This window comes from Narcine bancroftii, chromosome 5, assembly GCF_036971445.1.
Source record: "Narcine bancroftii isolate sNarBan1 chromosome 5, sNarBan1.hap1, whole genome shotgun sequence".
Lineage (NCBI taxonomy): Eukaryota > Metazoa > Chordata > Chondrichthyes > Torpediniformes > Narcinidae > Narcine > Narcine bancroftii.
In genome coordinates this window covers 32,877,162-33,165,519 of record NC_091473.1, presented here as the reverse complement: position 1 = coordinate 33,165,519, position 288,358 = coordinate 32,877,162, and the positions used below count along the sequence as shown (strand labels likewise).

Below are 288,358 nucleotides of genomic sequence, written 5' to 3'. Positions count from 1 at the left end.
GAGTCATTCCATTACTCACCAGCCTCCAATTTGACAAACAATTTTCTTCCACTACTCTCTGGCATCTCCATCCAACCATTGTTGAATCCATTTCACTACTTCAACATTAATACCCAATGCTTGAACCTTCCTAACTAACCTCTTATGCAGAACTTCAAAGGCCATACTAAAGTCCATATAGACAACATCCACATCCTTCCCCTCATCCACCTTCTTAACCTCCTTGAAAAACTAAGATGCCTATAAATACCACGTTTACTTTTGGAGCCTTTTAAAGCAGCAGAACAATATGAGCCACCTCCAATCCTCTGGCACATCTCCCCGCCCCCCCCACAGCCAATGACATTAAAAATATTTCTGTCAAGAGCCCAATTTGTCCACTAACCTCCCTCAGGAGCCAGAAATGTATCCATCTTTATTTTCTTTAAACTAGCCAATATTACTTCCTCATTAATCTGTTTATTAAACATCACCTCACTACCAGATTTCCCCACTTCACCTGGCTCAATATTCTTTTCCTTAGTGAATACTGAAGAAAAAAAAACATTTAAAATTTTCCCATCTCTTCTGACTTCTCACATAGCCTATTCTTCTGATCCTCAAGGAGCCCAATTTTATTCATTACTATTCTTTTACTTTTAATGTACCTGTAGAAAACCTGGAATATTTAGCTGCCAATCATGCCCCTCCTGCAACCAAGTTTCACTGATGGCTACAATATCATATTTCCATGTGTCAATCCATGCCCTAACCTCATCCACCTTGCTCACCCTGATCCTCGCATATACACTTGAGAGAATGTCCCCCACATTCACTCCTTTGATTATCATCTACTTTTACCACCCCCCTCCCTCCTTTAACTTCAGCATTCTGGTTCCTCTCTCCCTTCAAATCTAGATGCTCTTCCACCCTAATCTCTGCACTCTCATTCAGATTCCCACTCCCATTCCCATTCCCATTCCAAACTAGTTTAAACCCCAACAGCTCTAGCAAACCTGCCTCCTGGGATATTCATCCCCCTCTAGATCAAGTGCACCCCATCCCTTTTGTATAGGTCAGACCTTCCCCGATGATCCAGAAAAGTGAACCCCTTCCCCAACTCTTCAGCCATGCATTCATTTGCCACATCTTCCTGTTCATACCCTCTCTAGCACGTGGCACAGGCAGAAATGCTAAGATTACCACCCTTGAGGTCCTGTTTTTAACTTCTTTCCTAATTCCATATACTCTTTCTTCAGGACCTCATCCTCACTTCTATCTAGGTCATTAGTCCCCACATGGACCACAACTTCTGGCTGCTCAATCTCCCCCTCCAGAATGCTGTGGAATCAATCAGAGATATCCCTGACCTTGGCAACTGGGATCCAACCAACAGGGAGCCCTAATTTCATCCAAAAAACCTTTCTGTCTCTCTAATCAGCAAGTCCCCAATTACAAGATCTCTCCTATTTCCCCCCACCCCCCACCTTTGAGCTGAGGAGCCAGTCCCATGCCAGAGACCAGATCACCACAACTTGTCCCTGGTAGGTCATCACCACCAACATTATCTAAAAGAGTATACTTATTAATGAGGGGAAGAGCCACATGAGTATTCTGCACTGTCTGTCTGTCTGTCTCCTCCCTTCCTTCCTTCCTTCCCTCACAATCAGACTCCCATCTATGATTACCTGTCTCCTTGATGATCCAAAGCTCATTCAGCTGCAACTCCAGTTCCCCAACACAGTCTCCCAGAAATTGCATTTAGATACACCTTTTACAGATGTAGTCATTAGGAAAATTTGTGCTGTCCCTGATCTCCCACACCCTGCAACCAGAGTACATAGGTACCCCAACTGCCTCCATAACCAGCTCTTAAAGTAACTAAAATAAACTTACTTCACTGGGAGCACCTCCTCAGCCTCTGCACCAAAGTTTCTCAAGCCCAACCCTCAAAATCCCACTCCTACACTGGGCCACTTCTTCACCTACCCCTACTTTTATTGGTCCCTGCCAATTAACTCAATTACCCAATTACTAACTCTCCCAAATTAACTCTAAATTGGCTTAACTCTGTGCCCTACACTCCCTTTTTAAACAGTCTCCCCGAAAAATTCAAATAAATCACTGTTTACTCACCAGCCACTTGCCCCCCACCTCTAACTCCAACTTGCCTTAAAATGAAACCTTGCTCTATCATATTGGTAGCTTTCCTGTTCTTTCAAAATATCTTCCATATAAAATACTGTACAAATAGTCAATGAAATATTTTAGACTCAACATGGTTGAAGACATCTAATATGATTGACAAAACCAGAAAAATGGCAACAGCTATATCCAGTTTACTTTCCAGAATGTCAATCAGTCAGATGAGGAAAAGTACGTTATAGTGAGCTGCAATGACAGTATTGAAAATGGTTTCTGATATTCATTTGACAAAAGAAACAGAAAAAAAAATGAACAACTGTATACATCCAGTGTTCTAATAAATGCCATGGTCTACAACACTTGCAAATGCTAAAGTTCCATGGAGTTTCTATATTCCCAGTTCTAGGACTAAGGCACGAACACTTCCCAAAGCTATCTGCATTTTTTCAACTTCCAGTAAATTGGAATACAATGAGATTAACCATTTATTATTTCTTTTCATTAATGGCAACTCAGCTACATATAAAGCGTAGAAAATGCTGTAAACTGCACAGTAGGTCAGTTATCATCTGAAGAAGAAAGATAATGTTATTAGTGGGACAATTCAGATGTTGACATCAGTTTTATACTTGCAGGGTCTTCTGTGTTTTTTTAAACTCCGATTTTACTCTTTCTCATTTCAACTCTATAAATTATTCTGCAATTCCATAATAGAAAAAGCAAAATATTTGCAAAAGCTATGACAATGGTTATTACAAAGCATCCTAACATGAACAATTTCTTATTACCACAATCAAAATTTGTTTTTCCTAAAGAGTAGTCTGTGGAAGAAGTCACGGTGAACAATATTTTCAAGACTCCAAATTCCATATTGATATTTTTTTGAAAGTTAATGTGGAGTGTTCCAAAAATGAGATTAAAGCATAGGGAAATAAATTGTTACTATTTCAGTATAATCCAGAACATTCAACACAGATGTTACCAAGTCTATAACATTCATTACTGAGAAATACTTTGCAATATATTCTGCTTGTTTTACAACAGATGTACAATGTTTTAGCCGAAATCCCTGGTGTGCCAATCCTCAGGCAGTGGAAGGGTTGCCACTGTAGCATCATTGCTTTAGACCTGTCCCAGGCACCATTACTGCATAGGTGCAGCATTTGTAGAGAGATACTTGACAGAGGTGAAGTGCTCTGATTCCTACATATGTGGCAATGGGCTTGAAGGGCTAATCTGTAAAACAGAGAAAAGAAAGTGTAAAAAGGGGAAGTTTTTGAGTAAATCTTACAATGGGCTAATTCTGAAGTTGCTGTGGAAAGACAAACCAGCAACTCCTTCACTACGGTTACCAAGTTCCCAATGGAGACACCAAGGCAAAAGCATGTCAGTTGTATCAGTATCAGTGCACTCACTTTGTCCCTGGCACAATTTGTAATTGCAGTTTATGGGTTGCTATAAAATTTATGTGAACTGCTTCTCATAGTTTGACAAAACAAAAATAGTTCAGTCATGAACAGAAATTAGGTTATCACATCGCATCAGTTCAGGAAATGTGCCATGCTGGAAACAATCCCAACAAGATGGATGATTCAAAGTTCAAATTTCAAAGTTCAGTTTTATTGTTGGAGTATATACATGTCATCACATACAACCCTGAGGTTCTTTTTACTGTGGGCAAGGCTGAATTTCCAGTTATTGGCAGTGCAAAAAAACTGTACTCAAGAAGATATGCATACATGTAAACAAATAAAGTCATGTGAGCAAACTGACAGTGCAATACAGAGATTTAAAAAAACAATCAAGTGTAAAAATCCACTTTTCAATATTTTTATTGGTTTCATCAAGTAAAGTTACATAGGTATATAATAAAGTATTAAGAAATCACATATAATAATAAAAATGGTGATGCGACCATTGAAAAGCAGTTAATAAATAAAAAAAAAACACTATACTAATTATCAACCCCCCTCCCTTCAGAAGCTACTGGCTAAACATAAGCAGTTCACTACCCGATAATAACAAAAGGAAGGTAATTAATAGAGTCAAGTTAAATTATGAAAATAATTAAGAAAAGAATCCCATAAAGAAACAAATTTAAGATTCATTTTAGTATTGGAGCATCTAATTTTTTTTCCGAAGTCAGATATGCCATCATATCAGAAAACCATTGAGTATGAGTGGGAGGGACAGCATCTTTCCATCTCTTTAAAATGGCCTTTTGAGCAATAAGGGAGGCGAGAGCAACTATATGGGATTGTGAAGCAGGTATTATCAAACCTGGTGGCCCACTTATTCCAAAGAGAGCATGAAAAGGATTTGGAGTTATGTAATTTTAAGAACTAAAGACAAGGTACGAAAAACTCCTTCCCAAAAATTGGAAAGAGAAGGACGTAACCAGAACATATGATACTGTCTACCTTCTTCAGTTATATATTTAGAAGAGAGATTTGGATAAAATTTAGCCAATTGGATTTTGGGACAGTGGGCCTGGTGTAATACCTTAAACTTAAATAATGAGTGTCTGGCACAAAGAGAGGATGAATGCACTCGCTTCAAAGTAGGATCCCATGTAGTTTCAGAAAAATGCTGTTGAAAATCCTGTCCCTAGTTTTTTTAAATTCTGTCCAGGGAAATGTCCCTAGATCTTAAAAGTAGATTATAAAGAACTGATAACATCCATTTATGATCAGGTTTGAAATTATAAATCTTCCCTATCATATTAGGTTCCAGGTCTTGAGAAAGCCTCAAAATTAAAGAATTAAAAAAGCTCCTAACCTATAAATAATGAAAAAAGAGATGTTTAGGTATTATAAATTTGATGGATAATTATTCAAAAGAAGCAAGATTTTGGTTAATAAAGAAATCTAAAAAGGATTGGATATCTAAAATTAACCATTGATACTAACTGATACCTTGAACAGAAGGAATTACCTAAAATATGACTTATTAATAAAAATCTATGGAGCCCAAAATGTTTCCTGAATCGAAACTGACAACAAAATTATCAGTTAATTTAGAAGCCAAAATAAAAGGTGCTCTAAGAGTCGAAAGAAAAGAATACTTTTTAGTTGATTTGATTCCTAAATTAATTAATCTTAAAGCATCTAGATGTTCTTAATGATGAATCCAAAGAATAACATATCTAATATTGGCTGCCCAGTAATAAAACCTAAACTTAGGTGATGCCAAGCCCCCGTTCTTTTTAATATTTTGAAGGAAAATTTTCTTTTAAGATGGGGGCACTTTTCCCATTTAAAAGAGATGAGAGAGTCCAAAAAAAGACTTGGGAACAAAAACCAGTACAGCTTGAAAAATATATAAAAAAATTAGGAAGAATATTCCGCTTGATAATATTGACGCATCCAATTAATGTCAGCGAAAGAGGGGACCACTATGTCAAGGACTTCTTAATGTGATTGATTAAGGTAAGAAAGTTTACTTTAAACAAATTATTAAATCTCTTAGTAATGGTTGTACCTACATAGTTAAATAGATTTTTAACTATTTTAAAAGGAATAAAGGAATCTAAAGGGCAGGAAGAGTTCAAAATGAACATCTCACTTTTCTGCAAATTTAATTTATAACTTGAAAAATGCCAGAATTGATAAAGAAGTGATAAAAAATCGATGGAATCGATCAGTCAGGATTCAATATATACAGCAAAATATTATCTGCATGAAAAGACATCTTGTGAACACTTCCAGCTCTAATGATTCCTGAGAGAGCAGCAGATTGCCAAAAGGCCACCTCAAGTGCTTCCAAAACTAAATTGAATAATAATAACCATATAACAGTTTATGGCATGGAAACAGGCCATTTTGGCCCTTCAAGTCCACGCCGGTTCACTCAACTCCACTAGATCCCCCCACCTATTCTCCGCCCATAATCCTCCAACCCCTTCCTATCCATGTGTATATCCAGCCTCCTCTTAAATGAAAGAATTGACTCTGCCTCAACTATTTCCTCCGGAAGATTATTCCATTCAGCCACCACTCTCTGAGTGAAGAAGCATCCTCTAATGTTTCTCCTAAAATTTTGCCCCCTTATCCTCAACTTGTGTCCTCTTGTTTCAACCTCCCTTGCTCTCAGGGGGAAGAGTCTACTTGCATCTAGTCTATCTATTCCCTTCATAATTTTAAACACCTCTATCGAATCCTTTCTCAACCGTCTAAGTTCCAATAAATAAAGTCCTAACCTCTTCAATCTTTCTCTGTACTCTTGGTATTTTAAGCCAGGCAACATCCTTGTAAATCTTCTCTGCACCCTCTCCACCTTATCTATATCCTTCCTATAATTTGGAGACCAGAACTGAACACAATACTCCAAACTTGGCCTCACCAACGCCTTAAGCAGTCGCAGCATTACTCCCCAGCTCCTATACTCTATGCTGTGATTTATAAAGGCTAACATGCCAAATGCCTTTTTAACGACCTTGTCAACATGGGAATCCACCTTCAAGGAACGATGCACCATAACTCCAAGGTCTCTTTGTTCTTGTGCATTCCCCAATGTCCTCCCCTTTACTACATATGTCCTATTTAGATTATTTTTTCCGAAATGAAGCATCTCACACTTCTCTACATTAAATTCCATCTTCTATCTTTCAGCCCAACTCTCCAGACAAACCAAATCACTCTGTAATCCCTGAAAACCTTACTCATTATCCACCACTCCACCCATTTTCGTATAGTCTGCATATTTACTTACCCAGTTAACCACCCCATTATCCAAATCATTAATATAAATTATAAACAACAGGGGACCTAGCAACAATCCTTGAGGCACGCCGCTCGTCACAGGCTTCCATCCTGACAGACAGTTGTCCACCATGACCCTCTGCTGTCTCTCCTCCAGCCACCTCTGAACCCATCTTACTATTTATCTATTAATCCCTAGTGACTGAACCTTCCTTACTAATCTTTCATGTGGAACATTATCAAAAGCTTTACTAAAATCCAGATAGACTACATCAACTGCCCTACCTTCATCCACCTTTCTTGTCACTTCTTCGTCAAACATGACTTCCCCTTCACAAACCCATGCTGGGTGCTCCTGATCAATCCCTGCTTATCTAGATATTTATATACACCATCTCTAAGAATACCCTCCATAACTTTCCCTACCACCGAAGTCAAATTTACAGGCCTATAATTACTTGGCCAACGCCTTGTGCCTTTTTTAAACAACGGAACTACATTAGCAACCTTTCAATCCCATGGCATCATACCCTCCTCCAGTGACCATTGAAAAATCACTGACACTACCTCCACTATTTGCTCCCTGACCTCCCTTAATGTCTTGGGGAAAATCCCATCAGGACCCGAAGACTTATCCACTTTTACTGACCCTAGAAGCTCCAAAACCCTCTCTTTACTAATCCTTATCTTTTCCATAACTAAGTCATTTGCCTCACTTATCTCATATAGTCCAATGTCCTTTTCCTTCATGAACACAGATGAGAAAAAAATTATTTAATATCTCTCCCATCTGATACAGTTCCTCGCACAGTTCACCACTCCCATTTTCCAGCGGTCCTCCTTTTGCTATTCACATATCTGTAAAAACCCTTAGGATTCACTTTTACCTTATCAGCTATTGACATCTCATACCGTTTTTTTGCCTTTCTAATTTCCTTCTTAAGGTTTTTTCTGCAATCTATGTAATAATCATACATCTTATCCATTTTTTGCTTATCCCGAACCAACTTCCCAATTTTTCCTGAAAACCATGGTTCCCTTGAACTTTTGACCTTGCCTTTCGATCTGACTGGCACATAAAGATCCTGTACTCTCAATATCTCTTCTTTAAATACCCTCCAAATCTCCTCTACATCCTTTCCAGAAAAATGATCAGCCCATACAATTTTCTGCAAATCCTTTCTCATTTCTTTAAATCTGACCTTCCCCCACTCAAAGACCTATCCCTTTCCATATTTAAGTTGAAGCTTAAATATGGTTCATGATCACTGGATCCAAAGTTCTCACCAACGCACTCTTCCGTCACCTGCCCTATTCTATTCCCTAACAATAGATCTAATACGGCCTCCCCTCAAGTAGGCACCTCAACATACTGCTGTAAAAAGCAATCCTGAACAAACTGTACAAAGTCTAAGCCATCCTGCCCTCTCACTGATTGTGTTTCCCAATCAATATTAGGAAAATTGAAATCCTCAACTATCACAACCCTATTTCTACTACACATCTCAGCTATTTCCCTGCACATTTGCTCTTTCAGTTCCCTATCCTCTTTTGGTGGCCGATAATATACCCCTATATTTGTAGCCTCACCTTTCTTATTTTTTAGTTCCACCCACAGAGCCTCGTGTGATGAGTCCTCCAGTCTATCTTGCCTCAGCACTGCTGTAATATCTTCCCTGACAAGCAACGCCACACCTCCCCCTCGTACCCCACCAATCCTCTCATGTCTCAAGCAGCAAAATCCCTGAATATTTAACTGCCAGTCTCAACCTTCCTTCAACCATGTCTCACTAATTGCTATCACATCATAACGCCACATGTCAATCCACACCATTTGTTCATCCACCTTGTTTACCACATTCCTTGCATTGAAATAAATGCATCTCAGAGATCTTCTACATTTAACTTTCTGCCTCTCACCCTCTCTACAATTGTTACTATGGCCACTATTTATTACCTGCTGCTGTTCCATCTCCAGATTGTGTGAAAAAGCTTTCTTTCTTTGCCTAAAAACTCTGTTCTTGTTATCCTCCCTGACATGAACCCTTGTCCCCAACCTTACTAGTTTAAAGCCCTAGCAAATGCCCCTGCCAGGATACTGGTACCTCTGGGATTTAGATGTAACCCATCCTTACAGCATAGGTCCCATCTCCCCCAGAAATGGTCCCAGTGGTCCAAGAATTTAAAACCCTGTCTTTTACTCCACCCCTTCAGCCACACATTCATTCTCCACCTGACTCTATTTTTGCCCTCACTGTCACAGGAGGAACTAATCCAGAAATTACACCCTTAGTGGTCCTCTTCTGAGCTCCCTGTCTAACTTGTTATATTCATTTTGCAGGACCATTTCTTCCTTCCTACCAATGTCGTTGGTACCGACATGAACCACGACCTCAGGCTCTTTCCCTTCCCCCTTTAGGATGTTCTGGACTCGTGTAGCCACATCCCAGACCCTGGCAGCAGGGAGGCAAACCACCATCCGGTTTTCTTTATCTTGTCCACAAAAACCTCTATCCGTCCACCTCACCAACGAGTCCCCTATAACTATTGCCCTATTCTTCCTATTACTTCCTTTCTGGGCTACAGAGGCTGATCCTACACCTCTGCCTGCCTTAGCCTGACTATCCCCTTCCTCAGTACTCAAGGAGGAGTATCAATTTCTGAGGATTTCAGGCTCAGATGCTCTCTCTGGAGCCCGACTTTTCTCTTTCATCCTCATAACAGTAACCCACTGCTCCCCTCCTGTGGGCCAGGTGTGACCACCTGACTATAACTCCAAAGCGAGGTCATTAAGCTGCAGCTCAAGGTCCCTAACTCGGTCCCTTAGACACTGCAGCTCAGCACACTTAGTGCACACATGGACATCCGGGAGGTTAGAAGACTTCCCACATGTGACAAAGGGAGCAGGAAACTGCCCTCACACTCATCCTTCCTCCTTCACCTTGTACCTTACCAGAGTAAATATAAAAAGATATATATTAAATTAAATGTGACCATCTTACCTCAATTTAGGTATGCTCGTCCGAAGCCTCTGCTCGCCGAAGCCTCACGAGCCAAAGCCTCGAAGCCCCACTCCTTCACCAGGCCACTCACTGGGCTGCTCCTTACTGGCCGCTCCCTAATACCTACCCTCCTTTTATTGGCCCTTGACCAATTAACCCCTTGACCTCTCCAAGCTCCTCCTCCTCTCAACAGTCGCCTGAGCTCCGATTCACCGCCTCTTCCGACTCCTCGCCCAAAAACAGTAGGTCCATTGCCCAGTAAGCCCTAATGGGCTTAAAGGGCATCCCTGTCTGGTACCACGATACTACTTACAAGGTTTAGATTTAATTGAGTGAGTAAAAATTGAATATGGAGGAGATAAATATATAAATTTCATCCAACTGATAAATTTTGGTAAGAAAAGTAAAGTTAAAAAAGTAAAGGTCCATAAATGAAACTCCGATTGAGTTTGGACTTTGAGTTTGTTATTGAAGTGTCTGATGGTGGAGGGGTAGCAGCTGTCCCTGAACCTTAAGGTGCCAGTTTTATGTTCTTGATGGTGGGGAGGGTTTAACCTGTGATATCCTGGGCAGTATCCATTATGTTTTGCAGGCCTTTCTGCTCAGGAATATTGGTGCCCCCATACCAGACGATGATGTAACTAGTCAGCAACATATTCATTACACATGTTGAAATTTGTCATACCAAACCTCCACAAACTCCTGAAGAAGTAAAGGTGCTAACATGCTTTCTTCATGATGCCATTAGTGTATTGTGTCCAGGAAAGATTCTCCGAGATAGTGATTCACAAAACTTAAATTTGCTCACCCTCTCCACCTGATCCCCCAATGATCACTGGATTGTACACCTCTGTTTTTCCCTTCCTGGTCAATAATCAGCTCCTTGATTTTGTTGACATAGAGTGCAAAGTTGTTAATGCACCATTCAGCCAAGTTTTCAATCTCCCTCCTGTATGCTGACTCATCGCCTCCTTTGCCAGGCTTCTATCCACACCAAGTTAAGCAAGGATGTTTCACCTGTATATCTGTAATATAGATCCTTAATAGGAATGCAGGCTTATATTCTCAGCAGTCTACAAAACCAACAATTGCAGAAACCTTAAGCAAAATGTCATACTGTCTCCTGACTTCAGAAACAAAGATCAGACTGGTGTAACTTTGACAGTATTTCAATGTCCATGAATCAATGTTTCCACTGTGCCTCAAACTCACCACATGTCAGCATGGCCATGAACAAATTTTGAAGAGCTCAATAATTAATTTTAATTTCAAATAAGCATCCTTTTAAAAAGAAGTGATGCCACAGCACTTTAACTACATCTGTTGTAGGATGGAGATGTCTCCGAAAAATGATACACTCTTAAATGAGTTACTGAGAAGACCCATTGCTGTCTTGCAAACTTCACTTCCTTTATTCAAGGTGACATGTTTCTCCAAGTTGCTTGGAGCTAGGTTTCCTGTAGGCCACTAATAGAAAAAAAGAATAATCACCATATTTTGTTCAGGCGTTAAGGAAACCAATTTTTGTATACCTACTAAAGAAAAGTAATTCACTGACATTTTATCTTCCCCTCGCAAATCTCTCTTTCTATGGATCATCAATATCCACAAGGTTACAGTAAATTAAAATAGATTTTAATACCCAGGTAGTTGTAGAAATACCTATAAAAAGTATTTGTACTTTTTAGTTGAGCCCAAGCTTTGCTGGGAAACAACCCAACAGAAGGAAATGTCAGCATATAACGGAATTTGCACCTTTTTTCACAAAATGTAAACCATTTCCTATCAATAATTACTCACTTGTTTCAAACCCACCACCATTTAGCAGATTGAGCTATCACTTTGAATTTTGTTCACCAACAAAGCATGAAGGTGACATTTCTGGCATGGCTATCACAATGAACATTACCTTTGCTTACTGGTTTTTTAGAATATAATAACTTTCAATGCATTTTTCAAAGCCTTCCAGAGCTGCTTTCCCTTAAGTAAAGACCTTTTTTTTATTGTGGTTCCACATGTTAAATGTAACAGGGAGAATGAGATACAAAGCATTTAATGGTAGGATTGATAATTAAAAGGTAAATGAGCTGCTAAATTACTATCAGTTGTCTATGTTTCATCTTGTCGCTTGAATTCATTTGTTATGTATATGCCCATTCAAAAATACTCTTTTAACCCTACAAAAGCTGTCAATATGAAATCAGCTTTCTTTCTGCATAAATTAGTAAGTTGCAGTATTAAGTTGCAATGTTTCATAAACAGTATAGCTGTTTGCTGCTATTCTTTCAAATAGTAGATTCTGCCAGATTTAATTAGCAAAGGACTGCTGGTTTTGTGTAGGGAAGACATATTAAATTCAAGGTCAGCCAATCAAGACTATATAATTTTGCCTGTTAACTACTGCAGAAACTGAAATCCACATTCATTCTTTAATGGTCATCTCAACAGTATCACTGTTACCAAACTATATAAGCACCATCTTACATTAGTATCACAACCCCAATATGGTCATCCTCAGCTACAAAGCCATCTCTAAAGCTTTGCTATTTCTGTAACCACCTTGAACTTTTGCCTCAGATTTCACTCTTCAGTTGTTGGGGGGGGGGGTTATCACAGATCTCCCTTCTCACTGAGCTTGATCAAAGCAGAAGCTTCAATTTTCAGACATTTCAATCTTGATTTTCTTCCTTTAAATTTATTCAAACCCTTTCCAGTTTCACAAAAAAAAATTTCAGAAAACCTTGCAAAACCTTGCTTTTGGTCATTTTTAAAAAAATATTTAACTTAAAAATTTTAAGCCACATTGCATTAAATTAATAATGAATTATATCCAACAAAATGCATGTGTGTGGTGATATGGCTGTATGTACTGGCTGGCCCGCCCTCTGGGGGTCTCCCTACCTTAGCTTCTCCCTTGATCCTTCGCATGTGACACCTGGCCATAAAGGTCAAATCCCCTCTCTTTCCTGCTCATTTTCCTAGCCTAGACTCGGGCCAGCAGTCTCTTGCTTAATAAAGCCTATCATTTCCCTCAGTTTTCTGTCTGCATCATTATTGGACTACCGATAGCGTCCAACAATGTGGTATATAACCTAATTTCCCCCTCCCTCCACAACCTCCCCCTCACTCCCAACCCAAAGAAAGAAAGAAGAAAGCAAGAGATTTAAACCATTGCCAACACAATCAAATGCCATGGATCAGAGTATCACACAATGAGCCACAGGGAATTCAACATTTTAAACCCATATAATCCAAATAAGGGTTCCATTCTTTCAGAAAAAAAAAAGATAATTATCACATAACTTATACGTTATTTTCTCCAATGGGATACATGATCTCAATTGCATATGCCATCTTTTCAAACCCAAATCAATTTCATTTTTCAAGTAATGGCTATACATTTTCTTGATACAGCCATTGCTAGTCTTAAAAACACAATATGATACATGGTCAACCTCAATTTCAAACTCAACATTTTAACATTGCCTAATAAAAACAATTTTGGATCCATGGGTATTTGAAACTTTAAAACTTTCTCTAAAAATTCCTTCAAAAGGATTTAACACTATCACAAAGGCAAGTCAAATGTAAAATAGAACCTACTTCTTTACAACATCTAAAGCATAAATCTGAAGAGATTAAATTATATCTATTTAATTTTTGAGGTGTTAAATACAACTAATGTATAAAATTATAACAAACTAATCTGGTACATAACTGTTTCCTCCTCCTCTGTTACCAGTAAGGTATCTTCTTCTTCAGTCCTGACAATTTCTTCTTCCTCTTCCGATGATGTGAATGCTTGCGCGACCCATCTGCAGGGTCTAGGCCTTTCCCTCGGCAGTCCAGCATTGCTGGGCTACGAGGGTCCCCCCCCCACCCCCCTGCAGGCAGAGTTACAGCCTGTGTCACGCACATGCGCAATTGATCCTGCAGTTCAAGAGGTTGAAGCTGTTGCTTCCTAGCTCCAGCGCCATCTTCCTCGGTACCCAGGGGAGGTGGCACCAACATTACCTGTATTTTCGATGCTGTGACGATTTCGGAGAAAGAGGAATTGAGTATCCAGGCTCAATTTCCAAGGTAGGCCCTAGTTCTTCTGTAGCTTGCTACAAAGTGTTTTTTTTCCACTGTCTGAACCTCAGTTTTCCTCATAGTTACTGTTATTACTGATTATAAAGGATTTTAATGTTGTTGTTTTACAAAAAACTTCTTTGAAAAATTGGGTTTTAAATAGTTATGTCGGGAGAGGTGTCTTCTTACGTCTCCCACCTATGCCATATCATGACCCCTCTGCTTTTGGTCATCTCATCTAATTTCACTTGATTCTTCTTCTTGTCTTCTTTCTGCAGCCATATGCTCAATGAAACTTTGATCAATTAAAAATACAATGTAAGTACAAAATATTAAATTTGGACATACAGCACAGTAACAGACAATTTCAGCCCACGAGCCCGTGCTACCCAATTAACCTACAACCCTGGTAAATTTTGAAAGGTGGGAGTCCCTTCAGAGTCATTGAGTGTCTGTTAATTCATCTCCAGTGATCCTGCAGCCTCTGCAGATTCCAAACCTCCAATACCATCAGGGGGTGCCTAGCGTAAACCTCATTTACCTTCGACTGGTACTGGCTGTTCAATATGTCCATTGCTGCTGGCTATGGCTGGGCATTCATGATCATCAAGTATACCAGAAGCTTTACCCGGGAATAGAGTAATTGCAGTCTGTCATCCTCTGATCCGATGATAGCAGAAGAGGCCTGCAGGAATGCTTTGGAGCAACGCAGCCTGTTGGATGCGTCAGGAAATTATGAGTAGAGGTCTAAGTTTTCCGGCTTCAGGATCTACTCCATTACCAAAAAAAACTGTTGTGAATTAAATTGATTCATCATCAATAATTTCAATGTCTAGAAGTCGTAGAGCTGGTCGACATGCCTGGACTGAAGGCTGTGGCATAGTCACTTTTATTCGGGGTTCAGTGGGAGGAACCTCAGGTACAGTCTGCAAGGGCCGTGTTCAAGTACATCCAAACATCTATACAGCACATCCAAACATATTTACTCTGGCTTACCACAGTTCCTCAGCATTTGAGCCCTTTGCTGGTCCACACCATGGGAGACGCGGTGGGGGTTTCTTGCCTTTTCTGCTCCGCCTAGAGTCTGTAATCCCTCATACCTTTTGCTCAGCACAGATCTTGTTTTTGCAGGAGTGTATGATTAAAGAAGTCATGTTGCAGCTATATAATGCTTTGGTTAGGCCTTGCTTAGAGTACTGTGTGCAAAACTGGTCCCTCATTGCAGGAAGGATGTGGAAGCTTGGCAAAGAATACAGAAGAAATTGACAAGATACTTCCTGGATTAGAGGGTATGAGGTGTGTGGAGCAATTGGACAAACTTGGGTTGTTTTCACTGAAGTTTTGGAGGCCTAGAGGAGACCTGACAGAAGCTTACATAATTATGAGAGGCAAGCATAGGGTAGACAGTCAAAAAAAAAAAGTTCTAGGGCAAAAATGCAACTACTAGAGAACATGAGAGAGGAAATGTTTAGCCAAGGGTCGTGGTAGAAGCAACTATGACAGTAGTATTTAAAAGGCTTTAAAAAGACACATGACTGCAGGGAATGGAGTGGTGTGGATCATGTGGAAGTTTTAGTTCAACTTGGGGATCATGTCCACACAGACGTCATGGGCTATACCTGTGCTGCAGTGTTCTATGTTCGATGTAACAAAGCCACTTGTTCACAGCAAGTGGCTCTCACTGGCTCGGTCAGAATTTATTTCCCATCCTAAGATCCCTCTGACTGACTTGCTCAGCCTGCTCAGAATGCAGTTATGAATCAACTGCATTGTGATGTATTTAGATTCCACATTGAGCAGAGAAGGTAAGGAAGATAAGACTTCAATCCATGAAGGGAATTTTCAAACTAGATTGACTTTTGTGACAAATTGTTGCTATTCCCATCTCTTTAATCGCAAATGTATTTACTTCATAACATTTAAATTCCCCAGCCATCCAAATGGATTTTGAGCCTGTGTTTTTAGATTGATATTTCACACCTAACAGCCGCCACACTATAGACCCAATGATCCACCACATGCTCAACTTTGTCAGCAACTTACAATACTTGCCAGCATGAAGTGTTCATCATTAGGAACATTCATGCAGTACTTAGCATTAACCAGGGAGCTTTTTGGTTTGTTTTAAGAAAATTATGTGGGACAGCTGACTACAATCATTGGTAGTTTGGTCCATTTATGATTGGAACCAGACAAGAAGAAGGTTCAGCAAAGATTAGAATCTGCTGCCACACATGAGAGAAAGGGGAGGATATGGTACAAACCATTTGCAAGTGTTTGGCACAGATGCTGCAACTGTGTTATTGTATCCATTGAGTCCACATTACTTTTTTTTTTAACCCAAGGATGAAATCTTTCAACTGACAACATGGGCAATTTTGTCATTTGCATTGCATCAAAGCTCTAGGAAGTGGCTATGACTTCCCCTGTGCAAAGAGAGCTACATGGACTGAGCAAACAGCATCAGAGGACATGGGGCTTTGCTCAGATGACCGGAAACCCCAGAGTAGAAAAATGTAATTGACTGCATCTTGAGCACTTGCCAGCATAGCATTTTATCAATTCAAAATTATATTGGATCCTCGGTATACAAGTCAAGTTTATTGTCTTCTGATAGCATGAGTACAACCTGACAAAACAGTGTTCTCTGGTCCTCAGTGCAAAACACAGTCACATAGCCAGACATATCACACCTACAGACAAGCAATACATATTGTTACGAGCCCAAAGAACCCCACAACTGAGGTACCACCATTAGTCACCTCAATGTCGCGCTGATGAAAGTTGCCCCATCAGGGTTCTCCAGATGGTAACCTCTTTCTTTCAGGCTATCACAGAGTTCCTTTCTATTCTGTTTATTCCAAGAGAAACATCAGACAGATAGCACTTCAAGCCATCCACATCTCTGGAGCTTTCTGTTTCAACCAACTTCCTGGCTTGCACTGTACAGCTGCTATCAGTGTCACACACACTCGTTGAGAGAGCTTCTTGAACTTGTCTTTACTCTCTCTCTCTTTACTTTTAAACAGCCAGTTTGTCTCCTCCAAACAATGGTCTATTCATTTCATGACTCATTTCAATTAGCATGTGAAATGTGCATAACATTCTCCATAGATTCTGCAATGTTACTGAATATGAATTCTTCAGTCTTTCAAATAAGATCTGTTTTAAAGTGTGTGTATGTATGTAACCTACTATAATCTTACAACATTCTTCCCAATATTTATTCTTTACAATATACTGAACAGTATTTATATATAAATAATAAATAAATATTGTTTAATGGATGTGAGAGTCTCAGGTGGTTAGTGTGAGAAGTTCCTTTTCTCATTCAGCATTCTTACTGCCCGTGGGAAGAAACCGTTCCTCAACCTGGTGATTCTGGCTCTGATGCTTCTGTATCTCTTTCCTGATGAGAGCAGCTGAAAGATGCTGTGTGTGGGGGTAGAAGTGTCCTCAATGATTTTGTGTGCCCATCTTCAGACAATTATTTCGGTCGATCACGTCAATGGGGTGGAGGGAGACTCCAGCGATTTTCTCTGCCACTCTTACTGTCCTATGGATTGACCTCCAATCTATTTCTCTGCAGCAATCGCACCATGCTGTGATACAGCCAGCCCGTCAGTCTTCTCAGGAAGTGCAGTCAGTGTTGTGCCTTCCTGACAAAATGTTGTGTGTCCACGATAGATCACTAGTTAAGTGAACACTAAGGTATTTGGTGCTCTTCACTCTCTCCATTACAGAGTTGTTGATGTGTAGTGGATGGTGGTCATTTCTAGTCCTCCTGTAATTCACAATCATCTCCTTCATCTTTTCCATATTGAAACTCAAGCTGTCACACAAGATTTTCTACTCTTCTCTGTTGTGTGACTCATTGTTGATGGTGATGAGGGCAACTACTGCTGTATCATCTGAAAACTTGATGACACTGTTGAAGCTGGATCAGGAGATAAAGTCATGGATCAGTGGTGTGAATAGGAATGGGCTGAGCACAAAGCCCTGAGGTGCACAGTGCTTAGCGTGACAATGTTTGTCATTCTGCTACCGAGCCAGACAGACTGTGTGGTCTTTCCGTAAGGAAGCCTAGAATCCAGTTACAGAGAAGGGTGCTGAGTCTCAGCGAGGACAGCTTCTCCACCATTCTATGGGGATGGTCATATTAAATGCCGAGCTGAAGTCAATGATCAGTAGCTTGGCATATGAGGTCTTATTCTTCAGGTGGGTCAAGGCAGAGTGAAGGGACAAGGCATTGTCTGTGAAACAATTCCTTTCACAGGCAAATTCAAATGTGTCCAGCATCTCTAGGAGGTGTGCTTTGATGTATCCATCACCAGACGGTGAAAGCATTTCAAAATGACATAGGTCAGTGCCACAGAATGGTAGTCATTGAGGCCTACTATTGTCACCTTCTTGGCTACCGGGATGATGGTGGCTGTGTTGAACCCTGCAAGACTGCTGCAGTGAGGTGTTGAAGATGTCCATGAAGATTTCTGTCAATTGTTCTGCGCAGTCCTTCAGGACCCGACCAGGTATGTAGTCTGGTTTCCCCCATCTTGTGTGGGTTCACCTTGGATCGAGATTGCCATACCTCACCCATGACTATGCACAGAATCGGTCTGGACCACATATAACATGTCATTCATGCACCCCCTTCTGCAACTGTCAGTCAGTGCAGATTGGTAACATCGTCTCCTCACTGACGATCAACACAAGAGCACCTCAAGGATGTGGGCTTAGCCCACTGCTCTACTTTTTCTATACCCATGACTATGTGACTAGGCACAATTCAAATGTCATCTACAATTTTGCCATTGACACCGTGGTTGTCAGCAGAATCAAAGACACCAAGGAGAAAGCGTACAAGAGTGAGATTTTTAAAGCTTGTTCAGTGGCATCACAACAACAACCTTCAGCTCAACGTTCGCCAAACTAAGGAATTGGTTGGTGACTTCAGGAAGGGGAAACCTGGAGAACACAAACCAGTCCTCATTGAGGGGTCAGCAACTTCAAATTGCTGGGTGTCAACGACTCTGAAGACCTATACTGGGATCATCAAGTCAATGCAATCATGAAGAAGGCTTGCCAGCAGCTATATTTCATTGGGAGGGAGGATACTGATATGTCACCAAAGACTCTTGCAAGTTCCTACAGGTGTACCGTGGAGAGCATTCCAATTGGTCGCATCACTGTCTAGTATGGAGGTGCCAATGCACAGGACAGTAAAAGGCTACAGAGGGTTGCAAGCTCGGCCAGTGGCATAATGCCCATTAATCTTCACTCCATTAAGGATATCTTTAAGAGGTTTCTCAAGAAAAGAGCCACTATCATCAAGGACGCTCACCACCAGGTCATGGCCTCTTCACACTGCTACCATCTGGAAGGAGGTATAGGAGCCTGTAGATGAACACTCAATAGTACAAAACTGATTCTTTCCCTCTGCCATCAGATTTCTGAATGATCAATGAACTACAGGCAGTGCCTCACTTTCTCTTTTTTGCACTAATTATTTATTTTTTAAATAGTTCATTTAAGGAAATATAATTTATAGCAATTTTCACACCTGCATGCACCCTAATGTAGCAGAACAACAAATGTTCATGACAATAAGCTTGATTCTGATTCAGGTGTGTGCTCACTTTCATGGCTACCATTTTGATTATTTCCTCCTGCACCAATCCCTTTTATCATCTTTATTCCAAGCACGTATAAAAAATTACTGTCAAGACTGACTACTAGGCTACAGGGAGTACCATCTCCAGACGTGACACCTGTCAGAAATCCAAAAACTTAATGCATGGAGCTCGTGATGCCACATGAAATAAGACAGCAAACAATGTGTGGTGTGCTCAAATGATGCTTCAGCTGTCTGCATTGGTTAAGAGGAACGCTGAAGTGCACCGTCTCTGGTTCTACCATGGACTGAATAACTGTGCCTTTAATGCAGTGAAAAATGCAGTGGATACAGAGGATGAGTCAGAGGAGCCATGAGGAGAAGACACGAGCACAGGAAGCCATCAGTGCACCTCATCATCTAAACACTTAGAGATCAGCTAATCAAAGATTCAAGATTAAGGATTCCTTTATTATCATGTAATAGTTTTTTTTTTCTTTGGCTTGGCTTCGTGGACGAAGATTTATGGAGGGGGTAAAAAGTCCACGTCAGCTGCAGGCTCGTTTGTGGCTGACCAGTCCGATGCGGGACAGGCAGACACGATTGCAGCGGTTGCAAGGGAAAATTGGTTGGTTGGGGTTGGGTGTTGGGTTTTTCCTCCTTTGCCTTTTGTCAGTGAGGTGGGCTCTGCGGTCTTCTTCAAAGGAGGCTGCTGCCCGCCAAACTGTGAGGCGCCAAGATGCACGGTTTGAGGCGTTATCAGCCCACTGGCGGTGGTCAATGTGGCAGGCACCAAGAGATTTCTTTAGGCAGTCCTTGTACCTTTTCTTTGGTGCACCTCTGTCACGGTGGCCAGTGGAGAGCTCGCCATATAATACGATCTTGGGAAGGCGATGGTCCTCCATTCTGGAGACGTGACCCATCCAGCGCAGCTGGATCTTCAGCAGCGTGGACTCGATGCTGTCGACCTCTGCCATCTCGAGTACCTCGACGTTAGGGGTGTGAGCGCTCCAATGGATGTTGAGGATGGAGCGGAGACAACGCTGGTGGAAGCGTTCTAGGAGCTTACAGAACATGTAATTACACAAAATTGCCTTTGCCATAAGGTAGACAAAGAGTCACCATTAGTGTCGCACAGTACCCCTTCCAATCAGAGAGAAAGAGAAGCGAAAGTGAGTCCCTTCAAATACACAGAGTGTCTGTGATTTTGCCTGCAGCATTCCCGCAATCTCTGTAGCCACCCAGATTCCTGTTCGATCGATCTGCAACCCGAACTCCAGATCCAAACCTTAATATAGCTTCATATTCTAAGTGATATTTTGGAATACTGTTAAAGAAAAAAAACCAAATTCAAAAAATAATAGATTATTATTGTCATAAACCATTGTATACATGTTTGGATGTGCTAGGACATGCCCCTTCCTGTCTGTGCCTGAGGCTCCTCCCACTTAACCCTGAATAAAGGTGACTGTGCCACAGCCCCCTCCTCAGTACAGGGCAGTTGACCAGCATGAACGGACATCCATTCTGTTGTGAATAAAAGCCTATGTTTCTCTACAACTTCTAGTCTTTGAAGTTATTGATGGTGCATCAATTATTATTATTGACAAATAATAATCAAATCCTGCGCTGTCTGTAAGGAGATTTGGGGTTCTCCCCATGTGTGCGTGGATTTTTCCCAGGAGGCTCCCACTGTTCGAAACGTACCAGAAGTGTAGGTTAATTGGTTGTAAATTGAACAGCACAGACTCATGAGCCAGAATTGCCTATTACCATGCTATATGTCTAAATTTAATTTAAAATTTAAATTTAATTTAATTAAAAGCAACTTTAGCCAACCAGACTTCCTAATGTGTAATCTTGCCCATCAATGTGACACATATACTTGAATCCATTATTTCACTCAATGTCTGACCTAATACTTAGGTCGCTCATCTGTACACTTACTTAAATGCAAAAGGAGAGCAGAAACCTTGAGTAGGAAATAAAAGTTTACAGCAGAGCTCTCTCTTTGCCAGCCTTCACAGATATTTGAGGAATATGTGCAATATTTTGCAGACATCCAAAGATTTCTGTAGGGTTTTGGATCTGAGTGCAACATCACCAGCCTGTTCCGGATGTAATAGACAGACTTTTCAAAGCAAGCAAACCTTTGAAATAAAAATTGAGTCTTCTTTCTGAGCTGCTTTCCTGTGAAGACTGATGAAAAAGAAAGTGCCCCTTTCACAAATATTTTAGTATGATCTTTAAATGCAGACTTTAAAACCAGACCTATTATGAATGAAAGATGGATGCCTTGTTTACTTCAGAGAAATATCTTCAATCAGAGACATACTGTCAGAGATAACCCCATAAACAAGACAACAGCACTGTCAAGAGCATAAAGCTTCTCCTTGGAAAAACTTTGATTACTGCAGTCCAGCAACCACTGGCTGCTTAATATTGGCAGCCAGAAGGCAAAAGAAAACTACTCTGTACCACTTAAGTAGTCTTCCTTTTGTGCTTGCCAGAGAGAAGGTGGACTTATTACTCAATATTTATATAATGGCCAGTAAAGCACCCCCAGCATTCTTCAACCACATGGACCTCCTATTTGGGTCTAGGACATTCTGGCACAATTTGGCGCCAGACATTTTGCCACCCACAATTTTGGCGCTAACAGCTGGGCTACAACAATTTATTCACTCGTAATGAAGTTAGGAGTGGCACTTCAGGCTGTCGTGTGGGGCCATGCACTCGGGGCAGTGGGTGCCTCTCTATCACTTCGAGCTGACCAACACGACACTACAACAGCACTTGGTGATGAGTTAGCGGCAGACGGAGGGAGAGAACCAGTTGCTGAGCCCTTTCGGGGTAGTGAAAGCAGGTCATCCTGGGGCCAGAGACCAGACTTCAATCCCCTCCTGATCCCTGACCACTCTCTGCTCTCAGTACCCCCCTGCCACCCAGTCCCCTCTACCTGCCCCCCCTTCCCCCTTTCCCCCCTTTGTCAAGCAACAATTTCAGGCAGTGCTGCAACATCAGGCGTTGCCAGAGCCAAACTGCAAGCGCCAAAATGTCCGATTTTGCTCCCATTTAGTATGAAACAACAGCTCTTTGGGAGTGGCAAAATATTTCTTAAGCTTAAGCAATTGCTTTAAACTAATGATCTAAAATCAGCTAATCATTCTCATTTTCAACTACCCCGCAGTCAGATGACTTGGAGGACGTAGCAAAGAGCAACAATCCCTAACAAAGGAAGAAAGTCATCATTGATAATTCAGATAGATCTGGATGTGCCCAATCACAAGTAAACAAAGAGAAGCTGAATGGACTCAAGGTGTCCGGCCAGTTGAATCCTTGGGAGCAGTGCTGCGTCTCTGCCCACTGCTCACCCAGGTCTGCACTAGGGGTAGCGCTGCCATTACAGCAGCTCCAGCAGTGCTGCCATTTTGGTATGATGGATCTAAAAGCCCAGCTGTAGTCAATTAACAACAGCCCGATATAGGTGTTCTTGTAGCCAATGCAAAGTGGAGGGCCAGTAAGTTGGCATCCGCTATAGATCTGTGATAGACAAATCGGAGTCTATCCAGGCTCGAGAGGATGCATCATTGATTTCTCTTTCAAAGCGAGTGTAAAAGGCATTGAGCTTGTCCAGATGAGATGCATCACACCACCTGCTTGCCAAAGATAATAGATCTTTGTTACCATTGCCCTTGAAAACCTTAACCTTATTGTTTAGAAGGCTAGAGATAGGACAGAGGAGCTAATCTCGTAGATGATGTTTCGGCAATAGGCTTGCCTAACCAGACTGCTTGTACTCCTCTACTTCAACTTTCTCCATAACTTGCCTAAGGCTCCTCTCCTCCTGCTCCTGATCATACCAGTGACCAACAGAGACCAGCTCTAGTTCTTCATTTTAAACCGAACAAAACTCAGCCTGCTCTTTAGGCTTTACTCTAAGGCTTACAGCAATTCTCTTCAGATATGTTCAACTCAATGTGCTCAGTTCCAAGATATCTTCCCAACTAACCAGCAAGAAACTAAAACCTTTTAAAGCACACAGATTAAAGGCTTGTCTATATTGTTCAGGATTGATTTCTTGAATACTAATTGCACTCAGGTTAATCAATTTTACTGAGTGACATCAGATGGGTTTTGTACAAGAGTGAGTAGTATCACTCCACATCTTGTCTGTTCTTTGCTTGTCCCAATTATGTTTTCCAATCAATTTTACACCACAAATAAAATGTGCAGTTTATTAATTTCTAGGTCATTGTATCTTTGAAGAAGATAATCTAACAATATTCTTCAGAGTTGAAAAAGATCTATTCCTCCACTCTGATTTTTTTTAACTCATGGTAGAAACAGACTTCAAAGGAATAAAAAAAATTATGAACCTTCAAAACCATAAGGTTAACTGCTTATTGTTTCACACTACTGAAATCAACACAAGGGAAGACCAGTTTTTGGATGTGGATATAGATCATAAATAATTTAGATTTGTTGTCAGTAATGCAAGATTAATGGATATATACCTGGTACATTCCCTGTGTTTCCTGTTTGGTAACATCTCTGCAAGCAAATTTTAATCTTGTCTGTAAATGATGGCTTCTAATCATAAAAAAGTTATTGATCACCATGTCTCAGGCTACGACATCTGTGCAATGTAACTTGTTTTACTATTTTTGAGGTTTCTTGTCTTGTTAATTTTTTCTCTTCCCTTGAAAGCACTGTCCTTGTAAGGGGAATGTTTTATAGATGCAGACCTTGCCAAGAGGTATTACTTTTGTCTGAATGTTGGCAGTCTTGTTGATGTGGAATTCTGAGCCGCCTCAGTCCTCGTCTGATAGAAAAGTGTGACGATAGGCAGGAGTAAGAAGCTTTGCAGATATTTCTATGTGTTGCCAAATAATTTAATCAAAATAAATTGAAAGGATATACAGCAGGCAGTTAATTCATATTTAGCATTGTTAAAAACAACCTCTATAAATGAGAAATGCAAGAAATATTTGTGGTTACTCTCACAGTACAAAATTCCTTCTGTAACCTTGTTTAATTAGAATGTAGAAAATTCCTGACCACATTCTATGCATTTTACACCGACTATGTGGTTTAAACATTAGCATTTAGGTGAATAGTCTAGAAAACTGAAGTCCTCCATCAGCCAGCTCCCCACCATGACTACCAGCCCCCCCACATCTCCATCAGGCACACAAAACTCAAATCGGTCAACCAGTTTACCTATCTCGGCTGCACCATTTCATCGGATGCAAGGATCGACAACGAGATAGACAACAGACTCGCCAAGGCAAATAGCGCCTTTGGAAGACTACACAAAAGAGCCTGGAAAAACAACTAACTGAAAAACCTCACAAAGATTAGCGAATACAGAGCCGTTGTCATACCCACACTCCTGTTCGGCTCCGAATCATGGGTCCTTTACCTGCATCACCTACGGCTCCTAGAACGCTTCCACCAGCGTTGTCTCTGCTCCATCCTCAACATTCATTGGAGCGACTTCATCTCCAACATCGAAGTACTCGAGATGGCAGAGGCCGACAGCATCGCATCCACGCTGCTGAAGATCAAACTGCGCTGGGTAGGTCACGTCTCCAGAATGGAGGACCATCGCCTTCCCAAGATCGTGTTATATGGCAAGCTCTCCACTGGCCACCGAGACAGAGGTGCACCAAAGAAGAAGTACAAGGACTGCCTAAAGAAAGCTCTTGGTGCCTGCCACATTGACCATCGCCAGTGGGCTGATATCGCCTCAAACCGTGCATCTTGGCGCCTCACAGTTTGGCGGGCAGCAGCCTCCTTTGAAGAAGACCGCAGAGCCCACCTCACTGACAAAAGACAAAGGAGGAAAAACCCAACACCCAACCCCAACCAACCAATTTTCCCTTGCAACCGCTGCAACCTTGTCTGCCTGTCCCGCATCGGATTTGTCAGCCACAAACGAGCCTGCAGCTGACGTGGACATTACCCCTCCATAAATCTTTGTCCGCGAAGCCAAGCCAAGCCTAGATCCTGAACCAAGAGTAATGCTGAGGACTCCGGATTACTAGGCAGTAACAGCCTTCATTTAACAAGATAAATATGACTTATGTTACTCGAGGAAATTGTCGGACCAGCTCGATCCAACATAGAATTTAAAACTGGAGTAAATATTGTCCTTGGACTTCAGCCACAGGCCTCCAAGCAATTTTCTTACAGCCATAATGGTGTGCCCGTATAAGCAAATTAACCATTCATCCGAGCAGATGGTACATGGTCCAGGGAGATCAATGGGCCTGAAAAATCATAGATGTGCCAGGAGGGATGAATGAAGGATCTACATTGACTCATTGGCTTGCAGTCTGAACTTTCCAAAGAGGAATTACAAAATAAAAACATTATTAAAGTGCCCATTTTAGCAATTGGCACAATCTTAACCAATCACATTTCACTTCCAAGTCTGGGCTGCAATTCAGTTTCAGGTAGTCAGTGTGGGACCTGCAATTTGCAATGGTTTCTTTATTTTGTTCTTGGCCTAAACATCAGGAAAATGAAACAGAAGCTGGGCTACCTCTTTTGAGGATATTGCCTTCAAGAGCATGCATGCTGCAGAGGCCCTGGATTCAGTAAAGAAACCCTCTCTGGAGAAGAGCTGTACATTGCTGTGAGAAATGCTGAGGTTGAGAGGCTAAAGAGTCAACATGATAATCATTGATAATCAGTGTAATAATCTGGCAATGGAAATAGGTGCAAAATAAATTTGCTGGACTTACATAAAAGCAGTAATACTTCCCACATGGTTTAATTTCATCCTATCCTCATAATGTATGCTAAAAATAGTTCATTATCACCTTCACACAGAAGAACCATGCAAATCAGTCAGGAAATTACAGGTGGGTATATAACTGTCTGTGGATGTAAAAATAGGTACATTATTACTATACACGTAAAACAAAGATGTCCAAATACGGAAAGGAAGAACACAGTCCTACAGTAAAACTCTGATTATCTGAAATGGTCAGGACCAGGCCCATTTCGGAGATACTTTTTTTTTCGGAGAACCGGTCATTTTTTTTAAAAACAGCAAATCGCCTGTAACAATGTTTAAACAACAACAAACAACAAGGTAAGGCTTTTTAAGCATGAAAATAATGTTTAATTCTCACCCAAAAAAATGCTGGACGCCGCCTATCACCAACACCTCCCCACTGAGGTCCCGCTTGTGCCAGGAGCTCGAGTGTCCTGCTCCTGCCCTGGAGCTTGAGATCCCCATTGCCACCTGGACCCCCAAGATCCGCTGCTGCTGCTGTCGGGAGCCCGAGGTCCGTTGCTTCCGGCACCGGGAGCCCGTCATCCTCGGTCAGTTAAGCTCCGAAAAAATTTTGGATAAATGAGGATTTTGGATATCCTCGTTTATCCAAAAGAAATGTTTTAAATGCTAACTGAAGATTTTGGACAATCCAATTTTGTATAGTGCAAGTGGAAAACTGGAGACTTAGCTCAACTCAGGACTTTTAATTTCATTTCCATTTAAATAATGCAATGCATCCTATGAAAATCTTGGTGTGCCTTTTCACACAGGAGTTGCAGGGCTATATCTTGATCCAGCAGAAATACTCATCCCAAAATCTATATACTGACAGGAAGCAATATTAGACAGTACACCACATCAGAAAGCAAATGATCTTAGCATTATCAAGGAAAACAGGATTGTATTTTTTTCACATATGTACTCTGAGTTCTCTTACATAGGGTAATAGGAATGGATTGTTATTTATGCCTTTGATGCCAGAAACATTATGGAATCCCAGAGCAAAATAAGTGACCTGTTAGGAATCCAGTCAACCAAATGACATATCAAGGAAATGCTTAAAGTGGACAGGAACTGAGCTCCTGCTTCACAATCAGAGAAAGTTATGAATTGATGATAATGACATGACAAGCCAGAGTGTGTCACACCTCCAACAAACATGAATATGTGGTGGTTACCTTTAATGGCATTGTCAGAAGATATTGCAAACAGGATGGCACTGAAGGAGAGCAATTGCTGCACTCTATATGGAAGGCAGTCCACCTCGACCAAGCCTGTTCCAAAATCCTCTTCAGCCATGCACAAGCAATAGGGAGCTGGCAACACATCCTCCATTATGGACAACTTGCCTCCCTCCTGCTAAGGCTCCAGTCGAGAATAAGGAAGGAGAACTGACAGCAGGCAACTGCCAAACCCCAGTTGTCAGCACCCCTCTCCTCCCCCCCCCCCACCCTGATATTCCTCTGAGTAGAGTAAATAAAAGAGAAGGCAATAGAAAAACAAGCAGAGCATTGGCAGGTGTGAACAGAAAGAAAACAAAAAACTGCCTCCAAAAGCAAAAGGCTGCCAGCTTCAAGATGAGTTGCCAATAGCGGCAAATGTTACAGTCAGCCACCAACAGCTGTTCCTCATTAGGTGACAAGGCGGGAGGAAATAAATAAAAGGGACAGAAAATAAATAAAAGATGTCCCAAACAAGGACCTGCAAGAGAAGCAGAAAGTCTAGTGAGTCTCAGCTCGGAGTCCCATTTGGGGAATTACCTTGAAGTCAACAGTCAGATCAAAGAGACTATTCACATTGAAAATCCATTATTAGATCGACTGCCCACTACCTCTGGATGAGCCGACAAGGTCAATCTATTCCTTCAAGATGAATAAAGCTTCTACAGCAATGGCTTGCAGCTGAGTTCTACTTTGCTCTGTGGGACTGTTTAGGCCCAGATCTGCTTCTAGCTAATATACATGTCGGAAGGCAACTTAACACTCACCTACAAGCAGAAGAAATAAAGGAAGAAAATCAAGAATTGGCAACCATCTCACTGCTTAATGTGGATTACAGGATTCTATCTAATTATCCCATCTCCATTATTCACTGTTTAAAGCAGGAAGATCTGTAAAAGCTTGTGTGCAGTTTAGCGAGCTGGGCACTTGCCAGGGCTGTTTAGTGCTTATGCCTCACAGATCCAGTGAATCCAGATGGGCCCTGAACTGGGCTGCTACCTGTGTGGTCTTTGTGCAGCCTCCTTAGTTTTATGCTGGGTTTCCACTCTCCTCTCATGCGCAATATTATTCACTGGTGCAGGTGATTCAATGAGGAGTTGATGTACGCTTAAGAGAGACTAAGTTGCAGGCTTGTAGGGAAAGAAGGATAGGGGTACTTGGGATGAATACAAATGCCATGCTGGGAGCTGGTGTGAATTCAATGGGCTAAATGCCCTCCTTCTGTGCTGCTGGTAGATTATCAGTTCAATGAAAGGCATCCTCTAGTCTTTGCCAAATGCTGCCAAACTGTGCGCCTCAAAATTCACAACTATATGTCATGGACAAAATGCTGCAAACGTTATTTCAGGAAAGGCCACAGTTTAAGGCCCTCCTAGCACTGGAACCTGTGTCAAAACATTCATTCACTGCTCATGCCATATATCTGAAAGAAAACAAAAGAATTTTATCATAACATGATCTAGATCTTGCAGGCAAGGAGAACATACTTTCCTGTGTAGATTGAATGGCAGCACATGAATCTACTGCACACATTTGCAAAATTTATTTTAAAATATTCCGAGTATAGATCATTATCATCTAGTGAAGGTGTAATGATTGTATTTTTGTGCCTAGTTCATGTATGTTGATGTCATCCAGGACAAAGGTGACTTCTTAAGTGGTAATTCCTGGAAGATAATGAAGCAGGTGATGCTGGTTGGGCAGAGAACATTGTCCTGAAGAATTTCTCCAGTTATATCCTGGGGCCAGGAATATTGACCTTCATCAGCACAAATGTTTTCTTTTGATACCATAGTTAGTCACCTCTTGTCTGAATGAAAAGGGCAATTACTCCCATCCTCTGAAGTTAAGCTCTTCAGTCCATGTTTGGACCAAGGTAGTGATGATGACAAGACCCAAATTTGCAAATGGTAGTAGGTCATAATGCGATTCCAATGCTTGCCAGGACACTTTCCATCACTTTTCAGATTGTGAGAGATGAGTAAAACTAATATAAAAATATGAGAGATGAAGAAAGCTAGTATGGATAAATGTGTAATGAATAAAGCCAGTATGAATAGGATAAGGGTAGATAATAGAATGTAGGAAGTAAAGTTAGTCTGAATAAGATAAGGGTCTTCTAGCCTTAGACAGAGTCAGCAAGTTCCACATATGTAATTAGTAAGCCTTAGACAGAATTAGCAAGTTCGGCATATAAGAGTTAGTAAGCCCTGAGTGTTGGGAAGGTGTGAATCAGGACAAAGGCAGGTTTGTGAATAAGGACAATAAGGACAATGACATGATGGGACACAGACAGGATACCCCCTGGTCCTCCAAGTTCACAGAAACAGCACGTATGCAGACAGGATTGCCTAATGCCAAACTCATCCAGGAGGCAGAAGAATGTAAGGGGGAGGGTACTTCTATACTGAAATAAACTGTATAAAAGTTGGGTGAGCCCCAGTGTGTGTGTGTATTCCCAGGGTAAGGGGAAGCACCCAACTTTCCATTGTTGTATAATAAATGTTCTTTGTTCTCAATTTTTGTCTCGAGCAATTTCTGTGAAGGTACTTCTGTTTCTCACAAGATGATTGGGGAGTAATTAGACAAATTTGATTTCTCCTGTATTTTGTGAACAACATGTACCTGGGCAAGTTTCTAAAAGGTTAGGAAAGTGCCGTAATTGGACAGAATAGCTTCGGTGAAGGTACAGCTAATTCTGGAAATTACAGTTGGGATGTTGCCTGGTGGCACAGTATTTGCTGTATGATTTCAGCTGTTTTTTGGCAATTAATCGAAGTGACTTGAACTGGACAATGACTGGTTTCTATAGTGGAGGAGATCTCAGTAGGATAGCAATGAAAGTGCCTGGCAATCAAAGCATTAGCTATTAGATTTATGCATTATTTTGCTACTATATGCCAATTTTGCCTTGCATTCTGCACAACAAAGACCCAAAACATCAAAATTCAATATGTGTAACCAGTTTGATGGCAAATGGCAGGACCTATTGTTGAGTCTGCCTGAAGATATCACTTGGGAAAATGGAACAATGTTTAAACCAGCTCATGTTAACAGGCCTAGATTGAAGAAGCTTGATCTGTTGATACTTTTAGTATTCCTGTTTCACCTCATATCTCACCTGACATATCTGCAATTCTCCAACTTTGGTTTCTAAAATAAAAAAGTGTTTTCTGAGGAAAGGATTGTGTCCATCTCTTGAGGGTTTTGAAGAATAAGTATGTCTTTCGACTGTATAAGATTCTGAGGGGACTTGATGGGTGGCTGCTGTGAAAATGTTTCCCCCAGTATGGTAATCTCAGGAAAGGAAGTCTCCCATTGATATCAACAGGAATTTCATCTTGCAGAGGGATGTGAATTCTCGGATTTCTCTCTGCCAAAGATCCATGGATGCTAACTCAAAGATAATACGTATCAGAAAGGGAAAGTGGAGCTTATACCAAAGACTGGAGGAGCTATATTCTTATAGATTGTTCCTACATTGCAAACATGTCTTATGGACATGCTGTACATATAAACGTGTTTTTAAGACCAATGGGATGGATGAGGATGGATTTTTTTGACTGCTGTAGGGCTGCAGGCATCCTCTGCAAGGTGGAAATGGGGGAATTCTGCCTTTTTTCATTCCCAAATTCTCCATCCCCTCAAGTCACAACAATCGGGAATGGGTCAAGCCGAGAAAAGCTGGGAGCATTGAGCAGTCTTGCTCACATTCTCACTGAGCCAGTGAGGCTGGTGACTCTTCCTGGACTTGCTCACTCTTCATCACAGCTGGTTCTGTGGTCCCCTCCCACATATTCTATATTTCTGTTAATTCCCAACTTACCTTTTGTAACCTGGGGACTTCTGTATCGAACAGTAGAGCAAGTACAACGTCTATCTGTGATTTTATCTCCTATGGCCTTTAGTAAATCAAATACATCGAGTGATATAATGCAGACAATTAATAAACAATTACAGGATTTTATTTGTAGTGCAGATAAAACAGGTAAAAAAAATAAGGGACGCAACAAATGTGTCAAAATTGTAAAGAGTAAGGGGACCACCAAAATGAAAATGAATGGCAACATTGAATTATACAAGTATATACAGAGTGAACAATGAAAATTGCAGGATAAAGAGGTTCTACAGCAAGGCATGGAACCCCCCATTTGCAAGCACAGTTTTCAACAATTCAGTGTCCAAAGACTTCAATCCACTCTTAGCATTGTAAAGTGGAAAATAACATTGTTAGTATAAAATTGTCAGAATTTTAAACCTTTACAATGCACAACAACATATACTGTAGCCATTTAACATGTATTAATTACAATGTATACTTCTTTTGTATTTAGCCCATGGATATTACCAGTAAGTAAGAATAAGTGCTGACCATGCTTGGGGCCTCTTCTACAAGGTTAAGCATGGTTTTAGCTACCAACTTGACCAGTGCTTCAAAGCCACATGGACAAATTCAGGTAACTAATTATGAATTATTGAGTCACATTTTACTGCATATGCACTGTGGAAGTTTGGCTTTCTTTTAATGTTGTTATTCATCCATTGCATTGTGATATCCTGTCTAGATCTCACACGTGGTTTATTTAAAAATTGCCCTGTTAGGTCCTGCTTCAAGTCCCCCTCAGAGAATGGAGTACAAAAAAAAATGAATGATACTTTGTGCAGTACTGAGGGAGTGTTCTATTTGTAGACATGCCAACTATTGGATGAGTCAATAAACTGTGGCTGACATGAAAGACTGCACAGTTCCAAGCTCAAAGAATGGATGTTATTCACAGTGTCCTTACTCAGTATCACCAGTTAACTGTTGACCAGTTGCTGTTTGAAGGAGCTTGCTGCACATAAACTAGCTGCCATATTTCCCATATCACATCTATTGTCTCGTTTCAAAAATAAGGCTGCAAAAAATTCAGAGGTGCAATGAAAGTGGCCATATAAATGCAATTTTGCTTACAGAATTATCTTAATTATATTTTCCACAATTGATAATGGTATTGTCAAATGGCTGAGCTTTACTGAACACAACAAGCACTAAAGTTTCTAGATAGGCCATTTTCATACTTCTGCATTACAGTTACACCTATTTTATTTCATGAAGCAGATATTCTATGTCAGCACTTCACATTGTTGGACAATCTGTCATGACATGACAATGTTCATGAGTTCTGCAGTGTTTCAGGTATTTCCTTATTCCCACAATGTCTTGTCATTATTGGTCTACAGGCAATGATATTGTTCATCTGCAAATTTCAAAAATTCACATTTCATTGCCTCATTCTTTGTCTGCTCTCTGACTGCCCATTCCATCAGGAAAGCAGTGAGCCAAGAGTTCTGCATTTGTTTTGGAAAATTATTTGGTTTGCCCAGTACACTGTTATGGGATCTAATGTTGCCTTCTACAAGAAAAAAAATTGTTTGGAAAATGAGGGCAAGTTGCAATATAGAACATTTTAGTAATAAAGACACAAGAATGAAAATCAATCGAATACAATCGAATTTTGAAAGCAAATTATAGGACATATCACAAAACACACACTACAGTGTAGCGAGTCGAACAATGCCCACCAGTGATAAATTTCTACTGAAGCCTTTCCAATCTCAGTTGCTTGACAACAGTTTATCTTATTCTCTTGCACTACCAAGTGTAATGATGCAATACAAAGAACAAAAAATGGAATTTCCAAAAATGCACTTTCCAGAAGAGATGGCCCTGGTGAGGACAAATTTATTAACAATTTTAGGATGCTTTGTGAAGGTAATGTGATCTCTTTTTTTATATTCCTCTTTGAAAAGTTCAAAATAATCAAAATAAATGTACTGGCATGGTCCAATTTTTTATGGGCTACTTTTACACCTGAGATGGATTATAGAAGGATGTGTTTTGCCTTCTGACATCTACTCACTAGATCATCCATATGTTAAGAGTCAGTGGTTCTCAACCATTTTCTTTCCACTCACATACCACTTTAAGCAATCACTGTCATCATTGCTCTGTGATTAGTAAGGGATTGTTTAAGGTGATATGAGAGTGGGAAGGGAAGGTTGAGAATCACTGCTCTAGGCCCAATTGTAACTGAAATATTTTGCTTGAGAAAAATTGTCATTGCCCCATTTCCTTTGGAGTTTTGAAAACATGCACATAACGAGTCAATTAGGTATGATTAAAACTGGTTCTCAAACTTTTTCTTTCCACCCACATACCACCTTAAATAATCCCTTATATATGTGAGTGGAAAGAAAAAGGTTGAGGACCACTGTGTTAAGTTAATAAACAAATCTTTCAAAGCTTTAACCAAATGTTCTGCATGAAATCTTGTATAATTATCCATTTGGGAACAACGCTTTGTGTTAGTACTTTAGGCAACTCTGCTTGGAGACAAATCATAGCATCTGCAACCAATTTTATATATTTGTTTGAATTTGTCTATTCACTAAAAGTATATTCATTTAATTGTTTAAAAAAAAAGGTTATTCCATGTAATTCTTGCTATTTCTAAAAGCACTATTCCTTATGGAATATAAACTTTGTTTCTCATTTTCATGATGATTTCTTCACACGATGCAATCCTTGATGTTGCCTTTATGGGAAGTGCATATTTTTTTTCCAAATAGCTTATGGTCAATACCCAGTGCAGATGATCATCCCAGCTTGAAATAGTGAAGGTTTGCAACTCCATAGATATTGCCAATCCCTCCTTTCTTATTTTGTTCATTTTTGGTCCATGCCCATAATGTACAAGAAACAGACTTCTTCTGGTCTTTGATTACTGCCACAACTCCATTTTGGGAAGCATCAGAAGCAAGCTTCAGCATTCAATTGGTATAATGATGCATCAAGATGACTAACTGCTCAGGCTATGCCTCAACCGCTCTATGGATCCTATGATTTTCACTAGTCTTTAGCCACCACAATAACTTTAATATCTGGTGAAACAGTCTCAATATCTTAGCTTATCTAGTGAAATATGGCATGGAAGATACCTAGAAATGACCGGTCTCTGTAATGTTTCTGGGGTTTCTCACTCGAATGATGGCCTAATTTTCCCTCTGATTGGCTATAGCCCAATTTCGTCTACTTTCAAACATAAATAATTTACCTTTGCTTATAAAAAGCAACCTATGTGTTTTTTTTTAGACTTCAAATTATGTTAATACAGTCTTCAGAATACTTCCTGTGCATTCCCTAAAAAGGATTGCTTCTTTCATGTCTGTGACAAGGAGCATTTCATCCCGATTGTACAAGCAGTGCTGGATCTCTTGTAACATTTTACGCATTGCTGCTCAGAAAGTTTGAAGTGCTAATTTTAATTCCATACAGTGACCCCAGCTTCAGCTAATTCAATTCATTCCATGTAATGTCAAGGAGGAGTTGGGAGGATTTGATATAATTTAAAAAAAAACATAGGCCTGCACAACATTCCAGCATAGTACTGAAGACCTGCACTCAGGAATCAGTTGCTCCTCTAGAAAAGTTGTTCCAGTGCAGTTACCACACTGGCATCTACTTGACAATGCAAAAACTTGCCCACTTTTGTCCTGTATAAAACAAGACAATTCCCATCCTGTTAATCACCACTAATATGAAGGAAGACATTGTCGCCATATCATCAGTGGGCATTGGCTAATCTATAATCTGCTTACCAATGCCCATTTTGGATTTCACCAGGACCAATTACCCTCAAACCTTGTCAAATGCTGCCTTGAGTTTGAACTCAAGCCAGTATTTGAAAGTAGCATCAAGGAATCCAAGGAAAACTGATCAAGAAACATTCCAACCCCACACAATGTTTCAAGACAATAAGAAAGAGAATAACAAAACATTAAATTTTATTCATTCATGATATATTCCATTATTTTAATTATGGGTACTGTCAGAGTGATTCATTAATAAAATTAGTGTAGCAAGTGTATGTAGGGCAATATGATATGAATTACCACAGAAGCCGACATTTTTGACTTGCAGAGAAATCAGCTTATAGACAGTTCTCAGGAATGGAACCTGGGAACTGTATTGAATATGCTACACTACCTTTTTTTGTTCAAATTAAAAAATGGTAGGATGGACCTGTTGTGATAAAACAAAATTGCAGTAAAAAGTCACATCAAAAATTATTTGAAATTGCCAAGTTGTTACATTTGCTTGTGCTTTTAAAGTGAAACACTAAGATCATTACTCAGTCAATTTCCCTGAAAACTAATGGAAAATCTGCTGTCTGAGCAACAGCTGATGGTTTTAGTCAGATATGATTTTAATTATAGGACACTCATCCTAAATCATTTAATGTCTTGGTGTTAGGATCTGAATGCTGTCAATTAAAGATTAATGCATCACTTTGCAAACTACAAATAGGTAAGAGGTAATAGACTCTGCAGTTAGCACCTTATTACCCATACTGAGCACTCCACTGGCCACCGTGACAGAGGTGCACCAAAGAAAAGGTACAAGGACTGCCTAAGGAAATCTCTTGGTGCCTGCCACATTGACCACCGCCAGTGGGCTGATATCGCCTCAAACCGTGCATCTTGGCGCCTCACAGTTCGGCGGGCAGCAACCTCCTTTGAAGAAGACCGCAGAGCCCACCTCACTGACAAAAGGCAAAGGAGGAAAAACCCAACACCCAACCCCAACCAAACAAATTTTCCCCTGCAACCGCTGCAACCGTGTCTGCCTGCCCCGCATCGGACTTGTCAGCCACAAACGAGCCTGCAGCTGACGTGGACATTTACCCCCTCCATAAATCTTCGTCCGTGAAGCCAAGCCAAAGAAGAAGACCCATACTGAGGAATCCAGAACTAGGCATATTTGCATTCCCCAATGTAGCCGATGCTGCTTTGCAGCTTTCTATTCATGGATCAATTTATGTTAAATTTTTGCTGGGTTCTTGCTCTTTGCATCATGGTCATTTGGTTGATTTCATGTTTTCCTGCTATGTTGGTCAACTTCACATTATGATTGCTAATGCCTAGTTAAAACAAAGCACAAGCTAGTCATACACAAAACCAAATGGTAGGGACGATGGGAAGTTTTTCTCCTCTAATTCTATCATTTGGAGCATGTCTGTCTAACAATGATATTATTTTGCTGATATGTGAGTTCTCCTTCAAAGCACAGAGTTTTGAAAGTAAGATACAGCACCAGTAAAATATTTTAAGATATTTTACCAGCTTTTTTGTGAGGGTATGGAATTCTACACAGAATGGGAACCACTTCTATGTGAGGGAGCTAACTGCGGTCACATGAGGAAATAACATTGATACTGATAAAGCATCATTTGGAATATCAACTTTGCTACTTCTACCATCCAACTGTAATACGAACTCTGGTTTACTCGTTCTCCCGAGGCAAAGGTTTTCATTAATACTTCATACCTTAAAGGTAATCATGGAGCAGATTCATACCTGTAGTTCCAAGAAATAGAAATCATCTGTAGTCCTCTTTCCATTACCCCATCCTGACCCAGCACCATGGGAGCCAATGGGAATAGATTTTCAGCTTACTTGCTGAAATTGAAAACTGGGTAGTTTTTTTTTATATAACCAACAGAGAACATAGAACAACTATTTTTACTTCTGGTAATAAGGTGAATGCTTAAGGCACTACATCTTCTTGTGAATTTGGTCATTTCACTCATTATTTATCCCAATTATAAATAAAGCCTCAGGAGCTAATAATGAAGATTGATAGTGTCTGTAGGTATGAGAGAGTTGAATTAATATGTACTATTTAAAATTGCAATGAATTAAGCACCCTTGGCCAATAACAACATTTAAACATATTAATTCAATTTCTTTACATTGCTGCACTCCACAGATATTCTGTCAGTTTGCAGATTTCTCTAGTGAAGATTGATTAAATAAACAAAGAGATTGTTTAAAAAAAAGGCACTCTCTTCTTGAGCAGGTTGCTGCCTGAAAGTTCATCTCCGTTCTGTAATGCTCATTGCATTAGACAGTGGTGACAGCACAATGCTCTGCCTCTAAAATTTAGCTTTGACTTCAATTGACTTCTTTGAGATTAATTTCAAATGCATTGCTCAGCCACAACTGCATTGTATGTTTAGCACAAAAAAACTACAAATTCAAGACTCTTAAGAGAATGAACAATATGCCACAATCACTTCATTCATTGAATTGACATTTATTATCACAGGTACCAGTGAAAAGCTTTGTTTTGCATGTTCTCCAGGCTTAAATCCATACTTAAATACAGCAGTTTGTGCAATTATAAAGCAAAGTGCAGGATGCAGTGTATAGTAATTTAAAAAGTGCAGGGTATAGAGTTACTAGCACAAAATGCAGGAGATATAGAAAAATAAAATTAAAGAGTGCACCATCTTTTACCAATGAGAGATTAAGAATTCTGATGTTAATATCAGCAATTTGGGTTCTTCTACAACAGAACAAAGAATTGTCATACGTTTTTCTATGAAGTGAAGGGATAAATTTTTCAATTATATCCAATCAAAAGCCACAGCCATGAGGAGGTAGATTATATAATATTTCTTTCACGTTAGCACTCAATTTACAAGATGTAATATAGAATCTGTTTGTGTGGTTTAGATTAGCAAGGCTCATGCTTATAGGTTATGCAAAGTAGAAGTTGTGTGTTGATCAGTTTTCCCAGAATATAGGCAGCTTGTTGAATAGACTCGCCGCTTGAGTGCTGAATGTAATTAACTGCCTTCTTTAAATTGGGAGTTTGACATGCTTCCTCTACATGATTCTATCTGGAATTCGGGCCTCGATCATTTATGTAATTACGATATCACGTTTTTATTATGTGGCTAACCTCGTTGCACTTCTTCCAGATGCAAAATATTGCAGATGATGAAAATTCTGATGAAAGATCATTAGATTGAAAAAAAAATCCCTCTCAGAGTTGGATCCACATTTTCAGCATCTACAGAGATTCTTCTGCAATTAATGCCTAATGTCATCTTTCTTTTTTCTCCATCCAGAAATATTGAAAAAAATGACCTACTAAATCCTAGGAATTGAAAGACTCTTTCTATCACAATGACATCTCATTCTGCACCACTCTACAAGATCAGATAATTTTTACACAGGAAAATTAAATTAATAGAAATGCATTAGTCTCCCATGACGTGCTGATTAAAAAGCCAGGAGAAATTCCTGCCCTTCTTTAGTGTCACAGGATTGTTGGTATTCATCTGAAAAATACCACCTTTGACAATTCAGAATTACCTTAATTCTACATTGTAACATCTGTCTAAAGCATTGGCCTGGATTTATACCATAGCTTGATCCACAGCAAATTATCAACTGGCCAAGTTAACACAGTAGTAACAGTTTAAATGCTTAAATGTAAGCACAGTTGCTATATAATGAGATGGCCTTTGATTAGGAGAAGGTCAAACCGTAGTTTGCTTTATTTTCTTGCAAAATGAAATTAGCTTTCCTATCTAGAGAGGTCAGTAGCATTCTTTCAACTGAACTTTTAGCTGCTGTGAATTGCATTCTACACCTGAACCTATTACCTGTAGTTGAAAATATTACTGTAAAAACCAAATTGACTGCAATATATTGCAAACTTTAAGAGAGGTTCAGATGATCCATGAGTTGGTTATACACTGCCATCTAATCTTTAAAGTCATTCTGTTATGGGCCAGAGGACCCTAAAACCCAGAAATTCACCAAGACAAATGGTTATTTAAATTATCTTCAAACATGAAAACAGAATCAAACTTTTACTTCTTACTATTAACTTAACCTAACTTAACCCCCTTCTAATTCTAAGCGCAAATGTATGTAATGTGTGAGTAAGTTCAGAAAATGTATTTGATTCACAGTCCAATGTCACTTCTCACTCCTCCAAGTTCACCGGTATCAGGCAATTCTTATACTGTGCACAGAATTTAACATTTATGAATTTTATGAGGCTTGGTGCTTGAAAGGTAAATGGTTACCATTCAGGAAGGTTCTTGTCGGTTTTTAGAGAGAGAGGTTTGTTGCTCGTTGGACACAAACTGATTCCTTCCGATCAGCCACTTCAGTCTCTTGCTGAAGAAACTTGCCCCATCAGGGTTTTCCAGATGATAACCTCTTTCATTCAGGTCACCACAGAGTTCCTTTTCTGTTTCCCTTATCTCAGGTTAAATATTATACATCCAGCCACCTCCTCTTGTATGGACCACAAGGGCTTTGACCAGGCTGAACTAAAAACTCACAACTCATCTTCAAAATGGGTTTTTTTCCACAAGCTTGCCAGATTGTCATGTTCCAGTCCCAGCTGCTACTGCTGAACTGTAGCACTGAATTCTCTCTCTCTCTCTCTCTCTCTCTCTCTCTCTCTCTCTCTCTCTCACTCAGAGAAAACCACACGACCCTTAGAAAAACAAACTGCATTCAGGCAGACTGCGGCACCGGAACCAATCTTCGAGTCCGTTCATTTGTTGCTTTCCAAAACAATAATCCATTACTCCAAAGCACGTCCAATTAACACCTACTTGTGAAGTCTCTATAGGCACTCTTCAAAGTTTTTGCAAAGTCAGTTGGAGCCTGGACTGTCTGGTTTGAGCAGAGCTCTGGCATTTTAAATGGGATCTGTGTTGTGAAGTGTTTGTATCTGTGTGTGACCTAACTAAAAACCCCACAATCTATCTTCCAAAAACATATCTATACATAATATAGAATATAACCTAATCTGTCACAATTCCTAGTTACAGCGCCAGTGACCAGGATTCAAATCTGGTGCTGTTTGCAACAAGTTTGTATATTCTCTCCGTGTCTGCGTGGGTTTTCTCAGGGTGCTCCAGTTTCCTCCCACCCTTCAAAAATGTACCAGAGTTGGAGGTAAATTGTGTGTAATTGGGCAGCATGGGGCTCATGGGCCAAAAGGGCCTGTTACTGGGCTGTACATCTAAATTTAAATTTAAATTGCTGGATTCCATGGGTTCCATGGAAAATACTGAACTACAGAGGTTTAATTATCTGGCCCCGAGCTGTGTGTCGGACATCAAATAGACTTCAATGAGTGTAAGCAGAACAAAATATAAGCAAAAGGGGAAGAAAAATGTTTACCCTTTAAATCTGAGAGGCAAAAGCTTTTTACCTTAATAATAGAAAATATATTTTAAAGGGTGTATTAACTTGCATTTTACATGCTTCATTCTGGACACAAATCTTTTGTTCCAAATTATGCAAATCTATTGAATTCCATTTTATCACTCTAATTCACATTTGCACCTTAGGTGCTTTGTGCTTGCAAAGAGGATGTAATCTTAATATTTCTGATGACTTGAACAATCATTCAGGTCAATAGAGCCTCCAGTAACTCATTTTATCAGGGAGCCAATTTAGCCTGCCATCTTTATTACTGAGTGTAAATACATAATGCATGTTCCTCTGGCAACCAATCAAAAATAACAAAATTGAGCATCTCAGCCAAAGTGACAAATTAAAAAACAATCATTTGCTGGTGTTCTTTATTTACAGTACACTGTGGTGAATAAATTTCTCTTTCAGAACTATCTCTCAAAAGCTCCAGAAACATATTAAAACAAATTCATAATTTTAGAATTGAGTGAGTTACATTTATTTCATTGACATTTGTCCTCATCTATAAGATTAACTTTACTACTTTGTATCTATTAGCACTTCATTTCTGCTACCTGATATTTTTTAAATCAAGGCAAAGATCATTGCTGCTGTTTGCAATGTTAGCAGTAAGTGGGTCTGTTTTAAGGGAACTACTAGAACCTTTGTGATTTAAAATCCTTTTCCTTCTTCCCAAATGCTGCTTCAAAGACCTGGATTATTTGAGTGAATTAGAGTGCTGCATATTACAAATAATTCATGAAAAGACATTTGTTATCCTGGAAGTTAGCACATCTGAGTGTGTTTACTAAAAACTAATTTGCCTGCTTGAAGTCGTAACATGTGATACAATCCACCAGAAATTTACATTTATACACTTAATTAAAACTGCTCTTATATGCAGGTAAAGATCTGCAATCTGCTTGTATTTAATTATGTAGATTTCATATTTTACACTATTCCATTATGAACTCTGGTAAGAATATAACTTGCTAAAACAGGATTTCAGCAATCTGACTTTGCAGCTCCACACCATTGATCATCTTCTATGTTCATGTCCTTACATGATCCATTTCTTCTGTGTATATATTAGACTTGCAAATCTAGCCAACCTGTTTAATCAACAAAACTCTGATTAACCAAAATGGTTTTATGCTAAACTTAAACCTGTTTTATGCCTTTGAACTGGGCATCCTAAATGTGGAACTTTCTGTTCCTGATTACAATTTATGCTGTAGTTCAAAGCATAGAGGTTAGGAGATTTAATTAAAGGCTCCTCAAAAATGTTTCACTGTGCAATGCAATAACATACCCTATATTCCAAAATTATATCTGGGAAAATGACTCAAAGCCCATTACTTCAATCCACTGACATTTGAATGTTAACAACAAAATGTAAATAACACTGGTTCATAGAGGGTGAAATCTATTAACAAACACTATATTCCTGCAAAAGTATGCAATAATTAGAGATAGTGTTAATAAACATATCTAAATATATTGTAATACCTTCATATCAGAATTTCCCTCATCATGGTTATTATAAGGCCCAAGTATCTCATTTATTATACACTAGAAATTCTGAACACGAAGCCCTTGAGATAATAAAATATTAATTAATTATTGACATGTGTTGGATGCAGCAAAATACTCAAAAGCTCTGGTTTGTAAAATGCCTTCTGAACTACAAATCAGCCTGTGCAACTTGCGAAGCCAGCTCACCTGCTTTGGCATCACATTAGAAGATGCACTGTTCTGTGAATATGGTACAATCAAGTTCCAGGCAGCCACCATCCTCCTACAGAGGGTTGATGCCATCAAAGTCTCCAGCCTAAAAAATAAATGTGCTGAATTTTAATATCACAGTGCACTAGCAGCGGGTCATGTGGTGGGAAGTGCCAGCAGGCAGGGTCCTGAAATATTCTAATGTGCATTATTTGATGACAACTTGAATGCAGCTATAGCACAAGCTTAAAATTCCAGGGCTGCTCTAATAACAATGCTCACAGCTAAATTTCACCTTCTTTCTTTACAACTGATAGAAGAATCTGCAGATGCCTGCGCAACTGTAAGAGTAGACAAAATAGACCACAATTGAGCCAAAACATTTCCTTGCTTTAGTGATTCATCCTTTCATGTCTTGGTGTGATCTGTAAGGGTTATCACTTTCTTTCCTTAAAGAAGGACGGGTAATCACTCACAGAAGTGTTACTTGAAGATATAAGCAGCAGAAGTGTGCTTCCCTCTTCCTGCATTCAGGTCCTCACGAGGCTTATTTCTCTTATCAGATCAGGAATGCTTCGTGCGGTGCCACTTTCGCCCATATCCCGAAGACTGCAATAAACCAGCGCACCCAATCTGTTTGTTTAATTTTACACCAGCAAATCACTTTCAACACTAACTCCTCAAAAGATACCCCTCTTTCTCAGTGAATATAGTTTCTCACATCCCCACCTCTCCATCATTCTCATTTGTCTCTTCCATGTTGCAATATCACCACCAACATATGTTCTCATCCACTGATGCCATTGCTCTCCCTCACATGTCTTCCTTGCCACCTTCTAGCATAATAATGTACAAATTACCAGGAAAATCCAGGGAAACAGTACAGTCTTGGAATACAAGGTCTTTGACGGCAGAAAGGTAGGGGCTTTGTGGTTGCAGAATTCTATCTCAACCAGGCAGACTATTTCAATGTTCACTTATCAAGGCAGCTTTGAGTTGTTTATACAATCTTACCTTGACAATTTGTTTAATACAATCTTAACTTCACATTTTATACAATCTTTCATTGACAATGCTAGTTAATATGTTTAATCTCCTATAGAGCATTCACTCGTGAACCAAGAAAGATGATAATGAAGATCACCTATTCTGAGGGTGTACTATCACAGCCCATAAGCATATTGGGCATCAGCCCGGATACACAGATTGTGGTGGGAGTGATGAAAGAGATTTTCAATGGTGACTCGCTTCAGTACCCATTGGTGAAGAAAGTCTTGCACGTGGTGGAGGCTGATGCAATAGGGACCTTTACAGTAAAAGACTCTTTGATAGGCACATAGAGTCATAGAGTATAGAAACAAATCCTTCAGCCCAACTTGCCCATGACAACAAAAATGTCCCCCAGGCACCAGACCCACCTGCTTGTGTTCATATCCCTCTGCACCTATCCTATTCAATCTTTTTTTTAAAATGTTGAGATTATACCTGCATCAACCACCTCTTCCAGTAGCCTATTCCATACCATCCTCCAAGTAAAAAAGTTAGCCCTCAGGTTCCTGTTAAATTACTCCCCCCTCACCTCACACCCATGTCCTCTGGTTACTGATTCCCCTACTCTGGGCTAAAGTCTCTGTGCATTCGTCCAATCTATTCCTCAAATGATTTTGTGCACTGATATGAGATCACTCCTCATCCTTCTGCTCTCAAACTCTCCCTAGTGTTCAGACCTCCAAGTTTTGACAACATCCCCATAGATCTTCCCTGCACCCTCTCCAGTGTGACGACATCTTTCCTGATATATGGTGACTAAAACTGAACACAATACTCTATTGGGCCTCAATAATGACTTATAAACTACAACATGACCTGCAAACTACTATACTCAATACTCTGAATGATGAAGGCTATGGATATAAAAAGAATAAAAGGTTATGAGCCATGGGGGAGGAAAGGGTTAGATTGATATGAAGTAGGTTTATACAAGTTGGCACAACACTGTGGGCTGAAGGGCCTGTATTGTGATGTACTGTTCAATGTTCTATTCTTTGTCATTGTGAGTTCTGATTTTTGGAGCAGCATCCAAAAGCTTTGTTGCTAAAGGCAATGATCAATTTACACTCTTTAATGAAAGCTAGGAAGAAACCAAGCTCAGCTAAGTTACAAAATCTCAAATGGATTTTGACGGTTGAAGCTAGACAATAGGAGAAATTTAGCAGTATTCCTAGTCAAAGACACAAATAAATGATCCCTCATGGAAATACCAATCATAGTGCAAACAACAGTAGAGACAAGCAGGTCAACTCATGGTCAAATATCTTCTTGACATTCACGGTGAGGCAAAGTTCCAATACAGATAATGTCAATGGCACACTACGCAAGAATTAATTACATTTTCAAGAACTTGAAAAAAACTAGGAGCTCTAATTTTTTTTTACAAAACCACAGTTGCCACAAAAACCTTTGCCATTATTTATGGAACATGGATAATCAAAGTATATACCATGTAAAAGAGCCTATTAGTAAAATGAAATGTCAGACAACTGAATTAGATATACATTGAAAGCAAAAGGAAATTATATAATTTATTCATGATCTAATTTGTTCAAAAATAAAAGAGAGGCGCAGTTAATTTCCCTACAAATGTGGAGAAGGAAGATTGACTATTTAAGAGAGGAGAGGGGAAAGAATGGAACCAGTAGTGATAGGTGGATTGAGGATGGGTGAAGGATGATGAGATAATGGGGGACAAGAGGAGTGAGTTGGGAGAAAGAGGCAAGTGGATGACAGATGGTAGCAGACAATGGTAAAAAAAGCAGATGGACCCAGATAGAGGAAGTGGAGACACCGTCTGGTGGCAAGCAAGGCCAAGAATGGAGTTTAAAAAGGTTGGACATTTATAGTGAAGATGAAGCCGTGGGGACAGGGAATTAGACACTTACAAAATGGTGGATGGCATACAAGGTGTCACATGGGAAGGGACTGGGCAACGGGAGATAGATAGAGTCAAGGTCAGAGGGCATAAGTTCTGTGGGGAAAGAGCAAGCAGAAGCAATGGGTGTACTGAACAGTTCTGTTTGTGAGTCTTAAGTAAGAGGTAGAAGTGAGATGTAAGGGGTTGCATCATTTTGATGTTTGAGACTTTGGAGAGAGATCTCTTAACGTGGAGATATCTGTGACAGTGTGGGAGACAATGTTTGTTGGAGTGTTCATGGTCCAGTGGTAAGTACAAGGATGTGACTGAGAACTGTTCTCCATCCTTTGCATGATGCAGGTCAGTCCACCAGACTATAACAGCACTGCCCTTGCCTGTGGGTTTAATGGATTTGGTGCATAATGAGTGGAGTACTGGATGTTTGATGATTTGATCTTGAAATGGTGGTTTGGTGGTGAGAGTTGATAGTTAACCTGTAGAATATTGTAGTTTGTGTGACGTGGGTGTGTAGAAACCGACAACCACAATCCTGATATTCCAAACTCTCACCATATTTCTAAATTACATTAATTTCTGCAAAGTGTCAGGAGATGTCTTCAGGTTCTAAAAAGCTTAAATATAAACTCCTCTCCTTTTATGTCATGTTCTTTTAATTAATACAGTGATATTATGGGGATTTATGATCTTTTTAAAAAAAAACAATACAAAAAAAGTCTTCCTCAACCCCTAGAGAGCAAGCTTTCTCTCTGCATTAACTATAATGCAATGAGTCTTAGTAGATAAAATTGTTTCAATACACCAAAGAACAGGAAGCACATTATAGACAGATTGAATGATTACATTAGCCTTCACAATTGCCATTGACTTTACTGTTACCTAAATTCAATTAGAAAGACAGTAAATATAGAATTGCACCATCAACTGTACTTGTGCTGAGTACATTGATAATGAGGAAAGGAGGGATGGTTGAGATTTCAGGGATTGGGGCTGGAATATCAAGGACAGATATCAGAATCAGGATTTATTGTCATGAACAAGTCAGGAAATTTGGTGTTTTGCGGCAGCATCGAAGTGCAAACATACATATTATAACGATTTTATGACATCACTATTAAAAAAAAAAATAATAATAACAGCAGTGCATGAAAAGTAAGGCAGTGTCTTTGGTTCATTGATTATCCAGGAATCCAATGGCAGCAGGGAAGAAGCTGTCCTGTGCCGCTGAGTGCTCGTCTTTAGGCTCCTGTACGTTTTTCCTGATGGTAGCAGAGTGAAGATGGTGTGGCCTGGGTGGTGGGGGTCTTTGAGGATAGAGGCTGCTTTTTTAAGACACCGCCTCATGCAAATGTCCTCGACGGAGTGAAGTCTGGTGCCTGTGATGTTGCAGGCTGAGTTAACAACCCTCTGGAGTTTATTCTTGTCCTGAGAGTTGGCACCTCCATACCAGGCAGTGATGCAACCATCCAGAATTCTGGTACACCTATAGAAGTTTACGAGAGTTTTTGGGGACAAACTGAACCTCACAAAGTATAGCTGGTGGCAAGCCTTCATTGTGATTACATCAACATGGAGGCCCAGGAGTTTTTGACCCTCTCCACTACTGAGCCCTCAAATGAGGACTGGGTCATGTTCCCCTGACTTCCTCCTAAAGTCCACAATCATCTCCTTGGTTTTGCTGACATTGAGTGCAAGGTTGTTGACATCACACCATTCAATGAGTTGATCTATCTTCCTCCTGTATGCTTCCTCATTGCCATTTGTGATTCTACCAACAACTGTGGTGTCATTGGCAAACTTGTAGATGGCATTGGAATTATGCCTGACCACACAGTCATGGGTGTATAATGAGTAGAGCAGTGAGCTAAGCACACTAAGCATGATAGAATGCACACAGTCATCATAAGGACCAGTTGCACTATATCAGGACACATCATCTCCAAAATACTTTAAGAAACAACTTCAAACAGGATGAAAGGGAGACCTGGCCTTTTCTACATTACTGCTTCATTTTATAGGCTCCAGCGTGAAATAGTAAAAAATATATTAGTTTTCAGTTCACAGCGGTGTCTCAAGAAAGTAGTCTCAAACTTTGTGAAATCCGTATTATTCATTGGCATCGCTTCACTTTTATTTGCATTGATCTTGTACCCTGATACTTCTCCATATTCCTTCAATTTCTTATGTAATTCTTTTATTGATAATTCTGGTTCTGTTAAGTATACTATGACGTCATCTGCAAATAGACTGATTTTATATTCCTTCTCTTTTATTTTTATCCCTCATTTTATTTTCTGTTCTTATCAGTTCTGCCAAGGGTTCTATAGCTAACACGAACAGTGAGGAAGATAGTGGACATCCCTGCCTAGTTGACCTGCTTAATTTAAATTGGTTTGATATATATCCATTTACTGTCACCTTTGCCAATGGTCCCTTACATAATGCTTTAATCCAATTAATATATTTCTCTGGTAGGTTGAACCTCTGTAGTACTTTGAATAAATAATTCCATTCTACTCTGTCAAAGGCTTTCTCTGCGTCTAAGGCAACCGCCACTGTTGGCGTCTTGTTTTCTTGTACTGCATGGATTAAGTTAATGAACTTATAGATATTGTCCGTTGTTCGTCTTTTCTTAATAAATCCAGTTTGATCTAGTTTTACTATTTTTGGTACACAATCGGCCAATCTGTTTGTTAATAGTTTAGCTATTATCTTATAATCTGTGTTGAGTAGAGATACTGGTCTATACGATGCTGGTGTTAGTGGATCTTACCCTGTCTTTGGTATTACTGTAATTATTGCTGTTTTGCATGAATCTGGCATGTTTTGTATTTCTTCAGTTTGGTTCATTACTTCCAGGAGAGGAGAAATTAATAAGTCTTTAAATGTTTTACAGAATTCTATTGTGAGTCCGTCCTCTCCCAGCATTTTATTGTTCTGTAGTTTTTTTAATATATCCTGTATTTCCTCTATTTCAAATGATTTTATTAATTTGTTTTGCTCCTCTTGCAATTTCGGTAGTTCAATTTTAGCTAGAAACTCATCTATAAAATCACAAAAAGCAACATACCAAAAAATCAAGAGATCTTTCTTCTAAGTAATATAAGAAGTAAAGAACTTGGCCTCAGTTTGGATGGAGCACAAAAAAGATTTATTATGATAGCCTTAGCTGTAGCAAAAAAATATATTATGTCAACCTGGAAATCAGAAGATAGCCTAAGAATACAGCAATGGTACATAGAAATGAATAAACGTATTCCATTGGAAAAAATAACATATAATTTAAGAAATAACATCACAGTATTCGAACAAATTTGGGAACCGTACATGGAACACAACAGAGAAGTCCTACCACGGACCTCTACCACCTAAAATGACAGAATGAGAAGACGACGAAATGAACTGACCCAGTATGTAAAAGTAGATGACACAATTTTCTTGTTTAATTTCATTGTGTGATGACATTGTTTAATGGGTTTAATGTATCGTATATGTTGAACGTTTAGTGGATGGAGAGGGGGGTGGGAAGGAGGGAGGGAAGGGAGGGGGGGAAAAGGGAGATAAAATGACACTGTGTATATTCAAGAGGGAAATGTTTATGTGTATTTTGGTCAATATGGTTCATAGTGTGAAATTTTTTTTAATAAAAAGAAAGTAGTCTCTATCAATCAGGCCAAGCCCTCATCTCACTTCTACCATTTGGAGGGAGGTACAGGAGCTTGAAGACAAACAGCAAATGATACAAAAACAGATTCTTCCCTTCTGCCATCAGATTTCTGTATTGATAATGAACCACAGACACGATGCCACTTCTAAACAATAAATTTCGTGACACATGTTCTTGATGATAAATCCTGATTCTTCTTCTATTTTACACATTCCAAACGTGCCTTAAAGCTCATATACCTTAAGAAATGGTCCACAAAGAAGCACATTTATAAAACAGAAATTCAAAGAATAGATCAGTGCCTACATAAAAACATGTTCAATTTTTGAACAACTTTTTTTAAGTATCACTATATTAAATCTAGGGTGAGTTGCCATCATAATTGCCGCAGTTGTACTTAGGACATGAATTCTTTCAGAACAAAGGCAACAGAAGAAAGACTGAGTGGAAAATGAGAGGGAGAAAATGAACGTGTTCAACCATGCATCTTGCTGCCTCTGGCAAACATCCAAGATTTCTGCAGAAGATCCACAAAGAATTAAAAAAGATCGATTTCAGTATGTTGCTGATGCGATTTGCCCTACAATGACCTGATGTTCTCCACCAATTTTTCAAAGAAATTCTACATACTTTATCTACCATAACTTAAATAAAATGAATGATCCTAGCCTTTAAAGTGTTGATTATTTGTTTTTATTTGTGTTGATTATAGTTTGTCACATTGCCACTAACACTGGTTACAATTTCTTTCTCATGCACAATTTCCAGCTCTTCAAGAACTGAACTGATTCAGCACAAAGACCACCTGAGGATGTACTTGTGATTCTCTTGACCATCCAGCTCAGTATATTGCAGACCAAAACTCTATTTATAATTATCTATCAGATTTCAGCTTTAGGTAGCTGCATAATTTGGAAGCATCCTGTGATGTGCTGTTGAAATACATGCAGTAATTTAACAGGTACCAAATACTTTTTGTTTCTGTTTCTGGGGGTATTGAAGTTAGAGATGTTAATAATAAAGTATCCAGATTCTTTCTTGATAGTTGACTTGATTGAATGTCCAAGCACAATTATATTTTGGATGATAATAGCACAACATCATCAGCAAAATAACCCTGATACTTTCAAGGGTGCTTAAATTGCCCTTGGGAAGATAGTGGTTACCCTTCATCTGCAGTCCTGCAGGTGAAGGCACTTCCAGAATCCTGTAGAGTAGAGAGTTCCACTGTTTACGGCAGGTGATGATGAGGGGACAGCAATATATATCCAATTTCTGTATGTTGTTTAAAAAGGAGGTGAACATACATCTGCTACCCCATCCTACTATGTGGGAGTAGTGATGGGTTTGCAAGGTGATGTCAAAACATTAAAGGATACATTTTTTCACTCAGAGAGTGGAGAGTATCTGGATTGCACTACCTGAGAGAGTGGAAGAAGGAGAGTCGCTGACATCTTTGAAGAAATGTCGAGGTGATCACTGAAATGAGGTTGAGTGGGCGAGCAAACTTAAGTTCTTGGGGGTCACTATCTCAAAGCAACTTTCCTGGAAACATGCATGCTAATTGCATCAGCACTTTTACTTCCTCAGGAGTTTGCGGAGGTTTGCTATGACATCTGTTGCATACTAGACCAGCAACAATGGAAATTCACCAAGACAATGGTAGCTTCAAAATAATAATTTTCATTAATAACTATTAATAATGCTTCTTTCTTAACTCTAAACTTAACCTCACTGTGTGCAAGTGTATATTTGTGTGGCAAAACCAAAATACCATTATCATTCAGGTATAATTTTGAAGAGATTATTTTAAATTTCAGTCAGATTTTTTTTAAAAGTCTTTATATTGTTGCTCAACAGCAATTCTGGAGTAGGTGTGAGGCATCAGACCTCAAAACTCATGAATTTCTTATAGAGAAGTTTTCAGAGAATTCTTTCTTCATACAAATGATTTCCTTCTCTTGCATGGAGGTTTCAGTACTTGCGTTTCCTTCCACAATGATTTCACAACCCCAGGCAGGGGTTACATGAAGTACCAAGTAGAAATGAACACAGCAGAACTGCCCTCTCTCCCTTAAAGAGACAGTCGGAAGTGGTCATTCCCTTTCAAAAGCCATTTATTCTGTGTTCTCCTTTGATCAGGAGTAACCTTTCTGGTTACTGTGTGGCTTACAGGATGGCCAAGCAACTTCTGCTCTCAAAATGTCTCTCTGAAAATGTCTTCAATCATGTGGCATGACATGTCTTTGAAGTTTAAATTCAAAAAGTTTATGAGTGGATATGACTACCAATTGTCTGCTGAACTCAGCCAGCAGAATGGCAATGCTTGAATACAGCTGCTCCTGTGAAAACATCTATTGGTTTGGGTTCTCAATGGAGAACAGTCATAAGACTTTTACGACTGTTTAAAACTTTGAATTAGCAGTAACCCTGTCTCTTTAAACAAATAGGCTTCCAGCAGAACCATGACTAAGCAGACTTTTCGATTTCCAAAATGGTTTTTTTCTGAGTGTAATTGTGTGTCTGTGTGTGATCCTGTCCACTCATAAAATAACTTTACTAAAACATATATATTTTATAACTAAAGATTAATAATAACACAATTCTGTCACATATAACCATATAACCATATACAGCACAGAGAAACTCTTGGAAATTTCTAGAATGTGTGGTGGAAAGTGTGCTGACCAGCTACATCATGGTCTGGTATGGGGACACCAATACCCCTGAGCGTAAAGCCCTGCAAAATGTGGTGGACACAGCTCAAGAAATCACAGGCAACCCCTCCCTACCTTCAATAACATCTACAGGAACACTGCAATGGAAGAGTGGCAGCAATTATCAAGGATCTACCTCACCCAATGTGTTGGTACACCACCAGCCTACTGCAGGGGGCAACCTCTGTACCTGCAGGAGTGTAAGGGGACAGGACAACACCTGGCCGGCTGTCAATCAGTCGGCCTGAATGGATCAAGCCCCACCCTGTCGGGTGTCATTCACCCTCCGGGATATAAGCCTGTGCCAGCCTCCCGGGGCCTCACTCAGAGTTGCTGCAGCCACAGCCAGCCTGGCTCTGTGGAAGTCTTTGTGGATTAAAGCTTGTAATACAGTCTTTATCATTGTGTGTGTTTAATTCTGGCTAACAGTGCACCACACCCAGCACATGCTCTTCTTGCTGCATCAGTAAAGAGATATTAGTGACACAAGTCTCACATCACCATGTTCAGGACAGCTGCTACCCCTCCACCATCAGTGTCCTCAATGACAAATTCAATCAAGATCTCATTTAAGGGCTCTTAATTTTGTGCCTTACTGATTTTTTTTATCTCTGTATTGTACAGTTCAATTTGTTTACATTTCTTTATTGTTAACATCTGTATGTTAAGTAGGTTTTTTTGCACAATCAATAGTGGTAATCCTGCCTTGCCTGTAGGGTTGTATGAGCTGTCATGTATGTACTCTGACAATAAATCTGAAATTTGAACTTTAAATCACCTTGACATAGTCTCAGGTTACACCTCTGGGTCAAGCTTTGAAAGATGGGATTATTACAAATGTGTGCCCACTGGGCAGAGTGGATGAGTTGGGCCAAATGACCTATTTCCAGGCTGCATCAGTCCAAGACCCTCTCTGAAAGCATTGGTGTCTAACTGTCATGCATTTCAATTCTATGGGGAGGGGCATGGCAGGTAATTGTGGCCCAGTGATTTTGGAGAGAATGAATGTTTATGTGGTGCCAACCAGATTCCTTCTCCTGGATGTGTGCTGAGCTTCTTGAGTTGTTGGAATACACTCATCCAGTTGAGTGGACAGTAATCCATCATGTTCCTGGCTTGCACTTTGTAGATAATCATAGCTTACTCCTTTCTTAACACTGTATTGGATGATCAGGATGATCTATTTCTACCCATTTGTTTCCACCCATCTGTTTCCACACCTCTGTTTCTACACCTCTGTTTTAACCCCACTGTTTCCATCCATCTGTTTCCCCACCTCTTGTTTCCACAGGATAATTAGCTTCTGACTGCTCCTGGAGCTGTTGCATTTATACTGATGAGTCAGGGGAAACAGCAGTGGTAATGCTAATGAATATCAAGGGTAGGTGGGTTAGAGTCTCTAACATAGAACATATCAGGCCCACAACATTGGTTGTAGATCTTCCCCTTTTATGGACACTGTGGGATTTGCAGCACTTTTGTGTATTAACTAGAAAGTAGAAAAGGCTTGAATATGCACATTCATCTCTGTATACTGGGCTCTAGGCCTATTTTGAACAATCTACTGGAGGAACTCAGATCATGAAGGATCAATTGAAGAAAAAGAATAGTCGATGATTTTCTCCAATTGATGCCGGTCAATCTGCTGGATTTCTTAAGTAGATTGCTTTATGCTCCAAATTCCAGTAATTGCAACCTCTGTGTTTGCCCATCCAGAAGATTTACATGCTATTTACAGGAGTATCAGAGCCAGCACCACCAGGCTGAGGAATAGCTTCTTCCCACAGGCAGTGAGAATGCTGAGCGACCAAAGAAACTGTTCACACCGACCATCTGAGACACGCATGAAGCAATATTTATTTCTATGACGACTTGTCCTGTATGTGCACTGTTTGTCTGTATGTGCGTTGTGACTGGTTGTATGTCTGTGTGTTTTGCCCTGAGGACTGGAGAGCACTATTTTGCCAGTTTGTACCTGTGTATACAGATGACAATAAACTTGACTTGAACTTGAACATGAAATATTTAGCCGCATTATGCTCGGTACATTCTGATTATCTTCTCAGTTGTGTGTGATTTGTACTGTAGCTGGCACAATAGAAAATATTATCAGTAAAGGTCTCTTTTCCTGTATAAGTGCTGAAAGAAAGGGCAGAAATATTAATTCTCATTTAATGTAGTCTTTGTAAGCTCAGGAGAAATTCATCTCTTGGGTTTAAAAAAAAAGGCAGAAAAATTCTCCCCTTTTGGTTGTAGAATAATTTTTTTTAAAACAGAAGCTGTGATTTTTTTTTAAGACATTTATTTGAGTTTGGATAAACATTATTGCAAATCCACAAAACTGTTTTCAGTTGATACAGAGAAAGTCCATAGAGAAACACGTCTATCATTCACTATTTTAATAATCCAGAATTATTCCTTGCACTTTCATCTCTGATGATAGGCCATTTGAATGCCATATTAACTAATGTATAATTTGTAGCATTAGACAAGTTATTAGTGTAAGCCTGACATCTTTTCCATTTTGGCAGTCCCTTTTAGAATTTGTAAAGGCCTTTTACTTTGTATGCTGTTATTCTGCAGATCATAATCCCTAACCTTGTAATTAAAAGGAAGCAAATATAATAATTTACAGACTTACTAAATATGCTATATTGTCCACACTCTTCACTTGAGTATTTCCTGAGACATAAGTGCCTCCATTTAGTACCTTGTCAGCTAACATAAGAAACAAATCCCTGGATGTGCTATTTCTCCGATCTGAAAATTCCTCAACCAGTAAATTAGAGTTTAAAACACATTGGAGCAGATGACTGTATTGACCTTGGTTTGTGACTGTATACAAAAGTCTGAGGATCTGAGACTAAGCTTCATTTGCCTCCTAAAATCAGGCAGAAGCATGACAGCCAGGGAAATCTTTGATGTTCAACAAGTCTTGTATCTGAAAGGAACTTGACTGCAGCAGCTCTCGTGCTACCGTGTAACCTGAAAAACAAGGCCGGGGTGATGCTTTCAGTTTGAGAGAACGAAAAACAGACCTCATTTGAAAAATTAAGTGAGCATCTTTATTTCAAATCTTGCTAAAGTTCAAGAAGAACCTTTATCAGTTTAACGTGTAGCTGGCTGAAATGTTACTGGAAATAAAGAAATACTTCTTGAAATAGAATAATGACAGGATTCCCTTCAAGTTATTGCCTGAATCAACCCCATGGGCCAAAACATATGCAATCATCAATAGAGCACTAAATAATACAATTCCACAGAGGGACTTTGGGACTTAGTTTGTAGATCATAGAAATTGATAAATTGCATGCAGTTCAGACCACGGCGCTTTAGGAAAGATGCAGATGTTCGAGAGAGAATGCAGAGGAGAATCACCAGCATGTTGTCTGGCTTTGGAGGGCATCTGTTGTAGGGAAAGATTAGATAGATGGGAGTGGTTTTTCACTGGACTAAAAGAGGCTGGGCAGTGACCCGATAGAGGGACATAAAATGATAAGAAGCATGGATAAGGGAGGTAATTAGAATCATTCTCCCGTGACAGCGGTATCAAAAACAAGAGGGCATATTCTTTTCAGGGAATGAGATACGTTTTGTAGATTCAATGTGTATATATTTTTATTCATTTTATGCATATGAAATGATTTCACTTACTAGCTTGATAGGTTTCTGTTTTGAAATTCAAAGGTCCTATCTCTTATAGTCCTACAGATTAAAACTGTGCATGTAACTGAGATACTTTATTCGCAGCTTCCATAATGAGAGAATATTTTGTTCATTCTAGCCAACAATGAAGTATGCCAGTGGCAATAATAGCTTGAGAGAGATGATTCTTGCATCGTCAAGAAATGTTTATGCACCAAGCCGAGGACCAGTGTTATGGGAGTATATGCTTCTGATTAAACAGTCAGACATATCGATGAGCAAGCTCCTCCAGCTGTCTTTACCTCACTGCAGCAAAAGCATTTCATGCCTCCTGGTCACAAACTTCCCCCTCTCATTGTTTACTCTCTACAATTTTGTATCTACCTCTCTTTCTCTTTTCCCTCAATATCCTGTGTATTTTTTTTCAGATTTTATTGTTGTGACCAGTCCTCATTTCAGAAATTATTTTAAATATTCACAAGGGACAGAAGTGGGCAACATTTATTACATCCTGCTACTTATTTTCCTATGTAATCATTAAGTAGAAATTAATTTCAAGGACACAGTAAGAACATAATGAATTATCAGATGTAAAGCCTGTTTTTTTTTCTCTTTTCTTTCAACTACTGTGTGAACTTCGAGCATTTATAATAACTGTTCTGTAGTTTGTTTTTGCTAACAGCTTCATTAGCATCATAAATGAGTATCCAGTGGGAATATTCAAATGTGTGAGGTAGCTGACAGATTAAAAGCAAGATAAGCATAGGGATTCCAAGCAGGAGAGGTTCTACCAGAGACATACTGCGCCCATCCACTGAGAAAGCCCACAAGCCTAATTTTTACCAAGGATTAAACATCACTTTGCCTGGAGTTATCAATATAAAAACTAACATTAATTGCAACAGATGAATGCCAGGGTGTTTTGACCTAAACAAGTTATATCACACATAACTTTATCTAATCTTCATGTAGTTAACCTTCTTCCACTTTATGTTTTTTCAGGTGTATTCCACGCTAAGAATGCGCCTGAAGAAGCAGAAGCAGCGCTTTAAATTGCCGTTCAGGTGGCAGTGTTTAAAGCGCAACGCTGGCCACCTGAAGGACACAGCTGCCCAGGATGCGGCTCTGAGCACTCCGGATCCGGCTCCTGCCCAGTGTCAGCTGTGATCAGCAGCCTGACCCTTTAACATCCGCTTTCAGCCAGCTGCATTCAGGTGGCTGGGGGAGCCACTGAGCTGAGCTGATTAGCCCTCTTGGAGGAGGGTTACGTAGCTCATCTCAAGAGCGCCTCCTGCATATTCAGGTGGCTTCAAAACAGCACATATTGCTTAAACATGCACGGCAATTGGCCACCTGAAAGTGCCTTTTGATTCAATTGCAATATTTGTTTCAACTATTCCACAATTTGAATAAAGAAGGTTCTCTTCAGTTTCCTGCTGAATTTATTATTTATATTCCCGAGTATAATTTAATTCCACACATTGTGACCTTTTGAGGAGGAGGAGGGTTCCAAAGATTCATGACCCAATGAGAGAAAAACATTTTAATTCACTTTAAATTTGTGATCCACTATTTTAGTAGGGAACCCCAAATTCTAGATTCTCCCAAAAGCGGACTTAATGATTGAAGATATATCAGGTTATTTTGTAGTCAATATACCCTGATTGGCTGCAGGCACTAAGACACCAAAAAAATAATTGTTTACCTCACAAGATCTGCAGCCAGCGCACAGTTAAGTGTTGCTATAACAATGAGGACTGACCTCTCACCTGGCTCATTCCCTTCAACATGCTGCATTGCAACAATGTACAGATGTTGCCATGTAAAGCAAGACCAATCTCACTTGAGCAGAGATTGTGTTTTTCAATCAAACTGCTTTACAAAGTGCTTCTAAATTTATACCTGCACCCTGCATTGATGCTGATCAGTTTTTAACCTTCTCTTCTTCAGTTCTCATATAATTCAAGAATAACCTTCCTGACTGGTCAAATCTGTACATGGAATGCAATAGAAACTAAATGTTACCAATATATTACAGTCCTGATGTTAATTTATCAGTTTTTAACACTTTGGAACTAAACATCACCAACACAAGCCTATAGTCTAAATTAGACCTTTCCAGTTTTAATTCAGATTACTTGGTCCTGTCATGTGATAACCACCTTCTATGGAAAGAAGCCATATGACGAGTGGGAAGTGCAATGGGAGTTAGAGATAGATAGATAGACAGACAGACAGACACAGTTGAACGGCATTGTGGAATGATGTCCTTGGTTATGTTAGACTGTAGCGGCCTGCACACGGAGACAAGGACCAGCCCGCAAAATGGCCGATGAATGCAGCGACCGCGCAGACCTGGGGGTGACAACGGCCATCATCCCAGGTGACCTCCAAGTGGCAGGAAGATGGGAGAACTCTGGCGGGAACAGCGGACAATCCCAGGCCAAAGTGCCTGGGCCCCATATATGCACGACGGCCAGAGAAATAAACCAGTCTTGTTTTCCAAGGCTTTGGTGTGCATGTCGATCTCTTCCACACACGCATAGCGTGATCGCTACATTGGTGACCCCAACACGTCCAACCGGCAGTTGGACCCAAAGATGACAGATCAAGCAGGCCAAGGCTCAGTTCCAGTTTTGCCACATCACTGATGATGACACCAGCTACTTCTACGTTGGAAGCACCCTCAACTAGGACACAGTGGCAAGGGTCGTAGATTTCCTAAGTCATCCTCTGGAGCAAGGCAAGCACGCTGCCTGATTGCTACATATGGATGGATTGGGGAACAGGGCCCCATTTGCCCTAATGAGAGAGATGGTCACTCTAACAGAGGTCCACAAGCCATGCCTGCTCTTTGAGCAGATCTTTCTGGAGCAGATGCCGAAGATATCCGATTCTTGCACACGAATGAAGACTTCAGCGACCCTCAGACAGTTATGCTCAGACGGTCATGCTCTGGAGAGTGAAGAAGAACACCAGCGGCATTGTAGACCACATCAACAAGCCCCACGACCAGCAACCTGCGAGATCAAGACCAGCGGAGAGGCTAGTTAACATCCCGGGACAATTCTGCTGCTATCATCAGCGATGGGGTGCGGAGGCCTGTTGAGGCCACCCACACTGCAGGTTTACGGGAAACACCCTGGCCAACCGTCGTTTGATGGCTGCGGTGCTTAGCCCACATGATAGCCTCCTCTACATCTAGGACTCCTTGTCAGTAGGCATTTCCTAGTTGAAACTGATGCTGAGATAAGCGCCCTATCCCCCACAGGCCTCAACACACGCAACGGCAAACAAAGCCCAGCACTGAGGGCAGCCAACAGCTCCTCCATTCAGACATTTGGAGCCTGCACAATTCCCCTTTGGTTCAGAAACAACTGTTTTACCTAGACCTTCACAGCAGTGGCGCATCTGCTCCTGAGGGTCAACTTTCTTCAGGCCCACTGCTTGCATGTTGACCTCAAGGGACAGCACGGTGCATGCCAGAACTTTCCAGACTCTGCCTCTTGCAGAAGCCTAGCTACCCGTCCCCACCTGGACTCTATTACACTTTCGGACAATGAATTCACCCTTATCCTGGAGGAGTTCTCCTCAATAGTGGTAACGCAGTTCTCCGCGGCTGAGCCAAAGCATGGGATAAGTCCACATTTTGACCGAGAGCACCCCACTCTATGCCAGGGGTGTGCCAACTCCCTCCCAAAAAGCTTAACCTGCTGAAGGAAGAGTTTAAGAAAATGGAGGAGTTGGAGATTGTACAATGCTCCGACAGTCCCTGGGCCTCCTCCCTCCACATGATGCTCAAACTGCCAGCTCAACAAGACCACCACGCCTGACAGATATCCCATGCCCCATATCCAAGATTTTGCTGATAACCTGCATGGGCCATGAGTGTTCTCTAAAGTGGACCTCATCCAGGGGTACCACCAAATCCCAGTTCACTTCCAGACCATCCTCAAGACAGCAATCATAACCCCTTTGGCTTGTTTGAATTTCTCCACATGCCATTCAGTCTAAAGAATATGGCACAAACTTTTCAGCAGCTGACGGATGCAGTGGGCCAGGACTTCCCATTTGTGTTCACCTATTTCGATGATATCCTTATCTCCAGATGCCGCCATAAAGACCACACTGCCAAACTGAGACAACTGCGCACCCACCTAAGTGAGTTCGGGCTGACAATCAACCCCTCAAAGTTCCAATTCGGTCCGGACACTATTGACTTCCTGGGGCACAGAATAAATAGACACTGGGTGACACCCTTCCCTGAGAAGGTCAAGACAGTCCAGCACTTCTCTAAGCCACACACGGTAAAAGGGCTACAGGAATTCACTGGTATGATAAGCTTTTACCACAGATTCATACCGGCAGGCATCATGCATCCCCTCTTCACGCTAATGGCAGGCAAATTTAAAGACATTACCTTGGACGATAAATGTTCCAGGGCATTCCAGAACTCGAAAGATGCACTGGCCAATGCCACCCTCCTGGTCCACCCCAGAACAGAGGCACTTACTGCCCTAACAGTCGACCCCTCCAGCACAGCGGTAGGGGGCATGCTGGAAGAGCTAACTGAGGGCCAGTGGCAACCCATGGCCTTTTTCACCAGCCACCTCCACCTCCTCCAGAGCACAAATACAGTGCATTTGACTGAGAGCTATTAGCACTGAAACCTGGTGGTAAGACATTTCCGATACTTTTATGAAGGCCAGAAATTCAAGGTCTTCACCAATAACAAGCCGCTGACCTTCACCTTCCAAAAGGTATCGGACCCACAGTCAGTCCAACAACAGAGACACTTGTCCTACATGTCCAAATTTACCATGGACATACAGCATATTGAAGGAAAAAAGTAACATGGTAGCCGATGCTCTGTCACACCCCGCAATCAAGTCAATCCATGCCCTGTCTCCAGGGTCGACTACGTGACCCTCACCAAAGCACAGCAGCTAGACCCTGAGACCTCCTCATATAGGACAGCTGTCTCCAGCCACAAGGTAGAGGACGTCTTCATCGGCCCAGGTAACCTGACACTGCTATGCAGCATTTCTACAGGCAGCCTCCATCATTCCAGCTGCATGGAGGCACCAGGTTTTCAACACCATACACAACCTGGTTCACCCTGCAATCTGCGGCACAGTCAAAATGGTGGCCAAAAGATTTGTCTGGCGTGGCCTCCGTAAAAAAGTTAGCCAGTGGGCCAAAACCTCCATGAACTGTCAGTCCTCCATAGTGCAGGTTCACATGAGAGTACTCACACAGACTTTTGAACCAGCGCGGTACAGGTTCAGCCACGACCACATTAACATAATGCGGCCATTACCAGTTTCCCGTAGGGCAAGATACCTCTTAACCATGGTGGAACGCTACACAAGGTGGTAGAGGTGGTCCCACTGCCTGATACCTCCACAGAGACCTGCATCAGGGTGTCTAGATTTAGGATCCCACAGCACAAACTCAGACAGGGGGCCACAATTCACTTGTGGGCTCTGAGCAGCGCTGGCTAACATTTTGGGATCACAGCCAATGGCTTGGTGGAGCATGCCACAGGCACCTCAAGGCAAACTTGATGGCCTGGCTTAAAGGTACCAACTGGGTGAACAAACTGCCTTGGGTCCTGTTGGTGATTCATACTGCACCAAAGGAGGGCTTCATTGCCTTGGCAATGGAGATGGTCTACGGTACACCTTTGATCATTCCTGGGGAGTTCCTGACCCATAATAAATGCCCAGAAGATCCTGCAGTAACCCTCAAGAACTTTCAGCGAAAACTGAGGTCCCTGGTCCCACGACAAACCCCATCATATGTCCAGCCCAAACATAATGTCCCCAGGGACTTAAAGACTTGTCAGTACATATTTGTGAGATGGGTTGTCCCTACAATGACCCTTCAAGGGGCCCTACAGGATCATCAGGGACAACGGTTCCACCTTCATCCTCAACTTTGGCGTTAAGGAGGAGACTTTTACCGTAAACCGCCTGAAACCAGCATACCTGGACTGTAATGAGCTGGTCTCCACCCCTCGTCTGCAACACAGGGGTAGACTACCCAAGGTTATGGACAATAGCCCTGTCACCAGTTCTGCGGGGGGTGTCATAAAGTGGCCAGCAAAATGGCCGACGAATGCAGCAACCGTGTGGACTTGGGGGTGACACCAGCCGTCATCCAAGGTCACCTCCACACAGCGAGAAGATGGGGAACTCTGGTGGGAACGCCAGCTAATCTCAGGACAGCGGTCCAATGATGCGGGGCCCTGACGTCAGCACCTGGAGCCCATATAAGTGCGAGGGCCACAGCAATAAACCAGTCTCGTTTTCCAAGGCTTTGGTGTGCATGTCATTCTTCACCATGGTTGCGTAGGGCAAATGCTACAAGACAATAATAACTGATCATTTAAAATTGACTTAGGATGACCCCAAGATTGTTACAATTTTTGCATCACTATGTTTGTGTCACTTTGCAAACCTAAATATAGTGCATACCTGTATCCAGTTATCACACAAAAAGTATATTTCTTGAAGTACACCAGGACCAAGAAAAATGTGATAAGATTATACACAGATTATAAAATTGTTGTTGAAGTTCACACAGTAGCTTAAGGCACAAGTTATGACCAATCTCATCCCAGTATAACATGTTCTTCTTTGGCTTGGCTTCGCGGACGAAGATTTATGGAGAGGGTAAAAAGTCCACGTCAGCTGCAGGCTCGTTTGTGGCTGACAAGTCCGATGCGGGACAGGCAGACACGATTGCAGCGGTTGCAGGGGAAAATTGGTTGGTTGGGGTTGGGTGTTGGGTTTTTCCTCCTTTGCCTTTTGTCAATGAGGTGGGCTCTGCGGTCTTTTTCAAAGGAGGTTGCTGCCCGCCAAACTGTGAGGCGCCAAGATGCACGGTTTGAGGCGTTATCAGCCCACTGGCGGTGGTCAATGTGGCAGGCACCAAGAGATTTCTTTAGGCAGTCCTTGTACCTTTTCTTTGGTGCACCTCTGTCACGGTGGCCAGTGGAGAGCTCGCCATATAACACGATCTTGGGAAGGCGATGGTCCTCCATTCTGGAGACTTGACCCATCCAGCGCAGCTGGATCTTCAGCAGCGTGGACTCGATGCATACCTGTATCCAGTTATCACACAAAAAGTATAACATGTACACTGTTGTAAATGGATCTTTATAGGTCATGGCAGGAATGAAATCAAACTAATCTAGAGATGAGCCTTTGGAGTTTGATTTCCACTTCAAACACTTCAAACTATCTGGCACTTAAGTGCAGTTCTTCATTTTCTGTTCAGAAGATTCTCTCATATAGTAAAATAAACACCATCTCCATGTACACTTCACACAACCACAGGTAAATCTCTACCAGGAAGGCAAAACTCCCTAGAAAACAATGGAGGTCACAAAATTTATGCAGTGAGGAATCTTCATGTCATGATGCAAGGTATCAAGTTAACAATGCAGTTTTCTCTGGGTCTGTTTTTGTGGCTGTTTTATTTGTGAGTTGATAAGATTTACACAAGTAGAGGAAAACAAAATTGATAGCATGTCAAGTTGCCAAGGTAAACAGAATGAATCTTACTCAAAAAGTACAAAAAAGAAAAAATGCATTACAGATTTATTCTGTCCTACAACATCCCAACCTCATCGGAGCCAATGAATTACTTTTAAAATGCGGTCATCACCATTTTGTAGGCAGTTATAACCATCCATTTATCTATGGCAGTCAAAGAAACAGCAGATGAGAGTGAACTTCTTCTCTCAGCCTTGACAGATGCAAATTTCCCAGCTCTTTTTCCAATGGTGCTTTGAGGTCTCTTAAAGCTTGCTCAATAAATGGATGGATTATTTACAAATGGGCGATCTGACAATGCAGCGCTTCTTAATTATTTGGGGAATGAGGACTAACCACATACCCCCTCCCCTCACCCATCTCCCCATTACCACCAATTCTTACGCTACCGACATACACCAAGCCAAATTTACAACAACTAATGAACCTATTCCTGGACAAAGCAATAGAGAGGGATTCGAGAATGCTCAGGTGAAGCCTAATTACAAATCGCAGAATTTGACTAAATGGCTCATTGTTAGATTAGATTAAATATCATTGATTGCCATGTAATAAAATAGAACTGTAATATTACACAAAATTGCCTTTAGTCTGCTATAAAGCAAACAAAGACTCGCCATTAGCATTGCCCAACACGTCTTACAATCAGAGAAAGAGAAGCAAAAAAAGACTGTCCAAAGTCACTGTGCCTGTGATTCACCTCCAGCAGTCCTGTCACCTCTGCAGCCACATAGACTGCAGTTCAGTTTAAACCCTTTAGCAAACCGAGCCCAGATCCAAACTAAGCTGTGCGTTCTCCATTATTCAAGAAATGAACTTCAACCACTATTTGTTCCTGTGATGTATCTTCTAGCTTGTATCATGCTCTTCTTTCACAATCATTTCTATTCTTAACATGATTTGATTGGATGGCAGAGCTGTGCCATTCGGAACATTCACCCGGATGTATCACCTTGAAAAATTAATCACTACCTCTTCAAATTGCTCGCGATTAAATGAAAACATGTCCTGAACTCAATCTGACCATTGCCATTCCAACCCTGACATGAGTCTAAAGATGTAATATATTTTTACCATTCAACCTTATGATTGGCATTTGGAATACGACATGTAAAACGTAATTACTCATCCTCTAGTCCCTCAGTTAACATTAATTGTGCATTTATTTATAATGTCCTGAGCATTATCATGTTATTTACTTGCCTGCTCTGACCCAAGGTCCCATCAGGGTTGGGCTGGATAACCAGACCCCAATACATCGCCATTGCTTTAAAGCTTTTATGATGGCATTGAATGTACAACTAAGCCAAGCTAATATTTAATCACCTCAGAATTTGAGAAGTTTGCACATCTAGTTAAGATGTGTTACATTTCTGTATAGTGCCATGAGTTGCAAATCCATCTTGAATATAGCAGTGACTCCTCAAAGTATTTTGTTTAGAATTGAATTAAATGGAATTGAATTGCAGAAGCTGATTACATAGTGCACCTTCTACTATATTGAGTGCTTATTAGAATTGAATAAATGTCCATCCTAATGTACTTAAAATAGCAGCACACATTAATACCAATCTGGATGGTTAAGGTCATGCACAGGGTTTCAGAATGCTGAATCCATTAGAGCTATCTTTGCAGAATGCAGGTCAAGGGGTCATGTGGAAGCAAAGATGAGATAAATTGATACTTCTCGATGTCTATGGACAGTCAATTCATTATTTCCAGGAGGATATTGTATCACTGATGAAGTACTGTGGACTAGTAATTCTAGTGCAATTAAGTGGATGTGCTGTAGTGCAGATGGAATGAAACAATCACGAGGCATCCACCTCACAGTTCACCGGTTGCCAAAGCCCAAGGCATAACTGAATGGAAGTGGGATGTTATTCAAAACGAAAATGTTCCCCCACAGATTGGGACCAAAGCAGTGTTTGGGGGTCAGGATAGTCATAAGCCGATCGTAGTCCATTTTCTGGGAAAAGATTCAGGAGGCCAAGAGAGATGGGCAGAGAAAAGGATCCAGGTTTGTGTCTTGACTGACTGAGAGCAGATGGGAAGAAGCCTGAACATATTTATGAGTGTGGAGAATGAGGTGGGTTATCCTGGGTTGAGGCAAGAGAGAAATGAAGGAGTGGATCTTCATGCTTGTGCCAGGATTCTGGGGAGACTGATTAAGGCCTACACTTTGGTTGAGGGTGAAGGATTATGATGGATGGTGGCCATTGCCTCAGGTTACCGTAGGGTGAAGGGGAAAGGAGCAATTGGCCTGTAGTTTGGGTCAGGAGCGGGAGAAAATACAGTATATCACAGAAAAGCAGGAACTCACCTGGTATTTTCACTGTCCAAAAAAAAAACAAAGATATATTGCCAATGTTTTGGACCTGAGGAATAAGCAGAATGAGCAAGAAGCAGGAAATAGAAAGTCTCCAAATTGAGGCAATGTTGGCTGGGAATTGGATATGATGACGAGGTGCCGGGAGAGAGGGGCCATACTATACATTCAAATTGGTCAGGTCCTGGGCCTTGAGTGCAATCAGAACTCAATGTAATTAACATAGCGGCTTCCTGCATCTACATAGAGATTAAACATGAATCAGGAAGTTAATTGTGTTGGAGATTTTTAAAAATGTTAACTTTTTCTTTTTTATCTTGACATCTTGATCCAATTTGATTTCCCTCTGTCCATTCCACTTTTGTTCATAATGTAGTGGACAATGAGGACAATGAGGAAGGATACCCAAGTTTGTGACAGTTGGAAAAGTGGGCCAAGATGTGGCAAATTGAATTTAACACTGGAATATTGTGCTGTGGTAAGTCAAAACAGGGCAGGACTTATGCAGTGAATGGTAGGGACCTGGAGAGTGTTGCAGAAGATGGAGGAACCTTAGGGTATAGGTGCATAGTTCCCCAAAAGTGAAAACTCAGGTGGACATAGTGGCAAAGAAGCAGTTTGGTGTGCTTGTCTTCATTGAGCAGGGAACACAATACTGAAGTTTGGACCTAGTGATTCAGCTTTACAAGGCATTGATGGGATCACACAGAGTATTGTGCACAGACTGATTGCCCAGCTGTAGAAAGACCATCATTAAATTGGAATGGATGCAGAAGAGATTTGCCAGGATGCTGCTGAGACTAAAGGGCTTAAGTTATAGGGAAAGGTTAGATAGACTGGGTTTTTATTCCATAGACCATAAGAGGCTGAAGGGTGATCCTATAAAGATTTATAAAAATATGAGGGGCATGGATAAAGTGAATGCTCAGCTTTTTCCCAGAGTATATAATTGTAGAATTAAAGGGCATTGATTCAAGGTGAGAATAGAGAGATTAAAGAGGAATTAGGGGAAACTTTTTCACTCAGAGGGTGGTTCGTGTCTGGAACAAACTGTCTGAGGAAACTGTAGGAACATGTTTAGTTTTGACATTCAGAGATGTTTGGACAGATCTATGGATGGGAATAACCTAGAAGGATATGGGCCAAATCTGGGCAAATGGGACCAGCCTAAAATGCCAACTTAGTCATCATAAACGAGTTGGCCCAAAGGGCATGCTCCATGTTGTATATCTCTACATTTCCTGGAGAAATGTTTATATAGTAATTTGATAATCTGCAATATTATTTTCTGCCTTTCAGTTATTCAGACAAGAATAAACTCCAGAGGGTTGTTAACTTGGCCTGCGACATCACAGGCCCCAGACTTCACTCCATTGAGGACATCTACATGAGGCGTTGCCTTAATAAAGCAGCCTCTATCCGCAAAGACCCCCAACTACCCAGGCCATGCCCTCTTCACTCTGTTACCAAAAGGTACAGGAGCCTAAAGACGAGCACTCAGCGCCACAAGGACAGCTTCTTCCCTGCTGCCGTCAGATTCCTGAATGATAATGAACCAAAGACACAGCCTTAATTTTCATGCACTAACTATATATTAAAAAATAGCAATAATAATGTCATAAGATGGCTATAAAATTATGCATATTTACACTTTGATGCAGCTGAAAAACACTGAATTTCATGTCTTGTTCATGACAATAAATCCTGATTCTGATTCCTGTGATTCTAGCCAGCCACTATAAAGCCAAATTGGTACCTTGTGCAAATATCTGTACCACTATGACGTCTCCCCAAAATTGCGCTTGAGATCCTGGATCAAGGGATCACTTGACTAGATTTCAGATCCTGGATCTTTTGGAACCTATACCACCATTCAGCTTACTTTGCAGCAAAGAAATGCCAACTACCACAATAGCAGCAACCACAATTATTAAAAGAAAAATCACTGGAATTCCTGGATAAGCTAAACAGACGTCTATGCTCCAGCCAGACTGCATTTACATTGACTTCTCTCGTTTCCTTTAGCCACACCCACCTGTCCCATCTCTCCCCTTCCCCGTCCCTCCTTTTCTCTAGCTCTGACTCTCCCTCTTTCCTTTTTCCTCCAGCCCCGCATTCACAAAACCAATCAAATCCAACCTTTCCTCTCTGTCGTCCCATCCATGCCCACATATGGCTTTGCCTGTTGGCCTTTTAATTCGGGTGTCTGCCTGCTTTTTGCTCTAGTATGATGAATGGCTCAGGCCCGAAATATTGACAATATATCTTTATCCTTTATGAATGGTGCGTGGCTTCCAAAGTTCCACCAGCAGTTTTATGTGTGTTACTACAATCACAGCACCTGCAGACTTCTGTGGGGTAAGCAATCTGAATAAATATTTATGCATAGTATATGCACACATATTTAATCATTTCGCCAAGTTGCAGTTAAAATGAAAGGTATCATTCTCCCAATTTTCTTTTTGGTACTTCCTGGTGGTTGATATTAAAGTAGTATAATCTGCATTCTTTGAACACGAGACCACTTGCTGTTGGCATAAGGTGAATCAATGCTATCAATGCTATGAGTGGTCAACCAAGTGGCTACATTGAATTTTCGTGGGCAATGGTGAGTGAATATCAATGGAAGGTTGTTAAGTTCTTATTGGAGGTGATACTCATGTGGCACAAATATTTTTAGGGCTTGATTTAAGCAGGCACCAACTGTTTCCTTAGCTGAGGAATTACAAATTAAACTGAACACTGCCAACATAATAACATCACTTCTGATCTTCTGATGAAAAGAAAGGCTGATAAAGCAGCTTAGCCTGGATGCTCCTCTGTTAAACTCATAGAAACATAGAAACATAGAAACATGGAAGATAGGAGCAGGAGTAGGTCATTCGACCCTTCGAGCCTGCTCCGCCATTCAACGAGATCATGGCTGATCTTAAAGTTCAGTACCCCGTCCCCGCCTCTCTCCCTAACCTTTAATACCCTTACACTGAAGAAATATATCTAATTCCCTCTTAAATATATTTAATGAACCTGCCTCTACTGCCCTCTGTGGCAATGAATTCCACAGATTCACCACCCTCTGGGTATAGAAATTCCTCCTCATCTCGGTCCTAAATGGTTTGCCTATTATCCTCAAACCATGGCCCCGGGTTCTGGATTTTCCCATCATTGCAAACATCCCATCTGCATCCATTCTGTCCAGTCCTGCCAGAATTTTATATGTCTCTATGAGATCCCCTCTCAATCTTCTAAACTCCAGGGAGTACAATCCCAATTTGCGCAATCTTTCCTCATAAGTCATTTCTGCCATTCCAGGTATCAGCCTGGTGAATCGCCTCTGCACTCCCTCCATTGCAAGAACATCCTTCCTTAGATAAGGTGACCAAAACTGCACACAATACTCCAGGTGGGGTCTCACCAAGGCCCTGTACAGCTGCAGTAAGGTATCCTTGTTCCTACACTCAAACCCTCTTGATGTGAAGGCCAACATACCATTTGCCTTTTTAACCGCCTGCTGTACCTGCATGCTCGCCTTCAGAGACTGGTGTACAAGTACCCCTAGGTCTCTCTGCACTTCCCCATCTCTTAATCTATTGCCATTCAAATAGTAATCTGCCCTCCGGTTTGTATTACCAAAGTGGATAACCTCACATTTATCCACATTGTAGTGCATTTGCCATGTATCTGCCCAGTCCCTCAATTTATCCAAATCACACTGGAGTTTCCTGACCCCCTCTTCCGTGCACACAACCCCTCCTAGCTTAGTGTCATCTGCAAATTTGGAGATATTACATCCAATCCCCTCATCCAGATCATTAATGTAACTCCTATAGCAATGAGCTGGAGCCAAGATAATTGGCTTCCAAATTCCACCAATATATCTTTTTGTAGCTCCAGACGGTTCCTCTTTGATTCTCAATGTCTTCAATTGAAAAGATATCCTTCATGTTGCAATATCACTTTTGTATCAAGGGCAGTCAGTCTCACTTCAACCCTGTGATTTTTTTCCTCCTCGATCTCTACAACAGATTTAATGAGGACTAAAACCAACTAAAAGTGGCAAGCCCAAACTGTGGATTATTAAGCAGGTTAGTAATGAGTAAGTGAAACTTGATATTGCTGTCAATGTTCACCACTTTGTTCATGATTGAGAGCTTGCAGATTGGCAAGTTACTGGCCAAACTCAATGTGCCCTGCTCTTTTTGGACTGGATATAAGGCACTCCTCTATTTTGTCAGAAAGTCACTTTTATAATAGTAATGGACAACTTGGCTGGAAGTGCAATGAGCTCTGGAGCTTCACAGTAAAAAGCAAGGATGTTGTCAAACCCATAGCCTCTGCAGTCTCCAGCATATTCAACCTTAATATCATGTAAAGCGAATCAATTTTTTGTCCATGTCAATCAAGACCTCAGGAGGAAGCGAGGATGTATCATCCATTCAATGATTCTGAGTGAAGATAATTGTTACATTTTTGCCTTGTCTTTTACATGTAACTGATGGAGTATGCTATTGTCGAGGATGGCAGCACTCTTGCAGTCTGTTCCTGCCATTCATTAGCTGGTTAATTGGCCACCCACTGAACTTCAATCTGATCTGTTGGATGTGAGCATGCTTAACTCTGCAACAAATGGTTTCTATCCTTAAGCATGCAGGTAGTATTGTGTTGTAATATCCAACTGCACAAATTTAAGCCACCTAGGTGCTGTTCCTGACATGCTCTTCTGCAATCTTCATTTAACCAGGGTTAGTTTCCTGAGGTAAGTAAGAATTTGTGGTAATATCTATTCTTCCGCTGTTGGAAGTCTTCGGTGCTTCATGGATATCCATTTCAGAGCTCCTAACATCGACCCAATCCTAGTTGGCCTAGAAGTAGAATAACAAACCATGATGGAGGATATCCTCAAATCTATAACTTCTGCCAACAGCACTAATTGCAGATGTATTTGTGACAACTGGATAGGTGAAGATAAAGTCAAGCAGGATTTTCCCCATTTCTCACAAACTTCTGTATCCAATTTGTGTTAACCTCTAATTTAATATTAAACTATATTTCTTTTTCTAAAAAAAACTCTTAGTAAAGTAAATTATAGAGTTAAAATATTGTATCTGTATTCTTAGTAAGTTAGCTGTGGGTTGGTACAGGTTAGGACATTTATAGAGAACCACTGTTTTCTGAGAAGAGTGTTCATTCTTAGACAGACAGAGCTAATGGATTTCAGGTGGGTCTTATTTATTCAAGAACTGCCGAGGAAGCCATCTGTTTTTAATCCAAGCCACTTAAGCCTCTTGAACAGAGATGAGGCCAGAGGCTGTTACAGATATGGAATGGTTTTGAAAAAGGAACAGAATTTTGGTGGAAATAAAACTGATGCTCATGTGGTTTCCAAGAATTGGGACTCACCTCAGTGATGATATAAAGGTCACATGATTTGGAAAAATATATTACCGAATTCAGACATTTTGTTTTCAGTTTTGGAACAGTTCAGATTGGAGTTCACAGAAGTCAAAACCCTCTGAGAGACAGGGTTGAGCTACAGTAACCAGAATTGGTGCTCTTTGTTGTGCGTTACTCCTAGAAGAAGGGGAACACAGAATCTGTGGCTTTTAAATTAATGAAGACCACTTTGCTCTCTCTTTGGAAAAGAGGACAGAATTCTACTGGGTCTATTTTTGTGTTTGGCCACTTTGTTTAACCCTTGTCTGGTGTGTGACTTCATCTTGGAAGAAGATAACCACAGTTGTTTAACCCTTGTCTAGGTTTCTGAATTAATTGTGGAAAAAAAATAACCACATTCGCTGTATTTGAGAAAAGGGAAGATTCTTTGTATGTAAAACATAATTGTGAGGCCTGAAGATATAATGTTTAAAAGTACTTTATATTTATTTCTGAACTAAGAAATTAAGACCTCAAGCAAGACTAAAATGATGCTGAACTTTTAAAGATTGACTTTTCAGAGTAGGACTTTGAATTATAAATACATACACACACACACATTTACATTTGTGCATAGTGGTATTAAGTTAAGTTTAGGGTTAAGTAAGACATTTTATGTTATTAATAGTTTAATAAAATCTATTATTTTGAATTTACCATTGTCTGGTGAAATTTCCATTGCTGTTCTTGTGTTAGTGCTAACAAAGTCCCTTTAATCCCAAACATAATTAAAAGGATTATTAGTGTGTAACACTTGGCATACACCCATGTCTTTCATCCAGATCATATTAGTGTTGCTGTGCCATTCCTAGAGGTAAACATTGCACTACTCATCCCGATTGTAAAGTATCTGCTTGTAGCAAATGCCAAGTCCACAGTAATACCATCCATTGAGAAGAGAATTTCAGATATACCTTTTATTCATTCACAAGTTGGAAGAAACAGTTCAGTTTCACACTATTTATCATCTTGAAATTAATATTTCCCTACAAGAAATTGAGTTAACTGTAATATCTGGTTAATTAGTCCAGAAAATGTGTTCTGATCGGAGCTGATCCTAAATGTCTTTGTATTCCACATTTACAGTTCCACAGGTATGTCGTGCATGTCATATTATGATGTAATGTCATTTTAGTGCAAATTTAGGAAAAGAAAGCAAGGTAATTTGATGCAAGCTCTTATGAGCCCTTAGGGATTGAGGCCTGATTTAAGTGCTGTCTAACAAATGACCTAGGAGTTGAAAGAGAAACAAGTTTGGTATTCAGGGATATTATAACTGCATTTTATAGATCACTCCCATATTAGGTGCCCGAAAATTAGAGTGATGATTGTGGAAGTGGTGCATTAAATTAAATAACACCATTTCTGCTTTAAGATGAAGGTGCAATAAATTTTTAAATATCAAAAAATGTAGGTTTTGGAAATTAAAACTAAAACAGAACATTTTCAGGTCAGAGAAAACAGGTAAATTAATAAATTTACTAAATAACCTTCAACAGAATTGAAATCCATTCTTTTTTTCAGATGCTAAATGTACATTTCAGTGGAAAGATTTGTGTATTTTTTAATACCATGGAGCAAGGATTGGCAAAAGAAGAAACAAACAACTCTGACTAGTCTTATCAATAACAATGTTATTAATTAAAATGACACATTCATCACCTTATACTTTTATACCCAATACACAAAAGTATTGATGAAACTCAGGCCATGCAATGTTCTTTATGCAGCAAAAGTATGTAACCAACATTTCAAGCCTGAGCCCCTCATCATTGGTACAAATCAAGGGTGGCCAACCTTTTAATTTTTGTTAGATATATAGCACGGTGGGCCATTTCGGCCCACAAGTACATACTGGGGTGTAAGTTAATTTGGCGGCACAGACTCGTGGGCCAAGATGGTCTGTTGTCGTGCTGTATGTTTAAATTAAAAATTAAAAGTTTGGTCACCCCTGGCATAAATACATTTATATCCCATGCTTCAATAAGCAGAACTTTCATACTTGTCACAATTTTCCTGAACAGCTATTCACAAAAATTCTAAACACATTTCAATATTGAAAATATTTAACAATATTTTATGATATCAGGAACAGATACTTAGTACATTTTCATGCGACAATTAAAATTCATTTTTACTCATTTCCCCTGATTCTATGTTGTGGGAACAATATAAATATTTTCTTTCTGAGGACTTCATGCAAAAAACCAAATACGCCATTGACAATAAAAACTTTCAAAATCAAAAACAAATCTTCAGGGGTCCTTGCTTAAGGTAACATGGACTGAGATTTACTGATGTTGCCCCCTCTGACACTTTTGGAATATGCCGAGATTTTTTAAAAATTACGGATTGAGTGACCTTTCCAAAACTGGTAGTACCATGAAGAAAAGCAACAAATCACCTGTCAGAACTGACTGCTATTGGCCTCTTTGATCCCTTTGAGCCCATTTCTGACCAGTTCTGGTACAAGACCAGCGTAGAACCAGACCCCATTATTTTTCCACAGTTGAAACCAGTTGAGAAAATCTAAGCTCTAAATTATTACCAGATGGAAATCACTTTCTCAGTCTAGTATCTTGAGTGAATGGTTCATTCATCTCACCTTTCTGAATGTTTATATATTTTCATTTAATAAATCTAGAATTAGATATTATGAATATGTATTTACAAAACCAAATTAAGAAGAGATTTCATTGACTTGCATCCATAAGTAGTAAATTGTATCCAAACTAAAACTGCAATAAACTGCAGTCTTGTCTAGGAGAGACATGAAGGTATTAAGTGATTGAGGGTCTACCCTAGATCAGGAAATAAGCTCTCAGCAAAGTGCAACTGTTGCAGTTCAATGTTAATTGAAATAATCCTTTGAACACAAGACACTCAAAAGAAGGCACTGTCGTCAGCAAAATTCAGGCTTGAGAGCTTAGGTCAAGCACAAGCCTCACATTATATTGTTAATGGGTTATAATTAGTTCTACGAAGTCAGACTGTAGTATCATTGTTTTTCATCAGACTTTAGAGGCCTATCAAACTGTTCTGAGTTCACTTGTATCTTGTCATTGCACAGTGGTAGATCGCGATGACTTTCACGTTGTTGGCAAGTTATTCACTGGCAGTGTGCAAGAGCCCGAGTCTCAAAACATTAGCTGTTTAATACATGTCCTAGGGAAATTTCTGCAGTATTCCTGTGAATTAATTTGGACACTACAAAGTTAACTTCAGCAAATTATTAAGACACTTCTAATTTATTCAATCATGAACAGCAGGCTTGTTAAAATAATGAAAACTGATTACATGCAGAAGTGAAATATTCTTCTCTGATAACTCGAGCAGAGGTTTGGGAAAATTATCAAAAGACATAATGACTTTCACACACAGAGTAGGATTTATGCAGAAGAGCTGAAAGAAAAGAGGGCATGATGAGAAGTAAAAGCAAGAGCAAGGTACCATGGCCAGCACCAAGGAGGGAGGCATAGCCCACCCAAATAAGTACTTGTGCCCCACCACCTGCAACACTAGTGTCACTAGCGTCCACACGATATAAGCAGCCTGTTTGTCCATTATGTCGGGAGGTGGGGGGGGGGGGGGAAGTGTGATGGCAGCCCACGAAGAAGTTCATGGCAGGTATGGCATCCCCTCCCTACCCCGCTGAGTGAGTGTTCAAACTTCAATTTGTGTTTTTCACCCCCTCCCGCCACCGCAGTTACCCTAAGGCCCCTCGATTAGACTTGTTCTGACGCTGACTCTGAGGGCATCCCGTTTCTTGAGTCAGGTTTGCCAAGCAACACAATCATAGTTGATTTGATATGGGTTTCAGCACCACTTTCCTGAGTGTTCACACTAACTCTACACTTGCAAGAAAATCAAAACCATCCGTATCAATCTGGGCAAGACATCAGATATTGAAACAATCTGATTTATGAGAACTACAGCAATCCTCTTGGAAAGAGGATTCCAAAGAGTCATTCCCTATTGAGTGAAAAAATTTGTCATGAATGTCCAATCCTTTTTTTTTCCAGACTATGACCCCTGATTCTAGAAACCCTGCCCAAGGAAACATCAAATTCTCAACCCTCTATCAAGTCCATAAAAATCTGTATCTTTCAGGAACATCATCCCTCATTCTTCTAAATTCCAGAGAGTATGGTTTCAGTCTTTTCCATTTCTTCTTATTGGACTTCCTCCCTATTGCAGTAATCAATCTGGAGAAGTTTTGTTGCAATGCCTCTACTGCAGGTGTATCCTTAGCCCAGTATACTCCAAGTACAGTCTCTCATAGGCGCTATGTAATTTCAGTAAAATGTTTTTGGCCTTGTATGGCAGGGGTATACATCACTCGAAAAGAATTATATTTGGGAAGACTGAACTGGTCATACCCCTGAGGTAGCCCCCAAGAATTTCCGAATGACCATGAAATAACTGTTTCACCATAAACATGCGCAATTAGCAGTTTCCCTTGTTTCCCATGGTGATAAACAGGAAGGTGTCACAATTCAATGCCATCCCATTAAAAAATGACATAAAGCACATTAATGTAGCAATCTGGCATTGAATGGAAGGGTTGCAGTGATTCACAGAAGTATTATTTCAATGGTTGCTTCATGCTGAGTGAGGGAGTATCTTCGGAGCTGTACTAGTAGATGCAAATAGAATTTTTTTTTTCAGAAAAATACAACCAATGCAGTTGCTGGAATCTTAAGCAAATAAAGAATTGCTGGGTGAACTCAGTAGGTCTGACAGCATTCATGAGTAGAAATTGTCAGTTGATGTTTTAGGTCTGGACACGTTATCAAGAATATATACCTCCTTACATTTGGAACTGTAGAAAATTTCTCTCAGACACCCAAGAAGCCTTGCAACAAAGGGATAAGTTCCTCATGACAGCATACACCAACACAAACATGGATCCATAGTTATAATGTTTAGGTGCCTGGTTCAGTTAATTATCTGATCTATGATGATCCCCACGGGATTATTGTTGGGGTGGTATCTCAGGATTTCACAAAGAAGTGGCAAGATTTGGACTTGACTCAGATGTGGATCATTGGGATCATTTTTGGGGAAGGTATAACCTATACAAAAAGGATAGGCTGCACCTGAACTGGAGAGAGACCAATATCCTGGCAGGCAAGTTTGCTACAGCTTTTGGGGAGAGTCAAGTTTAGCTTAGCAGGAGGATGGGAACGAGAATGTGAGAGCAGAGAATGGGGCAGAAGGTGGAAAGGATGATGCCACAAGTTGTGAGGAAGGACAGACAGGAGAGGAAACATAAATGTAGTCAGTTGGAGCATTTGAAATGTGTCTACCTTAATGCAAGGATTATTACAGGGACCTCACTGACACCTGGACAGGATTAGCTGATGCAGGTACTGTAGTTTCGATATTTTAAAAGGGTTAGATGTGAGGTAAAAGGGGAGGAGGGTGGGAAAGAGTAGCATTACTGGTCAGGGATAGTACCACAGCTGCAGAAGGGAGGATGCTGTGGAGGGAGTCTCTACTGAATCAGTGTGGGTGGAATTCTGAAACAGGAAGGGAGCAATCCCTTTATTTGGAGTTGTCTATAGCTTTAGGGTCAGATTTTAGAATGGTGCAGAAATTACAGGGTTCAACTTCCCAAATATTGACTGGCGCTTCCTTACTGCAAGAGAGATTGATTGGGCAGAATTTGTCTGGTTTGTCCAAGAAGGATTTCTGACACGGTATGCGGACTAGCCAATTGGAGGAGAGGCCGTACTGGATCTAATTCTGGGTAAGGAACCTGGACAGGTGACAGACCCCTCAGTGGGGGAACATTTCAGCGATTGTGAACACAACTCCCTGAGCTTTAGCAGAGCTATGGACAAAGATAAAAGCAGAAGAAATGGTAAATGGCTAATTACAAAGTGATTAGGCAGGAACTAGGGAGAGTAAATTGGGAACAGATGTTCTCAAAAGAAAGCACAGAAATAATGTGGAGGATGTTTAGGGACCACTTGCATGGGGTTCTGGATAGGTTTGTCCCACTGATGCAAGGAAAAGATGGTGGAACAAGGGAACAGTTGATGACAAAGCAGGTGAGACAGACAGTTAAGAGGAAGAAGGAAGCATATATTAGATTTAGGAAGCAAAACACAGGCAGGACTCATGCGAATTATATGCTAGCCAGGAAAGAACTTAAGAAAGGACTTAGGACAGCCAGAAGGTGGCATGAGAAGTCCTTGGCAAGTAGATAAAAGAAAGCCCTAGGGTGTTCAAGGCATACATGAAGAACAGAAGGATGAAGAGAGGTAGGGCCACTTTAGGATAAAGGAGGCAATATGTGCCTGGAGGTGGAGGAGGTTGGGAGGTCCTAAATGAATATTTTGTTTCAGTATTCAGCAGAGAAAAGGACCTTGATCAAGGTGAGGTCAGATTTAGCACAAGTTTATGTGCTGACCATGTTGAGATTAAGAAAAAGGAAGTGCTGAATCTTTTTAAAAACATTAAGATTAATGTCCCTGGTTTTGGATGTGATATACCTCAGATTGCTATGGGAAGGAAAGGACAAGATTTCTGGGTCTCTGACAATGATCTTTGTGTCCTCCTTGGCTATGGGGGAAGGGCTAGAGGACTCTAGAAATGCAGATGTAGTTGCCTTGTTTTAAAAAGGTAATTGTGAAAATCCTGGGAATTATAGTCTTAGATCAGTAGTGGGCAAACTATTGGAGAGGGTTCTTAAGGCCAGGATTTATGAGCATTTAAAGAAGTATAGACTTCTCAGGAATAGTCAGCGTTGTTTTGTGAGGGCAAGATCATGCCTCATGAGCCTAATTGAGCTTTTTGAGGAGGTAACAAAAGAAATTCATGAAGGCAGGGTGAAGAAAAGCAGGACCTTTGACAAGGTACCCCATGAGAGACTCATTCAGAACGTCATGAGGCATGGAATGAATGGAACCTTGGTTTGCAGATTTAGAATTGGCTTGCCTGTAGAAAGCAGGGAGTAGTATAGATGTGCAGTCCTCTGCCTCGAGGCCAATGACTAATGGATCCAAAAGGGATGTGCTCTGGGACCCCTGCTCTTTGTGAATTTCATAAATGACATGGATGAAGATGTAGAGCAGGGGTGTCAAACTCAAATTCACAGAGGTCCAAAATTAAAAACTTGGACTAAGTCATGGGCCAAACTAAATATTTATTGAAAATTTTCAACAACATCTACATGTTTTCTCTTCTTTCAACATATGTAATGTTAAACTTTTTCTTATTAAAATAAATGTTTAATAATAGTTTTGGTTAAACTCTTTCCAGAAGAAGCATTAACAAATGAGAAATAAAATATTCAATAAATAATATTTCTTCATAGCATTTAAGCTCCTTTTAAATGTATTTTTTTTCACAAGCCAACAAGTCAAAAAAAAAACAACTTGCTTCAATGACAAACAAGTTTGTCTTTTAAAATGATGAACATATAGTCTGCCTCCCACCAGTCTTGAAAGGTCCTGTTTTCTGTCTTTCGTTTGGCCATTTTCCGTAAGGGGTTTATTACATGTGAGTTAGGCGACAGGTCGCAGATGCTGATGAAAGTAAAGAGAGGAGGTGGGGGCGATTAGCGGGCTGACGGGCCGGCGCCAACGCATTTGCAAAGCATTCTGGGATTTGTAGTATTACCTGTGCATGCGCTATACTGGCGCTGCGGCCTGCGGGCCAGCTCTAATACATATTTGATATGATCTTGCGGGCCAAATATAATTATATCACGGGTTAAATTTGGCCCGCGGGCCTGAGTTTGACATGTGTGATGTAGAGAAATGGGTCAGTAGGTTTGCAGATGATACGATGTTTGGAGGAGTTGTAGATAGCATGGTAATTTGTCATAGGATATAGACAGGATAAAGAATTGGACAGAAAAGTGGCAGATGAAGTTCAATCTGAATAAATGTGAAGTGATGCATTTTGGAAGCTCAAACTTGAAGGCAGAGTACAAGGTTAATAGTAGGATACTCAACAGTGTGGAAGAACAGAGGGACCTTGGGGTCCAAATCCATAGATCTCTCAATGTTGTCACACAGGTTGATAGAATAATTAAGAAGGCCAATGGTATGATGGGTTTCATTAATCTGGAATTGAGTCATGAGGTGATGTTGCAGCTCAATAAATTAGAATATTGTGTTCAATTCTGGTCACCTCATTACATGAAGAATGTGGAAGCTATGGAAAGCATACAGGAGAGATTTACCAGGATGTTTCCTGGAATGGAAAATATATCTTATGGGGCAAGGTTAGCAGAGCTGGGGCTTCTCCCTTTGCAGCGAAGAAAGAGGAGAGGTAATTTCATAGAGGTCTACAAGATTATGAGAGGCATAGGAAAGGTAGCCAGCCAGCACCTTTTTCACAGGACGGGAGTAGCAACCACCAGAGGTCATTGGTTCAAAGTGAAGGGTAGGCGAGACATCACTGGTATGTTTTTCTCACACAGAGCATTGTGGGCACCTGGAATGCATGGCCAGGGGTGTTGGTGAAAGCTGGAACAATTGGGGCATTCAAGAGACTCTTAGGCACAAGAATGAAAGAAAAATGGGGGGTTATGAGGAAGGAAGGGTTTTTTTTTAGTTATACGGTATATATATTAGCCCAACATTGAGGGCTGAAGACCCTGTGCTGTACTATAAGGTACTATATTCGCTATGATTATTCCTAAGAAAGACCGAGGCTTGCCTTATGATCTAGATCAGCCATTCTCAACGGGGACTAATAGCACAGACTGAAATCATAAAGTATTTGTGATTTTTTTTTTAATGTAGTTGCTGGAAAGAAGTACAGAAGAAACCAAATAAACTTGACTGCTTCACAGAGAAGGAGGCCCATAAACTTTAAACGGAGGCTTAAGGGGATCAGAGCAACAAAATGAAAGGTTGAAAATGGCTGATCTCGATGGTAAATATTGCAGATTGAAGACATTAATCTCATGTTAAAATCTAAATTTATTGTGTGAACCCTATTTATCCAAAAAATGCAACAGGTATATCACAAACTCACATCAAATTCCTTCCTATTTGCCTCACATTTAATTGTTTAAAGATGATTGCTTTCCTTTCCTTAGTGAGTTTATTAACAATTAATATTTCTATAAGATGGTCCTACTCCCAGCTCACTATTCACTGGATTATTTGATCATTTTCTCATATTAATAATTTGCTGTTAAATTATATTTACTGTCACAATATTGTTTGTTATCCCAATACAATCCCAAATCCACTCATCTGATTTTGATAATAAATCTATTTTTAAGAGAACACTCAAAGGCATGACTTGATATTCACCTCATTTTACAATGATTGAAAGCAATTATAATATTACTTCATACAAGAGCATGATTTAGATGTGTATCCAAAAATAGTTTCTCTGCCTTACAGTCACACATGAAATCTGAGTTTTAGCTGTACTAAACTCATTCAATACTTTAAACTACAACTATATATATTTATAATTTTAACCTGACAAAATAATAAAAATCTTCCATGTCCTGCTTTATAAATTATGCTTCCCTATGGATGAAATGTTGCAACAAAAATCACTGGCACTGAGGCTTTTAAAAATTCATTGGTATGGAGGAAGCTAGATATCTTAACAAAAATCCCCACCCCCCACAAATAAATTCTATGAAAATCATCATTTAATCCTTGTCAATGAATCTACAAAATGGATGCACCAAGTGCCAAAAGAATAGCCCACAGACACTTTCAAAAATTTTAAAACAACAAGACGCTACACAAATAAAAGTCTCATTTTTGAAAGATAAAAAATTCCTATGTTCATTACAAAAATGTCACTTTATTTTCTATTAAAATATATTGATTTGTTTAAGTAAATGAGGTAACATTTTCATCAAAATGTTATATACTGGATTGTAATGTATGTGGTTCACACCTTTAAATTTCCATCTTTAAAAGTCCACATTGTGTATTGAGAAGAACATTCCACTCTTGGATGTAGACAAATGTCAATTGATGAAATCTGTTCAATCAGAAAAATGCTTGATACAGGTATACCCCACTTTATGAAAACTCGCTTTACGCAATTTCACTTTTATGAAGAAACCTGTGTTCGCTATCTGAAAGAAATTTGAATGAGTTTTCACTTTTACGAAAATAACCTTCAATAGTAGTGAATGGGTCTTCACTTTACACCATTTCAACTTACAAAAGCTTTCATAGGAACGCTCTTACAATAATCACACTCACACACCAAAGGTATTTCTCAGAAACAGATCAACATCATGAAACATGTTGAAAATAAGCAAATAAGCAAATAAGCAGAGATCAAAATCATGGAGAGATAGCAGATTTTAAGTGAGAATCAAAATCTGATAAGAAAGTTAATAGCTTCATATTTGACAAGAAGATGCTGAAATAGCATCAATTATGACAAAAATTGCCAGAAAAGTTGGTTTAAAGTGCTTAATATAATAATTCTACCAGTGATGCATGGATTTATAGTAAACTACACCACAAAACAAGGATTTTCAGACCACCAAGTCCACAATAGTGAAAAAATGCTCAACAGACTCATCTTTTTTTTTCCCCCCAGATGTTGAAGGTTACCATATGGAATATAGAACAGAACACAGCAAAGGTCTCCTGACCCACAATATATCGAGTGTTCTTCCAGATATTCAAGTGATAAAGGTATCAGCCATCATAAATATTTATGTTTGTAAATATCAGACCTTCGTCACCTTAAGATGAACAAAGCTCTTTAATGGCTCTGCAATTATTTTACGATTATCTCTCCAAAATTAGAGAACTCTGCAGATGTAGGCTCTCTTTGTTAGATCTTCCCTCTGTCTTCTAAAGAAAATGAACACATCCTTTTCTCATGACTAAACTTCTCAATTCCTGGAAACATCCTTGTCAATGTCCCCTGCACCCTCTCTGGTGCGATGATGACTTTCCTGTGGAATAGTAACAGGAGAGGCAAGGAGTATTTTAGCCATAATCCAACAACATTTTAATATGTTGAAGTTTGCCTATGAACTCCCTTACATTACAGTATCTCCCTTACACAATAAATGAGAGAAAAATGTTTTAAGAATGTACCAACAGCTGTCATATAACAAATAATGTATTTATTTCAACCCATGATATATTTCTTATCAAAATCTACAAATCTTAGTTCCTCTGGATCAACTATCTCTTCTTCCTCTTCTCTTCTCTTCTTAATCACACCAATATCAAGCTTTGAGGAAAATGGACCATCTGGCCAGAACATCAAAAGAGCAGGCTTGTCATGTACATCAAACTTGATAGATTGCACAACCTCAGGGTGTTGAGATCATGTTAGTCAGTGTGGTGATACGACCACTAGCAGGGGGCGATCTCTGTATCTGCAGGAAGACCACCTAAGGGCTGACTCCACCTAGCCGGCTGTCAATCAGCCGACCCAAACATAAACCTGAGCCGGCCCCTCGTGAGCCAGTCACATGGTAGCCACTGAAGCATGAACTAATGTTCAGACTTTTATCTGAATAAAGTCTGTTGAACAGTCTTTCGAGTTTTGTGACTGCTTGCTGCTACCTCAGAGCACCACAGTCAGTTGAAAGAATTAATTTATATATTACTCAAAAGTTTTATTGATGGAAACAAATTTTCAAGCTTCTTCACTGTACGTCCAAGGAGATCCAATTCCATCGTTATGTTCTAATAAAAAATGACAATGACATGGTGTTCATACCAGTGCTTAAAAAATTTGGGTAATGGCTTCCTTAGACTTTGCAACTCCTAAATGGCTGCAGTCAAATGCACATCAATAAACACCTGTCTCCAGTAAGTTACCAAAGCCCATTTCTTTCCATGTAAGGAGGTCACTGCCAATATTATGGCAATGTTGGGGAAGTAATTATATCAAAATAGGTCAGTCTGTGGATAAATGGATAATGAGAGGAAGTTTCCAAAGCAAATTTTGGAACATTGTCCAAAGATTTTACACAGTCCTAGCAATAAAAATAAATACCTTTGTTAGCTATTTCTACTACAGGTATTTTTTCCCCATTTCAAAGTTATAGCTGACCCTAAACCTTATCTATATGTAGCAGCTGCCAAGGGGTGGGACTTCATGCTCAAATCGCCCCGTGATTCCAGCTGAGCACAGGTCCCTGGGGCCCGTGCTAAGATGGCACCAGACCCCCTTTGTCTGGAGGTCAAAGTCAGCAGATTGGGGAATGCATCGGGAGCATTGTGACGTCACTTCCGGTTTCGGGACAGCTGAAGTGACATAAAAGTTGCCTGTAAAACTGATAAAAGTAGGGTTTTTTTTTGCTGACCACAACTTGAGTCAGTGACTTTGTTTGCAGCTCTACCTTTTAAGCCGCCACACTATAAACCATTTACTCTTAAAGGTACATATATGTATGTAGAGATTTGTCTTACCTGCCTCTGGTAAATCTTAGTTATTTTCTGCATTAAGACCTATCTAACAGAGAACACTCTGGACACTGCTATCCAACCAGACAGTTTCAACATTTACTGAGTGGATCACAATTCGGATTCTGGAAAAGGTAGAGGAGGCAGTGTGTGCTTTTATGTTAATACTTTGTGGTGCACTGACATTGGGGTTATGTCAACCTCCTGCTCTACTGCCGTAGAGCAAATCTCAATTAAATGCAAACTCTTCTATCAATCCCAATCATTTTCATCAGTGATTCTCACTGGAGTTCATATCCCTCCTGATGCTGATTACAAACAGACACTTGCCTGATGTCAGATGGCCCAGCCCGATGGACTATAAATCTTAGTCGTCGACTTTAATCAAGACTCCATGGAGAAAACCCTGCCTAACTACCACTAGCATGTAACCTGATCCACCAGAGTTCCCAGCACTCTTGATCACTGCTACACCAAAATAAGGAAGGCCTACTGTTCTTTTCCTGTAAGCCACTGAGTGATCCCAAAAAAAGAGGAAAAGAGCAGTCTGCTTGCGCGATGCATACAGTTGGGATCAAGAGGGTACAGTACCCATTGTGGGGGGTCTGGGGGCACTTCCCCCCATTTGGAACATTTTTGAAAATTTACACACAAAATTACCAGTTTCAAGCCTATTTTATTGTATTTCAAAGTTAAAAACAGATATTACAAAATAATGTGAATATGTGACTGTATAATAATAACATTTTTATTGACTTTGAAAATGTTTATCCTTACAGTGATTTATCAATTTATTCTTTTCCTCCATGCCTTTTTGTTAACTTCATGGTCTGTTTGCTGTCTTGTTCCACCTTGTTCTTGACTTTCAAAAAAATTCTGGCCACCACCGATCACCGACACCTCCCCAACAAGGTCCGCTGCTGCCGCAGGGAGCCCGAGGTCTGCTGCACTTCTGCTCAAAGGTAGCAGTGAGAAGACCAATGGGCCCCGATCTGAGCTCCTGAACATGGAAATCATACAAATACAGGGAAAATGGATTTTAAAAATGCAGAAATCTGGAGAATCGTGGAAAGTTCACATGCCCGTTTGTGAGATTGCATTTTGGCAAGTCAGATCACCTTCATGCAGACAGAGCCTAAAAAGAGAGGCTCCAGATATCAGGACAGCTAGAAGGTGGTCACAGGAGGATGAAGAACAGTTACAGGACTTCCTCAAGTCAGCGGACTGGGCATAGATCAAGGACTCCGCTGAGTATGTGAATGATTACACCAGGGTTGTCACAGACTTTATAAAAACACTGTGGATGAGTGTGTCCCCACCAAATCTTTCAGGATTTTCCCAAACCAGAACCCCTGGATGAACAATGAATCCCAGAACTTGCTGAGAGCCAGATCACAGGCATTTTAAGTACAGATATCCAGATCAATACAGAAGGGTGGAAGGAGCAGGTATGAGCTGCGAAAAGTTATCTCCCAGACGAAGTGGAGATTCTGGATGAAAATGGAAAAAAAAACAAGGGTCATCTGACAGCTGTGGTAGGGCCTAAGTGCCATATCCTATTACAAAATTAAATCCGGTGAAGAAGCAGACGGCAAAGCTTTGCTCCCAGAGGAACTCAATGCCTTCTATGCTTGATTTGAGGACAGTAATAGCAAGAAACCACCCCCTCCCACCTCCATGTTCCCTGATAATCCCATCCTGTCCATATCAGAGGATGACGTGCATACTCTCTTTAGGAGAGTGAATCCAAGGAAAGCATCTGGCCCGGATGGAGTACCTGTCTGAGTATTAAAAATCTGTGCTTACCAATGTATTCATGGATATCTTCAATACCTCACTCAGGTATGGTACCTGCCTGTATCAAACAGGCAACAATCATACCAGGGACCAAGAAAAGTGTAGTAACCTGCCTTAATGACTATCAGTCCTTAGCACTTATATCAAAAGTGATGGTGTTTTGAAAGACTGGTGTTGAAGCATATCAGCTCCTGCCTGAGCAGTGGCATGGATACGTTCCAGTTTGCCTATCATAGCAACAGGCCTAGGGTGGATGCCATCTCACAGGCTCTACACAAAGCCCTGGATCACCTAGTCAGTAAATATGCATTCATCAGGATGCCCTTTATTGACTACAGTTTGGCATTTAACACCATCATATCCTCAAAACTGATCAGTAAACTCCAAGACATGGGACTCAACACCCCACTGTGTAATTGGTTCATGGGTTTCCTCATCTCTAGTCCACAATCAGTGAGGATTTAGCAAGAATCTCCACAATCTCCATCAGTATTGGAGCTCCACAAGGCTGCGTTCTTAGCTGTTTGCTCTACTCACTTTACACCTACGACTGTGTGGCTCAGTACGACAATAACACCATCTACAAATTTGCCGACGATACCATGTAATGGGTTGTATAAAGGAAGGTGATGAGTCAGCCTACAGGAGGGAGATTGAAAACTTGGCTGAATAGTACACCAACAACAACCCTGTACTCAATATCACCAAAACTAATGAGCTGATTATTGACCACAGGAAGGAAAAGCCAGAGATATACAGTGATCATTGTGGGATCAGAGGTGGAGAGGGTGAGCAAATTTAAGTTCTTGGGTGTCACTATCCTGGACCCAACAGATTAAAGGCATCATGAAGAAAGCACCTCAGCGCCTCTGCTTCCTCAGGAGTTTATGAAGGTTTAGTATGACACCAGAAACCCTGACAAATTTCTACAAATGTTTGGTGGAAAGTGTGCTGACCGACTGCTTTACGGTCAACTATGGAGATACCAATACCCCTGAGCGTAAAGCCCTGCTAGTGGATGCAGCCCAGGACATTACAGGCAAAACCCTCCCCACTATCAAGAACATCTGCAGGGAATGCTGCTGTTGGAGAGCAGCAGCAATCATCAAAGACCCACACCACCAAGTACATGCTCTGTTCTCGCTGCTGCCATCAGGAAAGAGGGGGTAGGTGGCACAAGACTCGCACCATCAGGTTCAGGAACAGCTGTGACCCCTCCACCATCAGACTCCTCAATGGCAAACTCAATCAGGGTCTCATTTATGGACTCTTATTGATTTTTTTTAAAACTCTCTCTGTATTGGACAGTCGCTTTGTTTACATACATTATCTGCCTCACCACAGAAAAGGAATCTCAGAGTTGTATGAGATGTCATGTATGTACTCTGACAATAAATCTGAAATCTGTATATGCGTGTGTGTTATGTTGTGGGATAAACACTTGTTAGGACATCTTTCAAATATTTTCTTTAGTGTATTACAATCATTTGTTTGATGGCATAATTATCTCTTTCAATTTAAAGTATCTTCATCAGTGAAGCACACCTTCAACCTTCAATGCTGTATTATCCTGGTCTCTAGAGTAGAATTTGAATCCCCAAGGTGTTAATTCTAAAATCATGTACCCATATTTATCAAAACCAGTTACTTTAGCAATCTATCATGTTCACTGTAAATGTCAGGTCTCCTTTTATAATTTCTCAGGCTACTGGATGAGAAATCAAACATGTTAAATCACCTCTGCCATAACTCTAAATGGAGCCTTAAACTCATTCATTCCAAAGAGATTTTCTTGAGTGAATAAAGGTTAATGCTTGCAGCTCCTCCGTTATGAATTTTTCACCCCCTTTTCTGGAATATGTCTTAAGAAGGGAATGCATGAATTAATAAGGGTATTGTCTCTTATTGCAAGAGTGACCCCCACAGACAAATTTTATTGCAATGAAAATATTCTACAGGCAGATACAATGTGCATTAACATTCTGTGCATTAAATATTATCTGAACATGACTTGTGAACAATTCCAGAGCCCTGCAGTGTACAGAGTTAATATTAAGTCTCAAACTGCAGGAAACCTGGCAGAGGATAAGAAAAAAATGTCCCCCTATGTTTTCTGCTGTTCAGTACAACATTTGAATAATAAAAAGGAGCACTGCAGATGAGCAAGGTCTGTGTTTTTCAATTTACCGGTATTTCTAATTATATTAAGCTAAAGATGGGATTGTGATCAAGGGTTCTTCACTCAAGGTGGATGGCATTTCATACTACACTTAAGCTTCTGTATAATATAACTCGATCACATTTCATAATCGAACAGCATAATGTAATTATTTTCTCAGTTCTCTATAAAAATGAATCATTTTGAGTTGAGACTGCAGAACTGTCTTTCCTCACTTACCTCTTTCACCACTGAATCATTCCCTTCCAATGGAGCCTGCCCCTCTGCTTCCCCTGATGGGAATAAAAGGTAGATCAAGGCATAATTTGCGACGCACTTTAATTAGTTCTGACACAAAGCCTCATGTTTATCAATAAGATGTAGGTTTAATGCCAGCTTCTTTTGTATTTGATTTACATGGTTGCAGCTTGTTGGAGAGTACACACCTTACATTCTCTTCAATGCACAGATTAGCACGAACTCAAATTCGTCTCACTGCCGTGCTAGGACATTGAATTACCTCAGCATCTAGTAAAACCAGCTGGTCTATTTTTTTTTAACTTTAATTTATTTTGAAGGTTTTTTTAATTTAATTGATGATTTTTTTTTACAAATAAAGATACACTCAAGTTATAGAAAATCACATTGAACTACAAAACTCTAATCTGATTCTTTGATCTATATTTTCCCTCAGCAACCAATTTTGAAAATGATGTTGAGAGGGCTTTTTAGGAACAAGAAAATTTGTTGGTAGCAAGAAGATGGTGCAGAGAAAATATCTGGCAATCATAGGTGGAGAACCTGGAAATATTTTCAGGATTATGCTTTTGTCATAATATCATCATTTCACATCTGAGTTTGTCTTCATGGCACTTGGTGAAATGAGGGCCTATATCACTCAATTCCAATCCCAGCACTTAAAAGGACAATCACACGTTGTAATTTGAAGCTTTTAAATTCTGATGAGAAGAAAGATGATTGCTCAGCTCTGATGCATGCCTAGCCCCTTTGACAATGTTGTCAGATTTCAAATTTCTTATCAGAGTACATACATGACATCACATACAACCCTGAGATTCCTTTTTGCTACAGGTGAGGCAGAATTACCACTAATTGGTTGTGCAAAAATAAACTGTACACAGTCTAAGCATGTTAACAAACAAAGAACTGTGAACAGATAATGAATGTAAACAAACTGTACAATACAGAGAGAACAAAAAGAAAATCAATAAAGTGCACAAGTAAGAGTCCTTAATTGAGTTCCTGATTGAGTTTGTCGTTGAGGAGTCTAATGGTGGAGGGGTAGCAGCTGTTCCTGAACCTGCAGGTATGAGTCTTGTGCCACCTTTACCTCTTTCCTGATGGTAGCAGCGAGAACAGAGTGTGAGCTGGGTGGTGTGGGTCTTTAATGCTTGCTGCTGCTCTCTGATAGCAGCATTCCCTGTCGATGGAATTAGAAGGTGGGGGGGGGGGGGGTAATTTACACAGCAATCAGTGGAAGAATCTTGCTCAGAACCTGAGAACATGTGCATGCAGTCTGCCAGAAGCTGAGGAGCAGCAGCCAGATGACACATTCCTAGAGTTGATGAAGTTTAATGGCCGAACACTTATTCCAGAAAAGTAAGTTTTGTCACAACTTTACTTCTGTTTTATTGAGCCAATCTCATCACACCCTGCTGTCTTCAAGCTGCACCCATACTCTAACTGGGCATTTTCTCACCACTGACAAGCAATAAACTGGCTGCCATGGCAGAGGAGATGCATCACCTAACAGAAGTAGAGCATAAAAGAGTAACGTGAAAGATTATACAGGGTGCACAAGAAAAGGTATTTAATTTCTTTAGTTAGGAGAGATAAACATTACTAGAATGAACACTTTCCTGTCTCCTCCAATCAGGTTGACAAGTCCTTAAAATTGTTGAAGGATGAAAAAGAAGCTATGAATTGCAAGAGATAAATGACAGGAGGTGGAGAGGAAGGGGGAGGGGTTGGTGTCCAAGAGAAGTCTGGTTGATTGCAAATCTGTTTTGTATCAGTGGTATTGGGTGATGAGGGCTGATGGTTCCTGCAACCTTACTCTACTGCAACAATGTGTGTGTGTTGTATCTCAGCCAGCAAACTGAGAACAGGGGAAATCTCTTGACCTTGTACTTCTCCCCTTCTTATTTCTCCGTTAGTCATCTGAAACAGATCTAACAACTTGTTTCATTTCTACTGCAGATCTAAACATCACTGACCTATTATTTTATAATGCACAGCAAATAATGATAATTTTGGAGACCCAAGCTGGTGCAGAAAGGGTTCTTCCAGACATGTCCGGGCACTTGAAATTCAACTTCAGCGTGTCAACTTGTTTTATGGCACACCTGGCGATATTATGACATTCATTGTAGTGGTTCTGTGATTACATTGCTTGGGTTTAGCCGACTTTTAAGTGGTTCACCCATGAAAAAGATCCAATGCACTCAGGGAGCTGAAGCTGAAGGTAAAAGCTGCTTGCCGTGAAACTGTGGCACCTGCATCACTGTCCTTTTGTGTCAGTACACCAGCTACACAGTGCTGGGGTTGTTGACTTTGACTGGCACCATTAACAATGAGGAACAATGATTAAGTCCTCGGAGGCTGCAGATGACAAACAATCCAATCAGCAAGGCTCCCAGCCTATAGATCAGGTAGAAGATGGTATGGGAGTGAAAGAAATTTTGTCCCACTCTTATCTCATTCTTTTCCCCTTTCAACTTCCCACTACTCCTCCCTTCTTAAATGCCTCTCATGTTTTTTGCAAGCTTGATTTCTGCCCATTGGAAATATCTGCTCCATCTCTGTGAACTCCCATTCACTGTTGCTCTTTTTGCATATAATTCTGGGTTACTCAACCCAAGTGATCAAGATATTGTTATACTTTGGAATTTTTCAGTTCAGCTGGTTCCTCACTCGTTGTCTTGCCTGGTGACTGAGGAGGGGGGGGGGGGGGGTCGGCGAAGGCAGACTGCACACAAATGCCCTGCACCCTGGCTATCATAGCCCACACTCATTTGTTCTGCAAATCCCGTTTGTCTCCCATCTGCTCAAAAGTGCAGCAATCCTGTTTGTAAAGCTTTAGGATAAATGACTACCATTTGAAGGATGAAAAAGAAGCTATGAATTGCAAGAGATAAATGACAGGAGGTGGAGAGGAAGGGGGAGGGGTTGGTGTCCAAGAGAAGTCTGGTTGAAACTGTGAGAGCAACACAAATGACAGTGAAGCAGAGAGAGGGGCAGAAGGTAAAGAGGGAAAGAAACTCAACCAGAAAATAGAAAAATAATAAAGGAGATTAATATACATTGCAAGTATGACAAAATTAGTTTATCACCTTCAATTAAAGCAAACAATCAAAAGGAAAAGAGCATTACAAAAAAGAAGCAGGTCAACCACAGCCCTTCATACTTGCTCAGCCTCCCTATCCCTGTTTATAGCTACTTTCCATTTCCTATCTGTTAGTCAATCCTTAATTCATGTCTGAATATCACCCCCAATACCATACACTCTGCTATTGGTTTAATTACCTCATATGACACTTTATCAAGAATCAATTGGAAGTCCAAATACATGCTTGTCCCTACCTATTCTATAGGTTCGACCTGAAAAACATCAGATTTGTCAAACCTGATGGCTTTTTTTGTAAATCTATGTTGAAACTACCCAATTTTTTTTTTTATTTGCCTCTGCACCTCTTCATGAAAGATTCCAGCATTTTCACTACTTCTAATATCAGATGAATAAATTGACAGTTCCTTCCTTCCCAGGGATTACATTTACAACCTTCTGTGGGACAGTGGAAGTTTGGAAGATGACAACAAAAATCACAACATGTATGTTTGGAGTGTGCGTAAGCCGAGAACTGAGAATGTGTTATCCACTCCATCCATACATTCAGGCTATATTGCCACTACCATCTCTCTCTCAGAACAGTAAGATGCCACTCATCACCTTTCAATGCAATCAATTTCTCCAACTTCAGCTTTACATTCATGCTAATTTCTTTGATCTTCTTACTTGGACCTGTTGTCCACTAATAATTAATTCCCAGAGATTTTCTGCATCTTCCATGAAAATAGACACAAAATATTTGTTAAATTTCCCTTCTGTAGCATGGATTGTGGAGGCTCATGACACCTCTCCATTTTGAACTTAGTCAGAGGTCACCTCACCTGCTCATCAAGGTCAAGCCTAGCCCACAGGTCAGAGCACATCTGGTTACTGGCCCCTTTAATTGCCTCATTGATACCTGGGCCAGACTATCCAGCTTATGTCCACCACTATCTGCTTCTATTCTTCTAGGATGAACCCTGCTCCACTCCAGGTTTGGAACTGTGGGCAATGTTGGAGAGTCATTGATAAGGTGTGCGCAGACAAAGGATTGGGAGCTGCTATATTATGTGTCTAGGAATTACTGTCCCTAATTTAGTTTAGTTAAGAGCCATGCATGCTAGAGATGGTGGTGAGTATCGCATATTGTAACATGATTGTAAACCTTTCTATATGTGAGTGTGTGTCACTTAATCTGGTGAGTGTGTCAAAGTGTGTGTATTTTACTCCTAATGCGACTCCCCTACACGTGTAAATAAAACTACTGTTCACACATCCTGTGTTCATATTTATTACATTTGGGACCTGTCAAATTGGTTTCTCACACACACAACAATTGGCACTGCAATCAGGGTCCTTAGAGTTTCGACTGAACATAGACGCAGGGGAGATGTTTTGGAATTAGGGCAGAAGAGCTAGTCCAGGCAGTGAAGATAGAATTCCCAGGTGGACCGATGATAGTGTACAGTTTTGGAGCTTGGCAAGCACGTTGGCAGACCACAGCACACCAGTAGACTGGTCCTAGCTCTTGGACCCACGAGGTGAAAAAATGGCTCACCACTTGGTGTCCTTCCTCAAGAAGTCAGGGTTCCCAAAAGCTAAGGGGAGTCAGAGGGGTTCCTTTTGGCTGCTTGCATTTCTCCTTTGACACCAATGTGAGATCATAGAAAGGAAAGGTTTGAAGAGCCCCCAGAAAACTAGAGAGATGGAGGCGCTTCAGCAGTACTGCTGTGCACTGCAGGTCCAAGGCACTGATCTCGAGGTGAAAGAAACAAAGGTAGCCTGCAGGATGTTTTAAATGCAGCGGCTACATGTAGCTCACCAATCTGGCAAACAGATGTTAGCCATTGATCGATGTGACAAGAGTGAGGAGAACAAAGCCTGCAACATGCATCCTCCCCCTTTGCAACCGAACCCCTACAGGCAGACAAGACTGGTGACCACACAGCGACAGGCCCTCCACAAGGGTGACCCATCGACCCTTCAGAACAGGGAAACTTCAGAGATCAGGGGGACCTTGGGGAGACATACCTGGGGCTACTGAAAAACCACAGTGACACAAGAACTTTCAGCAAAAGAACTGACTGTGCTAGGAAACCAAAATCGCCTGTGCCTGGGTGAACACCTGGCCATGATGCTGCTCAGCTTCTGGGATGAGCAGGTCCCCAATGTGAATCTCTCCCATCAGGAAGTGAGTGCCTTGGCTAGCTTATCAGACTAGCAGACAATTAATAATGTCCTGCGGGCACCACCTGAAGGGGTCTGCAATGGCACCTCCCTGTGGGATCAGGTGGTAACTATAGTGCAAGTGCGATATCCATTTCCGCTAGAATGGGGCCTATATCACCAGCCACAGTGGGAAAATGATTAATGAGGGCACAAGGGTCATCAGGGATTGGTCTCCAATTACAGACAATTATGGGAAAGCCCACGACCTCCATTTTCCTGCGAAAACAAGGGTGATTGAAGCCCAAGTGGGCTACTTAGTCCCCTTAGCGCATCCTGACCTAAAATCAGTGGTCCTGCCTCCCATGGGACCAGCAACCGGGAAGGCCGTCAGATTATTAGAAGGACTTTGACCCATGAAACGGTGGGGGTGGGGGGAACCCAATCAAGTCCTCAAGTCCAAGGAGTGGGAAGGTGATGAAGCTCCCCAGTTTGCCCACTAAGAGTTGTTTAAGGCATTGGTGTGCACTGGCGTGGAGAGTGCTCGCATTCATGGGATCCCCACTTCTTCTTTGTACACTCTTGGGAAAGAGCACTGGGGGGGGGGGGGGGAAAGCCCTATTGGAGAGGAGCTCCAAATTCCCCATCCATGATTCAGAACCTCACGCAGCTCCTCCCCCTCCCACAGTGGCCTCTGACTCCCTTAGGGCAGAGCTGAGAACTATGCTGTGAGAGGAAATTGCCCATATCTGACAGCAGGAACCATCACCTGAGGTGTGGCAGACATAGGATAGAGAACAGGGCACCCAGCGGATATGGTCAGCAGTCCAGTCTTGTCCTGGCCAGGTGGCCAAACATCCCAGTAGCTGTACACTTGGGCAAAGGGAATATATACTGTTGGATGACCCTTGTAGACAATCTTGCGGTTTGGGGATGGACTGCCTGTCTCTATAGAGGGTTTAGGAGTCTCCATAATCCCAGTCAGAGAAATTACTCTTGGCCTATCTATAGGCAATGATGCTCCCTGCTCCATCCCTGTTTTGGTTGCTGACTCCCCGATTGTATCTTAGGCATGAACGTGCTAAAGGAGCAATCCTTGCGCACCAGCACCAGAGGGCAGCATAGATGGCGTAGCAGTTAGCGCAACGCCTTTACCAGGGCCAGGTTTCAAATCCCGCTCTGTCTGTAATGAGTTTGTATGTTCTCCCCATGCTTGCATGTGTTTTCCCTGGGGGCTCTTGGGTTTCCTTCCACTGTTCAAAACATACCGGAGGTGTAGGTTAATTGGGTGTAAATTGCCAATACAGACTCGTGGACCGAAATGGCCCGTTACCGTGCTGTTTGTCTAAATTTTTTTAAAAACAAGGGGAAATTCATCTTCAGGGTCACCCACACGACAACAGTAGTTGGGGGAGGGTCATATGTGAACCCATTATTGTTCTCCCACCCTCCAACATAGTCAGCAGCTGAAAATATCAGGTGCCCAGGGGCACCAAGGAGATCACAGAATCCACTGATGCACTTGTGGGAAGAGACATCTGTCATGATAATGAATATGTATGAGATGTACCGGAAGTCACGTGGTATGAGAGAGAGAGAGAGATAAAAACACAAGCAGGAGAACAAAGAAAACCGGAGAATAAAAAGACACTAAGAAGTTTACCTGATAAACTTGTGTTTAATGTTTTATTAACTTCACATTTCGGGCCACAAATGTGACATTGGCGACGAGGATGAAAGAAGCTTGAAGAAAATTATAGACTAAACAAGATTACAGAGGATTACAGACAACTTCAAGGTGATAAGAATTTTCTCTGTGACTCAGTACTTTTGGGGCTTGAATATTTCCTCATGGCTGGTGCAGACAGTGACTTTCTAACACATAGTGGAATTGCTCATTTTGACCCAACGGGTGATGCAAGCACTGTAAGTGTGAAGTGGAAGGCATGGCTGGAAGAATTTGAATCCTATGCCGACAGTCGTGGCCTATTTCTAGATACCGGTACAGTTGAACAAAGAGCGCAGAGAAGGGCGTTACTTCGTTTCACTGCAGGACCCTCAGTTCGGGAAACATTTAAGACACTTTTGAATACTGGAAGAAAGGATGAGTACCAGAAAGCGGTAGATGCATTAAATGCACATTATGTAGTGACACCGAATGCTACATTTCAACGCCATTTGATTCGGAGAACGAGACAAGAAGATGGCCAGACAATTGCTCAGTACGTGACGAGACTACGCCAGCTAGCTGTTGGATGCAATTACATGCCAGCTGATTTGGACAACCAATTATTGGATCAAGTCGTACAGCACTGCAGATCAGATAAACTCAGAAGACGTCTACTGGAAAGAGGGAGTGAGTTGGAACTCACCGATGCTTTAACCATTGCTGCTGCATTAGAGGCTGTTGAAGGGCAATTTCATACCATGTCCCTGAAAGACAACTCAAGCCAGCAAATTAAGAGGCTCTCACATCGCCATAATCAGCCAAGATATACGCCGACACATGACGTGGAGTGTTATCGATGTGGAAAGCGAGGTCACTTTGGAAAAGACCCATATTACCCGGCCAAAGGCAAAGTTTGCAGAAAGTGTGGAGGTAAGGACCATTTTGCAAAGAAGTGCAAAAGCAAGTCCAATGCAGACCAGAAGAGGAAGAGTACAACTTCCAAAGGCAAAGCCTGGGGGAAAGGAAAGTATCCTGGAAAGAAAGATACCATTCGCCAGATAGACGGTGACGATGATGATACCCAGGAGGAACAGAGTTGTTACCAATTTACGTTGAATGAAGTACATCATGAGAACGTCCCAGTGATCATTGGTGGAGTGACAGTTCAGGTCATTGTAGACTCAGGCAGTGACAGTAATGTGATTGATCGACATTTATGGGAGAAGTTGAAAAGGAAAAAGATCATCTGTACCTCAAAGAAGTGTTCCAAGAAACTGTATCCATACACAGCAACAAAGCCATTGCAGACCATTGGATGTTTTACTGCAACAGTTGAAGCTGGAGATAAGTACACCGAAGCAGAGTTTATGGTCATAGAAGAGAGGGGAGAACCATTGCTGAGTAGAAGCACAGCGCAAGACCTGGCAATACTTCATATTGGAGCTTGTGTCAATTCAATTCAGTCATATGAGGATATGAAGCAAGAATTCCCCGCAGTCTTCCAAGGAGTAGGAAAGCTGAAAGGTCGACAATTGAAGCTAGCGGTAGATGAAACGGTCAAACCCAAGGCACAACCAATGCGCCGAACTCCGTTTGGACTTCGAGCGAAAGTCGAAGCCAAAATTAAAGAATTGATCAAACAAGACATTATTGAACCGGTGGAACATTCAACACAATGGGTCAGTCCCGTAGTGATTGTGCCCAAACCAAAGGGTGACATAAGACTATGTGTTGACATGAGAATGGCCAATGAAGCTATAATTAGAGAACGACACCCTATACCAACAGTGGAAGAAATACTTCAAGAACTAACTACCAGCAAGGTATTCTCAAAAATTGATCTGAAATGGGGCTATTATCAATTAGAGCTGGATCCAGGTTCCCGAGATGTGACAACATTTGTGACTCACTGTGGATTGTATTGTTACAAGAGACTATCATTTGGAATTAATGCAGCTTCGGAGATCTACCAGTATGAAATCCGTCGAGTGATTCAAGGCATTCCTGGAGTTGCCAACATTTCTGACGACATCATAGTCCATGCACCAACGAAGGAAGAGCATGACAAACGGTTGAGGCGTGTACTATCTAGACTACAGGAGGCAGGCCTTTCCGTGAATGGAAACAAGTGCCAGTTCGGTGTGTCAGAAATGGACTTCATGGGACACAGACTTACACGGGAAGGACTAAACCCTGCAGAGGCCAAAGTGAAAGCTATTGCAGAGGCACGTGCACCTCAGAACGCAACAGAGGTGAGGAGTTTCCTGGGATTGGTCAATTTTTGTGCAAAGTTCATTCCTAATTTCGCTACAGTGGCAGAACCACTAAGGAAACTAACCAGGAAAGGTGTACCATTTCATTTTGGATCTGAGCAGAAGAAAGCGTTCACAGCGCTGAAGCAAAGCCTGACAGATGCAAAAACTCTTGGATATTACGATCCGGCGGCATCAACCAAAGTCATAGCGGATGCCAGCCAGGTTGGTTTAGGAGCTGTGTTGGTCCAGATGCATGATGGAGGACCAAGAATCATTGCCTATGCCAGCAGATCGTTATCAGATGTGGAAAGAAGATACTCTCAGACAGAGAAAGAAGCACTCGGACTTGTATGGGCCTGTGAGAGGTTCCATGCATATTTATACGGCATTGAATTTGAACTCATCACAGATCATAAGCCATTAGAGGTGATCTATGCACCTAGATCCAAACCATGTGCCAGAATAGAGAGATGGGTACTCAGACTACAACCCTACAAATATAAAGTAATCCACATAGCAGGGAAAGCAAACATTGCAGATCCGCTGTCCAGATTGGTGAAGGATGGTGGTCCACAATCCAAGTCAGAATTGGGAACAGAAACAGAGAGCTTTGTACGCTTCGTAGCTATTCAGTCGACACCGAAAGCTGTGACTACGAAGAAAGTCGAGAGAGAATCCGAACGTGATCCAGAACTCATGGAAGTAAGAGAATGCATACAGAGTGGACAATGGGACAAGTGTACTCACAAGGCTTACATTCCCATTAGAGACGAACTTTGTTGCATCGGACAGTGTGTATTGAGAGGTTGCAGATTGGTGATTCCGTAAAGATTGAGACCGAAGATCGTATCCTTAGCGCATGAAGGACACCTAGATATTGTTGGTACCAAGCAAAACCTCGGGGCCAAGGTATGGTGGCCAGGTTGTGATAAAGACGCCGAGAAATTTGTTAAAACTTGTCACGGATGTCAAATCACAAGTAGGAGTAATCCGCCAGAACCGATCCGAAGTACGCAACTTCCGACAGGACCATGGATCGACGTAGCTGTTGATTTTCTTGGACCTTTACCGACGGGTGAATCAATTATGGTAGTGATAGATTACTACAGCAGATACTATGAGTACGTGGTGTTGAAGTCCACAACCACTGAAAAAACAATACAAGCATTAGCAGAGATATTCGCAAGATATGGATTACCTGTTACATTATTACATTACTCTGACAATGGTCCACAATTCATTTCAGAGACATTTACGGAATACATGAGGACCACAGGTATCCACCATCATAAAGTAACTCCGAAATGGCTGCAAGCCAATGGAGAAGTAGAGAGACAAAATCAGTCCATTGAAAAACGATTGAGGATTGCACACGCAGAAGGACAAAATTGGCGAGAAGCATTGCTATCTTATGTGGCTGTCTATCGAGCAACGCCTCAGGCAACCACTGGAAAAAGTCCTGCAGAAGCATTTTTTGGGAGAAAAATCCACACAAAAATGCCAGAAATAAAGGAAATCCAAGACGACCAGAAGATGAGGGACCACGATGCTGAAAAGAAAGGTGCAGCAAAGCTGTACACAGATTCGAAACGTGGAGCCAAGTACTCAGACATCATGCCAGGAGATAATGTTCTAGTGAGGCATGAAACTGGTGGTAAGCTAGACACACCTTATTACCATCAACCCTATACTGTCGTATCCAGAAGTGGCAGTATGGTGACAGTCAAGTCTCCGACTGGAGTCCTGTATAAGAGAAATGTATCAAGTGTAAAAAGGTACCAGTCCAGAGATACATCGAGCGAAGAGGTTGAAAGGCCAATACGAGATGCTGAAACTGAGAGACCTGATGATGTTCCAGAGGCAGTTACCAGCACTCCTGATGAAGTGACTAGAGCACCAGAAACACCCGAAGCCGTGGCGAGCAGTATTTCCGACGCCAAGAGTGAACAACCGAGAAGCGACGACAATATCGCAGGCAGGCCGAAACAAAACCGGAAAGTGCCCAAACGATACGAAGACTTTGTGCCGTAGTTTTAATAAGAACTTTGGGACAGTATTTAATCTTATATCATAAAGTGCATGTATGAGTGCTGTAGTAAGTAAACTTTATGTAGTTGAGTTATAGTATTACCATTAGTTACGATGTTTGTATGTTTCCGAGGGATATTGGAAAGTGAAGGTAAAGTTTATTTCTGATTAAAGGAGGGATGTCATGATAATGAATATGTATGAGATGTACCGGAAGTCACGTGGTATGAGAGAGAGAGAGATAAGAACACAAGCAGGAGAACAAAGGAAACCGGAGAATAAAAAGACACTAAGAAGTTTACCTGATAAACTTGTGTTTAATGTTTTATTAACTTCACATTTCGGGCCACAAATGTGACAACATCCAGCCTGCCTTTTCATCATTCTACAGCCCCAGTCTGGCCCTTCTAAAAGAAAAATGGCAAGTGGTACATAACCATAGATTACACACAACTGAACAAAGTTGCACCCCCCTCCCCCCCAATGAAGTCCTCGATGTAGATGCACTAGTGGAGGATATGGGGGATGGGAGAACAAACTTTGGTATACTCCTAGGATCAATTTGCATTTACCTGGGAGGGTAGACAATATACCTTTTGCCATCTGCTCTAGGCTCCAAATACACCTCCACATTGTCTGCCCGGGACTTAAATAACATCCCTGCTGATATTTCAGTGGCACACTGAAGCATGTCCTTGACATATTAATTATCTCCTTGCTGGCGTGAGGATGGGCTATTAACTAAGAAAAGCTACAGGGGGACCAGTCAAGCAGTCCTATTCCTGGGCATCCAGTGGCGCTCCGGCAGCAGAGATATTCCCACAGCTGCTAAAACCAAAATTCTCAACACAGCTGTGCCCACCAACAAAGTTTTGTGGCCCTTTTGGGTTACTGGCACCAACATGTATCCCATCTCACTGTGCTTCTCCAAGGTCAAGCCCTGCCTACAGGTCAGCGCACACCTGGTCATTGATCCCTTTAATCGCTTCATCGATACCTGGGTCAGAATATCTAGCTGATGGTAATATAAAGCTCACCAGGTGCCTCTGCCTCTTCTAAGACGAACCCTAGCTCCACTCCAGGTTGGGAACTGTGGGTAATGCTGGAGAGTCATTGGTAAGGTGTGCGCAGACAAAGGGTAGGGAGCTGTAGCAGGCATACTTCAAAAAGTGCGAGTTTTGATATAATGCAGTTTGAAATTTATGACAAGCTGTTTTAAATTTGCAACATTAAAGTTTTATTGTTGTTGCTATTTAAACCACCTCACAATACTTTGCCAGACTCTAGGTTTAAAATATTTGAAATATAGGTGCTGAGCTGTGGAATAGAGAGAGTTAAGTGGCTGCATTGAAAGTTATTGCTGCCCCTGCTGTGATCGGGCTCCCTGCACTATCCCGCGGTGGTACTGATCTAACTTTGGTTAGTCTCATGTGAGTGATTTCAAACAAATCTACATTAGACAAATATTTTCTTAAATAAATGATGTGCACTTATTGCCAATAAAGGTCTACTGCAGATAAAGATCAGTTTATATATATCCCTTTTATAGGATTGGAACATATTATGTTAAAGTGCATTGTAATACTGCTTTGAACAATGCAATTTTCCATAGCTCTGAACTTGCCTGGAAAGTATTAACCATGTTGAATAGGGTATATGGTGTCAGTGCTGCATAACTGCTCAGCAAAAATAGGTGTAAGGCATTCCTTCCGTCTGATAGCCCACGGGTCACAGTTGGGCAAGATGTAGTACCTGTTAAGGCTCCCAGTCAGGGTCATATGAAGCCATGGATTGCAGATGGTGGATAGTTTTTACAAGCAAATTCTACAGATTGGAATTTATGGTTGTGAGACTAAAACGCTGGCGGATGAACCTGCTGATCAATGGCCAGGGTTACCTGTCCAGTATGGACACATCAACTGAAGAAGGCAACGGGAAACCAATTTTTCCTATATATAATCATGAACTCAACATTGACTATGGTCTCAGCTCAAAGATGGAGCCTTCACTGAAGGAGAACAGTGGAGGCAACAACTACAATTTGGAGAGACTTGATCGCCCACACCGAACAGCAAGACATCTTACCATGCCTGTATTGTGTGTCCAGAAATTACTGTCAGCCACAAGGTAATGTGTAAATAGAAATTACTATCAACCACAAGACTCCAGTTCAGTTCAAACTATCAGCAACCGGAGCCCTGATCCAAACCCCCGACAATATGAGGAAGCCTTCAGTGCCCAGGGCCCTTCAGGTTCCCTTCTTGCCCTCAGCATCCCCTTAAATCCTGTCCAATACCTGGTTCCCATGAACCAGTCTCCAGCAGTGCACATCAGGGTGTGCGTCTTTTGGCCTCAAGTTGTCACCAGCCCACAACCCACATGTCACTAACTGCTTGCCTCCTTTGTGTGTCCCTCAGCAATAGAGCCACTTGCTGGTCCGCCACCATGGCCATCATCCTCAGGGTTCTCTCCTATGCTTCTCCTCATCAGTAGTGGGGGGGGGGGAAGGTGGGGGGGGAAGGTGGGGGGGGGAGGGAAGGTGTTCTCCCTGATACTGGTGCCCTGCACCAGTCCACTGGTCTCCCAGATTCTGCAACCCCTCGAGGTCACTGCCGAGCGCAAGCGCCACCATCTTGGGCCCAGACCTGACGAATACAAGATTTTAAATAAAACACTATTGGGATCCTTAACAGGATATTTAAAGCCTGTACTGTGCCGTGGGCATTAAGACTGAGCGGTCGGACCCTTCAGGCGTGGTGCTGTGTCTCCACTCCCTGGTCTCCCCAGATCCGCACCAGTGGCAGTGCTGCCATTATAACATCTCCAGCAGCACCAGCATTTTATTGACATAGTTCCAGCAGGAACTTGTGCAGAATTAAAAAGCCAAAAAAAAGAGTGATTTCTCTTATTTTTAAATCACAACATGGACAGTACAGTTATTGCATGGTTGGCATAGTTAGTGTAGCGGCAAGTATAACACAGCCACCCAGGTTCGTATCTGCCGTTGCCTGTGAGGAGTTTGAACATTCTCCCCCCTCTCCGCATGGATTTCCTCTGGGTTTCTCCCACATCATATTAGTAGGGTAATTGGTCAGATGGTGTATCTGGGTGCGGCAGGCTCATTTGCAGGAAGGGCCTGTTACCGTGCTGTATCTCTATTTGTTTTTAAAATTGAGGCTGAGCAGATCTGCATTATCTGCATAGCCTGAGTGTTGACAACACATAACTAGCTCGGTCCATAGACTCTGGTTACATCGAGGTTGCTATTATAAATTATTTTTCATAAAAAGTCAATCCAACTAATTCTGTAAAATTGAAAACAGGAAAGCAGAGTTTATGAGCCCCGTTCCCTGTGAAGCAATCAAGTTTTGGTTTCTTCCATACTTTTCTCCTACTGGCTACATTTTAAAAAATCATAAAAGATATTTATGTAACAGTGAGGTGAAAAGAAAACAAGGGTTTTACTTGAATGTGCTGTGGGTTCTATAGTGCCACCATTTAAAATGTTGGTCTAAAGGATGCCCATTAATTATTATAATTTTACATAAAATGCTGTTTATTTGTTAGATTTTATTTGTTAGATTATACAATGGTATTTCAATCAATTTTCATTTTCCTGGTATTTCCAAGCTAGAATAACCATTCTAAAATTTATACCTGAAAACATTGTAATATATAATGTGCAAATTGTATTCAGTTTTCTTTTACTGCCATTAAACATATGGAACATACGGTAGCTAGATTAGGTCAACAAAATCAATGAAGACCACCAAAAAGCCCTCTCATTGCAATAAAAGCAGGTTACAGTTCCAAAATTAATAATTATGATTTGACATGGGTGACCTTGATCATACATTTGTTGCTGTGTTTTCTTGCTGAAAAAATATTCCACAATTGGTGTACATTTCCAAACTAAATATTCAGGTAGTTTTTCAAACTGTCAAAATTACTTTTTGCATGCCAATATTTTGGTAAAATTCACATGTATGCCATTTGTTTCACAATTTTTAGAGGAATATTAAAAAGTAATACATGCAAACAGTTTATGGTGGACAAATATAACTATGAATATTCCACTGTAAAATGCTGCTATTTTGGACAAAGAGTACATGTTAGCTTTGTTTTTTTTTCTTTCAGTACTGGAACAGAAGCTTCAGTAAAACTGTTTTAAGTCTTGACATGCTGCCAATTCTATTTACTTGCCTTAGTGGTTTTAACCTTGTTGCCACTGCTACAGGACCATCCGGAGAGGTCTGGAAGAACCTTGCATTCTTCACCCTCCAGGCAGGGGTTCATGTGACACCACCACTTCTGTATCACTATAGAGGCTGGAAAAGCATGGAAAGGAAGCAATTACAGATTAGAGAAAAGCGATTAACAAATGACCTTGTTTGACGTACAATATAAAATTGGAAAGAAAAACTATTTAGAATTTATTATTTCAGTTGTGGAAAGAACCTTGAACAAGCTATTAAATACAATTGACTTTATTGCCTAGCTGTTAATGTCAATTTGCGTTTATGGCTGAGTTTTTAGCTCCATTTACAAGCCTTCTGGTTCCAACCAAAGTAAATGAGTCATGATTATGAATGAGATTACCCAAATTTCAGTAGGATCCTGATTAAATTTGAAATGGATTGACTTCACTATTGAACCCAGATATTTATTTATAGAATACAAAGATTGTTGATTTAATTGTGCTTTTTGGGTTTATTTAAATTCGTTCAATACCATTCATCTCTGCAGCAACTTTCTCCAGTTTTGAAACCATGGACTGTCCAACCACAGTGAGGAGTTATAACAAAGTTATGAGTTTGAGAGGAGGAAACCTCAAGTATGAGGAAATTCAGGAGTGGCTCTCAGTTCTTTCCTACTGATTTACAGAGAGGGCACTTGTGCCCTTTCAACATAATTTACAGAAGTGACTGAGTTTTTATTCTCACCGTAAATAAAATTCATGGAAACATTGTGTTTGTGGCATGAAATACAACTAACTTTTATCCATTATTAATATTTGTAGAACTTCAAGTTCCCCTATAAACTCAAGCTTATAGTTGAGGATAAATATTCTAAATTTCCTGACCTGTTTAAATAATTTTATACTCATTTTCTAAAGTTTATGATACTTCAGCCACCTTAATCTCATCTGTATGTTCAAATTTTCATTTCACAATCTGTAAAAATATTTAGTTAAAATTGAGCTATTTGTAACTTGGTCTTCAGCCTGAGAAATGTTCAGTGGGATTGTCTACTCAGTTTGCTTCATGGAGCCTTTCATTGGGTGCCAGGGATCTCTCAGACCTACCCACTCACTCAAAGCAACATCAAGAAGGGAGTCATCCAGATCACAGTCATCTCTGGATTTTAGTAAACAGGTTTCTTTGACCAGCATGGGGCTTCTTAGGATCATCAGTGGACTCAAAATGTTAGCTATCTTTTGTGGGAATCTAAATTTATAATCATAACATGGATAAAAGCTATAATTACGGTTAAAAAAAAGAAAATTATTATGATGCAGGAGCAAATAAAATTGCAGCAGCTGTCCTCAATTTTTGCACATTTTTCTGCGTTTCGTTCAATGAAAGGATTCCTGAAATCTGATTCATTCAGCCGGCCTTTAAATTAAATGGGTTCAATCTTCCAGTAGAGTTTAATCCTGATCTTGAGTTCCATCTGTGTGGAGTTTGCAAACCCCCCCACCCCCACCCAAGACTCTGTGGGTTTCTTCCGCAGGTGCTCCAGTGTCCTCCCTCATCCCAAAGATCTGCAGGTTGGTTGGATAAATGACCAATTAAATTAATCTTAAAATGCAGGTGAGCAGTAGAATCTAGTGGCAGTAGTGGATGAGAATTTGTGGCAAATCTAAAAAAATTGAATTAATATAGGATTGCAGTTAGTGTATATTTGATGAGTGCGAACCCGTTTCTACGCTGCTTCCCTCGCTGATTGCATGAGGAAGAATCAATCAGAAGGAAACATGTTAACTCTAAAGCATTTGTTTAGATTTATGTCAAGGTTATTACCAGACCCAATTAGAGTTCATTAGACACCATTTCTATGAATCAATTAAGCAGCCTTTCACCTTTGTAGAATGGTGCAAATCCTCCATTTTGGACAGCCTTTCAGTAAAATATACTTTCATTAGAAAATAGGATTTCTAACAGTTGTAATTTCTGTCATAATTTCTCTCAATTTAGTGCCAAATCTGAAAAATGCAGCAACAAAAAAAAAAGCACAGGAAAGTAATGTGGAGTGGCATTTTGTGTTCTTTTTGGCACTTCTGTCTGAACATTTCAACTTCTATATTGTACATCATTTAAATAGGCGAGTCTTAAACTCTCCACAGCATTGGAAAATACCTGGGCTGCCCCTGATTAGATAACTTCTTAAAGAAATTTTCCAGGACAGCAAATGGGTCCTTTTGTTAAAATTGGCTTCACCCACCAAATCCCATCCTGGGACTTCATTTGATTTCTCATATACTCAATCAACACTGACCATCAGAGCGCAGACAATTCAGAATTCCAAAAGATGACAATTCAAAAGCTCTCTTCAGTCAATGCAGTAAATTCACTGATTAATATAAAAACAAGCAAACTAAATAATATGTTCATATTTTTTTTGCTGGTTCAACAATCCATGGATAGACATGTCTCAAAATTCAGTATTCAACCAAAGGAGTGCTTCGAGAGATTGGTTATGAGCCAAATCAACTTCTATCTCAGAAAGAACCCGGACCCCACTTCAATTCACCTATCGTCACAACAGATGCCATGCCATGTTTTTGCCCCCCCCCCCCCCCAACTCATCAAGACCACAGGAACACTAGCGTCAGACTGTTGTTCATTGACCACCGCTCGGCTTTCAACACCATCATACAAGCAAAACTCAACTAAGCAAAAGGATTGGGGACTCAGCTCATCCCTCCACATCTGGATCCTCAACTTCCTCATTGGCAGACCCTAATCAGTAACATCACCTTGTGACCATCAACACAGGGACACCCCAAAGCCGCCTGCTTAGTCCACTATTCTATTCACTATACACCCATAACAGTACAGCATCGTTTCAATCTACAAATTCACTGACAACACCACCATTATTGGCCAAATAAAAGGAAATGACAAATCAGAATACAGGATAGAAATCAAGAATCTGGTTGGGTGTTACCAGAACAACAATCTTGCTTTCAACATCACCAAGACAAAAGAGCTGATCATTGATTGTAAGAGGTAAAGGCCAAGGAACTACACACCTTTCTGCATTGATGGAAAGCAGGTGGAGAGAATGAGAACCTTCAAGTTTCTGGGGTTAATATTTCAGAAGACCTTTCCTGGAACCAACTCATCAGGGTAACTCTGACAAAGGCACATCAATGCCTTTCCTGTCTGAGGAGATTTGGCAATGACTATCAAACTTCTACTATAGAAAGTATGCTGGCAGGTTGGATCACAGTGTGGTTGGGCAATTCAAGTGTCCAGGAAAGCAATAGGCTGCAGAATGTCATAAGTATAACAAGTTCATCACAGGCTCTAACCTCCAATCCATTGCAAACATCTGTGTGAGGTGCTGCATCAAGGAAGAAGCCAACTCCATAAAGGACTCCTTCACCCTGGTCACAACGTCTTCTCACTGCTACATTCAGGCAGAAAGTACAGAAGCCTGAAAACCAGCACCTCTGCACGACTCCCTTGTCTGTTCCTCTCTCCCCACCAATTGTCCCCTTGGCACCTAGACCTGAGACCGCAGGAGATGCTCTACTTCCACTCACACCTCCTCCCTCACCACCATTCAGGGTCCCTATAAGTCCTTCCAAGTGAAGCAACATTTCATTTGTGAATCTGTAGGGAACATCTACTCAGAATTAGAATTTATTATCATGAACGTATCTCAAAATTTGTTGTTTTGTGGCAGCATCACAGTGAAAATATTTATATTACAAACCATATTAAACCATATTACAAAATGAATAAATATAGTGCAAGAATAAAATAAAGACAAAGAAACGTAGTGTCTATGGTTCATTTTTGTTCATTCAGAAATCTGATGTTAAGAGGAGAAAAAGCTGTCCCTGTGTCTGAGTGCTCGTCTTTCGTATGCTTTATCTTTGCCCTGATGGTAACAGAGTGAAGAGGCCATTGTCTTGGTGGTGGGGGTCCTTCAGGATAGAGGTTGCTTTTTGTTTAAGGCACTGCCTCTTGTAGATGTCCTCAAAGGAGTGAATACTGGTGCCCATGATGTCACAGGTGTCTGTGTCCAGTGCACCCATTGTGGTCTCCTCTACATCTGAGAGACTGGGAGATTGCTTTGTTAAATACCTCGACTCTGTCCACCGCAATAGTGTTGATCTCCTCGTGGCCACCAATTTCAATTCCCTGCCCTATTCTCTTGTTGACTTTCCCAGTCTGTCTCATGCAGTGTCAGACTGAGACCAACTGCAAATTGGAGGATCTGGGCATCTTCCAACTGAATAGTATTAACATCAACTTATCTGGTTTCTTTTATATACCCCCTTTCTTCTTCCCCATCCCCCTTCCCCCAACTCTGCCTCTGCCTCTCTCTCTCTCTCTCTCTCTCTCTATCTCTGCCTCCCCTTTTCTCTTTGTCACCTTTCACTGAGCCAAAATTAATTCTCACCTGTCCTCATATCTAATTAATACCTTTTGTTGGTCTGGACTCCTCTCCCTGTCAGTCTTCAGTCTTTATTCTGGCACATTCCAGTATTTTGCTTCTTTCTTGAAGAAGGCCTCAGGTCCAAAACATCAGTAATATACAGTTACTTTACCTCCTATGGACGCTGTGAGACCAGGTGAGTTTCTTCAGCATTTCTGCCTGTTTTTACTACAATCACAGTGTCTGCAGATTTTCATGTTGCATTCACCTCTAGGATTAAGAAGTATCTTTCCAACAGCTATCCTCCCCTCAGTATAATCAAAGTCTGTCTGCACTATTTCAAATCACTTTTTTGCACTCTGTTGTAAATAGATAGACAGATAGATAGATAGATAAGATACATATATATATGAATATATATAGTTTCTTTTAATTTAGTTTGAAGAGTTTACTGGAGTAATACACATTTTCTTTCCAAGTATGGCTGCAGTAAGAATTTTGGGGTGTGTATAAATTGCACAATATACATCATCATTATCATCACTACCACTGGTCAGATGCCAACATGTTTTGCATCTCACTTGCTCCTATGTATGGTTTTTACACAGGCGCTATGACAATTCCTCATCAATAATTTTCACACTTGGCTTATGGAATGGCCACTCACACAGGAAGGACATTTACACTACATACCTGAGTCACAATAGTTTTGAAGATTGACTGTGGGTCGACGTCGACGGTGAGGTAGGTCCTGCATGCGACTTACAACGTCACTGAGTCAACGTCATTGCTGGCATATCGTGCACGTCATACTCACTAGCCTATTGTTTCAGACTGCCTGCAGTTCAGTTTAGACTGCAGGCAGTCCAAAAAAAAAATCTAGGGCTGCCACAGGAAAAATATTCAAAACAGAATGAGTCTCACATTTCCATTCAAAGAAATTTTTACGCAGGCTGTGTTGCAGGAATTTTTTGAAAATTTCCCATTATGCAGCAGCTGTATAAAAACCAAAAGAAACTCACCACTGAATCCAGTAGAAAAAGAGTAGTGAGTTGCTGAACTGGGGAAACAGATGCACTATGTACTAGTTAGTGCAATACAAGTCTGACACCATTCTTTGAATGGAATCTCCAACTACGAATTACCAACCTGCAGAATAGGGAAATTATGGCAAATTATTTATTTATTTCACTCTATCTTAATGTTTTTGATTATTTGCTATAATTTTGTCTTTTATATCTTGACATAGAGATTGAAATATATCTGAAGGAATTCAAATAATTTTAAGGACAATTATATTATTTGCACCAAAAGTCAGAAGCACATTTGTTGAATGGTAGGAAAAGAATGGGATAGCTATTAAAATGAAACAATCCTCTTTGGTGAAGACTGACCACTTTAATTCATTGGTTTCAGCTGAAGATGACCCTTCCCCTCTAATATTGTCATCTGATCTTGGTAACTAAAACTGGCATATTTGTTTTATTTTCTTTTGTTTCTTATTGACTTCCTCCTGACCCATTTTGCCTTCTGATTGAAAGGACATACAGGCAACTTTATTGATACCTCCTTCAATGCTGTTGCATGAATTGCTACAAGAAAATAATCCAGAGTTGCATGGAATGACACCTGCCCTGTCCCCTAGTTGTGAAGGGTTGCAGCCTTGGGGCATTAAATCCATGAGACTTGCCATGTCGGATCATTATCTTGCGCTGTCTGTAAGTAATTTGTATGTTCTCCCTGAGTCTGTGTGGGTTTCCTCTGGGTGCTCCAGTTTCTTCCCACCGTTCAAAACATACTGGGATTATAGGTCAATAGGGTGTAATGGTGCGACACGAGCTTGTGGGCCGATAGGGCCTGTATGTCCAAAGTTAAAAATGTCTGTGGATTTTGCCAACTCTGTCAGTTCACGAGGAGCTCTGATGAAAACTCACATAAACACATTTCATTCCATAATACTTGGAGTTGAAGAGAGAGAATGGTGAGGGCAAATTAGGGTGGGGAGGGGGTGGTGAAGGGACTTCAGGGGGAGGGCTCGAAATGAGTAACCATTGGTATCCTTCAAAACCAAAGGGCAAAGTTGTTATGTTTTCTCCCATCAGCCAATTAGCTGTCTGTCACATGGGATGCCCACTGAGATCAATCAGAATGGAAGGAAGGAAGGAGGTAGATGGCTGCATTGCAGGTTGTGAGAAATCATATGTCAGTGGGATTGTTGGTTAAAGGTCATCAATTCAAGGATTTGGAGCTGAGATTATGGGCTAGATTAGATGCTGGTCAGAGGGAGATTGATGGCAGCCCAAGAACATGACAGGTGAAAAAGGAGAAAGCAATCCTGCATCTCCGAGCCCATTTGCAATGCTGCTTAGATACTTATTCTCATTTCATCGCAGGGATTTCCAAGCCCTGGATTACATGATCTGCATCTATTAATATCTGTCGAAGTTTATGCCAACAGTGGTCATTACCCTATTTAAATCTCTCAAGCGCCAATTCCTTGCCATTGTTCCACCAGTCCAAAGGTCAGACTGCAACTGTTTCAGAATGGAATGAGCACTTCTTTTCAAATGGCATCTGCAATTTTCCTCATGAAATTAGCTCAGTTTGTGACCAGCAATTTTCCTGGTGATGTTCCTGAACCAAATTGAATGGGAGACACAGGGCTAGGCTAAGTGTTTGTGGAAATACTCAAATATATTCCAATGGTTCAGTGATGTCACTCAGGGGCATGCTTTGTATGTGTTCTAATTACTGTGAAGAAGGTGTCAGTTTGATTCTCTTTCATTTAGATTCAGGTCAGATATTCACCAGTGAAAAATAGTTGCACCTTGCAAATCACTTTAACTTTAAAATATTACAGCATTCTCAAGAATGGCTGGGGAAAAAACAAGCTTCTCCATTTACTGCCAAACATACAGGAAAAATGTACATTTGGAACTGTAAATTGCAGTCAGAAGCATTTATCTTAAAATAAAACCCAATGCTTCCAAGTGTCAAATGATTTATGAACAAGTGGAATTCTTTTCTATATCAGCACACCTTGACAAGACAGAGAGGCCAAAAAGCCTAAGTTAGAGGAGAGATTACGGGAAAGAAAAATAACATTACCTGATTCCCCCCCACCAATATATAGCCTTATATTCTGAAAGCTGCATATTCTGGTTTGAAGATTTATAATACATTCCCGGGAGAAATCCTGCTGCAAACTAACAAGCTCCTTCATTGAAGTGAGTGAAATGGCACAAGATTCACACACCTCACTCTACTCTCGTTTTTATTGTACTAGACCAAAAATGAATAATTCCACAATAAATACTTGCATTTGACGTTATGTTATCAGAATAGAAACTAACCATGGAATCTCAGCACCAAGTTAGAAATATAATTAAGAGGTGAGGTAACATCAAAAAAACTGCTTCCAGGCTTCTTAATTATATCATTATTTGAAAAAAAAATTTTGCAGGTCATTTTAAATATACAAAAGTGTGTTGAAACTTAAATGTTCTACAATATTCAATACATCATTACTTACAGGAAAGAGATATTGCTGAGTAGTATTATATATATATATAGTATATGGTTCACTTCTTCAAACTATTCAAACATTCTGAGATTCAGCCAGAGATAATGTGATGCTCTCCATTTGAATACAGTGGGCAGACAGAGAGGACATATAATAAATGGGAGAGATTGTATGGATTTTGAAAGGTCATTCTACAACACAGTAAATAGGAATGGGATTGAGAAGATCAAACCCAAGATTGATTTGTGATTTACAAAAAGTCTAACAAATCCACATGTTCATGCATCAAGGAGTGAACATACAACAGGGGAATCAGCCATCCATCTATCCATCACAAGGTTCTGGACCATGTATAATTTATTAAATTAGAATCTGAATTGTTATATAATTTGTAACAAAAAAAAACAATGAAACATATTAGCACCTTGGTCACCTCACTGACAAATCATTGAGATTCAGCAGCGTGTTCCATGTGCATTTCATATAATGTGTCTCTGAAATTACAATGTCGAGCTAAGTGCTTTTTATTCAAAAGTCTCTTGTTAATAAACCTGCTGAAGTGAAACAATGTTAATATTTACATATAAAGGAGTACATTCAGAAATGCAATTTGAAAGATAGTTTCAAATTGACAATTAAAACACTGCAAGTTATGTTACCAGAGCACCAGCAGCACACTTAGCATCTCTTTCTCTTTGGCTTGGCTTCGCGGACGAAGATTTATGGAGGGGGTAAAAAGTCCACGTCAGCTGCAGGCTCGTTTGTGGCTGACCAGTCCGATGCGGGACAGGCAGACACGATTGCAGCGGTTGCAAGGGAAAATTGGTTGGTTGGGGTTGGGTGTTGGGTTTTTCCTCCTTTGCCTTTTGTCAGTGAGGTGGGCTCTGCGGTCTTCTTCAAAGGAGGCTGCTGCCCGCCAAACTGTGAGGCGCCAAGATGCACGGTTTGAGGCGTTATCAGCCCACTGGCGGTGGTCAATGTGGCAGGCACCAAGAGATTTCTTTAGGCAGTCCTTGTACCTTTTCTTTGGTGCACCTCTGTCACGGTGGCCAGTGGAGAGCTCGCCATATAATACGATCTTGGGAAGGCGATGGTCCTCCATTCTGGAGACATGACCCATCCAGCGCAGCTGGATCTTCAGCAGCGTGGACTCGATGCTGTCGACCTCTGCCATCTCGAGTACCTCGACGTTAGGGGTGTGAGCGCTCCAATGGATGTTGAGGATGGAGCGGAGACAACGCTGGTGGAAGCGTTCTAGGAGCCGTAGGTGGTGCCGGTAGAGGACCCATAGCAGTTAACAAAACATCATTACAGCACCAGTTTCCGAGGTTCAAATCCAGTGCTGTCTGTACATTGTCCCTGTGTTTGCGTGGGTTTTTTTTTTGAGTGTTTCAGTTTCCCAAACATATGGGATTTGTAAGTTAATTGGTGTATTTTGGACAGTACGAGCTTGTGGGCTAGAAGGTCCTATTATCATGCTGTATGTCTACATTTAAAATTAAAAATGAACCATTATGTATAACAGTGCAAATGTAACAACTGGGTTCTGTTCAGGAGAAGCACTACCCCTATTTCTCTCGACACAGATAGTGTCTGACCTGCTGAGAATTTTTGTAAAAAAACAATACAGGAGAAACTCAAATGGTCAACCAATGTACTTTACGTTGCAAAGATAGAGATACATAACCAATATTTTGGGCTTGAGCCCTTCATCTTTTATTTAGTATACCAAGTATACTTTTACTGTTTTATTTTTTAAATTTAAATTTAGACATACAGCAAGGTAACAGGCCATTTTAGCCCATGAGCCCATGCCACCCAATTACACCCAATTGACCTACAACCCCTGGTGGGAGGAAGCTGGAGCACCCAGAGGAAACCCACGCAGACACAGGGAGAAGCTTCACGCTCCTTACGGACAGCACAGGATTCAAACACCAGTCCCGATCACTGGCACCGTAACACCATTGCACTAATCACTAGGCTAACCATTTACTTGCTGAGCATTTTTGGTTTCTTCTGTGTTTATTTTAAATATCTAGTATTCATGGTATTTCTTTTTCTGTTAAAGTATTGTAACTTCGATGCACATTTATACACAGTTTTAAGCACAAGTTAAATCTAGCAACAGAACCCAATAAAACACCAGCTAAGCAGTTGCCTCTTGAGGAAAAAGGTGCTGCTTGGTTTTACGTAAGATTCAAACTCTCTTGTGACTTCCAATTTGTTTTTTAAAGTTCAACATTGTCCTAAAAAGATTTGAGGACTTAGAACTCCAAAGGAACTCCCCAAGTTTGCCAAAGTAAATACAAAATTCACCTGAATGCATAGCCCCAAGCTTTATCTCTTATTGTAAGAATATGATCATTTGCAAGCTGAGAGTAATCTGTAAAGAGATTGCAACAGTTTCCAGATAATTAGAGTAGAATAATATTTCTGTGTTGGTAGAAAAATAGCCTGCCAATCAAAAAAATGATTCACCTCTATAATTCCTTGCTCACAAAGCTGATACATATTGAAGGATTGGTGGTTTTATAAAACTCCTGGCAGGGTTAATCAGATGGCCAGAATTCTCTTGTAAGGCTATATTGAGTGTTCAAATGAATGATCCTCCATAGTTCCCCAGTGTAACTGGGCTCTGGCTCTTTCCATTATCTCCCATTCAGAAACCCATCTAAATTCTGAGATGGATTGTAAATGAAGGTCTTAAACCAAAGACAACACATAGAGGTGAATCATTTCCAGTCTTGAAAGATGGATGTCAGTGGAATGTTGGCCTTCATTGCTAGAGGGACTGGATTTAAAATCAAGGAGGTTCTGCTGCAACTGTACATGGGTCTGATGAGGCTGCACCTGATGTACTGCATCCAGTTCTGGTCTCCTGACATAAGAATAAGATATACTGGCTTTGGAGGCAATGCAGTGGAGGTTGACCAGGTTGATTGCAGAGATGAGGTGTCAACCAATAAGGAGAGATTAAGTTGCCTGGCACTACATTCACTGGGGTTTTATAGAAACACAAAATTATGGATGAAATGGATAAGATAGAAGCAGGAAAGTTGTTTCCACTGGTTGGTGAGACTGGAATGAGGGAACATAGCCTGGAGATTGGGGGAGCAGGTTTAAGACAGAGTTGAGGAGGAATTGCTTCTCTCAAAGAGTAGTGAATCTGTGGAATTCTCTGCCCAAGGAAACAGTAGAGGCTATCTCATTATATTTAAAAAGCATGTAGGTATATTTTTGTACGGTAATGCTTCAGTACCGTTGATGTGAATTCCACTGGCATTCATCATTTAGGCAGGTTACCACTTGGGCATAGGTACAATGTTTGAAACAAGTGAGTACTTCACCCTGTTACAGTGAGATGTTGAAGATATTAATGAAAACAATTATCAGTTAGTCAGCACAGGTTTTCAGTACTCAACTGGGTGTTCTGTCCAGACCAGATTCACTCACCTGAATGAAACCCAAATGTCATCTTTGGATTCTAAAAGTAGAGGACCATTAGGGAATGTGGGGGTGCATAGTGGTTCATTGTTGATCTGATGGTCAAATCAGACATTGAGTTCATCTGGGAGTGAAGCTTTGCTCTCTCCTATTGCACTGGATTTGGATTTGTAGCAGATTATGTCATTTAGATCCTGCCACAGCTATCAGGTATCCTTTGTGGTTTCCATTCTCATGCTGAATCTGCTCTTGGCATTGGAGATGGCTTTCAGTAGTTTGAACCTCCTCCTTATGTAATGTTCCAGTTCTCCACAGGTTGCAGATTTTAAATGAATGGATGCAGAAAAAAAAAATCCTGTTTCTGAGGTGAAAGCCAAATTTATACAATCATGTAATAGTCACATTGAAATCCATTTAAAGATATATATTAATGAATTCAGAAGAAATCTCTTACTTGAATGAGTTTGGGAACTCATTATGCAGGGAATGACTGAAATAAATATTTTCGATGAATAAAAGGAGAGGCTGCGTAAACATGAGAGGGAATGGAACAGAGAGTTTATCTGATTTGGGTATGAAATGGTTGGAGGAATCTTGAATAAAGCATAAGTTCTGGAGAAGACTAATGGAGTCCCATGGCCCACTTCTGTGTCCTGTACACTGTAGAAACACCAACTAATAAATTATAGAACAGGGAACATATAAATCTACATATAAATCCTAAGTTCCTCAGTGTTGTTCTGACATAACAGCCTGCTCTAACAATTGCCTAGAATTTCCCGACTATTCCCTCCACTTTTCTCAGTTCCATGTACCTATCTAATGGTCTCTCAGAAGATGCTATTGTATTTGCCAGCAGTTCATTCCATGCACTCACCACTCTCTGTGTGAAGAACTTACCTCTTACACCTCCCCTGTACTTACTCCCAAGCACCTTAAAACTATTCCACCTCGTGTTTAAGAAATAATTAGAAAATGCTAATATCAATGCATTCAAAGGTACAAAAGCAAATTACTTTGGATTCTGGAAATCTGAAAGAAAAAGAGAGTCTTGAAGCTTCTGTGGAAAGGACAACAGAGTCACTGCTTCAGGTTTTAAGTCATTAACTCAGTTTCCTTAGATGCTGCCTGAATTACAGTTCCCCCTTTCACTTCATATTTTCAGCATACAAAGTGTTTTTTTTTCTTTTTAGTTCCACCGAAAATTCTATACAATGACTACTGAATCTGAGTTATGCCCAATTTTAAGCGACACAATACATTACTTGCTTATGTACAAGACAACTAATATACAATCAGATTAAAGGCTATGAAATTAATGGTAGAAATATTAAAGTATTTTTAAATGTGATGATGTTCATGCTGGCAAGGCCAGCATTTAATTTACATCTCTAACTGCCCTTGAGAGGGTGGTGACGAACCAACTTTCCTGAACCATTGCAATCCAGAAACCTATTGTGGATACATTTCCCACCTCCGCCCCAATATTGGTTACTCCACATCTCATATTCCCTTATTCTACTAATTACAAACTTAAAAATGGCAACAGATTTGTCAAACAGCATTTCCCTTTAATAAATCCATTTTGACACTAACCAATTACATTGTTACTTTCTAAGTGCCCTGCTAGCAGTTCCCTAATAATAGATACTTACATATTCCCTTCTCTTGATGTCAGACTAACTGGCCTGCAGTTTCCTTTTTCTCTCACACACTTTTCTTAAATAAAATTGGCCTCTTGACATTTATCACTTCATTAAAATAGTACTTGCACTGAAAGTACAACTTTCTCTGGGATTGCATATCAATGTGGAAGTAGACAGAAAGTTACTATTTTCACAAATTGTATGGGAGACCAACACTGCTTTGGCAGCAACCTCAAGAATTTTGAGTTTAATTGTGCATTTTCCCCTTGCCTGAAATTGTACAATTTTATACAAAGCATTAAGACTATGATTAGCCTCATTGGGCCAGAGTGATACAAGCCATGAATCAAGAACAACAAAATCCACTTTCAGGTGCATTCTCCGCCAAGAATGTACCTACAGAAGCGAATGCAGAGCTCTGGAATCGTTGTTCAGGTGACAGCCTGAAAGTGCTGTGCTGTCCACCTGAAAGGGACAGCTGCACAGGAGGTGCCTCAGAGTGCACTCCGGCTTCTGTCCACAGTAGCTTTCAGGCAGCTGCATTCAGTTGCCTAGGGGGACTTCAGTGCTCCAGCGATCTTCCCTCCCGGAGGAGGGTTAGAAAGTGCACCTCGGAGGGGCCTCCTGCTCTTTCAGGTGGTACCCGAGAGCCATATGGGGTAGAATATGCGGCTTTACATCGGGGTATTCTGGCCACCTGAAAGAACCTACAGTCTTCATTTACTTTGATGTTTTAAATTTGAGGTAAGAAAAGGTCACACATTGCTACTAAAATATCAGTCACATACAGAGGAGGACAGAAGCTTTTTGAAATAATGCAAAATATTTTATTGCAGTTTGACCAATTGTCATAAAATGTCTAAAAAGGAATGAGTGATTTTAACTACCAGATCAGAACGGTGGATCTGAAGTTGTTCTCTTTGGAGAATAGTACGTTATGAGAAAACTTGATGGAGGTATACAACATCATGAAATGTTTAGAATGGGTGAAATGGAAGACGCTGTTCCATTTATGGATAATTCAAGGACCAGAAAAGTAGGATCAATGAAGGGAATAAATGATTTATGTGGTACTAAAGATGCAGATTAAGCAAACTATTTTATATTCAATGGTACTGAATTTCTTGTGTCACGATGGAGCTGCATGTGCTCAGCCGAGTGAACTGCTTCCCGATGTTCTTAACTTGTAGCTTGTAAAGAAGAGTCAGAAGTGGATCACTCTAGTGAGTACATGGTCTCTAGTTTGCTCTTGTTTGTGTTTCTGGTCAGGTTAGTTTCTAACCAGTGGCGACGCCCCTTCCTCCCTCAGCTCCATAATGCTAACTGGTGAGGTGGGAGATTTTTTTGAATGCAAGATAAATTGTTTTGAAATGAAGAATGGTGTTGATTCAGAAGTTGATGCCTTCTAGGGTGGCCAAAGCAGAATCAGTCAGCAGAAAGGCTTCCTTTGTGGCGGCTCACCACAAGGCAGGTGAATCGGCCCTGCTTGTAAGCCATGCGGCGAGGCAGCCGGCCAAAATGGTGCTGTCAGGGGTTTCCCTTCCTTCCAGCTTGGGGCTTGGAAACCCACGCTGGGGGACCACGTGACACCTGGGTGACATCAGCGCCCCTCAGCGTGGTTCTCAGCCAGGTGCAGGCTGGGAGTATAAGTGCAGCCCAGCAGCCTGCAATAAACAAGTCTGCTCACTGAGCTCAACCCATCTGGTTGTGTGTGTTATTGCAGGAGCAGTGTAGCCACCGCTACAATTGGTGACCCCGACTGGTTCAAACATCTCTGAACCCATCATGAGTGAGCCTGGGATCAGCGCTATAGCCATAAAACTGCCTGAATTCTGGGTTCAGGAGCCAGAGACCAGGTTTGGCCATGTGGAGGCCCAGTTTCACCTCTGCCAGATTTCATCCGACACAACCAAATTCTATTATGTGGTCACTGCCCTGGACCAGGCCACTCCCAGACGCGTGCTGCACCTTGTTCAGCACCCAGCCACCGAGGATAAGTACGAGACCATCAAGTGAGTGCTTACCAGGTCCCTAGGCCTATCCAGACACCAGCATGCTGCTCGGGTGCTGCACCTCGATGCCCTGAGGGACAGGTCCCGGATGGAACTGATGAATGAGATGCTTGTGCTCATGGATGAGCACACCAACTGCCCACTTTTCGAGCACATCTTCTTCGAACATATGCCCAGGGACATCTGCCCGCTGCTGGTTCAGGAGAGCTTCACTGACCCAAGGAAGATTACCCAGAAGGCCCAAGAGCTATGGCTCACACTATTATTGGAAGGCTCAGTGGTCCAACAGGTCATGAGGCACAGGCACAACCACACCAAGCCCACCCCTGGTGCTGCGGTAGAGCACCCGGTCCCTGCAGGGGCCCCCAAGAGTATATCCAAGGCCACAGCATCCGCTTCAGGCCTCTGCTTCTACCACCAGCGCTGGGGAGCCAAGGCCCGGAAGTGTCGTCAGCCCTGCTCGTTCCAGGGAAATGACCAGGCTAGCCGCTGTTAATGGCTGTGGCAGTTTGCCAAGGACACAGCCTTCTCTACCTGCGGGATTCATTCAGCAGCCGGCAGTTCCTCGTTGACACTGGAGCCTACATCAGTGTCATCCCAGCCATGGCCATCGAATCCAGGAACTGACCTTGTGGACCTCCCATTCATGCGGCCAACGCAATGGCAATCTGGACGTATGGAGACAAGACAGTCCACTTCCAGATTGGCCAACGAAATTTCACGTGGAGATTCACCATCTCATCCCTCCCGACTGCCATCCTGGGTGCAGACTTCCTCCTCGCACACGGGCTTCTGGTGGACATTCGAGGTAGGCGCCTGGTGGACGCCCGTACCTTCCAGGCCATTCGCCTCGACACCGTCCGCACGGAGAAACCGCAGATGGCCACGATCAGCATGCCCAGAGACAAGTTTCAGCAGATCCTGGATGAGTTCCCAACACTCCTCAAGCCACGGTTCTCCACTGCCTCACCGCGCCACGGGGTGTTCCACCACTTCCCCACCTAGGGCCCACCGGTTCACGCCAAGGCACACTGGCACCCGCCTGACAAGCTCCAAGTAGCGAAGGAGGAGTTTTCACACCTGTACAAGCTGAGGATCATTCAGTGGTCTGACAGCCCATGGGCCTCGCTGCTACGTCTGGTTCTGAAAGCCTCCGGTGGCTGGCATCCCTGCGGAGACTATCGACAGCTCAACAAGGCAACTGTTCATGACCGTTACCCTATCCCTCACATTCAGGACTTTAAGGCCAACCTGCATGGTGTGAGGGTCTTCTCCAAGGTTAACCTGGTGTGCAGATATCACCAGATCCCAGTGCACCCTGAGGACATACCCAAGACAGCCATCGACACCCCCTTTGGTTTGTTCGAATTCCTGCGCATGCCGTTCAGGCTCAAGAATGCCGCTCAGACCTTTCAGTGCCTCATGGATTCTGAGGGCAAGGACTTGGATTTCATCTTTATTTATTTGGATGACATCCTCGTCGCCAGCAAGGACCGGGCGCAACACAAGGCCCACCTGCATGCCCTTTTCTCCCAGCTGGCAAACTTCGCCCTAACCATCAACCCAGCCAAGTGCCAGTTCGGGAAAGATTCCATGCACTTCCTGGGCCATACCATCATGGCCAAAGGAGCCATGCCTGCCGCTGCGAAGGTTGCCACTATCAGGGAGTTCCCACACATGGACAGCCTCAAGGGGCTGCAGGAGTTCGTAGGTATAGTCAACTTTAACATCCGCTTCATCCTGGGAGCTGCGCACATCATGCAGCCGCTGTTCGCCCTCATCACTGCCAAGCACAAGACACTTGCTTGGAAACCAAAAGCCTGCACCGCATTCAAGGCCACCAAGGACGCCCTGGCGAAGGCCGCCATGCTCGCCCACCCGCACACCGACCTGCATATGGCACTCTCTGTCGATGCCTCTGCGACAGCCGTTGGCACCATCCTGGAGCAGCAGGTGAATGGACATTGGAAACCGCTGGCATCCTTCAGCCGCCTGCTCCGCCCACCAGACACAAGTATAGAGCCTTCGACCGCGAGTTACTGGGCATGTACCTGGCAGTGCGGCATTTCCACTATTTTTTGGAGGGGAAGATTTTTACCATTTTCACAGACCACAAACCCCTCACCCAGGCACTTGTGATGGCAAAGGATACCTGGTCGGCCTGCCAGCAGTGTCACCTCTCCTTCATGTCAGAGTTTACCACCGACATACGGCACAAGGCGGGGAAGAACAGTGTCGTTGCTGATGCACTCTCGCAACCGCCCATCTGCGTGCTGACGCCCAGCCTCGACTTCGACCAGCTCACCCGGGACCAGGAAGCTGATGAGGAGACAAGGGCCTTCAAGGCCACCATCACTGGCCTGTGGTTCCGAGACCTCCTGACTCCGAGCAGCGAAGGCACCATCCTGTGTGATATCTCCTTGGGCACCCTGCTGCCAATGGTTCCCCAGCAGTGGCGCAGGCATGTCTTCTGTCACATCCACGACCTTTCATATCTGTCCATCAGGTCCACGGTCCAGATGGCGGCAGAACGGTTCGTATGGCATGGTCTGCGGAAGCAGATCGCGGGCTGGGCCAGAACATGCACCCATTGCCAGACGTCCAAGGTGTACAGGCACACCAGAGCACCCATAAAGGAGTTCGAGCACGCCTGGGAACAGTTCAGCCACATTCACCTGGACATCGTCAGGCCGTTACCCATTTCCCGGGGCAACCATTACCTGTTTACGGTGGTGGACCACACCACTCGCTGCCCCGAGGTGATCCCGATGCCAGACGCCTCCACCTACTCCTGCTCCCGAGCACTGTTGTATGGTTGGGTCACCCGGTTCGGAGTTCCAACTCACCTCACCTGCGATCAGGGCACACAGTTCACATCTGCACTCTGGGCACAACTTGCCAACAGGTACATTGCACCATGGCCTACCACCCGCAGGCCAATGGTCTGGTCGAATGTCTGCACCTCCACGTTAAGTCGACACTCATGGCCCGTCTCACCGGTCCCGACTGGACAGATGAAATGCCTTGGGTGCTCCTGGGTATCCACTCCACTCCCAAGGAAGATCTGCAGGCGTCATCTGCTGAGCTGATCTACAGTACACCACTGGCACGACCTGGTGAGTTCGTTAACACACTTCACAATCTCCAGCGGTTGCCGCACGAACTACTTCCTCACCTCAGGACATACTTGGACTCCTTCGAACCCCCACCTCCGCCCAGGCATGGCACCTGCCCATCTCACATTCCTGGCAAACTGTTTACCGTGGAGTTCATTTTTGTTTGGCCAGGCCCGACCGCGGCACCTCTGCAGTGACCGTAGGAGGGTCCGTACAGGGTTATACAGCATTCCGGCTCGATGTTCACACTGGACTTGGGCGCCAGGTGGGACCTGTTTACCATGGACAGGCTGAAGCCAGCGCACCTCGATCCCACTGAGCCCGAGGTCATTGCCCACCCCAAGAAGCAAGGCCACCCGGTGAAAAAGGACATTGCCGCTGGTTCTGGGGGGGGCAGCTGTATGGTGGCTCACCACAAGGCAGCAGACGAACCAGCCCCGCTTGTATGCCACGTGGCGGGAAGACGGCCAAAATGGCGCCGTCGGGGGGGGTGGTTTCCCTTCCTCCCAGCTCAGAGCTCGGAAACCCACGCTGGGGGACCACGTCACTCCCTAGTGACATCAGCGCCCTTCAGTGTGGTCCTCAACCAGGTCCGGGCTGGGAGTATAAGTGCAGCCCAGCAGCCTGCAATAAACTAGTCTGCTCACTGAGCTCAACCCGTCTGGTTGTGTGTGGTATTGCAGGAGCAGTGTAATTGCCACTACAGTATCTTCCTCACTGTCATTCAAATGGTTTCTCCGTGAACACACTTTCTTGCTCTTTCTTGGTGGAGTGAATGAAGAGTTTGGCTACAAAATAGCCGACATAAAATCTCAGCAGAGTTAATCATATGAACAAAAAATTGTCAGAATAGCAAAGCTTAATCTGACATCAAAACCTTTGTGTAAACTCTTTAGCATCTTGCATTGCTTTGCAGTCATTCCATAGGTCTAACCATCCCCGTGAAGGCAGATCGAACAATATGACCAAAAATAATAGCTGCACTGCCGCAGCCATGGCAGCACTGCCGCTGGTGCGGACCCGTGGAGAGCGGGAAGTGGAGACACAACACTGCTCTGCAGGGTTCTACTGCCCAGTCCAACTACCCACATCTCTGTACAGGCTTTAAACGGTCTGTTAAAGGAGCCACAGTGATTTATTTTAAAATCCTGCGACTACGGAATCTGTACCCAAGATAGCAGCACCTGTTCTGGCAGATGCATCGAGAGGTTGAAAACTCGAGAGAAGCAGAAAACTGGCACAGGACACCAGAAAACTAGGAGAACATGCCCCTGTTTGAGAACAAGAAGCAGCTGAAGTGACCCTACGGGGACAGTGACTGCAGCAGCAGGCCAGAGAGGGGCTCTGCTGCTGAAGAACACATAGGCAGCAGACTATTGGCAATTCAAGGTGAGGAACCCCCACAGGCTGCAGACAACTGCAGTGAAAAGACTCACACTAGGCTGCGGACCACTGGAAACTGGCTGAAGGGGTACCAGGTATTGGAACCGGTATGCGAAGAGGGCGCCAAGGACAGGAAGGGGTCCCCAGTGACCTCAGGTGCTGAAGGCTTCCTGATCATGTCAGAGGTTTGGATCTGAAGCTCGGGTTGCAGATGCTTTGGATTTAAGTCTGTGCGGCTCCAATTCCATTGGAGGTGAATCCACAGATGCTCAGTGACTCTGAAGTAGGGTGGCCAGACATCCAGTTTTAGGCCAGGCAGTCCAGCTTTTGAGCCCTCTATCCTCTATTCGAGCCGAACGTTAATTTGTCCTCCCTTTGAGGCTTTAGGGCCTACACCCCCAAAGGGAGGCCAAATTAAGTGGCAGAAAAGGCACTTACCTTTTAAATGTGGCATTCAAGCCATGTTTCTTCTTGCACGCATGCGCGATGAGGGGGAAGTGTGACAGTGGCACCCCCACCGCGAGAGAGTTTCTGACATTGATCCTGCAGGTCCTTAATTTTGGTAAGTTTGAAATGGCCACCCTAATCTGAAGGGACTCTGTTTTGCTTCTCTTTCTCTGACTGTAAGGGGTGCCAGTCAATTTTTGCTGATGGCAAATCTTTATCTGCTTTACAGAAGACTACTGTACATGCAATTTTGTGAATATTGCATCTGTTTTATTAAATAACAATAAAAAGAATTTTGAATCTTGAAGAGCAAGTCTTCATTATGACAAACTAACTTTTTAGGATTTTGACCTCCTAATGAGGTAATCTTTTGTCATCAATGAACAAAGGAAGCTGCTCCTCCATGCTTGGTATAACCACATAGTTTAGTGCGGTCACAAGTCATTCATACTGAGAAGATCCAAAGATGACAAGTATTTTATGCCAATAACTATTAATGACCTTGGGTATTCTATCAATGATGCACAGATTCCCTCGCCGAGTCTTGTCAGAAGCATCTCTGTCTGCCCTGAAGGAAATAAGGCCATCCAGTTGGATCGCTGAATCTGGAATTGGGTCCTGGAGCCACATTCTGTAATCACCTGAGCACAGCAGCCTTGCAGTTTTTTTTCTGGTTTATATGCAGTCTCAGGTTGTGGAGGAAATTTTATGAATTAAAACTTCACAATTTGCTTTTATTACTTAGTCTCTTACAACATTAAGTTTCACACATAACTTCACTGCCTTCCCAGAAAAAATGGCTAATTGCTATTCTAAAACCCCCACCCTGGCTCCTCAGTCAGTCCGCTGTGAAGCTAGGCAGTGTTATCTCTCTAACAGGGAGTACTGAATTCTTCCTCACAAGTTTCTTTTTGGATCTTTCTCTGTTTTTATAAGCTTTAATGACCTTCAAGTTGATGGATGTCTGACACAATTTGTAAAGAGCTTTGTTTTTTCAGTTGCAAATGTTCCTGTTATCACATGCGTTCTGATTTATAAATGTACCAGTTTCTGTAGCTAAGCAGAGACTTGATTCCTCACTTTTAGAGGACACTGGTCTCTCCCTGGTATATCAGGCTTTTTTAAACTAAAGGCTTCCTAAGCAGTAATTCCTCTGTGCTTAAGTTTCTTTTTCTACAACACACGTTATCCATTTTCTTCTCGAGTCATCTTATATTTGCGAGTAAGATTGTCGAGAGTACAGGTTTAAACGGATCAACTCTCAGTCTAACTCTCATCCCGGCCCATTTGCTGTGCTTTTACCTTGTTGCACAGTCCTTTTGATGGTCTCACTCACATCTCCAGTGTCCTCCTCCACAGTTTACTGCAGTCTGGCTCACTTCAGCAAGTTAAAACCACTCAATGAGCTGTCCGTCCAATCCATGAAATACCATGAAACTTATTATCATTATTATATCTAAATTGAAAATGCTTTAACATTGTATGGGAGAATTTGTGTAGTCAGATTTTCACAAGTTGTCGCTCATAACCCCAGGAACCTTCTATTTGCAATAGAAATTTGACAGATTGATTCTGAGAAAATGGGTTGGATATGTAAGAAATAAGATGGTAATGTAAAATTACTAAATTTTAATTACCAATTATTTCATTAAAATGTTATTAATTAAATTGTTTTATTATTATACATAAATTAAATTAAATTATTAAAAATGTAAGATGGGGTTATAGTCTCTGGAGTTCAAAAGAATGAGGGGTGGCTTCATTGACAGGCTTATGGGACTTGACAGAGTCAATGAAAGAGTGATGTTTCAATTGGATGGCATATCTAAAACCAGAGGTCACAGCCTCAAAACAAAATGGTCAGCCATTTAGAACAAAGATGGGAAGAAATGCCTTCCTTGAGAGGCTTGTGAATTTTTCAACTTCTTTGCCCATGAGGGTTGTGGAAGCTCCATCATTGGGGATATTCAAGATATATAGAATTTAAGAGAATCAAGGGATATGGCACTAGTACAGGAAAATGACACTTAAGTAAAAGATCTTATTCAAATGGTGACACAGCCTTAGCTGTCTTTCTATTATTTATGTTGTTATACCATTCTTTAAAACCAAGTGAGACCAATAAGCTGATATAAAAATAAACAGGAGGCTAAAATGCCTCTAATAAGGGCAAGATACTGTTACAATCATATATCATTAAAATACAAGCTAAATATGAAGTAAGCCACTGCATCTAAATAAGACGGATCAAAACAAAAAGTCATTGTCTCAAGCAAAGATAGTTTTCACTTTCTTTTATACTTATATTTTATATTTCCTTCACATTTTCCAGCCAACCGAGAGATGGTAACCTCCTCACGGTATTGCCATACCAAAGCTCTTAAGATCTTTGTTAAGCTTAGCAATTCTTTTCTTCATCTGTGGAAAGTACTAAAACTTGCATTGTCACGCTGAAGTGGGTGAGATCTGAAACTTTGCAATGTAAGGAACTACATTGCTAGTTAACATTCGGTGGCATAGCACACAGATTGTTCCATTAAAAAGTTCAAAATATTACTCCAGTAAGGACAGAACATTAACCAGACCTCATCAGATCAAGTTCACTATCTCCAACTATGAGGGTCCATGTCATTTGCCCATGTATTAGCAGGGACTATTCAAATAATGTAATTATTTGGCAGTGAAATGCTTTGAGATATTCTTCCGTCATATAAATGCAAATATTACTTTTGTTGACTCATAACTGCAACACATTATTTTAACTGCAATGCCATCTATAATTTTCATTTGATATTTTCACTTTTTGAATCATATTTTGTAAAATAATCAATAGTTTAAGCTTTGCATAAAGTGGATTTAGAACAGGGGAAGAAAAAGTCAATAGAAACAATTTAACAGAAATAATTTTGTCCCACTGTCGTGGATGAGATGAATACATTGCACAGACTGGATGATGTGTGGCTCGGAGTCAAACATCTAGGTGGTATTGTACCCCTCTCATTCTGGTTGATAGAGGCTACAAATTTACAAAGGTAATGTCAGTGAACATCTGGCTACTGAATGTAGTGCACCCTGCAGACAGCACACATTACAGACATGCTGTGCCAGTGATGAAAGGAGTGAATGTTTAATGCCATGAAGTGGGCCCCAATAAAGCAGGTTGCTTTATCCTACCCGATGTTCATCTTTCTCTGTATTCACATTCCTGTCATGCCAAGTAAAAATTGAAAGTCTCTGGCGCATCAGGAGTGAAGTCACAAACTGTTAAATAATTGGCTTCTATCCTACCCTTGTAACCATAATAATCATGTGTCTGGTGCTAAGCAAATGCCCAGCCATGGGATTAATTAGCATCAGATAGCTTCAACTGGTCCAAGCTTTACAAACAGTTACACCCTAACCCTAATCCCATGGGCATGTTCTAATGTTAAAAGAAAACTGTGCTTGGAGCTGGTTCAAAGCTTCAGTGATGATTATGAGGTGGAAGATCAAATTTTATGGGGTGACCAGCACTGGATTAAATACAGATAGGTTAATGGAACATCTTGATTCCAGCACACGTTTTCCAGTTCCATCCAATTTCTCCACCAGTTCACAGCACTGTGCTGAAGTGCCAACAAGCATAATATATTCCAACAGAGGAAGAGAGCTAGATTGCAGAATTTTAACTCCAGAGAGAAAGCTTCAGTCATTAACACAAAGATGACAATGTGTCGACTCTAAAAAGGAGTCATTGATTTGGATTTCAATTTTATTCTACTCACAATGTTCAACAGGCTACACATTTGCTAACAGCCAGCAAACCTCTCTAAGCAATGATCAATTATTATTATTTCAGTGTTTTTAACCTAGTTATCTTGCATCAAATTGGATGTTGGTCATTATTATAGAAACTCAATATATTGCTTCAAAGTCGTTCACTTAAATTCCTTAATAAGGGACCTCTACAAATTGAAGTTTGAACCTGGTACTTTTATTCCATTTGTTAAAATAGATTTTAAACAGGACCCAGCTGTGCAAGAATAACTATTCTGATACAACCAGGTGATTGAAGAAGTCCCAAGAACAACAATGCTTTATCTTAGTTAAACAAGAAATGTGATTGTCGTGCAATACACCAAAGTGCTGGAGAAACTCAGCAGGTCACACAGCATCCAAAGAGAGGTAAAGATAACCAATGTGTCAGTCCCGAGCCTTTCATCAAGGTATGAGCAAAAGGTAAGCAGGAGACTGAATAAAAATGTGGGTACCAAAATCTATCAAGTCACACATAATATCTGGTCTGGTAATGACCAAAATATTTTAATAATTTCAACCATCTTGATGTAATTATTTTACACATTTCTGGTGTTTAGATTTCTATCCAGACAAGTATTGGTCATGTTTGGTCATGTTTGACCAATCTGATTGAATTTTTTGAAGAGGTGACTAGGAATGTGGATGAGGGTAGCGCAGTGGATGTTGTCTATATGGACTTCAGTAAGGCCTTCGATAAGGTACCACATGGAAGGTTAGTTAGGAAGGTGCAGTCTTTAGGTATAAATTTTAAGATAGTCAAATGGATTGAACATTGGCTGAAAGGGAGAGGCCAGAGAGTGGTAGTGGATAATTGTCTGTCAGGTTGGAGGCCGGTGACCAGTGGTGTGCCTCAAGGATCTGTATTGGGCCCATTGTTGTTCGTTATATACATTAATGATCTAGATGATGGGGTGGTGAATTGGATTAGTAAATATGCAGACGATACTAAGATAGGTGGAATAGTGGATAATGAAGAAGGTTTTCAAGGATTGCAGAGGGATTTGGGCTGCTTAGAAAAGTGGGCTGAAAAATGGCAGATGGAATTTAATGCTGATAAGTGTGAGGTGCTTCATTTTGGTAAGAAGAATCAGAATAGGACATATGTGGTAAATGGGAGAGCATTGAGGAATACAGAAGAGCAGAAAGATTTAGGAGTAATGGTACATCATTCCCTGAAGGTAGAAACTCACGTGAATAGGGTGGTGAAGAAGGCTTTTAGTCTGCTGGCCTTTATCAATCATTGCATGGAATATAGGAGTTGGGAGGTGATGTTGAGATTGTATAAGACGTTGGTGCGGCCTAATTTGGAGTTCTGTGTGCAGTTCTGGTCGCCTAATTATAGGAAGGATATAAACAGAGTGGAGAGAGTGCAGAGAAGGTTTACCAGAATGTTGCCTGGGTTTAAGCATCTGGAGTATGGGGAGAGATTGGACAGATTGGGTCTTTATTCTTTGGAGCGTAGAAGGTTGAGAGGGGATTTGATAGAAGTATTTAAGATTATGAAAGGGATAGACAGAATGGATGTGTATAGACTATTTCCGTTAAGGGGAGGAAAGTTTAAAACAAGAGGACATGAGTTAAGAATTAAGGGGCAGAGGTTTAGAGGTAACATGAGGGGAAACTTCTTTACTCAGAGAGTGGTAGCTGTGTGGAATCATCTTCCGGGAGAAATAGTGGCGGCGGAGTCAATTGTATTATTTAAGAAAAGGTTGGACAGGTATATGGATGAGAAGAAGATGGAGGGTTATGGGCATTGTGCAGGGAGGTGGGACTAGAAAGGGGTGTTTGGTTCGGTGCGGACTAGAAGGGCCTAATGGCCTGTTTCCGTGCTGTAATTGTTATGTTATATTATGTTATGTTATGTTAAGTATAACTGCTGATTGTGAATATGTTGGCTTTCCAAACTTCTCAATTTTTTGGCTCAAAAGTAGAGTTCCATTTAAGCTATTTTTTAACAGTTGCTGAGAGGATATAAGCATCAGCCATATTTTTAATGACAGAGCAGATATGATGGGCCAAATGGCCCAAATCTGATCCTCTGTCTTATGGTCTTACTGCCTAGCACTTTGTAATATACAGGATTTCCACTAATTTCAATTATATTTGTGGTATTAATGACTCATTGTCTGAATGTCTCACTTTACACCAACGACTGTATGGCTCAGTACGACAATAACACCATCTACAAATTTGCCGACGATACCACTGTAATGGGTTGTATAAAGGAAGGTGATGGGTCAGCCTACAGGATGGAGATTGAAAACTTGGCTGAATGGTGCACCAACAACAACTTTGCACTCAATGTCACCAAAATGAAGGAGCTGATTGTTGACTTCAGGAAGGGAAAGCCAGAGGTGTACAATCCAGAGATCATTGGGGGATCAGTGGTGGAGAGGGTGAGTAAATTTAAGTTCTTGGGAGTCACTATCTCAGAAGATCACTAATGGCATCTTGAATAAAGCACATCAGCACCTTGACTTCCTCAAGTGTTTGAAGAGGTTTGATATGTCACGAGAAACCATGGCAAATTTCTACAGATATGTGGTGAAAGTGGTGTTGACCGACTGCTTCATAGTCTGGTATGGGGACACCAATACCCCTGAGTATAAAGCCCTGCAAAAGGTAGTGGACACAACCCAGGACATCATAGGCAAAGCCTCCCCCCATCCACCCCGTGCCCGCCCGCCCCCCCCCCACCCCCCCTCCCACCGTTCTCCTAAATTCCAACAAGTACAGGCAAAGAGCTGAAAAAACACTCCTCAAATTTCACTCCCGGAATCATCCTTGTGAATATCCTATGAATCCTCTCTAACATCACCACATTCTTTCTTAAATGAGGATCCAAAACTGCTTGGAATACTCCAAGTCAGGTCTCGACAGTAACTTATAAAGCCTTACTTGCTCTTATATTCTATTTCTTGAAATAAATACCAGCATTGAATTTGCCTCCTTCACCACTGACTCAACATGCAAGTTTACCTCAGAATCAGAATTAGGATTTATTGTCATAAACAAGTCATGAAATTTGGAGTTTTGTGGCACCATCAAAATGCAAACATACATAGTATAACCATCCCACAACATTACTATAAGTTAAAAAAATTAAAATAGAAGTGCATGAAAAGTAAGGCAGTGTCTTTGGTTCATTGATTATTCCTTGTGCCACTGAGTGCTCGTCTTTAGGTTCCTGTACCTTTTCCCCAATGGTAGCAGAATGAAAAGGCCATGGCCTGGGTGGTGGGGGTCTTTAAGGATAGAGGCTGCTTTTTTAAGACACTGCCTCATGCAGATACTCTCAATCAAGTGGTCGAGTGTCTGTGATGTTGCAGGCCAAGTTAACAACCCTCTGAAGTTTATTCTTGTCCTAAGAGGTGGCACCTCCATACCAGGCATTGATGCAACCATCCAGAATACTCTCCATAGTACACCTGTAGAAGTTTTCGAGAATTTTCAGTAACATACAGAATCTCTTCAGAACCTTGCAAAGTGAAGCCACTGGTGAGCCTTCTTCATGATTTCATCAACATGAAGATTACAGGATAGATCGGAGATTTTGACACCCACTACTTACCCATCGATGAGAACTGGGTCATATTCCCCTGACTTCCTTCTGAAGTCCACAATCATCTCCTTGGTTTTGCTAACGTTGAGCTGAGCTGAGTTTCAATGAGCTGATCTACCTCCCTCTTGTACGCTTCTTCATTGCCGTCCATGATTCTGCCGACATGTGATGCCATCAGATAACATTAAAATTGTGCCTGGCCACAGTCATGTGTGTATAATGAGTAGAGCAGTGGGATAAGCACACATCCTTGGGGTGCACCTGCATCAATAATCAGTGAGAAGGAGACGTTGTTTCCAATGGGAAAGTCAAGGATCCAGTTGCGGGGGGGCTGGGGGGGGGGGCAGAGCCCTAGTGTTTTTAGCTTCTTGGCCAAGTTGTAGTCGATGAAGAACAGCAATGTGCATGAATTGCTGTTTTCGAGGTGATCCAGTGCTGAGTGGAGAGCCAGTGATATTGCATCTGCTGTGGAGCGATTTATGATGATGGGCGAATTGCAGTGGGTCCAGATGTTTTCTTAGGTATGTGTTAATTCTAGCCATGACCAGCCTCTCAAAGCATTTCATAACAGTAGAAGTTAGTTCTATTGGGCGGTAGTCATTGAGGCAGTTCACACCATTCCTCAGGTACCGGTATGTTTGATGCCTTTTTGCAACCTCTGACTGCAGCAATGAGAGGCTGAAAATGTCTGTGAACACTCTGGCTAGTTCATTGGCACAGATTTTCAGTACCCTACCAGGTATGTCATCAGGACATGATGCTCTGATGTTCTGATGTTGCCCTTAGAGACAGATAACACAGGGTCCTTAGCCTTTTCAGGGATTCTAGCAGGCACTGCGTGGTTCTTCTCAAAGCGGGCATTCAAGGTGTTCAGCTCATTGGATAATGAAACATCACAGCCATCTATAGTGTTTGCCCTACTTTGTAGGCTGTAATAGCCTGCACTCCCTGCTGGAGTGTATGTCTCTAACTCTAGTTTCCTCTGGAATTGCACTTTACTTCAGAGATGGCCTTCCGCAGGTCGTACCTGGACTTCTTTTAAAGACTTGATCCCCGGCCTTAAATGCCCCTGTTCTCGCTCCCAGCAATTTTCAAATTCTCTGATTCATCCAGGGCTTCTGGTTGGGGATCACCTGGTATGTGTGCATTGGTAGTTTTCGATGAAATCCTTTTGAGATTTTTGAAGATATTCCTTCAGGCCAGTTGTGATTTTCCATTCTTCCAGGACCATTCCAGAATATATTGTTTTCTGAAAAATCATTGCCAATGCCTGCATAATCTCTACCTCTACTTCTTTCAAACCCAGAGAGTGCAATCCATCTGATCTGGGAGCCTTAACCACTCTTAAACCATTCAGCTTTCTAAGCACCTTCAGCCTTTTTTTTTAAATTTTCATACATGTGGTATATAATTATTTGTATACATCCGACATATTAATACAGATTAGTCCTGACTACAAAAATAAATATACTTCCTTCCCTTAAAACTAAAATCCTCCCTAACCCCAATCCCCCAAGACAAAATTGATCATTACTTATACATTTTTATATTATATAGTAACATATTAAAGAAAGAAGAAAGAAAGAAACTAGGATGGCTACTGGATTGTGCTAGCATAGGCCATGGTGCACCAAGGACTTTAACTGACAAACAAGTATTTGCACTAGCAGGTGAGGTCATAGGAATCAGCAATTGGAAGAGATAAAATTAAACCACAATACCTATCTTTTGTATATATGGGCTCCATATTTGAAAATATATATTATACTTGTCCCTCAAATTGTAAGCAATTTTTTCTATCAGATAGACTTTTGAATTTCTGCATGTAATCTGTCAACACCCAGACATGAGTCCAACTTCCAAGTAACTCCACAACACTTTCTTGCCACCATCAATACTATTTTCACAAACTTCCCTTGATTTTGTGAAAGTTTCAGTTTGGGGCTTGCCCCTTCCACATTCCCTACTAAAAATAGATCAGGATTTTGTGGGTATGAAATACCAGTAATTTGTTCTAATAATTACCCTACTTTCACCCAAAAAGGTCTCACATTCAGGCACGTCCATGTAGAGTGCATAAAAGTACCTTCTTGTTTCTTTGGCTTGGCTTCGCGGACGAAGATTTATGGAGGGGTAATGTCCACGTCAGCTGCAGGCTAACACTTATTTGATAAATCCGATTTTATTTTATGCAACTTATATGGTGTGATGTATAATTGATGCATAAAGTTATATTGTGCTAATCTATATCATACATTGATTGCATTGGACATACAATCTCTGCACAAATCCATCGATGTTTGTTCATCTATCGTAATACCAAATCTTGTTCCTATTTCAGTTCCTGTTCCTATAAAGTCCAAAGTCCAGGTTTACAAGTTACTCTTTGTAGTAGAAGGTACATTGCAGAGGAAAATTTCTGTTCTGTCCCTCATCTAATAAACATTTCTACTTCACTGCATTAGGTAACAATCTCTCTGATTCTAACAAAAATCTTTTTATTCGAAAATAGCAAAAAAGCATATTTCTAGATATTCCGTACTTGTCCCTCATTTAAGTGAAGGACATTAATTGTCCTTGTCCATAACAGTCTTCAATAACTCCTTTATCGGACCACAATTTCAAGAATTTGTTATCTCACGGAAAGGTATTAAACTGTTCTGAAACAAAGGGGTACAAGGTGATATACCTCCTTTAGATCCAATTTCCCCATCTATCTTACCCCAGATATCTATTAAATGCTTCAGTAGAGGTGAGTCTTTAATTCCTGTCATCAATCTTGCATTCCATTTGTAGAAAAAGGTTGCAGCTGACTTTTATGCAATCTTCCCCAGTTCTAAATTAGCCTCTCCTTCAATAAATTGCATTTGAGCTCCTCTATAATAATTGTAGAAATTTGCAAGTTGTAATCCCCATAATTCATATTTTCATGTTAATTTCTGCATCAATATGCGAGACGTTTTACCTTTTCATAAAAATTTTCAAACCCATTTATTGAGTTCCTTAAAATATTTCTGAGGTATTGAGATGGGTAATGTCTGGAAAAGATATTGAATTCTTGGGAAAATCTTCATCTTTATAGTTAACTCTCCTATTAAAGTAATAGGTAATGTCATCCAATTTTTAAAATCTTCTTCAACTAGCACCATCACCCCTGAAATATTAACTGCACTCGCTTCCCTTCCCTGATACTCTTTGATACCAGGCACACTACTAAGGTCTTTCACAGTGAAAACTGATGTAAAATACTTATTTGGTTCCTCTGTCATCTCCCATTATTATTTCTCTGGCATCATTTTCTAGTGGTCCTACATCTACTCTCAATTCTGGTTCACTCTTTATCTTCTTCTGGCTATCCATCCATAGGTTGATGATGGTTCTCTTCAGTCAGTTTATGGGGTTTGACATGAGGATACCCCACTCCTCAGAAAGGAACAGTGTGTGCATGAATGGATTTAGGTGAATAGGGGTTGCATAGGTCCAGACCCACCCTTTTAACATCCCCTCCCGGATCCAGCGGCATGGTGAGGTCCAAGATGACTGGGGGGGAAGTTCTGTTGCAGTGAATGACCAGACCAAGCCTTGATGCAAAAGATGCCCTTTCCGCGCTTCACGGCATGTGTTTTCTAGATGGCCATTGACACTACAAGAGGGTTTGTCTGCCATTTGACAGGTCTTGGTTAGTGACTGATGGAAGTACATCAGATGTGGATGTCCTGGAACAACAAATCTCTCTGAAAATCAAGAACCTTCCTAAGTGATAACCATCTACCTTTCGAGCACCAAAGCCTGGTGAACTTTATAAATGTTAAATTCTATGCACAATATAAGAATTGCCTGCAACCAGTGAAATTGGTGGAATGAGAAATGAGATTGGACTGTGAACCAAAGACCTTCTCTGAACTTACATACATATTACATACACATAATTAGAAGGGGGTTAAGTTAGGTTATGTAAGTCAATAGAGTTAAAGTTAAAGTGTGATTCTATTTTCATGTTTAAAGATAATTAAGAGCAACTTTTATTTAAGTAACCATTTGCCTTGGTGAATATCTACCGCTGCTGGGTTTTGGGATCCTCTGGGCTCATAACACAGTACTTGAAGAGGTTTTGTATTCTCTGATATTATTTGCTATCCTACATTCAAACCATCTTTTTCTTCCTTATAATTTTTTAGTTACCTTCATAATCCTCTACTTTCCAACAATTATTGCTTCCTTGTATGCCCTTTTGCTTTTGTGTTGGCGTTGACTTCTCTTGTCAGCCACAGTTGTGACATTTTTTTTTCCATTTGAATATTTCCTCTTTTTTTGGTATCTTTATATCCTGCACCTTCCTTATGTATGTAGAAACTTCCTCCATTGGTTCCTTGGGCCTTCCCTATTAGTGCCCCCTTTCATTCCACTTTGGCCAGTTCCTCTCTCATGCCACTAATTCCCTTTCCTCTACTGAAATACCAACACTTCTGACTTCAGTTTCTTCTTGTTAAATCTCAAATTGAACTCATTTCTGTTGCGATCACTCCCTGTGAAATGGAGGATTATCCAACAGGTCGGATAGGAAACTGCTCCAAACATGTGCTTCCTCCTGGAGGGTTATCTGACCAGGCAAGTCAGAAGTCACTTCGCCTGTCAATCAAGGCTCAGATGGCCTCAGGTAAGAGCATACACCTTGCTATCAACTCCTTTAATTGCACACACCTTCCCATTGCCCACCCCTCCCTCTCCACAAATATTGCCTATTTTGGGCATAACTGAGCTGGCCTCTCTACCCAGCCGCTGTATAATGTCCAACACATGGAGAATCTCTTCCTCTTCCTGAGGAATGAACCCTTGCTCCACACCAAGTGAAGCATCATAGGTGATGCCCATTGAAGAGTGGGGAGCTATAGTTGGTGCATACCTATAGGACTGTTGTAATTTATCCTTTATTATAATCTTGAAATACATTTGCAATCAACACTGGTGCTGTGCCTGCCAGTTACCAAGGGGTGACGGATATCGTTTTTATTCTGCTATCTGAGAATATCACAGATTGTAATGTCTCAGAAGTTTAAATGTGTCCACTGCATGTGATCTGTCTGGGATCTGTGTGTGAGTGAATGTGACCCCTTTTGAGAGTCTTCCCCCTCCCCCCCCCCCCCCACCACGCGTTAACAAAGACTTTTTCTTTGTAATTAATCTGTGTTCAGTCATTATTTCTCAGACATGCTAAACTTGTTCTCACCATCACACTGCCCCCTAATGGTTCCTTTAAGATCTCTAATCACCTCTGGTACATTAAACAACAACTAATTCAGTACAGCCAGTATTTGAGAGGGCTCAGCTTCCAGCTATTCTAAAAAGCCACCTCGTAGGCTTTCTACAAATTCTCTCTTGAGATCCGGCCCCAACCTGCTTTTGCCAAAATACTTACATATTAAAATCCCCCCCATGACTACCATAGCATTGCCCTTCTTACATGCCTTTTCATTGAGTGTACCTTATACTTCTGTCAAAGTACACCAACTTTTGGTGGATGGGACTTTTCTTACTCCCAACCCAATCCATTTCCACCCCAAAATAACTCAAGAGCTCTTACCAAAAATAACTATTACTTTGACGATAGGTCTTTTCATAGCTGGGCTCCACATGGAGGCTAGCTTAAAAGCCGAATGAAAAGGTATTTCTTACCTTTTCATGCAGGCCCAAAAAAGCCTGCTCTGATGTCCCCTTTCAACCTGGAGGAAGCTGGGCATTGATGCGGCTTTCAGGAGGTGTGGCTACTGGTGCCAATGATGTCATACATATGTGCGAACAATGGCCAACTTCATTACCCATAATCCCCCATGCAGCTGGAACTACTCTGCGTTTCCAAGAACTGTTCCAGCTGCATGGGGGATTATGTCACATATGCAGCTGCTGGCACCTATGAGTGGCCCCAATCACTAAAGTGGCCCAGAGAGGTGCCGGAGGCCAGAGCGGCCGGTGAGGCTGTCACAGCCCACCCTGGCCGCCCCAGCCACCCCTCTGACAGCCCGGCCCCTGCTGCCCTGATGGCCCCCACTGGCCGCTCATGCCCTGAGGGTGTCATGGAGAGCAAGGGGTGAGTGAGATGGGTCGTGGGCTGATTACATCACCACAATGTTATCAACCCACCCCTAGCCAGCCGCTTGCAGAGGCAATGCATTCATGCTAGGTGGGGGAGCACTGCACTCCACCGCTGACCCTTCCCCCAAGAGGGATTGTAGTCAGTGCCTTGGAGCTGACCAGAGTGCATTCATGGAGGTAAGTCTCCCGAGGTAAGCACAGAGAATCTCTGCCTTTAAACTCAGGCTGTTTGGCTGTTTGAAAGGGCCTAATGTTTCAACATATGGTGGAATATTCAAATGGTTGAATAATAGTGTCTCTCTACATTCACTGCAGATGTTCAAAATGTTCAGTGCAAGCCTCATCAAGTTTTATAGCAAATTAACAAGAATAATAAAAGGCTCATGGATTATTTTACAAACTAATTGCATGATATTTCTTTACTTTTAAGCGCTTTGACTTGAAGTAACAGGCAAGTTATACCACATCCTCTCAGCCACACAAAGACCTAATGTATGGTAAAATTCCAAGTGAAAGGAATAAGTTTTCTCCGATAAAGCTTTCCTTTCTTCTTGAAATGCCTTCAACTCAAATGCATTCAGCATGTCAGGCAGAATTCAAGGCGAGAAATGCAGTCAGCATTTCAGGTTAGAACCCTTTGTCTTGATAAATGGTCCCAACACAAAATGTTGACACTCCATTTCTCGCCATAGATGCTCCTTGACTCACTGAACCCCACCAGCTTTTCCTCATTGCTCAAAAGTCCAGCATCTACAATTCTTGTGTTTTGTAACATATATTGTTCAGTGCAGGTTGTCCAAGGAGGAGATGGTGGGAGTTCTTGAACACTGTCGTCCTTGTGATATATTTATAATGGTATTAGACAGGGAATTCCAACAAAGAAAAGATTACATCTGTAATATTGTAAAAACTCAGAAAATGAAGAAGGACTCAGACCTAATATGTCGATATAGCTTTACCTGCTATGGATGTCAAGCGACCTGCTAAATTCTTCAGGTATTTTTGTATTTTTACTATCTCAGATCAAGTTCATGGCATACTTAGGAGGAAGGGTGAGCAGCCAAATGTCATAGTCCATGAAGGGACCAATGACGTGGCTAGGAAAGGTGATGTGGTCCTGCAAAGAGAGTTCAGAGAATTGGTCACCAAGTTGAAGGTCAGGACCTCCAGGGTTGTGATCTCAGGATTGTTACCTGTGACACGCGCAAGTGAGGTTAGAAATAGGAGGTTAATGCAGCTAAAAGTAAAGGTTCCATTATTGTCGTGTAATACTACATTTAGAATTTGTGGTGAAACCACTATTTTGTATGTAAATGATATGACCTTTTATGTTTGACTCTGCTCTCACTGGCCGGCTCGTGACTCCTCCCCTTTATCCCCCATAAAGGCTGTCATGCCACAACCCTGCCCCCAGTTCGAGTCCGGGTAAGTGTGGGCCAGCAACACAAGGGATGCTGTCCGTCTCTTGCTAATAAAGCCTTCAGTTCCGGTAACATCAGTCTTTGCTAAATTGATTGTGCATCAATTTTATTAGCAAGACTTTGTTTCTTCAGAACATGGACAAATATTTGAAGCTGGACCGTCTACAGATTGACTCGAGAGAACCCAATGCAGCCAACAAATTCACACTCTGGTGCCGCTGTTTCGAAAGATTTCTCGCAGCCTCTGAAGCCGTGATCCAGGACGACAAAGACAAGCTCCACCTGCTGTTTTCATATATCAGGCACCGAGTCTGCTGGATGGTCCGGGATTGCCAAGCCCACGGAGAAGCCATGGACACCCTAAAAGACCAGTACAAGGTACAGGTGAATGAAGTCTATGCACAGCACATACTCCACTCATGCAGGCAGTGGCCCGGGAAAACCTTCAATGACTTTGTCAGGGCCCTGCAGGAGTTTGCGAAGGACTGCAACTGCCAGGCTGTGAGTACTGAACAGTACCCACAGCTGCTGATCAGAGATACCTGTGTAGCAAGCGTTCACTCTGATTACGTAAGGCTGAGCCTACTCGAGCAGAAAAGACTGAGCCTACCTCAAGCAATCGAACTGGCAAACACCCTGGAAGTAGCCATTCACCCAGCGAAAACGCGACCGCCTAAAAGGGGACACAGGTGCCACCATCTTGGGAGACAGAATCGCAAACCCCCTCCTGACCCGAGCTGACGACAACAGCTGTCATCAACCACCCAAAGTGCTATTTCTGTGGGCAGGGCAAGCTCCCAAGGAAATGCTGCCCTGCCAGAGGATGCTGTCTGCTCCAACTGCGGGAAGAAGGGACACTTCACGGAAGTCTGCAAGTCTAAGCAAGCTCCCAAACCCTGCAGTGCCACATGTGAATGGAGGCTGCCATCTTTAATACAGTCACTTCTGCCGCCACTTCCAGGCACCTGGAACACTTGCACATGTGTGCCATTTTCTAAGAGACCCTTTTGGAGTCACGAATGGGATATCCATTTTCCAAAGGGAGATGGCTCAGATGGTGGGCGAACATGGGTTGCAAGCCATCACCATCTGCAGCCAATGACCAGCAGGACCATGTTGAAAATCTCCAAAAATTCCTCCATACCACAAAATGCCTCAATCTGAAGTACAGCACAAGTAAGTGTATCTTCAGCACACGTCACCTGGCTATACTAGGCTGCATTGTGGAGAATGGAGCAATCAACCCCAACCCTGACCCTGACTACATGCACCCCCCATTAGAACTTCCACCCCCCACCCCCACTTCCTCAAGGCCCTGAAAAGGTATCTGGAGTTTTTCTCTTATTAAGCTCAGTGGGTTCCCAGCTACACAGAGAGGCCCATCCCCTCATCAGGGCCACTGTTTTCCCCCTGTCGGCAAAAGCCCACAAGGCATTCAACTGTATCAAAGCTGACATCGCAAAGGCTACAATGCATGCAGTGGTCGAATCCATCCCATTCGGACTTTGCCCTGGTCGCCACACTTAACCAGATGGGCAGGCCAGTGGTGTTTTCTTCACATACCCTCCAAGGCCCCAAGATCCAACACTCTTCCATCGAGAAAGAGGCCCAGGTTATCGTCGAAGCAGCGGGTAAAATCAGAAATGACAAAATCCTGAGGTGGAGAAGTGAGCTCTCCACCTACAACTATAACTAGCCCGTAAATCTCAATGAGCCTCCTGTTGCCCTGTCTCGAGAGATATGCCAGTGCCAGATGGACAGGTTGCAGGCACGGCATGATGGCCTCTGCCACCCCAGGATCACCCATTTTTTTCAATTCATCAAGGCCCATTATCTCCCCTACTTCATTGAGGACATCTGGATGCTGTCCAAAAATTGCTGAGTCTGCGTGGAGTGCAAACCGTGCTTCTACCAGCCCGACAGGTCACACCTGATCAAGGCCACTCGCCCCTACCTTCCATGATTTGCAACATGTACTTCATCAACATCATCGATGAGTACTTGCGGTTCCCTTTTGCCATCTCCTGCTTGGACATGATCACAGCTATCATCATAAAGGTTCTGAACAATCCGTTCAACATTTTTTGGATACCCCTTCTATGTCCATAGCAATAGGAGTTCATCCTTCGTGAGTGATGAGCTGCACCAATATTTGCTGCCCAGGGCATTGCCTCTAGCCGGACCACCAGCTATAACCCCAAAGGGAATGACCAGGCAGAGCATGAGAATGACATGGTCTGGAAGGCGGTACTACTGGCCTTAAAATCCAAGGGACTCCCCATCCCCCACTGGCAAGAAGTCCTCCCAGAGGCCCTCCACAATACCTAGTCCCTCCTGTGTATGGCCACCAATGAGACACCTCATGAGAGACTCTTTACATTCCGCAGGAGATCAGAGTCAGGAACTACCTTACCCACCTGGCTGACATTCCCCAGGCTTGTCCTACTTTGCAACACATGAGGACCCATAAATCTGACCCTCTGGTCGAGAGGGTCCAGTTGCTCCACACTAATCCACAGTACACCTACGTGGCATTCCTGGATGGACACGAGGATACACTATCCATCCAGGACCTAGCACACATGGGAGCATCTGGGACCCCCCCCCCCACTTCAACCAGGCAACAGGTATGCTGCCCCAGCTCTCCATGGCCTCAGATCCCTACCTCCACCATCTTGGCCAATCCGCCAGCTGACACAAACGCACCCACACACCTCGCCCCCCCCCATCTCAACCAAGCACCCCAGCCTGGCCAACCAAGATGGAGCAGCCACAGCTAACGGAGATCACCACAGATCCCCAGACATGGGCACACTGGTCACAACACCAAAGGACATTGCTGCACAGACTGAATTTATGAGAGCACCTGACTGCACTACACCCCCCCCCCCCACTCCGGAACTTGTTTTTGAAAAGTGGGGTGAATGTGGTGAAACCATTATTGTGTGTGTATATGACCTTTTATGCGTGTCCTCGCTCACTGGCCAGCTCGTGACTCCTCCCCTTTATCCCCCATAAAAGCTGTCATGTCACAACCCTGCCCCAAGTTCGAGCCCGGGTCAGTGTGGGCCAGCAAAACAAGGGATGCTGTCCATCTCTTGCTAACAAAAAGCCTTCAGTTCCAGTAACTTCAGTCTTTGCATAATTGATCATGCATCAGAATGTAACTTGTATGAAATTCTTCAACTTTGTCTACCTTAAGGAATACAGAGATTTTGTCAAATGCCCCTCACAGAAATGAAGCCCCAGTGAGGAACAAACTCACGACTCCTGGTTTACAAGACCAGTGCTCCAACCACTGAGCTATCGGACTTAACACATGGCTAAAGATATGATGAATGAGGGAGGGCTTCAGGTTTCTGGATCATTGGGTTCTCTTCCAGGGAAGGTGGGGCCTGTTCTGATGGGACGGTTTGCATCTGAACTCGAGGGGGAATAACATCCTTGTGGGAAGGTTTGCTGGGGCTGCGGGTTTAAACTATATTTGCAGGTGATGAGTGCCAGAGCAGATAGAGTGGAGGATGTGAAATGATGTGAAAATTGCACGTGACATGAAAAGACAAAGGGTATGTGGTAAAAATGTTCTCAGCTGCTTCCATTTCAATGAAAAAAATATTGTAGGGGAGGCAGATGACCTTGGTGCATAAATAGGCGCATGGAATTATGACATGTAGCCATTAGTGAAACTTAGTTGCAGGAAGGGCAGAACTAGCAGCTCAATGTTCCAGGTTTCCGATGTTTCAGACTCAATAGGACAAAAGGGATGAGAGGGGGAAGAGTGGCATTGCTCGTTTGGGAAAATATCACAGCTATGCTAAGGCTGGACAGACCAGAGGGCTTGTCCACTGAGGCTATCTGCGTGGAGCTAAAGAACAGGAAAAGTATGACCATACTCATGGGATTGTATTATAGACCATCCAATTGTAAACGAGAATTGGAGGAGTAAATCTGTAGAATGATAGCAGATAGCTGCAGAAAACATCTTGGTGTAATAGAAGATTTTAACTTTCCACATATTGGGTGGGACTCCCATACTGTAAAAGGGCCAGATGGCTTGAAATTTGTCCAGTGTGTTCAGGAAAGTTTTCTGAATTAATTATATAGAGGTTCCAATTATAAGAGAGTATAATACCAGATCTTCTATTAGGGAACAAGACAGGTGACAGAAGTATGGGTAGAGGAACATTTTGTGTCCAGTGATCATAATGCCATTAGTTTCAAGTTAATTATGGATGGAGAAGGATAGGTCTGTGGAGAGCTCGCCATATAATACGATCTTGGGAAGGCGATGGTCCTCCATTCTGGAGACGTGACCCATCCAGCGCAGCTGGATCTTCAGCAGCGTGGACTCAATGCTGTCGACCTCTGCCATCTCGAGTACCTCGACGTTAGGGGTGTGAGCGCTCCAATGGATGTTGAGGATGGAGCGGAGACAACGCTGGTGGAAGCGTTCTAGGAGCCGTAGGTGGTGCCGGTAGAGGACCCATGATTCGGAGCCGAACAGGAGTGTGGGTATGACAACGGCTCTGTATACGCTTATCTTTGTGAGGTTTTTCAGTTGGTTGTTTTTCCAGACTCTTTTGTGTAGTCTTCCAAAGGCGCTATTTGCCTTGGCGAGTCTGTTGTCTATCTCATTGTCGATCCTTGCATCTGCCACCGTGACAGAGGTGCACCAAAGAAAAGGTACAAGGACTGCCTAAAGAAATCTCTTGGTGCCTGCCACATTGACCACCGCCAGTGGGCTGATAACGCCTCAAACCGTGCATCTTGGCGCCTCACAGTTTGGCGGGCAGCAGCCTCCTTTGAAGAAGACCGCAGAGCCCACCTCACTGACAAAAGGCAAAGGAGGAAAAACCCAACACCCAACCCCAACCAACCAATTTTCCCTTGCAACCGCTGCAATCGTGTCTGCCTGTCCCGCATCGGACTGGTCAGCCACAAACGAGCCTGCAGCTGACGTGGACTTTTTTACCCCCTCCATAAATCTTCGTCCGCGAAGCCAAGCCAAAGAAAGAGGATAGGTCTGGTCCTTGGGTTGAGATTTTAAACTGGAGAAAGGCCAATCTAAAATGCATGGATTCAGATAAGATGTTTTATGGCAAGGATGTGTAAGGTAAGCGGAAGACCTTCTAAAGGTGAAATTTTGAGAATAAGAGTTTGCATGGACCTTTCAGGATTAAAGAAAAAGATGACAGGCATAGGGATCCTTGGTTTTTGAGCAATATTGGAGATATGGTTCGGAAGAAAAGAGAGGTGTATAACAAGAAAAGGCAACGTGGAGCAAAAGAGGTACTTGAGGAGTATAAAAAAATGCAAGAAAAACCTTAAGAAAGAAATCAGGGTGGCTAAAAGAAGACAATGCTTTGGCAGACAATATGAAGGAAAATCCTAAGGGTTTCTAAAGGTATATTAAGAGCAAAAGGATAGTAAGGTACAAAATTGGTCCCCTTAAAGATCAGGGTGGTCGGATTTGTATGGAGCTAAAAGACATGGGGAGATTTTAAATATTTTTTTACCATCAGTATTCATTTGGAAAAAGAGCACAGAGTCATGGTAAGTAAGGAAAACAAGCAGTGAAGTCATGGAACCTGGACAGATTAAAGAGGAGGAAGCGCTTGCTGTCTTAAAACAAGTAAAAGTGGATAAATCTCCAAGGCTTGACAAGAATTTCCCTCAGGCCTTGAGAGACGCAAGTGTATAAATTGTAGGGAATTTGGCAGAAATATTTGAATTGTCCTTTGCAACAAGTGTGGTGGTAGATGATTGGAGGGCAGCTCATGTGTTTTGTAATTTTAAAAAGGCTCCAAATGCAACTCTGGAAAGTAGTAGGAAAATTAACTGGAGATTCGATATTCTGGTAGACTCTGACTTATGATAAGGTTCCAATCCAAGGGACACATCGTAAGTTGGAATTATTTTAAGTTAAGTTGAAACAATACCGCACTCTACCATTTTTTTTTTTAATTTAAATGGTGAAAACTTTTCTTACAACACAATTTAAACTGAAAAAAACATTACTGCATGCACACTAGCATTTTGTAATTTAAATTTTATGTAGACGGTGAAAACTTTTATTATAATACAATTTGACATGACACGAATGTGAAGCGACACAACTCTGACATGACACAAATTTGACGCAACCCGAATTGTATGCGATGCAATGTAAACTTTTATGCAACCTGATTCTGACGTGACTCAACTCTGATGCGACACAAATTTTACATGATGGCTGGTTTGCTGTATAGTACTGTACAGTGCACTCATGATGGTTGGCGCATGCTGAAGGCTACTCTTGTGCAGTGCTGTAATTGCTCAGCATTGCTTCTCTGCAATGCATAGTGTGTGGGGCAACATCGTAATTTGAAATGAAAAGTACCAGAATGTGACTATCATAACCTTGAAATATCGCAAGTTGGGACATCATAAGTCAAGCTCTATCTGTACGAGTATTTGGATAGCCAGCGACTAATTAGTGATAGTCAACATGGCTTTGTGCGTGGTAGGTCACATTTTACCAATCTAATAGAGGTCTTTAAGGAGGTTACCAGGCAAGTTGATAAAGGAAATGCTGTGCATGTTGTCTATGTGGACTTTAGTAAGGCCTTTGATAAGGTCCCGGTTAGTCAGGAAAGTTCAGAAGCTTAGGTAGTAAAATGTATTTGACATTGGCTCTACGGGAGAAGCCATAGAGTGGTGATGGATGGTTGCTTCTCAGACTGGAGGCCAAAGACTGGTGGTGGGCCTCAGGGATCAGTGCTTGGGACCATTGTTTTTTATTATCTATATCAATGAGTAGATGATAATGTGGTAAACTGGATCAGCAAGTTTGCTGATGACACAAAGATTAGAGCCATTGTGGACAGCGAAGAAGGTTTTCAAAGCTTGCAGAGGGATTAGGACCAGCTGGAAAAATGGGCTAAAAAATGGTGAGAGGTGTTGCACATTGGAAGGACAAACATGGTAAATGGTAGGGCACTGAGGAATATGGTAGTACAGAGGGATCTGGGAATATAGATACATAGTTCCCTGAAAGTGGTGTCACGTGTAGTTAGGGGTGTAAAGAGAGCTTTTAGCAGATTGGCCTTCATAAATCAAAGTATTGATTATTGGTGTTTGAATGTTATGGAAAAGTTGTATAAGACATTGGTGAGGCCATATTTGGAGTGTTGTCTGCAGTTTTGGTCACCTAACCTCAGGAAATATATCAATAAGTTAGAAAGACTTCAGAGAAGATTTAATAGGATGTTGTCTGGACTTCAGGAACTGAGTTACAGGGAAAGGTGAAACAGGTTAAGTCTTTATTCCCTGGAGCAGGGGAGATTTGATGGACGTATTTAAAATTATGAGGGGGATAGACAGAGTAAATGTAGGTAGACTTTCCCCACTGAGATGCAAACCAGAGGACATGGATTAAGGGTGAAAAGGGAAAGGTTTAGGGGTAACATAAATAGAAACTTCTTCACACAGAGAGTGGTGGCAATATGGAAGGAGCTGCCAACTTAGGGGGTGAATTCAGGCTCAACTTTAATATTTAGTAAGAATTTGAAAGGTACATGGATAGGGGTGGGGGGAATATAGAGGGCTAATGACTGTTTGCAGGTCAATGGGACAGCAGAAAAATACTTTGACACAGACGAGAAGGGCTAGTTTATATGCTGTAATGTTCTATGGTTTCTACTTCAATCAAAACGTCTGCAAACCTTCATGTTTCACAGTTTGGATATTGAGTAACTTGAAGCCCAATAGCTTACCTCTTTTTTTTGTTAATAAACACTGCAGGGGAGGGTGGTGCTATTGAAGCAATCCTGATATATTGCAGAAAAGCGTTATCTCCAATATTATACTGCATTGAGATTCAGGAGGTGATCATTTGCAGATCTCTTCCAAGTAGATTCTAAAGTTACAATGTACCATTTAAGTGATTGTATTTTTGGAGCCTTGTGCTCTAGTTCAAGCGTTCCTACATTAAGTCTGGATCACTCACAATTTAAAATCTATATTAGATAATATCAACACTCTTGTATGAATTGCAGTACATCATTAAAATAACATAAAACTCTGTTTTATGATTCAAACCCATTCCAGTTTATTCATATGGATAAAAAAAGTTTGCATAAAATCTGTTCATATCAGGTTTTCACGGTTGATGGCTTGCAGATGAATCTTGCTTGCATGTTGGGAGTATTTTATTATCATGCTTCTCCACACTAGGAACAATTTCACTGCCTTTTTAACACATCTGCAACAGGACAGCTCTAATTAACTCTGTGGCTGAAAGTGTTATGAGGTAAGAGACATTTGCACTGCTCTGGGAAGTAAAGCGTTGCTATGGTGAAATGCCAACCTTTAATAAACAGCAGTGCAATGAACTTTAATAAGGATGTGACAAAGCCATATCAAGTAACAATAACCTATTGTTAATGGCAGATATTTTGTGGTATCTTCATAATAGGGTTGTTTCATAATGTTTCAGTACATTTCAAGTACAGGTCCTAAATCTTCCCAAGTTTATGTTCAATGATGTAATATTTCAGCTCAAATTATTTCTCATGGCACTTTAAATAGGTTAATAACAAGCTATAGTTTAAATTTCTCAGACACTAGCAGAGTGAAATTATGGTTTAAATGCCCAAGTGTAAAATCATTATTTGGTCCATAAATAAGAAAGGAACATGACTGAGCTCAAAGTGACTTGCACAGGCTTATCTTAAAATAGTTGTAGATTTAGCCTGTTCTGGATTAAACAAAGTCGATTGCAAGTGGGAAGCTTAAATTAATCCTTCAAAGAGGCAGGTTTAACTTCTGCTTAGTTCTGTTTTTGAGGGAGCAAAAAGTATTTGGAATATCTAAACGAAGACTAACAGTGAGCAGCAGGGTCCCTTCTGTCATTTAAGAGAAGGTTGGATGTATACATAGAGGTGAGAGGGTTGGATGGATATTGGTAGAGAGTGGGAGGATTGAGCTAGTAGAGTTGTCCTAGTGAACCGGTGCGGACTCGAAAGGCCAACATGGCCTGTTTCCGCTCTGTAAATGGTTATATGGTTAATATATCTAAAATACACCTAGAAACATACACAATTTATTGTAAATACTAAATGATCTATTTTAAAAAATCCAGATTCCATTAAAAATTGTTGCTGCACAAATCAGCAGCTCTGATGTGAATCTGTCTGGAATACCCATCTTTCAGGACTTTTTTAAAAAGGGGGTCAAAATTCAGTTTATAGCTGTTACTAAAGGAAACTTCGATGGTACATCGGTCAACAGCAGCAGCTGATTTAGTGCTATTTTCCCAACAGTTGATGAATGTCATTGTAAGAGGACAATGTGAAAACTGCATCATTGTGTTTCATATTATGATCGGTGAGCACATATAATATAATATGGAGCACAAATTCAGTTTGATGGCATGGAACAGTCATCTCCTGATGAGTGGCTTACCCTCACATCGAAGTGGCACTCCATTCCTTTGCCGAGATGCAAGCCTTTATTATTTACAGCCTATCAAAGTCAACCTTAAAGGAAAGTCCATAAAATATTTTATCTGTGATCATGAAGAGAAATTACCTAACTAATTATATAACATACGTGATACCTTTTTACATTGCAATGCCCCATAAAATAATAACTACTCAAACAAAACTATGATTTACAGGTCTGGAATTATATTCTTTGTTACAGGAATAGAGAAAGCTGGTTTCCATTTTTCCGGAACCCTTATGAACCAAATATAAAAGATGGACCAATAGATCAGAAACATCTGGTTGAATTTTAACAATATCTTAGTGATGAAGTAATTCAGCAGACTCTTAGAGAATGATGCCAAATATGTTGTTACGTTGACAATCAGATTCAAAAACCAAGCTCGAAGTCTCAATGATAATTGTTGCAGCAAGTACCCTCACATTTTCCTTCTTGATCTGCCAGAAGCAATGTAAGCTGTGTGATGGATTAGGGATTGAGTAAAGAATAGGTTTGTTCTGCTGGTGGAATAATTAAATCAATCTCTGATGAAAACAAAAGATGCTTTGAGCACTCAGCAGATCTGGCAGCATTATGGAAAGGGAATCAAGTTTAATATTTCAGGTTAAAGACTGTCAGAATTGGAATGAAGAGATAATTTATTTTTAATTTTCTGAGAGTGTAGGGATAGGTAGGATAAAGGGAATATATTTGATAAAATTTATACAGTGCTGCCATGGTCAAAAACCATTGATGAAATTGATAAATTTAACCAGGGTAGTTAGAAAGCAATACTGCAAAGGAAATACAATAGGCGTGAACTGAAGAGCTACAAGAAATGTCCAGTGAACCAAGTTGGGCTGAGAGAGGCAGGCAGAGAGATGGATAAGCTACAAAATATCTGATACAAACTGAAAAAGCCAAGTTTTTGAATTTGAATTTGATATTGAGCCTAGAAATCTACAACATGCTCAAGGAGAGGACTACATTTAGAATGTAACATACATGAAGTGTCTACTGTAGGGTGGACAGAGAGTCACCAGGTACTCCAGTGCCCCTTGGTTTACAAGACCAGTGCTCTAACCACTGAGCTATCGGAGCCTCTGTAAATATTTAAGCAAGCTCCAAAACAGTAAGCATCTAGAATACACTGATTCAATTAGAAATTTTTAAAATTCCATTTTATATCCATTGGGTTTTACCTTTATAATCAAGTACTTAAACTTTATTAAAATAATATTGTTGGAGTATTTTGTATAGCTATTACATAAAATCAGTTATTTTAGAGGTCTTCCAAAATAAAAGGTTCAGCTTTCAAACTATATAGTCTAAATTATTCAGAGGGTGCCAAAAATCTTGGGTTATTACATTTGTTCATTATTTGTTCATTATAATCTTTGATTCAATAAGACAGACTCCAGCTCCATTTCAGATTTCTGCAGAAGATCAAGAAAATTGTAAGAAAGATAGGGGCCATTCTACCTATCATAGATGTGGCCTTCAGTGGTTCTTCATTTGGATCTAATTCCATTTTCATGACTTTATATTACTTTCTTTCCAAGATTTTTGCATTGCCATTTTAAAAGTTGTTGGTGGCCAGGAATATTGCCCAGTTATTCCTCATATCCAAAAGGCAGATAATCACCTTGGACAGAATAGATGAGGGTCCATTTCTGTGCTGCATGTATTTATGATTGTACAACTCCACTGATACAATACTAGCACAGTGGGACCACAATACACCTGGAAAACTGGGACTGGGGTTTAATCTGAGCCACAGTGGAATACAATTTTTGCTGTATTGATGATTTGGTCCATTTTATAAATCTTACTCTTTGCAAATAAAACTGGAATTCCCTTTCCCCTTGGTTTCACTCCCCTCTACAGCTTACACCCTCATTCCCCATTATCCACACAACAATCTCATTAGAATTAATACTAAACCTCATCACCAATACAATTCCCAGTGACTGTGTAAGCCCCATCTTTCTGCATGCAAGACTCTTGCTGTTGTACATCTCTCATCAGTGCACTTCCTTCCACTTAGTATTTTGATCTCCACTGCAGCAGCTCACCGCCATGTTTTCAGCTGGCAGCATTCTTAACCTGTATCAATAGGTTACGGGTTGAAGTCTCACTCTACAGCCTTGAGCAGTCACTTTGGTGACACAGTAAAGCAGGGTCAGAGGTAAGCCCAAGATCTTGTCCACTCACAGGAGGATGTAAAAGAACATGGCAATTACTAACTAATATTTATCTCTCCTTGAACATAACTGTTGTACATTTACTGTTTTATTTAAAACAATATTGCAGTATTCAAGAGCTTACTGTGAATTGTCTAGTTTTCATGTTTCCCACTGTACAAAAGTGACTGGAACAAGCTCTGGGGTGCACTGAGATGTTGACGGACAGTATCTCTCTTTTCTCTGATTTTCACCTCCACCTTTTCTTTATATCTTATTTCTCCTCATTGTTCTGGTTCCTAATTTGTGAACGTAAAATGTATCCATTCTTCTACCCATACATTTGAATCCATAAGAAATTCTACTTACTGTTACCGAGTTGGTAAGTGATCTGCTCTGATTGTACTGCACACACTATCCACCATGAACATATCCATTACCTACACCACCTTCGGATTTTATCCAAACCTCCCATCAATAAACTTCATTCTGATTCAATCCTTCAAATCCAATTTTGGTAATTATCTGGAGCTATTATTTCTAAATCAATTCTCTTCTCGACATTTATGGAAGCACACCTCACGTTTCTTCCTGTTATTATGAAAAGCCCAAGTTTCTCATACATTTGACACATAGATTCAATATTCTGCGTCAGTATATTAAACTTCTTTGCATATCAGTAACCAAAGTCCAGTACAGTGTCCAGGAGTGGTCTTATCCGACGCTAATACAGTTTGGGTAACCTTTCACCTGGCTTGTATTCCATTATTTTGATTGAATAATTCAGTATTCACCTGGTTTTATAACTAAAGCTGTGAACTGATGGACATGTAGTGGATCAGCTTCACCAAAACCTCTGAGTGTCTCAATGTTATTATTAGCATTACTCATTACTCATTTACCACATATGTAACCCATTTTGATTCTTTCCACGGCACTTGCATGGATCTGCAATTTCACCTTCTGTTGTCCTGCCCAACCATACATCTCATTTCTGATGCAAGACTTTGAGCTTTAACATTTACTCTTTTTTTCTCTCTCCAGAGATGTACCCCGATTCCTCACGCTTCCACAATTCTCAGTTTTTATCCTGAAATTGGAATTGTGTCTTCCAATCCCTCTGACCCTCCTGGTTTGGTATCAGAAGAATATGTAATCCATTTGAATTAAGCTTTTGAATACAAGGTAGTAATTGAATTATAAACCGCAGGGCTCCCATCACTAATTTCTATACTACACATTCTAATCACCATATGATCAGAGGGTTAGGGCAACGCTGTTTTGCAGTGCTAGTGACTGGAGTTCTAATGCAACACTGTCTATAATGAGTTTGTGCATTCTCTCCATGTCTGTGTGGGTTTCCTCCGGGTGCTCCAGTTTCCTCCCACTGCTCAAAAATGTACCAGGTTTGTAGGTCAACTGGGTGGCACAGGGACATGGGTCGAAAGAGCTGTTGCCGTGCTGTATGTCTAAATTTTTTAAATATGTAAAGGTGTTCTGAACATGCACTTGGGCATATCAATAGTTCTCTATCGTCTAATCAGCACGATTAAAGTTTTCATCCATGTCTCATTACTCATTTACCACATGTTACCCATTTTGATTCTTTCCATGGTACTTGCAACATTTTTTATGCTCTTCACTGCTGACAGCATACTTGGATTTCATATTTATTCTATTCTTATTTTCATGCCATTTCTTGAGGTACAGACAATATTGGTATTTCTGTATTATGAAAGAAATATCTATATGAGCTTTTCTCAATGATTCCGTCATTACAGTCTAATATTGCTCCAATTGTGGCAAGATGTGTTTTTAACTTGAAGAAATGTGGACTCAAAAAGAAAAGTATATCTGGAGGAAGTTCAAACATTTGAGGGGATTTGGAGAATATAAAATGGGATTTGTACAAGATGAATATAACTGGGTGCTTGGCCAACACAGGTGGTTGAGAGAACTATTTCTGTGCAATATAATTCTTTAACAATATATACACTTCTCAATTCATGAGTTAAAGACCCTAGGAAAATGAACTTCCTCCAGATTTTTTTTTTTGAGTCTTCTACCCTCCAAGCCTTCTGCTATGATGCCTGATATTTTTGGATTTTTCCTTAATTTTTTTTCCCTCTCAATCTCTTGACGTGGGCCATGCCCATTTGTGTTTCAAAAAAACAATGTACTGGAGAAATTCAGGGGTTTTCATGAGCATCCGTGGGATACCAGATAAGTGCATTTTCCGGTTGCCTGAAACTCTTACAATGTCAAACTAATACACCTGGATTAAGAATAAAGTTTAAAAGACAAAGATACTGTGCTGTATTTGTGGTGAATCACCACTAGCCTACTACAGGGGGCAACCTTTGTACCTGCAGAAGAGCATTGGAGGACAAGGAAACACCTGGTCGGCTGTCAATCAGCCGACCTGAATAGACCAAGCCCCACCCAGATGGTTGCCGGGATGTAAGCTAGATCCATCCCTTCGAAGCCAGTCTCAGAGCTTGCAACAGTATTCTCACAGCCAACTCTGTGGAAGTTTATGCTGAATAAAGCCTGTAGAACAGACTGTTTTGTGTGTTTGCTTCTGTTCAATAGTGCACCACAATTTATTCAACATAGAATTTGAAGCTGCTATGCAGAAGCTCCTGAGCGCGGAAGCCTCAAAGTCAACCCGCGCCATCCGGAAGCGCAGGCACGCTTCGAAATCTGGAAGCACACGGTCGAAGCAATCATCGAGGCAACATCCTTGGCTCCGACAGAAAAAGGCTCATTTTACTCTGCTTGGAGCTGGGTCCCCGAGCCTTCCCGGGATTCAAACACTGCACCAAGTACTCAGAAGCGATGAACACCCTAGAGACCATAAACCCCCCACAAACATGGACTTCGCAAGGTACCTTTTGAGTATTCGTGCCCAGTTGCCTGAAGAGACAGCCGAGTCCTACCTGGGTGCCCTACGTGAGTTAGCCCGGCTGTGTCTGGCAGAACCCCGGGTGAATGAAAAGGAGGTCGAAATATTGATCAGAGATGCCTACACCCAGGGTCTATATGCAAGAGCCGTCAGGCAGAAGCTGCTAGAGGACAATATCTACTCCCTGGCCAAAACAGTGGAGGTAGTCTGAACCCTGAAGGTAGCAGCCCTGCACATCGAAGTCTCGACTCCAGGCTTCCCTATCCCTCCTCGTGGTCAGCACAGACAGCAGTTGTGGCCCAAGACCAGATGGTGGATGAAAACATCAATATTGCGGGAGCCCCACGCCCTTGTAAGTACTGAGGGTCACGGTGTGGGTCTGATCGTTGATCATGCCAAAACTGCATGGCCAGAATCAGTACTGTTCAAGATGTGGAAGGAAAGGCCACTTCACCAAAGAATACCTTTCAAAGTCTGCCGGCAGCTCAGCAGCCCTCCTTTCCGGTCCTGGGCATGTGCGATGACCGGGCAACGCCATTGCCTTCGCAGCTACTTCTGGCCTCCCCAACCTCGGCAGCCTTACTTTCGGCCTCGCCGGCAATGAAAACTGCATGCACGCCATGCACCCGGACCAGCTCTCACCCTTACCACCTTGCTAAGTCGCCACTTCCGTGGACTACGATGACGTCGCTTCTGGTCCACAGAGTGACGTCACTTCTGCCGCCCGCGATTACATTATCCGCACAGACTGCTGATGGCACCCAGTGCAGCCGGGTAGGAAGGCCAGCCATGCCACTGATAGGCACCCCCATGCAGCGCCCTCATCTTGGGCCGGTCAAGCACAGGCACCACTCAGGCCCTCCCAGGCCTACAACGAACACAGCACCGATGATGATGATGATGTGGTCAACATGGGTGCTGACCAGGCCATCCTACTGATGGATCCCATGCCTCTGGATGCTGCTAATTGCCACCCACCGCACCCCACACCTACGGAGAGCATCACCGGTCAACACTCACCTCTCGCGATACCTGCAGAGGATGCCGCCGGCTGCAACTCGCCTCCACCATCGAGGAACGATGACTCGGACACTGAGATGGTCCTAGCAGCCACCACCCTGATCAGGGACATCTCTCATGGCCTCGGATGCTCCATGATGGACATCAAAATCAATGGGCAGGTAACAAAGTGCCTAATCGACTGTAGCAGCACCGAGAGCTTTACTCACCGAGCTTGGCCCACTTCCTAAAACTCAAAATCCACCGCATCACCTTCTCCAATGTCTTCGTTGCCCAAGACCGAACTATTAATACCCTCGGGCGCTGCTCTGCCAATCTGTCTGTGGTGGGGTGGGGGGGAAGACATACACTGTTTTCAGGCTCCTGGTCATACCCAAGCTCTGTGTCCCGATCCTCCTGGGCTTAGACTTTCAAAGCCATCTGCTGAGTATCACTCTTGCTTTCAGGGGTCCTTACCCCCACTCACTGTCCACAGCATGCCATCCAACCAGCCCAGGCCAACCTGTGGCTTCTCCACACTGCGTATTCTCCCTCCCACCCTCTTCTCATGCCTCACGCCAGACTGCAAGCCAATAGCCGCCAGAAGTAGGCGCTATTGCACCATGGACAGAGACTTCATCAGGGCAGAGGTGAGGTGGCTTCTGGCAGAAGGTGTCATAGAGCCCAGAAATAGCCCATGGAGATTCCAAGTCCTGGTGGTCAAAGGGGGAAGCAAGCCAAGAATGGTCATGGATTACAGCCAGACCATGAACTGGTAGACCCAGCTGGATGCCTACCCCTTACCGAGGATAGCTGACATGGTCAACGAGATAGCCCGCTACTGGGTCTTCTCCATAAATGACCTGAAGTTGGCCTTCATCAACTCCCCATCCACCCGCAGGACAAGCCTTACGCTGCCTTCGAGGTGGACAGGTGCCTTTACCAGTTCCGCTGAGTTCCATTTGGGGTCACGAACAAGGTCTCTGTCTTCCAGTGGTAGACCGACACAAGCTAAAGGTGACTTTCCCATACCTGGATAATGTCACCATCTGCATCCACAACCAGCAGGACCACGATGCCAACCTGGAGAAATTTCTCCGGATGGCCAAGGAACTGAACGTCACTTACAATGAAGAAAAGTGCATGTTCAGCACCACCTGTCTCGCCATCCTGGGGTACATCATGGCACATGTTGTCATCGGACCAGATCCAGAATGGATGCGCCCATTAATGGAGTTGCTTCTCCCCCCCACCACGCTCAAAGTCCTCCGCAGGTGCCTTGGCTTATTCTCCGACTACTCAGTGGATCCCAGCTTATACCATTTCATCAAGTCCCGAAACCTCCCGTACACAGTCAGGGATGTCAGGACCATGACCGAGGCATGCCGGATCTGCGCAGAATGCTAACCTCACTTCTTCCGCCTGCCCCAGGCTCATGTCATAAAGGCCACTCAGCCCTTTGAGCACCCCAGCATAGACTTCAAGGGCCTTCTGCCTTCCACAAATCAGAATGTCTATTTCCTTGCGGTCATAGCCAAGTACTCCTGCTTCCCTTTCGCCATCCCATGCCCAGACACCTCCACGGCCACCGTCATCAGGGCACTGACACAGATCTTCACCATGTTCGGCTACCCCGCATTTTATCCACAGTGACCGGGGGGGTCTAGCTTCATGAGTGAGGAACTGCACCAGTTCCTGACAGCAAGGGGCATCACAACCAGTCACATGACTAATTACAACCCAAGAGGAAATGGACAAGTGGAGCGCGAGAACGGGGTAGTCTGGAAGGCGGTCCTCCTGGCCCTTAAGTCTAAGGGGTGGTTGGTAGAGTACTGGCAGGACGCCCACCCCGAGGCACTCCATGCCATTAGGTCACTCCTGTGCACCTCTACCAACGAAACCCCTCACGAACGCCTGGATTTCCCCAGGAAATCGGTGACAGGAACATCTCTCCCAGCATGACTTGCGTCCCTGGGACCGGTGCTCCTGCGTAGACACGTGTGGGCACAAAAGGCCGAACCCCTGGATGAGCAAATGTACCTCCTACATGCGAATCATAACTAGACCTACATTAGGTTCAACAGTGGCAGGGAGGATACCGCCTCAGCCAGGGACATGGCACCAGCAGGAGCACCCACCACAGGACAACAGCATCCATCATCCCAGGACCATGCCAGCCTGACACACTCCACCGACCCTGGACAGCTATGGGACATCCAAGACCTCCCCGAGCACACAGGAACGAATCCACCCCACCCCCCCACCCATTCAACGTATCACACACACCTCAAATCCGACCCCCCTACTGCGCTGCACCATGCCAGTCACTCCAGCCCCCATCCCCAGCCTCCACTTACCCTTGCCGACCTGTGACCAGGAGCCAAACCTGTGACAGTCGCAGACTCCGATGGCCACCGGACCCGTCTAAACTTATACATAATGTATATATGTTTTGGGGCTCTGGTCGATCATGGACTGCAACCTCCCACCCCCCAGAAAGATTTTAAAGAAGAGAGTGAATGTGGTGCTACACCACTAGCCTATTGTAGGGGGCAACCTGTGTACCTTCAGAAGAGTACTGGAGGACAAGGCAACACCTGACTGGATGTCAATCAGCCAACCTGAATGGACCAAGTCCCACCCGATTGCCTGCCAATTACCCTCCAGGATATAAGCTAGATGTGTTTGTTTCTGTTCGATAGTGCACCACAGTATTTACATTGAACTAACTTCATTTGCATGAATCTATAAACCTTAAAACATTTTACTTTATTTTCAGTCACATTCTTTGAAAACATTTAACTGTTGATGAATCTGTAGGTTCCTCCCCCTCCATGGAGCCGCTTGAAGAATGAACAATGAGATCATAATTAATGCTCTCCCCCCCCCCCCCCCCAATTTATAGATAAATAATTACTAAAACTGAAAAAAGACTTACTAAGCAGGGATAAGGAGAAACTAAGAGAATCACCTCAATGGAGAGCAGCATCAACCAACTGTTCATCCTAGGCAACATCATTATATTCAAACAAAACTTTATTCAAACAGCTGCTATGAGCAAAGCACGACCAAGGCACTCCTCTGGCTGAATATTTGCTCACATCTTCAACAAAGGTTACTATTACAATTTTAAATTCTATTTAAAATTTTGTTTTCATTTATTTATTTTCCTCTTTTTTTTGTAGTTGCTCGAGGTTGTCAGTTGCTTGAATTACAGATATCAAGGGTTTCACTATATTTCGACATACAGGTCAGTAACAGGCCCTTCTAGCCCATGAGCCTGTGTAAAGGTTAAAACCTTGTGTTTTTGCTTTTTAGTAATTTTGTGGCTATCCCTTTAAGGATAAATATTGTTTGTAGTGTTACCATAGTTACTATGATGTCATATGTCATAATATCCATGTAGACTCGAAGCTGGCTTGCACTCTTCGAGGAATCATAACAGAGATGTAAGCTTTCGAGATACTTTTCTTTGAATTCATCTCATTTTATCTTATTTCATTTTAATCATCTTAATTTTGGTTTATCTGTTTAAAGTTGAATATCTTTATCATTATACAGTATGCTTTGTTTACTCAAGTTATGAAAATCTCAATGTGACTTTATGCATATGTTTATCTGTTTATATCAATGAATTAAAGCTACTTACAGCTGCAAATACAAAGTTTGGTTTATTGGAAATAAGATAGTATTTTGGAATATCATCACTTACGTTTCTGTGAAGATGACAGGTTTTGAAATTGGAGAATATGAGAACTTGGAAAGTGTCATCTATAGCCCGTGCACCCAAATAACCTAATTAACCTACAACCCACGTACATTTTGAGAGATGGGAGGAAACCGGAGCACCCAGAGAAAGCCACACAGATATGGGGAGAATGCTCAAACTCCTTGCAGACAGAGCTGGATTCAAACCCAGGTCGTTGGCATTGTAATAGCATTGCGCTGACTGCTATGCTAATCAATTTAAACAGGACTTAAAAGCAAATCAGTTTGGGAGCTGATCCAGACATCTGAAAAGGGTGCCACCAATTTAATTTTACACAAGTATTGAGTGGGGATTACAGACTAAAAAGAACCGATTTAAGAACATTTCTAATCCCCAAAACATGAGGAACCTGAACTAATTAGTGAAGAAACAGCAATTAACTTGGGCCATTTTAACAATCAAGTTCTTACAGCTGTTCTACTACCTTCTTATCTTCAAACCCTCAGAAGTCCTCCAAGAAAATATTAATTTCAAAATGTCATTAACCATTCCCAAATTAAACACAATAGGTCATTAAAATGAGTTAGAAGAGGGTGAAAAGGGATCACAATTCTTTGTGTCTCTTCAAAAGCCATCATGTTGCTCGCATTCCTTTCTAAGCCTCTAAAGGGTTCTATCAAAGAGACACAATCAACTGTCAGATTCTCGGTTGTGCATTTTAAGGGAGGAACATACATCATTGCCTACAAGAGGCACACCAGTAGTCAGAACAAGAGGGTAAAAAAAAACACAAATTGATAAATGTACAATGAGTTGGAAAAGATCATTGTGTATATTGTTTCTTGAGGCCTTTTTATCGTGGGCAAAAAAAGCAAATGTAAAGGCAGATATTCTCTGCCTTTACATTGCTTCACTTACCTTCGAGAAGGCTCCTAGGGTGGATTCAGTAGGCGAACTCCGATCTGCCTAGGGGGGTACACTCAGAGGTGGGGTGACTCTCTCCACCTTCTCCATGAACACAATTCCACCTCATCAGCCCGTGACCCAGGAGCATGAATTTTAAAGTCCTTAGTGTGTTCAGATACTTATTGCTCACATCAATCACATCATTACTGGGTTCAAATTAGTGATGGCTAAACTTTTTTGTTCTTTTTGATGGGAGAGAAAATTTTTCATTTGCCGGCACATATGGATGACGTCACGGCGATAGGTGGTTCTACTGTACCATTTGTCCTGCCTCCCTCAGCTCTGGAAGATGGCTCCCGACATTGCTCTATGAAGGCAAAACTGGTTCAGCCTTATAGGCTTTCTCCATAAAAAGGTAAATTCACCTTTGTTTTTCATTGAGCCAGCTTTTAATGTGGGGGTTGCACCATAAAAAAGGTCTTTGAATGCCTGGAGAAACACAATCTCTAAAAGAATGAATATATCCTTGGTTGCAGCACACAATAGGTAATGGAAAACAGTCATCCACATTACACCTTGCCTAAATAGTTCCTGCTTTTGTTTCATTGCCATTTGATTTTACTCTGTTTCAATTACTAGCCAAAATGAATTTTATCTCCAGTTGCCCCAAAAATAGTGAAAAGAAGATAAAGTAATTTCTAGATCCAAGGCACAACTCTTACGTAATTGATGAATGCACCCAACGAAAAATTAGTTTATGACAGAGATGGGAATACAATCTAGTAATATTTATAGAAAAATCATCACAAATGAATTAAACAAATGTCTTGCATAACAAAGAACCATTGTACACAGAAGCAATTTAAAGTTAATCCCACTGCCTCCACCTTCCACTAGTCCAACCTCAATTCATCCAAAACTCTAGTGCTCGCATTATAATTTGCACGAGATCCCATTCACTTGGTCACTCTGATCGCCATTGGCAATGCCTCATTCTAAAATTGAAAATGATTATCCTCAAGTTCTGTTTTCTTCTCCATGGATTCTACCTGAATTTCTGAGAATTTCTGGCATGTTATATTTGTATTTTAGATTTTCAACAATATTCTTCTTATGTTAAATTTAAAATCGATCTTGCTCATATTCAAAAATCTCACTTGTTTCATCATACAATTTCTCTCTGTAAGATTCTCCAACATTTGCAACTCCGAGAACAACCATGTCCAATTCTGGCCACTTACTCAAACCAAACTGTAATTGTTCAACCATTGGTGGCTTCAGCTGCCTTGTCCCTAGTAATCCAAACTTTTCAAAGCTTCTTGGAAATATTATTCCACAAATATGCCATTAATATGAATGTTATGATCGTGCAAACAGTCAAGTCATTTCCTCTAGAATTCCAATGTCTCATGCTTTCCCATTTTTCGCCATCGCTGCTTTTAATTTAGACTGAGATGCAGTTAAAGCTTTGCAAAAGCTTCAGCCCTTTCCCTTATCTCAACCACTGCTATTTTTAATTACTCATTAATGAAAATCACGCACAATGCGAGCATTGTGGGCGGCTTGACGAGAACTTAAATGACGTGTAGATGACTTAGAAGGAAATACAAGAGCTGGACATAGAAACAAATGCCTTACCTTCAACACATGAAGGCTGAGCCCTAGTTGTACCAGCAACCTGGCCTGGGAAACAAGAACATTTCACAGTTTGTGACCGTTCTTCAATTCGGTTCTTATTGCAGCACCGGTGCACAGCAACAACCTCACATGTGCCCTGTTTGACCTGATGTCCTGCAAAGAGAAGGAAATCATGAATAGTACATAAATAGTTCAAAGAGAGCTCTTTTATAGCACTCACTTCGACCACTGACAAGAGCAGAAAACTGAGTGAGAGGCAAGACAACTCTGAAATGTCAACTCCATTCGGCTTTCGATCCACCTTCAAATTTCCAAAGAGAGTATGCATTCCACTGTCATAGTTCCTAGATCTAGGACAGTTAAAATACCTCAGTTCTCTACTGAGATGAACACAAAACAGTAGATCTGAACTATAGCTGGAAAATATTTCAATATAAGGTTGTTCTCTCAATAATATTCCCAATTAATAAATTCCTAGATGAATGATAAAAGAGGTAAATGTGATCCTCTTAACACATTGATTTTATTCCCTCTTTTTTGCTCATGCCCTTTCCCTGGTTAAACACAATTCCACAGGAATGAAGAAGAAAAAGAAAACAGGCAAATGGTTCCATAGCCTCAACCTTGAACACCATGAACGACAGCTGGTGAGGCAACTATGCTCCCCAATAGTATTGCCAGCAATTGAAGCATCACAGATGTGAGCCAAATGTTCTGCTCACCAAAACATCAACATAGCTCCAGGCAAAAGCAGTTTTCCATTAAACAAGGGGGGAGGGGGAGAGAAAAAGAGACAGCAAGATGGAAGGAACACAAGCATCTCCCACGGAACCATCTCCCTCGGAACCATCTCCCTCGGAACCATCTCCCTCGGAACCATCTCCCTCGGAACCATCTCCCTCGGAACCATCTCCCTCGGAACCATCTCACATTCTGATTGAAATGTCAGAGCAGGAAAAGTATTCTTTAATTTACTTGAACATTAATAAAATCCTAGAGATAAAAGTATTCTCCTCAAAGAAACTTCCCTGAACTAGCTAATCCGGCTCATTCCTATAGCCAAAAATGCATAATCAAATATGCTACAGTTAGCATACAGTGAACCAAGTTATATTGATGGTTACCAGGATGCCTTAAAAGAATCTAGATTTTTATTGTTTGTCACAAAGCACTCACTTACTGATAGCTCAGCTCCTGCCTCATCAAATGTGCTATTTACTTTGAAACCCTAGACCACAGCACAGAAATACTATGAAGTTTAGAACTGGAGGAGACAAAATAAATAAATGATTCATGGCTAAAACTGGTTTAGATCTCAAAGGGAAGGAAAGCACTAAAATCGGGAATTAGTTCTGTAATTTTCTCATTCCATTTGCGACACCTTGACTGCTTTAATATTGGTGTCTATAAACTGCATCATCTGGAGTCTATTTTCCATCTAAAAATTGAGCAAGCATTGTTTTAACCAAGAATAGATCTGCTTAATTATCATTTCATAGCGACCATCAGGAAATTGGATGTCTGTGGATTATTCACCTGAGTACCTCTGACATTTTCCAGCATCAGACACACAGTGTCAACATCAGTAATCAAATGTAACCATTTCTATGCTGACCAGCACCTATTGGAAGTTCAGGATACAACGTGCAGCCAATATAAAACAATTGCAGTATAAGTGATAATATGTGTATACTGTAATAGTCGAATTTTGTGGACCAATTTTTAGAGGGTCCACTATTACACGTGTACTATTTTTGACCGTGGTAAAAACCTGTGTCATTTGGACGTTCGGAGCTCGGATTGGCAGGAGGTCAACTGTGACTGGGTGGTAAGTCTGTATTTGGAGTGTCGGGAGCTCGGATGGGTGGTCAGCGAGGGCCTAGGTAAGAGTCCGCGGTCGTGGTGTTGGAAGTTCAGATAGGCGGACAGCCAGGGCATCATGTGCTTGGATGGGTGGGTGGCCTGGCCCTAGGCGGGAGTTGTGGTCGAAGCTCTGGTAAACGAACAGCTGTGCCTAGGCGAGAGTCTGCGGTCAGGGCATCGGGAGGTCCAGAGGGTGAGCTGCCAGGGCTGGGCAAGAGATGGTGGTTGAGGTGTCTGGAACTCAGACAGGCATGCAGCTGGGGCCAAAAATAAGGGGGGGGGGTGGGCCAACTTTTCCATGGCATCAACTGTTACATGCATATATATGGTAGTCACATTTATCGTTATTTAAAGAGACACTCTTGGCATTAGGAGATTTGAGTCTGCAGCATCCAAACTAACTGCACGCTGCTCAAACACTTTTAAAGGCCTTCATTGTGATGGATAGGCTTTCTCCAACACAGAGCTGTGGATGAACTCATTCAATAGGTGTCACAGTTGTGACTCCGCTGGCAGAAATTAATTACAGCAGGTTTCAGGGCGGCAGTGACCGGGCTCACAAAGTGAATGATGGGACAAGTGGTAAAGATATACCCAGCAGAGAAGAAACTCCTCCAACAGAGCCCTCAGATACATCGCATCCTCCTCAGGGTTCCCTGATGAGCAGGCCTCTCAAGGTGAAATACCACCTTTTCTGCTGGATACCATTCAGCCACGTTCTTGTGCTTGGACTTTTCTCTCTTTTGAGGTACAGGTCAACAGAGAGAAGAGCCCAAGTTCAGCTTTTTCACCACTAGCATCTTTCAAGGCGGTAACACTCTCCCATCTCACAGTTTGCCACTCCTCGCTTCATCAGAGGCCTCCCAGAAGTTATATCCACAAATAATTTCATCTCCCTCGATTTCAGTCAGGAGCAGATTAGGTTTTTGGCAGCGGGATTTGCTAGTATAATTCCATCTTACAAATTCAATCAACCTGTGACTGAATAAACAGGCTTCCATTAATTACAAGAGACTTTTTCCCCCCAAGGGGAAAGGAATCTGATCCATCAGTCTTCATGGTTATGGATAACAAGAAGAATATACTGATGGTGAATCCATGTATCTGTAGGACTCCTTCATCATCAGGAACCAGAAGGTGGGGGGGGGGGGGGTGGTGAAGATGGGGTCGGTGGTGAGGAGAGGAAGGAAAAAAAGGCTACATTCTATTTCTCTGGTTCCTCACACCATAGTACTCCCCAAGCAATCCAGCTGAACTCAGGGTGGTTCGGTGAAGGAGTTATTAGAGCTGCTGCCTCACAACAACAATGACCAGGGTTCAGATGGTGGTGCCTTTAAGAAATCTGCAGGTTCTCTTCATCGTTCCTTGGATTTTACCAATTTGCTCCCATGACCTAAAGTCATGCAGGTTCTTAGTTAACCAGCCATTCTAAATTGCTATTAGTGTGTAGGTGAACAGTTGAATCTGGTGGGTTTGGGGAAGTTGACAGGAATATGATGCGAATAGGTTATGAGGAAAACTAATGAGGGAATGGGATACCTCTGTGAGCCAGCACAGACTTAATGGCCTCTATAATCTCCTTTTTTCTCAGAAGGAAACATTAGAGGTACAGATTCTATCACCAATGCGTATATGTACATATGTACAGATGGTAGTGCCTGCAGCTGACGTGGACATTACCCCTCCATAAATCTTCATCTGCGAAGTCAAGCCAAAGAAAGAAAGAAAGAAAGAAAAAGTGTAGGATGACTGTAGCTGAGAGTGTAGCCACACCTACTGGCAGGTCTTAAAGGATTGTTCCAAGCCAGACCAGGTCATTCTGGACTGGTCGACCTACTTGTGATATGCTCCAGTCTTTTAGTTAATAAAAGCCTTGGTTTGGATCAACAAGTCTTTGGTTCTTTCGACGTGCTCTACAAGAGGATAATAGTGGAGAATAATATTGATGTCACAAGGATGTGAATTCCCTGCCTTTAGCAGTGCAGTGGCAACAATACAGATACATCCAACATGGGCAGACATCTCATCTTCCTGTCCAGAATTCTGCCAAATTGGGCAAACAGAGACAGCAGCCAGTACCAGCAAAAGAGCAGTAAAATGTCTTGGATCTGGTGGGCTAGGGGGTGGGGGAGCCAAGCAGAATACCAATTGCCTCAGAGTCAATGGAACCGCCATTGACTGCACAGGGTATTAGGGAGTCCAGTCAGAGAAATGCTTTTCATTAGATGGTCCATTGTTCCAACATAGACAGATACTCTATACCACCCACTCTCAACTTCTATTGGCTATGGTTTCCTTAGGACTCTGCTCAAATTTATGGGTCCCGTTCCCTGTGAAGCAGTTGTTTTGGTTTCTTCTGTACTTCTCTCCTACTGGCTACATTTAAAAAAAAACATTTTTAAAAATGATTTTATGTGAGATGAAAACAAGGCTTTTACTTTAATGCGCTGCATCCCCCAGGGGGGGATGTACGGCCCATGTTGAAAATGGCTGCTCTATACAAACTACAAGCTATAGCAGGTAATCAGCCAAGATAGCCCAGATGACATGCAATATTCCCTGACATCTGCCCTTGCAGAACAATCTGCACCCCCATCACATATAGATGAACTAGAAAATCATTTGCAGCAATTACTTCTAGTGACATGCCACTCATGATTATGAATTATTTCTGCATTCTTTAAAAAAAGAGTGATTATTCTCACATCTTGTGAAGAGGCACTCCAGCCAACCCTTCCCAGGGTTACCTTTGGCTGATCCTGGACCAGGGCTTCCAGATCTATTTGGGGAAATCTGCAAGCTCAGTCCCTCTCTCCTCTGGCCTCTCGTGCTCTCTCCTCCATAGCAGCTACAGTGTGAGCTGCTGCTCTCTGACTTTTGTGGTAAGTGAGTCATTTAAGCACTGCCCTTCTCAGATTGGTCACAGAAAATTGCATCTGGTAATAATAGAGACTGGTGAGCAGTGATTAGGATCCACAGAGCCCATGCCCAGGGACCCATTTCACTTGCTGAGATTTAATGGGGTGGACATGGGGTGAAATCGAAAAGAATGAATTGAATCACAAACACTATTACCACAGCTATTAAAGACCTGACACCTCAGAAAAAAAAAAGCCTCATTGCAGTTTTTCCACTTATTTATTTCAAAGACAAATATCTACCTTACACAGCATCAGATGTACTGAGAGAAGAATTGAAATTTAGTCCTCTGGACTTCATGAAAGGCAAATCTGAAAACCTGCTCACAGTATATCTCAGACGTACCCATATTGATGAAGATCCATTCTTTGTTTGCGAATCAATTTCTAGTCCCATATTTAAGCACAGGCACTATGAAGGAAGTATTATTGTAGGAGATAAATTCAATGAAATAGAGAAAGGAAAATAATGAAAAGGATATTAGGTAAAATAAAGAAAATAAATGTTTTCAAGAGATTTTTTTCCTATTTGTAATAGTTCATCTTCTGTGCTAGCGAAGTTTTTCTGGCAGCTATTAACACTTAGCAGACAGTTGAAAGATTATTTGGTGAAGGAAGTACTGGATAATTTTTCTGTGGTGATTCTGCCAAATATACAAATTACACACTAGGCAATACCCACGACTGAGGAGCCATACTTACTAAGCCAATGCTGAGTGGAGTACAACTAATGGATGCAATAGATAAAAATGGAGAGAACTTCTATTTTAATACTCAAACAGCTCTTTATACTCTTGGCAGCCCCCCTCACCTGGACACAGCCTATCCCAACCCACCTTGGCAAATTCCATTCTAGTACCATCCAAATTAGCTTTGGTCTAATTTTGGATTTTAACTCGTGATTCAATCCCATTTTTTACCTTCATCATTTTAGAACAAATGAAATTATGGTTCCTGGTCCCAGAGTGTTCCCCACTTGCACCTCAGCCATCCACTGTGCCTCCTTCCTTAATAGGAGGTCCAGTGTTTCACTCTCTATACCAGAGCCCTTTAATGCTGGTCAAGAAAAGTAAACTGAAGACATTTAATAAGTGCAACTCTGTCCAATTCCTTTGCACTATTAGAACCCCTGCCAGAATGAGGGAAGTTATAATCACCAACCATGACAATTAGTCTTTCAGCTGCCAGGTTATTTCCTCTGATTCCCAAAATCTATTGGGGCAATGTTGCACATACAGGCTCATTCAGGGATTCACGATTCCACACGAGTTTTGCATTAAATTTGAAGTTGAATGCAACTTTTTTTCAGCAGTCCATGTGTGTGTTTTTGAATCCTTTCTTTCTTGTTTTGTAGTTTAATTCATAGTTTCTAAAGGTCAAGGAAAGCCCAGGAAGACCCATGATCAAAATAGCATCTGCGTCCCAGGATATAATTACATTTTAGCAAGAGTACCATTAGTCAGGGAACAATTTCCCATGATACTAAACATTTTTACTATAATCCCATGAACATGTATACTTATCTATTTATGTTCCAAAGTATTTCACACGATTGTCAAGTGGAAATATACTAGATGTTACATTTTTAGTCATCAGTTAAGGGTAACACTACAGTATTGCCTCAAAGTGGAAATATGATAAATATGATTCAAAAATTGTGTTGTGTTCACTGCTGTTTACCGAGATGAGCCATCATTGCTGTTGACAAGTCTGATCATTTTTTTTAAATTGTAGCAGGTACAAAAGAAACTGGTGTAAAGATGGTGTAAAAATGAGATAGACAACAGACTTGCCAAGGCAAATAGCGCCTTTGGAAGACTACAAAAAACAGTCTGGAAAAACAACCAACTGAAAAACCTCACAAAGATAAGCGTATACAGAGCCGTTGTCATACCCACGCTCCTGTTCGGCTCCGAATCATGGGTCCTCTACCGGCATCACCTACGGCTCCTAGAACGCTTCCGCCAGCATTGTCTCCGCTCCATCCTCAACATCCATTGGAGCGCTTTCATCCCTAACGTCGAAGTACTCGAGATGGCAGAGGCCGACAGCATCGAGTCCACGCTGCTGAAGATCCAGCTGCGCTGGGTGGGTCACGTCTCCAGAATGGAGGACCATCGCCTTCCCAAGATCGTGTTATATGGCGAGCTCTCCACTGGCCACCGTGACAGAGGTGCACCAAAGAAAAGGTACAAGGACTGCCTAAAGAAATCTCTTGGTGCCTGCCACATTGACCACCGCCAGTGGGCTGATATCGCCTCAAACCGTGCATCTTGGCGCCTCACAGTTTGGCGGGCAGCAACCTCCTTTGAAGAAGACCGCAGAGCCCACCTCACTGACAAAAGGCAAAGGAGGAAAAACCCAACACCCAACCCCAACCAACCAATTTTCCCCTGCAGCCACTGCAACCGTGTCTGCCTGTCCCGCATCGGACTTGTCAGCCACAAACGAGCCTGCAGTTGACGTGGACTTTTACCTCCTCCATAAATCTTCGTCCGCGAAGCCAAGCCAAAGAAAGAAAGATGCAACAAATAAAAGACAAGCCTCTCACTCAAACCAATCTAGTGCCTTATTGCTCCACTACAGTAAAACCCCTAGTCTCCAGCACTTATGAGGATTGGTAGATGCTGGATAAGTGTATTTTCCATATGCTTGAGACTTATGTTTACAATACCTAATTAATACACTGGCATTCAGATAAACAGCTTAAAGGACAAAAATACTATACAGGTACTCCCTGACTGTAATTGGTTGTACCTCAAAATGGATGCAAGTCGGAATTTTGCTCACAAGCATGGAATACTGAAGTCTTAAAGCAAACTTATTAATCAAATCGTTTTTGCATCGTAGATTTGATAACAACATAAAGCTTTCTGAATTGCCAATCAACCTTAGCGAATCTTTCCACATTCTGGTCCATGCTTCCCTTGTTAGTCGGTGTTCCAGGGTCCATAGGTTGGGTGTTGCCATCTTGATTCCTGTGCATATGCGCGAGTCTTCAGTTGGCACATCCATGGTGGGTTCGCATATTGGAGTTCGGTTAGCACTCGCCTGAGAGTTAAGCGCCCTGATGAATTTGTGCCCTTAACTCTCACACATGTGCCAATTGAACTCCAATTATGCAAACCCACCATGCATGCACCAACCAAAGACTCGTGCATGCGCACAGGAGTCAAAATGGCCATGACCAGCATGTGGACAAACACATACACACATTTTGGCTTTTATATGCCCTGTATCCCTGTTATAGTTTGTCAAATGCAATATAAACCACGTAAATTTTGTATATTTTTCTTATTTTTTTTATCTAGAATTCGGTCAAATGTGTAGATGGATGTAAGACTCTTAGATTTCAAGTCGCGAAGTACCTGTACTGTATTTACACTGAACAAATTTCACTTGCATGAATATACAAACCTTAAAACACTTTATTTTCAGTCACATTTTTTTGAAAACATTTAACCATTCCTGAATCTGCAGGTTACTCCTCCTCCATGGAGCTGCCTAAAAGATGAACAATAACATGATAGATAATTAACCCCTCTTCCCTAAGTTTACAGATAAAGCCTTTGACTAGGGTAACTCCTGCTATACAAAGATAAGGAGACACTAAGAGATTCACTCCAATGGTGAGCAGCATCAACCAGCTCTTCATCCTGAATGATGATATTGCTGTTTTACACAATTTTATTCAGACAGCTGCCATGAGCAAATCATGTTCAAGGCACTCCCCTGGCTGAATAGTTGCTCCCATCTTCACCAAAGGTTTAGAGAACATTTACTTTTACAGTTTTAAACTCACATTTTTTACTGATTACTTTATTCTTATTAACTTTAATTTCTCGATTTTTTTTTTGCCAGTTGCTTGAGGCTGCTGGTTGCTTAAATTCTAGATACCAGGGCTACATGGTTATCCAACTGCACGAAAACCAACAAGGTCAGGTCAGATACAGCAATGAGCTCTCTGAACCCTTCTCCATTAACAATGGCGTGAAGCAAGGCTGCGTTCTCGCACAAACCCTCTTTTCAATCTTCTTCAGCATGATGCTGAACCAAGCCATGAAAGACCTCAACAATGAAGACGCTGTTTACATCCGGTACCGCACGGATGGCAGTCTCTTCAATCTGAGGCACCTGCAAGCTCACACCAAGACACGAGAGAAACTTGTCCGTGAACTACTCTTTGCAGACGATGCCGCTTTAGTTGCCCATTCAGAGCCAGCTCTTCAGCGCTTGACGTCCTGTTTTGCGGAAATTGCCAAAAAGTTTGGCCTGGAAGTCAGCCTGAAGAAAACTGAGGTCCTCCATCAGCCAGCTCCCCACCATGACTACCAGCACCCCCACATCTCCATCGGGCACACAAAACTCAAAACGGTCAACCAGTTTACCTATCTCGGCTGCACCATTGCATCAGATGCAAGGATCGACAACGAGATAGACAACAGACTCAGCAAGGCAAATAGCGCCTTTGGAAGACTACACAAGAGTCTGGAAAAACAACCAACTGAAAAACCTCACAAAGATAAGCTTATACAGAGCCGTTGTCATACCCACACTCCTATTCGGCTCCAAATCGTGGGTCCTCTACCGGCATCACCTACGGCTCCTAGAACGCTTCCACCAACGTTGTCTCCGCTCCATCCTCAACATTCATTGGAGCGACTTCATCCCTAACATCGAAGTACTCGAGATGGCAGAGGCCAACAGCATCGAATCCATGCTGCTGAAGATCCAACTGCGCTGGGTAGGTCATGTCTCCAGAATGGAGACCTTGACAGAGGTGCACCAAAGAAGAGGTACAAGGACTACCTAAAGAAATCTCTTGGTGCCTGCCACATTGACCACCGCCAGTGGGCCGATATCACCTCAAACCATGCACCTTGGCGCCTCACAGTTCGGCGGGCAGCAACCTCCTTTGAAGAAGACCGCAGAGCCCACTTCACTGACAAAAGACAAAGGAGGAAAAACCCAACACCCAACCCCAACCAACCAATTTTCCCCTGCAGCCGCTGCAACCGTGTCTGCCTGTCCTGCATCGGACTTGTCAGCCACAAACGAGCCTGCAGCTGACGTGGACATTTACCCCCTCCATAAATCTTCGTCCGCAAAGCCAAGCCAAAGAAGAAAGATACCAGGGGTTTTACTGTATTCAGAATTATTTTTATTTAAGTTACAAAGATGGGTGGTTTTGTTTAATCGCAGTGAAAACATTCTGAAAGTACATCATTAAAAAATATAGCAGGATAAATTCAGTATATACTTGTATAAAAGTCGAATTTTCTAGATAACTTTAAATGTTGATTCTTACATTTGTACTACTTTTGAGGGGCTGAAATTCACACTAGAATCCAAAATATTGTGTCAGTAGCAGAAGTCCAAATGATCTCTAAATTAATGAAGAACAAAAACACAATGAATTAAATAATAAAATAATACAGAATCTGCGTATCAAAACACACAAGTAACAATAAAACATGAAAGTTTGCAGACACCGTGATTGAAGTAAAAACACAAAGGGATGGGGGGGGTGCTGAATGAGCCTGTGGGATCAATCAGCCGAGGTATCCAATGTGTCAGCCTTGTGGATGCTGAGGTTTTCGAGGGAGACAGTGTGGAGAGTGATTAGGACCAAGTTATGTATCTGTGTCATCGAAGGCATGGAGAGCTCTGGTCTGTGGATGGCCAGGACTGGGTGGTAAATGGGCGTTGAAAGCTCTGGCCTGCGGGCAGCCAGGGCCAAGGTGAGAGTTCATATCCAAGGAGTCAATAGCTCCGGCCTGTGGGTGGCCGGGACTGAGGTGAGAAACAAGGGTCGTAAATTCATTACATGTTTGTCAGCCTTCCTCCCTCTTCTAATGCCCTGACAATCAGTGGGTGTCAGTCAGAAACTGCTCTTCATGCTCAGCTGTTGGTATCAGCAACATTTTCAGTTCAGAGATATATGAAAGATTCCAGAAAATAGGAGATCGACTTTTTCACAAGTACATTATAGAGTTTTAAAGAGTAGAAAAAAAATACTCTTTTATTTACAAGAGGAGTTACCATGCCAAATTATTGATTCATGTAATGCTGATCCGGTAATTGGCTCAGACATATAGGTCCAAAAGGTACCCAATTTCAATCCCTATCTCTTCTGATTTAGTGGATTTTTAGGCGGAGCTGTGCAATGGGTTCAATAATTGGACTTGTAATAGAAAGAGAAATGATACATTGGAATTGGCTTTCCTGATTACTGTCCCATAATTCCTGCTGGAATGGTATATCTGCAACTGTCAGATAGTGTAGGACAAGATTTGATTATTAGACTCTGAACTGAAAATGTTGCTGATACCAACAGCTGAGCATGAAGAGCAGTTTCTGACTGACACCCACTGATTGTCAGGGCATTAGAAGAGGGAGGAAGGCTGACAAACATGTAATGAATTTTAAAATCAAAACCAGTGATCTCATGAACACCCATTTTATTAATACTTTACAGACTAACAAATCTACAAATCATGCCTCCACTAATTTTATTCTTATTATTACATTGGACGTTTCAAGAAACGTCTCTTCCAACAAATGTGATATGTGTAACTAACAGAGCAAGAACCCTAAAATGGAAATACATATTTTATGAGCATGACAACATTTCACAGGCAATTGGAAAACAGACCACTGTTACTTCAACATTTATATTCTGACCACACTCCAAGGAGCAGAAAGCTATTTATGTATAATGCAACCACAAGCCTTTCTCACCATAGTCTGCATTCTTTGCAGGGGTAACCTAGTGAAACAGGGTGAAAAATGATGTTTTCAAGCAAATCTGCTTCAGTGTGGTTTCATTAAGCAAAGCTTTGATTTTTGGGTAAACCACCTCCCTTTACATCATGTGTGTGCCTTGTGAGTTACTGCTAAATATTGAATGAAGTCAACTTGCATTGCAGCTGTTCCCCTGTCCCATAAATAGCACTGCACTGATTTCTGTTGTGTGTTTGCCATAGATACTCTGAATCACTTTTAGGCCATTGTTCAGCGAGGTACAGAAGTCAATATATATCACAAAAGCAACAGCAAAATCAAAACTAGAGATAACTCTGTATTTTAACCGCCAAGATTTCGTGACTGAATCTTTAAGGAACAGCCTCAATTCTAAAGTACCTTGTGGGATGTGAACTCAGATTGTGTGGCACAGGAACATAGCTGGTATGTGTACCAGTATTGCACCTTCCTGTAACAGGTCAAACAAAAGAACATATGCACCTTGAGTGAAACATGGAAGTTAAATGTTAACCTGGAATTATATACTGTCAGAATGTGATGCACTTCACCCCCATAATGCCCATGCATTCAGTAATGGAATATATATTTGGGAGATAATCAGTAAAATTAGTGTAGGTTACACACATACACGTATTTTAAAACAGATCTTATTTGAAATGCTGAAGAATTCATATTCAGTGGACTTTACAGAAACTATGGGGAATTTCTCAAGTAGGTGCTCATTGAAATGACGTCATAAAATGAACAGACCATTGCTTTGGAATGGAGACACTCCGGCTGCTTGCAAGTATCTACAGAGTGCTCACAGAAAGGTCACTCCTGGGTTTTGTTTACCTAAAGCAACAGATGGGAGCAGAAGGAGAACTCCTGTTGTTTGCTGAAGGTGGGGTTTTTTGTAAGTGAGAGTAACATGGGATGTCTAGCAGTCTCAGGTGGGGTGAGAGATAGAGAGAGAGAGAGAGAGAGAGAGAGAGAGAGAGAGAGAGAGAGAGAGAGGAAACAAGCTCTCTCAGCTAATGTGTGTGACACTGAAAGCAGCTGAACAGTGCAAGCCAGGAAGCTTGTTGGAACTGAAGAAAAGCTCCAGAGCAGTGGATGGATGGAAGTGCTATCTGTCTGATGTTTCTCTTGGAATAAGTGGGACAGAAAGGAACCCCGTGATAACCTGAAAGAAAGTGGTTATCGTCTGGAGAACCCAGATGGGGCAAGTTTTATCAGCAAGACATTGAGGTGATACCTCAGTTGTGGAAATCCTGGAACAACTAATCTCTCTCTGCAAACCCTACAAGAACCTTGCTGAGTGGTAAACATTTACCTTTCAAGCACAAAAGCCTGGTGAACTTTATACATGTTAAATTCTGTGCACTGTACAAGAATTGCCTGCAACCAGAGAACCTGGAAGAATGAGAAGTGAGATTGAACTGTGAACCAAAGAACTTTTCTTACATTTACACACACATCACATAAATGTGCGCTTAGAATTAGAAGGGGGTTAATTTGGGTTAGTTAAGTTAATAGAGATAAGTTAAAGTTTGATTCTGTTTTCATGTTTAAAGATAATTAAAAACAACTTTTGTTTAAGTAACTAATTGTCTTGGTGAATGTCTATTGCTGCTGGGTTTTGGGGTCCTTTGGGCTCGTAACAATATTCATTTATTGTTAACATAAGCATTACGTAAAATTTCAAAGGGTTGAACAATTAACCAATTGGCTTTAAAATAATAGCATCAGAATCAGAATTTATTGTCATGAAACTTGGTGTTTTGGGGCAGCAACATAGTGCAAATATTCATATTATAACCATCTTTCAACGTTTCTATAAATTTAAAAAAATAAAATAATAGTGCATAAAAAGTAAGGCAGTGACTTTGGTTCATTGATTATTCAGGAATCTGATGGCAGTGGGGAAGAAACCGCCCTTGTGCTGCTGAGTGCTCGTCTTTAGGCTCCTGTACGTTTTTTCCTGATGGTAGCAGACTGAAGAGGGCATGGCCTGGGTGGTCGGGGTCCTTGAGGATAGAGGCTGCTTTTTTAAGACACTGCCTCATATAGATGTCCTCAATGGAGTGAAGTCTGGTGCCTGTGATGTCATAGGCTGAGTAAACACCTTCTGGAGTTTATTCTTGACCAGAATGCTCTCCACAGTACACCTGTAGAAGTTTATGTCATACCTAATCTCCTGAAGCACCTCACAAACTATAGCCACTGGTGAACTTTCTTTGTAATTGCATCAACATGGAGGCTCCAGGACAGATCGTCCCATGAATTAGAAGTTCTTGACACTCTCCACCACTGAGCCCTTGATGTGGACTAGGTCACGTTCCCTTGACTTCCTTCTGAAGTCCACAATCATCTCCTTGGTTTTGCTAAAGTTGAGTGCAAAGTTGTTGTCGTTACACCATTCAATGAGCTGATCTATCTCCCTCTTGTATACTTCTTCATTGCAGCCCACGATTCTGCTGACAACTGTGGTGTCATCAGCAAGCATATGGATAGCATTGGAATTGTGCCTGGCCACACAGTCATGGTGTATAATGAGTAGAGCATGCATCCTTGGGTTACACCTGTGTCAATAATCAGTGAGGACAAGACGTTATTTCCCATTCATATTGACTGTGGTCTTCCAATGAGAAAGTCAAGGATCCAGTTACAGAGGGGGGTGCTTAGGCCTAGAGTTTGTAGCTTCTTGACCAGCACTGAGGGAATAAAAGTATTGAAGGCCAAGGTGTAGTCAATGAAGAGCAGCCCTACGTATAAATGGCTGTTTTTGAAGTGATCCAGAGCCAGCAATATTGCATCTGCCGAGGAACAATTGTGACGATTGACGAATTGCAGTGGTATTTAGGTACATGCTCATTCTGGCCATGACCAGCCTCTCAAAGCATTTCAACACAGTAGAGGTTAGTGCTACTGGGTGGTAGTCATTGAGACAGCTCACACTACTCCTCTTGGGTCCGGGATGATTGATCCCCTTTTGAAGCAGATGGGAACCTCGGTCTGCAGCAATGAGAGGTTGAAAATGTCCATGAACACCCCAGCTAGTTGGTTGGTGCAGATTTTCAGTACCCTGCTAGATACTTCACCAGGGCCTGATGCCTTGTGAAGGTTCACCCTCTTGAATGATGTTCTGTTGTCACCCTCAAAGACAGATATCACAGTGCCTTTGCAGGCACTGTTTGGTCTTCTTCTCAAAGCGGGCATAAAAGGTGTTCAGCTCATCGGGTAATGAAGCATCACAGCCATCTATAGTGTTCACCCTTGCTTTGTAGGTTGTAGTGTCCTGCACTCCCTGCCATACCAGGCATGTACCTGTCTCCATCTCTAGCTTCCTCTGGAATTCCATTTAGCTTCAGAGATGGCCTTCCACAGGTCATACCTGCACTTCTTGTAAATATCCCAATTCCTGGGCTTAAACGTCCTTGTTCTCACCATCAGCAGGTTGCGAATTCTCTGGTTGGGGAAGACCCTGTATGTGCATGTAGGTACACAGGTCTTGATGAATACGTTGACACCTGTTGCATATTCATTCAAGTCTCTGGATGAGTTCTTAAATATGTTTCAGTCCACCAATTCAAAGCAGTGCTGTATTCACTACTGGTGCTGTGGTCTTCAGTCTTTGCTTGTACGCCAAGAGTAGAAATACAGTCAGGTGATCAGACTTGGTGAAGTTCAGTATCTTTTCTTCATGGTGGTGTAGCAGTGGTTGAGTGTGTTGGTTTCCTGGCCTTGCATGTGACATGTTGGTGGTGGTTTGTCAGAGACTTCTTCACATTGGCTTGAATGATATCTCCCATACTGATCGGAAAGCCATCAGGATGTGCTATTTCATGGGTGTTAACCACAGTGCTCAATCCCTCCAGTGCCAGCCTGATGTTAGCCTGGGGTGGAATGGACACTTTAAGCTGAATGATGGTGGTGAACTCCCCCAGCAGGTAGAATGAGTGACACTTGATCAGCAGATGTTCCAGGTCAGGGGAGCAGAATGGAACATCCGTGCACCACAATTAATTGATGATGACACAAACATTGCCTTCCCTGGATTTTCTTGACACCAATGTTCGGTCAGCATGATGAAGGGTGCAGGCTTTGTCCAGAATGTCCGCATTTAGCCATGTTTCTGTAAAGCAGATCACACAGCACTCCCTGATGTCTCTCTGATGTTGAAGTCTGGCTTGGAGTTTGTCTTGGGTAAACTTATACCTCTCACTTTGTTCATTTTAGATTGGTCACAGTGTTCGAACTACCGAAAGAAAATAGACACACACACCGAGAGCAGTTCAGTTTATACAAGTCTTTATTACTAAATCTAAAGCTGAATTCACACTACAATATGCAAGCCCTTCCCAATTATACTTATCAACGCCTGGACTGGTCCCAACTGCCGAAGCGAGGCAACAACTGCACACTTGTAGTAGGTTGTCGGGGTGCCGGTAGCAGCTTTTCTACCTCCCTCGACCGGGACGTTAGCTGGACTCTTGAAGTTCTTCTTCTTGCTGAGAGATGTAGCCACCTCTTCCAGAGTCTCTTGGATCATCACATCATCAATATAATGGTGAATTGAGAGGGAAGGCAATACTGTCACCGTCTCCAAATCACAAGCAATTAGGCTGTGGCAAATAGTGAGAGAGTGTACATAGCCCTGAGGGAGGTGGGTGAAGGTATACTGGCGCCCCTTCCAGGTAAAGGCCAACTGATCCTGTGAGACCTCGTCTATAAGAATACTGAAGAAGGCATTAGCGATATCAATGACAGCATATCATGTTTCTGAGTTCCCAGTAGCAATGTTTTCAATAAGGGTAACAATGTCCGGAACTGCCGAAGCCAGTGGTGGGGCATGTTTCTTCAAAAAACTATAGTCAACTGTCATTCTCCAGGAGCCATCCGGCTTCTGGACCGGCCAAACAGGGCTATTAAAGGGCGATGTTGCGGGCCTCACTACCCCTTCTTCTTGCAGAGCATCGATGGTGGCAGTAATCTCTTCCTGCCCCCCAGGGAGGCGATATTGTGGAATGCATACTAGTTTTGGGGGGGAGGCACCATCACAGGATCCCACTTAGCCCAACCCACCACTAATTAAGGGCCGTACCGGCCAACATATTAATACCCAGGATGCACTCATCAGTGGCAGCCACCAGGGCATGTAACCATATAGGGGAAGGGCCATCACCCACCATGGCGTGGACTTTTATTTCCTTCGCCAGGGGGATCGCTCCTCCCATCCCCTCTATTCGAAATGTTGATCCAGTCCAGAGGTCAGGGTTACCCGGAATCACCGAGTGCTCCACACTGGTATCGACCAAGGCCAAATATTGGCGGTCATTACCCCCACCCCAATGGACTTTTAACGGTATGTAGGGCCGTGGGTCCCCATGTATCCACCGTATCTCAATGGAGTAGACACGGGGGCCCTGCCCACACCCTCATGCTTTAGTAGGGTTCGGGGGCTTCTAGGCCCACATGCCACTATTATCCATAAGAGCCTTTTTAACCATTTGTTGTATCTCATCACGGGTAACTGGAGCAAGAGAAGCTGGCTCAGTGAGAGCTGCAGTGGGAGCAGAAGGCACAGCTGGGTCAGGAGGACTCAACAACTGGGGATGATGTTCCCCTGCCTTCCTCTTATAAAGGGCATAAAGGACCGCAGTAGGTTTCCCATCAATTTCACTTTTAGGTAGGCCTAACTTTAACAAGGTTAGAAAAAGGTCCTTTCTTGTCAGTCCGTTATTACCAGCAGCCCCTCTCTTTTCATCCTGCTTGTCTGATTTAACCTGGGTTGTACGTGAGTGGATTTTACCTCCCAACTCTAATTCTCTAATCCCAGATAAGGCGTGCACCACCTCAGACACAGGGTGCCCAATTAGCAGACTAGTTACAGACAGAACCAGTCCCCGTACAGTGGGTTGGGCGGAACGAACCAATCTGGTATGCATTCCAGCTGTGAATATCTCTTCATCAGGGCTCCCCCCATGTACCCACAGCCTCAAACACCCTGCATACAAGGCAGAGGCCAGGGCCTGCTGACGAATTACTGCTATACCCTCCTCTGGGGTGCCCCAATTGTTCTGTAAATGTAAATCCCAATCTACTGGTGATGGGTATACTCATAGCAGGGCATCCCCTAGAGTGGCAAGTAAGTAATCCACCTCTCTTCCTCTACCCCGCAGCTCAGCAGTGACCCGGATATCAGTAGTCAATGTTCCTAATCCCAACAATTCCTCAGGGGTTAAATATATATTACCCCCTCCTTGCTCCCAGACACGCAGGAGCCAGGCCACCAGAGTTTCTCCTCCCTTTTGCCTATATCGATCTCCAATGGCAGCCGGCTCTTTTATTGAGAAGTCACGGATCATTGACTGCTCTTGACCCCTGCCCCCACTTTGGCCCACAGGGTCCTTTGCCCAGTGGACGGGACGAGGCCTAGGCCATCCCATAGAGGGGGTGGGCCATTGAGCATAACCAGGGGTTTGGGTATTTTCCCCTGGGTCCTCTTGGGAGATCGGGGTATCTATCCTTTCAATCTCTACCCTTACTTCATCCCCCCTTCCGTCTGTTTGGAAAATCTGCTGCCTTACAGGGCGGGCGTGAACAGTGGGTAGAGAGGGTAGTATGTTAAGCACATCCTTAGGAGTATCTGCATTATTACCATTGTCATTCCAGATATTCCCATCCCAATCATCAATTACATCAGGATCGTCACCATTCCTTATCATGGCACGAATACGGTGTGAATCGGATTCTACTCCATGCCTTTCTTTATCTGCACAGAGCTGCTGCCGGAGCTTAATATTACGGCAGATCGTTTGGACATGCTTATCCTCCCATTCTTTGGCTCGATCCTGACTGGTGCAAACAATCTCACTCATCATAGAACAGCGTTGTCGCAGGGCTTCTAGCTCCTCCTCTAGTTGCTCTCTCTTATGCTGAGATTCTACTTCTCACTGAACTGATTCTACTTCACGCTGAATAGAGTGGCATAAGGCTGTGGCCAGCAGCCAAAAACAGTCCGTCAGCGTCCCCTTTTTAACAGGAAATTTACTTTCTCGAAGGAGAGTGGCAACCCGCTCTCCCAGAGGCGCACTTGATGGATCTAACTTCCCATCCCAACTGAGGGATGACCTCTTGGCTCACCTCTTTCTTTCGGCGAAACATCTTGAGACCAACCCTGCTCGCAGCGCCAATTGTCTTGGGTAAACTTGTACCTCTCATTTTGATCGTTTTAGATTGGTCACAGTGTTTGAGCTACCGAAAAAAAATAGACACACACACACCGAGAGTAGTTCAGTTTATACAAGATTTTATTACTAAATAGCTAGCTGAATTCACACTACAATATGCAAGCCCTTCCCAATTATACTTATCAATGCCTGGACTGGTCCCAACTGCCGAAGCGAAGCAATGACTGCACACTTGTAGTAGGTTGTCAGGGAGCCGGTACCAGCTTCTCTACCTCCCTCAACCGGGACGTTAGCTGGACTCGAAGTTCTTCTTCTTGCTGAGAGAAGTTGCCACCTCTTGGAGAGTCTCTCTTCAGCAGTGGGACCATATCTTATATTACCCAAAAGTTGTTTACTTCAGATCTTATCTCTTTGAACAAATGGTTTAATTATCTTCAAAGTCTCCTGACAGTCTGCGACCAACAAAAGAAAACTGCATCTCTGGGCCTCATAAGTGTAAATTAGAATAATGTCTAATGTCTTCCTATTCAACTGCATCCTGGGCCCCATGGTGGAATTTAGATGTGTCTAAAAAATATGCATCCTGGGCCTCATACTGTAAACCAGATGTATCTACTAATTCTAAAAAAAAACAGGCAAGTTCTTAGCCTTGAAGAAGCAAAGACTTCAAAAGTAAGAAACACGGTTTAAATCTTCCATTACAGAGTTCAAATTTGTTCTCCAAGGATTGTATGTTGTCCAGGAAGCACTTAAAATATGCACCACTAATTGGCCCAAACTTTTCTGTCACAAATATTTAGGAAGACCCCCAGACTTGTCACTGACCCCAGATTTTGCTTCTAACTATTTTTCAATCCTGAGGAGGACTTACTGGAAAAAGGATCAACCAGCATTTTCCTGATGTTAACTTTTTACTTACAGAGTTGAATCAAGCAATCCCCACATATGAGAAAGTCTCAGCAGGTCCATTGTCCTTCCAGCCTTTTTTTAAATAAAGGTAAACATTATCTACCCTCCAGTCCTCCGCAAATGACCTGCACCTAATGATAATGCAAATATTTTTGTCAGGGTTCCTGCAATTTCTTCCCTGGTCTCCAACAATATCCAGGATACACTTGATCAGGCCCCAGGGATTTATCTACCATTTTGTGTTTTAAGAACTCTTCTGTAAAGTGGACTTCCAGCAGATCACACATCATCCATGATCTTTATGAGTGCAAGCTTTGGCTAATTTGTATTAATTTTTGATTGTGAGGATGGCTTGAGGAATTTTTGCCTCGATATCCATTCCTGGCAGTGAGTAGAAATTCATTTGATAGGCTCCTAAGGCAAATTCCTCCCTATTCAATTGTGCAAAGTGATAAATATTTAAAGTTTAGCCTAAAATCCTGATGAGCACCAGTTATGTATCCCACTGTCCCACAATACAGACCTGTCAAAATGCATAAAGTATAAATCCAGACCCACATACAGACCTTGGGCACAGCCATAATCCAGTAGCAAACTGATATCAAAAATATTCTTTCATTTAATGTATTCAGTCCTCAGTGCGAGTTTTCCAGACACACAGTTTGCTAATGGCAAAAACTACTTGAGCACATATGCAATTCTTAGGTAATAATGGACAGATGATATGTTTAATCAGACTTTTCTCAGACCAGTCTCTCATTTATAATTGCACCTCTAAAATTCAGCCTGCCTTTTGCAAGCTTAGTTAAAGGCAAGTAGTTTTCTTTTATGTTAAAACATCATTTTAAAAATCTTAGCATTAATGTCTCCATAATGTACTCTGGTAAAATATTTGGAGGCACAAGACACTGCAGAATCTAGAGCAAAATAAAACAAACCGCTGAAGGAACTGAAGCAGGAATTCAACCTAAAACGTTGACAAATCCATTTCCCTTCAAAAAAAAATGCTATCTGACCTGCTGAGCTCCTCCAGCTGCTTGTGTTTTGCTCTGGACAATGATCTTCAGCCATTTTCTCATGAGTGGTAATGTTGAGTTTGCTTTCAACAAGCAAAAATCTTTTCCCTTCCTCATTCATCAGTGTGCCAGCCAGGTATAATGGTCACGGGTTTTACTCTGTCTGCACAATCTTTAATGCCTTAACAAGATTGTAAACTGTAAAAAGAAAGAAAAAAAATCACAGATTTTGCCACTTGAGGCCTCATCTGCTCACAAAGATGGGTTTTAGTGCAAAAAAAAAGACTTTTTTCACTATTTTAGATTTATAGAGTTGTCTGATTTTAGTGGTAAAGAGGTTAAGAAAGCCAAGGTGTGCTGACAGCAGCACAGAAGGTAGACAGCAGACAAGAAAAGATGATGGATTACATTTCAAGTGCCAAGAAACAACACCCAAGAATCACCTTGCAATCTCCTTGTCAGTGAGAAACCTGGATACTGAAACTTTTTCTGGAAGGCAAGAGAAATACAGCCCCATCTTATCAATTCTGAGCAAGTTGAATACTCTTTTTTAATACTGCAACTGTTTCAGAATGTGGGAATTAACCTGGCCCTCTCTGCTCCCATCACTCGATTTCATCCAAATGAAGTAGAGGGTTTTTTTTAAAAAAAAGAAACCTTTGGTATGAACTGAAATTTAATTTTGGCTTATTCATATTTGTTTATTTTGGAAGAACCAACGTACAGAAAGTAAAGATTTTCAGATGTCTCCATGGAATTCCGAATCCTATTTAGTAATTCCTGTGTCTCTGAGGGAAATTATTACCATAATTATTCAAAAATCACAGGGAGCACATTCACAACTTTCCAACAAGCATAAACACAAGATCATTAAATAATCAGTGAACCTCAGTTAATTGCAACATTAGGTATGTTAAGACATTACTGCTGGAGGAAATTATTTTATAAGACATTGTGATAAGAATGATGTCATTTTCATAATCAGTTATTTATTAAAATAATTCACACTGCACTTTTCAAGTAGTGAGGATCTTTAAAAGAGCAGCATCAATAGTGCAACTGGTAAAGCAGATGTCTCACAACACCAGTCATTCAGTTTCATTCCTGACCTCTGGTGAACTGAGGGGAGTTTTGAATGTTCTCTCTGTGTCTGCATGGATTTCTTTCCATATTCTCCAGTTTCCTCCCATATTTCAAATACATGAGGGTTGGTGGGTTCACTTGCCACTCCAAATTGCCCCAATGAGAAATGAACAGTAGAATTTAGGAAAAGTTGGTGGGTATAAGGTGAGATTATAAACGGGATTAATATACATGGGATCTTGATGGTCTCCAAAGGGCCTGCTTATGTAATTTTGCACTAGCGTAGAGCTGGCAACATTGAGTTGGCCAGTTGTCAAGTTGATAGTTGTATCTCTCTCTCTCTCTCTAGATATTTAGTTTTGTATAGCTTGCATTCTTGATGTTGATGTTAACGGATTGGTTAGTTAATATAGATTCTCCCTGTGCCTAACCAATCATTGCTATTAAACAGAGAAAAAGCCACATGCAGACGGTAAGCCAAGAAGAAAAAAATAACTCAAGGAAAGAAGTGCAATTAAGTTTAGGCTTAAAGTATAGTCCCTGTGGAACTCATGGAAAACTGCTGCCCCTCCTCTCTGTTTAAACATCATCTTGTAACTCACCTTCTTCTGCCTCTTCAGCAGATCCACTAAGTTTTAGGGAACAGGAGATCTCAATCACTCAATCTGTGCTGGAGGCTATTAAAATTACAATGGGCTCTTCTGTTTAGTAAACGATTTTTTCCAAAGATTAGTGAAGATGTAGGTGAATGGGTAATTGTCTCTGGGGAAACAAAGTTCAAGATGGTAGGTTCACCAACTCTAGTTTACTATTTCCCCATTTTCCCACATATTCAAAGTCTCACACTTTGTACCTCTGATCCTATTAAATTCCTGAAAGCAACAAGTAAACTGAGGTTAGAAGAAAGCTGTAGAAGTGAGAACAGGAGTTTCTGCAGGTTAGATGCTGAAAAAGCTTTTGACAGAGTGAAATTGAGTTTTTATTTATTTAAAGTTTTAGAGAAATTCATGTTGGGACCACTCTTCATTGATTGGGTTAAGGCTTTATATAAAATTCCATCTGCTGGGGTGGTGACAAACGGACAAATATCATCTTCATTTATGTTAAATAGAATGACTAGACAAGGATGCCCGTTGTCACCAGCCTTATTTGTGTTGGTAATAGAACCATTGACTCAAGCAATTGGACAAAATGTTAATATTAAAGGTATTAAAGTAGGTTCAGATGAATATATAATTAATCTATTTGTCAATGTTGCTTTAATATATTTAACACATCCTAAGGAATCATTGGGTTGTTTACAAAGGCAATTGGAGCAATATCAGGTTATAAAGTAAATTGGGAGAAGAGTGAAATATTACTGGTAGCAGATGATGGAGATTTGGATTGTAGGCAGATGACACAGTTTCGATGGTCAAATAAGATTAAATGTTTAGGAATAGTTATTGATGCTAATTATTACAATTTAAACAAGTTAAATTATATACCTTTATTAAATAAAATTTGTTTTAAATAGGTGAAAAGACTTACCATTAACTTTAATGGGAAGAGTGAATTGTATTAAAATGAATATTTTTCCTTGGATAAAGTATCTTTTCCAGTCTATCTCCTGTAATCTTCCAAAGAATTTTTTTTAATAATTAAATGTGTCAGTTTGAGTATTTTTATGGAAAGGTAAATTATCAAGAGTATCATTACAAAGGTTGACATGGAAATATGTTTTAGGGAGACTTCAATTACCACATTTTCAGAATTATTATGAGGCGGCACAGCTAAAATTTATTAATAGGATGTTTGATAAGGATCAATCTCCTAGTATGGCTAAGGTTGAATTGGTTCAGATTTCAGAATATAATATGAATCAATTTATTTATAAATGGAATCCTTATCTTTTACTGAAATATGATTTACCTGTATTGAAACATTTGATGGAGAAATGGTATACTAGGGACCAAATTATTGGAATTAAAGGTAAAATTTCAGCTAATACACCAATATGTCAGAATAAATTATTTCCTTTCTCGATGAATAATTATTATTTGAAATTGTGGGAACAGAAGGGTATTAGTCTCGTGGGAGATTGTTTTGAAGGATAGTTTCTATCATTTAATAGATTAAAGGAAAAGTTTGGGATTACGTCTAATACATTGTTTGCATATTATCAAATACATACTTGGTTATTAGAAAATTTAGGATATGAATCAAAATTACCTAAAAGATCTAAGTTTGAACATTTATTAATGGAGGAAGTAAAGAAAGGATTTATTTCAGAAATATATGATTTACTGCAAAAGAAGATAAATAAACCTGATTTGTATAAAACAAAAATTAAATATCTCAGGAGGAGTGGAGGATAGCATGACTAGACTAATCAATGTGCGATATTCTTTGGTTCATTACAATTTTTTACATCAACTGTATTCAACTCCTGAGAAGTTAAAAAGATATGGTTTAATCACTTCAGATTTATGTTTTAGATGTGGAAAAGAAAAAGATGCATTTTTGCAATCATTTTGGCTTTGTGAAAAGGTAAAGCCTTTTTGGTATAGAATTATGGAGTTTTTGGAAGGTTTATTACATTCACACGAACTCTTGACACTCCCCAACATTGACTTTGGGTTTAAAATTAGACAAATTTCAAATGGCTTTTATTCAGCTTTATTTAGCTTTAGCAGCTGCTAGGAAATATATAGTGATTACATGGAAGAATGATATTAAATTAAATATTCAAAGGTGGTATACTGAATTGAGAATTTGTATACCTTTGGAGAAGATAGCATAATTTGCGTAATAATTTTTTTTCTTTATTAAATATGTAGGTTTGGAAATATGATGCAAGATGTATGTTACATCCTCAGCATTAAATGACTGATAAATATGTACTTTAGCTCCATTTTCATTATTGTATTTTTTTAGGGTAGATGGGGGAGTGGAGATTGTGAGGGAGGGAATGGGAAGGTGAGTATATTGGGAGAAAAAATTGTATTATTATCATACTTTATGCTATATTTGTATTTTAAATTTGGTTCAATAAATTAAATTTCTGCAGGTGATTTTGATGGCTTTAACAAGGAGAGAACATTAATAATGGGAATATTTAGCTATCGAAGATCCAAGGCTCTTAGGAAGAAAATAAGGGCATAGAATGTAACAAGCAGTTATTTTTATGATGGCATGAAGTGTCATCTTTAACTGTAATGAGTTTTATAAAGATCATTGATCTTGAAAACCTATGTCGAATGATCAATGGTTATCACAGATTAGGAATCTTAGACAGTGAGCCCACAGAATGGAGACACAAGGGACTGCAAATGCTGGATTCTGGAACATAAAAAAGACTGCTTGAGAAATTCAACAAGTCAAACACCATTGGAGGAAGGAAAGGAATTATCAACATTTCAGGTTGAAACTGTGCATCAGGATTCAGAGAAAGAACCACGAGAGTGACCCAGGAGAGGGACATGGTTGTGTAATATGAAAGTCTGCAGGCGACATGATTGTGGTGAGGGATTCAGCAGATGTACCAGCCTCCATGTTTCGGGCCTGAGCTCTTCTTCTGGGTATGAGTAAAGAGCAGGCAGGTGCCTGAATTAAAAGGGAAGGGAAGAGTGGGAAGGGAAGGAGTACAGACCAGCAGTCAAAAGGTGTGAATTGGATATGGATAGGAGGAGAGGAGAGACAAGGTGAGAAATGATTGGGGGAGGGGGTGTTTCGGGCTCTGTGAAAATAGAGATGGGGAAAAGGAGACAGAGCAAAAGAGAGACAGAGCTAAAGGAGACATAGGGAAAGATGGGGGGGTAGGCGGCTAATGGGATCTGGACATTGTTGGGTCAGATTAAAAGATTTTTGTTATCCAAAATAAACATGCTTGGTGATCTATTCATGACATTATTGAAATAAATTAAATATTTCTTTCAACAATGCCATGGTTTCTATCTTTTCTAAGAAGCTAATATTTAATTCAAAAGGGTGTGCTGGCACGTTTAGATTAATACTGTACTACCAAACCTTATGCTAATTTGGAATATCCTATAGTAGTGATTGGTCACTGTTAATATCATTTAAAGTGCAGGCCAATTACCATAAATATGCATGTATGATGTGGAAATTTTTGAACCAAAATTCGAGCCCAAAGTAGGGAGTTGCATTATACACGCATATTTACAGCAGCGCAAATCGGGCAGGCGAGGGGGAAGAAAGATGGCAGCACCAATCGGGTGGGTGAAGGGGAAGAGAGACGACAGTGCCAATCGAGCAGGCGAGGGGAGGGGGGTCATATTATATACAGGGTTAAATTTTTTCTCCCTTTTTCCCCTTAAAAACGGGGAGGCCGCATTTTACTCGAAATGCATTATACACACATATTTATGGTAATCATTTCCAATTCTATTTTCTGAACAGTGCAATCAGGGTAACAGTTCTAGGGCAGACGATTACATGGTGGGTTGAACTGGGTAATTTACCAGGTTTGTACCTGGTAATCATGCAGTGCAAAATGTCCCAACATAGAAAGGACAAGTTAAATTCAACCGGGCTCTGACACTTTGTTGGGGCAAGTGTCAGAGCCCGGCCAAGTTAACTCACTAATGACCTTCAGGCGATGTGAAAGCACAACCTGCTTTTGCGTAGTCACTGCTGGAGGCAGGACCCAACCCTCCCCTTAAACAGTCGGGTTGCCAATTAACTAGGTAAATCATGTTGCAGTAGGAAAGGCTCCTTGAGTGCAGCCTGCCCAGTACGTTTACCCACTTCCTCGAAGGGTTAGCAGTGTGAAAGGGATACCATCAGCTGTGAACCATTTAAAGATTAAATTTGTAACAAAATCAATGTGAAGGTGTTGAATCAAAGTTAATATCAGGATCACAGATTTGGCTGCCAGTGATGTCAATTACATTCATTATTTTTTTTTAAATTGACGTAGCAACTTTAGAGAATGGGCAGATGCAGTTTTAAAATCAATACACAAAAACTGATGGGTTGTGTTGATCACACAAACAGCATTTCATTGAATTCCTCTCTATCTCTCCCCTCCTGCCCTAACTCTATTTTTATTTCTCAGCTGCTTCTCCAATTGAATTATTTCTTTCTTCGTCTTCATTTTCATCGTACCTTTTCATTTCCAGAGGAGGGTGATACAAACTATAGTTGATGAGAGAGCCATCAATGGCTACAAGTTACATTTTGATCAATGGCTGAGGAAAAGAAATATGATCCGCAGAATCTTCCTTTCATTCTCTCAATCGCTGATGCTTTCCTGCCCATTCCAGTGTCATTATTTATTCATCATCCATTCCTGTGCTTTGACTACTCTTGCTTCTTCTCCAATAAACTACAGAACCCCTATAATATCCTCCCTCTGCCCCACCCCATTTTTTATTGGCTTCATCTCATTATTCCACATTTCCAAAAGTCATCTTCAAGTACACATGGTACAGGAAGAGTTTACCTTAAAGAGGATCAATATCCTTCCTCTCCTTTCTTCTAGCCACCTTTCCCATAATCCTCCTTCAAACAACAATGATTTGCTTTCAACATTCAACATTTTATCTTTCAAAATCAGAAACAAATTAGAATGAGAAGAAACCACAGACTTTCTCCGACTTTTTCTCAATTTCCCCTTCTCAGAATCTCTCTCTCCCTCTCTAGTACTGGTCTGCATCGATAAGACAGTAGTAAAGATGCTTAGTTCCTGAGAGTCCATGTATCAAAAGACCTCGACTGGAGCTAGCACAACTGAGGCAACCGTGAAGAAGGCACACCAAACCCTACACTTTCTAAGTGATTTGGCATGCCATCCAATACCAAAATTCTACAGGTGTACTGCGGAAAGTATACTGTAGGTTGCATCAAAGCTTGGTTTGGTAATGGAGAAAGTTGCAGAAAGTAGCCAGATTTATCACGGGTTCCATTGAAGATATCAATGTGAGGCACTGCATCAGGAAGGTAGCCAACATCATTAGGATCCCCATCACCCTGGTCACAATCACTTCTCCCTACTATCTTCAGGAAGAAGGAACAGAAACCTAAGGTCCAGCACCTCAGGTTCAAGAACAGTTTTATTCCATCAGCTCTCAAGCTTTTGATCCTCCCCTTATGATCCTGACCATAAATTTCTCTGGTACCACCAAAAAGATCTATCTGTACTCTTGAATATACCAAGTTTTTTTTTCTTGCACTCCCTGTAACTGTGAATATTTATTACCTATCTTATCATGTTTATTATCTCTTCCCATCCTGTGGTAATTTAATCTATACTATTGCACAAAAATACCTTTTCACTGCAGTTTCCATTGATTAGATGAAGGTAAAATATTGTAAAATGATAAATTACTTTTAAACTTAAGTAACATACTAAAATAAAGTTACATTAGAAAATTCACTGCAAATAGGTCGGATTGTCTAAAAGAGGATATACAGTAATTTAATCCTTCAACAAACAGAATGAATTCTGATAGGCTGCAATAGATCTTTACGATAACTAAGTAAAACTGCATCAGTGATTATTTTATTAAGAATAGAATAGCTAACAGTGAAAATGTTGGCATATAAAAGTTCAGCATATAAAATTATATTTTTAATCATTAAAAATTAATGAAGAAGAAATACAAGAAAATAATTTTTTTCCAAGTGCTTCAGGTGATAAACAAAAATTAGATTAGAATTAAAATGGAATTTTCCTTCCTCAGATTCAGGACCTGTGCTGCAGATTAGCAGATGGCCCAGGGTTACTACCAAATAAATGAGTGCAAGGTGCAGGTAGGACTTGATGGATGCTGAAACTAAATCAGATTTGCTTGGCAAATTTAGGATCCAACTAAACAGGTCAGAACTGTCAGATGCACAAACATTAGATTGCATAACACCAGTTGTTTTTTTTTAACATGATCCAAAAATTTATTTAGCCCAAAGTAGATCATTTTCAGGTGAAAGTTACATTGGTCCAGGCACTTCCAGTCATGATCTACATTATTACTCCTGGTATTTTTGCTGATGAGATTGATCAACATGCAATGCAACCTTTAGCCTGGATTGACATAGATTAGAGTTCAAAACTGCCAGCAAAAATTATCATGGAACAAACTGAAGTGATCTGAAAGAATGGCAGGTTCTGTCCTTGCTTTACTCAGGAATCAAATGGATACCCTGGTTACACGAGGAAATCTCAATGCCCATAGGAACGTAGGAAGTAGGAACAGGAGTAGGAGAAAATGGCCCATCGAGCCTGCTCCACCATTCAATAAGATCATGGCTGATCTAATTTATGACCTAACTCCACCTACCTGTCTTCTCCTCATAACCCCTAATTCCTCTATCATGTAAAAATTTATCTAACCAAATTTTAAATATGTTTAATGAAGCAGCCTCAACCACTTCCCTGGATAGAGAATTCCAAACATTCACTACTCTCTGGGAAAAACTATTTTTCCTCATCTCTGTCCTAAATCTACTCCCCCGAATCTTGAGACTGTGTCCTCTCGTTTTAGTTTCCCCGGCCAGCTCAAAAAACCTTCCTACATCTATCCTATCCATACCCTTCATAATTCTATATGTTTCTATAAGATCTCCTCTCATTCTTCTGAACCCAGCTCTAGAACAAATTGCTCAAGCATCTTCTAAGATCCATAGGTGCACTAAAATTGCCAGGGCTCCCTGTTGCCTGTGGAGCTTCTCTTTCAATTGGTGCCTCAGTGGTAACCTCCAATATTGAAACCTATGGGATTGGCACAGTAGGCAGCTTAGGGAGTGTCAACGTTATCGAGCAAATGGCAAAAGAATGTCCATCTATGTAAACCTTCTGTGCAGAGAATCTTCAGAGACACTGTACATAACTGGTCTATAAGTGTCTAATGATCAATATTATCATAGACTCAGCTTTTCTAAATCATGTTCCTATATCTGGACTACTCTCTCTCTGTGTATGGAGAAAAAGAACACTATATTTCTTGCTACTGGGTTAACCTAGGGGACCCTGATCATACAACAGATAACATGGAACATAGAACAGTACAGCACTGGATCAGGCCCTTCTCCTCATGATGTCTGCCCGAACAAATTAAGCTAAGTATCTTCTGCCTGGACAAGATCCATATCCCTCCCTTGTGGTCAAAGTTCTCACACCAATCTGCAGGCTCCTGGAGACTGGATCAAGACTGAAAAGGATCAATTACTTGATAATAAAATAATTTTGTATCATGAATACATATTTTTTGTCTATCAAGAAGCCTTATAAACATTGCTGTCATATCTGTATCCTCACTTGCCTGGCAACATTTTCCAGGTTTCTGCCACTCTCTGTGTAAAAAAAAAATTGCCTTATAAATCTCTTTTAAAATTTTCACCACACATTAAATACATATACTGTTGTATTTGACATTTTGCCCTTTTACTGTTAACCCTATCCATGTCTCTAAATTTTATAAACCTACCCTACCTATGGTTCTCATAATTATGTAAACCTCTCTCAGGTCTCCTTTCTTCTTCAATGCTCCAGAGTAAACAACCTCTCCGTAATGCTCAAATCCTCTAATCCAGGTAGCATCCTGGTGAATCTCTTCTGTACTCTTTCCAAAGACTCCACATCCTTCCTGTAATGGGGGTGACCAGAATTACACACAATACTCCAAGTGCAACCTAACTAATGATTTATATGGCTGCAACATGACTTCCTTACTCTTGCACTCAATGCTGAATGAATTAAGGCATGCATACCATTCTCATTCTTCACCCCCTATCTATTTGCATGGCTATTTTTAAGGACTTATGCTCTTGACCCCAATTTTCCTCTGCACATCAATGCTGTTAAGGTTCCTGCTATTAACTGTATAACTTCCCCTTGTATCTGACCTCCAAAAAAACTGCAACACCTCACTCTTAATCAGATTAAAACTCCGTCTACCATTTCTCTGTCCACCTGTGCAACTGATCTATATTTAATGCGTCAACCGACTAATTCAAGATGCATCAGAACTCAGCTGTAGAAAGATTGCATTTCATTCAGTTCGCAACTGAATGTGATCCCTGCAGTGCCATGCTTTCCTGCTGAGGCAATCACTTTTGACAAATCCTATCTTACCTGTTTAATTTAATTTATTAATTTAATTTAGACATATAGCATGGTAACAAGCCATTTTGGCCCATGAGTTTGTGCGGCCCAATTTACACCTCATCAACCTATACCCCCAGTATATTTTGAATGGTAGGAGGAAACAAGACCCCGGAGAAAACCCATGAAGAGACGGAGAGAACAAACTCTTGACAGACAGCGCTTGTCGCTTACAAATCCCCTCAACGAGCTCTGAGAAGGGCAGCATTGAGCAGTTTTTTTTTAATCTCACCATGGAATCTTACTCATATTATCTGGACTCTTTTGTGACTCCATCTCTCAGAAGTTGCCATTACAAGTTTTGAAAGAGCCCAAGATCGAAGTTAACTCCACAGTGCAGCTCAAATGCATTCATTGGCAGAATAAGATGGCAGTTACGTATCAGTTTAATCACTTCACCATCAAGTTCATTGCTGCAGTGAGTCTGACATTTTTGTTTGAAAAAAAAACTATCTACAAGCAAGCCGTTTGTTGAACAAGTTAACCTGAGAAGTATGATATGTAGTGACCTTACCAGCCTCAATTGGAAAGGCAGAGATGGATTAGAGATAATCAGTGTGGTTTTATGAGAGAGAAATCCTCCCTCCATAATTTAATTTTTGTTTTTTTTTTAATTTAGAGATTATAGCACAGTGGTAGGCCCTTCCAATCCATGAGCCCTGTGCTGCACAAATTCACCAATTAACCTATAAACCCCATACACGTTTGAGATTTTGAGATGGTGACAAGAAACCACAATTTTTGACCACAGGACAGTAGAATATGGCGGAGGCCAGTGAAACATGTGGAATGACAATGTAATGTGTGTCTCTGACATAGAAGGTCCACTGGTGATGCAAGGGTGCTCATGACATAAAATACCTGGTTGAATTTCACAATGGGAATGTTTTGACTATATGTAGTTACAAATGCAATTTATACTCGCTTGAATTGATTTTCAATCAAATAGTGCAGAACAACACTTCATTTGAATTTCCAAGCATTGGTGCTTTGTTCAAACCCCTTACAGCAAAGGAACTGAAAGATGAACAAGCAGCTTGATAGAAAAGGGAAAAGGAAAGGCAAGAGATATTCTCTGTTAAGAAGTCAAGGCTCTCTATTGAAAGTCTTACAAACTGCTTGGACAGTTGTAGATCAGATGAGGATAGGGTAAAGTGAAGGAGTAAAATAGCATTTATAAAGACAAGAGACGAAAATAGTCAAGAGACGGAAGGACTTGAGTGGTGTAAATTTAATTAAAAAGTGGGAGATGAAATAAACTACAAATTCAGAAAACCAACTGCAATTCATTAAGACCATAAGACATAGGAGCAGATAAAGGCTATTCATCCCAACAAGTCTGCCCCATGAACTGATCCATTTCCCCACTCAGCCCCACTGTGCCCTACCTTCTGCCCATGACCTTTGATGCCCTGGCTAATCAAGAACCATTCAATCTCTGTCTTAAATGACCTAGCCTCGACAGCCACCTGTGGCAACAAATTCCACAGATTTACCACCCTCTGGCTGAAGAAACTCCTACGCATTTTTATTCCATGCAGACATCCTTCAATCCTGAAATTGTGCCCTCTTGTCCTGAATTCTCCCACCATGAGAAACATCTTTTCTGCATCTACGCTGTCCATAACTTTCAACATTCAAAATGTTTCATTGAGATCCCTCATTCTCATTCTCTTAAATTCCAACAAATACAGGCCAAGAGGTATCCTCATACGATAACCCTTTCATTCCCAGAATCATTCCAGTGAACCTCCTTTGAACCCTCTCCAATGTCAGCACATCTTTTTTTAATGAGGAGCCTAAAACTGCTCATAGTACTACAAGAGAGTACTGCATCATCATTGCCTTCTAAAGCCTCAACATCACATCCCTGCTCTTATATTCTATTCCTCTTAAAATAAATGCCAGCATTTCCTTTGCTTTTTTTCACCACTGTTTCAATATGAAGGTTTACCTTCAGGCTATCATGCACAAGGACTCCCAAGTCCATTTGCATCTGGGTATTTTCAATTTTCTTCCCATTTTAAAAAAGTCATCCTGTTTATTTTTTCTTCCAAAGTGCATGACATACATTTACTGACATTATATCCAATAGGTTTGTCAAGGAATATTTTCCCCTTAGGAAACCATGCTGGCTTTGGTCTATCCTGTCACGTGCCTCCAAATACTCCATAACCTCATCTTTTATAATCGACTCTAACATCTTCCCAATGACTGACCTCAGGCTAACCAGCCTAGAAATTGCTGTCTGCTGCCTCATTCGCATCTTGAATAGTGGGATGACATTTGCAATTTTTCAGTCTTCTGGGGCTATGCCATGTAACCATGCTATATGTCTAGTCTTTTTTTTAAATTAAATTATTTCAGGGCCTGAGGGTGCAATCCATCTGGTCCAGGAGACTTATCCACCCTCAGATCTTTCAGCTTTCTGAGCACCTTCTCCCTTAAAATAGTAACTGCACTCACTTCCTTTCCTGGATACCCCTCAGCTTCTGCTAGTCTCTTCCACAGTGAAGACTGATAAAATACTCATTTAGTTCTCTGCTATCTCCTTGTCTCCCATTATTATTTCTCCAATGTCAGTTTCTAGTGATCCTATATCTACTCTAATCTCTCTTTTACTCTTTTTGAATCCTCTTTGATATTACTTGCTGGGATACTTACATATTTCATCTTTTCCCATCTTATTAGTTTTTTGGTGACCTTCTGCAAGTTTTGAAACATTTCCCAATCCTCTGTCTTCCCACCAATTTTTGCACACTTGAATACCCTCTCTTTTGCATTGCCTTTGACTTCCCTTGTCACCCATAGTTGTGGCATTTTTGATTCAAATATTTTCTCTTTTTGGTATGTGCTTACCTTGAACCTTCCCCATTTCTTGCAGTAACTCCCTCCATTGCTGCTCTGCCATCTTCCCTCCTAGTGCCCCCTTCCATTCTACTTTGTCTAGTTCCTGTCTCATGCCAATGTAATTTTGTTTGCTCTATTTTAACTTATATTTACGTTAATCTGCTCCGTGGTCCTGGAAAAACACCATTTCGTCTTTACCAAGTATTGCATGATATGAATGACAAATAAAGATGATGACTTTGTGATCACCATGACATCATACCTGTCAATCTGTAGTCTACATTCCATTCCAACGTAGCAGACGGCTTGGTTTAAAATCAAGCCTGGTTCCTTCAATATTTCAGAAGAATGCCTTTATTTGGTTGCAAGTATTCTGAAGCATTTCAGTTTGCATAAATGGAAATTATTTTTTTTCTCGTAGCCAGGTCAATAACAGTTTTGTTCAGTTTTTTCAGTTCAATCCACAAATATCCCCCACATAGAGGTATAGGTGCCACAAGACTCACTCCACCAGGTTCAAGAGCAGCTGCTACCCCTCCACCATCAGACTCCTCAATAACAAACTCAGTCAGATACTCATTTAAGGACTCTTACTTGTGCACTTTATTGATTTTTTTCTCTGTATTACAGTCAGTTTGTTTACATTTATTATATGCTTTCAATTTTTATTTGTTTATATGTATCCATTGTGTAGTTTATTTTTGCATTACAAATAAGTGGAAATTCTGCCTAGCCTTCAGGGAAAGGAATCTCAGGGTTGTATGTGATGTCATGTATGTACTCTGACAATAAATCTGAAATCTGAATCTGAAAATTGAATAATGACTTAAAATAATAGACATGCAATGTTGCCCATCTCAGTTAGGGTTACTTCTCTTAATAAAGTAATCGGAATCTGCTACATTATGCCATAGAACTTACTCAGACCTTCTCACTCCACAGCTTATTCCTTGCAAAAGCTTGGCTGCCTTTAAAGAAGTTGACTCCTCTCATAGTCAAGATGAAAAATATTTTGCCAAACTTTAAAGGAGAGATAGCCTCTGATTTTTCAGATTGAAATTAAGTGTTTATTCGTCTGGTTTTTTTCAAAAACAATTACATAAAATATTAACCAACCTTCATTCCAGGTTCTGTTTTATAACTAATCTTCAGCAAAATGCTCAAAAATATTCTGAAATACATTCACCCAGACAAACTTCCCTCTCTCCATTCTGAATTTGTGGCAGAATACATTCAATAATATGAGATGTCATCCTTATTGAGCAAAGGAAAGTATCTTTTATAAATAGAAAGATAAATGTAATCATCTTCTTCCTTGTGTTGCAGAGTTTCAGCCAGTTGTGGAGTTCCAATGGGAGAAACTATTAGAGAAAAGAACCAGGTGGAAGTGACAACAAATGATGTTCTTATGTTAGACAATATAGATAATGTGGACAAAGTTAAAAAGGGCCCTTGAATGTACCCCCGAGTGACAAACCAGCAAAGGTGGCAATGTTGGGGGAATGGGGGTGAAACCAAGCAGAGAGAAAACACCAAAAGACCCTTAGATATTATATAGGAGCAGTAATAGGCAAGTCCGCCCCAATATTCAATCATGAGCAGATCCATTTTCCCATTCAGCCCCACTCCCCAGCCTTCTCCTTTGATGTCCTGGCTAATCAAGAACCTATCATTCTCTGCCTTAAATACACCCAATGGCTTGGCCTCTACAGCCCCTTGTGGCAACAAATTCCACAGATTCACCACCCACTGGCTAAAGAAGTGGTCTCCAAAGTGGTCAATATTAACCCCCGGGGTCGAAGGGGGGTTGATAACACCGGCCGGGGGAGGGGGTAGGAGTCCATTTAAAATAGCATCTCCACACCCCCCCAACTGTCCAGCACAGGAGAGGCATTCCAGCCATGAACCTTCATGCACTGCCGTCACACTTCCCCCTCCATCACTAAGACAGCCGCGCATATCCTGCAGATCCCAGAACATTGCATTCAGCGGGTAAGTGCCCTTTCTGCCCTCCATTTGAGGGTGTAGGGCCTATACCCCCCAAATGGAGGACAAATTAACATCCGGCTCGAGGTGGCACTGGACAGAGAACAGAGGGGTCATAAGCTGGACTGTCCAGCCTAAACCTGGATGTCTGCCACCCTACTCAGCAACACCGCCCCCCCCCCCCTCCACCATGCTGGGATTCCATGCCTGGGAGTCGATGAGAGATCCCATAGTCCTGAAGGGGTCGATAGTCTAAAAAGTTTGGAGACCCTCTGGGCTAAAGGAATTTCTCCACATCTGTTCTAAGTAGACACCCGTCAATCCTGATGTTGTGCCCTCTTGTCCTCAGCTCTCCCACCATGGGAAACAACCTTTCTACATCTACTCTATGTCTTTCAACATTTGAAATGTTTCAATGAGGTCCCACCCCATTCTCCAAAATTCCAATGAATCCATTTACTTTCACCATTTTCATGATAAATGCATAATTTAGGTACAGTATTAAGCAATATTGCAAGCTGCATTTTAAAGGCATTGGAGAATTTTGAGGTACAATTCTGCCATGTTATTTTTCCATATTACAAACTTGTGTACTGACAGTTTTGGGATGTTTTCTGTATGTTGCATACTAGTGACACTTTGTGGTTTAAAGTGGAACTGTATGACCCTCTTTACTATCTTCTTCAGCATGATGCTGAAACAACCCATGAAAGACCTCAACAATAATTTTACATCCGGTACTGCACGGATGGCAGTCTCTTCAATATGAGGCGCCTGCAAGCTCACACCAAGACACAAGAGCAAATTGTCCGTGAACTACTCTTTGCAGACGATGCCACTTTAGTTGCTCATTCAGAGCCAGCTCTCCAGCACATGACGTTCTGTTTTGCGGAAACTGCCAAAATGTTTGGCCTGGAAGTCAGCCTGAAGAAAACGGAGGTCCTCCATCAGCCAGCTCCCCAACATGACCACCAGCGCTCCACATCTCCATCGGGCACACAGAACTCAAAACGGTCAACCAGTTTACCTACCTCGGCTGCACCATTTCATCTGATGAAAGGATCGACAAAGAGATAGACAACAGACTCGCTAAGGCAAATAGCGCCTTTGGAAGACAACACAAAAGAGTCTGGAAAAACAACCACCTGAAGAAACACACAAAGATCAGCGTGTACAGAGACATTGTCATATCCATGCTCCTGTTTGGCTCCGAATCATGGGTCCTATACCGGCATCACCTACGGCTCCTAGAATGCTTCCATCAGCGCTGTCTCTGCTCCATCCTCAACATTCATTGGAATGACTTCATCACCAACATCGAAGTACTCGAGCTGGCAGAGTCCGCAAGCATCGAATCCATGCTGCTGAAGACCCAACTGCACTGGGTGGGTCACGTCTCCAGAATGGAGGACCATCGCCTTCCCAAGATCGTGTTCTATGGCGAGCTCTCCACTGGCCACCGAGACAGAGGTGTTTCAAAGAAGAGGTACAAGGACTGCTTAAAGAAATCTCTTGGTGCCTGCCACATTGACCACTGCCAGTGGGCTGATATCGCCTCCAACCGTGCATCTTGGCGCCTCACAGTTCGGTGGCAGCAACCTCCTTTGAAGAAGACCGCAGAGCCCACCTCACTGACAAAAGACAAAGGAGGAAAAACCCAACACCCAACCCCAACCAACCAATTTTCCCTTCCAACCACTGCAACCGTGCCTGCCTGTCCCGCATCGGACTTGTCAGTCACCAACGAGCCTGCAGCAGACGTGGACATACCCCTCCATAAATCTTCGTCCGCAAAGCCAAGCCAAAGAAAAAGAAGAGTATGATACTGTATATATTTTGTGAATGTCAGTATTCAACACTTTTCTCACTTTAAAATTAGTAAAACATTACTGAGCATATGCAACAAAATGAAAGCATTGGCAAAAAAATATTGTTAATGCTCATTTTTATGGAACATTATGTACATGAAAAAAATGAACTTTGATTTTCTCCTCCTATATTTCCTTCTCATTTTTTAAAAATATTCAGAATCTATAATATTTTGCTATTGAACTACATGCCCCCAACTACGCCATTGTCATCGTCTCCACCCAGTTACCAATTAATCCTCATGCCCTATCATACATACCGCCCCTATACTTTCCGTCCCATTCAGCAGAATAAGCTCACTTCCATCTCAATCCTTAACAACTAACTTTTGAATATCAGCCCTCTCCAGTTGTAAACTGCATTTTAGTGCACCTTTCTGGGTATAAAATGCCCAAATGTTGGGTGTAATTTGGCAGCATGGGGTTCATGGGTTAGAGGGGCCTTCTATTTTGCCATATCGTTAAAACTAAAATTAAATTTTAAAAATCAAGAGAGGGGAACACAGAATTTGCAGGTCACCAGAAATGGGAAAGTTCAGTGTTCACGCTATTGGGATGCAGACGGCCCACTCAGGTGGAATATGAGTTGTTGTTCCTTTAGTGTGTTGAGCTTCACTTTGGCAATGGATAAAGCTAAGATTGGTTTGGGAAGAGGAGGTGGGGGTTGAAATAGCAAGAAACTGGGAACTCAAGATACCCATTGCTCTGTGAAATGGGCACTAAGTCTATTCTTGATCTCGCCAATGTAGAACAGGCCACATTGGGAACACTGAATTCAGTGGACGAAGTTGGAGGGAGAAGCATGTGAATCTACAGCTCACTTGGAAGGGCTGTTTCAGTCCCTGGATTATGATGATGATGAAGGAGAAACTGGAGGAGTAAGTGCTGCACTGCCTGTAGTTGTAAGGGAAAGTTCCAGGGCTCATGAAAGGTAAGAAGGGAGGAATAAACAGACCATGGAATCACAAAGGGAATGGTCCTTGCAGAAGGCAAAAAAAAAGAGACCAGAGGGGTTGATATGACTGGTGCTGGGATCTCATTGCACGTGATGGAAATGATGAAGGATGATGCATTGGATGCAGGGGTAAATAGGGTAAAAGGTGACCTGTCTGTAGGCAGGTGGGGTGTGATGGTGTGGTTAGTACTCTGAGACAAAGTGGAAGACATTTTCCTCCATCACAGTTGAAGGGATGTGGAATTCCCTGGGAATAGGAGGAGATTTCAAATATCCTGGAACGAAGGCTTAATCTGCAGATGTGTTGAAGGTGGAGAACTGGGAGAAAGGGATGGTTTCCTCACAGGAGACCAGGTGGGAAGAGGCAGAGTCCAAGTATCCGTGGGAGTCAGTGTGCTTACAGTAAATGTCGGTGGATAGTTTATCTCCTGAGATGAAGTCAGGGAGATCCAGAAATGGGAGAGAAGTGTCAAAAATAGACCAAGTAAATTTGAAAGTGGGATGGAAGTCAGTTGCAAAGATAATAAAGTTGACAAGTTCTGCACAAGTGCAGGAAGCAATCCCAATTTACAGTAACAAAGAAAGAGTTGGGGGTGGTAACAGTATAGGTTTGGAGCAAGGATTGTTCCATGTAGCCAACAAAAAGCAGACATAGCTGGGGCATTTGTGAATGTCCATGGCTAAAACTTCAATTGGTAGGAAGTGAGTGGACCAAAAAGTGAAGATGTTCAGGGTGAGAATGAGTTCTGCCCAGCAGATGAGAGTGTTGGTGGAAGGAAACTCATTCAACATTTGTTGCAACAATAAGTAGAAGGCTTTAAAGACCCTCCCTATGGGGAATTGGGATGAATTAAAAAGTACACATCCATGGTGAAGATGAGGCAATGGGTGCCAGAGAATTAGAAGTTGTTAAAATGGTGGAGGGTATGCGAGGTGTCCCAGACGTAGCAGAGAAATATTTTAACAAGGAGACAAACGATAGAGTCAAGGTAAGAGAAGTTCATTTGTTTTTTTCTGCAAGTAAATCTAATTAGAGAATTGGAGCAAGGCACAGAGTGATGGGGAGCAGGTCCCTCCTGCTCATTAGACCTGCACTCCTGATCGGACATTGCACTGAACATGACATGCATTTACAAAGCCCAGTTTGACTAAGCATACTTAAAATTAACATTGCTGAAGGATTGGTGTTATCAGTGTATCTGATGTGCCCAGGGGAAGAGCTTAAACTGTTCATTTCTATTTCATAAGTTATGCAATGTGCACCGCAGTGTCATTATCACCAATCACAACTTACAACTAAATCGAGGTCAGTGCAATTGAAAAAAAAGTCTTTAAAATATCCAAAACAGATCTGGGTTGCTTGTATCACAACCATTGATCATAAAAGGTATTCCAATTAATTCCTTGAAATATCAAGATATTAACGAAAAAGCCAATCTCGAATGATCAAAATTATCTAATTGTTAAATTTTCAGTTCATTCAACATCTTTCCCCTTAACTCCTTCCACCCTACCAATACCTTGTATTCCAAACTCTCAACATTAAAAATCCTCATGGTAATAATCTGCAGAGCCTTCGACTAATTATGGTTCATTCATGGCATTAAACTTGAGAACAGATTTATGGTGAATTGTTCTTGTTAGAACAATGAACTGTGTGGTCAAACGTCAGCCTGCATTAAAGTCAACCAAAATAATGGATGTTGTTCAGTTCTCATTGATCCCAGGAGTCTAAATTTAACAAGGTAATTATGACATTCATTCCAGGTTGGCAACATCTGCAAGCTTTCTCTTTCATATTCTGGTTTTTATTACACAGCTTCATTATCTTGGAATTATTAGAAATAAATTTCAAGAAGTGCACATTTTTGATACATTATTGTTCATTGATTAAAAACACTATTTGTCAGGTTTTGATTGAAATTCAAAAGTGGTAGAGGCTGTATTGGGTACCTGAACCAGCCAATTAGTATTTTGTGGCTATAAGTTAACATGCAAGTGCAAGGGTTCAGCAATGAAAGACTTAATTACAGATTTTGCTCTATCCTTCTCCCTTCCAAGTTCAAATTTTCAAAGTTCAGATTTATTATCAGAGTACGTATATGACATGACATACAACCTTGAGATTCCTATACCTACATTAAGGTAGATTACCACTTATTGGTAGTGCAAAAAACTGTAGTCAAGAAGATACATATAAAGAAATGTGGACAAACTACTCATAGCCCCTTGATGGCTGTCCCTTTCCTTTTGCTCTGATCAGTCAAAAAGGTGGATGATTGTTTGATAGTGTCCCAGTCTTTGGCTATTAAAACCCTGATTGTTTCACTACTCAGCCTTTTGTGAATTAATGATAGTACATCAATTTTTAAAATTTCAAAGGAGTATGGAACAGCACCTAAAACCAGAGAAACTTGACATCGATCCCCAGTTGCCAGTCGCCCTAAACACTTTCGAGCTGTGGCTGTGATACTTTGAAAACTTCTTGGCAGCAGCCACAGGCACCATCACCATGGCCACAGACCAGCTGAGACTGTTCCTCTCGCAGGTCGGGTCCCAGGTTTTTACCATGATCAGTAACGCCAACTCATACCAGGCAGCGATGGAGATCCTCAATGCCCAGTATTGCCAGAATGTTAACGAGGTCTATGCCAGGCATCTCCTAGCCACCAGAACATCCTGGTTAGTCTAGCTGCAACTGTAAGCCCATGTCTGCTGCCCAGTGTGCCAAGGACCTCATTAGAGATGTCTACGTTGCCATACTCCACTCTGGGTACATACGCCAGCAATTACTGGAGCAAAAGATATTCAATTTGACTAGGGCGGTTGACTCTGGAGGTGGTTCTCCAGAACTCCAATGACTACCTAGCCACTTGGTCACCGCAGGCACCACTATCCTGGGATGGGGCATCTTCCCACCCAATGAGTGATTGGTCCCATACACTGACCCACTACTCTAATGAGCTGACCTTGGCTGTCATCGTTGGCAATCTTTACAGTTGTTATTTTTGCAGGCAGGACACGCAACCGAGGAAACACTGCCCTATCAAGGATACACAATGCTCCCGATGCCAGAAAAAGGGGCATAACACCAAAGTTTGTTAATCTAAAACACCTGCGAGATCCAGTAGCACCACATGTGGCCTTTCATTACCCCGGGCATTGAAATTGGTGGCATCTTCCCTGTACTCCAGTGATGTCATCTGCGAATCATGGGAGACGCAATTTTAGACTGCACGCAAAAAAACATATTCAGTGGCATACAATGTCACGAGGGGTCAAGGTCAGCATCTTGGATCCAAGGGCGGCTATTTCTGGACCAGGAGCACCTAATTATCTTGGACACTAAGTCCATACTGGCATCCATCACATTGAATCAGGAGGCACTGCACAAACCCACCAGGCCCATGATGGATGTCCAGGTAAAAGGGCACATTATCAAATGTTTATTCAATAGCAGGAGTACAGAAAGTTTTATCCATCCTGATATCCCTAAAAGTCTGTCCCTTAAACTACGGTTCACCAAACATAGTATATCTCTAGTATCTGAGTTATACTGCACAGCCATCCATGGGTCCTGCGTAGTGACCCGGATTGTTGGAGGTGTAGTGTACGAACATTTCAGCCTGCTCATCATACCTCGGCTCTGTCCCCCCTTGTTACTGGGCTAGACTTTCAGTTCCAAATGGAAGATCACCTCACAATTTGACGGGCTCTTCCACCCCCCCCCCCCCCTCATCATCTACAACAAAGAGTTCTCAGACAATCCACCTGCAGGCAATGTATGGCCTCTCAATCCTTAAGGTTGATCCTGCCCCCCCCAACTATTCACCAACCTCACCCCTGATTGCAACCAGTAACCACCAGGAGTAGATGGTACTGTGCTGATGATAGGGTTTTTATTGTCAGAGTTATTGGGCAAGGACATCATCGAGGTCAGTAATAGTCCTTGAAGGGCCAAGGTTGTCATTGTCAAGAAAGGGGAAAAGAATAGAATGGTTATAGTCTGGCTATAGTCAATCAACCAGTATACGCAACTCAATGCATACCCCCCCCTTCCCCACATATCCGATATGGTCAACCAGATTGCAGTATCAGGTGTTTTCGACAATCAACCTGAAGTCGCCTAACGCCAACTTCCGATCCGCTCAAAGGACCACCAGTAAATGGCATTCGAGGTGGACGGCCATCTCTATCACTTCCTCTGGGTCCCTCAAATGGTGTCTCCATTTTCCAATGGGAAATGGACTGCATGGTGGACCACTACAATCTACAGGCCACTGTGATAGTACAGATTCTATCACCAATGTGTACATGTACATATGTACAGATGGTAGTGTAGGATGACTGTGATTGGCTGAGAGCGTAGCCACACCTACTAGCAGGTCTTAAAGGATTGCTCCTAGCCAGGCCAGGTCATTCTGGACTGGTCGACCTACTTGTGATATACTCCAGTCTTCTAGTTAATAAAAGCCTTGGTTTGGATCAACAAGTCTTTGGTTCTTTCGACATGCATTACAGCCACTTTCCCCTACCGCGATAATGTTACCATTTGGGGCCACAATCTGCAGAACCATGACGCTAATCTCAAAAAGTTCCTTCAAGCAGCATAATGCATGAACCTGACTTATAACAAGGACAAATGTGTCTTCCGGACAGCACAACTGACCATCCTTGGCTGTGCTATTGAGAACAGCATCATTGGCTCCAACCTGGACCACATGCATCCATTGATGGAGCTGCCCCTACCGCATACTCTAAAAGCACTGAATAAATACCTCAAGTTCTTCTTTTACTTTGCTCAATGGGTCCCCAACTATACGGAAAAGATTTGGCTGGTCATTTTGACTGGTCAAAGCCACAACGTTCCTCTGACAAAAGAAGCCCAAAAGGCATTTGAATGGGTCAATGATGACATCACCAAGGTAACCATGCATGCTATAGATGAGTTAACCCCATTCCAAGTGGAGAGCAACATATCAGACATTGCCTTGGCAGTCACGCTCAACCAGGCAGGTAGGGCAGTCACCTTTTTCTCACATACCCTCCAAGGCCCTGAGATTCATCACTCCTCAGTTCCAGGCTATCGTGGAAGCAGTACGCCACTGAGGCACTACCTTTCTGGGAAACGGTTCACTCTTCTCACAGACCAGCGAGCAATCGCATTCATGTTTACTAATAAACAAAGGGACAAAATCAAAAATGATGAAATCCTAAGGTGGAGAATTCAACTGTCTACTTACAACAATGATATCCTCTACAGACCTTGCAAGCTTAACGACCCCCAGATGCCCTATCTGTGGAACCTGTGCTAGTTTTCAAATGGACTTTTCACGATAACCTCTGTTATCCCGGAGTTACCAGGTTTTTCCATTTTGTCAAATCTTGGAATCTACATTACTCCATCAAGGAGGTCCGGACAATGACTAGAAACTGCCAGGTCTCTGCTGAATGCAAACCGCAGTTATACCAGCCAGACAAGGTGCACCTCATCAAGCCTATGCGCTGCCCTTCGAGTGCCTCAGCATCGACTTCAAGGGTCCCTTCCCTTCCTCCAACCAGAATATCTATTTCCTTACTGTTATCGATAAATATTCCCATTTCCCCTTTGCCATCCCATGCCCTGACATTACCATGGCCACTGTTATCTCCATAGTATCTTTGAAATCTTTGGGTACCCGGCTTTATCCATAGTGACTGGGGTAATTCAATCATGATGAGCTGCGAAGTACATGCTGGCCAGGGGCATCGCCACAAGCAGGACCACCAGCAACAATCCCAGGGGTTACAGGAAAGTAAAAGGGAAAATGCCACAGTCTGGAAGATCATCCTTCTGGTACTGAGGTCATGGGGTCTCCACATCTCCCATTGGCAAGAAGTCCTCCCAGATGCTCTTCACTTTGTTCAGTCACTTTTATGTACAGCCACCAACAGCATGTCTCAAGAACAGATGTTGGCTTTCCCTCAGACGTCTGCCTCAGGGACTATGCTACCCACCTGGATTACCTCAGCAGGACCTGTCCTGCTCTGCAAGGTCTTGATCCGAGACCTGGCACCGTTGCGATCCCACCCGACCACCATTGACTTTCCACAGACAATCTCCAGCACTCCAACCTTAGGGGCCCCCGAACCTGCAGCTGACCACCCCTTACCCCAGGCTACTATTGCTGCCAATTATGTACCAGCATCACATTCCCTTAGACTCCCACCTGTTCCTGCCTCTCAGCAATCTGTTAACAGGCCAGCCCATCAACCTGATCATGATATTACAGCAACCCCCTTCCCCCACCCCAACTATTACCATGTTGCTCACTGCATCAGAGGTAAAAGGAGGGTGGAATGTGGTAAACCACTGATACACCATGATTGTCTGCTATCAACTGAACACGCCTCCTGAGACTGATCCTACTCATAGCTCCCTGCAGGCTACCCCTTTCCTTTTGCTCTAATCAGTCAAGGAGGTGGATGGTTGATTGATAGTGTCCCAGCCTTTAGCTATTAAAACCCTGATTGTTTCACTAAGCCTTTTTGTGAATTACTGATGGTACATCAGGCACCGAAACATCTTTCCTGATGGCAGCAGTAAGAATAGAACATGTACTGGGTCGTGTGAATCTTGATGATTGCTGCTGCTCTCTGACAGCAGCATTCTCTGATGTTCTCAATGGTGGGTAAGGTTTTTGCTTGTGATGTCCTGGGCTGTGTCCACTACCTTTTGCAGGGCTTTACGCTCAGGGGTATTGGTGTCCCCATACCTGATGGTGATGCAACAGGTCAGCACACTTTCCATCATACATCTGTAGAAATTTGCCAGAGTTTGGCTATGCCAAACCTCCACAAACTCCTGAGGAAGTAGAGGGACTGGCATGCTTTCTTCATGATGCCGTTAGTGTGTCTAAAAGGTACACATTATGATTGTCAAAGCAGGAAAAGTATGGACGTCTCAAGACTAAAATGTTTTGACTGCCACTCTGTCAATCATTCTGAACACTCACTGCTTCCTATCACTTCAGACAGGCCTACAAACCATCTCCAATAAAATCTTGGACATCCCTCAGCAACACCCAGAACACCTGTGACCTCTTCCACTGAGCAGCTCAGTGCAGTGATTGGACTGGGAACTCCATAACAAGTATGCTGAGCACAATGATTGGCTGAGTACTGCATAGCAAACAGGCTAAGTGCAGCGATTGACTGGGTACTGCATAGCAAACAGGCTGAGTGCAGTGATTGGCTAGGTACTGCATAGAAAACTGTCTGAGTGCAGTGATTCCCTGACTTGGAAATAGATAACAAATTCTGTGGGGTTTTGTATTCTGAACTGCTTGTCCAACAGCACTATAGCCTTTCCTGGCCACAAGCATTACAAAGGGACTAAAAGGTCTCTGCTCACTTGACAGCCAATTCCTTCTGAGGTAAAACTGGGGATGACCATTAACTACTGAGATGCCAGCAAAACCGAATCTCAAGAATGAAGAAAGATTTTATCAATGTAATGAAATTTAGTAATTTGTCTCCACTGATCATAATTTACCTCAGGAATTGGTAATATTTCACTTTTATCCCAATTCACTTTATATCCTGACAATTTTACCATATTGTTCTAGACACGTTTGCAAGTAAATTAAAGATCATTCTGGATTAAATATATCAAAACGTCATCACCAAATAGATTAATCTTATATTCATCATCTGCTATCCTTACACCTTTAATATTCTCATTCAGCCTAATAGCTTGAGCTAACTGTTCAATGACAAACACAAATAGGGCTGGTGACAAAGGACAACCTTGATGAATTGAACGTGATAATTTAAAAAAAGGTTTGACCATTTGTTGCCATCCTAGTGCCTTCACCCAACCAATAAAAAAGGGTCCAAACTTATATTTCTCCAAAACTTTAAATAAAAAAATTCCATTCAACCTGATCAAAAGCTTTTTCAGCATCTAAAGCAACTACCATTGGTAGATTGGGTTGCTGACATGAAGCATTGATCAGTGAAATCACTCAAAGAATATTGTCAGAGGCACACCTATTTTTAATGAAACCAGCCTGATCAGCATGTACCAATTGTGATAAATAGCCAGGTCAATTTGCCAATAATTTTGCTATTATTTTATAATCTACATTTAATAAAGAAATTGGCCGATATGAAGCTACATTCAAAAGGTGTCCATCTTTTTTTGGTATAACCGTTATTATTGCACTCATTCACGAATCTGGTAAAGCTTGTTCTTGTGTTACCTGCTGAAAAACATCCATAAATAGAAAAGACAAATCATCATAAAAAAACTTTATAAAATTCAACAGTAAACCCATTGTTTCCTGGAGACTTCTCATTAGGCATTTGTTGAATAACATCCTTTATTTCTAAATCCATAAAAGGAGAGTTCAGTTTCCTTATATCATCTTCCCCTAATATTGGCAAGTTTAAATCTGACAAAAAAGATTCAATGGAACCATCATCTCTAACTCCTTCAGAAGCATATAATTTCTGGTAAAATGATAAAAATTTGTTGTTGATTTCCTGAGGTTTAAAAGTAACTGAGTTATCTTTCCTCACAGTATTAATAGTTTTCTCGATGCTTGTTCTGTTTTCAATTGCCATGCTAAAACTTTATGGGTTCTATCCCCTAACTCATAATATATATGTTGCTTAGATCTTTGAATCAAACATTCATATTGATATGTTTATAATGTATTATATCGTAACTTCAGTTTAAACAAAACTGCCTCATTAACCTCCGTACAATTCCTCTGAAATTCTTTTTCCATAAGTATTTAGGTATATTGATTGATGTAAATATTCAATCATTGTACAATTTAAATTATGTACCATTAATGAGAAAAATCAAAGCAAATCTGATTAAGTGGAAGGATTTACCTTTGTCATTAATAAGCTGAGTAAATTGTATTAAGATGAATATTTTTCCGCGAATTCAGTATCTTTTTCAGTCGATTCTTTGTTTACTTTCAAAATCTTTTCTTTCAAGATTTAAATAAAGTAGTATGATAATTTTTATGGAAGGGAAAATTAGCCCCAGGGTAGCGATATATTTTTTTGTTTATTATCAAATTAGAGCATTAGTGAAAGATAATTTTGGAAGAGATATTCCTAAGTAAAAGAAATTGAGTTTATGATTTCTCATTCTTTAAATAAGTATTTTATTTCTGAGATGTATGCATTGTTACAAGACACTCTAGATAAAATAAATTTAGATAAATCTAGGATTAAATGGGAAAATGATTTAATTTGTGATATTAATCAGGCCAATTGGGAGACGATGTATTTTGATGGTGTGACTAAATTGCTTAATGTAAGATATAGATGATCAATTTTTTGCAACAGTTATATCTAACCGCTGAGAAATTGAAAAAATATGGATTTATTAATTCAGAATCATATTTTAGATGTGGATCATGTGTAGGAACATTTTTACATTCAGTTTGGGTTTGTGATAAGGTTCAATCATTTTGGCATAAAATTAGGGAATTTCTTCAAAATTTGTTTAAGATCCAATTTTTGTTAGATCCAAAAAAATTTTGTTGGGTTATACTGCTCCATTTATGGATTTGGGGTTAGATAAGTTTCAGACAGCATTTTCTTTTTGTTTAGCATTGGCTGTAACATGTAAATGTGTTGCAATTTCATGGAAAGATGAAGTTGAGGTAAATGTAAATCACTGGCGTAATGAGTTAAGGTCCTGTATTTATATGGAGAAAATAACATATAACTTGCATGATAATTATGACTTTTTTGTTAAGATGTGGTCACCTTATTTTAAATGTATGAATTTAGTAATATCTTAAACTGCTGTATGTGTTTCTTTTATTTTCTTAATGCTTCCCTTGTGGAGTTTGATGAGGGTGGGTGGAAGGGGATGGGTTAGTTGTAGTTTTCATTTTTATATTACTGACTTTGTAAAAGTTTTTGTTGTGAAAATATTAAATAAAGTTTTTTTTTAAAATGAAGAAAGATAAAAAGAAAATCAAATCCCAATGGTTGCACAGTTCTGATAGTATGTTCCCACTGTTGCTGATCATCTCAGCAGCTGCTTGGCCACAGAAATGATTACAAGATGTAAACAAGTTAATGCATCTAATCAAGACTAAAAAAAATTAGGGAATCAGTGACAAACAACTTTAGTGCATGTCTTCTCGTGCCTTTACCTGTCCTATCACATTGACACAGTCCTGCAGCTCAGCTTGGGAGGCTACATATGGTCCTGAAAGACGACCTGAAGCAGCTCTGGACCTAGATGATCCATTTTGACATTTGAGCAGCCTGACTGATGGGTGTCATCAAGGAAGCATGCATGGTGTCTGAGATGGGAGCATGAACGCGGAGCAAGGACATCCTATTCCTGATCCGCAGAGTTCCTCAACAATCTGAATGATCATTTAGAGGATGGACTGTTGCTGTGTTAAGTGTGCATGGCAAAGGCCTGAGTTTCCCTTCTGTTCAGACAGGTGGCTCCTGCCTATGCTGCATCTCCTCCAGATTCTCATTTATGGTTTTTACGCAGCTGTTGTATTACGGGAAATTTTTGCCAAATTTCCACAACGTAGGCTGTGTAAAAAGTTCAGAATGGAAATGAGAGATTTATTAATCCCATTCCGATTTTTTTTTTCCTGTGACATCCCTTGACATTTTTGCAGACTGCCTGCAGTCTAAACTGAACTGCAGGCAGTCCAGATCACTGGGTTAATGAATAGCACAAGTCCCACCTCTTAATTACTGCACTTCCGGTATTCAGTGTAAAATTGCATAAGGGACTGAAGATTTCCCACCAGAAGGTAGAAAAAAATCTTTTGAGCGAAGAAACAGTCATTTCTATATATAAAAAAAATAATTGATTGCTCAAGACTCCAGCATCTGCGGATTTTGTATTATAATCCATTTTTATTCTCCCCACATTCCCATCAACACCTCCCTCCCCTAGAGATCAGCCCTCATCAACACATCCAGGGCCAATTAGCGCATCAGTAGATGTAGGAGGGAAACAGAGCATTATGAGGAAATTCCTCTGCAAATCTCAAATCTTGGCTGGAATTATCAAATGAGATTTTTGCACCCTGAATGCTAGAACTAAACCAACGACTGCAGAGAGACTTGGATAGATTAGGAAAATGGGCGAAGAACTGGCAAATGAAATACAATGCTGAAAAGTGTACGGTCATGCATTTTGGTAGAAGGATTAAAAGGGCAAACTATTATTTGGATGGGGAAAAAATTAAAAATTCAGTAGTGTGAAGGGACTTGGGAGTCCTCGTGCAGGATACCCTAAAGGTTAACCTTAAGTTAAGTTAGTGCTGAAGAAGACCAATCCAATCATATTTAGAAGAATGGCATACAAGAGAAGGGATTTGACGTTGAGGCTTTACAAGGCACTGGTGAGGCCTCACTTGGAGTATGGGATAGTGTTTTGGCTCCTTATTTAAGAAAGGATGTGCCTGGCATTGGAGAGATTTCAGAGAAGATTCACAATAATGATTCCTGGAATGAAGGGATTAGCATATGAAGAATGTTTAATGACTCTTGGACGGTACCCCTTGGAGTTCCAAAAAATGGTCAGGGTCCTCATCAAAGCATTTCAAATATTGAAAGGCCTGGACAGAGTAGATATGGCAAAGTTGACTCCCATGGTAGGAGAGTCTAGGACATGAAAGCACAAATTCAGATTGAAGGGTGCTCATTTAAAACAGAAATGTGAAGTGTGGTGGTATGTGGTATTACACCACTGTAATAACTATACGTACTGGCCTGGACCGCCCCTTCCATCCCTCTGACCCCTCCCAGGAAATTCCCTAATAAAGATCCCAACCCAAGACCTTGACCCCAGATCATTTCCTGCTTGGATCCATGTCAGATGCTCTCTGAGCCCCAGCTAATGTCTAAGCTAATAAAAGCTTTTTGACTCCAATCTACTGCCTCATGGAGTCACTTGATTACCCACCATGGAGGATTTTTTTTGAGCCATAAGACAGGCCCACTGGTTGATGAGGTGCACCTGTTGCATGCAAACCCATCTTATGTGCTCGGCTCCCTAAGGGATCTGGCCCAGGCAGGGAAGCAGTGCCAGCACCTGAGGGGAGGATACGGACAATGAACCACCACCTATATTCTTCCCTGTGACAACACCATCGACACCACAACCTGCTATCACACCAGAGGCAACATTGACAAGTCCACAGTGCCACCAGATGCTTTAAGGTGGGACACTCAACATGTGGACAGATTTCCAGCAGGCAAACCAGCCTTGCGGTGCTCCACCAGGAGCAGAAAACCACCTGAGAGACTGAATTTGAAAATTGTACATGGACTTCGATGTGATTCTCAGAACAATTGTAAATAAAGGTAGAACCCACATTCACCCCACAGGGCTTTCATTTAAAAGGAGTGAATGTGGTGGTATGAGGTATTACACCATTGTAATAACTGTACGTACTGGCCTGGGCCATCCCTTCCTTCCCTCTAACCCTTCCCAGGAGATTCCCTAATAAAAGTCCCAACCCAAGTCCTCAGATCACTTCCTGCTCAGATCCAGGCCAGATGTTCCCTGAGCCCCAGCTAACGTCTAAGCTAATTAAAGCCTTTTGACTCTGATCTACTGTCTCATGGAGTCACTTGATTGCCCACCATAGAGTGGTGATCCTCTAGAATTTGTTGCCTCAGACAGCTGTGGATGGCCAAGTCACTGGATGTATTTAAGGCAGAGATTGATAGGTTTCTGAACTGTCAGGGTATCAAAGGTTATGGGGAGGAGTGGGGCTCAGTGAGAGAATGGATCAGCTCATGATGGAAGTGGCAGAGCAGACTCAATGGGCTGAAGGACCTACTTCTGCACCTATATATTATGTATGGTCTTGTGATCTTTACTTGCTGCACTAATGCACCACTCACATCTTCAGTTGTTAAACTTCTCCTTCGCTTGGTTGGCAATGACTTACATCATGCTAGTTTTTTAGTGATTTTCCAGCAGGTGTCCAAGCAGTTAGAGGTAAATTTGCAATCAGCATTAGTTTGGTTCAGCTGTTGCCAGCCTATTGTAAAGCAGGCTGGATGCTGCTATCCTTATTAATTTCAGGTATGAGGTAAATTGGCTCAATCTGGAGTGGGTTTTTTTTTGCACTTGACTATTTGCAATACAAGCAAGCTGTTCAAGCCACTAATCCTAATGAGTAATGTTTGGAAAATCAGTTTTATGCACCTTTGTTGGAAGCTGCATAAACTGAACATTGTCACTTTATTAAAGTGAGAAATGCTATTCTAAAGATGGAGCTGAGACATGTTTCTCAAGAAGTGAATCTTCTTCCATTACTCACATTGTTCCCCCATAACCTATTCTCAGCTATGCACCCATCTTTGCGATGTGGGACCAAATCCACGTGAACACGGAGAATGTGCAATCTCCACACAGACAACACAGGAGATCAGAGTCAAGCCTGAGCTGCTCAATCTGACGATCAGCAGCACTACCTGCTGTGTCACAAAAACATCAAGTGCTTTTCACCAAAAAGGAAACAGCTAATAAACTGAAGGGATCTAACAAAGGGGTCATCGATCCAAAATGTTACTTGTCTCTCCATCCACTGAGTGTTTCCAGCAATCTTTGCTTTTGTTTCAGATTTCTAGCATCTGCAGGTTTTTTTTAAAATTTTCCACCAGATAAAACCATAATGAAATAAAATTGACCTTTTTCAGTTGATACAATAAGTTGATGAAAGCAGTCAACAAAATGAGGAATAAAATATTTCTGGGATTAGCCCTTAAAAGGTTCCCAAAGAAGCAGTTTACGAAAGTTTCTGGGGTTTCAGGAACTTCATGAAGTTAGCTCATTGACAGAGAACATTAAGTTAGCTCACTGACAGAGAACATGAAGTATTGAGTATAAATAATCAAGAGTCATCCCACCAATTAGCTCACAATATTATAGTTTTAAGATTGATAGATTTCATTAATTTTCTGGGTGTTGGAGTGAAGAACAATTATAGCAAGTAAAAATATTGTGATTCCAAGTGGGGAATAAATTGGTGCAAGTGACAGAATAAGTGCTAAACCTACCAAGTTAATTTAGAGTGAGTTCTGAGTTGGTTTGTCTGCCAACTTCTTTACCTTTGTATGACTTAAGCCAGCCATTCTTAACATATTTTGGCCATGGCCCCCTTAGGACTCTGCTAAAATGTATGGACCCCTCTTCCCTGTGAAGTAGCCAAGTTTAGTTGTGTTTTTTTTCCCCCATATTTCTTTCTACTGAATGCATAAAAAAATTTCTGATTTCAGTCTGTGGCTTCCCCCTACCCCACCTGCTTTAATATGCTATGGCCCCTGTTGAGAATGGCTGTTTTAAGCCAACCAGATGCCTCATCATTAAAGCACTGGTAGAGTATATATAGCAAGTACATTATTACATCATGAGCACCTGCTTGAACCAGTGAGAACTTTTATCTTTACTTTATCATGGCTGTAATGTATCTTGTTGCATGCAGCTCTGTAGATTTGAGATAATCAAAGAGTAGGCTGTTAAATTACTTGTCCTTAATTATATTTTTGTATGCTTTGGTGTTGTGGTTCATGTTTGATCAGGAAGTAGAAAGTGGGTCTCTCATTTGGTCTTAACAGGAACTGATACACTTGGTCAGGTGGCAGATTTCAGGAAGAATTGGGGTGGAGGATGGCAAATTGATCACTTTCTGGGGTTGGGAGAGAATAGAGGGAAATGACCATTTCATGCAGGGCCTTGCACGAGTCATTCTTTGTAAACTATGGCCTCCTCTTCTGATGCTAGATCAAAATAACAGGCCTTGCGGTAATTGTAAAAAGTACAAATGCACGTTGAACTGGAGGTTTCAGGCTCTGTCTTTTATACATTTACAAGGCACTGTCCAAAAAGTGCTCACTATCTGGCCAAAGAATTGTTTAACTTTTAGGATTTGGGCATCACTGGCAAAATCAGTGTTGATGTCCATCCCTCACTGAGGCTGAGCAGTCACTGACTGGACTATTTCTGAGGTCATTTTAAAGTGTCAACAATAACACTGAGGGCCTGAAGTCACAAAGATACAGATAATAGATTCTTCACCATCCTCCCAAGTGCAACAATAATACAAATGTTTTTTTTCTGACAGGTTATTCTCATCATTACAACTGTGAGTTGTTCGTGGTTTAATTCCAGATTATTCACGGAGTTTAATTCCATATTGGATTCCTCATCCTGCTTTCTGGATTACCAGCCCTGTACACAGAAAACCCACCAGGAAGTCAATGGCATTATTTAAACCTAGTTGGCATAGTGAAAATCCAAATCAGCCCCTGGGGAAATGCTTTCAACCTTCACTATTTTCAAAACTAATTTAAAAATAATACAACCCTTCAGCTCGTAGCAATTGTGGCTCCAGCTTTAAATCACCCTGGCAGAAATCAAAAGAAATCATTTTTGCTGAGTTTACATGCAATAAATAGTGTGGAACATGGAAACAGGATAGGCCAGTGAACTCCTAAAGGGTTAATGAGAAGCAGAGCATGTGATCTGAATTTCAATTGCTTAAGAAGGGAGGCCATTAGTTTGCAAGTAAATCCAGGTGAATTGTCAGGTCAGCAGCTCATGGCTTGGCTACAGGACGGTTCCCTGTTGAGATAAATTTACTGCAGTGCCATAAGCCTGGTGGCAAAGCTGAAATCCAAAAGAAACTCAACAGCTTTGCCCAAGTCATAATTAGGTCACCAGGGGCACTATGCTTTGAAATGTTGAGAGCAGCAGCTAGAGTTGAGGGAAAGCATTTTGGTGCTCTGAGCATGATGTGAATTTGCAACAAATCCCCCCAAAAAAATTCACCCTGTCCTTTCACATTTTGTAATGAGAAAGCAGCTAAGATTAGCTAAACACCAAGATATTCTTCCACTTTTATTTTCTGATCAAATATGGATCAGTACCCAGAAGTGCACAAAAAAAATGAAGTTACGACAGGTGTCTGCTGGTAGCCATTTGATTATCTCAGCTGCACAAGGCTGTGTGCTGCAAGATGAAATATAGTTATTATAAAGTGATTCAAATGGAAGTTTCACTGGTTGGAACAGATGCCATCATCCACGTGGACACCTGTAATGTGTAATGCACTTGCTATGTATTTTCTACCAGTGCATTAACTATGAGGCATCTGCTTGGCCTAAAACATTGAAAATAAAATGTGAATTTTCCCACAGGATAATGACACAGCACTCAATTTATCTTTCGTACCTTTTTACCCTCCATTTGAAAATTATTCGCATAATGGCAAGATTAACATTTCCTCCTCCTCCTCCCTTCTTTCAGAATTTCTCGTGTACTCTTTAAGATACAGTCTCTATTTAATTACCTTTTGGGCTTCCATTTCGACAATAGACCAGCCATTCACCATGCAGTCGGTATGTAAATCCCACAGGCTGGTGTTATGTCAAAAGTAGGATTATTGATTGCTGTTATTATTTATATGACAAAGGAACATATTTTGCAAATTGCCTCATCCTCCACATTGGAAAAAAGCAGGGATCACACAGCAGGGTTGATTGCAGGCACACCCAATAAGATTGATAACTCAAAGCTTGTGTCCTGCTACATCATACCAGCTAGAAAACTTCAAACCATCCATTCACACTGTGCTGCTGGTAGCACTGCTGGAGGGAAAAAAAACAATCTGCAAATCCAGAAGCAAATTTGAATTTGCATCCAGGAGCACAGAATTATCACGAGAGTGCTTCTGACAAAGCTTTGAGAACATTTTTTTTTTGAACTTGGCAATTTTCTCCCCTTCCTTGCTGCCTGACATAATTACTTTCACAAGGATTAGCCACACTCCTGTGCTTGATCAAAGCAGCCATTTTTATCTATAATTCCTTGACAGTGATCACTGGCAGGCAATTTGACCAAACTGTTGCTGTCCCTATCCAATCTCCATGCATGGACAGCCCAATAGAATCTACCAGATCAAGAATGGAGACCCTGCTGATTAATAAGCTCCCAAGTCTGTAAACTGACCACCAAACAGGGAATCAAACTTTAAATAATTAAGCTCATTTTCATGTGACTTTTTTAAAAAATTTGTTTTAGTTGACAATGAATTCCATCAGTCTGGCACCCTATTCTGTTGACCTTTTAATCCAAAATATCATGACTGCCAGTGGACAAATATTGTTTTAAAGAATTATTACTTGTCTTTTGACTATCTAGCTTGATCTTGGTGTCCAAATGTCCCTGACAAATTAGGTTGCAATGTTCTTTAAGTATTTAAGTTGGGATCCAAGCTTGGGCCTCTCATGAACAGTGAATGGAGAACAGTTGATTTCAGAAATCACGTCAATGATCAATGGGTAGCAAAGAGATCAAAGAAGCCATTACCAAACAATCAAATAGAACTTTTGTGTGATTGACTGAATGGTATTCACCTGGTGCCATGATCTCATGAAAGTCCTTCCACTCAACTGCTGGGTGTACAATATGCTTCAAACCCCACTTATCTGCATGAGATTGGCTATATTATCCCTTCTAAACAGCCCACAAACAAGCCAACAGATGTTCCCCATTGACACCTCCCCGTTTGCATCAGATTGAGTTGGTGACTGCTATTTCAATGAGCACACATGTAATGGGAAGGCCATATTCATTTACTGTTAGGCTGGAGGGCCAAAAATAAACTAAGGTCGTTCAAACAACCAAGTTCAGGAGAAAAAAAGGGACCAAGCATTAATCACTTAGAAACATTCACATTTTGACTGTCTCTCAATCTGCAAAACTTCCCATGATGTGTATGTCATGATTGGAGCACCAAGGCACAAGTCCTAATGTTGACATCAGAAAGCTGCAAATTAATGCAAACTGGACTCAGAATTTGGGTCTGATTAAATATAGTCACATTGTCAAACTAGATGGAATGTGTTTATTTCGACCTCAATGAAATGTGACCCATTGCTTGCTGGTTCAGACTTGCAGATCTTGGATTTCAAATCTTGAAAGGTTGAGTGTGGAAGATTATTTTCCTGGGAATGTATGATTAAATAATTAAGCTGATACTAATGACAGTTTTTTCCTTTGTTGGGGAGCTCCAAGTTAAGGGAATTGCAGTGAAGTTAAATAATATCTTCCATAGGTGATGTCAAAAGCATTTTTCACATTAGGAGTACAAAATCTGGAACCTTTTCATTGAAAAATACAGAGTACTATGGAAGCTAGATCAACTTTGAAATGTTAAATCTGAATATAGGTAAGGCAAATCACATTGATGGTTATAAGACCCTGTTAAGTGAAAATATGGACAGATTAACTATGAAACTGACTTGTGGAGACATAGTCCTATCCTCCTGTGCATTGCTCCTCTGAGGCATCCACAAAACCACAACTGTCTGTTTGCAGGGCACCAGCAAAATGAACAGAATGTGCACCAGATTTCACTTACAGGTGGCTTCCTAAACATGGACGGTGGGACTCAAGGAAGAAAGAGGACTAGAGAGATCTTAGCATGCATGTCAAAGGATCACAGAATACAGCAGCATAAGGAGATCAGATGGTAAGAGGGCATCAGGTTAGTGATGATGGGTCAAAGGGCCTGTATCCAGGCTGAATGATTACATTGAACAGGACTTCTGCACAATTTTTACAGAAATCCCTCACAATTCCACATCTTCCGGTTCAGCTAACCAACTAAACATGATGTATGAGAAGAAAATTGGATGCAAGTCTGATTCAGCGCAGGAGAGAAGAGTTCAAAACTTCTGCATTCTTTTAGAAATAGTACCGATCCATAAAGTAAACTTGCCAGGAAGCACCTATGTCAAAACAACCTCCACCCCACCCATGCACCAAAAGACAGCCTCAAAGCTCAGAGAGGTGTTGATGTTCGAACACAACTTTGGTTTCTCCTTCAACCTAATGGACTGAGTTTGAAGTTTCCGACACCAATGTATGTCAAAAGCTAAGGCGAAGTTGCACCTTAAATGATGTGTATTTTTTTATATATGTAAATAGATTCTGCTGTTCTTCAGAAAGATCAGATTCAACTTAAATTCTAAATTATCAAAAACTCATCTATTGGATGTGGATCCCTTCTGATTGTCCATTTGCACGTCCAGTCTAAAATTATTCATACAGCTGCTTGAATTTTAAGTGTAAAAGTTAAAATCAGAACTTTCACAAAAGGACATTAATGACATTACAATAGGTTAATTTATCTAACAATCCCATTTTACAGAATTTAATGTAAACTTTGCAAAATACTGATTTAACAATTGCCAGTGTCCTTTCTTGCTTGTTGCCAGGCAACCCCATTTTAGCAACAGATCTATACCAAAGATTGAATTTTGTTTTAGTTTCTATCTGTTTCTAAGATGATAATTGTAGCAAGGCATGTACGATGACCTATTTTATCTTGCCAGTCCTTTGCAAATGGAGTCTCTTTTGTCTATAACTTCTTGTTTATCAGCCACCTCCAAATTCAATGTCACTGAGACCAAGAATAAAAGACCGTATGTTAGCAGTGTCAGACCATATTCCACTGCTGCCATGGAAACATTAATGGATGCTTTCCCAATTGTTGGATTAATTCAAGAATTCAATCTGTTTCATTTGTAGACAATACCTTTTGATTTCTTACATTCCATTAACTTCCTGTTGAAGTCACTTCAGAAGCAATAAAAAAAATCACCATGGTATCAGTGTGGAAATGGACTAATGGAAAAATAGGAATTCAACAAAGCAACAAGACCAGGATATTCATATGGATAAACCTATTTGTCTCCATCCTCTTTCGTCTCCTGGTTAATTAGTTCAAGATATTTCTTCTCTCTGTCTTTTTAGCTAATGCCTTCACCAAATCAGTTCTCCTGTAAATTGTGTCATTTACTCCTGAGCAACCTGCCATGCCTTCCATTTCTCATCAATCAAAGTGACATTATCACAGTTTAACACCATAAATTATTTAAATCATAAATGGTATGCAAATCTAACAGGTAACTCTGATTCTGAGCCAGTCAGCTGGACCAGGCTGATTCAAATATAAATCTTGTTTGAAAAGATAAGCTTTCTGTGGCTATCTCAAGCATGACAACCAATGATGCAATTTTTTTTCCCAGCTTGCTTTGACACAAACTGTGAAACAATACTCATAGCTAAAGGCACATTCTAATTTCAAAAATTATAAAACCTATCTCTGTTGATTTTGTTGGTCAATTTCAAGCTAGACCATATCTACAGACAATGGAAATCAGTCAACCTTTTTCAAAAATCAGTCCTTTGCAAATCAGTCCAGTGACCAGGAACCAACATAGATCTGATTTCTCACTTGAGAAATATTTATAATCTCTTCAGAAAACAAGTCTGATCTCCTTACAGGGATCTCCTCAATGGACAGTCAATTTGGATTTCTTTTCCACTTTTTTCCTTTCACTGATATCTACTCAATTACCCCAATCCAATCCCCTCTTCATATCATACCCAAAATCTTCTTCTTTCTTCTTCTTCTTTGGCTTGGCTTCGCGGACGAAGATTTATGGAGGGGGTAAATGTCCACATCAGCTGCAGGCTCGTTTGTGGCTGACAAGTCCGATGCGGGACAGGCAGACACAGTTGCAGCGGTTGCAGGGGAAAATTGGTTGGTTGGGGTTGGGTGTTGGGTTTTTCCTCCTTTGTCTTTTGTCAGTGAGGTGGGCTCTGCGGTCTTCTTCAAAGGAGGTTGCTGCCCGCCAAACTGTGAGGCGCCAAGATGTACGGTTTGAGGCGATATCAGCCCACTGGCGGTGGTCAATGTGGCAGGCACCAAGAGATTTCTTTAGGCAGTCCTTGTACCTCTTCTTTGGTGCACCTCTGTCACGGTGGCCAGTGGAGAGCTCACCATATAACACGATCTTGGGAAGGCGATGGTCCTCCATTCTGAAGACGTGACCCACCCAGCGCAGCTGGATCTTCAGCAGCGTGGACTCGATGCTGTCGGCCTCTGCCATCTCGAGTACTTCGATGTTAGGGATGAAGGCGCTCCAATGAATGTTGAGGATGGAGCGGAGACAACGCTGGTGGAAGCATTCTAGGAGCCGTAGGTGATGCCGGTAGAGGACCCACGATTCAGAGCCGAACAGGAGTGTGGGTATGACAACGGCTCTGTATACGCTTATCTTTATGAGGTTTTTCAGTTGGTTGTTTTTCCAGACTCTTTTGTGTAGTCTTCCAAAGGCGCTATTTGCCTTGGCGAGTCTGTTGTCTATTTCGTTGTCGATCCTTGCATCTGATGAAATGGTGCAGCCGAGATAGGTAAACTGGTTGACCGTTTTGAGTTTTGTGTGCCCGATGGAGATGTGGGGGGGATGGTAGTCATGGTGGGGAGCTGGGTGATGGAGGACCTCAGTTTTCTTCAGGCTGACTTCCAGGCCAAACATTTTGGCAGTTTCCGCAAAACAGGACGTCAAGCGCTGAAGAGCTGGCTCTGAATGGGCAACTAAAGCGGCATCGTCTGCAAAGAGTAGTTCACGGACAAGTTTCTCTCGTGTCTTGGTGTGAGCTTGCAGGTGCCTCAGATTGAAGAGACTGCCATCCGTGCGGTACCGGATGTAAACAGCGTCTTCATTGTTGAGGTCTTTCATGGCTTGGTTCAGCATCATGCTGAAGAAGATTGAAAAGAGGGTTGGTGCGAGAACACAGCCTTGCTTCACGCCACTGTTAATGGAGAAGGGTTCAGAGAGCTCATTGCTGTATCTGACCCGACCTTGTTGGTTTTCGTGCAGTTGGATAACCATGTTGAGGAACTTTGGGGGGCATCCGATGCGCTCTAGTATTTGCCAAAGCCCTTTCCTGCTCACGGTGTCAAAGGCTTTGGTGAGGTCAACAAAGGTGATGTAGAGTCCTTTGTTTTGTTCTCTGCACTTTTCTTGGAGCTGTCTGAGGGCAAAGACCATGTCAGTAGTTCCTCTGTTTGCGCGAAAGCCGCACTGTGATTCTGGGAGAATATTCTCGGCGACACTAGGTATTATTCTATTTAGGAGAATCCTAGCGAAGATTTTGCCTGCAATGGAGAGCAGCGTGATTCCCCTGTAGTTTGAGCAGCCTGATTTCTTGCCTTTGTTTTTGTACAGGGTGATGATGATGGCATCCCGAAGGTCCTGAGGCAGTTTTCCTTGGTTCCAACAAAGCTTGAAAAACTCATGCAGTTTGACATGCAGAGTTTTGCCGCCAGCCTTCCAGACCTCTGGGGGGATTCCATCCATACCTGCTGCTTTGCCACTTTTCAGTTGTTCAATTGCCTTATATGTCTCATCCTGGGTGAGGACCTCATCCAGCTCTAGCCTTAGGGGCTGTTGAGGGAGCTGGAGCAGGGCGGAATCTTGGACTGAGCGGCTGGCACTGAAAAGAGATTGGAAGTGTTCTGACCATCGGTTGAGGATGGAGATCTTGTCGCTGAGGAGGACTTTGCCGTCTGAGCTGCGCAGCGGGCTTTGGACTTGGGGTGAGGGGCCGTACACAGCCTTTAGAGCCTCGTAGAAACCCCTGAAGTCGCCAATGTCCGCGAGGCTAGTCCACCACTCATTTTGGATCTCCCGGAGTTTGCGCTGAAGATGGCTGCATGCGCGACGGAAGGCTTGTTTCTTCTCTGGACAGGACGGCTTTGTAAAGCACATGGTTACAAAACATCAGAAGTTTGTATGAATATTAATGGCATCAGGAATGAGCCAAATTTTATTTCCCATGTGACATCATACTTCTTAATCATCATGACTGGAATCTTTGCTGAGGCTAACCGCAGACCAATTGCTATAGCCCGGTTGATTTTAGATGATTAAACAAGGATCAGGATTAACCATATGATTAATCATCAGGGTCTTCACAGATTTCTATCAAACAAGACAGTAACTTCATCAACTGATTCAAGGTATGCACTAAAGAGTTGTGCACTTTTTAACATGAAGGGAAAGTTTTTAAAACTGAAATATGAATTCAGAGACAGATCCTGATGAGTTACAGATGAAACACCTTTGTGGTGAGGTCCCTACTGGAACTGTGAGATGCAGAACACAGCAGACACTAGAAATATGACCAATTCCAACACAAACAGGAAAGGCTGGTTATCTGAGTTGTTCAATTCATTATTGAGTCCAAAGAGCTGAAATAGGCCTCAGTGGAAGGTGAGACGCTGTTGCTCGAGCTTTCATTCTGATTCACTTTAACAGTGGGAAGCAAAGATAAAGAGGTTTTAATGGAAATGATGGAGAATTAAACAGATGACTGTCTCTTTCATTGGTTGGGAAATCAATGAAAAAGCAGGACATCAAAAGAAAATAACCTTAGGCTTCTTCCAGGTGTCACATATTTGCAAGAGCAGAAATAGGAGAATATAGGAGATGATTGCATGGTTAGAGAGACGGTGTAGGAAGGAGGGATTTACATTCTCAGGTATTGGGTCTGGTTCTATGGAGGATAGGGCCTGTACAGTTTCAAGTAAGGTCGGACCTGTACAAGCTCTAAGGATTACACCCAGACAGAACAGGACTGATCATTTTCCAGAGGCATTCGATTATGCAACTGGGGAGGGGGAGGGAGGGGGGGAGTGGTCATCAAACAAGTATGGTAGAGCAGGTTCCTGAGTAGGGAGAAAGAAGGGAATAATCAAGATTAGAAATGAAAGACTCAAAAATAGGAAACAAAAGAAAAAGGCAGAAGAAAGAAGGGAGAAATGCAAAGCCACAGCAGATCTATCAGATGGGGGCTGATGTCAGGAAGTGTGAGACAATTTAGGAGTAAACGACGTAGAAGCAATTTGACTCAAGGTAAAAAAAAAGCAAGGAAAAGAGGATAGTGAGAGCCGTGGTCCACAAGTCCCCAATCAATAACCACAATGTATGAAAGAATTCTAATCAAGAAATAATGGAGGCATGTAAAAGAGTAGTCATACATCCTGGGTGACGTTGATCATCATGGACATTGTGTTAAATAATTGGGAAAAGGTAGCCATCAGAATGAATTCATAGGAAGAGTATCCTGCAGCAATACATTATGCAATTAACCAGGGAATTAGTTACTTTGGATCTGATAACCTCAAAATAAATATTCCCCAAGAAGTAGCGATTATAACATTGTCGAAATTAGTATTCAATTTGAGCAATGAGAACTTCAGTGTGGATCTGTGTTAAATGTTATTAAGGAGAATCACAAAGGAATGAAAAGGAAATTGGCTATTCTGGGCAAATAGATTAGCAGATAATTTAAAGTGACAGATACTTGACAAGGATAATGAGTTTATTGTCATATACATTGTAAAATGTACATATGCACTGAAACTCTTTCTTGCTGCAGTCGAACAGCCACTTCATAAAGAAAAAAAATCTACAATAGTATATCTTAACATTAAATCAGTACAAAAATGGACTGCTAATAAATAATCAGTTACCTTAGTAAAACAAAATAAAAAGTGGACAATAATGCGGACAGGCCTTTTAGTGGTGTCAGAACAAATGGAAATTCAAAAGACTGATAGAGGTTGGAAAGAAACTGTTCTTTACACTAGAAGAGCTAATCTTCAGCCTTCTATACCTTCTTCCTGAAGGTAGCAGTGAGAAGAGGTTGTGACCGGGGTGAGGGAGTCATTTATGATGCTCAAGTCACCTTTATTTATTTTTCATACCATGCTCGCATGGTAAAGACAAGATAGCTTATTTATATAACTATAAGTTAGAAGAGAAGTTAAACACATTGAAATATTAAAATATTAAGATGTATACAGTAAAAGTCCACTGTACACTATAGGCAAATTCAGAAGCCCGATGGCTTGGGGATTTTTAAAAAAATGCTACTCAATCCGAACCCAAGGACCTAAGTGCTACAGTACCTCCTACCAAATGGCAGGAGGGAGAACAATTTCCATGATGAGCGTGTGGAGTCCTTCACAATGTTTATTGCCTTTCACCTACATCGAGTGTTGTAGATGTCTTTCATGGTAGGAAGAGAATCCCCAATGATCTTTTTTGCTGACTTCACTATCCTCTGCAGGGCCTGTGGTCCGAGCTGGTACAGCTTCCATACCAGGCAGTGATGCAATGGCACAAGATGCTCTCAATACATCCTCTGTAGAATGTGGTGAGGAAGGAGGGTGAGAGATTAACTTTTCTCAGCCTTCACAGGAAGTAGAGGCGCTGCTGGGCTTTCTTGGCTATGGAGCTGGTATTAAGGGACCTTCCTAGCTGCCTTCCTGAGGCAGCACACCTTACATGGATGTTTTCAATGGGTCAGAGCTTTTGATGTATCTGGCTATGTTTGCCACCTTCTGCATTCCTGAGCACTTGAATTACAAAACCATGCAGTATCCTTTCTACAGAGCACCTATAGAAGTTTGATAGGGTATTCAACAGAATGCCACACCTCATGGACTTTGCAGAAAGCATAGTTGTTAGTGTGCCTTCTTCACAGTTGCCTCACTGTGCTGAATTTAACATCTCACAATATAACCAATCTCTAACAATATTTACACAAACTTTGTACGTATATATACACATAGTGATTTTTTCCATTTTCTCCCCAACCCCCCTCCCCCCCAACCAATAACTATAGAGAGAAGAGACAACAGAACAGAAGGAAAAGAGAAAATTTAAAAAAAAACAAGAAGAGGAAGCATGTCATTTAAATATTGTGTGATTCACTTTTTCCTTAAGTATACTATTTCTCGTGAAGAGCTGGAGGCCCGAGGTTGCGGTTACCAATAAATTTTATATATGGTCCCAAATTTGTTTATATGGTGCTTAATTGTCTCTTAAGTTAGAAGTAATTCTATCTAATGGAATACATTTGTTCATTTCTGTGAGCCACCGCTGAATTTACTGGGGTGTTTCCATTTTCCAAGTTATCATTAGGACGCCCAAAACCTGAAAGTACTTACCCTCTCCATCTCCATCCCATCCATGCGGACAGGTGTGTGGTCCCTTAGCCTCCCCTTCCTAAAATCAACACTAATCTCCTTGGTCTTTATGAAGTTGAGAGCAAGATTGTTGTTCTGGCACCACCCAACCAGGTAATCAATCTCTGTCCTGTATTCTGACTCATTTTCAGTTAGGCAGCCAACAACTTTATTCTGTCACTCCTAATGTTATCCCTGCCAAGATGAAGCATTTCATTTCAAGGGACTCAGCTTGCCTAGACCTTCATATAGTTTCAGACAGAAGTTCATTCTGGGACTTTCCAGCGATATTGAACTAATTTCATTTTAGTTCAAAATGGCTTTGGCCTCATCCAAAATCACTCCAATTCTTTGCTTCAGATCAAGAATCTGAAAAAGATCTTTGGATATACAAAGGGGAACTTTTCTCATTTAAATCATCTAACAGGTGTTCAACAATGCAGGCAAGTTTAGTATAATGCTCATCAGTGCTCAGAATTACTTGGGACTTCCACAATGATTTAAAATTCTTGGTCTTTGGTGAGTAAGTGCCACTTGATAACTCTGATAATAACACCATCCTTCACTGTGCTCATGATTGAGCACAGATTGATCGGGCCAGATTAAATTTATCCTGCTTTTTGAGTAGAATATACATGCCGATATTGCTGACGATTCCACGGTAATGGGTTGTATAAAGAAAGGAGATGAGTCGGCATACAGGAGGGAGATTGATAATTTGGCTGAATGGTGCACCAACAACAACCTTGCATTCAATGTCACCAAACCCAAGGAGCTGATTGTTGACTTCAGGAAGGGAAAAAACAGTGTATAATCAGTGATCTTTTGGGGATCAGAGGTAGAGAGGGTGAGCAAATTTAAGTTCATGGGAGTCACTATCTCAAAGGATTGTTCCTGGACCCAAAACACTAATGGCATCATGAAGAAAGCACATCAGCACCTCCTCTTCCTCGGGAGTTTGCAGAGGTTTTATATGACATCGGAAACACTAGCAAATTTCTATAGATGTGTAGTGGAAGGTGTGCTGATCAGCTACATCATGGTCTGGTATGTGAACCAATACCCCTGAGAGTAAAGCCCTGCAAAAGGTGATGGACACAGCCTAGGACATCATAGGCAAAATCCTCCCAACTTAGAGAACATCTGCATGGAATGCTGCTGTCGGAGAGCAGCAGCAATCATCAAGTATGCACATACCAAGCAAATGCTCAGATCTTGCTGCTACCATCAAAAAAAGAGGTATCAGTGCCACAAGACTCATACCACCAGGTTCAGGAACAACCGCTACCCCTCCACCATCAGACTTCCTCAACGACAAACTCAATCAGGACTTTTCCTTTTATACTTAATTGTTTTTATCCCCTATGTATTGCACAGTGGGTTTACATTTCTTTATTGTACATTATGTACAGTTTTTTTTTATTTTTGCATGACCAATTAGTGGTAATTCTGCCTTGTCCAAAGGAAGAAGAATCTCAGGGTTGCAAGTGATGTCATGTATGTACTCTGACAATAAATCTGAATCTGTTTGCCTTCTCAGGCAGTTATCAAGGCAATGGTTTTAGTCAACATTGCTATTTCTGGAGCACAGCACTACAGCTGAGGTGTGGTCAGAGATCCATCCAATGTGCATAGCCTCTCATTGATAGCATGTAACGCCAGTGACTGTAGGGAAAGACTGATGAATTACTCACTGCATATCCAGGAGAAGATGGATGTAAATACTTCAGAAAATCATTTAGCATTCGCCTATTTGAGGAAGAGATGTTCATGGAGCTTTTACCTCCCACTTGCTGTTTAATTAATCACTACTATTCATTGATAATGGTACAGAAATGCAGAGCTATAACCTGATGTGGAGATCTTGAAGTTGTTCAACTACATCCTTTGAATGCTACTCCTGCAACTTAGCACATATGTAGTCCTGAGTTAGAGCTTCGCCAGGTTGACAGCTCATTTCAAGGAAATCTGATGCTGCTTTCAGAGTACTCTCCAATGCTCCTCATTGCACAGGGTTGGTCTCCAGACATGATGGTAACGTAGAATGAGAGATATGCTGGCTTATCAGGTTTCAGGTACTATGGGAATTCCATTCTGCTATTGCCCATCATTCTCGATCTATTCTGAATTTATTCTATTTTAGTGCGATGGTCAAGGCCCACAACTTGAATGTTTGCCTTGGTTGTGCGCCGGTGTATCCACATTTATACATTATCATCTGCCACCGTTAGCTTGACAAAGATGAGGTCAATTAAGTCTTACCAATTCGGCCAGTTGTAGTACCATGAAAATATATCTGGTAGTGGTCATTAAAGTGCTTGAGAACAAAGCTCATAATGATAGATCTGTGCTGAATGCAAGACTTTTAATTAAACCAATGTATTGAATTGTCATTACTTACACTTTGAATGATTTCCCTGGATCCAACAAATGAAAAAAACAAACCATAATTCACCAACATTTTCAGCTATCCCAGGCAAATATGTTAAAAATACATATGGTACTTCTATTATTTATCTTCAATTACTTTCTCTTTTTGAATTTACACTCCTCAACTAATAAATAGAGGTGAACTCAGGGGCATTCACTTAAAACTCACTTGTATCATCAGAAGGCAGAGATCAGTGCACTGGCCACCGTGACAGAGGTGCACCAAAGAAAAGGTACAAGGACTGCCTAAAGAAATCTCTTGGTGCCTGCCACATTGACCACCGCCAGTGGGCTGATATCGCCTCAAACCGTGCATCTTGGCGCCTCACAGTTTGGCGGGCAGCAACCTCCTTTGAAGAAGACCGCAGAGCCCACCTCACTGACAAAAGGCAAAGGAGGAAAAACCCAACACCCAACCCCAACCAACCAATTTTCCACTGCAGCCGCTGCAACCGTGTCTGCCTGTCCCGCATTGGACTTGTCAGCCACAAACGAGCCTGCAGCTGACGTGGACTTTTACCCCCTCCATAAATCTTCGTCCGCGAAGCCAAGCCAAAGAAGGAGAAGCAGTATCAATGACATGAAAACACCAGTTAAGCATTAAATAATTTTCTGAGGCACCAATGTAATTTATCAGCTTGTGTCCATAAAAGTAATTTTTTTTTTGCTCTCCATTTCAACAGAGGTAGTACAGACCTGTTTGGGAGCGATGTCCATTAGACAGCTACACTTGAGAGTAAAATGAACAGCAACTGCCAGTTTCCCTGCATTAACAGGACTCAAATGGAGCTCTTGCAAAAGGTCACAATGCCAATATGGAAGAAAAAGAGAATTTCAGCTAATTTCAGTACAGAGGAGAATGATAATATGTGACTGCACCAGTGGAGAAATGAAGATCAGTTGTTCAGTACTCATGTCATTCTAAAGGAAGATGTTACAGCATATAAGATTCACTTCAGCTAATTCCCCATCTAATCCATCATACCAACTCTATGGATATATATTTTGAATATTAAAGATATACGATTATGCTGGAAATTAAAGTATACAGGTTTCTTCCACTTTTTATATATATATATTATATACGTTCAAGCAGTAATCCTGTCTTCTACAGTCTTCTTTACTCCAGCTATGAAAAACTCCATGTATAAAATTGATTGATATTTGTAATCCCGTGTCTTTTACATCTCTTTCACTATGCAGAATGGCAAGTTCTGAGCAAAGCTCAGAGTTATGGCCTCACTGGAATTCCATCCATTGACAGCACTGAACTGATATAAATCTCAAGTCCAAATTTCACGCATCTTCACAAATCTCCACAGCACAAAAACGGACACTTCAGTCCAACTCATCCATATCAACCAATGAGCCCACCTCTGCTTGTTCCATTTGCCTGTGTTTGGCCCATTTCCCTCTCAAAATTTCCTATCTACATTATCTGCCTAAATGTAATTGCACCTGCCTCTTTCCACTTCCACAGGCAGGTCGCTCCATATATCCATCACCCTCCATGTGGAAAAATTAGCCCTCAGGTCCCCTTTAAATTATTCCCTTCTTACCTTAAGCTCAGATCAGATACTATTTATTTTCATGGAATAGAAAACAAATGTAATATTACATGAAATTGCCTTTAGGCAGACAGAGATTCGCCATTAGCATTGCCTGGCACCCTTTACAGTCAGAGAAAGAGAAGCAAAAGAGTTGTCCCAAGGTCACTGAGTGTCTGTGGATTTACCTCAAGTGCTTCCTCAGCCCCACAAGGCTCCAGTTCAGTTCAAACCATCGGCAACCCAAGTCCAGATCCAAACCTCCAATGTGATGAGGAAGCCTTTAGTGCCAAGGGCACTTCAGGGGCCCTCTTTGCCCTCTCAAATCCTGTTTCAAATACGTTGTTCTCATGAGTCAGTCTCTAACATGGTGTGGGTCCTTTGACCTCAAGTTGCCAGCAGCCCACAGCCAGTGTGGGTTCCTCATTGGCAAGTCACCAACTGTTCACCACCTTTGTGTGTCCTTCAGCTGCAGGGCCCTTCGCTGGTCCGCCACTATGGTCACCATCCTTGGGGTCATCTCCTGTGCTTCTCCTTCTCCACAGGGGGTGTACTCCCCATTAATGTCCGCTGCACCAGTCTTCTGCTCCCCCAGAATCCTCAATTCTTCAAGGTCACAATCAAACACAGACGCCACCATCTTGAGCCCCAGACCCTGTGGTCGCAGGATTTTAATTAAAATACCATTGCCTCCTTTAACAGGTCATTTAAAGCCTGTACAGAGATGTTGGCAGGAGGACTGGATGGAGGACCCCACGGAGAACGCCGTGTCTCCACTCCCCGCTCTCCCCAGGTCACTTTTTTATGATCTCTAATTTTAGACTCTTCTATACCTGTCATTGTTTCCTGGTCTCCTATGCTCCAGGGAAAAAAGCCCAGCCTGTCCATTGTCACATCCTTGTGAATCTTTACGACATGCTCTCTTGCCTAGACACCACCTTCCTATAGTATGGTGACCAGAGCAATATTCCAGGTTATGGTAACACTAATGCCTTGCACAGCTGAACCATGCCATTTCAACTCAGTATTCAGTGACCCAACTGGTCACCTGCAAGCTAAATACCTTTATCATCACCCTGTCTACCTGAGTCACCATTTTCAGGGAACTAAATACTTATACCCCTAGGTCTCTCTGTTATAATACTTCCCAGGTCCCTGCCATTCACTGTGTAAGTCTTCCCCAGGTTTAACATCTCAAAGTGCATCACTACACACTTGTTTGAGTTTCTCTCAATTTCAATATTAAGCAGCCTCCTTCATTGAGCACCACACTACTATATTGGTATTATTCACACACTTACTAATCATGCCAACCAAATCATTCATCTGCATGACAAACAACAGATGACTCAGCACCTCTCACTGCAGCACACCACTGGGCTCAAATTTGAAAACCACCCCTCCACAGCCATCCTCTGACCCCACAACCAATCCAATTTTGTATCCATTTCCCTACATCACTATGTGATCTCACCTTCCAGACCAGGCTACCACCCAGAGCTTTATCAAAAAAGCCTTGTTCCAGTCCACGTAGATAATGCCCATCACCTTGCTCTCATCAATCCTTCTCATGAGTCACCTCTTAAAAACAAAATCAAATACGTGAGTCATCACACATACAAAGCCATGCTCTCAGTCCTTATAGATGGACCCTTTCCCCACCACCTTCTCTCAGAATCCTCTCCAGTAAATTTCCCACTGCTTATGTCGGATTCACTGACCTATAGTTAATGCACGTTAACTACCTATCAGTCTTCCAGTACCTCACCTATGTCTAACAAAGATTTGCTGGATCCCAATTGCCTGTTCCTGACATCTGCCTCCTCCTTTTCTCCTGACCAAAGTCTAAATAGACTCTTCTCAACCAGGATTCTCTAATCTTGCTCACCTTGCCCTTCACTGCAACAGAAACAAGCTAGACCTGAACTCTCCCTTTCTCACTTTTGAAACCTCCCATTAGCTGGATGTTCTTTCACCTGCGAATAGTCTCTCCCAATTAATCTCTGCCTCATACCAGCAAAATATGCCTTGGCCCAATTTAGAACTTTAACTTGTGGACCAGTCATAACTTTTTCTATGACTATTTTAAAACTAATAAAAGTTAAGGTCACTCCCCCACTGTCACAAAGTTCTCCTCTGCTAACACATCAGTGATTTGCCTGGCCTCATTTCCTAAGAGGACTTTGAGCATTGTCTCCTTTCTAGCAAAGCTTGAGTAAATTTTCCTGAGAATGCTTAATAAATTCTTCGCCATCTAATCCCTTAGAAAGTGTAGGTAGCTTCAAGTTCTTAGAAATAAGCATTCTCCAATCATCTGAATTGGGACACGCAGATTGATACAACAGTCAAAAAGCGCATGGGGAATAAGGAAGTTTGGCATGTTCCCCACGTCCTACAACAACTTATATCTTTGTAAAGCATGTGTTCTGGGTGTGGCATAGGAGCTGCTCTGCTGAAAATCAGAAGGGAGTTAATGCAAACTTCCCTGTTCCCCATCTCCAGCTGCAAAGGGAAGGCAACCAACATAATGAAGAACCCGTCACACCCTAGACGTATTTTCTTCTCCCTCGTCCCATCGGGGTGAAAGCCCAAAAGTGTGAAAGCGTGCGCCGACAGGCTTAAAGACAGCTTCTTCCCTGCAACCCTCAAGCTCCTGAATGAACTCACAATAGTGCTAACATGCTGCTCTTGCTTGGAACCAACTGACTGTGTACCCTATAAATTGTGATCTTTCCATGACTGTATGAATGTTAGAGATAACCTGTTACTACTTGAAGAAGTACTAGGTATAATGTAACAAATAAACTTAAATGAAAACTTTTAGGGAAAGTTAAAACCGCCAACTATTATAATCCCATTATTCTAACAACTATCTGTGATTTCCCTATAGATTTACTCATCTAATTCCCTTGACTATTGGAGCTATGCGTACAAATGCATTAACATGATTACCCCCTTCTTATTCTTAAATTCTACCCACTTAACCTCACTGGATAATTCCCCCTGGATTATGTTCTCTAAGTGCTGCCATGATGTTCCCCCTAATCAATACATCTCCCTCCTCTCTGACACGTCTGCAGCATCTGTACTCTAGGACTTCGAGCTGTCAAGCCAATCCATCTCTCAACCATGTTTCAGTAATAGCTATAATAGTATAATTCTACCTGCCTCTCCATGAGCTGAATGTATTAACTTTTCCTGTCAGGCTTGGTGCATTGTTAGGTGGCTTTCCAATCTGTGCATGTAAAAAAGCAAAGTGAAAATGATGCACCACATATCAAGGTCAATTCAATCAGATTCTATACACTACTAGTTTCTAATAATATATTGGCCTATAACTCTTGCTGAATTATCTTACAGTTACCACAGAAAGAATTCATTTAGTCAGGCAAGTTTATGCCAGTGTCTGGGAAAACATCCATTATCCCATTCCCCCTCCAGCTATTACCCTGTACCCTACAACTTACCCCATCAACTCCCCTTTGGTTCTTTTTGCTTTTAACCAATAGTAAGAGGTAATTTACAGGGGAAAATTTGCATACCAGAATGTAGGAGAAAACCAAGGCAATTAGCAGAAACCCACATAGTCACAGAAGGACATGCAAACTCCACACAGTCTGGGTGTCCAGGCAATGAGGGAGCAGAACTTCCCATTGTGGATTGATGTACAGCAGCCATTGTAAATGGTGGAGGGGGGGGGGTCACTTAGCACCCCCACCCCTCCCAGAGGTCACAGCACATTTAAAGAAGGCCACAGACTGAAAATCATTTTTAAAAATTGTTTTTCATGTAATTAGTAGGAGAGAAGTACAAAAGAGGCCAACTAAACTTGACTGCTACACAAGGAAAGGGGTCTTTAAACTTTGAGCAGAGTTCTGAGAAGGCCATAGCCTTAAAAAAAAGACCGAAAATGGCTACTCCAGAAGGCAACGATTTATCCAATACATGGTAGTATAATTTATTCAGGACGCACTACTCTGGGGATTGAGCTTTACTCTCATAGGGTGTCATGGAACTACCTGGTTCAAATATGTGCAACCCCTGAAAATGCTGAAAGAGAGAGGTGAAGCGCTGTCACCTTGAATCGGTTAGCGTGCAATTAGGGTGCATTGAAATTCCAAATGAGTACCATGTCTCACCCTGAAGGGAACCCTGTGTGAATATTAGTTCTCCTGCACACTTTACCAACCTCAGTTTAAGTTTTGCAATGTAATGAGAATGGTTCCCAGTCAATAATTTACCCACTGCAGCTCTGTGCAATCAGCAGAATTAGAACTCCTCTTGCCTGAACCCAGTGCAACCCACACAAACAAATCCAATGCAAGAACTGTTTGATTATGTAGGGGCTTCTCTTCACCAGTACCCATTTGACATTGCAATTTACAAGAAGGCCAAGTCTGCCCTCATTTAGATGTAATTGCAACGAGTTCAGTGTTTGTGATCTTCAGGATTAGTTTTGAAGGAAATTAATTCATGGTCTTTGTAAGATTACAAATTCAATACCTGGAAGAATAGCTACCAGAATTTCAATTATAGAGTAAAGAAAAATGGCCAGCATTATTAATCACATTGCACTCAGTTGACTACTATATGATGCTTTTATTTAAACAGTAAGCATTTATGTCACATCAGGATACCTGTTCTAAAAGATCTGCTGAGCCTGACAATATGACAGAGCAGAATTAATGCATGTTAAGTCAAGGTAACAAGATCAGTGAAGCAAACTTAATTAATGGCAATGACTGATGTTCCTTCAGCTTCCTTCTGAACTTTGTATGCAAGGGAGAGGGCTGTATCCTCTGCCAGTGCCAGTCTTGGACTACCATACAGGGTGCAGCATTAAATACCTAATTCGCCACTGTCTAACATCCCAGATATTACCTTATGTTCACACTTCCCCTGTGCTACTGCCCAGATTGAAACTCACCATATGGCCAACAATTACCTGGCACAGAGCACGGTAAAACCAGTTTAATCTCCCTAACAAAGAAGAAAAAGCAATCTTAGAGTTAACAACTGTTTTCTAACGCTGAGATTATTTTTTAAGGGAGCTTTAACATTGATTTTAAAAAAAATAAAATAAATTCCAAAATAACAATTGAGAAAGTAACATCACTCTGAAATTTGCAAAGAGCTAAGGAAAAAGATATGGCAAATTAAATCCTTCATTTTCCTCAATATTTTCGTTGAAAGACCTTGAAAATCATTATCTAGCCACAGAGTTCTGGATCAGAATAACCCTTTTTAACATGCCTAATTCTGTGTGCCACATTGTTTGCTACAAACAAGTTCTATACATGATGAATTTTCTTTCACAATCCAGCCAGCAGGGTAATGGTTTGGATATTATCCTCCAAGGGAAGAAATAAATTCAAGACCATGTCAAGCAACCTAACAAACAGTCCCAGAGAGGCCCAAACAGTGGCTCTGATTAGGATGCTGGTCCATCCTCACAAGCAGCTGGAACGGTCAAAAATGGGCCAGGCATAAATAAAGAGGGAAGGACTTCGTAATTAGACATCCTTAAGCAAAATGTTCATTGGTATTTTCAGAAGTGTCTACAGCAGCAAAATAAATGCTGGTGATCAGTGCTGCTGCTAAATATTTTTAATCTTACAGTGCCCTCTCCTGGATCATTTGACTTACTGCAAATTCAATTTTTCCAACTGCATTTCCAACAAGCAACTGCCTAAATTTAGAAGTGAATTCAAAAGGCTAAGGGCACCCAACAGTGATGAGAACGGATAGGATTATTTGAAGGAGCATTTTAAACTCTTGCATGGATTATTATAAGGTCATAACAGTAAGGATAAATTGAGGCTATTTTATGAAAGTTGATTAACTATTACTTTTTTTGACATCTCGTGCAAAGAGAAATCAATTAATGATGATAAGTATCAGTTCGGCATTGCCAGTTATGGATAAACTATTTTTTGCCCTTTCGTTTCTTAACTGAGAAGTTACAGATCTGATTTTATATCGCGTACTGTTCTATGCCGATCTTTTCAATTGGCAGAAACAGAAAGAACAATTCTAATAAAAATTCTGAAGAAAGAATGTAAGTGTGGTTATACGTCCCGTGTTCTGATTTCCATACAACAATTTTAAGAAGAATTTTATGGTATTAGCTACAACTGAGAAGAGATGTGGGCCAAACCTTGGTTTGTCGAAGAGATTTGTAACTCAGAGACGCATCCCATTAGATCAGCAAAGCTACTTTTATGCATTGCAGTTCGTTCCTTTGAAGGAATTTGATTGACTATGGAGTTTGGTTGCCTCTATTCAATCACAAAATGGGCAAGTTCTGCACAGAAATAGATGTTTTGTGAGTATGAACTCCTTGCAAATTTTTTAAAAAAGAGAAGGGTTTCCACTTCAAAACTAATTGTGGACAGCCAAGCTTCCTGTGTTCAAGCCCAGGTTCCTTCTATCCTCTTTCACCAATTTTAGAATTGCATAGTCACAGCAGAGATGTTTTTCCTGTTAAGATTATTTGCTAAACATGCGATGGAAAAGAAGTCCTTGCAAAGAAAAAAATCCTGAGTGGGCAATAACATTTGGTGAATACTCAATTGCAGTAACTCATTACCAAATTAAAACTTGAGGTAAATTTGTCAAGAACTGAGAGCTTGATGAAGCCTCATCTAACAAAGAGAAAATTTGACGTTTCAATAATGTGCCTTCATCAGATCATCCACAATTCAATTGTTAAGAAATGACAAATGCAATTAATGAATTTTCCTACTTCAATTTATAGCATTAGTCAGTCGTCTAACAAATTTTAAAAATCAGACATTTAACCAAAGAATCTAAATAAAGTTATCATCCTCCTTCAAACACACAGACAAGGTGCTATTGAAAATGATATCTCATGGTTTGCTTATGGGAGGTCACTGAGGATATTGTGTCTTCCCTACCAACAAATTTGAAAGAGCAGATACACATCACTATCACAAATTCAGGATTCAGCCTGGCCTTTGGTCTCAGAATTTCATGGGATTTTAGTTCCATGTTGGAGTGAGAAGACAGGTACTGAGGTGCTCACTAACTCCACAGGGTAGTTAGAAAGTTGGTGGGCTAGCATATTCTTGATAGTAAAGATGGGGTTCCTCAATATTGTAATCACAAACTTATGATTTGAAAGTCCTGACGTACATTAATCACTCAATAGCTGTCAAAGGGAATGAGTTCCCAAGACATGACAGCAGGATGACATTCCTGTCTGTCCCTGGGAGGGATCGAGCACAAAGTTTCTCATATTCCAGGCCCCAAACTTCATTGGGTGAAGTGAAGTTGTCTGTACATGGTTGCCTTTCACATGAGGTAGTAGTTGCACACACTTTCACCAAGCAAAATTGCGATCCAGTGACAAGAGGGACCAAGATAATCAAGTTCTGCTGCTTGTGTACTACCTTCGCCAACAACTTCTGAAGGGCATCTATGGACAGCCAATTTTGGTCTCGCCAGAATAAATGAATATATTTTTTTAAATGTTTGTGCTTATTTTTTTGCTAGAGTAATCCATAAGTAATCATATTGAGCTGTTCTCTCAAAAATCCTGTGCCTTCCTCTTCAATAAATATTTATTCATTCTTTCCTTTAAATAAGCAGTGATCTCTTTCTCAACTACTCTCTGATGAGTCATGCCACATTTCACAACCCTCTTCAAAGACAATATATCTATCAATCTGTCTTCTAACTCTCTGGGGTTTTCCATGAATTACCCACCAAAGAAACTTACTTGTTTTAATCATTTATATTTTTAGAAAACCTAATTAAATCTACAATTATTCTTTGCTACTGCATTGCTAATTTTCTAGCATTTTATGTTTCTTCTCACTTCTGAAGAATACTCTTCTTTTCAGGGCAATGGGGCTCACGTAGTTTCTGATCTCCTTTTAATGATTCATTGCATATATAGAGAACATAAAACAAAAGAGAAATCACATTGAGATCCATATTAGCACATCACATGCTCTCCTGTGCTGGGCAGTGTGGGTTTATACCAATGTGCAACACTGTCTGAAATTTCTACCTCTTAGAACCAGTTTGTGGTTTCTGGTTTCTTTCCAAAAGAGAGGGAAACCTATCACGTTATGGTGGTCAGTTACAGAGGGCATAGACTGGAAATAGCTTGTTCATCCACCAGATTGAACATCAATGGACACAGCATTTCTGTGTTTTTACTTATATCAATGGGATCATAATAAGGGGGGAAACACAAATTCAGTCAGAAAACTTCAGAAGAGAAAGGAATATCAAAAGATGATAATAAATTACCATTATTTTTATTGACTTCACCATTTTGTTTAATTAATTCATGTCTCTGTTTATGAAAATCACACTACTTTGAAACCAAGATGGCAATAGAAATCGAGTAGCCAAAATGTTGATGGTTGTTGAATATGGAAAGTTGGATCCCGAGGAACAATAGGTTATTTATTTTTGAGACTGAACACAACTTTTCTCTTTACTGGTATTCTACACACAGCTTTGAATGCTGAACTTGCTGACAATTAATTAATTAATTAATTTGCACCTCCATCTTCTTTCAGCTTCATAATCCCATTTCTAATGGCTTGATCTGGGCATCTTGATCCAAAAAAAAATATTCTTAACAGCACAACATTCAATTTTTACATAATTTTTACAAGTTGAAAGTATAAAACTTAGAAGTCAATATGACCAGGAGTAGCAGATTAATTACTTTCACTCAAAAGATAAAATCTATAATGGCAACAAATACACAGGATATGTAATGAAGGATAAGAGTTTTCTCAGAAATCTGATAACTCACAATCACATGAAGCTCAGTCTGTCTCCAGTGATGGATCCTGCAGAACTCCTTACCTGAGTGACCCCGGGGGTGGTGACTTGAGGCTGTCAGTGACCTACAGCAAAGCATTAATGCAGAGACCAGCAAGAGCCAGTGAGTGAGGAGCATTGATCTTGCACAGAATCTCATCCTAATAAAGAGAGACACAAGCAGAAAAGAACAAGTTGTGACTATCTGGGAACTGAGAAACAGTGTTTGATTTATCAATATTCACTTCTAAGTCTCAGTCATGGACTGTGGGATACCTATGGATTCTTGCACCAATGTTATCAATGTTATCAATTTTTTTAAAAAATGAAACATATTGTGTTGTTTGGAGGAAACATATTCTTTATAATATACAAGGAGGATGTTTCAGCCAATCAAGTCTGACTATCTCAATGATTATTCACTGTTATTTTCCCCATAATCTATCTTCTCTGCATGTTCATTGACTACTCACCTATATACAAAGGATGACCTACAGATACCTTTGAACCTACACAAGCCTCATGACTTTGGGGTGTGGGACGAGCAGCCAGAGGATCAAGGAAAACAAACAACACTAGAAATCAGGATACACCCTGCTTCCTAGAACTGTGAGGAAGCAGCACTAAGTTCTGTGTCACACATAATTGTATCACGTGCTGGATAACGTGGATTCACGTCCTCCAAACAACACAAGGCAACGTCTAAAACCAGCTTCAATTTATGCAGTCCTTTTGTGGGCTTTTTCACACCACACAATATGCAGATAAGTTGCATGCAAATAACTAAGTCAATTTGAGGTCCAGTGCCAACCATGTTGTTTTTAAAAATTGCCTTAAAATTTAATGTGAATATCTTTACACTTTGATTATTGGGTGAAATGGTGGATGAACACGGTCTTTAATCTGGACATGACTGCCTGTAGTTTCTGTTGTCAACATGATTGCAAGATGGCGATGCTTCTGGAATTGCTGTAACAGCATCACTGCCGCAGACCTGTGGAGATCAGAGAGCGGAGACACAGCGATCCCGCAGTGTGTCCAGCCACCCAACTCTGTACTGGCTTTAAACAGCCTGTTAATGGAGCCGACTGTGATTTTATTTAAAAATACTGTGACTTGGTCTGCATCCAATATGATGACGCCTAGAATCGGCAACAGCCATGAGGGACTGCAGACTCCGGATGAAGCAAAGGACTGGCGCAGGGCACCAGAATATGGGGAAAACACCCCCCATTTGAGGAGAAGCAGAGAAGACAACTCTGTGGCCACAGCGGCAGACCTGTGAAGAGTTTTGCAGTTGATAGTCTGTTGGGACTCAAGGTGAGGAATCTATGCAGGCTGTGGGCTGCTGGTGACTGAGGTTAAGAGATTCACTCCATGGCGCAGACGGCTGGAAACTGGCTCAAGACTGGCTGAAGGAGTACCAAGTATCGGAACTGGGATGGGAGAGGGTGCCGAAGACACTGAAGGGTTTCTGGTTGTGTCAGAAGTTCAGGTCTGGAGCTCAGGTTTCCGATGATTTGTACTGGAGTTTGTGTGTCTGGAAGCGACTCCACAGACGTTCAGTCAGTTGTGGGGGGGGGGGGGGGGGTGGAAATGACGACTTTCTTTTGCTTTTCGTTCTCTGACTCTGAGGCGTTAAATGCAATTTCTGCTGATGGTGAATCTGTCTGCCTTAAGGCAGGCTAAAACAAATTTTGTGTAATATTGCAATCTTTATTACATGGCAATAAAGTAATTTTGAATCTTGAATTCAGTAATCTAAAATAGTATGGTCTGATAACACTGGACAACAATTTATTTTCCCCCAAAATCTTTGCTTTCTAAAAAAAATATTGGGGATTACGATAGACAACTTCAAGTTGAGCACAAAGATAATTTCAGATTTGCTGTATTACATAAGAAGTTGTAGAAATATTAAATTGACTTATATTGAATTTAGCATGTTTAAATCAGCTTTTTATTGAATTTAGATATTTAATTGCATAATGATGCTGATACATTGTGTTAGTTCAACTGATCCAAAGATCTTTTGCCGGTGATTTTCGTTTGTATTCAGCTTCTGATACCTCTTGTCCAACAACAGTTGGCCAACATTGATAGATCCCTGCTGCCCTGATATCGCTTTTCCATTCTCGCAATGTCCTGTTGAAACTTTTCACTATGTTTATCACCAAGATCAGCAGAAAAGAAGTCCAAGTGCAAATGCAGAAAATGAATTTTCAATGGCATGTTGCACGTCAAGGTTTTGTATGCTTGAAGCATGTTGTCAATCTGCTGGATGTAGTTTCGTGCTCCGTCATTCTCAACATCTTTAAATGCCTTCCAAGCATGCCCAGCCTAAGACAGCATTTGCATAGTACCTGCACTGAGTGCATACCCAGGGATGTTTCACTGACCAAAATAGCTTGCTTTGTGGGCAATATACCAGTAGTCATAAAATATGACAGGAAATCACAAAAATCGGTTTCATCTAACAAAAAAATGCATGATAGTTAAATTTTAAGGTGATTTTCGTGATCAGCAGTCTAAAATCCATAAAATGCACCCGAAAGTGTTCAGGAAGAAAAATTTGTGCTGCCCAATGTAATGTGCAATTCCTCAGGAACTCCTGAATTCACGAGCTGTCCCAAGAATTTCTATCCAGAATTTCATTACACTGCTGGAGAGCTCAGTGGGTCAAGCAAGCATCTGGGGAGGCAAAGGAATAGTCGACATTTTGGGGCAGGACCCTGCATCTGATCCCCTAAATTACCTGGGTCACTATCGCCACTCATTCTCTTCCACAGCACATTTCTTTTGCAATCACTCTGCCCATTTATCTCTTCCCTCCCCATCTTCCATGGCACCAAACAACCCCTCCAGATGAAGAAGCAATATCCTTTCTCTTCTCAATATTTGCTAATTTAGTGTAGATTAGATAGTCTCTTTGCAGGACACTTCAGCACAATCTGCAAGAGTGCCTTTGGTTTCTATCTGTATGTCATTTTAATTCTCTATTCCACTCCCACTCTCACCTCTGCATTTGGTTTCCTATAACGTCCAATGACTCTCAATGTGAGCTTGAGGCACGGCATCACATCTATTGACAAGCCATATTTCAGACAATCATCTATTCCAGCCTTTGTATTTCACATTCCCCAAAAGCATGTTTATCCTCTACACCTGCTTTTTGTGGTTCCATAATCCTTTTAGAACCCTTTTTCATTCTTCCTTATCGTGCTTTTTATCGTCATGTCTCCTTTGTCATCCCTTTACTCCTTCCCACTTTCACTGCATCTTAAAACCTGTTTCAACTCAGCCCTAACCAGCATATCCACCATTATCCACACAATTGCCCTTGCCCACTCTTCCCTCCCGCCGCCCCCCCCCCCTGCGCAAGAACAGGATTCTCCTTATCCTACCAACCACCCTACCAACCTCCACAAACGATATATCCCTCCACTACCTACTATGTGATCCCACCACCAGATACATATTGCCCTCTCCACCTTTCACAGAGTCTGCTCCCTCTGTGTCTGCCACATCTATGATATATTCCTCTACTACCTACTATGTGATCCCACCACCAGATACATATTGCCCTCTCCACCTTTCACAGGGTCCGCTCCCTCTGTGTCTGCCCTCTCTACTAATTGCCCCCTTGGCAGGAGATGCTCCACTTGTGCCCACATCTCCTCCTTTACCACCATTTGGGGCCTCAGCCCTTCCAAGTGAAGCAACACCACTTGTGAATCTGCAGGGGTCATCTACTGCATCCAAAAGGACTCTCCATAACCTAACATAATCCCAATACACACTTTCTTCTCTATTTTTACATCTGCTTTCTTTTCCCTCCCAAATTCCCGAACTCACTTGCTGACCCAAGAATTCCTGACCAGGATTCCATTGCAAAAAAAGCCAAACAGCTGGGGAACCCCATGAGTCAGGCTTCAACTGTGCTGGCAAAGGAATGGTCAACTATTCAAGTCGGGACCCCAGAATTCCATTACCAGAAATAGTAGCCAGCTACACTCCTCATTTCGGGCCTCGTGGAGTACCAATATATGGTTGCTGTGGATTAAACCAGTACCAGTCTACTGTGGCCTATTTCATTTGCTCCCCTACTTCTCTCTTGAAGAAAAGGTAGGGTTCCCCATTGAGGTTGTCCTATCTATAAAGGTCAGGGACACCTTGCAGTTAGTTGGTACAATACTAGATGATACCATGAATAAAAAAGAAAAAGGTACAGCAATAAGTTAATGATCACATTTGGATATTTATAATCCACTATTTTTAAACTCTTTGAATATGAAAACTAATGATATTGTGCACTAATTCTATACATTAGTAAGTATAAGTGCAATTGGAAATATCAGCTGATAAGATGTGTGATATGATTTTACCAATTTGATTTGAATATGTTGTATACAAAATATATGCAAAATTTGTTTAAATTATTGGAAATTACATTCAAAAGTAGATCAAGAGCCTGCTTTTAATATAATAAAATAAAGATATATTAGAAAAGCAAAGAAAGAATGACAATAGAAGGTTGAGTCTTTGGCATCATGTTGCATGTACCAACAGTTCACAGATTATCTCCATTATGGAGGACGTGCCTAGTTTGCCATACCTTGTACACTGCTATGCTGATCAAGAACATCTATTTAAAAGGTGCAGCAAGGTTGTATGTCTGGATGATCAGCCATATCATGGGGCATTCTGAACCACCAATCAGAGGCAAATAACCAAGTGTACCATCATAAACTGAAAATTGGGAACCATCCAGGAAGGATGGAGGAAGTATTGGTGCCACATGAACTGTGGAGGTTTCGACATTGACAACTTAATCCAAGAAAGCAAGGAAAGTCACTTTAATTCTCCATCCCACTTCCACTTTAGCCATCAGCTGTTCCCTACTCTGTTATAAGGCTCAGCGCAAGCTTAAGCATCCACACCCCACCTATGACATTGGTTCAATGTTTCTCTTAGCATTAGCATACCCTGACCTGCTCTGCGGGTCACATACCCCTGCTATGGGCAACACGCGGCTCAGACAAAGAAGCAAGATCACTGTCTAACTGCCTCAAGAATTTATTTGACCTGATCTCATCCTATGACAGATGTTCTTTGCTCCTATTCATTCCTCTCCATCCTTCCCTGCAACTTGTTACCTTCTTTATCTTCAATTTTAGATGCTCATAATCCACCCAGATGGTCAACAATTATTTTATTTGTAAGAAAGGGATATGTTTAACATTTGTTTGACGTGTTTGAAATAATATGAAAATGAAAATTCTTCACATCTTACCTTGCTGATTTTCTGTTCAGTTACAAATCTGTTTCAACATTTCGCTCATGAATCCAAATTGCCAGCCGACACACACGAGAAACATCCCTGTGCACTTCTGCTCAGCCTCTCTTCATCAGAAGCTGTCAAGAAAATTAACTTGTATTTTAGATTTCCAACCAACCTGGTATACTGATACCAGTATACCAATACTGGTATCATTGAAATATTTCTGGGAAAGTCACAATCTAAAGAAAGCTCTAATCTTGTAATTTAGCCATGGCTATCACAAACATAGATCTAAATTACTCTATAACCGAATTCAAAACAGGATACCTAATTATTAAGGCTTGCAGTCCTGGGCCAATATGATAATAGATGTACACCTACCCATTAAACCAGATAATAGATTATTCTGTCCAGTTTGAGGAAATTATAGTCATTGAATTGTATCTCCTTTGCAGTGAAATGTCTTTGATAATTATTGTCCAGCAGCATTGAAAGGAAAACCTGCCATATAACAACACATAAATCATTGCTCTGTGTGGGATCTTGCTTGTCTTTTAATCTGCTCTCTGCACTATAAATTAAACTGGGGAGTGAAAAATATACTGGAAATAACTTTATTCAGTTACATTATGTGTGGGTTTCTTGATGTAGTCTTTAAACATATCTAATTCTGAGTATTGGTGGCACGGTTGGTGTAGCAGCGAGCACAACGTCTTTACAGCACCAGCAATCGAGACTGGACCGAGATTTGAATCCACGCTGTCTGTAAGGAGTTTGTACATTCTCCCCATGTCTGCGTGGGTTTTCTCTGGGGGCTCCAGTTTCCTCCCATCATTCATAATCTATCAGGGGTGTAGGTTAATGGGGTGTACATTTGGTAGCACAGACTCGTGGACAGAAATGGCCTGTTATCATTGCTGTATGTCCAAATTTAAATCTAAATTTAAAATTTAAATTTAAAATTTTTTAAATTATATGCCATTGATTTTATCTTATGGTAATGGCATTATGTATCATTGAGAACAAGCAAGTTGTCTAATAATCTGCCACCTTTTCTTTTGTCCTAACTTCCAATACAAACACATCCAGTCAACCCCATCTACGACAAACATGCAAAACATTCATACCTCTGCCCGCTACTCTCTGTTAAAATGGAACTTTCACGCACTTCAATTTGTCTCCATTCAACCTCTCACCAAAAATGCGTTACAGCTTCTCACGCCCTCCGGCTAAGAATGATAAAGAATTCATTAGTAATGGCAGTATGACTAGTTTAATGGTTAGCACCACACTATTACAACACCAGCAACTTGGGTTCAAATCCAACACTGTCTGTAAGGAGTTTATACATTCTCCCTGTGTCTGTATGGGTTTCCTCCAGGTGCTCCAGTTTCCTCCCACATTCCAAAAACATGAATTTAGTACATTAATGGTCAAAAGGGTGTATTTGAAGAACCGCAGGCTCATGGGCCGAAAGTGCCTGGCTACCGTGCTAAATTTTTTTTAAATATTAACAAAGGCTGATTCTAATTAAAACTCAAAGAAAAAAAATTAGGAACAAATTACTTTTATTTCAATATAAATAAACTTCATGAAATGCTCTCCATGACCTGTCCTTTGCAGTTTCTCTCTCCTTAATTTCCTCCAATTCCTTAGTAACTGTTTCCCTGAGAGATTTTAAACATACAGTAGGCATCGAGTTTGACCACAATTGGAAAGTACAAAGAAGTATGATGACAAACAAGTTCAAACTCTCTGGAGCACTGAAAGAGCGTGATGTGCTGCTTTAATAAAAGGAGACCTTCACTTGTATTGTCCAAATAGGCTTATAAATTTTGTATGTATTCATTACAGTACATTTTATGCAGAGAGGTGGTAAAATTTTGGATTTATATTGTACTTTCTGCAATTTCAGGTCCTCTAAAACATTTTGCCACCAACGTAGCACTTTGTGTAATGCAGGAAGTATAGCTCTGATTTGCACACAGTAAGATCCCACAAAGATCAATGTAATAGTAGCTAAATAATTCCGTCAAGTTGAGTGAGCAATAAGTATTGGTGTGAATAATGTAGAAAACTCCCTTGCTCCCTGCTGTAAAAGTGACCTAATCAAATGGGTCCAGGATACTCACAGCACTTTTATATTGAGCAATGTTGCTTGTTGGAGCTTCATTGGGAAGATGAATAGTATTAGGGAGAAAGATTTTGTGTAATTTGAGGGAAAACAAACAATGACAAAACACAATAATATATGCATAAAAGCTTAATTTACTGGAAAAGGGAAAAAAATGGTGATTCAGTGATCATAATGTTAATGAACAGTAAGATGAATGCAATTTTAATTATATGCTTTCACTTGTTAATCCATTAGTGAATCTATTCCAATGATGCTTGGAGTTTTGCCAATACAAACAGTTTTCTTGTTCCTGATTACAGAAGCAATGAATTAGTGCCTGAGCAAATGTTGCCCTCAACCAAAAACTGTGTCCATTATAAGAGATGTAAGTGACAAGAATATAACTTAGCAGAGCTTTTAACTATTTTGTTTTATTCCGTTTATGATGATAGAACATTACAGCACAGTACAGGCCCTTTGGCCCTCGGTGTTGTCCCAACATACATATTTGTGCCAAAAAAAATTAAATCCTTCATACCTTGTAATCCTCTATATTTCTTTCATCCAAGTGTCTATTTACAATTCTCTTAAATGCCCCTAATGTTTCAGCATCCACCACCACAATACATTCCAAGAACCCACAAATCTCTGTGCAAAAAAATACTTATCCCTAATGTCTCCCCTACATTTTCCTCCCTTCATTTTGTACAGATGTCCTCTGGTGTCTGCTACTCCTGTTCTGGGGAAAAAAGTACTGGCTGTACCTTTCAGAATCTTGTAGACCTCTCATATCCAAGAAATGCAAATGTTACAACAGACACTGAATCCAATGAATGGCCACTTTTACAGAACACCTTGATCTGAATTTCTACCCAATCAATGCACAAAATGTTACAGGGACAGAGTTAATATGGAAAGGCCTGACAGGCTGAGGCCTTCTCTGGAGAGTAGTGCACTTCTAAAGGATTAGAAAATCATGATGGGCATTGATAAGGTGAATGGTTATCATCACCTTTTCCCCAGGACAGGAGAGTCTATAACGAGAGAGAAAAGATTTGAAATTTTAAAAGGGTTTAAGGGACAACTTCTTCACACAGAGGGTAATAGATATATGGAACAAGGTGTCAGAAGGAGGAGATGAGGTAAACAATTACAATGTTTAGTTAGGTACATGGATGAGAAAGGTTCAGAGGAATTTTGTCCCAGTGAAGATAAATGGGATTATCTCTGGTAGGCAATTTGGCTGGCATGGACAAGTTGGGCCATAGGATCTATTTCCCTGCTATATAACTCTAACTCTGGGATTGGTAAATAAAGTTATTTTAAATTGATAAATGAACAAAAGGACTATATATAAATAAATATATATAGTACCTACCTAAAATAAATTTTAATCACTGAGAATTCAGCACCAACTTTTCTAGGCACTTAGCCCAGTTGAAATGCTCTCAGTCTGACATGGTAATTTCTTGAGGTGAAATATTTCCAATGTCATGTTAATATTATCCAAAGCTCTATTTGCCAGTTAGAACCAGGAATGTAACAACAAACAGTCGCTGCAAATTCAGTATTACATTAGAATCCAGTGTTGCAACTGCACTGCATTTTTACTTTGTGTGTTATAATCTAGCTCATCTGCCTGTTTGTTCCCAGCCTGGAGTGAACGGTCTCATTATATCAGACAACCAAAAAGATTTGGTTTATTAGATTTCAGAAAGCAAGTCCATGCACGGATAATAAAGACGGCTGAGGGGATTTTTGGGGTCTCTCTCTACCATGATAGACATTTATAACAGTCGCTGTTTGCGGAAAGCCATAAACATTGTGAAGGACACCACACACCCCTCTTGCAATCTGTTCTCCCTCCTGCCATCCGGGAAGAGGTTCCGCTTCTGAACTCCGGGAACACAGAACTAGCATATGTCTTCTTTGGCTTGGCTTCGCGGATGAAGATTTATGGAGGGGGTAAAAGTCCACGTCAGCTGCAGGCTCGTTTGTGGCTGACAAGTCCGATGCGGGACTAGCATATGTAATGTAATGTTATATTGTATATAGATATGTTTTAAAGGAGATAAATTGTGGGGTTCTTTTTTAGTTAATCCACAACACAGATCTTACTTAAGATGCCAGAGCTCTGCTCAAGCCAGACAATCCAGGCTCCGAGTGCCTTTACAAAAACTTTGAAGAATGCCTATAAGGACTTCACAAGTAGGTCTTAATTGAACGTGCTGTGGAGTAATGGATTATTGTTTTGGAAAGCCACAGATGAACAGACTCAAAGATTGGATCCAGTGCGGCGGTCTGTCTGAGTGTACAGTGTTGTTCTAAGAGGGTCGTTTGGTTTTCTCTGAGAGAGAGAGAGACAGAGAGAGAGAGAGAGAGAGAGAGAGAGAGAGAGAGAGAGAGATCAGTTCTGCAGTTCTACAGTCAGCAGCAGCAGCTGGGACTGGAACAGGACAAGCTGGCAAGCTTGTGGAAAACCCCATTTGAAAGACAGGTTGTGAGTTCTTAGTTCAGCCTCATCAAAGCCCTTGTGGTTCATAAAAGAGGAGAGGACTGGCTGTCTAATATTTCACTTGAAATAAGGGGGAAAAAAAGGAACTCTGTGGTGACCTGAAAGAAAGAGGTTATCATCTGGAAAAACCTGATGGGGTAAGTTTCTTCGCAAGACACTGAGTGGCTGACCAAAAGGAATCAGTTGTGGATGTCCAGTGAACAACAAATCTCTCTCTGAAAACCAACAAGAACCTTCCTGGGCAGGAAACAATTTAGCTTTCAAGCACCAAAGCCTGGTGAAATTCATAAATGTTAAATTCTGTGCACAGTATAAGAATTGCCTGTTACCAGTGAACCTGGAGGAATGAGAAGTGAGATTGGACTGAGAATCAAATAACTTTTCTGAACTTATACGCACATTGCATACACATGCACTTAGAATTAGAAGGGGGTTAAGTTAATAGTTAAAGTTTGATCCCGTTTTTATGTTTAAAGAAAATTAAAAACTACTTTTGTTTCAGTAGCCAATTGTCTTGGTGAATTTCTATTGCTGCTGGGTTTTGGGGTCCTCTGGGCCTGTAATAAAGGTTACTGGCCACTACTTCTGGCCACTACTGGCCACTGGCTTCTACAGGAGCTCTATTGAGAGTGTCCTAGTCAGCTGCATCACTGTGTGGTACTGTTCCTGCAGAGAAATGGATCAGAGATCAATCCTCATGACCACAAGAGTAGCCGAGAGAATCCATGGAATCTCCCTTCCTCCCCCCACCCTCCTCACCAACATTGACGTTTTCTACTGGGATCACTGTCTGATGAGAGCACACAAAATTTTTGAGAATGCCTTCTACTCTGCACAGAGCATCTTTCAGCTGCTCCCATTGGGAAAGAGATACATGAGCCAGCACCACCAGACTGAGGAACAGCTTTATCCCCACGGGCAGTGAGAATGCTGAACGACCAAAGGAACTGCTCACACTAACCATCTGAGACTCTCATATTCACTAAACAATATTTATGTATTCATTTGTATGTAGGAATTCTTGTCTTGCATATGTATTATTGTCTGCATGTGTGTTACATCTGGTTGTGTCTGCATGTTTTGCACCAAGGACCGGAGAACGCTATTTCGTCAGGTTGTACTTGTGCAATCAACTGATAATAAACTTGGCATATATCAGAGGAATTCTCTTGAGTTGATGTTTGCTCTTGTTGTGTGAGGATTTCTCATTTACTGAGTAGTTTGTAGCCACTTCAATCCTTTATGGCTTATGGCACCTGTAATCTACCCACTCACCCCTTCTTGATACTTCCCCTAATGTGCCCCTAGCCGATTTGTCTTTCTCTTTTCCCCATTCTCTGTTTCCATCAGAGAGGGAGAGTGGCGATATCAAAAGTTTTCTCCAGTTCCTCATTGACCCATTGTGGGTTCACATCAATCCCATTTATTTTTAGAATAATGTAACACAATATTTTTTTAAGGAAAGTTTAAACAGTTCAAACTTTCTGTATATCTCATCATTTTAAAAAAGGATGATTCAAATGCTGGTTCTATGTCAACTATCCAAAGCTGTTTTCCATTTGCACTTTTGATCAAAAAAGGCCAGTGGAATATTAATGTATGAAATCATCAATATGGTGAAGAGGGGAAGAGAGAAAAGATACAGAAAGAGAGAGAGAGAGACAGAGAGATCAAGGAAAAGAGAGACATCAAAGAAAAGAGAAACAGGAGATCAGGCAGAATGCTTGGAGAAATAGTCAATCAATGTTTCATGTCAGAACCTTTTATTAAAACTCTGATAATGGGTCCTGATCTGAAAGAGTCTCAATAAAGTGTCCCAACCTGCAAGGGTGCAGTGCTGAAGGAGCTCACAGGAGCACCACTCCAGTACCTCCATGTTGATGCTTTTGGTGAGCTCCTGCACCTAGAAAATTAGCACTGTGCCACTGCCAACCTGAAATGCTGACAGAGTGGATCAGGCAGCATCCATGGAGAGAAACTAAGTCCTTCCTAATTAGTTTGCTCAAGATTCGAGCACCTGTAGTTCTTGTATTTCTCAAATTCTGCTGAAACACACCTCCCGAACATTTACAGATTCCATAAACTCTAAGTGGTTCCCAGAGTCTAGTATTTCCCAGTGCTCCAAGACATGAGGCCTTCTCTCATCATGCTTTCTTGCCTGAGCCCAGTCTAGCCAAATCCAGGTACATCAATGTTAATGAATCAACATCCAACAGGACTGGCAAAATTAATCTGGTCTTTGCACTATGCCACAAAACATCACCTGGTGTCTCTATACCTACGAGCAATGTGCAATTATTATGCTATTTTAATAAATTGCTGTGTGCTTTGTTTTTCATTTTGTCTTCAAATAAATACAATGAATAGCATCAGCTTATTGACCAGAACCTGATGGCTGTTATTTGCTGCCTTTTGATGTAACAGGAGTGCGTGCTTTCCAAATCAAATTTAGTTTCTGGTTAGTAAATGTAATCAATCGTCAAACCTCTGGGCTCTAGTTTGTAAAGGTAAAGGTTCCATTATTGTCACATAATACTAAATTTAGAATGTAACGTACATGAAATTCTTTGACTTTTGTCTACCTTAAGAGTCGCCACTTTGTCCAGTGCCCCACACAGAAACCTACAGCACCTGGTGTTCCTAGTATAGAGTGAACAATAAAATACAGGCTTCTTGAGGGATTTGAAGATTATAAAACCAGCAGATGCTGGAAGTCTAATACAAAGCAGAATATGAGTGAACCACTTAGCATTCAGCACTGATTCCTAGACCAAGAAAGCTCCTTTGACCTGACTCGTAGCTCTATCATTATGTGCTGCTTAAGTTGTCGAGTGTTTCCAGCATTTTCTGTTATTGTTGCATGAGAGACTGCACCTGCTTCTGGAAATTAACATCTGAACAGGAACACAATTCAAGTGCTGGATAAATTCCCTCAAAGGCGCAATCTGACCATGTTCTGTTTTTAATATTTCCAGCTAAAATAGAGTCCACTTTGGGATATAACCAGAAATATTGGGTGATGGATTTATTCACTCATTCACGGCAGTTAAAACCCCACGGATCATACCTTGGGATTATCTATGATCATTCTGCCAGACATCTACATGTCTAGTTTTCAATCTCATCAACTCCAGTTTGAAAAGGATCAACAAGATACATGCTCTAGGCATTGGATCATTACCTCACCTTTTCCTACCTTTTTCCCCCATTTTTTTCCCAGCGGAATCTCCTGTCCTTTGTGACCCATATTGAGAAATTCACCAGAAAACTGCCTTTCTTAAAAATACTCTGATCTGGTAACAAAGCAAAAAATAATACCTTTTGAATGATATTCTAGTGAGTCACTGTAACCTGTAATGGTAAGGTGTAAAGGACAGGATTGTTGGAAATGTACTGCAGATTATTTATTATATTCTCAATCAGTGTTGACATTCAAATCTTAAAAGCTCCATAAACAAGTAAGTATCAGCCACCTTCTATCATTTACCCCATCCATATGTAGAATTGTTCATAAGGAATGAAATTCCATGCACCAGAGTAATTTCATCTTCAATCTCTTTTCAAAAAAATCTATTCCCAAAGCCATTACCGCCAACAATTTAACTTTTTCTTTAGCCTGATCTGGACTAATATATCAGAAGATTTTTAAAAATGAGTTGTTTACTCTGTTCAAGTCAATACGAAATACTGCAATGCCCTACAGTTAACAGTTTACATGAATTTACAATTTACATTTGGGGGCAGCGTGGTTAGGGTAGCAGCTCGAGAGTGTCAGCAGCCGGGCTCAAATCCATTGCTATTTGTAATGAGTTTGTACATTCTCCTCAACTCTGCGTGGATTTCCTCTGAGTGCTCCTGTTTCCTCCCATCCTTCAAAACCATATGGGGGTTATAACTGGGGTATTTGGATGGCACAGGCTAGTGAACCAGAAGGGCCTATGACCATGCTGTGTATTTAAATTTAGATTTCACCAGATAAACACAATTTACTTGCCCTAAAGTTTTTTTTTAAATTCTACTCTGTGGTTAACTATTTGTAAATGTTGATCTTGTTCAAAGACAGACATAGGATTCTTAGCAAAAAAAGCTGATATAATAATTATTTGCCAGATTGTTCACTGGAAGTTTTTGCATTGTGATTGTGTGTGGCTGCCATTCATCTCATTGTGCTCTGTTTTTGGCGGGTCTCAATTTTAATACATTGTTATCACTGTTTACTATACGTAGTCAAACACTAATAGATTAGAGAATACAGTGAAATTTAAGGAAGGAAATACAGATAGCAGACCACTGCTGGATTCAGTGTTGCAATCCCAATGTAATTTCAAATAGAAAGATGGTTTGACTGCAGCTTAGACATTTATCTGACTCTAAACATCAATCTACATTTTCTTCAGATACCAATTAACCTGTTATCGCACTTTTTGGGGAAAATTGCTACCTTATTTCACATATTAAATACAGATGACAAAGAGATGAGAAAAGATTCCAGACGTTGGGCAGGTTCCAAAGACAATAGGAGTGAAGCTCTCAAGAAGTTCACAAGAACGGTACCTCAACTCCCAAGTCTGGCATTTCACCCAAACAGGAAATTAGATATATGCCACAAGGTACTCCCCTATGAGTTTTGTGTACTGATAGTTGCATGAAAATGCAGAATGAATCAGATCTAGGATGTCATGGTATAGTATTTCTGATATATCCCACCTTTAATGTCTTTTAATAAAGTGTGTGTGTGTGTGTGTGTGTGTGTGTGTGTGTGTGTGTGTGTGTGTGTGTGTGTGTGTGTGTGTGTGTGTGTGTGTGTGTGTGTGTGTGTGTGAGAGAGGGAGAATTAATCTTTTCTTTTATATAATTTAGAAAATTTTAGTCAGAGACATTCCAGAGAGAGATCCAGTAGTATTGTTTCATCAGTTGTACATAAATTGTATTTTGTTGATAATTAAATAGGTAGATAGAATTGGTAAAATGATGCAACATCGCAATGAAAATTTCAGCATGTAATGTGCTAAGCAAGGAAAAACATACTTCTTGTTTCTTCTTTTTCAGTACCTGGAAAGAATACACTTTCCTCAAGTCAGTTCTGAATTTCAACCAACTTTGTATTTTGAAAAAATTGAAACATTCTTTCCATTAATTTGGTGAAGTGACAGCAAGCTATTTGTAAATGTGGTTTATCTGAGAATTTTAGCTTTATTCTCTTACATTCAGAAGGAAGAACCAATTTTCTCAGCAACTGACCAGAACTATTGTCATTGATAAATATTTTTATTAGTTATAGGTAGTGTTACGTCACTGCAGCTGTAAATTTCCAACTAATTCAATCTTCTCAGTTGTCAGTGAAGTTTCTAGCAACCAGCAAAAACATGGCCACACATCTCAAATGCTACAGGTCCATTATGCAGCAATATTATTGGGTGGATAAATCCAAGCACACTTTGAAAAGGATGTCATTTCCATCTTTATTATGAACAACTTGCTCATTATTAAGTAGCAATGTGGTGAACAATGCAAAAAAGAAAATATTTAAATCTGGTGAAAAGCTTCTGAAAGATTAGTTGCCATGTGGATTAGTCATTACTGTTTGCCTGGTTTTTTTTTTTGTCCAGTCAGTTTTGCACTTTGATGATTAATGGCTTTTAGATAATTCATGCTAATTACTGGCTGGTATATATCCCAGCTGTTCATCTGATATTTACTGCTCTTTTTAGCATGTGAATTTTTGCACCATTCAAAGCCAAATGCAGAACTGACTTCTGCATACAGAAAATTATTGGACCTTGAGAATGATATGGTGAAATACCCAAAAAATACTCTGCAGTAAAAACCAAGAAGCAACTGAAATCCAGGATTTGAGTAACATCAGTTTAAAGAAAACACTTAAGCGTGAGGTGAGGCTAAGTGGAAGAATTAGAAAAGGTGGTTTTGGAGGACTGTCTCACATAAAGGTCGGTCACCAATGGTAACCAATGTCCAATAAAGAAACACAAAAGCTGCAGATGTTGAAATCTCAAGCAGACAAAGAGTTGCTGTAGGAACTCAATGCATCAGACAGCTTCCGTGGGGAGATATGGTCAGTTAATGTTTTGGGTCGCGACCCTTTAATCAAGAAAAGATGAAGTTACGTTTTTAAAGGGGGAAAGAAGCTGGGGAAGCAGTTGAAAAGTGATAGGGTATAGGATGGGTATGGGAGGTGAAGAAACAGGTAGAGGGAGTGGATTGGGAATGGTGGTTGGTGAAGAAAAGTTAAGAGAAAAGAAAGATCAATCAGGTTAACCTCAGAGCAGAACTCCCATGCAAAGAATCAACCTGAACTTTTCTTAAATTTCTTTTTTAAATTTAAATTTTAAGCATACAGCACGGTAACAGGCCCTTTCAGTCCACGACCCCGTGCCGCCAATTGTACCCAATTGACCTACAACTCCCATATGTTTTGAAGGGTGAGAGGAAACTGGAGTCCCCAGAGGAAATCCTCATAGGCACAGGGAGAATGTACAAACCCTTTACAGACAATGTGGGATTTGAACCCACCTACTAACTGTACCGCCACTAATTTTTTTTGTTGTAAGTATGTCTTTTCACAGATAGGGAGCATATACTTGTGTACATTATTCCAGGTGAGATTGCAACATCAATATAAATGCAGTAAAATATTTTACTGTATAGGAAAAGGATGATTGGTTACAACGAGCCTTTGACCCAAGGACATGTTATGTGGACTGTCTTCTCAGTCTTACATTTCTGGCAAGATAGAAAAACAAAAAAATAGTGAGACAGAAAGACAGACATTAAACTTTTAATATGGCAGGATAAAAGAACTCAACAAAATTATGACTTGATCAAATGATATTGGTCTATTTTGCTGAACTCTTTAGCAGGAGTCACATAAAACACTAAACACGAGGTCAAAGAGGTGTTCTTCTCTGTCCCTGTGAGCACTGCTCTAAACAATCAATGCAAACCATCAATCTTTTACATTTAACATTAATATCTAGCATTACTGGGCTTGATAATATTCTACACTTGACAATTATTGATTACTGGGAAGGCATGCCAGTGATGGGCATTGTGACAGCCTTTTAGCCTGGGAAAATATTGAAGGGCTAAAGAAGATTATAACAATAGGGAGGTTGAGGCCATGGACACATTTGATAAAATGAATGAGTGTCTTTAATATGAGGCATTGCCATACCAGGAATCTTTAAAGCTATGTAGGTTGGTTAGCAAAGTAATGATGAGGGAACTGAATTTGCTGTGACTTAGGTTGTAATCAACAGACTTTTAGATGTGCTCACATTAATGGAGGGTGAACAATTAGGGACCAGGCAAGCATTAGAATTGATACAAGGCTTGGATATGTCTAGTTCTCTTCCCATACCTAAAATTAAATATTACTGCTTCAAATAATAACTATTATCACTGATTATATTGAATCAGAAAACCCTAAATTGATAAGAATATAAGGACTCATAAAATACCTGCAGTAATAGCAAAACAAACTAACTGCTGGAGAATCTCAGCAGTACAAACATCTGAGATCCTCCAACATTTTTTTTGCTCTAGATTTCAGCATCTGAAGTCTTTTGTGAATCCATCTGGATTAATATTACATTTGTCAACCAATATGAAGGACTTAGACAGCTGTGTTTTGACTGAGCTCTCCATGGAGTATCAAAAAGACGGTTAAAATCTTAGTTAAGAATTTTTTTCACCAAAAATTGGACAAAGCAAGTACCAAGAGACCAAGGCAGCAGAAAACAAAACCATAGGAAGTTTCTACTCAGCCAGGAACATAGAGTGAAAGACCGAAAGGGAACGGCATAAGAGTGGCCTTGGGACTGGCAGACCCCAGCAGAGCTAGGGAGCAGGGACAAGAACTAAATATTACCCTGAGAAAATAGAAAACCGAAGCAATCAATTTGCAGGCATCGAAACTGCAGAAATAGACTTGGTTAAAAATACAAGCTAAAAGCTTTAGAAAAAGATGCAAAGAAATGGGAGCTGAACAGACAAGGTCTGCTGGTCAAGATTGACCACATGGAGAATTTTAGCCGATGAAATAATGTTCGAATTATTGGACTGAAAGAAGGAATTAATGGAAAAGATCCGGTGAACTTCTTTGATCCCACGAGTGCTGGGAGAAGACAAATTCAGAGAAAAATTACATATTGAAAGGGATCACTGGACCCTCACCCACAGGAGCTGGTGATCAGCAACCAAGACTGGTCGTAGTAAGACTTTTGAATTACCAAGAAGAGAAGACAATTCTGGGAGCAGTATATGAAAGCACTAAATGAAATAATAGCCTGCCTGAAATTGACCGTGAAAAAGTGCTATTTTTTTCAGGATTTTAATCCTACTTTGATTAAGCAAAGGAAGAAGTTTGATGATGTAAAAAAGATAATTGCATCCTAAAAATTTGAAATACTCGATGATATACCACGCATCTCTGAGGGTCGAAGTAGAAGAAGGTAATAGATGATGTTTCAAGACTAAACGAGGTGGAAGACTTCTTGTGAGGTTTATGAGAGGAATAAGGTTGCCAAAGAAGATTGGGAAAATTGTTTACAATGGGACAAAGTAAAATATATATTTTAAACCATCTTTTATTTAGTGTTTAAAAGGAAATTTTATTGAAATGTTCACAGAGAGCTTAGTAAAGTGCAAAAACTCTTTATGATATGTGAGTGGAAAAGTAGTAGCAGGGTAGAGACTCTGGTCTAAGGGGTAGAATGGTTCCTGGAGAGAAGTATCAAAAGATGGCTCTGAAGAGAAAGGTTCTTCTACCTCAAGAAATTCTGTGGGCTTTTTTTGCAGGGTTTCCTGTTTACATCACCATCAGGGAAGGGACATTGTATATGCTTTTTTAAAGGGGAAAGATCACTATTATTTAAACATTAAAAGCTTTTATTATTAAACAATATTTGTTTAAAAATTGGTATGGATAGAACATTAAAATGTATTAGTCTTAATGTTAATGGGCTAAACAGATTGGTGAAAAGAAAGAGGGTCTTGACACACCTCAAAAAAATTAAAGGCAGAAGCAACACATCTTACCAAATCAAAACATGCTAAATCAGTGGTTCTCAACCTTTTTCTTTCCACTCACATCCCACTTTAAGTAATCCCTAGGCCATCGATGCTCTGTGATTAGTAAGGGATTGCTTAAGGTGGGATGTGATTGGGAAGGGAAGGTTGAGAATCACTGCTCTAAACCCAATTGTTACTGAAATATTTTGCTGGAGAGTAACATTTCCTTTGGAGTTATGAAACCGTGCACATAACGAGTCAATTAGGAACAATTAAAACAGTGGTTTTCAAATTTTTTTTCTTTCTACCCACATACCACCTTAAGCAATCCCTTACTAATCACAGTGACATAAGGAATACTTAAAATGGGATGTGAGTGGAAAGAAAAAGGTTCAGAACCACAGTGCTAAATTAAAAAGAGGATGGGTGGGACAAGTAATATAGTCTTCAGCTGGCTTAAAAGCAAGAGGAGTAGTGATTCTAATTAATAAAAAAAATATCAATAATAATAGAAGATATATTGACTGACCAAGCTGGAAGATTTGTAATGGCACATTGCAAAATTTATGCAGAATCATGGACTTTTATGAATATCTATGCTAAAGGCAGAAAATGTATAAATTGGATAAAATCTCTTTATCATAAAGCACAAGCCAAAATTATAACTAACAAGCAAACGTCAGCAGTTTTTCCCTTGAATAGATTGAGTAGAGAGTGGTGTCCTCTACCCCCAGTGCTTTTTACCCTAGCGATTAAACCACTGGCGGAGATTATGAGAAGAGATCAGGATATTAAAGGCCTCATCGTTGGACACGAAGAACATAAAATGAGCTTATTTGCTGATGACGTGCTATTATAGATGTTTGACCTTGCTGAATCCTTGATAAAATTACAAACAATATTAGGAAAATATGGAAAAGTATCAGGTTAAAAAATAAATATGGACAAGAGTTAGATAATGCAATTGATGAATTTTAATTATGAAAGGTAGTAATTTAAAATTATTTATCAGCACAAGCTAGATTTTTTATCATCCTTCTTCAAAGAATACAATCCCCCTCTTGATCTGAATTGAAATGAATTCAATAAAAGAGGGGACAGCAAAGGACTTTATTTGCAAGTGGGATGTTAATATCAAAAAAGATGGATAACCCTATATTAATACACATGTTTAGAATATGACAAGAAATTAATGAGTGTATTGGAAAATAAAAATATCAGGTATATCATTAAGTAAATATGTGTTACTGCCTATGAATCTGGGTAACAAAATATTGAATTCATGGTTTGTCGAAGGAATCAGATGTATGTTATGTGGAGGGAGCTCTTGACTTTTGAACAATTAAGAAATAAATATGGAGTAGCTAATGGGACTTTCTTTTATTTTCTCCGACTGAGATCATTTCCAGGAGAAAGATGGAGCCAAACTTGGCCCCATCTGATATTAGTGAAATGAAACAAGTGATTTGGCTGGGGAATACACCTAAATTTATAGCCAAGATGTACTATGCTCTCCAGAATGAAAATACAAAACCAGGTTTACAGAGATCAAGAGGGAGATGGGAGTCAGATCTAAGTGTTGTAATAATGGAAAGATGCTGGTCTGAATGGTTTTTGGATAGTATGACATCAATTATAAATGCAAGATACGGATTAGTGCAATATAATTTCCTACACCAATTATATATCATATCACAGAAGTTGCATAAATCAAAATCTGAAATATCGGAAATGCGTTTTAGATGTGGGACAGAAAAAGAAAGGTTTTTACATGCTGCATGGTTGTGTGTGAAGGCGAGACCTTTCTCGCAGGATATTACTGAAATATTAGCAAGGATAACAGGCAACCCACTGCTTTATCTTTTGAGCAACTTTATTCAAATAAGGAAAAAAAATAATTAAATTCCAAATTTCATTTGTTAAAATAGCCTTTATATAATAACCATCATTAATATATTCCTTTGTCATATATATGTACCTATTAATATTGGAGCATTTACTATGTATATTTATGGGGAAAAATAAAATTTTCAAAAATATATATGACAAAGGAATATATTAATGATGTTTATTATATAATATATATAAAAGGTTATTTTAATAAATGAAATTTGGAATTTAATTATACTTTGATATTGGAGTATTTACTATGTATATTTCTGAAACAAATTCAAAAAATATATAGATATACATGTTCAATCACCATATTCTTATAATATTTTATTCTGGAATCATGAAAATAATTCAGACATTTGGAATTCCATCTAGATATCTGACTAGCATGGTAAATAAATGGTAATTTACAGAAATTCTATTTGTCCAAAACTGATCTCATTACACTCGTAATGTATATTTAACTCCCTGTCACTTAGTCAAGCAATCCTTCCTGTAATATAGGAAATAACTCCTTAACAATCTTTACATAAAATCATCCATGAGCAAACATACGATGTTATCCATTTCATTTTACTGTCTTACAAACTTGTATTAACATTATTTACAAGCTCATCTAGAACAATTAATCAGTTTCGATTTGATTTAACGTGTAAGTCACCTCCATTCAGTTTTTGTTTTCATGTTGATTGAATCTAAGAATGAAATTAAGATGTAACATCTTTTTCTATGTTTGAAGAGCTACCAAATGTGAAATTACATTTCAAGAGGCATCACAATTTTATTCCCATTAAAATTTTCCTTCAGAACGTGAAGCTCCCTATCTCGGTCACCTTTATCATTCACACTGTTCACCAAGAAATCTGTACATCTCCAATACTGACTATTCCACACCTTCCATTTGAATTGCTCTGCAATGGAGATAGATTATAGATTTTGCTGTCGAAGATATAAGTTCTGGAATTCCCTCCCAGAAACTTTTTTGTCTCCTTACCATTCTCCTCTTTTGCAAAGTGCTTGCACAACTGTTCTGATATTGCTTCATGTGACTGGGTCTCCAACTGTGCCTGACAATTTTCCTATGAGAGCATCTTGGAAAGTTATATTTCATTCAAAAGTTCTAGATTAATGTCATTTTTTTTGGTGGATGTTAACACTATTGTAGGCAATAGTTTGAATAAGAAAATACATTATCCTGCATTCATTGTTTTGTAGTGAATACAAATTATTGTTTAAAGGTGTACCTTGGACCTTAACCATGGTTTGCATGCTTATTATTTTTTCAAATCTATCTCACTGCTGAGCCAATGTAAATCTAATTATATAGAGCTCCTTAATTATTTTGATGGCTTTCCAGATAACAGATTGGAGATAATCGATTTCACAACAGTATTGACAAGAAATATAGGATTCTTTGAAATAATGAGTAATTGAATGTTTCTTTCCTGCTGAAGAAAGGTATCTACAATAAAATTACTGAGATCTGGTCCTCATTCACCATAAATCTTCAAGCCTCCACTTATTGGAGAACATGGGCCTAACATTGCTGTTCATGGCTCTTATTAACTTCTTGACCAGGCAATCAAGATTGTTGGTTAAGCCGTCAGTCTCCATTAGTATATCACACAGGAGTGTTTCATCTTAGAATCCATAAAATGGATTTAGAGCTATAAAATGTTTGTACTGTCATTGGATTATTGAGGCCATAAAGGGGTGAAGGATTATTATCTATCCTGTTCTATTTTCAGAGTTCATGGAAGAATCGGAGTCAGAGCAGTTTGTGTTTAAGATCACAACACATCCTATTTCTCTGACGGATTTACAACAAAGTCAACTCAGTATGGACAAATATTGCCAAGACAATTTGACCTCCTGTACTTTCAATGGGTTACTCCCATTTGACTGGAGGTGACCAACACAGCAGACCAACCCATCCCCCGAAAAGCTAGCTGTCAATTCCATGCATTTGAAATCTTTGAATTTAACCAGGAACAAGCAGGAGGTCACGTCTCCAGAATGGAGGACCATCGCCTTCCCAAGATCGTGTTCTATGGCGAGCTCTCCACTGGCCACCGTGACAGAGGTGCACCAAAGAAGAGGTACAAGGACTGCCTAAAGAAATCTCTTGGTGCCTGCCACATTGACCACCGCCAGTGGGCTGATATCGCCTCCAACCGTGCATCTTGGCGCCTCACAGTCCGGCGGGCAGCAACCTCCTTTGAAGAAGACCACAGAGCCCACCTCACTGACAAAAGACAAAGGAGGAAAAACCCCAACACCCAACCCCAACCCACCAATTTTCCCCTGCAACGTGTCTGCCTGTCCGGCATCGGACTTGTCAGTCACCAACGAGCCTGCAGCAGACGTGGACATTTACCCCCTCCATAAATCTTCGTCCGCGAAGCCAAGCCAAAGAAAGTTAAAAAGTGATGGATGCAAATAAAAGGCGTTGTCGAAATCAACCATCTATGAAGAAAGTCTGGCGAAGGTGATTCTACCTGAAGTGTTCACCTGGTTGCTCTCTCCATTCGTTGTGCCCGACCTGACATCTGCTTCTGTTTGCCTGTGATATCAGTGTCGAGCTTTTCACTGCAAATCAGTCTATGTGGTGTAGTATTAGCTCCCTCTGGTGGATCTGACAATGCAGCCCACCACTCGAAAACATTGAAATGGCAACAGTGTCACCTCCGGGAATGTGGAGTAATCATTTTGGAAAAAAAAATGACACTAGGGATTAAATAGCACAAAGCACCTGGATGAAAATTTGACCTAAATAAATATTCAAATGTTGCATTATACAGTAAAACTGATCTATTTTCATTGATGCTAAATGTTCCATATGGAAAATATAGCTATTTGCTTTAACATTACATGATCCAACTATCGTACATAAATCTTTATGTCTTATTGGATTCTCTATTTTTAAAAAAATGAAAGCCGCGAGTAAATGAAATGCTTTTAAAACAGTGGATGTTAGCTCCTTGCTTGCAAGCAGGGGAGGAAATGCGCTTTAAAAGACCGTCCTCGGTGTTTGACCCCCACACTCACTCAGAGATCGCTTTGTTCCCCAATTTCCTGAAACCCAAAAGGTAGATGGGGAAGAGTGGATCACCGAGCAGTATCAATCCAGAACCTCACAACCAGACGTTTCATACTGAGATTTTGCTGAAATGGGTTCTGAAACTGTTATTGGTGTTGATTCTTGTTAAATTAAGGTGAGAGGGGGAAACTTTTTTCCCCCCACACAATTGGACCGACCTGCCAGTGAAAAAGGGTAAAAGGGTTTAAAATGACAATGAGAGAGTTGAAAAGACAGGTGTGTGAATAGGGAAGGTTAGAGGAATGTGGGTTAAATGCAGGCAGATGGGATTAGCTCAGGAAGGCACCTAGGTCGGCAAGGGAAAAGGTCGAGGGACCTGTAGAATTCAAGACTCTGGGGGTGGTTTTTTTTAAATCACTGCCTGAACTAATGACTTCCTTTGAAGCCCAATCGCTCTGTGACCGTGCTGTGGGACTCGCAGACAGGAATGGATCAGTTGTGAAACGTTGACGGCCATTGAAGGTAACGGTTTGCCCATCATCGGAGCAGTTTGAGTTATTAAAGGCTGTGAACGCCCCGTGTCTCGGTGATTAGAAGTTGGTTGAGAGTGTAGAATAAGAGCCCCGTTCACTCGAGAAGAACTTCACACGGCGAGCTTTCTGGGGCTGGTCATTTCTTTAGACGTCACTGCCATTGCCTTGGGTATCACGTCCAGTCTTTAACTGCCCTCAAAATAAAGCACCTTCCTCCCGTTCCACACTGCGTCTCGCCAACCTGTCAATGTCCAGACCGAAAAGTTTGAAACTGGTCTGAACAGTCTTTAACTTGATTTATTTTATGTTTGTGCTTTTTCCGAGATACATCTGTATCACAGGTCAAAGAGATTGCGGGTCCTGTGGATGTAACTGCAGAAATTATAATCCTTGGAGGAATGTTAAACACGTGAGTTTTTTTTTTAAATTCGGCTGTGGCCATGGACTTATTAATGTAAATTAAATACTTAATACTTATATATTGAATTGCATTCATATATGCATGATTACAACTTCTGAAAGTGAGTTATAGCTGTCATAAAAGGCAGGTATTGAATAATAGCGTTGTCCTCCAATAAAGTTGATGCACGTTGCATGTATGTGAGAGCAACGCAGTCATGTGATGTAAACGTGTGTGTCAATCAACTCTCTGTACTCTATAGGTGGCAGCCACACGCTTGCCCTTTGTTAGCATTATATCTGCAGCTGTGAGTGTGTGCTGAACCAACAGTCTTGACTGCCACGTTCCGACACTAATATTGAGTGTACGTGTATTATATCCGATGATTTGGCGCATAACTACATTGTTTTTTTTTGTTCTATCAATCTGTTGTTAAACGTAGATTTGCCAAACTCTAAGGAGAACCCAATTTGACAATTCCATTCAAATCAGGCAAATCGTTCAACATTGGCATCGTTTTGATTAAAGCGGTTTTCTTCCCATCCCGATCCGAGGCTGCAGCAATAGTGATCCAATTTACTCCGGTGTTACCGTCTAGGTTCAGGCACTTACTTATTCCGGTGCTGTCAAGCAATTCAACTGACTACCGACAACAACAAAATTGCGATGAATGCCAACCCGTCCGAAGAGCCCGTGGGTTTGCCCAACTTGACAGAGCCTAGTCCCATGAAAGGTCAAATGTGCCAACTCGCTGGGTGCGTGCAGGGAAGATTTAGCCTGACAACTGAAACAGGGATGAAAAGAGGAAAAACTCGGAGTACTAACCGGCAGGGCGATTTGTCTTGCAAATACTGAAGTGCAACGTTTATAAATGGGGGTCGGATATTGAAGAAGCGGGTGTTGACGAGGGATGGGCACTGTAGAAGGGGAACCAGTGGCTTGGTGCCGAGCGCGATCTGATGAAAACGAAGGGATTAATGATCAGATTAAAGGGGGAAAGTCCGGTTACTAGAAAGTGCGGCGTTTGATGGTGGAAGGTAGTCTTTCTTCTGAAAGGTGAGGGAATGCATCATCCGTCGAATGAGAGGGAAAGCGCCACAAACCCCGCACCAGGAGCCACGGTAAATGCAAAAGCCTCAATCACGGGCTCGATTCCCATTCCGATCATCTGCATTTTAACACAAACCGGGGACGTGGGTCCGTCAGAAGCGCCCTTTGTCTTAATGTGCAAGGCGCTCCAAAGACGTGAGGCGTCGACAGACCCCTTTAGTCCATTACTGGTCCCCACACTGGGCTAAATGACCTTTGAACGACGCTTCCTCCACTGATCCGTGTTGGTCAGCGGGCTAGCCCCGCTCAGATTTCTTTTCAAAAAGCAAGTGATTTCTCTTCCCAATTGCACCAGGAGACCCCCAGGTCTATCGTTCACTTGTGTAGCCTAGCAGAATATCCTGAAAATATACAGCCCTAACCCCAAAAAAATCCACAGAAGCAATAAAGCGGGTTAAATAAGCGGAGAAGGAAATATCGGTCCACATAGATTGGCAACAGATTGTACACACACACAGAAGCATACTAACACGGAAATATTCCTTGGGGAAATGTGCTGGGCTCCAGAAATTAGTGAAGAACCTACACTGGGAGCAACAACTGGGAAATTCCGAAACGCTCTTTAAGATGGGAATGGTCTCGGCATGATGTCTACTGGCGTTCATCCGTCCGCCCATCCCCACTCTCATCCTCGCCTTCTCTCTGGGGCTCTCACCTCAACTTTTTTTTCCGAACACGGACAGGCTGTGGGCGACACGCCCGCTTTCCAACCCAAGCTACCCCGGCCTTGAAAAGTCAAACTTATACAGTGTCATTTTCGCCCCTCCCTTCCCTCCCTCCTTCACCCCCACTCCCTCACTCAACGTTCAACCTATGATACATTAAACAATGTCATCACACAATGAAAATAAACAAGAAATTTGTGTCATCGACTTTTACACACTGGGTCAGTTCATTTCTCTTCTTCTCCTTCTGTCATTTTAAGTGGTGGAGGTCCGCGGTAGGACTTCTCTATTGTGTTCCATGTATATTCAAGAGGGAAATGTTTGTGTGTATTTTGGTTAGTATGGCTCATAGTGTGAAAAATTTTTAAAAAGGAAAAGTCAGAAACTTCTGACCTGATGCGCTCACCTTGGTGGACCGAAAGCGGGTCTCTGCTGGCTGTCCGGAATTGCTCAAACACATCCCATCAAGTCAAATCACTCAACTGGCTTTTAACCGTGCGGGGTCGAGGGAGGGCTGGTCACACCTCACCGAGCCGTGCCAGCCTGGCCGAGGATTGCACAGCCGTCTCCGTGAAGTCGAGCATCGAGATGGGAAAGGAGCTGACAGCAGGTCGTGTCTTCACTCCAACCTGGAATGGCTCCGACCTGCCCGTGCGCCCGCTCGCCTCCTCGGTCGTGGTGCGCCCGGAGAAAGGTCTCCCCTGTACCGCCGCACACATGCACACAATGACGGGCGCAGGGCTTCTCTCGGTCCCGCCGTCTCTTCCGTTTTAGTTATCCTCCGGGTTCGTTAGGGAGCAGAAAGGGTGAGCAAGATATCATTTACCCATCGCTGACCACTCCGGTGACTAGACCGCGACTTGGCTGGAGTCGGCAGGGAGAAAAGTTCCAGCAATTGGTAAATGAGCGAGGAACTGTCCTCTTCCAACTTGCGCCGACCTCCCAAGACGCCGCCCGCGTCTCTGGCCGCACTATCGGAGGGTTCGAGCGGAGTTTTTCCACGCAGCTGTCGCGATGTCTTCGCTCCCCATCATCACCTCCAGGCAGAAGACAGCAAGAGAGAAACCCTCTCCCATTCCTGGCCAAATGACGCGAGTTGCAGACACGCCTCCCGCCAACTCCCCTCGCCACCAACCCCAAATCCCCCAACAGACACAGGCCAGCCGCCCCGTGGAGGAGTCAGTCGCCTACTTCGCCCCAACCCCCTCCACGTCCACTCCAGGTATCACCGTAACCAGGTGCACAGTCCTTTAGTTTTAACTTTGTTGAGTTCTGATAGAGCGAGAAACAGTTTAGGCTCCAGCTGTTTCTTCCTCCAGTCCTGCTTTCATTGCAAACACGCAAGAGGAGGAGTAGAGATTCAGTTCCCACAAATCTTATGCTCCCTCTACCTCTCTAACCAACAAGAAGCGATGCAAAGGATACGTTATTTAATACTGAAAGTTTAATTCAGTGTTTATTTAACGGTTTCCCCTGAGGATTATTAAAGTTGTGAGATCTTTGTGGTCGAAAAATACTCAGAAAGACAGCGTCTTTCTCTGTAGCAGAGAATGCATTCTGTGTAACACAGACATACGGTGGGGTGCGATTCTCACACTACCGTTTGGTGCTTATTGTGATCTTTCCCCTCAACTGGGGCAGATTTCGTTGTGAAGACGCCCTGGCATCAGTGACGCGGCTTGGGAAGAATCGTCGAGCTTGAATTGGGCTGTGGACAGGTTCAAAGTGTGTGTGTGATTTATGCTCTGCTGTCCTGACCGACTTAATTGACGACAAACCTTTGAAATGTTGTAAATTGGATTTTTGCAAAATGAGTGTCGGAGACAGTGGCTCTCTGCCCAGGTAACTGTGCAATTTGAAAAGAACTCCCCAAGCATTGCCAGAGCACTGACTTCCGTGTTACAAAGGGTACGCGAAAGCAACTTGACCTACACTGACTTCGTTCACCTCCTGACTGCCGAGGAGTTCCATCAATGTGGGGATGTTAACCGGAACTGCAAGGTGGAAATGGATGTGGGAGGTTTAGAGATCTACCGATTTCTAAAAATAAATTCTCATCTGGAGCTTAAACGCGGATACTGACAATCAGAGTTGAATTGTGATTGTGGACCTCAAGACCCTATTTAACTCCACACACAAAAATGTCATGCTTACATTTCGGACTGGCTTAAAAAGAATGCGAACACATCTGTGAGTAGGTCCAGCTACTCACCACAGGCTCTGTGCGTGGTGTCGATGGAATTAACCCTTTTTTGCGTGTCTCGAATTACTCGCCAACCAAAACCCAGCCTTTCCTGACTACATTTCCGGACGATTCAAAGTGAAATCTGAATGAAAATCAAACAAATATATGAGTTTGCTTTCCATGTGCCGCGGCGTCTATTAACTTTGAGAAAATCCTGGGGAAACTGGGCATATTACAGTAATTTAGCATCAATAATTGATTAACGTTATCAAATCAATTTACGAATAACGTAGAATTAACAGAGTCTGAATGGCTGCCAATATAATTACATAAACCAAGAAAATGACTGGCTGGTATTTTTCAAAATCTTCCAGTAATGTAGTGCCTGGTAATTGACGTTGGCTAAAATTGCCCACCTGTTTAAGAATAAAGTATCAGTGTTTTGCAATATAGGAAATCCAATTAACAATCCAATACAGAATACCATTAATATACACGATAATGATACAGCTTCAACAATTATTTGAAAACTCATTCTGGGTGGATGATACTGTTGCAAATTGGGTGGAACCCCCCCCCCCCCCCATGTTAAAAGATAACAATTACAAACTGAGAATGCAATAATTCTGTCAGATAATATAATATTGGTTACTGAAATTACTGCATTAGTCACGCACATTTTTAGACGTTGATATTCTTTATCGGTGCTAGTCAATTCATTGATAAATGACAATTCTTGCTTGATCGATAGTGTAGCATCGGAGATAGTACGACATTGGTCGGTTTCAACACATTAATTATAATTGACAACATAGTATTGGGTACTAATTGACTGTGTAGAAATAATAAAACTAGGCCCAGACAGTACTTTTCGCCCACTATCTAGTCCGCATTTTCCGAACGTGTAGTGGATGCAATGTTATTTTTTTTAAGATGCCGCTTGAATTAAATGTTCCTCACTATAAAGCACTGCGGAACATCATACATGTAGGTTGTTAATTGACAATATGGATCCCCCTTCTGGGCAAATGGAGTAAGAGATTCCATTATTTCCAGGCGATCTAGTTGAAGATGAAGCGGTACAACAGAGTGGGGCGGAATTGGTTTAATGCTCGTTCACGAATAAAGTTCTCACGTTTCCGCCAAAGTCCTTGATTGTTTTGTTTTCAACCAAGGATTGTTCATTTGGTCAAAATAGGGTCCTCGAATGGTTTTATGTTGCGCCACCGCAAGCCCATCTCCCCTCTCCACTCTCGAGATGGAACTCCAGAGACTTTCAGCTAATTAATTATTTATCCTGCAAGCCCCGCCGTCTCTCTTGACAGGCTATTTTCTGCAGAGTCGGTCTGTAAACAATCACCATAAATCTAAACTACACAAGCAGTGAAGAGCTTCCCGGAAAACGCATTTGTTGCATACGAGTGAATGAATGAACCTGTTCCTTGGCGGTGCGTCTCCTGTTGTCTTGCGAGGTGACTGCATTTACCATTCCACACTTGCGACAACGTCTGGAGGAGCAGCGAGCGAATACCGCGACTAAATTCACATTTTGTTTTCTAGTCAAGAAAGCCCCCTGGGGCATTCATCTCAAACAATCATCGGCGCTAACTTCTATGTCCAGGCGTGCAGATCTCTACAACCCCTAGATGAGTGAGGAGGTAGAAGCAGGAAAATCGTTTCCACTGGAGGGTGAGATATACCCTCAAGATTCAGGCGATTAGATTTAGGACAGAGAGGAGGACTGGTGTGCCTGTGGAACTTTCTGCCCAATGAAGCAGTAGAGGCGAAGGGATCCGCTGCGAAGCCATTGTTTTTTTCCCACTGATGTTGCGCGACCTGCCAGCAGGTTGTTTGTTGCTCCAGATTCGGTATTTATTTTTTGCCCACGCAGTGTCTTTGTTGGGATATTGACGGGAGGGATGGAGCAGAGTGCTGGTCTGTGCCATATCGCTGCCTGATGGTGGTACACATGTTGGACAACGCTTTTCTTCGTTGGAGAGGCAATGATAATCTTCTTTGTGTGGCCTCTTATCAGTTTAATTGCAGACACATCACATGTACAAGAACACAACGTACAGCATAAAGACAAAAGACTGCGTCGCTGGGTCCATGACTCATTAGAGTTCTAATAGCAAGCTGAATTTCTTGTATCGTGGAAGAGGGGTGGCCCCTGGACTAATTCATCAAGCCATCGAGTCATAAATGAAGATTAATCAAGACATTGTTCAGAATTCTTCGCCGAGGGATCGATTCAGAAAATCCCGCTGAGAGACAAGATTGAGCCCGGTGACAGCCAAATGCGGCTTTTCGCTGGGGAGGCAGTAACTTTGAGCTAAGAAGGTTAAACCCCTAAATGACAGATGCTTCAAGAAATTATTCAATTTAGAATTAACGAGTGTTGTTGATGAGGCATCACATGCAGACGCGTTTGTAATTTGTTCAGGTTATATCTTAACAAAAATAAGTCTCTAAAGATGTAACCTAGTCAACAAGCAACTGACAACAAAATAACTGGGAGGACAAATTCGCTGGAAAATTTTCTCTTCAAAGACTATGCCCCTCGTCTAGGTTATACACATTAGTAGCATTTTCTATTAAAAAAATAACTTGTGATAGAAATGTCATCTTCATCTAGCCTCTAATACTGAAAACTGTGTTACCAAAGCTTAACTAAACAATAATAACTACTCAATTAGTTTTCTTCTGATTTCCTGGAAATATTACCATCTCGCCTAATACATCTCCTCAAGCTCCCATTTCTGTTATCAGTACATTGGTACTGTTCTTGCAATGTCAACACTATGTTCTGTTCCATAGCTGAACAAAAACCTAACCCAACACGTTATTTCCCACCCAGGGCACTTGAGTTACTGTTGCTATGTAGCCTGGCATTCCACTCTTAGTTTGATTAATGATTTGTCATTTTCTGCAAGACACTCTTTATTACAATTTAAAGTGGTACAAATGACTAAACTTAAATTATCTCATTTTTTATGCACAGGTTGATCCATTGTGTGAAAGGTGAAAAATCGTGGAGGCCTCACTAACCCACATGTTTTGGGAAAGTCCCAAATTAGGAAGACTTTGGGGAAACATTTTACACAGAAAATTTGGAATTATTAAAAAAAAATTACTTGCCTCTGGTGTGTCCCGATGTGGTCGTTTACACAGGGGCACTCTTACACAGCCTTCCTGTGTTGACGAGTTTGTCAGAGGGGGAACATTGTCTTCATTAGACCTGTTTCTTGTGGAGTGACTGTGGTCATTTTACACTGCCGCAGAGCCACTCCATAAAAATGTGTAGGGGTCCCAGTGGAAAAAATATGGGATTCCATCTCAACATTTTTACACCACCACCACCAGAGGAGAAAATGTCCTGAAATTTTCTGCTCTTCAACATCTATGTAAAAGTGCCTAATCTTTGCCAATGAATTATTAAGATTAAAATAAATCTATGCCCCTTAAGTACTTTGTTTGGCTTTATTTGTGATCTGACTATACCTGTATGTCGAGAAGGTTTTAGCTTTTCATATGCTAATAGCCAGACTAAAAGCTGGGGCTTTTATGAAGTGAAAAGATGAACCACCGACTCATGGGCAGTGGCTACACGATGTAATGGCATATTTAAATTTGGAAAAAAATAGACATAATATCAAAGATTAGAAAAAAATTCAGTTTGAAAAGATAATGGGGTCCATTCATAGAATATTATCATGGTTGAGAGTTTTAGGCTGTTGGGCTGCTCTGGTGATGCACCGTCTGGAGATCTGATTCAGTTTCTTTGTTCCCTTTTTGCTCACACACATGTGTGGGTGTGTGTGGAGGTGGGTGTGTGTGTGTACTCTTGATTAGAGGGAGGAATTAGATTAGTGTTAGTTTCGTTATTAGTTTTTTTTCTTTTGTTTCATATTAATATAAATTAATTTACATTTTACCAAGTTATGAGCAGATTGCTTATGTGATTTTCAACTTTAATCTTAATAATATTAATTAATAATGACAATGACAAACTGTTAATTAGAGCATTTTTACCACTATTGTGTACATTTTTATATTTCCTTTTATGTCAATACAACATGTATATGAGATTATTATACTGAACACAATAAAAAGAAAAAGAAAAAAAATAGTCTTTCATCTTCCTGGTTAAGATGGACTAACTGCATTGTTATGTACATCAGATTTAGTGTCAGAGTACATATACGACATCACAAACAGCCCTGAGATTCCTTTTTTCCTGCAGGCATGGCAGAATTACCACTTATTGGTAATAAAAAAACTGTATACAGTGTAAACATGTAAACAAATAACTGTAAACAGATAATGAATGTCAACAGCTGTGCAATACAGAGAAAACAAAAGCCTCCAGATCTGATGGAAACTGGGCAACTGGTGCTGCAGCCCCACCTGTCATAAATATGTGGCATAGCAATGGTTGTCTTCCCTACCCATAATCCCTTACACAGGCGGAACCACTCTGTGTTCCCCACAAAAGATCCAGCTGTGTGGGGGATTATGGGTAGGGAAGACGGCCATTGCTATACCACATTTTGAGCTGCAGAGACCAGCCCTAGTGCAGGAGTGGCCAGCCAGGCTGTGACAGCCTGCCCCCAATGTCCCCCGCCAGCTGCCCCTGCCCCGACGTCCTCTGCCAGCCTCCCCTCCCCAGTGGGGTGAGAGGGTGCTGTCAGGTAGTGGGGAGTTGAGTCACAGGCTGATGGAGTCATCAGCCCACCACCAGACAGCCACTTCACATTCAGGTGCGACGGCGGAGTAGTTAAGGTGCCTACTAGAGGGGAGGCAGTGTTAGATCTATTGTTAGGTGATGGAAGTGTGTGTTGGTGAGAACTTTGGATCCAGTGATCATGGGTCATTAGCTTCAACTTAAATATGGAAAGGGATAGGTCAGATCCGAGGTTGAAGGTCTTCGAGTGGGGAGGCCAGATTTGAAGAAATTAGCAGATAATTGTAGGGGCTGATCTTTTTTTCTGGAAAGGATGTAGAGGAGATTTGGAGAGTACTTAAAGAAGAGATATTGAGAGTACAGGATCTTTATGTGCCAGTCAGATCGAAAGGCAAAGCCAAAAGTTCAAGATAACCATGGTTTTCTGGAAAAATTAAATAGTTGGTTTGAGATAAAAGGGGGGCATCCTAAATTTAAGAAGCAAAAGAATAGATTGAAGAAAAAACCTTAAGAAGGAAATTAGAAAGACAAAAAGAAGGTGTCCTGGGTAAACTTGTACCTTTCATTTTGTTCGTTTTAGATTGGTCACAGTGTTTGAGCTACCGAAAGAAAACAGACACACACACCGAGAGCACTTCAGTTTATACAAGTCTTTATTACAAATTCAAAAGCTGATTTCAAAACTACAATATGCAATCCCTTCCTAATTATACTTATCAACGCCTGGACTGGTCCCAACTGCCGAAGCGAGGCAATGACCGCACACTCGTAGTAGTTGTCAGGGCGCCGGTAGCAGCTTCTCCACCTCCCCCGACTGGGACGTTAGCTGGACTCGAGAAGTTCTTCTTCTTGCTGAGATATTTTGCCACCTCTCGGAGAGTCTCAAACTTCAGCAGTGGGACCATGGCTTATATTACCCAAAAGTTGTTTACTTCATAGCTTATCTCTTTGAACAAATGATTTAATTATCTTCAAGATCTCCTGACAGTCTGCGACAAACAAAATAAAACTGCATCTCTGGTTTTCATGGTGGAATTTAGGTGTATCTACTAATTCATATCCATCCCTGGGCCCCACAGTGTAAATTAGATTATGTCTTCCTATTCAACTGCATCCCTGGGCCTCATAGTAAATTAGATTATGTCTGCTGATTTTAAAAAACAAGCAGGTTCTCAGCCTTGCAGAACCAAAGGCTGCAAAAGTAAAAAAACACAGTTTAAATCTTCCATTACAGAAGGTATGAGGTGTCAATAGTTGATAAGGTAAAAGTGAATTCTAAGGGTTTTTACAGATATGTGAATAGTAAAAGGAGGGTTAAAGATAGAATAGGACCGCTAGAAAATGGGAGTGGTAAACTGTGTGAGGAACCATATCAGATGGGAGAGATATTAAATGATTTTTTTTCTCATCTGTGTTCACGAAGGAAAAGGACATTGTGAGATAAATGAGGCAAATGGCTTAGTTATAGAAAAGATAGGGATTAGTAAAGAGAGGGTTTTGGAGCTTCTAGGGTCAGTAAAAGTGAAAAAGTCTCCGGGTCCTGATGGGATTTTCCCCAGGACATTAAGGGAGGTCAGGGAGCAAATAGCAGAGACACTGTCAGTGAATTTTCAACGAGAGAGTGGTGCCGCAGGATTAGAGGGTTGCTAATGTAGTTCCATTGTTTAAAAAAGGCACGAGGTGTCGGCCATGTAATTATAGGCCTGTAAGTTTGACTTCAGTGGTAGGGAAAGTTACGGAGGGTATTCTTAGAGATGGTGTGTATAAATATCTGGATAGGCAGGGATTGATCAGGAGCACCCAGCATGGGTTTGTGAAGGGGAAATCATGTTTGACGAAGAAGTGACAAGAAAGGTGGATGAAGGTAGGGCAGTTGATGTAGTCTATCTGGATTTTAGTAAAACTTTTGATAAGTTTCCATATGAAAGGTGAGTAAGGAAGGTTCAGTCACTAGGGATTAATAGATAAATAGTAAGATGGGTTCAGAGGTGGCTGGAGGAGAGACAGCAGAGGGTCATGGTGGACAACTGTCTGTCAGGATGGAAGCCTGTGACGAGCGGCGTGCCTCAAGGATCGTTGCTAGGTCCCCTGTTGTTCATAATTTATATTAATGATTTGGATGATGGGGTGGTTAACTGGGTAAGTAAATACACAGATGATACTAAAATAGGGGGCGCGGTGGATAGTGAGGAAGGTTTTCAGGGATTACAGAGGGATTTGGTTTGTCTGGAAAATTGGGCTGAAAGATGGCAGATGCAGATGGAATTTAATGTAGAGAAGTGTGAGTACTTCATTTCAGAAAAAAAAATCAAAATAGGACGTAAGTAGTAAAGGGGAGGACATTTAGGAATGCACAAGAACAAAGAGATCTTGGAGTTATGGTGCATCGTTCCTTGAAGGTGGATTCCCATGTTGACAGGGTGGATAAAAAGACATTTGGTATGTTAGCTTTCATAAATCATAGCATCGAGAATAGGAGCTGGGAAGTGATGCTGTGACTGTTTAAGGTGTTGGTGAGGCCAGGTTTGGAGTATCGTGTTCAGTTCTGGTCTCCAAATTATAGGAAGGATATAGATAAGGTGGAGAGGGTGCAGAGAAGATTTACAAGGATGTTGCCTGGCTTAAAATTCCTAGAGTACAGAGAAAGATTGAAGAGGTTAGGACTTTATTTATTGGAACTTAGACGGTTGAGAAGGGATTTGATAGAGGTGTTTAAAATTATGAAGGGAATAGATAGACTAGATGCAAGTAGACTCTTCCCCCTGAGAGCAAGGGAGGTTGAAACAAGAGGACACAAGTTGAGGATAAGGGGGCAAAATTTTAGGAGAAACATTAGAGGATGCTTCTTCACTCAGAGAGTGGTGGCTGAATGGAATAATCTTCCGGAGGAAATAGTTGAGGCAGGGTTAATTCTTTCATTTAAGAGGAGGTTGGATATAAACATGGATAGGAGGGGGTTAAAAGGGGGAGGGAATCTAGATTAGTTGTTTGAACGGGCATGGACTTGAAGGGCCTAGATGGCCTGTTTCCATGCCATAAACTGTTATATGGTTAATTATCCCTCCTGGAGGAGGGTTGGCGTCGGCCCCTCAGAGGAGCTTCTGCCGCATTCAGGTGAGTATGTCTTTAGCCGCAAGGGGGGAGATGATGCTGCTTCACAAGGGGGTGTTCAGGCCACCTGAAAGGGCCTACTATCGCAGGAGAACTCGACAGGGTGGTTTGGTCTCCAGTCCCAAGCAGGTTTTTTTTTTGTATGGCTAGCTTTTAGGAGGAGAACGCGTTGGGAAATGTCCATTTTACACAGTTAAAGCATCCATGTCGAATCCGAGCAGTTCCCAGGTTGGTACCTGACGCTTTGTAGCAATTGCAGCGAGCTAACACTTCGCGTATTTCCCGTTAACTTAAACACGTACCCAAGAGATTGTTGGAAGCACGGCAATAGACCGAGAGCTCGCCGCGGTGAACGGACTCGTTGTAAATTCGCAATATCCATTTCCCTTGCTACTATTTCTAACCAAATCTTGGATCGAACCCCTCTTTAGTTAATAGAGATGAACTTTTAAAAACATGGCGGGAAAGTAGTTATTTTCTCCTGCCTTTGTGTCACTCCGTTTAATTAAGCAGTTCATGACTGGGGCGGTACAACTTCATTCCGCATCTCATCACAACGGGTCTCTGGATGAGGAATTAAAATAAACGTCTTGAAAATAACAAGTTGGTGTATCTATGTAGGTCACCAGAGCTCAAATAATTACTTTTTTTTTCTTTAGTCCCTTTTAGGTGAAAGCTAGCCGAATCTCATTGTACCTGATCTTAAGATTTCTTCCAGCCAGTCAAATTCCAACCACTCCTCCAGGTGCCAGTGTTGGTTACACGGTCTCCCGGCGCCATCTGCCGACCGTAGTACAATGCAATCTCCGATCGACCCCGAAGTCTCTGTAGCTTGCACCAGAATCCGCGTCGACTATGCAGGTGATTTGTTGCTCTCGAGCCATGCTACTGTCATGATTTTTGAGATCCTTATTTGAGCTGCTCAGGAATGAATCGATGGGATCTATCCCAACCCTTTTTATCCAAATAAAAAAAAACAATATAAGAATGAATCGAGTAGGCACGCTACCACTATTCTGTAGAGATGGCCAGAAGTGGGCATCTAGCATTGATGCTCGCAGCCTGATGCTAAAGGGCCTATCTCATTGGCCTGGAGTCTAGGTGGTGACCTGGTGGTGACTGAGTCTCCGCGACGTCTCTTGGAGACTAGCCGGGTCTCCGGGGAGTCGCGGGAAATTCAAACATGCTCGAGTTTTTTGGAGACTTCTTCCAGTCTCCAGCAGGATCTCCGCGACGTCTCCATCAGTTGCGGCGACGTCGCGGAGTCTAATTTGGTCCGCGACTGGGGAGGTGTCGCCGCGACTTCCAGGCGAATTGGTTGTCACCTTGTCTGGAGACGTCGCCTTGGTGAGAGCCATTGTTTTGGTCTCCCGAGTCTCCGCCAATGAGATACCAGTGTAAGTGCACCCGGGGAAGCGGCGCTGCTCCTAGCTCAAATTCAGGGACAACTCAACAGCACAGTGACTGCTCCGAGGTATGACCTGCAAGAAGCTCCCTTACCTCACGTAGACTCATCCCGCGGATCAAAACGAAAAGACCACTGGCAGACTCTGGAAGAATGCAGTGGGTCGAGCAGCGTCCGTGCAGGCATGATGTCCTTGTGCAAGGCCTGCGACCCCAGCCTCCACAGAGGCTGACTGGCCCATTAAGTTTTTTGCCTCTTCTGTTTTTGTTCCAGATTCCAGCATTTGTGATCTCTTTGGTCTTCTCGCTGACAAATTACACCGCCGAGAAAAAAACTGATAACCACTCGCTGCACTCGGGTAGATCTAATTGTTATCAACTCTGCCATCGGTCACGTTGGGAGCAGTTTCCTCGGCTGTTGCAATAAACTTAGTTTCTCAGTAAACCGACACTGATAAAAGAGAGCAGAAAATTAAGATGGAAAAAGTTCAAAAGAGATTCAGAATGTACAGGGACAAGATTGGCTTTAATAACAAGGTTGGATAAGCTGGGGCTCTTCTCCCTGGAGCAGAAGAGGCAGAGGGGGCCCTTATAGAGATTTATGTAATAATGAGAGCCAATGATTAGGTAAACTATCGTCCCCCTTTTCCCAAAGGAATCTAAAATGGAGGAGAAAGATGTAAAGGGGACCTGGGGGGGACCATCTTCTTAACACAGAGGGCATTGGCTATTTGAAGCAGGTAGCCCAAGGAAGAGATGGGCACAATATAATATTTAAAGCTCATTTAGACAGGGTATTTAGAAAGTTTCAGCGGGATATGGGCCAAATGCAGGCAGTGGGACAACTTAGTCAGCATGTACAGGTTGGCCCAAAAGGACTGTTTTCATGTTGTATAATTCTATGACTCCAAAAAGTTTACATTAATCTCACTCCTGCGTGGTTTTTCCCCTTAGTGGTCAATGCCTTGGGGAGGGATTTCCAGTAGGTAACAAGGAGCAGTTTCATTTCTTTTGCAACTGTGAAACTAAGAAAGGCATTAGACTTGGGTGAAATGATTTGCAGGTGGAGTGAACTAAAAAAAAACTGGAGACCAGAGAGGGGAATGGGGTCAGAAACCAAGGGTTTGGGTGTTAGAGAAATACAGAAATTAGAAGCTGGAATGTTGATGGTTTGGGTGCATGGGGTTCAGGGTTTGTGGAGATTTGGGGGAGCTAGAACTTGAGATGGGGTTGGAGATTAAGGAGCAGGAATGAGGGATTTCAGCCCTTAGAGTTTATGGTGATTGGAGGTTGGGGGTAATTCGAGATTGTGGAATCGGAGTTCATGGGGATTGGAGGAGTTGAGAGAAAAGAAGTTTGATGGGTTTAGAGAATTAAACAAAAGCTAGAGGAGCAATAAGAATCCCTAGGAGGGGAACAGTTTATTCAAAAGGTCAGAGGGATCAAAAGGTCTGGGACTGGAAGGGAAAGGGATGGTACCAAGGAAAGTCAGTTGAGTGATCAGAATCCATTGCCAGGATCAAGTGTGGATTAGGCCTGTTTGATGAAAGATTGCAAGTAACTCCAGGTACACAACCTGCTAATGTTGACTCACAGACAGACAGCCATTCATGGAAAGGCACTTCCTCTATTCTCTATCACACTGACCAATTTCCAGAAGCCAAAACTGGAACAGAGAGGATATTGTTTGACATTATTTCTGTTTATGATTGAAAGAGAAATGCAACTGTGAAGGAAAATACAAAAATATCTGTAGATTTATGATTCTTGGTGAGGAGTGGTCAAATTATTTGTTACTTGATGGTTTGTAATTTTTTCTGTGTATATTATTTCAATAACTTGCATTAAAAATGAATTATCAAATGATGCAGAAGTTGGATAATAAGTAAAAGTTTATTTATAAAGACACTATTCCATTGTTTTTTTTAAAAAAAAAACAGCTATTTTTGCCTTTCCAGTTCAAGCATGTTTGTAACTCTTCAAATTTTTCAGAAAATACATGTAACAATAAATAAATAATAATCACCAAAATAATGAACAAATATGAAAGATGGGCTTCAAGATGAAAAATTAACATTGTTTCCCTTTCCAAGGATGCTGAGCAGGGCATGAACCAGTTTGGAAAATTTCCAGTATGAAATTAAGAAAAAAGAATATGGTTGAAAGCAAAAAGTAGTCCTTTGAGCAAAATGATTAGAGAAGAGTTTATGTGTAGGGAAAGAGTTTAAAAAAAAAATGTGGAATCCTAATTATGGCAAGCTGGAGTTTTGCTAGAGGTTTTGGGCAAGAGGATTACATTGAGATGGAACAAGTTATTGGAATCTTAGAAAACTTAGTTCCATGAACTCCTTGCACTTGGCAACAGGAAGAGTGAAACATTATTGTAGAGTAAAATAAAAATGATGGTTTGGAAAGATGAACTGGCTCAGCACTGCAAGGAGTGAATCTGAATCAAAGATAAATGAGATAAAAATGAAAACCTTATCCTGACCTTCACAGCAAAATATCAAATAAGTTTTGTAAAAAACTAATGTTATCAGTTGAGACAATGATTTGCTGGAGGAACTCAGCAGATCAGACAGCATCATGGGTAGAAATAATCAGTCAATATTTCGAATTGAAACACTTTATCAAGTGTTTCTCTACTTTCATCAAGAGTTGAGGAGACCTGGAAGGGTCAATGTGTGCCCTGTTCTTACAGCCAGTGCATTCTCTTGAATCTAGTTCACATCTAGTTTCAGAATAATTCATTATTCTGGAAAAGACTACTGATACTGGGAATCTGAAACAAAAAGAAAATGCAGGAAATGCATATTGACGACATCATCCTCTGAAGTATCTTCTCTGGTGTCCAGGTGAGTGGACCTCCCATTACCGCACTCCAATTTGACATGTCTGCCCATCTGCTCTAAAGCTCAGACTTCAACTCTGGAGTTTCCTTAAGATTAACCTTTAGTGCTTCATCCTCTTTGTCTGCTTCCAACCTTTTGGTGATATCATCCAAATGACATGTCTTCTGTTTCTAAGAGTATGCTGACATCTTCCAGCCACAGCTTTTCATTGCCTATGCTCTAAAATGGTTTAAAAAGAATCCCATCTTGGAGTTAGCTAAAATAAACAATGTCAAGATTTAAACAAGCATCTTTGCACCTAACATTACAAACTGTCACCAGTTCTACCTTTTCTCCCAGCCATGCTTCCTCCAAAGACCAATTATTTTCAGGTCCACATCACTTTTCATATTTTCTGATGACAAAAAGGGCTAAATGGTCTGTGCTGACAATTAAAGCATTTCAATCACCAACCCCCCCCCTCCAATTCCCCCACTTTATTTCCCTGTTATATTTTCTCTCTTGCATATCCGTCATATTTCTCTTACACTTGGGGTAATTTATAGGAAACAATGAACCTCCCATGCAATGCACCTTTGGGATGTGGCAGGAAGCCAGAGTATCCCAGGGAAGTGCACACCAATGCCAGGGGAATGTGCAGATCTCCACACAGACTGTTTTAGAGATTAGCATTGAACCAGTGACACTTGAGAGATTGTAGATGCTGGAACATAAAGAACAAGATAACCTGCTGGAGGAATTCAGCAGGTCGCATAGCATCAGTAGAAGAAAAAGAATGTCAATGTTTTGGGTCAAAACACTTCATCTAGACTGAAGACTCTGGAGCTGTAGCACCAATACCTTCTGTATCTCTGCACCATCCATTGTCATTCAACTGCTCCATCATCTCCTACTTAAATTCTAATCCTGCTCATGGTCACTTTCAGACTAAGTCAGTGGTTCTCAACCTTTTTCTTTCCACTCACATACCACTTTATTCCCAATGCCATGTGCTCTGTGATTAGTAAGGGATTGCTTAAGGTGGTATGTGAGTGAAAAGAAAAAAATTGAAAACCGTTGTTTTAATCGTACCTAATTGACTCATTATGTGCACAGTTTCATAACTCCAAAAGAAATTGGCCAATGACAATTTTTCTCCAGCAAAGTATTTCAGTAACAATTAGGTCTGGAGCAGTGATTCTTAACCTTCCCTTATGCAATCCCTTTCTAATCACAGAGCACCAATGGCATAGGGATTACTTAAAGTGGTATACAAGTGAAAAAGGTTGAGAACCACTGGATTAAGCCATCTCAAAACTCTCCTAGACATTCTCCATGCTCTGGTTCCCATCTACTGTTCTGCATTAATCCCCGTCACTCCTTCCAACCTTCCTTGTTTTTCAACTTCTCAAATAATCATATGTCAGCCCATGATGTTGTGCTGACCTATATAAAGTCTAATCCTTTCCAACTTCACATACATAACCCTCTATTTTTCTTGCGTCCAAGTACCTTTCCAAAATTCTTTTAAATGTTCATAGTTTACCAGCCTCAACTGTTGGCGGCTTGAGGTGAGGAAACTACGCAGGCTGCAGGCGACTGTGGATAAGGGATTCACATCGGGCTGCAGACTACTGAAGGACGGCTCATGACTGGCTGCTAGGGGTACCAGGTATCAAAGCCGGGATGCCAGAGGGTGCCGAGGGTGCTGAAGGGTTCCTGATCACAATGGAGGTTCGTATCGGGAGCTCAGATTGCTGATGGTTTTGACTCGAGTTCGTGTGAATCCATGGATACACAGTAACTTTGAGGGCACTCTCTTTTGCTTCTCTTTCTCTGACTCCAAGGGGCGCTTCAGGCAATTTCTGCCAATGGCGAATCTGTCTGCCTTACAGCAGACAAAAACAAATTATGTGTAATATTACACTGCCTTTATTACAATGACAATAAATTGAATCTTGAACCCCCAGAAATGCATTCTAAGCACCAACCACTCTATATAAAACCTACCTCTGACATCTCCCCTAAACTTTCTTACATGCACCTTCAATAGATGTCCTCTGGTATTTGTCACCCCAGGAAAAAAAAGGTCCACCTTCTCTATGCCTCTCATAAATCTTATTAAGTCATGACTTATTCCCTGTCACTCCAAAGCATCTGTTGTTTAAATTTTTTCATGATCTTAATGAGCCTTATTGCTATGATTTACACCAATCAGTTTGACCCTCTTACACTGGTCTTTTCAAAACAAACAAAAAAAAAATTCTTCCCTCCACACCACCATTCACCATAATCATATAGCCACATCTCTTTTCATTGTTCCCATTATCTGAAATACCCTTGTTAAAATCTCCAAATCCACTTCTGCAAGTAAGACTCTCCTCAAAATGGCACTGATCAATCATTTCTGTCATGTACAATTGTTTCACTCAACATGAACAGAAGGATACTCAGACAAAAACAAAACTCTTTGGAAGTATGGCTACGTAAAAGAGAAATGGTGTTCATAAATATAGATAATTTTTGCGCACTGCAAACAGGTTTATACTAAAATTCTAATATTTACTGGTATAATGTGACATTTAGAGAACACGCCTACTTTCAAATATTTGATTCTGACCAAGAATTACACAGCAAGAAATATATTTATGCTGGTGCATTTGATAGAGTACATCTAACAGTAAAGAATCTTATTTTACAAGTGTCTCAAAGTCTCTTTAAAATTTAACAATAAAACACAACTTTCATATGTTGTCATAATTCATTATGATATTGAAAGAAAGGCCATTTCGGATGTTGTGTTACTTTCTCTGCAGCAGACAACACCAGACGCATAAATTCAGTCACATCAAAAGAGTAGTTGGTAAACTTGGGATGATCCCCAAGTGTTGGATGATGTCCCTGTGTGAAGAAAAAATATTATGTAAAATTAAAATTAGGAAACTGTTCAATTTCTTCCTGTTTAGAATATGACAAAGACAATTGAGAAAGCAAAGACTTCATCATAAATGATGGTCATCAACAGGATGCTTCCACAGTAGTGTCATTAATGGCCACCATTTTATTTCCTACACTGCATAAAGAAATTGACACATTTTGGGGTAGCTAACTGCAGCACCAACTCAACCTACAAATTTGGTGATGACACTACCACTGTTGGCCAAATAACTGGAAATGATGAGTCAGAATAGAAGACAGGGATCAAGAATCTGGGAGCTGATTGTAAATTTTGGGATGGCAAGACCACACATCTGTCTGAATTGATAGGAAGGAGGTGGAGAGGGTCAAGACCTTCAATTTCCTGGGTATTTCAGATGACCTTTCCTGGAGCCAGAACATAGAGATAAGCCTTTACTTCAGAAGATCAGGAGATTTGGCATGCCCTCAGCATCAAATCCACGCTGCTGAAGATCCAACTGCGCTGGGTAAGTCACGTCTCCAGAATGGAGGACCATCGCCTTCCCAAGATCGTGTTCTATGGCGAGCTCTCCACTGGCCACCGAGACAGAGGTGCACCAAAGAAGAGGTACAAGGACTGCCTAAAGAAATCTCTTGGTGCCTGCCACATTGACCCCCGCCAGTGGGCTGATCTCGCCTCCAACCGTGCATCTTGGCGCCTCACAGTTCGGCGGGCAGCAACCTCCTTTGAAGAAGACCGCAGAGCCCACCTCACTGACAAAAGACAAAGGAGGAAAAACCCTACACCCAACCCCAACCCACGAATTTTCCCTTGCGACCGTGTCTGCCTGTCCCGCATCGGACTTGTCAGCCACCAACGAGCCTGCAGCTGACGTGGACATTACCCCTCCATAAATCTTCGTCCGCGAAGCCAAGCCAAAGAAGATACTCTATCAATTTTCTGCAGGTGCACTGTGGAAAGTATACTGGCTTGTTACATCACGGTTGATCGATGCTGGCCTCCACTCTTCTATGCAAATACACAGAACCTTTGTTCCTCCATCTTTCAGAGATTTACCTTTACCTTAAATATTTTGAATGGCAGAAATTCACTGCACGCTTGGAGAGGAAATTGCCATGCATTTATTACCTCACACATTTAACTCCATTGCCAGGTTCTCACCCAATTTGTTTTGCATCCAATTGCAGAATCACAATGTCCTCATCACAACATAAATCCTCGCAGATATTTTTGTTTCATCAGCAAACTTGGAAATTTTACCTTTCCTTCCCCCATCACCCCCTCCCTCCCCCCCCCCACCACTAAAAACATTGATGTAGATACTATACAAACTGATGGAATAATAAACACTTGAAGGAATGTTTTGAGTTTCAGAACTAGTAGTTTCACCAAGCAGGAGGCTATGTGGCTGCAGAAGTTAAGGGAGCACAGGAATGAATCTACAGGTACCTAATGTCTTTGAAGGCTCTGCCTTTTGCTTCTTTTTCTCTTACTAGTGGGGGTGCCTCTTTATGTGACTTTATGACAAAGTTAATTAATTTTATATATTGTGTACTTGGCAATAAAGGAACCCTGAACCTTATAAACCATAGTTCAGCTATTTCCACTGGAAATCAGAATTACTATTGCAAAGCTTTATATAATGCTGTATATTAGCCACTCTATCACCAAAGCCACAAAGGCATATTGCTTCATACAGATGAGAATTACTTGTTCAAACTCCCTTTTGTTAGGGGGGGGGGGTGGTGGCAAGATGGCGTAGAGTCTAGACATGCAATCTTGACCTCTCTGGCCATACCCGTTTTTTTAACCCTTTGTTTCAAAGTTTAAACTTTTTAAATTTTAGTTTAAAGTATTAAGGAATTATTATGGCCACTAATGGTAAAAAGACTAAATCTCAAGTTCAAAAGAAAATACATTTTTGAAGTGCTGAAGATTTGGGGCCTAGACGACTTGAAACAGTCCCAGGCTCAATTTCTTCATTGCCTAAATCCCAAGGATTGCCTGTGGAGGCTGAAAAGGAAATGTATCAGGCAGCATTACAATCTGAAGAAGTCATTTTTCTTCACGAATGGATGAGAAAACAACAAGATGCGGGGGAAGACCGCATGCGACTCCCTGAAGAAGTCGCAATGTCGTCGCTGGGAGTCCAGACCTGCAGTAAATCTTTTAAAATGCCTTTTGTTGAATTGCAGCAGGAGTTGCAGTTACCTTGTTCTGCCACCATGTCAGAGAGAGCAGAGCTGAGATTTACGGATTCACAATGTATGCAATTAAATGCAGTTATTCAACCTTTGTTGACATCTCTAATGAATGAGATGGTTCAAATGAATGCTGGTATAAGTTCAGAATTAAATATGGTTAAGACACGTGTGGATGCATCTTTTGAAGAATTTTAAAAATTTCAGACTGCTTTTTTGGACTGTAAACAACAAGTGACTTCTAACACAGAAAAAGTGTTGAAGGTGGAAAAATCAGTTATAGAATTAGGAGATCGTGAGAAGGAGCTAGAAAGAAAAATAGATTATTTGGAAAATCAAAGCAGAAGGAATAATGTGAAAATTGTTGGTTTGCCAGAAGGTATAGAAGGACAAGACCCTCTTCGTTTTTTTAAAGACTGGATTCTGCAAATATTAGGGCAAGAACTTTTCTCTGGGGGATTGGCACTGGAAAGAGCCCATAGAGCTTTAAGAAGAATACCCTCAGCTGGTCAACCCCCGAGACCGGTAACAATTCGATGTCTGAGTTATTTGGATAGAGAAGCAATACTTCGACTTGAAGTACAAAATGCGAGACAACAACAAACCCCATTATTGATTCAGAATAGTAGTCTTTTTTTATCCTGATCTGAGTCAAGATGTCATTCAACGTCGACGTCGATTTAATCCAGTTAAAGAAGTTTTGTCGCGTAAAGGTTGTAAGTCTACTTTTCGTTACCCTGCATTGTTGAAGGTCTTTTACGGAGTCTATCAATTTTGTTTTTTTGAAACTGATTGTGAAGCAATGATTTTTACTGACTCACTGCCAGATATAAGAGGACAAAGATGTAGCTCACCATTATCTCCTAAAGAAAAATTTGGTAGTTCTGGAAACAGAAGAAATGGCAGAAATGGGGAAAAATGGGAATGGGAAGAGTCCACCTCCTTCCGAAATGGGATCTTCGAGACTGGAGTCTTTTGGATGAAAAAAAGAATTTTCTTATTTTTTTTGTTATTATGATACTTGGATGTTACTGATTGTTTGGCTGGGGAGGGGGAGATTTGCATTAAGTTCTTTACTAGTCATCAGCCACTGGTGGGTGATCCACACCCAGTTTTTGTTTAGGGGATTATTACCTTTTGGTAGTTTTTTTTGGGGGGGGGGAATTTTTTAAATTTTTTTTTTAAACTTTTTTCTTAGTTTTTAATTTGTGATTTTCTTTATTGGAGGGCCTATATACGTTGATTTGAGTTTTTATATAAAGATATTATTGGTATTTAGTAATAATAGTAGATATGTCGAAGTTGAGGTTTGCTACTTTTAATGTTCGAGGTTTAAACAGTACGATTAAACGTAAGCGAGTCTTGGCATATATTAAGAAAATTAAAATTTATATTGCCTTTTTACAAGAAACACATTTGAATGTGAATGAAAGTGTGAAATTAAAAAGGGATTGGGTTGGGCATGTATATTTTTCTTCATTTAATTCTAGAGCTAAAGGTGTAGAAATTTTGATACATAAAAATTTATCTTTTGAATTACAATCAATGGAGGAAAAGGCAGGATGTATTCTTAAATTGAATTGTAAGATTTTTAGTGAATTTTGGACTTGATATTTATGCTCCAAATGCAGACGATGAAGTATTTATTTCGGATTCATTTTTGATGTTTGGGTCAAGCTAATGATAATATTTTAGTTGGTGGTGATTTTAATTGTGTTTTGGAACCTTTATTAGATAAATCTCCGAAGAAAGTTAAAAAATCCAAGATGGCAATCCAGGTCCAAGCGTTGACGAAAGATCTTAATTTAGTACATATTTGGAGACATCTTAATCTGACAGAGAAAGATTTTTCCTTTTATTCATCTAGCCATGAATCGTTTTCAAGGATTGATTTCTTTTTAGTATCGGCACATTTACAAGGGAAAATACAACAAGCGGAATATAAAAGTAGGGTGATTTCAGATCATTCTCTGTTATATTTTACATATGAAACTTCTGAGAAAATTCAAATAGCTTATCGTTGGAGATTTAATACAATGTTAAAAAATATGGAATTTATTGAAAAAACAAATTAATTTTTTTTAAAGAAAATTCTAAATCTGTTCAAAGTAAGTTTGTATTATGGGATGCTATGAAAGCCTATTTGAGAGGACAAATAATTAGTTATACTTCTAAAATAAAAAAAGAATCGATTAAATCAGAGTCTTGAATTAGAGAAACAGATCGATGAGTTAGGAAAGGAATTTCAGAAAGATGCTACAGAAGATCAGAAAATAGAATTATCTAGGTTGAAATTGAAATATAATATCTTGCAATCTTATCAATTTGAATGTGTGATTAATAGGACTAAACAACGGTATTACGAATGGGGAGAGAAAGCACACAAGGTATTGGCGTGGCAATTAAAGAAAGAACAGATATCGAGGACTATTGATGCTGTTAGATGGAATTATTTTATTACTTATAAACCTTGTGAGATTAATGATGAATTTTATTCATTTTATAAAAAGTTATAAACATCTGAAGGAAAACAGGAAACTGGATCGATTGATTTTTTTTTTAAAATCACAGTTGAATTTACCGATATTAGAGGATGGAAATATACAGGAGTTAGAAGAACCATTTACTGATTCGGAAATTAAAATGGCTTCGCTGGAAATGCCAAATGGTAAATCGCCTGGTAATGATGGATTTTCGGTTGAATTTTATAAAAAGTTTTTATGATGATTTCTCTACAGTGTTTGGGGATGTATTACGTCAAGTTGGAGAATATTATGATTTACCTGAGTCTTGTTCTAGTGCTTTAATTACAGTAATTCCTAAAAAAAAGATAGAGATCCTTTGAAGGTATCTTCATATAGACCAATTTCATTGTTAAATGTAGATTATAAAATAATAGCTAAAGTATTAGTGAATAGATTGGCTAAATTTTTACCAAAGTTGATACATATTGATCAAACAGGTTTTATAAAGAATAGATATGCTTCAGATAATATTTTGCGAGTGACTAGTTTGATTAATAGATCATCCGATGGTGATATCCTTAGATGCAGAAAAAGCATTTGATAGAGTTGAATGGAATTTTTTTGTTTAAAGTTTTGGAGAAATTTAAGTTTGGTCCTTCTTTTATTGGTTGGATTAGGGCTCTACATAGTAAACTGGTAGCTAGAGTATTGACGAATGGTTTGATTTCGGAATCTTTTAAGTTAACTCGATCAACTCGTCAAGTTTGTCCTTTATCACCAGCTTTGTTTACGTAAGTGATTGAACCTTTAGCACAGTTGATAAGACAAAATAGACAGATACAAGGTATGAAAGTTTTAGATGAGGAATATAAAATTAATTTATTTGCTGATGACGTATTGGTGTATTTAACAAATCCAGCTCAGTCACTTTTGCATTTGAAGGAATGTTTAATACAATATGGATGTCTTTCTGGATATAAAGTTAATTGCGAAATTAACTTACTGGTAAGTGAAGGAGATTATTCAGTTTATAAGAATATTATTAATTTGAAGTGGACTGATCGAATTAAATATTTGGGTATAATTTTGAATGTTAATTATTAATCTTCGAGCTGGCAGAGTCCGCAAGCATCGAATCCATGCTGCTGAAGACCCAACTGCGCTAGGTGGGTCACGTCTCCAGAATGGAGGACCATCGCTTTCCCAAGATCGTGTTATATGGCGAGCTCTCCACTGTCCACCGAGACAGAGGTGCACCAAAGAAGAGGTACAAGTACTGCTTAAAGAAATCTCTTGGTGCCTGCCACATTGACCACCGCCAGTGGGCTGATATCGCCTCCAACTGTGCATCTTGGCGCCTCACAGTTCGGCGGCTGCAACCTCCTTTGAAGAAGACCGCAGAGCCCACCTCACTGACAAAAGACAAAGGAACCAACCAACCAATTTTCCCTTGCAACCACTGCAACCGTCCCGCATCGGACTTGTCAGTCACCAACGAGCCTGCAGCAGACATGGACATACCCCTCCATAAATCTTCGTCCGTGAAGCCAAGCCAAAGAAGATATAAATTAAATTATGCTCCATTAATGAAAAAAATTAAAACTGATTAGATTAAATGGAAAGATTTACCTATTAATTTAATGGGAAGGATAAATACAAATAAGATGAATATCTTTCCACGTATACAATATTTGTTTCAATCTATTCCGTATTTACTTGATAAAATTTGTTTTTGAGATTTAAATAAAATGATTTGGGAGGTTTTATGGAGGGGTAAATTTTCGAGAGTAGCTTTGAATAAATTAACTTGGAAATATGAGTTGGGGGATTACGTTCACCACGTTTTCAAAATTATTATGAGACAGCCCTAATTAAATTTATTAGTTCATTGATGGATTTGATACGGCCTCCGAGTTGGGCTAAAATTGAGATGGCAAGTATTTCTGAATTTGAAATACATCAATTTTTGTTTAGGTGGAATATGAATTTGTTACATCAATATAATATGCCTTTACTAAAACATTTAATGAAGTTATGGATAAAGAAAAATAAAATGATAGGTTCTAGGGGTAAATTATTGGCTTTGATTCCGTTGTATAATAATCAACTTATTTCTTTTTCAATACATAATCAAAGTTTATTGCATTGGAGATTTAAAGGTGTGGAAAATTTGGGAGATTGTTTTAAAGAGGGTAAGTTTTTATCTTTTAATCAGATGGGAAGATTTTGGTGTTGATAAGAATTCTTTATTTCTTTATTATTAAATTTGATCTTTGGTAAAATGTATGTTTGGTAGAGATATAATTTTACTTAAAATGACTAAATTTGAGACTTCTCTTATGAAGGTACCAGAGAAGGGTTATATTTCATTTATGTATCAAATATTACTAGATGGTATGGATAAAAAGGCTTGGGATAGATCTAAAATTAAATGGCAAGCAGATAATGGTTTTACTTTTTCTGAAGAGGATTGGTTAGATATTTGTTATGATAGTGTAACTAGATTGATAAATGCACGTTATACAATGATTAATTACAATTTTTTACATCAATTACACCTAAAAATTTACTAAAATATGGTTTTAATGAATCAGATTTGTGTTTTAGATGTGGTGATACGGTTGGAACATTTTTTCATGCTGTTTGGTCATGTATACAATCTTTTTGGAAGAAAATTCAATCATTTTTAGAATATCTGTATAAGATTAAAATAGTTTTAGATCCAACAGTATTTTTATTGGGTAGTTTGCAACCTCTGAAAGGCTTGGGATTAGATAAGTTTCAGCTTGCTTTTGTATATTTAGCTTTGTCCGTAGCGAAAAAATATATTGCTAGTAAGTGGAAAAATACAAATATGATTGATATTAATAGATGGCATAATGAGATGAAATATTGTTTAATAATGGAAAAAATTATGTATGTTTCACATGATAATTATAATTTTTTAATTAATAAGTGGTTGTTATATTCGGAATATTTACATTTCAATTTATATTGATTAGATTTTAATATGTATATTTAACTTTTTTTTAAATATTCTTTCTTTTTTTATGGCTCTCCTTAGGAGAGTTGGCTGAAGGGGGGGGAAATCTTTCTTTTCTTTTTTTATATAAAAAATTTTCATGTTTAATTGCTGTATATGTTATATATTATTTGTTTTTTGAACAAATAAATAAAGTTTTTTTTAAAAACTCCCTTTTGAGTAAGTTAGATTCAATAAATGCAGTGGTGTATTGCTACAAAGATCATGCATCTCTTTACTATGGAGAATAAAAAAAATATTCCCCCTTAATAAAAACATATTGCCCACATATACAATTAAAGGAAATGTAAATTGTCACTAGTTTAGCCATTCCAAAAATAAATCCACTTTGCAAATATTTACCACTTGTGAATTAATCCTTGTGACTTACTACAAATTACTAATGAGTTTAGTTAAGATTACTTTCCTTTTATTATTTGATTGAATTCTCAAAGCTCCACAAAATAAATCAATTTAATGCCTCTGGTAGTTTAAATTGTTGCATGGATAAAAAACATAGCCATGGGAAACAGGT

The 288,358-nt window shown here is 41.1% G+C and overlaps 2 protein-coding genes and 2 long non-coding RNA genes across 7 annotated transcripts in view; 1 reads left to right on the top strand and 3 right to left on the bottom strand.

Moving 5' to 3' along the window:
• Positions 1-11,064: 11,064 nt before the first annotated feature.
• On the bottom strand, positions 11,065-15,632 carry LOC138763248 (uncharacterized). The gene is made up of 2 exons (XR_011357442.1): positions 14,894-15,632; positions 11,065-11,293 (listed from the first exon to the last, which is right to left on the bottom strand). It is a non-coding gene; the product is annotated as an uncharacterized lncRNA (long non-coding RNA).
• A 16,224-nt stretch (positions 15,633-31,856) lies between these two features.
• On the top strand, positions 31,857-56,651 carry LOC138763249 (uncharacterized). 2 transcript variants are annotated; one of them, XR_011357444.1, is made up of 4 exons: positions 31,857-31,975; positions 49,664-49,856; positions 54,504-54,667; positions 56,260-56,651. It is a non-coding gene; the product is annotated as an uncharacterized lncRNA (long non-coding RNA). The 2 variants fall into 2 exon arrangements; XR_011357443.1 differs by lacking the exon at positions 56,260-56,651 and having other exon boundaries at positions 54,504-54,743.
• A 45,923-nt stretch (positions 56,652-102,574) lies between these two features.
• On the bottom strand, positions 102,575-236,577 carry tafa4b (TAFA chemokine like family member 4b). Of its 2 annotated transcripts, XM_069937100.1 has the most exons (3): positions 236,463-236,577; positions 159,247-159,399; positions 102,575-102,711 (listed from the first exon to the last, which is right to left on the bottom strand). In XM_069937100.1, exons 1-3 carry the CDS (start codon positions 236,575-236,577, stop codon positions 102,575-102,577), a joined length of 405 nt encoding a protein of 134 aa, XP_069793201.1. The 2 variants fall into 2 exon arrangements, 1 of the variants encoding a protein (XP_069793201.1); XR_011357441.1 differs by lacking the exons at positions 159,247-159,399; positions 236,463-236,577 and adding an exon at positions 135,604-135,692 and having other exon boundaries at positions 102,627-102,711.
• Positions 236,578-276,279: 39,702 nt separating this feature from the next.
• eogt (EGF domain-specific O-linked N-acetylglucosamine (GlcNAc) transferase) overlaps positions 276,280-288,358 on the bottom strand; it is a 61,022-nt gene continuing 48,943 nt past the window's right edge. For both annotated transcript variants that reach the window (XM_069937098.1, XM_069937099.1), the window contains one exon: positions 276,280-280,116. In XM_069937098.1, coding sequence (XP_069793199.1) covers positions 279,970-280,116 — 147 coding nt within the window. In that variant the 3' untranslated portion in view covers positions 276,280-279,969. The remainder of the gene's footprint in view (positions 280,117-288,358) is intronic.

What these genes read in the sequence shown, in the direction of transcription:
- tafa4b (XM_069937100.1), bottom strand. Translation starts at nt 236,577, where the DNA reads ATGAGATTCTGTGCAAGATCAATGCTCCTCACTCACTGGCTCTTGCTG. An exon ending in CCACCCCCGGGGTCACTCAG is followed by an intron (nt 159,400 to 236,462) that starts GTAAGGAGTTCT and finishes TTCTCTTTGCAG; the next exon opens with GACATCAGGTCAAACAGGGC. An exon ending in TCAGCCTTCATGTGTTGAAG is followed by an intron (nt 102,712 to 159,246) that starts GTAAGGCATTTG and finishes ATGCTTTTCCAG; the next exon opens with CCTCTATAGTGATACAGAAG.